General features: G+C 48.3%; 4 protein-coding genes and 1 long non-coding RNA gene across 6 annotated transcripts; 4 read left to right on the forward strand and 1 right to left on the reverse strand.

Annotated features, from left to right (window-relative positions):
* Positions 1 to 7,832: 7,832 nt before the first annotated feature.
* On the forward strand, positions 7,833 to 46,931 carry Abhd17c (abhydrolase domain containing 17C, depalmitoylase). Its single transcript, XM_048435259.3, has 3 exons — positions 7,833 to 8,634; positions 41,828 to 42,007; positions 45,523 to 46,931. Exons 1-3 carry the CDS (start codon positions 8,072 to 8,074, stop codon positions 45,740 to 45,742), a joined length of 963 nt encoding a protein of 320 aa, XP_048291216.2. The 5' UTR covers positions 7,833 to 8,071; the 3' UTR covers positions 45,743 to 46,931.
* Positions 46,932 to 70,149: 23,218 nt separating this feature from the next.
* On the forward strand, positions 70,150 to 213,720 carry Cemip (cell migration inducing hyaluronidase 1). Of its 2 annotated transcripts, none has more exons than XM_087901596.1 (29): positions 70,150 to 70,378; positions 149,515 to 149,624; positions 153,287 to 153,433; positions 153,926 to 154,064; positions 155,139 to 155,375; positions 156,537 to 156,716; positions 159,506 to 159,576; positions 160,802 to 160,897; positions 161,326 to 161,447; positions 165,304 to 165,436; positions 166,196 to 166,387; positions 175,257 to 175,432; positions 176,552 to 176,761; positions 183,291 to 183,496; positions 184,451 to 184,520; positions 186,099 to 186,227; positions 188,998 to 189,083; positions 189,869 to 190,000; positions 192,061 to 192,096; positions 192,178 to 192,333; positions 194,733 to 194,913; positions 196,036 to 196,251; positions 198,959 to 199,170; positions 200,435 to 200,620; positions 203,964 to 204,168; positions 204,351 to 204,437; positions 205,777 to 205,934; positions 209,173 to 209,273; positions 210,849 to 213,720. In XM_087901596.1, the coding sequence occupies exons 1-29, from the start codon at positions 70,326 to 70,328 to the stop codon at positions 210,974 to 210,976; spliced, it is 4,155 nt and encodes a 1,384-aa protein (XP_087757722.1). In that variant the 5' UTR covers positions 70,150 to 70,325; the 3' UTR covers positions 210,977 to 213,720. The 2 variants fall into 2 exon arrangements, with proteins under 2 accessions (XP_087757722.1, XP_087757721.1); XM_087901595.1 differs by lacking the exon at positions 70,150 to 70,378 and adding an exon at positions 148,882 to 149,351.
* LOC148117962 (uncharacterized) lies at positions 70,388 to 148,799 on the forward strand. The gene is made up of 3 exons (XR_015736428.1): positions 70,388 to 71,329; positions 73,428 to 73,629; positions 146,839 to 148,799. It is a non-coding gene; the product is annotated as an uncharacterized LOC148117962 (long non-coding RNA).
* Positions 213,721 to 232,977: 19,257 nt separating the features above from the next.
* On the reverse strand, positions 232,978 to 240,731 carry Mesd (mesoderm development LRP chaperone). The gene is made up of 3 exons (XM_048435261.3): positions 240,501 to 240,731; positions 235,833 to 236,065; positions 232,978 to 234,224 (listed from the first exon to the last, which is right to left on the reverse strand). The coding sequence occupies exons 1-3, from the start codon at positions 240,687 to 240,689 to the stop codon at positions 233,969 to 233,971; spliced, it is 678 nt and encodes a 225-aa protein (XP_048291218.2). The 5' UTR covers positions 240,690 to 240,731; the 3' UTR covers positions 232,978 to 233,968.
* Positions 240,732 to 250,194: 9,463 nt separating this feature from the next.
* Tlnrd1 (talin rod domain containing 1) lies at positions 250,195 to 251,889 on the forward strand. Its single transcript, XM_048435262.3, has one exon. It carries the CDS (start codon positions 250,195 to 250,197, stop codon positions 251,281 to 251,283), a length of 1,089 nt encoding a protein of 362 aa, XP_048291219.1. The 3' UTR covers positions 251,284 to 251,889.
* Positions 251,890 to 286,190: the final 34,301 nt, after the last annotated feature.

A 286,190-nucleotide genomic window follows, 5' to 3' on the forward strand; every position in this document is an offset into this window, starting at 1 on the left:
TACCCAAGAGGGGATCCATTGCAAAGGACAGCTGAAAGGCGATTCTCCCAGAGGCAACAGTATGGCTGACTTGGTTCCTGGAGAAGTGGCCCTACAGCCAGTGGGTCCTCTCCAAGTCTTGGTGGCCCCGCTGGAGCCCAGTTTACTGGACTACCTGGAATGCCCGCCAGGGTGAGACAGACAGAGAAACAAGACTGGCCACGCAGGAAAAGCAAAGATGGTGGACGCTGCCAGATGCAGACAGACCCATCCTTCCCATGAGTCTGAGACGGCAACCCGTTGCAGATCTCCACCAAGCCCCTTACTTTGGAGCTGCAGACGCTGCTGAACTCCTCAGGCCCAGGTATTGTGTTCCAAATTTAGAAAGCCTGATAAAAGACACCTCTTGCAGTTTGTGCCTTCTGTGCTCAGGTAAACCCCACAAGGGATCCAGGCTTGAGGAAACCGTGTGGGGAACATTGGGAGGTGACTTTACTGTAGTCTGTCCTGCTGTTGCTGTCTATAAATATTTGCTGGTGTTTACAGACACCTTCTCAGCATGGGTGGAAGCCTACCCCACCTGAAAAGAGACTGTTCCAATAGTTACTAAGGAATTTCTACATTTGGATTGCCCCTAGCTCTGGGGTTCAACAATGGCTTGGCCTTCATGGTCAAAGTGTCTCTGACAAAGGTATTAAGTATTAATTAGAAATTACACTGTGCATATAGGCCACAAAGCTCAGGCCAGATAGAAAAAGGGTGAATAGAACTCTTAAGGAGATTCAGAGCAAACTGATTCTGGAAACTGGTGGAAAATTGGGTCAATCTCCTCCCCTTTACTCTTCCCAGGGCCTGATATACTCGTCACTGGGAGAGGCTTACTTCTTTTGAAATTGTGTTAAGGAGACCACCTCTCTCTTCAACAGTATCTATTGCTGGGAAGAGACACAATGACCATGCAACTCTTATCAAAGAAAGCATTTAATTGGGCCTGGATTACAGTTCAGAGGTTTAGTCTATTATCATCATAGTGGGGAACATGGTGGTGTACAGGCAGACATGGTGCTGGAGAAGTTGGGGGTTCTACATCCAGATCCACAGGCAGCAGGAAAAGAATGAGCCACTGGGCCTGGTTTGGGCTTCTGAAGCCTCAAAACCCACCCCCAGTGACATACATCCTCCAACAAGGCCACACCTACCCCAACAAAATCATACTTTCTACTTCTCCCCAGTAGTTCCACTTGCCTGTGACTAAGCATTCGGCTATATGAACTTATGAGAGTCATTCTTATTTAAACCACCAGAACCTTCTGGTGTGGGAAATCCTTCTATATATGTGTTGCTTGTATTGGTTAATGAATAAAGCTGCTCTGGCCCATGACAGGGCAGAATACAGTAAGGTAGGAATTCCAAGCAGATAAAGAAGGGAAGAAGGCAGAGTTAGAGAGACGACATGTGACTGCGGAAGAAGACAGACACCCTGGAACCTTTCTGGTAAACCACGAGCCTCGTGGTAACATACAGAATAATAGAAATGGATTAACTTAAGATGTAAGAGTTAGCTAGAAATGCGCTTAAGCTATCAGCCAAACAGTTTTGCAACAAATATAGTTTCTGTGTGACTATTTCGCGTCCGGGTGGCCAGGAAACTAGCAAGCAGGCTCTGCCTAGAATCTTCCATCCATCCAAGATATTCTCCAGGCAGAAATGCCTTACCATTCCTTTCTCAAGTCATATCAGGCATTGTGGGAAGCTTACCAGTCCATTGACCAGACTATGAAGAGAATCCCTGGCCACCTTCCACCTCTGGATCTGCCCACCAGTTTCATCCAGGAGACTTGGCTTGGATGAAGAGGATATCTGCCTGGACCTTGGAACCCACCTGGAAGGGACCCTACACAGTCATCCTCACCACCCCAGCTGCTGTCAAAACTTGTGTCATCCCTTGAGAAAAAGGCTGAGGATGATGGCAGATGGGCCGTCACTTGGACCTTGGACCCCTTAAAGATAAGACTGGTCAGAGTTTACTAATCTGCAGTACATGTTCCCCTCAGTCTCAAACCTAGGCATGGGAATTCAAAAAAGTCAGAGAAGGAAATCTTTTGGATGGAGCTCTTTTCTCTTATGTCCCTTCTAGGGGTGGAAAAATTTGGCCTAGGGGAGGGATGAGGATCAGTAAATCAGGTTGTGAGAAAGATTGGCTAGAAAAAGGTCTTTGGGGATTACAATTTTATGCATGCCCTGCCAACGTTGAGTTGTCCTGTCAAGGACAAGGTACCTGCGTCGTGTCCTCAAATTACTTGGCTTGCTTGTGCTAATGATTTGACTAAGAGCCTCCTCTGACTCACAAGAGAGTCACACCCTCACTCTATGTCTACCAGACTATGTTATTCCTCGCATATACACTATGCTCATATGGAGGAGAGGGAAGAGCTCATATTGGCTTTGACTCAGGGTTAATGACCATCAGACAGCCCTGATTCTTGCCTTGATCCTAGTAGGGGCAGGAACAGCAGGTGCAACTGCTGTAGGCACCCCAGCTTTGATTGTTGGGAACCAAAACTTTAGAAAGCTCAGTTCCCAGACATACTTAGACCTACGCATTTTGGAGAATTCTATTTCTGGGCTGGAGATAGAATTTGGAGAGTCAAGTGGGCTTCCTCGCAGATAGTCCTATAGAACTAGAGGAGGTTAAACCTTTTTATGAAACCAGGAGGATTCTGCATGGTCTTAGAAGGAACTTGCTATTTCTATGCCAACCAGTCAATGGGAATTAGGGAAAACTCTGTTTACCTGATCCCCATGGCTGACTACCTTGCTGTCAGCGCTAGCCAGGCCGTTGATTCTTATTCTGATCAGGCCAATGGTGGAACTCTGCAACCTCAACTGCATGGCAAACTACATCAAACAGAGAATAAACTAAGTTAAGCTAATGGTCCTTAGGACCAACTGTGCTCCCTCCAGAACAGGAGAAGTCAATTATTTGACTCATGCCCATAGAACCGGTGATGAATGTGACAGGGAAAGAGAGTGCAGAGGTTCCTCCATCTTGTATTCTTGCTGAGGCTGTTTCTGGTTTAACTAGAATTTGATCTCCTTGATGGAGAACCCTGTGGAAAATTATTACTCTATTCTAGGAATCCAAAGTTAAGATGTCCCAACTAACTTCGCCTCTGCTAAACTGTTTGCTTGTGCAAAACCTCCCTTCCTCCCAGCCCCCGACAGTCGCAAAGTGAGATGTTAGGATGTGATTTTTGCCTTTAAAAGCCTTTAGCTCTAAAGGTTTGGAGCTACATTTGGGTCTCTGAATACCAGAGTGTAGTTCCAGCCAGCTGGAATAGACTTCCAATTGGATATAAACTATGTTTGCGTGGTCATCGGTGGGGGTTCTCTGTCGTGTTACAGGGCGTTACACCACCATCTTTCAGTGTGAAATTCCATCTCTTGGTTGCTACAGTTTTAGCAACAAAGCCTGCTGCCCAAGTAAAACAATAAAGGGATGCTGAGTCTGACTTTGGGCTGAAAATATGACTTAGTGATTCTGCCACTGAGCCCAGCATACAGAAGGTCCTGCGTTCAAACCTCAGTGATCCGGTTTAGGGGTCTTGATCTGATTCATTTTGTCTGCCAGTTGTAAGAACTGAAAGGTAGAAAAGCATCTCAATTGAGACAGGTAGTAGTGTAGAAATCTCAGATACAGCTAACAGGAGCTTAAAAAAATCAACAGTTGAAGAAAGGTGTTTATTGGGGTGAGGAAACATCCATGCAGCAGAAACACAAAGAAAAAGACCCTCGGCAAAGCAGAGGGGGGCTCAGAAAGCTGAGAAATCTAGTCTCCTCTAGAGGGTTGGGGTTTTTTTTTTTGTTGTTGTTTGTTTCTTTGTTTTTTAAGTCTGAAGAGATTTCCTCCCTGATTTAGGGTAGGTCTGTTTGGAGAAAGATAGGATGGTTGGCCCACAACTGTTGCGTAACATAACCTGATTCAACCTGGAACTTGTTGGGCCAGTCCCTCGCCAGAGGGATTGCGGGCAGGAGAAAGACCTTTAAATCTTTAATATGCCAGTGGAGGATGAAGAAGAAGCCAGCCACCTTGGAAGTTCACCATCTTTATTACCTAGTTGTGGTCCCTCTCTTTCATCTGTCTACCTACCAGATAATCTCACTCCTAGTTGCTCACCAGTCCTGAAAAGAAAGAATGTATTTCTGGAAGATTGTCAGGATGTTTGCTACTACTGGGCGGAGTCATGTCATGTGGCTCTGCTTATACAAAGGGAGGCTGGGTGACTTTCTTCCTTGTAAGCCTTTTTACTGAGGACAAAATCTGGGCTTTGCCTTCAAGAAAGGTGGGGTGGCCTAAGTTCCAGCGCACATGGACACTGGCCAACAGGTGTCATGTTAGCAGAAGTGTGGGTCATTTTGAGCTTCCCCCAGGCCACATTGTATTAATACTGTTCACACCAAAAGCAACAGGCTTGGTCCATAGAGTTATTCATCAAAATCATTCCTTCATTAGCAGCATAACGTTTTCAAAACTCTGTCATCTATGCTTGTCATAGGGAGAACAAGGACAGAATCCATGTGGCTCCTGGTCCCTGACTTCAGTCTCTGGCGTCAGAATGAACAAAAGTAAGAAACAGGACAGTGTGTCTGATTCCATCCTGACAGATGAGACAGGTTTTGTAGTTTAAAGATTTCTTTCTATTACTTTTAAATGTGTGCATGTGTGCACCCGACTGCACGTGGTGCTGGGAACTGGACTTGGGGCCTCTGTGAGGGCAGCGCATGCTCTAAAGGCCAAGCCATCTCTATAGTTCACAGGTTAGTTTCTACGCATGTGTGTCCATCCTTCTCTTCTGGCCATAACACATGGTTAATTTTTTCCATATTAATATGGCTTTGCATTTATAAATTAAGTCAATCTTCAGCAACTTAGCATGTAGAAGACTAATACGAAAGACAATGCCAGACATGTAAATGCCTCTACTATCAAGTAGTAGAAACCAATGCCTTTCAGCTACACGGAGTGCTGTTGAGCTCGTTAGCCCCAGTTGGTGGGTGGGGATAGAGCTGTTTCAGCGGCATTGACGCAGCCTTACACTTGGCTGTGGTATGAACTTTTCCCCTCACATGTCCCAGGTCAATTCATTGGCTGGCTCATGCTAGACACCCAACAAATACATTTGCTGATCCGAATTCAAAGGCACATAGATCTCACTCTGCTAGAACATTAAGAATCACACGGGAGTTCTTTAAGGTCAAATTAACCCTGGCCCTTGCATCTTATAGGGTATAGCACTTCTCTGTGGTAGGCGTTAAACCCCAGCTCAGTAGGCACACTGTCTCACCTGCAGATATTAGTACCTGAAGATGGTGCCTGCGGATGCTCATATCTAAAGATGGCGGTACAGAGTGGGTAGCATCCAAAGAGTAGCAAAGTGTTTGTTGAAGGTTTTTTTTTTTTTTTTTTTTAACATGCCAAATGTTTTGAGATGCTGAACCTGTCAGCCCCTGGGCAGCACATATCATCTTGGAGGGCCGCACAAACTCTAGTCTCTTCACTACATGGCATGGGCGAGCAGGCTTATACCATAGGCTCTCTATGGTGTACAACGTAAGGGGTCAAGCTTAATAGTCACATAAATATGAAAGAGCTTATTTTCCCAGGAAACCTCACTCTGCCTAGTCTCTTAAAGTGATGAAAAAATTTAGGCTTTTTTATTTAGCTATCAGTAATGTACCAAATCATATTGCACAAATTCTTTTCAGAAAGAGACAGAGACTAAATCAAATAAACAACTTGAAGTATCCCAACAGCCTAAGGACTGCTACCAGGACATCTGGAATGTGATTGCTGTCCTTTCCATTGGCAGCACAAAGATGTGGACTTAGGAATCCTTAGGTGACCTTTCAAGAGCTTTGTGCTTGTCCATTCTAATGTGGGAGGAGCGGTGCTGGAGGAAGATTCAACAAGTAGTGGATACTTTTCTTCTCAGTTCTCGGAGTCCTCTGTTCTTGTTCTGCATTAGATTAGCGTGAAATGTACTACACATCTATTCCTCACAGAAATACCGCCACCAAGTTGGGACCTGAGGCCATTGTCTAAAGTTATAAGACGGCTCAGTGAGTAAAACTGTGTGGTTTCAAGTCTGATGATCTGAGTTCGATTCTCTCAACCCATTATGTATGTATGTATGTGCTTAAGTATGTATGTATTTGAGTATGTATGTATGTATATATTTGAGACAGGGTCTCATGGTCCAGTTTGGCCTCACCTTACTATGTAGTTGAGAGTGACCTTGAACTTCTGACCCCCCTCAACATTCCTGAGTTAATAGTTTCTTTAATGCATATGCAAAGCGGTTTTTAATCTTCTCTGAGCACCCTGACCAAGGCAGACATTGTCTTATCTTTTGTAGCTCTGGCACCTGACCAGTGGGTACAACAGCATGAAAAACACCATCCACATAGCTACAGAATACAAGAAACAAGGAGGCAAAATATAACAACAAGTAACCACTCATAAAGTTTTTGGGAAAAAAGAAACTCAAGGCCAGAAGCTAAAACCTACCTAGGGGAGAACGGTCGCCCAGCAGACCCAGCAAACTCGAAGAGGCTTTGTTGGCAGGCTTTGGGAACAGTTTGATCATTCAAATACATCTCACACTTGATTTAGTAAAGACATGGCCTTTTGAAACTCAGTCAAGGTCACTACAATTTGGTACTGATAAATTAGTTGAGATTATAGTGCTCAAAATTCGAAAAAAAGTTGTGATTGTTTTTGGGTCTTCTGCGAGGGAAACAGGTCTGGAGTGGTGACTGCCCACTGGGTTCTGATTGCATTGTAGGCAGCCTGGGATGCTCTCCTCTCTGTTCCAGAAAGGGAAGCCTGATGCCAAAGGGGAAGGGCAGAGGCTCTGCCAACTGGACACCATGGTTCACATGGCTTCAAAGGTCCTGAGCGTTAAATTTGGAAAATCACCTGAAGCTGATTGCCAAGAGCACAGTGGATTAAAACCGTTGCTGTCTTTCATGATTTAAACTGGCGCCAAAACAATATGAAAGAAACTAACATCATAAAAGATAGATACAGAGTATCCACTTGGCACCACAGGGGCTGATGTGAGGTGTGTGGGGAGCAAGGACCACATTAACATCATTTGTTGTAAAAAAAACCACCAGGCTATGCTGTAATAGTGGGCACAGAAAGACTGGCGCAGCTACACACACGACAGCCACCGGCAACACGTGAACAGGCACGAGATGGACTGGCACTCGTACGGAAGAGGCTGTTCAAAAAGTCTGGAATCTCAGCACTTGGTGGCGGAGGCAAGGAGTAAGTTCTAAACCAGCCTAGGCTAAACTGTCTCAAATAACCAAAAGAGGAAAAAAAAAAGTAGTGATGAATAGACGAGAGCAAGGTATTTTTAATTCATTCACGTCTCTTTCCCAATAATTTTCTTTTCGTAAATTCCCAATAAACCCCGCCAGGGCAGAAGTTGGTTTTGGAGAACCGAATCCGCAGGTACCTGCACACCTACCTTCTTTCATTCCAAGACAATCCCAACCGTCCCCGCCCCCTTACCTCCAGAGCCCCGCCCCTGACAAGATGAGCCCCGCCCAAGACACGGGAACCCCGCCCCCATCCAGGATTCTCGCTCCAGACCCCGGGTTCCTTCCAACGAGTGGCCCCGCCCAGATGGGCTAATCCCCGCCCAGAGGCGGGAGTTCCGCCCAGATGGGGGAGTCTCGCTTCAGACTAGGTCGTCCGTTCGGAGGGGTAGCCCCGCCCAGCTGTGGGGGCGCGCCGCGCGGTAACCCGGAAGTGGCGGCAGCGTGCGGGGGCGGGGCGGCGCGCTCGAGCGGGCCATGGCCGCCGCCGCCGCCGGCTTTGTGTGCCTCGCGCAAGCCCCGGCCGTCCGCGCCTCGCCGGGGCTGCGGGGCCGCTGCTGACCCGCCCCGCTCGCCGCGTAGCGCCTGCCTGGCCCCGCCCCTGGCCTCTCCGCCTCCTCGGCCGGCCTCCCGCTCCCGGCGCGCGCTCCCTCGGCGCTCTCTGCGCTTCCCTCCCGCCCGCGGCGGGCTCCAGGCCGCCCCGATGCCCGAGCCCGGCCCCAGGATGAACGGCTTCTCGCTGGGCGAGCTGTGCTGGCTCTTCTGCTGCCCGCCTTGTCCGAGCCGCATCGCCGCCAAGCTGGCCTTCCTGCCGCCCGAACCCACCTACACGGTGCTGGCGCCCGAGCAGCGCGCGCCCGCGCCGGCTGCGACCCCCGCGCCCGCCCCGGCGGCTCAGCCCGCCCCGGCCGAGGAGGGCGCGGGCCCCGGTGCGTGCAGCCTGCACCTGAGCGAGCGCGCCGACTGGCAGTACTCTCAGCGCGAACTGGACGCCGTCGAGGTCTTCTTCTCCCGCACGGCTCGCGACAACCGGCTGGGGTGCATGTTCGTGCGCTGCGCGCCCTCCAGCCGCTACACGTTGCTCTTCTCGCACGGCAACGCCGTGGACTTGGGCCAGATGTGTAGCTTCTACATCGGCCTGGGCTCGCGCATCAACTGCAACATCTTCTCCTACGACTACTCGGGCTACGGCGTGAGCTCCGGCAAGCCCTCCGAGAAGAACCTCTATGCCGACATCGACGCCGCGTGGCAGGCGCTGCGCACCCGGTGAGCCCCGTGCCGCGGGTGGGGTGCGGGCTTGTGCTTTCGGATCGTTGCGTTCGCTCGGGATGGCCAGCACTCGGGGCTGGAGAGCTCAGACTTAACTGGCCCGCGCGGCCTGGAGTCTTTGTGGCTCCGGTTAAACGCACGTGGCCGCCGTGGGGGTGCTAACGTACGGGCGAAACCAACTTGGTTTGGATTGAGTTGTGTGATGAACTACTTTCAGACCCCGAAGGTCTGGTGGAAGTGACCTTGGGGTTTCAAGTGCCTGTGAAAGCAGGGGCGAGACGTTGACCTCTAAAAGACTTTCCGAGTAGAAAGTATCCCTGGGGCGACGTCTGAACAGCCATCAAGGCACGGGAGGGTCGGGTGTGGCGAGGACTTTGCCTCTGGTGAGGCAGAGTAGCTGGCACCAGGAGATCAGGAAGTTCGCCTTGTTGGCACCTTCCCAAAGCCCCACCAGTGGCACAGGATGTCTCAGAGGCCTAAGGGAATCTGTTGACCTTGAGTTAGCGTTCAGAGAACTGGAAAGTGTTTTTTGAGGGTCTTTTACATGCCAGGCATAAATTGTCATAGTCTGACAGGACAGGTGGGGGGGGGGGAAGAAAAACGCCTGAGTTGTACTCTAAACTTAGACAAACGTTTGGTTTGTGGGAGAGTCAAGTGCTGTATCCTGTTGGGTGCTTCTGACCTTTCCCACGTAATCCCTACAGCACAGGTGGCAGCCGTACCAGAGGTCTTGTCCGTAATGAGCTTGGATTTCTTTAGAGTCCCCAGAATTAGGGCTAGGCACTGTTGTTGTAAGAGACCTTTGAGTAGTTCTCATGAAAAGTCTTATTTGCTTGCTGGGCTCAAGTGAATGGCCAATAGTAATGATTTTAGTTGCACACATGTTCATAAATTTTCCCCTGTGCTTGTGGGGAGATGGCTTGTATAACAGAAGTACTTAGTATTCAGTCTGTGCTACTTGCTCAAATTCTTCTGGATTTTGGAGATAACCCTCAACTGGAGCATAGCTTTTGGAAAACGATGTAGGTGGATGAGGCCGCAGATGTCCTCATGGACTGGCTAAGAATCCACAAGTCATTACATGCCACCTGTTCCAAGAAAGGCTTTCAAAAGCATGCGTCACAAGCAGGGAGTGGTGGTGTGTGATATGCCCCAGCACTCAGGAGGCAGAGGCTAGCCTGAGCTACGTGGTGAGTTCTAGGTTGGCCAGGACTACAATAAGACCTAGCCGGGAAAAAGTATGTGGGCTAGTCGGATGGCTCAGCGAGTGGAGGATGCTTTGCAGGGCAAACCTACTCTCCTGTGTTTCTTCATGGAATTCAAAGGCGGAAGGAGAGAACTGGCTCTCCCAGGCTGTCCTGTCACCTCAGTAATTGTACCCACACACGCCTTTCCTATATACACACTGGTTTTTTTTTTTAAAGTTATTTTTAAAAAGCACATGTTGCAAATCTTGAACTACTAGAATCTGCTGTAGTGTAGGTATTAAAAATAAATTTTGGTACTAGATGTTTGAAATTTCTATAAAAATTCCTACAGAACATTCCTCCTATGTGGGCCTGTCTTTATGGAAATGAAAGCCTTTTATAGGGTTGCTCCATCACTCTGAGTGTGTGTATGTGTCTGTCTTACCACGTGGGTGAGGTGTAGTTACCTTCTGCAGTCTGTTGAATATAAGAAGCATTATTTGGGGATAAATTAAAATTTTGAATTGCCTAGTGATAGCTCTAAATTTTGCTTGTGGGTTATTTAATGTTATACTAGAACTCATATCTAAAATAAGTGAATTTTTTGTTAATTTTCAGTTTCTTAAACTTTTTGGAGACAGGGCCTTGTGAATCAAACTGACTTCAAACTCACAATGTAGCTGAGATTGGCCATCACTTCCTGCCTCTACTTCACAAGTGCAGGTATTACAGGTGGAACACCCACTCCTGGTTCCCAGAGTCTTAGAATCTGAAGACACCTCACAAATCCTCTTGTCCCGTGCTTTCCCAGCCTTTAGACTGCCTACAGTAGGACGCTTGTTCTACATCTTGATCATGCTTCTGCAAACACGTTCATTCGTGGCTGCATATCTGAACCAAATGTTTCACAAAGCAACCCCCCCTCAAGTGGGTGCTTTGCATAGCAGAATGTGTTCTGTTTTATTTGACATACAGTGTTGAGAGTATTTCCCAGCACCCGTGTGGGTGCTGCTTCCATCCGCCCACCCCACCTTGACAGAAGGATAATCTCACAGCCAACCAGCAAGTCTCCTGACTGATACTTTAGAGCTCTTCCACCCTGGCTTTGTAGTCATTGGATTTCTCAGATGTGTGAGTCTGGCTTATTGTGATCTAGGTGTTGCCTGATTCTGAGGCTGATCAGGCTTCCTCTAGGTCTAAAGACCCCCTTCCTTTAGCCTAGATTACCCTCTGTGACCCTTTCGTCCATTTCTGCGCCTTCCCAGCTCTGTTGAGGTCATTGCTGTGCAAGGACATCCATCTCCCTTCCACCAGTGCCAGTTCTTCTGGGTTGATTCAGAACCCCTCTTCCAAACCCACCCTCTCCGTTTCTTCTTCTGACTTCCTGGTTAATCAGAGGTCACAGATACTTAACTTCCTCTCCAGTTGTCTGTTCTGTCTGTAGATTATTTCCTGAAAAATAACTTGTTTGAGTCAGAGCTATAGGCAGCCCCAGAGTTCCAGGCACAGGACCATGCCCTTCCTGAGTACCCTTCGTGTTAAGAGTATTGATCTGCCGGTGTGGTGGTGCACACCTTTAATCCCAGCACTCGGGAGGAGGCAGAGGCAGGTGAATCTCTGCAAGTTCAATGCCAGTCTGGTCTTCAACGTGAATTCCAGGACAGGCTCCAAAGCTACGCAGAGAAATCCTGTCTCGGGTGGGGGAGCAGGACAAGTATTGATCCTAGTTGGATCCTAGTTGGATATTAGATTCTTTGTGTCCCCATCTGGTGGCTCGTGTGTTGAAGGTCTGGTCCGCAATATGGTGTTCAGAAGTAGAGTCTTGGGAGAAGTGATGGGACTATAAAGGCCCAACTTAGCCAACAGATGGACCTGTTGATAGTTCTTAGTCTAATGGACTTTTCAGAGGTGGGGAACCTAGAAGCCGGGCCTGATTGGAGGAGAAATTGTTTCACCATTGTGGCTCCTTAGTCTCTGCTCCCTGTTTTCTGACTGCAGTGGGGGTGGTGGGTGGGTGGGTGGGGACAGCTCTCTTCTCTCATTCCTTTCTTTCTTAGTATTTTTCCTTGGGCCTAAAAGCAACAGAGCCAGCAGAGCCTGGATGGGCTGAAGGCTTTGAAACCGTGAGCTAAAGTAAATCCACCCCAGTACCTGTCATAGCAACCAGAACTGACTAACACGCTTTTGCACCTGGCACTCAGTTCTTCGCTTGTGCTTGTGTGTTTAATCGAAAGTTCCTTGAGGGAAGGGCCTCTGTCTCTCCTCTGTTCCCAGAAGCTAGCATTGGGCCTTAAAATATAGACCCTGATTCAATATTTGTTCAGGGCGTTTCATTTATATAGTGAATTGAGTGCTCTCTAGATGACCACCAGTCGCAGAGTTGGATCTCATATTCCCTCCAGAGGTTAGTGTCTGAGGGCACAGCCATCCACCAAAAAGGGGAGGATGGGTGTTCAGATGTGTTGGCTAATGGTCTTAGCTACGTTCAAGCTGTTCTTAGGACGTTGTGGTGTCTGTGTTGAAGAAAAGAATGTTCTCATTCTTCATTTGTCTTCCGTCTTCGTCCATTACCTGTTTGTGCGGCTCCGTGTGTTATTATTGTGATGTTAATAGAAAGTGGGATTTCTCCCCAGTGTGCAGATCCCACCTGTGTGGATAAAGGCAGGAAATCCCTTTTCTAAAAGGTACAGAGGCAGAAAGGGTGATTTGCTATTTGGGAAAGGTTTGTTTTAAGGATTTTAGCATTTTATGAAAAAGAGTGTTTGAGAGAGGTAGGGCTTGAAGCTGCTAGAAAGTGTAAGCTAGTGAGGAAGAAGACGGTTGGTATTGCGACCGTTAACTTGAGTCTGACGGAGAGCGCCAGGATACCGATGCATCAGCTCTGCATCCTGTGGTGGACAGGTGTGCCATGAATTGCGAGCAGCTGCAGGCTTTGAAGCATTTGTAGAGAGGACACTGTCAATCCTGGGGACTTGTTGGAGCCTGTGGTGTTGCTTGAGTTGGGGGAAGAAAGTGGCTGATGTGTGCAGGGCAGGGTGAGACTAGGCGGACCTACGCTCTCTGAATGCCCTTTAAGGAGACATCTCTTGGCAAGAGCAATTGGACACTGTAGATGTTTGACTGCAAATGAGTGGGAATGGACCCATATAAGCAACCCCCAAGAATGAGGGGCAAAGTAGGCAGAGTATTTTAGCTGAGTGTTCTGATCTAGAGACCCAGACAGTGGCTCATGATTTGGTTTGTTAGTGTTATTTACTGATGTCATCCGTAGAAGTCACTTCTGAGCCTTTTATTTGACGTAGGTGGCAAGGACAGTGGAGGAGAAAGGCATTTGGTAACAGAGAAAGCAGGTGTAGAGAGGGGAAGATGAAAAAGCTTTTGCGCCTTGGTTCAAAAGACAAATTAAAAAAAAAAAAGACCCAATGTTCATTCCGTCAGCAAATCATGTATTAGCCATTGCCTGTCTGTTTCTTTCTCTGACAACTGAATTTAGAAGCAACCAAACATGTATCCACATGCTGTTTGGTAACTTTAATGTCTGCCATTCATAGGATCTGTGATTTGGGAAATCCTGTGACAGACAGTAGAACTGTGGGAACACAGGCGGTGGGGGCTTGAAAGGCACCTTCTGTTGGTTTTGGATACTATTTAAAATTGGCACTTACAGGGTGTAATTGTCCTCAAGAGAAACACAGCTCGCCTTTTCTGAGCATGGTGAAGTTGGTAGTATAACCTCTTTGTTCTCAGAAGGAACACTGTGAGTCAGTAAGGGAAAAAGCTTAGGGTTTCCACCCGACTCTGCTCAGTAGTACGAACACAGAACCTGCTTTGAGCACTGTCTGATAGGAGGAGAAAGCGTTGCGGAAAGGAAATGTACTTATCTCCTGGTATCCATGCGCCGTTGTTTCCAGGACCCCATGGATACAAAAATCCACAGCTCAAGTTCTTAGTAGAAAAATGGCAGAGAATTTGCATAGAACCCACATGCGTCCTTTAAATTATCTCTAGATTGCTTATAACATCTAATGCAAAGTAAATGCTCTGTAAATAGTTGTTGGATTGTACTGTTTACAGAATAATAACCAGGCAAAGGTCTTGTTCAGTAGCATGCAGTTTGTGTTTTTTGATATTTTGAAGGTGGATCTACAGGTGTGGAGCTTGTGGACATAGCAGGCTGTCAGTGCTGGCTCACAGTTCCAGGGCAGGAGGGACTCCCATTAGGAGAAGGTGGCTCCTCTTCAGAGCAAATGTGTTCAGGCAAAGCATCTTGAGAGCTGGGAACTGTCTGCCTGTCTGCATAGAGCTCTCCCTATGGCGCTCCCTTTCTCCCCACGGTTGCCTTTTTTACTACTTTGCCCCTGCAGGGAACACAGTCTGAGTTCTTGCCTCATCCTAAGGGAACCTGCTGACTGTGGTTCTGTCTGGTGGACCTTGTACTTCTGCTGTGATCCAGTTGCAGGAGAAACATTTTCTCTGGTAATGTGTAACTTGTTAATGAGCCTCCTCTCAGCATTGGTTTGGATACTCTCGGACTCATTCTCTAACACTCAGTCTTAAAGTCTGGAAGAAGGGTTGCCACAACGCTTTATGCCTGGCTGTCCAGAGTCTACCCAGACCTTAGCATTAAGGTTCTTTTGCTACCTTCCCTCTGCCTCCTCTCTTCACCCTCCACCTTTAATCCTCTGTTTCGCAGTCATAATCTCAAGGGAGACTCGAAAAGTCTGGCTTTAGAGATTGTGGTATTCACTTGCTCACAACTTTTCTCGTCTGCGCTGGCTTCTGCTAGCTTCGTACTAAAGCTATACGTCTGGTCCACTCCCCACCCAAACACACATAGGAGGTATAAAAAAAAATGGCTTTTTTGGGTACTGTATTCTAAGTAACAGGTTTCTTGATTTTGATGAAAAGACAGGACAGTAGGTAAAGGTCACACTTTTTGGATTTGGCAGTCAGTTCTAACTCAGCGCTACCACTGACATTATCACTTTGTCCCTTTGTGCTGTTGTAGCAGCAACAGGTAATTTAAAAGAAGAGTAATTTCTTCCTTCTCATTCTGCAACCTGGGGAGTCTAAGATCAGGGCACATGTGTGGTGTGCTGAGGGCCCTGCCTTGGCTTCCAAGAAGATTCCTTGAATGCTGGTCACCTTTAGGGGGCAGAAGGCTTCTTTTCATGGGCTAGATTTGGGTGGGTGGATAGGGCTTTATTTACATCACACTAACTTGTGCTTGCCCTTTCCTATAAGGACTGTTTCTGAACCCTCCCCCACCTTACCTTCTATTCCCTGTACTTTCTCTATCCTAGTCAGCAAAGTAGGGTCCTTTTAGGATATGCCCACTCTCAGAGAAGGTGCTCTTCCTTTCAGGGGGGTGGAGCCATCTTGGTCCATCACCTCTTGAAGGTCCATCCTCTTAACACTGGTACAGTGGGAATTAGGTTTCAGCATTGGTCTTGGGAAGAGCTGTGGCAGATGCCTGGCGCCACTGTGTGCCCTGTCATATCCAGTGCTCCACATTTACTCTTCTGACCCTAGTAGGCTCTGCTTTCTGTTCATTCTGGGTGCGTGACACAGAATCTTGGCCTTGGAGAACTGAGCACAATTAACTCCTTAAACCTAATGTCACTGTTCTTTAGTGACCTTGTGTGTGGGCAATCCAAGGAACGCCTGGGAGTGATGGTAGTGAACAGCCAAGGAAAATGAGGCTCTTCCCTTTGGGCCTTCTTGTTGTCCTGCACTTCCCTACAGACCCCAAGTGACACTGAGGGTTTCTGGAGGAGGCCTGCTGTGTAGATGCCATCCTGAGCAGTCTGAGGGCAAAGAAAGCAGGAGGAGGACAGAAGCTGCACAGTGCAGCTGGGCTTTAGATGCTTGGGTTAAAGGTTCCCAGCACGAGATGGCTTATTTCTTCATTTAGGAGATTTATAGCTGGAACTTGTTCCCAGCTTATGTCACAACCAAACAGGCAAGGTGTTTTCAGGGACGGCCTGGAGAGGCACTTCTGCCAGCCTGAGCTTTAGGTGTTTTCAGGGACGGCCTGGAGAGGCACTTCTGCCAGCCTGAGCTTTAGGTGTTTTCAGGGACGGCCTGGAGAGGCATTTCTGCCCGCCTGAGCTTTAGGTGTTTTCAGGGACAGCCTGGAGAGGCATTTCTGCCCGCCTGAGCTTTAGGTGTTTTCAGGGACGGCCTGGAGAGCAGTTCTGCCAGCCTGAGCTTTAGGTGTTTTCAGGGACAGCCTGGAGAGGCATTTCCGCCAGCCTGAGCTTTAGGTGTGTTGTTGTTAAGGAACAGACTTTAGTCTAACAGACTTGGATTTAGGTCTTGGCTGTGCCACTTACAAGTTGCTTGGTGCCATTCAGATGTGGCTTTCTCCAGCCCCCACTGAGGAGCATAACTGATAATGCTGTGTGAATGATAATACCTATTGGGGAATATTATTTTAAGGTGTGTAACTTTTGTTTATGCTGTGGAACATTTGTTTAAAGGCATGAAGATGTCGCTTTTGTTTGTGCTGCATTTGCTTAACTCTGTGAAGCTGTGATTCTTTGCCTGATGGTCTAATACAGAGCTGAACAGCCATGAGTGGCCAATAGCAAGGCAGGAGAAAGGCTAGGCAGAGCTGGCAGGCAGAGAGGATAAATAAAAGGAGAACTCTGGGAGAAAAGATCGGAGAATGACAGAGGAGGAGGACTTTAGGGGCCAGCCACCCAGCTGCACAGCCAGACATGGAGTAAAAAGGAAAGAAGAGGTATACAGGGATAGAGGAAGATAAAAGCCCCAAGACCAAAGATAGATGGGATAATTTAAGAAAAGCTGGCAAGAAACAAGCCAAGCTAAGGTCGGGCACTCATAACTAAGAATAAACCTTCACGTGTGATTTATTTGGGAGCTAAGTGGTGGGCCCCCAGAAAGCCTACTGAACCCAAAAGAGTAAACATCAAATAAGATCCTATGCCAGATCCTGTACATCACCTCCACACAGTGAGACACAAGCATGAGACGCTGTTGCTGGGGATTGTTGGTAGAAGTGTTGGGGCTGCTGCATCAGGTGATGCTGGAGTCCCACCGGGTGCTGTTCCCTCACCTTGTCTGTAAGGAGATGTCCAAGTGGAGCCTCACTCTGGTGTGTGAGCGCAGAGCCGAGAAGAGGGAGGTTATCAAGATTTGTTCCTTGGAGAGCAGTCCGCAGTGGCACTGTACTCTTACCAGGTGTTTCTATCCCCCAGAGAGCTCTTTCCAGGAGCAGAAACATTACCTGTGACCCAGTACCTCCAGTCACTTTGCAGACTGTCCTTTGTATTGCTGCAACCACAAGGGAGCCCTGTCAGATGCAGCAGGAGCCAGAGGCTTTGGGGGAAGTCAGGACAGGGGTGAAACCTTGGCTCCTCTGGCCATCAGAACCTCCTGGCTTTTTTTTTTTTTTTGCCAAGGGGACAACCATACACAGTCACTTGCCCATTTTGTGAAGTTGTCCAAGGGACCTTAATCATGTTTCCTTCTAAAATATGAATGTTCCCATAATGCCTTGTACCTCTATTCAGAGAGTGTTTTCAAGGCTGTGTAACGGAGCTCATTGATAAGTTCCATGATATTGATTCACTGTGAGCTAAAGGACTGTGGCACCGTGGTGAAACTGGAAACCTGTTTCCAGGAAGTCTGGCTTGCTCATGTCCAGGGCTCAGGCGACAGTTAGCCGAGTATCAGTTACACACTGAGTGGCTGGGAGAGCCACCGCCTCTCAGCCCAGGACTGCTCACATCTTCAAAAGAACAGGAACACAAAGAACCCCTGTGTGCTGCTTCACCTGACATTTTAAATGCGTACAGTGAAGTCTGGGCAGTTGCTTTGGGGGAAGAGTGGAAAGCAGACCTATATTCAGAATCTATCCATCAGAGAATGCATCCAGATGGGAAGTGTGATTGCTGGCTGTCACTGTCCTGTGAGGGCTGGAGCTCAGCCCCGATTGTCTTTAGTGACTGTCCTAGATGCAGCCAAAGTCTGTGCAGTGCTAACAGTATTTGCTGGCTGGCTGTAAAGGGCCATGGTACAGAACAAGATCCGTCTTCTCACTATTGTGTGTCTGTTAGGATGTGTGCCACTGCACGTGGGTGGATGCCAGAGAGCGGTTTTGTGGAGTGGGTTCTTGTTTCCACCCTGATGTGTGGTAAAACCTTGAGCAGCAAACCCTCTATGTACTGTGGGATCTCTCAGCCTGTATTTTAACTTTATATACCTGTTAGAAAAAGACTATTCGCATGCTAATTTGCTTCTGTGCACATTTTATATTATAATTAGGCTAGATGAAGTAAGTTAAGAAATGAACATGCCATCTTGTAGTTAATGGAAAAAATTAGTTTTTCCACTAGATTAGGAACATACTGAGCTAAAAATACACTTACAGAGGGGTAAGAGTTCGGGCTGTCATTAGTGCCTAGAGCAGATCATCATGGGATCCAGCAGTCTGAGGCTTCGCCCTCTTAGGTGACACCCACTGGTCTTTTCATGTTGTACCTAGGCTCAGTGCTCTGTAAACACGGCTCACCCTTGTTCTGAGTCAGCAGAGCCCTCCGCCACCATGGCTTCCAGCTGGAGAGCTCTCTGGCGCCTTTCTTCCGCCATCACATACCTGAGCAGTCAGTCTTTTCCTCATTGCCACCTCTTTCCCCTCACAGCCCTGGTCCCTGTCTGTTCTCTGGAGGTCTCGGTCCAGTCCTGGGCCAGGTGTGACTGCGCGGTTCTCTTGGCCTACTAGTGCTTCTCCCGCAGCTGCAGCGAACCGTCTGCCAGCCATGTGTTGAGTAGTTAAGCAAATGAGTTGGTGATTCCAAGGCTGGTGTGAGGGTGTGTGATCTAAATCTTAGGACATGGGGACTTGTCAGCTTGGGAAGTAGGCAGTGGAGAAGCCTGTGGGGTGACTGGTTTTTAGCTGTTATCCTTTCTCTGACATTTGCCGCAGTTCTCCTGGAGTGAAGTTTGGGAAGCATATCGCTGTAGTGTAACAGACTTTTGAAATTCTGTTTTGAAGTAAATATATACTGTTTTGTTGTTTTAACATCTCTCTAGCCCAGACTGGCTTGGAACACATGGCATTCCTCAGCCTCTTGAGTGTAAGCCACCATACTCAGCTGTCATACAGTAAATGTGTAGTTTTTCTGGTTTTAAAGCTCTTTGTGACTTTGGTCTTTAGGCGTTGGTGATTACATTTTGTCACCCACCTATGTCAGCCTGTACAGTTTCAGTATTGTATGGTATCCAGGCACTGTTCAGGAGCCTGCTTCGTGATCCCTTTTCTCAGTTTATCCTCTCTGACTGGCACCATTGCACAACTCATTCCTGGGGTCACATCTTGCCTCTTGTAGCCACCTGGGCTGAACTGCTGGAAGGATTTTGAATTCACGAATACCCACTCCTTTGTGGCTCACCTCACATCCTGTGGGGTCTGCTTACTGACAGATGTATTGAGTGCCCCCAAACAAAACACACCCTGGCCTGGGGGTGTTTCTGTTCACAAGTGCTGGTGACAAACACTGCTCATGATGATGATGATCATGTGGTATAGCGCAAAAAGTGTTGCAGAATAAACAGCTAGGCATTCTGCTGTGAAGTCTGGAGTGGGCTCTGTGGTTGCAGTAAGAGGAGTGGCTAGGGTTGGCTTCATCTCCAGAGTGACGTGTGTCCTGAAGTAGTGGGAGAGAGTTGTGTGTAGGAGAGGGCTGAGAGGTCCCGGGGTTGGAGTGAGTGTGCCTGGCAGATGCAGAGCATCAAGGAAGTCAGAGACTGGGGAGGGGAAAGTCGAGGGTGCCAAGGAGGAGTTCAGTAGATGAGGACCACTGCAGGACATGGAGGTTGTGGAAGGACTTTGGGAAGAGATGTGATGTAGTTTGACTTAGGTCTTAGCCCCTCATTGATGTGCTCTTGATAAGGTTCTGGGGTGGGGGCAGGAAGGGGGCTGCTGCACTACTAATAGAAAAATTAATGAGAATTTGGAATGTTTCAGGTGAGAGGTGATGAGGTAGTGTGCTCAAAGTTTAGGTGTATTTTAAAGGTAAAGCCAACAACATTTGCTGATGCAGGATGGGGAATGGAAATGTCAGAAATGGCAGCAGGAGCCAGGTGGGATACACTCCTGTAATCACAGTTCTTACCGGCATCCTGGCACGTGGAAGCTGAGGCAGGAGAATCCTAAGTCCAAAGCCAGCCTAGGCTACATCGTGTCTCAAATAAAGAGATGAATAAATATACACATAGGTGCTAGAATGAGGCTTGAGTGTTAGGCAAACTGCCCTTGTTTCTGTGGAGCTGGATGGCTAGGGGTAGGGTGGTAGCGCACCCAGAGAGTGTGTGTTAGGCTTCTGAGTTCGAGGTGCCCATCACCTTGGAGTGAAAATGGAGAAGCAGTAGAGCACACGTGTGCAGTTCAGGAGTCGGAGGGCTGGGTTAGAGCTAAGTTTGAGAATTGAGAAAGGCACCTATTGAAATGAAAACAAACAGGAAAAGAAAACAACCACCTGTACTGGCTAGTCTTAAGTCAGCATGACACAACCTAGAGTCATTTGAAAGGAGAGAACCTCAACTGAAAAACCTATCCAGCTGCAGGACATTTTCTTAATTAGTGATTGATGAGGGAGGGTCCAGCCCACTGTGGGTAGTGCCATCTCTGGACTGGCAAGGAAAGAAAGCAGGCTAAGCAAGCCATGAGGACAAGCCAGTAAGCAGCACCCTCCATGACCTCTGTATCAGCTGCTGTCTCCAGGTTCCTACCTTGTCTTGACTTCTTTTGATGGTGAACAGCCGAATGGAAGTGTAAACCAAATAAGCCCTTTCCTCCTCGACTTCCTGTGGTGTTTTGTTGCAGCTATAGAAATTCTACCTAAGACAACTCGTGGAAGAGTTGTTACTTTTGAGCCAGCAAGGTAGCTTAGTAGGTGAAAGTACATGCCTGACAACTTAAGTTTTGAGCCCTGGAATCTACACAGTGCAGGGAGAGAATTTCTACAAGAGGCACCCCCCCCACACACACACACAGAGCGGGTAAATGGATGAATGTAAATTTTAAAAGTTAAAACAAAGAGATGCCGTTTTTGCTGGGCTTAGCCTGCTTTTGTCACCATCCTTGCCAGGGTAACTCTGCAAGAGCTCTGTTTGGTCCATTTTTTCCTTCGAGTGTCTCTGTGGTTGTTCCTGCAGGCCTAGAAGAGACTGATGCTGAAGGGCGGATCTCTCATGGCTGGCCTCTTTTTCTTTGGGAGAGAACTTGTTGAGGTCAGATTGTGTCTGTTCTGCCTACCTAGCTTGTCTGTCTGGAGAGCTCCAAAGCCCATGGAAGGTTCTTTTCTGTGCTCACCTGTGCTGTACACTGCAGTTCTGACAGCAGTCTCCAGGACTGCTTGCTTCCTGGCTTCTGCTGGATCAGTTCTGAAAAGCCCTCCTGCTGACCTGTGTGCCCTTGATCTTATTGTTGTGTGAAGTGCCACAGACCCATAATTACGTTCCCAGGATTAAGGATGGTGAAGGATAACTATTTTAATTTCCACCGTGCTGGATGCCTGTCTATCTCTTCCTCTTTCCCCTCTGAACTGAAAGGCGGACAAGTGTTTCTTGGGGCTTTTGCAAGCTTTTCTCAATCCTATTCTTATTTTTCAGTTATTCCCCAGCTTTACATTTCCCGAAGAACTGCAAAGTTAATTAACACCCCAAACAATTGGAATCCAAATCTCTTAGGAGTTGAAGTTGTCTTTCCCATCTTAGCTTTTTTTTTTTTTTTTTGTAAAAAAGTGAAAGACTGTTGCCTGTATATTTCTGAAAGAGGACCCCCACACACTCCAAAATCTTGGCTCCTCTCATCTCTGGCTGTCATGTGCTGTCTAGAATCCTCTGGCTCCTGGTCCCATGTCACCCTTGCCAGCACAGCAGACTTCCCTGTCTCCACTCTGATTTTGCCTCTGCTGGGTTTTGTCCTTCCCTAGTCCTCTGAGTAGCTTGTCTGTCTGCGTCCTCCTGGGAATGTAACCTCGAGGAAAGACACAGTCATAACCAATTGTTCTTAGACTTAGTAGGTGTCCAGTGCATTCTTCCTGCAGAGCTGGTCTTACCTGCTCTGGCAGTGTTAGTGGATGGTCTACACAATCTGAAGCACTGGGTTTGTTTGGGGCCCTTTTCCTTTTCTGATTCAAGATCGTAGGTCTTGATCTACTTAATTCTGGCCACAAAGGCATCAGTCACCTAACTGGTGCAGTCTTAGCTTTTTTCTGTGAAGTCCTTCTTTAGGGTTGAGTATGGAAATGTACCTCAGCCCAGAAAAAGTACAAGGATTTAGGTATAAGGACCTGGGAAAATTAAGGCCTTCTTGATATCCTGTCCTCCAGTTTCTCAAACCAGACCTGATGAAAAATGAAGCTTGCTTTCTTAGGAAAATCAACACCCCCATATCTGCATTAAACCACCATCCTCAGTGTGTGTGTGTGTGTGTGTGTGTGTGTGTGTGTGTGTGTGTGTGTGTGTGTATACAGCCTGGTGTTTTATACTACGTGTGAGGATGGCTGTGGCTATCACACGTGGCTATCACACACTGTCAGCTGACAGTGACGAGGATGTGGTCTCACTAACTACTCGACTATCACTTCATCCTCTCTGGTCTGTGAGGTCTCTTACTCCTTTTCCCTGTACTGTGTTGTTTATGGAAAGCCACTTTATTTGGAAAATCTCAGTTATAAGCAAAGTAAGGAACTATGGGACTAAACCCCATGATATTAGTGTTCATCTTTGAGCAGTTATTAACGTCCTGCCATACAGCATCCATCCCCACTCACACTCCACCACGCTGTTATTAGTACTTGTGTAGGCTGTTCTTTTTCAAAGGAAGAATGTAAAAGCATTGAAATGCAGCCTTGCTGACTGGTGCCTGGCAGGATCTCATTATCTGGTCACCATACAGTAGATACAGTGCTGGATGACAGCTGGAGGATGGACTCAGTGTGTGATGAACTAAAGGGGCTTGCCAATAGATGCATACTAGACAGTTAGAAGGAAGGCTCTAGGTCATTGACTGACTCTTCTGACATCAGTCATGAAAGATCAGTGATGGATCAGCCACAGAGAATTGGTCAGAACCCTACGGGAGCAGTGGCTTCTGGGAGACCACTAAAACACAGCTGGCAGGTCCTGTCTTGGGGCCTTGGTGCCTCTATTTGTTGTAATAAGGGTTTTGTACCCATTCTGCTGAGGCAGCATTGGTGTGAAAACATTTGTTTTACTTATTAGATATTTTTAGCACACCCCATCTATGAAGCAGGGACTGTGTGGTTGATCCATTTCACAGGTACAGAAACTAAAGACTGGGGAAAACGGAATGATTTGCCTTGGGTCACACATTAAACAGCAAAGCAGAGTTTGACCCCAGGTATGCTGGGGCTGACCTGGGGGCCTATGTTCTGTGTTCTCAGAGCTGGTGGGGTGTGGGGGATGGGGGGGACAGTCAAGCCTGAGTGCAGAAAGGCAAGATCAGAATTTAGAGTTCTGTGTGCCAATTATAATTTTCACTGTCTCATTCTTTTCTTTCTTTTGCTTTGTTTTGTTTTTCCAGACAAGGTTTCTCTGTGTATCTTTGACTGTCCTGGAACTTGCTCTGTAGACTAGACTGACCTTGAACTCACAGATCTGTCTGCCCCTGCCTTCCAAGTGCTGGGATTAAAGGCATGCACCACCACAGTTTCTTGTTGTTTTGCCTCTGGTGAGCATTGGTCGTGTAGCCTAATTAAAGTCATGCACAGGCTCCCATCTCCTCTCATTAAAAGTTCGGATGACAGTGCAGTTGGTTCATGCATTCTTGGATTTCTTTTCCTGAATTGTGAAATCTGAGCAGGACAATAGAATGTGTAGAAATTTCAGTCTTTGGATAACTGATGCCCTGGCATATCTGTGTTGGGTGCAGGACTAAATACCAGGTAGGGGCTTTTGTTGCGCACACACACATTGTTTATTTTGGTTCTGAAAAGATGACTTTGAACCCCTTCATAAAGACTCCCACTACCCTTCAGGAACTCAAATCCTGTAACAGACAGTATTCTTCCCCTGACTCTGAAGTCCTTGAGTTCCTGAGTGGTTTTTGAATCTTGTGTGCTTCGGGTTCTTCTGTGAAGTGGGATTTTTTAAGGTAGTTGCTGCTCTGCTGGCAGTGGTGACGGTGCTGGTGGTGGTGTGACATGCCTTTTAATCCCAGCAATCTGGAGGCAGAGGCAGAGTCAGAGACAACAGGATCTCTGAGTTTGAGGTCAGCCTGGTCTACAGAGTGAGTACTATGACAGCCAGAGCCGTTACATAGAGAAACCATGTTTCCACACACCCCCCCCCCCCCGTCCCACTCCCCAAAAAAAAGTTGTTTCCAAAGTTTGGTAAGATTTTTTTTTTTTAAGGAAGAGAAATGAATGAGTCAGTTCACAGTATAGATAGTTCTCAGAGATTTGAAAGAGATCAACACGGTGATTCTAAAGGGGTTGCAGTCTTCAAAGTACTCCACAAACCTTTGATCCTGAGAACAGTTCTGCAGGAACAGCAGGAGAGTTCAGGAGGAAGTTGGCAGCAGTGGTTTAGCAGAGCCAGGGACTGAGGAGCGAGTATCAGCTGCCGCTTCTCTTGACAAACATTCCGGCTACCACCTGCCTCAGCGGATCTGTTGACAGTCTTCTGGGTTTAACCCCTCTCCCTCTGGGCAGCTGAGTGTTCTGCCATCTCACTGATATTCTTGTAATTGGTGATGATTAGTGATTAACTCAGTTAATTTTATTTATTTTTTATTTTGAAATGCTCTAATGCCGCTCAGGCTTCGAACCTGTAGTGCAACCACTGCTGGAACAACAACATTCAGATAGGGACCAACTTTTCCTATCAAATTGTTAGGGGGGCATTGAAATGTTTTCAGAAAATCAGTTTGATTTCTTTAGGGAGCTTAAATTAGCATTGTGATGCTTTCCTTCTTGGAGTCCTGTAGACCCAGGGTATAGAGGGCTGGTGCTTGGTGGCTCTGTGATTTACTGACCTGAGGACTTGGCTCCAGCAGGCTTGTTTGACAACCACAGGGACAAGTAAGGCGAGTTCTGTGACCCAGAGCTGGAGGTATGATTGGTAGCTCTAGCTGTTGGTGCATTGCTCTCAAAGTTTAGAAAGTGGTGGTGTCCCTTACTCCTAAAGCAAGGGGACTCTGGAGACCCATCCAAACTCTGCAAGCAGCTGGGCTGAATGGAGCCCCTCTGATCCCACTCGAGTTTAGTCTTATTAGCCGGAGAGATTCAGAGGCATGGCCACTTGTGGTGAAACAGACTGTGCCCTGTAAAAAGTTCTTGGTACTTGTCAATGGGTCTTAAGATTTTGTCCCTTGCATTATTAAGAAAATGATTATGACAGTCCCATGATTCTTAGTGGAACTGTGAGGATGGGAAATATCCCCTAGACTGCTAATGCTAATGGTATGAGAAGACATTTTGACTTTTCGATAAAGTAAGAAAGCAAGAAGTAAAAGCAGTGCCAGTTTCTGGAAAGCCAAATGCAAAAAAATACTGCCTTTCTGCTTTTTATTACAGTAATTGATTGCTATTTAGTTTTTGCAAACTTAGTAACTCCCTTATTTTATTGGGAGGAGAGAAGGGGCAGTTTGGCAGGTATGACAACTAGGACGCACTCAGCTTGACTTAGGACTTACTTCCTCTCAGAAAGTCCTAGTGCCACGCCTGTGGTTCAGTTGTTTATTTCACGGTGCAGGAGATGTAACCTGTGGCCTTGCTCCTGTCAGCCAATGTGCCAGGACTGAGCCACACTCCCGGCAGGAGATTTGGTTGATCGAATAATTAGATTGTTGATACTTTTCATGACCCCACCTATCAGTTTATGTTTGTTGTTTTAAAATGCACTCGATTTGTCGTGGACAAGAGCTAGGGAAGTGATTCCCCCATCTCCTTCTGTGTGGTTTCTACCTGTCCTTCTCTCCTGCCTCCAAGCCGAGTGTGCATCTCTGCAGTGAGTCAAGCAGAACTGCGGTGTCAGGGGAGGATTCACTGAGAGCTGGAGAGAAAGGTAAATCCCCTAGTTACTCTTGACTTTTAAAGATGATTTTGTACCTTCTTCTAAGTGTTTCTTAAGTGTCCCTTTTCCCTTTATAATTGAATGTGTACTCATTCAGAGGCTAGGGATCATTTAGTGTGCAGGAAAAAAAAATCAAAGCTCGATGTGCTGAGTCCTTTTCATCTTTGCTACAGTCATTTTGTCCACATGCGTCCTGCACATATTAGCTTTAGCAACTTCCATTTTTCCATTTTTGCCCATTTTTGTAAAGTTTCCAGTTGGCTCCTAGCATGAGCGCAGATGTTGGAGTGCTTGCCCACCATGCACAAAACAAAGCCCTGGGTTCAATTCTCGGTACTGCATAAACTAAGCATGCGACATGCACATGTAATTCCAGCACATAGGACACAGACAAGGGGATGAGGAAGTCAAGGCTGGCCTTAGCTGCAGAGTGCATCCCAGGCCATCCTGGGCAACATGGGACCCTGAAAACCATATTTGGCTCCTGGTATGTTTCTTTCCAAGTTATGGATTTTGCACCTAGCAGGAGCCCAAAGCTTTCCCTCACTTGGGTCCTGGGAGATCAGATCCTTCAGTTCTGGGACATCTGTAGCAGACTAGTCACAGGGCCTCCTGTATCCAGGGTTCTACTGATTCAGGATACAACTGGCCAGTGAAATGACCGCCAGAGCCACAGAAGTAGGATCCAGGAAGGTCAGGTTGGGTGGGGGACATGGGCTTGTTTAGGGACTTGGGTACTCTGTGTTCAGCAGTGTCATTGCGCTCAGACCTGTAATAAGGCTACCCCCAAGTTGTTTTCCCTCTGTGAACTGTTGCCAGAGCAGGTCTCTAGCTTAGTGTTTAACTTTTTAAAACCAGCTTTGAATATTTTTGAAACACCAGTGTTAAATACCTTCTTGAAGACCAGACACCGTGGCACTTTAATCCCAGCATGAGGGAGACACAGACAGGAGGAACTGTGAGTTCTAGGCCAGGGATACTCAGTGAGACCCTGTCTACAAAGAAAAAAAAAGATAGGTAAATATGTCCTTGTAATTCTGAGCAGCATGCTTCCTCCATATCCCCTTGTTGCTGAGCTCGTTAGTACTTCTGGAGGATGTCAGCATCAGTTGTAGGTTTCTGTGTGGAGTGGAAGGTACCAGCACCTACCAGGTATCCTGTTTGTGCCACCTGCTCCCCAACAGGCTTCTTAAAACAAAGCTGCCTGGTGAGCAGGGAGGAAGACAGCTAACAGGACTGACTTGAACTCAGATGCATGTTCAGAGGCCCAGGGGGGTGAAAAACCTTCCCTGCAGACAGAGCCCCCAAATCAGCTGTGACCAACTGTTAGAGAAAGCTGTTTGCCCAGACAGATAGACATTGGACTTTCTGCCGTAGGGAGGGTAGAGTTCCAAAGTCTAGGACTCTCAAGAGTTTATTTACATGAGGGATCCAGAACACTGTGCTGGGGGAGCAGATACTTAAGGGGAGGGGGGTAGCCAGATCCTTCTCTGAGAAGCTGCGGTCTGGCTGTTGCTTACAGATCTTCAGAGTTGGTGTGTGTCCTCTTAAACTTCAAAACTTCAGCAATTCCTGATAAAACAGATCTAAAATGTCTTCATGTGCTTCCTTTCCATTCTAAGCAGAAAATGAATGACATAATCATTTATTAATGACTCTGGATCATCATTAGGAAACGGTATTCTACAGTGTAGTTTTTGATTGATTGCTGACTTAAAATCTTGTCTGGAGTGGTCTGTTTGTTATAAATGGGGATAAATGATAGGGTGAAGAAAGGGTGACTGAAAACAAAAAATGGAGCCGTTCAAGAGGTTCAGAGCTGCTTCTGTGCTGACCTGAAGTTTCTTGGGTAGAGTTGTGTTTGTTGGGGTGTTGGTGTTTCTGCATGAAAGTGCCCTCTTGTCTTCTCCCCATTCCTCCTCAGCCTTCTTATGACTGCTTGAAGGTAGAGTTTTCTTCTCCTCCCAAGGGATCTTGGGATCCTTGTCTATGGTGAACCCCCTGGGTAAGAACAGAGTAACATCGCTTTAGTTTGCCAGTTTTGATTAGGATGAGAACCACCAGCAGCAGAGTACCACTAGAGGAAACACCAGTGCTATTTCCTCTCCTTTGTAATCTCCGTCTTTATGTTCCTCTGCTCTGGAACCTTGCAGAATAGCCAGTCAGCTTGTCTAAGAATCACAGGAAACAGCAAAGTAGCATGGGGGAAGGTTTCATTCAGAGATGCTGGTGTTTGTGAGTGTCCTGGGTTGAATTACATGACAATTTGACATAGCCTAGAATCATCAGAGGGACACAAAAGTCTCAGTTGTCAGGTTTGTCTGTGAGTCTGTCTTTGGGAGACTTCTTGGTAGTTAATGATGTAGGAAGGCCCAGCCCACCTTGGGCAGGTACTATTAGGCTGTATATAGAGAGTGAGCCCGCAAGTTACTTTCCTCCATGGTTTCTGCCTTTAGTTACTGCATGGCTCCCGTCAGTGATGGACTATAACCTGGAAGTATAAGCCAAACAAACCCTTTCTTCCTCGAGCTGATTTTTGTACAATGTTCTATCACGGCAGCAGAAAGAAAACCAGAATGGTGGGCTCTATACTGCAGACTGACAGCTGTATACTAGTCCCAGATAATTGAGAATGTTTTCTCTTCAGTTTTTAAGCCATTGCAGACCTTTGTAGTAGCTATGACCTGACTTGGCCTCTGATATCCTAGGGATGCTGGGCTGCTACAGACAGGTGTGACTGAGGATCCTGCTCCATGCAGTTGGCATCTGTCACTGACCCCAAGTCTCTTGAGCCCCGAGTTTTGTATTGTAGTTCAGTGTTGCTGTGGCTTTGGTTATGTGAATGTTTGGTATGGTGGTCAGTAAGTTCCATTGCCTGAGTAGCTGGTGCATTCAATGCTTTGTGTGTTGGCTTTCATTGTGGTTTCTCTTTGATTCACTATTGTTCAGCAAAAATATTTTAAACCCTACTTTTTTCTAAAATGCCGAGGAGTTCCCCTGTTCTTGGCTAACCACTTCTTTATTCTTGTGCTGGTCGTTCAAGTTGCAGTGAGAAAGGGTGCCGTGTCATGTACTATGGTCTTGAGCTCAGGCCCTATCAGCACTTTTATAGACTCGTGCGCTTGTCTAAGTGGTTCCCTTCTGACAGTCTGCTCCCGTGTCCTCACCGTCGTCTGGGGCTAGCAGTAAGTTCAGTCTGAGGTCACAGGCAGCCTTGTTCCAGTCTTGCAGGGAAGAGAGAAATGTTAAGCTGTAAATGCAAAGAGAAAACCCATTAGCTTGCTTGTAAATGCTGTAGTGGGCATGATTAGTTCTTAAGAGACTTGACCCCTTCCTTCCTTGACAGAACTCTGTCGCTGAGTATGGTCTGGTGGGCAGGGCCTTCATACAGAGCCTGGGGCCGCCAGCTGGGGGAGGGTATGGGAAGTTATCTGGCTTCTTGAGAAACTGAAGGTGAGAAATTCGAACTATGTGGCTGTTTGGCAGGTAGCACTTCAGAGCTCCCCTGCACACGTGATAAAGTGCATTCTTTGTGCCCTGCCAGCCTTCTGTGCCGGGCTGTGAATAGTCCACATTTCTGGGCCTCTCTTGGTCCTTCAGCTAGCTGTCACTGTCAGAGCATTGCATTCTTTGAAACTTAGAACATGGCCAGACTCCGAAAATAAGGAGTTGCTTTGCAGTAACGGGGAATGTTGGGTGAGAGAAAGGAAGTAGCTGTCCAAAGCTGCCCCTGAGTGTGCCTGTGGACCATGGAGTCAGTGACCATGCGTCTGGGGCAGCCTCCTGAGATGTGGACTTCATCCTGAGAATCATGAGTGTGGCGTTGTGGGAAAGGCCCAAGGATTTCCTTGTGTATTTGGGGAGGCTTGCATTCCTGACTTCATAGGGTTTTGCACTGTGTAGCAAGGCTGCCCTCTCTGGCCCTCACCACAGCCTCGCTGGTCTTCTGTGGAGACAGGGAGGCAAACACCAGACTTGAACTTCAGCTTACCTGGCTGAAGGGTGCTGCGTGTCCTGGTCTGTGTAATGGAGTTGGCAGTGCCAGATTGTTGCTAGGACCAAGGACACGGTGTGTAGAATGGGTTCTGCTGTGTGCTGGGCATTTGCTAATAATCAAGCCACTGCTGTAACAGAATCTGTCTGCCACCAGCACAAGGCTTCCTTATATATAGATACAGGTGGCCCACGATGTGCAAATTCTTGCAGAACCAGACAGTTGTTCACATCAGGCCTGAGCCACAGGTAGTAGCACCTAGGCACTGGGCTATTCCACTTGCTTTGACCTGGTAAGGTTGAGCCTGTAGGAAGGCAGTGATGAGTTACTCTAGCAGAGAAGGTGTAGGCCTGATCCATTCCCATCACTGGACAGATCAGTCACCTCAGTGCTGACTTCCACATAAGGTCCATGCCTAGGGCCTTACTTAGGAGTAGTGATGTGTGGTGGCTGGGTCCTCTACCTCTCTTGATACATTCAAGTCAGTGAAGCCAGGTAAGCAAGTTCTAGGGTCTTCCAAGGTCTGACGAGAACTGAGGCTGTTTTTAGAAGATAAAACTTTATCACCTAGGTTACTGAACAGATTATCTAAAAGCACAGATTTTCCAAGTACACCCAGCCTGGATTGATGCCCTGAGTGTCGGCCCTGGGAGACAGATTGACCATACTTAGAAGTCAGGTATTCTGGTACCAAATGCAGATGATACTCATGATCAGCTCGCTGGTCAAGCATCCTCTGAGGGCAGTCCCCAGAAGCCATGTCATAGTTCTCACAGAGGGTCAGAGCTACCTTCCTCTGGTTTCTAAGAGGTCTAGGGGAGGGGGGCTGCTCAACTCAGGTATTTGCTGTCCATTCTTGTGTTTATTATCTTGCTCATGAATTTTGCTTTGTGCTATAGTATAGCAGATGTGAAATCTTAATAAAGTCTTCATATTTTCTTAAATACTTCAGCCATATGTTTCCTCTTTTCAGTCATAGGAATTCTAATACATTGTAGAAAATATGTTTATTTCGGGATAAACATGCATATAAGTAGATATTATGGAAAGCATTTGTTCTTGCTTTGTAGATTTTATATTGATTTGATTTCTCTGGCGTCACACACATGCCCGCCCACTTTTTACACCTTTAAGATCACATCTTTATGATTGATGTGACTTTTTTAATGCATTGCTTTGATGGGAGCTCAGACACCAGTAAATTAGCAAAGGGAAGCAGTGTTTTAGAGATAATGATGGGAGGATATTTCTAGGCTGAGGATGGGTTTAAAGTGTGATGTGTTGAAGTGCCCAGAGGTGTCTCAGAGGGGATTTCACCAGGGTTTGAAGTCAGGTGGATTTAGGAGGAGGAACCTAGCAGGGGAAGTTTTGAGCCCCTGAGAACACATGCACATGGCAGTCCCAGATGAGCCTTGTTCTGAGACAGTAAATTCTGTGTTCAAAACAGGGAATGCCTAGGAGCACATGTCTATGTCTGATTCTGCCTCACTGCCCTCATCCCCTTGCCTTTGCTTAACCATTCAGCAAGGGTACTGGCTCGAATGTCCTCTGTCCTCATAATCCGTGGCATGCCCTTCTGCCTGCCTGTGTTGCCCTCTTCAGTTCCTGCTGACTGTCAGGGTGAGGAGGCCCCCTCCCCCCAGGCACCTGAGTGTGGATGATCCATGCATCCAGATGTTACAGTCTGAAGATTTTACAGAATAATTTCATTTCAGAGTAGAAAGCAGGTATGCAGCTAGAGCTGTCCACAGCCTTGTTAGCATGTAGCTTGTTGAAGGCATCACCATTTCAGAAAAGGAGACGGCAGAACAATGTAACACTCAGTATGTACTTGCTGCCTAAAAGTCTGTGAATGTAGCTGGCGTAGTGGTGCACACCTTCACTCCCAGTGCTAGGGAGGTAAAGGCAGGTGGGTCTCTGAGCTCGAGGACAGCTTGGTCTCCTTAGGAAGTTTCAGGACAGCCAGGAGCTACATAGTGAGACCCTGTCTTGAAAGAAACAACAACAACCAAAAGGTTATGAATGTCTTATCCTGAGCACTCAACCCTGTGTGCTTGTCTTGCTTGCCACGCCTCTGGTTTGCATTTACTCCCAAAGACTACATTACAAGACATTGTAACTGGTTATAGTGAAGTGTGTGGAGTGGAATGTGGTTAGCTGGGTATTTTGAATTATTGATCATGGTACTCAATGTTCTTAGTGGCCGGGAAAGCCTTCCTGTTTACGATAAATAAGGATGTAGGATTTGCTTTATTAAGTTTGTACCCTACATAGTATTTTAATTAAAATAGAACATTGAAATTACTTCAAGGCTTTGTTTGAGGCTGACTAGAAAGAGGAAATGGGGGGCTGGAGAGATGGCTCAGAGGTTAAGAGCATTGCCTGCTCTTCCAAAGGTCCTGAGTTTAATTCCCAGCAACCACATGGTGGCTCACAACCATCTGTAAGAAGATCTGGTGCCCTCTTCTGGCCTGAGGGCATACACACAGAAAGAATGTTGTATACATAATAAATAAATAAATATTTTTAAAAAAAAAAGAAAGGAAATGGGAAGTTCTGTGGGTCAGGCTTCAGAGTCACAGAGTCGCATCTGTTGTTTTTTGGGCTATCAGGACTGGCACACTTGATCCCAGAGTCCTTGACGGGGTGGAGGCAGCACATTAGAAGCCTTAGCAAGGAAGGTAAAATGACGTTCACAGCAGTGTTTAGGATCTGAGCTTTGGTATCACCACGCCTTTTATACCCTCCCTACTAAGTATCCCAGGGGAGGAATAGTCTTCCAGATTGGCAGAAGAGCACAGCGTGGTCACATTTTAAAATCTGATTCTCGTTTTCTTGGTTTTGAAACAGACTATTGCTATTTGGTCCAGACTGGTCTCCAGTGATCCTCCTACCTCAGTTTCCCTATAGTGGATAATCTTTTTTCTTTATAATTTCTTTATAATACCAATAAACTTTAATGCCCTTGGATTTTACAATTAAAAAAGAGGTTTACTGTGTGTTTATGTTTTATTTAGAATTTGGGGGAGCTGGTCTTCCAATGTAGAATCTAGGATAATAAGGAAATAAGATGTGTTGGTCAGATGTGAGGGGAATGGTCTCTTTATTTTCTTGTTTTGAAACTATGAATACACGCACGCACGCACGCACGCGCGCACACCATCTGCCAGTGTAACCTGATTTTGTCTTTTTAAAGAGTCTTAACTGAATCTTAACTGTGTAAACTAGGCTGGCCTTGAACTCCTTGAACTCAGCAATCCTCCTGAGTCTACTTCCTAAATGCTAGGATTACAGGTGTGTATCATTGTGCCCAGCCCTTACAGCTTTTTATTTATCACCAAAAAAAAAAAATTTTTTTTTTTTTTTAAGGAGAGATATAGTGGCACATACCTTTAATCCCAGCATTCTGGAGGCAGAGGCAGGTGCATCTCTGAGTTCCAGGACAGCCAGGGCTACACAGAACAACCCTGTTTCAGGAAAATAGTGATAATAAAATAACAATAACAAAAACATTGTTTTTGAGATAGAGTCGTAGTATATCCTGGTTGACCTGAAACTTGCTAGGCTGCCATTAAATTTGAGATGATCCTCTTGTGTCTGCCTCTCTGTTGCTGGGATTATAGGTGTGCACCATCATCCTTGGTTCCAGTCATAACCACTTTATGTTGATGGGGACTGCTGCATCTTTGAGTCTTCACCCACCGCCTCTGATAGGGAAGAGCCTGGTGCGCAGCGGGAGCTAGAGTCCGGTGTGGCGCTGGGAAGCATGCCCTGACCTGTCGATGGTAGAGGTGGAGCACCGGCAGCTCCTGACCTGTCAGAGCTCTGGTGACTCCAGCTCAGTTCTTACACCCTTCAGGGGTTGTCATTCACGGTAACTGGTAAATCTGGAATTCTGTGCCTCTCCCCTGCTTAAGTCCCAGTTCCGGCTCTGATTCACTTAAGCTGTTTTAGTAATCGCAGTCTCAGTTAACTCAACCTTGTTCAGAACTGGTGTTTCCTTGTCTGTAAAATACAGCCGTCTGTCTGCAGTCTCTACGGACCTTGCCAAGCTGTCCTGTGGTTTGATTTATTTCCATAATTGATGTGACTTGTTTGTGTGCGCGCGCTTTCAAAAAAGAGGGTGATGGAAGGTTCTGGAAGCAAAAGTAAGAGTGGGAAAACAAGGCACCCTTTTGAGAATTTGGTTCAGGAGAGTGGAGCTGAAAATGCCACTGAGGAAGGACCAGGTGGCTAGATTTGCTCAGAGGTGCTGTTGCAGGTGTCTGGGGCGTAGTCAGGATGAGTCCAGAGCAGGGCAGGACCGCAGGGCAAGTGAGCCAGCGTGCTGGCCTCAGCCTGTGTAGTGTGCTGTGGTAACTGGGGCCACAGTAGATCCTAGCTGGGCAAGACCTGAGATTGGAAATGGGACACCAGTGTGGAAGGCACAGGGGAGGGAGACAGGATTGTGAAGGAGAGAGCTGAGTGCGTTTGTGGAAGTGAGTCTGAGAATTCGGGCTGGCTCTGCCCTGTGTTCTCTTCTCGCTCACTTACTCCTCACTGCAGTCCAGGAGGCCAGAGAAGCAGGGTGGGGGAGTTCTGTTGTAGTTGCAGTGGCAAGCGAGGGTACAAACCCGGGAGCACTGACTCCCAGTGTTTCCTCCTGCCCTGTTCTCCGCAGTCGTGACCATGTGCGCCTCACTGCCGTCCAGAGTACGATGTTCACCCAGCTTCATCAGGAGACCATCACAGTCAGAGCACAAGCTGGGTGTTGGGTCCTTAAGAACCAGGCTGACTGGTGCCCTTACTTGGCTTTCCTCTTGGTAGTAGTTGCCAAGGAGTCTGTGTGGTGACAGAGCTGTCCTGCCTCAGTCGAGGACATGATTCAGACAGGAGTCAGATACCCCCAGAAAGCATGCTTGAGTCCTGTGTTTTAGCCTAAAAAGTCACTCCGTTACACTAGAGGGGCCCAGACCTTATTGACTGCCCCAGATGTGGCACTCTCCGAAAAGAGCAGGTCATAGGTGTCTTGTCTCCGCTGTCATGAGAGAGCTTGCTAGTGGAAACCCTTTGTTGCATGAGCTGATGTGACCTGTGGCATCCCAGCCTTGTTAAGGCAGTGTTATGCGGGAAAGCTTCCAGACATTGCAGGTCTCCCACAGCTCCTCTGAGACTGTTCAGAGTGAGAGCAAGTACTTCACGTGTTCCACTCCTAAGAAGTGACTCTGCCTTGGCAGTTGTGGGCCATGAACTTGAGCTTTTAAACTTTGTCTTCCCATGGGAGAGTTTTCATGATGTCTGTGCCTTAGCTTCATCGGGGTTTCTTAGAGCTGGGATTTGTGTTCAACTGTTTCCCATGGACAAAGGCAGCACTTAGCACTGGTCTTTTGTCGGGGGCTGTGCTCGGATTTTGCCGAAGCCAGTTCATATTGCAGAGGCCCGCAGGGCAGCTGTGTTCTCACCTGCTAGGAGGCATCTGCAGCTGGGGAGGCAGCATTTGCTGGCTTTTCCAACATGTCAGATAATTACAGAATGCCAGGAATCTGATTATCATCGGGATAATTTCATGCTCAATTATATTTAGATGAATTCAAGTAAGTGACTCTATTTTAATTGTAACAGATCCAGAGACAGTTAATTCTATATTCTTTGAGCTGTAGTTTTTCTCTGAAAGATGGTTTTTAAAATATTAAAATTAAGTCATGTCAGGCTTTATTTATTTTTGCTTTGACAGAGAGTTGGAGTAGGGAACAGTTTTGAATGTCAGAAAAAATTGAGTTGTAGGAGAACCTTTCCTATAATCTCTATTTAGAAGGAAATTGCAAGCACTCGGCTAGAAGGACTTGTTGTAAACAGGTGGATGGTGCTTTGTGAAAGGAAGATGCCTGGCCTAATGGCTGTTTGGATAAACACAAAGAAAGGCTGAGCTGATAAGCATTGCACACACCGCTGCAAGCCTTCCTGTAAGTTGTGTTTTTTAGAGACTTTTGTGTCCTATGCATTTCATTTTATCCTAGTGAATAGAATCTGGGCACTTGATCCTTCCCAGAATCTCTGCATTAGCAAAATGCTGAACTGAGCCTTCTTTACCCATGGATTCTACGTCCATGGATTCCATCAACTACAAATTGGGAATATCTGGAAGGTAGAGGATTGGATTCTAGAACGTTCCCTAAAGCAAAACTTGAATTTGCTGTTTGTTGGGTAACATGCCAAACCCATGTGAACAGAGTAGTATGTAAATATGCACGTGGCCTCCTGCTTCTCGTACCAATTTCTCCGGCACCCACTGAACGCTGTGGGTAGGGCTGTAGCTAGTCCTGCTGTGGCTATGCCTGTCCCTGTACTGAACATGTAGGCTCTTTTTCTTCTCATTATACCATAAACAGTAGAGTTAAATATTGTGAACAGTATAGAGATGATTGAAAGTGTTGAGGTGTGCATGGTTATATGCAGGTTCAACATTGTTTCGCATAGGAGGCTTGAACATCCCACAGGTTTTGGAGACATTCTCTAATACCCAGGGTGATCCGAGTTCCTGTTCACATACACATGCCCCAGGCTGCCTCTTTTAGCTAGTCATCTGAATTACAGCAGAAGATAGAGCTTTGTACTCAAGGATGGTCTTTCTAGCATATATATCAGATTTGAGAGGATTTCTCCTCACAGTTAATTCTGACAGGTTTTGTTGCTACAATTCCTTGGGTGGGCAGTGGGGCTGAACCACATCCACCCTTCCACTGAGGTCCCAGTGACAGCACAGGCTGCAGCTCTACCAGAGTTCACTCTGGGGAACCAATGAGTTTATTATTTACAGAGCAGTGGGTGCAGGGCTACAAGCAGAGGCATAGGTAGCCATGAAGCAGCCACGCTGGGAAGTTCATACACAGCGGGCCCAGTTGAACTCATGGAGACTGTAGTAGTTGGCTTGGAAAATTATGTGGTACAGTAAACATCAGATTTACTTTAGTTTCCTGAAACTCAACATACCCCAAACTGGACTTCTAGAGCAACAAAATTCTGACTAGCTCCAGCTGATCTCTTTTGCAGCCCCTCGATTCCGCCGGTTTTGTCAGCCCTTCTCTCTCTAGTGTTGTCTGACGCTCCCTTTCCCTTCCCTTGAGCCTTCCTGTCATGTGCGCATTGATATAGACAGTTATCTTCCCCAGACCACAGCTTGCAGCCAAGCTCTGTGTCCTGGAAACCCCCCAGTCTTTCCATGCCGCATCTCCAATTTTAGTAGCACCCCTCTGACCCCCAGGTTCCTGTGTGAGCTGCCTTTCTTCCCAGAGCTGTACCCAGCTCCCCATACCCATCCTCTACCCTGTGTTTGGACCAATCCCACTGGCTGTATTATTCATTTTGCCTCCATTTGTACCTGTCTGTACAAACTGAGAAGTTTGAATCCATCTACTTTTTATTCCTTCAAAGACACGTGACTCAAGAGCATGTAATTTTGTCCGCACTGCCCCCCTCCCCATTGTTGTATCTTGGAACCAGTAAGGCTATTTTTCATGGTTTATTTGGCCTGTTTGAGTTTATAACTGGTATGGAGGGAACACTGTGTTCAAAATTGTAAAGCTTCTAGAGGGGACAGTTTACAAAAAGTAAATGTCCCTTTCAACTAAATTAACTAAAAATTAGAAAGAAAAGAAACATAGTCTATGCCAATAACCTGTAAATGCTTTACTTTCTCAAGCAGTACCATGTAGCAGATTCTTTGAATGTTTCCTGTTCATCACTGGAATAAACAGTCGGGGAAGCCAGTACATGAGGCTTTGGTTAGTCAGTCGCTGAGACCTCTCCAGGCTACAAAGGTGTACCTAGAAAAGGGGAGCTCAACATGTTTTCTCTGATGGTTGCTTTTTCTCCTCTTCCTCATATTTAAAATGTAAAGCTCGAGTTGATTAAACTTTCTATGCCCAGAAAGTCCCCAGTCAGCTCACCATAACTTCGCCTGGAGGCAGAGGATCCAGCCTGGTTGGGGCTGGCCTGTGTGTGCACCTGCTTCCCTCTCCAGCTGGGCTGTTTGCTGTTTGGCTCTGCAGTTTTGCCCCACAGTAGATAAGAGTCTCTCCTTATCCCCAGACCCCGTCCTCCCGTTAATATTCCCACTACCTGGTGTATTTATCTTCATCCTACGATTGAAGACATTTCCCCTAGGAATTCTAGCTCTGAAATATTTAAAATGTTGACTTCAAAGTCAACGGAACTGTGCCAAGCACACTTTTGAAGATAAAGGAGGAAGCTTTTGACAAAGGACAAAGTCAAGGCCCATTAACTCACAGGATGCAGGGTGTCTCAGGGAGGTCGGGCTTATGCTCTGCTGAGGAGAGAAGAAAGCTTTACATTGAAACAAAAACAAATGACTTTAATGTTATAGGTGATTTTTCTCAGGGGACGGTGCTCCCTGGCTTAGGGTGGGTCTTCCTGTCCGACACCTTTTGATGCTGAGAGGGTCATGGTGTCTCTGGCTCCAGGCCACTCCTGGACCGCATGTAGTTTGGCTTACAAAATCGTGGTGGACATTTGAAGATTCTGAGAAGAACGTGGAGGTGTGCGAGGGTGTGCCTGCAGTCACACTGTTGGTCATGGGAAGCTGGACCCAGGACCATGGCTCCCTCAGACCCTGACTCTGAGACTTTGAGCTTTGTTTCTAGAAAACCTTAGGTCATACCCGTAAAATCAAAGTTTATATGCTTACTGGTATTGGTCTGACTTTCATGTTCACTACCCTGCAAATTGGAGATTGTGTGCCTATCCAATATTTCCAGGATGCCAGACTTCAGTAAGTTTTATATCATAGGAATATTAAGTATGCATGGATTTTAGTTATTTTTTTTTCAAATAGCTGGAGAGATGGAGAGATGGCTGTTTGTAGGACCTGAGTTTGGTCTTTAGAACCCATGTTAAAAAAACAGGCATGTTGGTGTACACATGTCATCTCTGAACTAAGGAGGCAGAGATAGGCAGATTCTCGGGGCTGACTAGCCAGCCTGGCCTAGCCTACTGGGCAGGCTCTGGACCAGAAACTCTTACCTGAAGCAAATAGCAAAAGTGGGGAAAAAAGCAGTACCGTCGTGTGTGCACGCGTGTGCTTGCTTGTGTGTTTGTGACTATTTCTATATCTTACACAAGTAGCCTTTGGCTGGAATCATATTTAGTTCAAAGCTGGATATGCCTCCAACTGATCCCTGGACATGGATGTCCTTAGCTTTCCTAAAGGGTACACCTAAGGCTTACATCCCACAAGCAGTGCAGGACTTATATGCAGCATAGTGGCTCATCACATACCCCTCACCTCACTTCAGTGAGCATGAATGAATAGCTCAGGCAAACGATGCTGCAGTGGACTAGAGGCTTTAGGAAAGTGTGAGAAGGAGGTAGAACTGGGAAGAAGAGTCTGTAGGGCCCAGCGGTTGGCAGTGATGAATGCTGTCGAGGGTTTGCAGGCAAAGGGTGTTTATGATCAGTGAGAGATTGAGCTTTCCTGGCAGTCAGGCTGCTTAGAGAGTAAAGGGTGGAATAGTTATCTGGGCCAGGTGGTGGTTCCTTTGGGTATGTGGGCTTGGAGGTAGGGATTTGCCGAAGGGTGTGGTTAGGAGGTAACATGGTAAAAGGTCATTTGCTCGGCCTTGTTTCCAGACAGGTATATTATGTGGTGAGAGTGAGAGATGAATTAGAATGAGGATCGTGGCGGTTCATGGAGATAGAGCTGGGAGCAAGGCAGGTCTGATGTGGGCATTTGTCAGATCAGGTGATACCCAAGTTCCGCCCTGAGCAGAGGGCAGAGTCCTGGCAGGCTAGCAGGGTATATGTCATTAACATGAGTCAGTGAGACAGGGGACTTGAGACCGGCTGGGATCCAGAAACCAGGACACCTGCTTCCCATAATCATGGGATGATTCACAGAATAGGCAGATTAGAAGTGCAGTTTAAGTTCCATGAGGAAGGATGTAGAGGCAGTGCCAGTAAGATCTCCAGAATACTCGGGAAACTGACCCCAGATTCTTGCAACGGATCTCAGAGGATCATCAGCTGGCAGATGTCCAGCCTAGTGACCAACAGAGGCACACCGTCACAGGACATAGACCATTGCCACTCTGCACGCTGTGCAAGTGACACAGCCTTCCCGGATGAAACCCTTCCCTGTCCCATCATCACCACTGTCCTCTTGTGTAGGAATTGAAATCCCTGTTTTTCAGTATTGCATCAGGTGAACAGTAAGCAATAGCTTTTCCTTTTGGTGGCTTTACACACTTTGCGCATGGTATCGCTAGTGTTACCGGCTAGTGTCAGAGTGCCAGATTGTTTTCCGGAGGTTTTTGTAGCAATTTATACTCTTTCAGTAAGGTAACACTTCTGAGGTTCAGTCTTGTCATCTGTATTACTGTTCTCCTCCGGCACAAAAGGAACAAAGCAGCCTGAGGAAGGATGGGGTTTCTAATGACTTGCAGTGTGAGTAGTGGGGGGGTAAAGGCGGGACAGTGAGAACATGAGGTGCCTGGTCACACTGGGTCTGTGGTCAGGGAGGAGCAGAGAGAGATGGGTGCTGGTACTCGGCTCCCTTTCCCCTCCAACTGTGTTCCTCCAAGACTCAACCCATGGGCTGGCACCGTCTTCAGCGAGAGCCTCTGGAGGACTTACACATGTATAGGGCTGGAGCTTCCTAGGGGACTCAGCCACAGCCAAGATGACAGGAGGATTAAACAGCACATTCCACCTTGAAGCTGTCTCATTTTCCCCAGTCTCCTGGATATAAAGTAGCTACTCACTGCTTTAATATGTCTTGTCGTGTGATAACAAAACTAAGTAATGTGTTCTGTTTGTATTAGGTGTCCGCCCTTCCTCTGCCCCACCCCTCCCCCACTCATTTGTCTGTCTTTTTGTCCTTTCTAGCTAGGTGCTCTTAGTATTATACTCTTGATAGCTCTCTCTCTCTCTCTCTCTCTCTCTGTATGTCTGTGTGTGTGTGTGTGTACACATGTACCATGTTGCACATACATGAGGCAGAGGACAGTGTAGGAATAGTTTCCCTCCTTCCATTATGTGGGTCCTAGGGATAAGACCTCAAGTCCTCGGCTTTGGCCATAAGTGTTTTTACCCACTGAGCCATCTCTGTCTCTCACCGTCCATCTCTTTATTGTAGGCTGGTAAGAGGGTGCCTTTTTCTGTCTGCCTTCTGGTTTGTTCTACCCTCATAGGAAGGAGGATGTAGCTTTCTGTAACACCTTCATCTGACACCACTTCCCAACAACATGGAGGGAGGGGAGGAAGGAAAGAACACTTCTTCTTTCAAAGCCACACCTCATGGGTGTTCATTAACATCTGCCTTTGGCTGGAACTGCAAGGGAGGCTGGGAAGTGTAGTCAGTGTTCCCCACGGGCATTACACACCTGGAACCCTACAGAAGCAGTCAGGAGACCACTGCTGAGACAAAAGCTGGGGAGCATTTAGCCCTGAGAAGAGGCTGAAAAAGATGTGATTGCTTTCAAATTAATTCTGTCTTGTGAACTGTTCTGTGGTAAGTTCCAATGTCTGTCATACTTTTAAACCTTTACAGGAAGAGTTCTTCATATTAGTTTGCCAGACCTTGTTTTTATTTTTACTTCAGAAACGTGATTATAAAAGAAAATCTTTAATAGGAAGAACAGGAAATGTCCAGACTGAGTAAAGCCTTACCTGAAGCCTACTGTGAATTTGTTTAGAACCTCAGTCAGGAGCGAAGTCGCGTTTGCTGTTTTTACAAATGTATAAGCAAAGTCTTAGTCATTTAGTCCTGAAATAGGCCTCTGTTGTTTGTTTTTATAAAATTCACGTTCATTTACGTTAAAATGTAGAGGTTAGATGACGGTTTTAAGCTAATGTATGTGGGAGTTTTTGTGGGCTTACGATATTGTTGTCACCATCCCTGCCCCCCACCCATTATCTGATGATTTGTAACCTCTGCTCTCCACAGATATGGCGTGAGTCCCGAGAACATTATCCTCTATGGGCAGAGCATTGGGACTGTCCCTACCGTGGACCTGGCCTCGCGTTATGAGTGTGCAGCTGTCATCCTCCACTCTCCGCTGATGTCTGGTCTGCGTGTCGCTTTTCCGGATACCAGAAAAACATACTGTTTTGATGCTTTCCCCAGGTAAGCTCACAGCTGGGTCAGTGAAAAGTCAGCCCATGCTCAGAGCCCACATCTGTGCACTTTCTAATATTGATTGAGCATCCCCCCAGGTCAGACCCACCGGGCACCACCAGGGATGAGGCAAACGTAGCATATTGAGACTTCAGTCTCCAGATGATGGATAAGGACCTAGAGCATGTCCTAAAGGAACTTCCAGTTCAGTGTTGATTTGTTCAGAGGGACCTGTATTGCTCAATTATTGAAGAGCTACACACAAGAGCTATAAATTAGCAATTAGCCCTGGTCTAGACATTGAAATAAAAAATAGGCACATGTATGAAATTTCTCTGTTTTCCAGTCAGAGGATGCGGATGAGGAGAAAGATCCATGCTCAGGTAGTCTCTGTGAGAAGAATAGAAAGGTGTTCCTGAGATAACGGAGAAAAACAGCCTCCTTGTCCTGATCTTACACTTGCATCCTGTCCCTGCAGGCACACTCTGTCCGAGAGAGGCATGAGACTCATCCTGGCCAGCCAAGGCCCCTCCTGCTAGCTGACCTGACCCCTGCTGGTCTCTAGTTCCCCTTAATGGAAGGGAGAACCTCTGTAAATATAAACTGTGACTAAAGTGCTTTCGTTGCAAGTTCCTTCTTGGCTATTTGTTTTGTTTTCTGTTATTTAAGTGATAATGTGAGATGTATTTTTAGAGTATTTGCCCCCTAGCTTTTTCCCACAGTCCATTGCAAAGCTAGCCAGCTTGTCTTACCCTTTCCAGGAAAAGCATCAGCAGGAGTAATGCATAGTCTCAAGACTTCGGTTGACCTATTAATTGCCAGCGTTCTGTTCTTGCTGGAGAAGAAAACACAGCATTAGGTCGCATAAGGTTGTGTTCCACTGTCTCATTTCACAGGAAGAAACCTCTGTTAGCACCTTGGCTGACCCTCAGCTCTGTAGCTTGTACCAGGTTTCACTGAAAACCCGCTTCCTGGGAATGGGACACTGTGCATTTCTGGTGGTGTGACTGCGAATGCTAAGTAGGGTTGATGTGCCTCGTAAATGTGGCCTTATTTGTGCTGAATTGGTAATGAGAGGCAGTTTGTTTAAAGACTGATATTTTGCATGTTTGTGGAAAACAATTCCAGGAGTTACCCTGGCAACAAAATGATGAGTTTAGCCTATACCTTAAAATGTAGCAATTGGAACTAATTATATGTTATTAATTAATAACAAACCAGCAACAAATACTATTTGCCACATCCACCAGGCTTGTGGTTGAACCCCCAGTTGGCTTTCCCAGCAACTTTAAGAAGTTGATCTGGTTACTGTATTCTTTACAGATCAGGCCAACAGCAGTGATATCACTGGTTTCGTAAGGTTAGAGACAAAGAGGCCCCTACTCCTACTCAGCGCCCTAAATTATTGATGGAATATATTTCAAGCCATTAATGGCTGCTCTGGCTTTCATCATTAATTGGATTTGGCAAACATTTTTTTTTTAATATAGTATCCTTTGCTACCAAATGACAGAATGTTTTCTTTCTGAAAGGGAAGACACTTTCACAGTCCCTTCCAGTGTCAGAAAGAGAGAGGATGGTTCCTGTTTATACTTCAGTGTTGGTTGTTCTCTGTCGGGGCTTTCAACTTCAGATGCCCTCTGCAGTCAGGGGTTTATGGGAATAGACAGCAGCATGGACATAGTCTTAGGCCTGCCGTAACTGATGAGTAAATAGCTTTTTTAATTGAGTATAATTGAAAGCTTATAGAGGAAGGCACTTTCACATTCAGTCCAGGGGAGGAGTAGGTTTCAGGTAAGATTCTTGCTCTGTAGAACTGCACATGGCCACAGAGGCCCTGATCTTCGCAGACCCCGTGGCTGCTGAGGTGTTTCTGTCTTTCTGTGGTGCCTTCAAGCAGTTGGCAGCTTCTTGGGTTGTTCATAAAGACTGTGACAGTCACTTGTAGACCTTTGGAATGTATAACTGATGGAAGCCCTCTGTATTATCTCCTTGGCCTGGTGCCTGTTACTGTATAATCTCTCTGAGCTTCAGTTCCCTCCCTGATCAACAGAAGGCAATTCCTCATGGGTCCTGTGTCCTAAGGATTAAATGACGGACTGTAGAGTGTTCAGCTGTGATGAACGGTAGCTGTTACTTTATCAGCGAGACTCCCACAGATAGACCTGTTTGTGTCTTTTTACAAGTCTGACCAGGATCAACTGCAGAAAGGAGTCAGCAGTAAGCAGGTTTTGGGCCGAAGGACAGATGGAAAGATATGTTTATTCATGGCTTAATCGACCATCCCTCGCCAGAGCAGTCGCCCGGGCACTCAGCCGGACAGATGCTGATGGTCCCGTCGGCTCCTCCCTGGGATGATTTTTCAGATCCTTGAGAATTCATCCTGTAAGAGTGGATTTGGTTTTTATTAACAGAAGACGGTTGGAGTAAAATCTAAACACCAAGTTAAGCTTTTGAGCTAAGTGGTGCTGTTTTTATCAAAAAGTTAGTCTCCTGTTTTTATGAAATGGGGCTTCTTCAGAAAAAAATTTTAAGATTATATGTATGAGTAATTTGCCTTCATGTATATGTACCATATGTGTGCCTAGTACCCGAAGAAGCCAGAAGAGGGCATCAGATCCCCTGGAACGAGTTGGGTGGGTGTGAGCCACCTTACAGATTCTGGAAGTTGAGTCTGTATCCACTGTAAGAGCATCAAGTGCTCTAAACCACTGACCCATCTCTCCAGCCCAGAATTGCTTCTTTGTTTGTTCAAGACAGGGTCTCACTATGTAACTCTGACTGTCCTGAACTCAATTATGTAGACCAGGCTTGAGCTCACAGCGCTCCCCCTGCCTCTGCCTCCTGAGTGCTGGGATTAAAGGCATGCACCACCATTGCCCAGCCTGGATTTGCTTCTTCGAGAAGAGTTGTGAGTGTTGGAGGGCGTCCAGTCCCACTTTGCAGAGATAGATGTTCATTCAGACATATCAAATGCTCGCCTATTTACATTTTAAAGTCTTCTCAAAATATGAATATCTAAAGAAAAATTAGGTACTAGTCTGTTTGATAAAACTACTTTTTAAAAAAGTAGTAAATGTAGTATAGTAGTCTTGACAGGATGTTGGAATAGAAAAGTGACTTTTGTGGGAAAATTAAGTGGGATCCAAATAAAGGCAGGAGATGTTAGCTATGTGTATGTACCAAAGTTGGTTTTTTGATTTTGACAAATACTGCATGGTAATGGCTGCTGTTAGCTCAATAGAAAATGAGTTAGGAATTATGGGAAACTGTAATATCTTCCTTTCCTATAAATCCTCAATGATTCCAAATTAAAATAATGTTAAAGAAAAAATATTACTAGAATAGCAGTGGGAAATGAAAACTGAGAAATTATAGTATGTTGATGTGAGTTCATCACCTGTGCCTGGGCACTACTGACCAGGCTCTGTATTGTCCAGCTGTGACGCTGACCCTCTCATCAGGGCAGCACTTCTGTGAACATGACTAAAGGTCCTTGTCTCCCCTCCCTTTGTGTCTTGCAGCATTGACAAGATATCTAAAGTCACCTCTCCTGTATTGGTTATCCACGGTACTGAGGATGAGGTCATCGATTTCTCCCATGGCTTGGCGATGTATGAGCGCTGTCCTCGTGCTGTGGAGCCCTTGTGGGTTGAGGGGGCTGGGCACAATGACATAGAGCTCTATGCACAGTACCTAGAACGTCTAAAACAGTTCATATCTCACGAGCTTCCCAACTCCTGAAGATGACGGCCGACCTTACCTCATTACTGTGAAGCGAGGATCCTTGTTTGCACACACTTTGACTGGATATAACAGTGATGCCCAATAACCACAGAGAAGGGCCCAGCCCTTGGGGTGTTCTCCTTAAAGAGCTAACAAAGTCTGTCTTTTGTACCTAATCTCCACCTTCCATTAGGCTGAGCAGCTGGGGGTCTCAGCTGCGTGACCTTGCAGGAGTGGGAACAAGAGCTGACTGTGGGGCCTGTTTCCCAGCGTCCGTAGACTAAAGTGTGATCAAGTCTGTCTCCCTCGCTGTCACCTCTGATTCCCCAACCGGTGCAGGATCACCCTCTCACCCAGGTGCCAGTGTTTGACTGCAGCACTCTCCGCTCTGGTGCCGTGGGTGAGACCCGTTTGTGAAGCTATGGTAGTGTAACTGGAAACCTGTTGTGAGACATCCTCCATTAGCTGTGTTAACACGCCAGTCCTTCCCACACCCATGAACTATCGCCAACAGCTTCATCAGCTATAACCATATAAATACAACTGGAATATTCTTAAACAACAGGAAACTGGGGTTTTTTAAGTGTAAATTTATTACTAGCCAAGAGTTTTAATATTTTGACTGTCTGGTTGGTCTAATAAAGCCTGGCTGACTCTCCTTCTGTAAAGTCCTTCTTGTCGGCTTTTTTAAAGTCCTGTACATATTTGCAATGACATTGTGCACAGATTCCTAATGGGTATTTCCTTTAGTCAGGCTTCAACAGACTGCAGATTCCTTGTTTGTATTGTAAATGATTGAATACATTTTGTTAATATGTTTTTATTCCTATGTTTTGCTATTAAAATTTTTATAACATTTCCAAGACAAAAATTCCAAGTTTCTGCTTTGAAGAATTTAGGTAATTAAAATTTCCCTAAGCTGATTTCTTAGTTTAGGAGTTATTGGGTTTTGACACTGGAGTCGTGCCAGGTGAACATCAGAAATGAGATGCTTAAAATTGCTACACTACTTGTATTGGTTGGGGGATTGGGTTTGGGGTTGTTTGGTCTTATTTTAGTTCTTTTCCTTTTTCAAATTTAAAAGCCTTAAATGTACTGTAAGCCTCAGATCGTTGTACAACTGGATTGCGTTGGTTGCCAGTTTGTGTGCTGTTGCCTGAATGTGGCACGGTGGTTGGTAATGGAATAAAGGACGCATGGATCAGAACACGTGGACTTGTGTGCTTCTTTCTTCATCTCACATTGAAGGAAATAGATCGCATCAGTCATCTCAAGAGGGGATCCTTGGGGCATCGCTGTAGGAAAGATGCCTGAGATACTTCCATAGGCCGAAACACAAAGCAGCAGTAAACAGAAGGTCCCTAAGTGGGACATGCAGTGGGCACTACCTATAAATGCACAAAACTAAGAGAAGTCTCCTCACCACATAGCTGACAGAGACAAAATGCCTGTTTCTCTGGGAAGGCATCTGGGGATGCGGTGAGGTCTCTTCAGCCTTGAGAGCACCAGAGGAAGGATGCCAGCTCCTAGAGCAGCCCTTCCTGGTCATGTTTGAGAGGATGTGGTGGCTTCCTGACACGGCACATGGCTCTAGTACCAGCTCTTGGGGAAGGTGAAGAATATGGGTGTGTGTGCTTGAGCAGACTGTGTTCTGATCTTAAATCACTGCTGGCTAATGTGGGAGCCTTGGGAAGGGCTGTTCCCCTGCGAGTGCATTAACAAGGCTTCCAGGGTATACCCAGAAGTCCAGAGCACCAGATGGGGAGAAACTCCCCAGAGGCCTGTTGAGGGGAAGTTAACCTAGAGTTCTAAACACCTGACTTCTCATCCTGTTTGTTGGGAGTGCTTGCATCTTTGTTTACTTCCTCGTTTTTTGTTTTGTTTTTTTTTTTACCTCCTAAACAATTGAGTGAGATTACTTTCAACAGTTGTTATTAATAATAGGAAACTGTACAATAGAAACTGAGAGGCCCATTCCTTCATTGCTGCTTCATAGTCATTCAAAGCAACTTTGCTTTTTCCGAGCCAAGGGTCATGATGTAGAAGAAGCATGGCTGGTGAAGTAGTGGAATCCCACAGGGATCTGAATCCTGACTGCAGGTTCCTGCCTGAGATGTGCTCACCTGTCCTATGATGGATGCCCACCAGGTTTGCTCTGGATACAGAAGCTTCTCTCTGGGATGTAACACGAGGGCCGGCTTGTTGGGGTTTCTGTCCAGCCCAGTACCCCAACAGCCGGCAAGCAACAAAGGAAATCACACACAGGACTCCATAAGGTTATAAACTGATTGGCTCATTAGGTCAGGCTTCTTGTTAACTCTTATATTAACCCATTATTCTCATCTATGTTAGCCATAATGGCTCAGTACCTTTTCCAGCAGGGGCAGCTTACATGTTGCTTCTTCAGTGATCTGCGCAGGAATGGCTGAGAGAGAGCTTCTGCTTCCACAATACTCCCAGTCTCTTTGCTCCACCCCTACTTCCTGTCTGGCTTTCCCGCCTATACTGCCTGCCTGGCCAATCAGCGTTTTATTAAAATATGATTGACAAAATACAGACAATTCTCCCGCACCATTGGGAGACTTAAATTGCCTTCCTGTCTAGGAAACAAAAGAAATCAAGGGTGTAGGCAAAAGCCCTTCATAGACTGGAGGTTGAGTGGGTTATTTCTAATATGTGAATTGGTGCTTTCTATTTATGAAAACTCAAATAGTAAGAGACAGAAATCACACTCAGGATAAGGTACTGTGATCACGTTCTTTTGTTCTGATGGTTGTTATCCCTGAAATCAAGAAGTCACTTACTTTTCTATTGCTGTGAAGACACCAGAAGGAGCAAGGGAAACTTAGAAAAGCATTCATTGGGAGCTTACAGTTTGAGAGGGTAAGTCCATGAGCATCATAGTGGGGAGCAGGGCAGCAGGCAGACATGGTATTGTGGCTGCGGCTGAGAGCTTACATCTGATCAGCAACCAGGAAGCAAAGAGAGGGAGCTAACTGAGCCTGCTGTGGGCCTCTGAAACCTCAAATCCAGTGACACATCCTCCAAGGCTCTCTCCTAATCCTTCCCAAATAGTTCTACCAACTGGGGTCCAAGTATTCAAACACTCAGACCACTGAGCCTGTGGGCACCGTCACCATCCAAATCACCGGCTGGTGAAAAAGATTTGGATGGATGGGGTTTTTTTTTGTCACATTCTTTGTAAACGTGGAGAATTGGGTGGTTATTGTCTCAGAAAAAGTATCCTCTCAAAACCATGCTCAGTACAGATTGTGAGAACCGTTTGAAGCTTGGAAGGGCCAGTGAATTGTCAAGATAACTCCTTTCGGGTACAGCTCCCCGACTCCTGGGAGTTCGATGGGGAATGCCGGGTCCACAGACTTGAGAGCCATCAGGAAAGGAACCACAGATGTGTACTGTGGCTGAAAGTGAAGCCAGGCGTCAGGTTCCAGTTGGAAGCCATGCATGCCTTCCCGCTAACGTTCCCCTTGGTCTAGGCTACTGGCAACTGTTTCTGAGAACCAAGTCTCAGAGATGGACCCTGGAACAGCTTTTCTAGTCTGTAACAGGATGCAAAGCCTCACAGCAGAGATACTCAGTCGAGACACAGCTTCCTGAAGACAATGGTCTGATGACATTGGAAGAACGGGTAAAAGTGTAAAACTGTCTCCAAAAACATGCAAGGCTCAGGCAAGTATACAGATAAAGTCTTTGATACTATTAAGAGGAACAGTGAATTCCATCATTAAAGGTACACTCATGCAGATACACCCTGATACATACATACATAGGCAAGTAGCACGCACACGAGTAGCAAATATGTGGAGTGAAACATTAGCTGTTCTATCACGGTAGCAGCATGAATGATCAAGCTGGGCTTATTCTGATTACACAAACAAAATGCACAGACATTAATAGGTAATCTCAGTAATTAAAAACCAAACCCTGCAGTAATGGTTTTGTTTGGTTTCCGTGCTGGGGATCCAGCACAGGGCCTTGAGCTTTCTAGGCAAATGCTCTATCCCTGGCCTACAGCAATAATGACGTGACGTTCACTTCTGACTTGAAATTCTAGTAAAATCAGTACAGAAGGATAATCCCCCCCACACACTTTTTTTTGATAGCTCCCACCCTGCAGCCCAGGCTAGTCTTTAATCAGTTCCTCCTCCCTCCACCCCCTGGGTCTCAGCTGGGATTACAGATGTGTCATCACGCCTGCTAAGCTGGCTTTTTAATTCATTAAAAAAAAATTAACATTGATTATAGTCAAGTTCTTTGCTCTGTAGTCAAGGATTAGTGTTGCTATCCACAGTATTGTATGATGCCAAGAATTCTAACCACGTGATAAGCCAGGGTGATAAGTTGCACAAAGATGTAAGATTCAAAGACTGAGTTAGGGTTTCTGTTACTGTGGGAAAACTCCTTGGAGAAAAGTGACTTGGGGTGGGTGGGGTTTATCAATTTTGGGTGATACTAATTTTTGAGGAGAACCAAGTCAGGAACCTGGGAGTGCTGCTCACTGGCTTGCTTTCCATGGCTTGCACAACCTGCTTTCTTACAGAGCCCAGGATCACCAGGAATGGCCCCACCCATAGTGGGCTGGGCTCTCTCGCATTATCCAGTAATCAATCTTACAGACGCTTCCCGTTCACGTCTGGATTTGTGTCAAGTTGACAAGAACCAATCAGCATAGGAGACAAATAAAAATGAACAAAAAAAAATCAGTTGCCACCAAATTTAACAATATAGTGAGAAAATATACCTGAGATTTTGTTTTAAGAAACCAAGTCACACCACATGCATAAAAAAAAGTAAAAAACAATAATATTTGAGGATTGTATAAAGGTCATGGAGGGGTTGAGAAGCCTGGATCTGCTCTGTAGGTTTGTCAGGGCTCTGTGTATAGGAAAGAAAGACTATCTGGAGGTAGAAGTTGAGTGAAGAAGGAAGGCCCAGTGAACATTGGACAGTGGGAAGTTCTGCGTGCAGCAGCCTGGCTTAGAATTCTTACACCTTGGTGAGCCTGTAACCCTAAACGAATCCCTTCCATCTCTCTGAAGTGATAATAATATCAGCCACAGTCAGGAAAGGATGGAGTGACATTCTGCAAGTAGAAATGCCCAGGGGGAAGAAATGGATGTGTGTACCCACATAAAGTAGAGGTTCAGAGCCTGGGTTAGGACATAACAAAACAAGAAACACTAAAAACTGCACACTGAATTCATTCATCTCTACCCGATCATTGCTCTGCTGCCGAAGGGCTTCCCATCTGCCTGGTTCCAGCTTGTTCACACCTGACCTTATCTGGTGCTGTCTGAATGTATTTGGGGGTGGCCCCAGCTTTCAGACCTATATAGACAGTCAACTGCCTGAATCTCTCTCTGTCTAGGTAGTTGACTTAGCACTTCCCCAAGATGGGCCTGGTCCAGGCTGGACCTGGCTGTATATAGTCCATCCTTGGCTCACATGCTATTTAAGATATACTGACTTTGAGCCTTTGGCTCACCTAATTTTTGTCTTTTCTTAAAAAAAAAAAAATATGGGCTGTAGAGATGTCTCAGTGGTTAAGAGCACTTACATCCATATTCGTACTATTGAATTAAGAAATAAATATTGCCAAGACCTTAGAAAACTATTTTGTTAGACCTCACTTTCTCCTAGTCAAAGACTCTCTTCCCCACGTTCCAGAGCGAACACCAAACTGAATACCCCTTTGTGTGTGTTCACGATTCTTCCCCCACGTTCCAGAGCGAACGCAGTCCTGAATACCCCTTTCCACTTGCTCCCGTTCCTGTGTAGTCAGAACATGGGCAACACATGGGAAATAGCGTGACAAATTCAAGAGATGATTGAAAACAAGGCAGTTTTTTAACATGACATTCTGCAATAGGGTGTCCTGTCGGCGAAGAGGATTTGCCACAAGGCGCTGGTGTTTGAAGTCTCCTGGGTTGGAAGAAACTGTCCTCTTCCCTGGGAGGCTGGGACTTGCCCCCTCTTCCCCAAGTCGCCTATCTCATTGGTTAGGACCCAAATCCTTGTTGAATGAATAATTTGGAATTTGAGCCTACACCCTTTTTCTCATTGTGGACCCGGTCACATTACAGACAACCTGTAATTCTCAGCTCTCAGAGTTCTGAGATAAAACTGGCACCAGCTGCCACCAGAGATGAGGGCGCAGTGCCTCCTATTCCTCTGTAACCCCATGAGCTCAAAGCACACATCTAAAAGCAGACTAGCACAATCTAGTTCTTACAGGCATGTGCGTGTTGGGATGTGCCTAGGCACGCACGCGTGTGTAAGAAGGGTGTATAAGACATGTCCCTCACGGGCTCAAGTTTGACTCTGTTTCCAGTTGATGACACTACCCTGGGAGCTTATGGCCCTTTAGGAGGTGGGGCCGAGATGGAGGAAGTAGATTTCTGGGAACAGTCCTTGGGGTGTATCATCCCTGGCCACTTCCTGTCTCACGTTCTGCTTCCTAGTCAGCCATGAAGTGAACAGCCCTCCTCTGCCATTTACTCCGCTGCCCCCCCCCCCGCCACGATGTCTTTCTCTAAGTACACAAATCCAGATGGCTAAGAATTGATCACACTGAAACCACTGACCCAAGTAAGTCTTTCCTCTCTGTCGTGGTTTGGAGGTGAGATGCCCCCACAGGCACTGTTTGAACCTGTGCTTCCCAACTGGTGGTGGTCTTTTGGGAACTATGGAACCTTTAGAAGATGGTGCCACCTCAAGAAGTGAGTCACTGAAGGGTGGTCTCCACTGCCAGCCCAGGCTCCCTGCTTCCTGGTGAAAGCCGTGTAGCAAGCAGCCGCTGTCAACACTCGCCAGCTGAGACCAAGCCACGCTAGTCGCCATCCTTTCCCTCCTATGATGGATTAAACCATGAGATAATCCCTTGGGCCTTAAGCGATTTTGGTCAGGTTTTTTTTCTGTTTTGTTTTGTTTTTTGTTTACAGCAATGAAAAGCTAACTAATAAAAGTGGTAAGAGTGGACATGTTTGTCCCGTTCCTGATTTTAGAAGAAATGTTTTTTTTAATTTGTCCTCATTCAGCACAATATTGGTTGTAAGATTGTCAGATAAGCCTTTACTATGTTGCAGTATGAACTTTCTCTTCCCAGGTTCTTGGGGGATTTCATTATGAAGAGACGTGAACTTTGTCAAAGACTCTGCATCTTTCAAGATGATCATGTGAATTTTTTTTTTCTTTTTTGATGAAAAGGGGCTTAAGGAAGAACGAACTTATTCTGGCTGATGGTTTGAGTGCTTAGTACATCATGGCAGAGAGGATATGGAAGCGCTGAGTGTGATCATCTGTGGCTGGAAATGCTGAGTGTGAGCATCCCTGGTTGGAAGCTCTGAGTGTGAGCATCCACAGATGGAAGCGCTGAGTGTGAACATCTGTGGTAGGAATCACTGAGTGTGAGCAGCCACGGTTGGGAGCACTGAGTGTGAGCAGCCACGGTTGGGAGCACTGAATGTGAGCAGCCACGGTTGGGAGCACTGAGTGTGAGCAGCCACGGTTGGGAGCACTGAGTGTGAGCAGCCACGGTTGGGAGCACTGAGTGTGAGCAGCCACGGTTGGGAGCACTGAGTGTGAGCAGCCACGGTTGGGAGCATTGAGTGTGAGCAGCCACAGTTGGGAGCACTGGGTGTGAACTCTTATAGTCAGGGAGATGCTCAGTTTTCTTTTTCCTTTCTTCCCTTTTTCAGCCGGTCCAGGTTCACACTGTGGGACAGTGGACCCACATTCAGCGAAGTCTTTCCTCCTCAGCTTAACCTCCCTGGAAACAGCCTTACAGACAGGCCCGGTGAATTTCCATGGTGATTCCAAATCCAGTCAAGTTGAAAATAAAGATCAACCATCGCAATAGTTGAACCAACATTGTTGGTCTTAGCCAGGTCCACCATTTTGTGCAGCTCCTCCATTTTGCTTGAACTGTGACAATTCCAGTAACTATAGTAATTGGGTTTTTAAAAGTAAATTAACTTTATTTCTATCAGTTTAGTATATCAGTGGTTCTCAATCTGTGGGTTGTGACCCCTTTGTGACTATCATTATCAGATATCCTGCATATCAGATATTTATATTATAATTCAAAATAGTAGCAAAATGACAGTTATGAAGTAGCAATGAAATAATTTTACAGTTGGGGGGTCACCACAGTGTGAGAAAGTATTAGGGAGATTGAGAACCACTGCTCTAGACTCTTGACCGCCTTGCCAAGGGGAGCACAAGTAATGGCCAGCCAGGTAAGATGCTTCTCCATCACCTAACGTTCTCTAACTCACTGCTCACTGGGTCCCCACAGCAAAGCCAACCGCTGACCAGTTCCTTCCTCATAAGTGGAAGAGGACTCTGATTCCTACAGAAAGCCCATCCCTAGCATTTCCCGCTTAACACAGACCTTCTCTGTCTTAAGTAGCTTGCTCTTGCTTGCTTACTTGCTGACTTTTCACCCAGAATGAAACCAGCTTGACCATGCTGTGTGATCCTTTGAAAGGTTTTTGATTTTTGTTTGCAAGTATATTTTAATGACATTGGTATCTATTCATCAAGGAAATTGTTTTATAGTTCTGTGTGTGTGTGTGTGCACGTGTGCATGTGTGTGTCTATGTCCTTATCTGGTTTTGTCATCAAGGTAATACTGGCTTCTTAGCACGCATTTCAGAGTGTTCCATTCACTTCTATTTTATAAATGTGTTGGAGAAGCGTTGTTGTTGACCCTTCGTTGAAGGTCTGTAGCATCCAGAGTGATTTCACTCAGTCTCAGGCTGTTATTTTATTTATTTTATTTTTGCTTTGGTTTGAACACTTTTTTTTACTGCTTCAATATCATTGCTTGTTATTAATCTGTTTAGGCTGTTTGTAGCCTCTTGATTCAATTTTGGTAAATCATTTGTGTATAGAAACTTAACCATTTGTTTTAAATTTTAAAATTTATCAAATATGCTTTCAGAATACTCCCCAATGACCCTATGAATTTCAGTTGTATCTGTTGTAATGGCCCTTGTTCGTCTCATCTCATTTTTTTTTTTAAATTTAGCTCTCTCTCTCTCTCTCTCTCAGTTTTGCCAAATGCTTACCGGTCTTGTCAGTCTTTTCAAGTAGCCAGTTATTTTTCATTTGATCCTGGCATTAATATTTTAGTCTCCATTTTGTTACTTTCAGATATGACTTATGTTTACCCACGTGGGCCAGTCAGCTTCCCATGACTGTAACAACGTCTCAGATAACCTTAAAAGAGGAACAGTTTCGTTTGGGTCGTGACTGTGGAGATTACAATCCACATTCAGTTGGTGCCACAGTGAGGAAGAATATTACAGGAGCATGTGACAAATCGAGATGCTCACCTCATGGTGACCAGTGAGCAAAGGACGAGGAATACAGTGGAGCCCACGGTCCCCTGAGGAGCCATCCCTCTAGTGGCCTAATCTTGCACGATACACCACCTCTTAAACATCTTGAATATGTTGCGGTATCACCAAACTGGGGACCAAGTCTTCAGCACATGGGCCTTGGGGATACATTATCCCTTGTTAATTTATGTGGCTGTACCACATAGGCATTTATTCCTGTCATGTCACTGAGTATATTCCAGTTCATGCCGTGGACGGTCAGTGGGCATTTAAGTTGACTTCCAGGCTTTTAAAAATGGTTTTGCACACCTCATGATGTAAGAGACTTCTTCCTGAAGGGCCTTAATCTTCCAAATGTGTTGAAATTCTCAAGCATCATTTAAATACGTTGATGCCTGAATCCCCAGATTCCGATTTAATTGCTCTGGGCATCTGGACTTGGAAGTCAAATACCGCTAGATCCTCAGATGGACATCTGAAAGTCAGAAACCTGACCTGAAAAGTCTTCCTGGTCTCCATGTGCCCTCCCATTGTGCAGACTCTGACTCATGCATCCGTGATGGTTTAAGGCTGCAGGTTTCATAGACTCTCCCAGGCGGTGTTGGTCCGCTGCCCAGTGTGGAGTAGAGCGGAGTCTTGGGGACTGCCTTCAGCTCCCTTAGAGCCAGGCCAAGTCATTCTTGAAAGTCAGGGCACAGTGTTTTCTGCTCCCCACAGCGGGTTAGACTTGTAGTCGTCCACAATTGATGTATTGTGTGCAGCTTTGTCTAAATATGTAATACAATGTCCCCGATCACTCAAGCGATAAGTTTTCAAAACCACACAGGATGTTCAAGAGCTCTCTATTGTGAAATGTCTGCCCGTGGCCCTGGCCTACTCACCTGATAGATTTCTGTACTTCCTTTTCTCATAGTCATAATCTTCAAACATTCTAGATACTACTCTATTTAATTTTTTGCAAGTCTACTCACTCAATTGCCCTTTGCCAAGCCCATGCCTCAGAGGTGTCCCCACGGACGCACCAGCCTTTGGTTAGGAAGGAGCCTGTGAGATGTAGTTAGAACTCTGCTTTGCCCCCAGGGTCTCAAAGCAGCTTAAGAAAAATTGAGGTAAAGGGTAGATTGAGGAGGCCAGGCGGTGCTCATTCTCCATGCCACATGCCACCTTAGAGGCAACTTCTGTTCCTCCCAGTCGGGCTTTTTCTTAGAAACAAGATCATTTGGCACATAAACAAAGTATAAGGACTACACAATACAGTCTTTTTAAAAATATTTTTATTCTCCGTGCATGGCTGTTTTGCCTGTATGTCTGCTTGTTCACCGTGTGCATGCATTACCTGCCAGAGGCCAGAAGGGGGCATCAGATCCCCTGGAGCTAGACTTATGGGAGGTTTCTAAGAGGGAGACTACCATGTGGGTGCTGGGAATCAAACCCGGGTCCTCTGGAAGAGCAGCCTGTGTTCTTAACCATGGAGCCCTCTCTCCAGCCATATACCATCTTCTTACCAAACCTCAGGGTGGTTGATGGACCAGACTCAGCACTTTGCCTCTCACTCAGAGAATCCACTACGACACGCTGGTTCCGGAACTTCAGCCACGAGCAATGTGCGCACTCCCTTGGAGCTTACGTTCTGATAGAAAAGTGACAGTAAACACTGAGAAACCACCAGACTCCGAGAGTGATATGCACTGTCAACAGAGCTCTGAGAAGGTGGGGGGGGGGGGCACCACATCTTTTGGCCCTAGAGAGGTGGAGCAGTGATTTGACGTGCCTGTGTGAATCTGTTACCTGGGTTAGCATTCCTGTCCCCAGCTGTGTGTCACAGGGATGCTCTTTAACCTCTGTGTGCTGCTTGTCCTTCCCTTGGTAAATAAGGATGATTTGGTCCTACCTTGCTCAATTCAGGTGAGGCTTCCACAAGGCCAGAACACGCTGCTGCATCTGAACCCCAACCAGCGACACCTGGAGAACCAGAGCGCGCATTCTCCACTGAACCGGGTTTGCTCACAACCCCAGAGAGGAAGATGTTAGCATTGTGTGGGAAAACGGCTCTACCTGCCCCACAGGTTTGGAACCTTTACTCACACACAGTGGTGGCTTCTATGCATAAGAGGGCTGCCTGTTTGTTTTTAAATTTTTGTTTCTTTAGTGAGAATTTGCTTTGCAAAAATTGTTTCACCTTTAAAGCCACGGGGAGTGGTTTTCCTTCTCTTATAAATGTTGGCCCCACAGGCTAATGGCTGTCAGGTTCCCTTTTACAGACTGAGTGTTCTCACAGCAAAAATCCAAGGTCCTGGAGTCAGCCAGGGTGCTCCTGAGAATGAGGGCTGCCCCGCCTTTACTGTTTAAATGGGAACTCTAGTCTCTACCCCACCTCTTACACACACACACACACACACACACACACACACATACATGCAAGCATGCACACGCGCTCATGCATGCACGCACACATGCATTCACACACATGCACACATATGCATGCATGCATGCACACGCGCACACACGTGTGCACACACACACACACCACCTACGGCTTATTCTGTAAACTTGCTTCCTTCATGCTCACATGACGTCAGCTATTGCTTTGCCTTCCGACTCACCCTGAAGAGTTCAAGAGCCAGATCCCAGATTGTGAGCCCGAGTTCCCAGGAGAAAAACTATGTCCATGTTAAATATCTTTAAGGCTGAGACCCTTGTAATAGTGAAGAGTTGGGATGTTGCAGATCCAGAGACAAAATTATTTTGGACTGTTTTTAGCTCCCATAATAGTCATCTGTTGCCCATCACAGTTTCTGACCAAACATCCTTATAATAATCAGGTGAATTTGGGGGGGGGGGGTCTGTATTAACGTAGGAGACCACTGTATCACATCAATATAAAGGCTAAGGGAGTCGTCAGACTGCATCTGGTACCTGTGGCAGAGATTTGCCCACTTGGCTAAAACCCACCTCTTGGACATTCCTGCTATTGCATTTGAAAAGTATCTTGATTGTGGTTATTATCTCTAACTATAAAACTTCATACTGTTTGCACATTGGAGCATGACGTGGAAGGCAACCCCATTCCATACTCCTGGGCCACGGTCACTTGTATTTGGCTCAAGAACAAACTGCTTCATATCTGCTTTGATGCGAGTGTTGCATTCTGCATCACAGAGACCTCCTCAAGCAGAGTCACGCACCTAGGCGAGTCCTTGGAAGTGCCTGGTCTGTGGATGCCCTAATTGGGATGGACCGCTGTTCCACAGGGGAAAGTGGAGGGAGAGAGGAGGGAGGGAAGAAGTTACTGCGGCGTCCTAGGGCCCATTTTTCTGCCCACAGTCTGTAGGTGGAGAAGCTATCATACTTCACCTGTGTCTATGTCACCGTGGGCAGAGAGCTCAGACTTGCCACCGGGGAGGCCCAGAAGCCCTGCAAGCCTCACCTCGAATATTCAGGTACAACTGGGCCCTTGGCAGTCTCCAGGAAAGAACTTTAGGTGGAGCCAGAGTGAAGTGAAGCCAGTGATTTTATCAACTAGGAGAAAGGACAGCCCTCTTTAAAAGAGTCCGGTGCTGGTGTTGAGAGGAACCCACGTAAGCGCTTCAGAAACTGCGCTGTCAGTGGCCTGGGGCTTTCGCAGGTTCATTGCTCAAAGGAGGTAATATATAACAAAGGATAAGGGAGAAAAGGAATATGTTGATTTGTTTATTCCATCACAAGAAGGGTTTAAGCAATTATTTTATTGTTGGGGAATATTATTTTCAGGTGTGTGACTTTTGTTTATGCTGCATTTGATTAACTGTGAAGCTGTGATTCTTTGCCTGTCTAAAACACCTGACAATCCTAAGAAGGAGCTGAACGGCCAATAGCGAGGCGGGAGCAAGGATGGGCAGGGCTGGCAGACAGAGAGCATAAATAGGAGAAACAAGGAGGAGGAGGACATCAGCGGGCAGCCACCCGCTTCCCAGCATGCCATGGAGAAAGAAGTAAAGAGAGACATACAGAAATAGAGAAAGATAAAAGTTTAGCGGCAAAAGGTAGTCAGGTAACTTAAAAGCTGGCAGGAAATAAGCCAAGCCAACACCAGGCATTCATAACTAAGAATAAGCCTCTGTGTGTGATTTATTTGGGGTGTGATTAAGTAAGACATCACACAGCAATTTGATTTACTTATTGTGCGAGGGTTGGGTATGGCGGGCAGAGGGCAGCTTGCAGGAGTTGGTCCTCTCCTTCCACTCTCTTGGTCTCAGGGATTGAGCCCAGCTCTCCAGGCTTGCCCGCAGGGCCCCTTACCCACGGAACCACCTTGCCAGCCCATAATAAGATTTTTTTCTTTTAAATAAATAAAATTGCAGGGTGATTTTTTTTTTTAGTGCCCTGGGTAGACTGACATACGAGGAAGAATGTAACAAACCTAAGAACATGTATGAACCTTTAGATACTGAAAATTTTGGCTGCACACAGGTTATACAAAGAGGTTAGAACGTGGCTCGCTAGTTGTGTTAACAGTCCTGTTTATGAGATCTTAGGGCCATGCCCGCTCCCTAAAATTGCTCTAGCCAGCCAGCTTCATGAAGCCAGATCTACGCAGGTGGGCGAGGGACCCTCACATCCTCCCCGTCCCCTCCCCTTTTCTGTGTCCCTCTAGCCTATCGGTCTGAAATGCAGATTAGACCGTCCCAAATCCCGCCATACTCTTATTGCAAGGCATTCTTAACCTACTAGCATCTTATCGTCCAGGCGAACACTGATACTGCCCAGGAGTTGAGGCACGTAGCAGGAATTCCTAGCCAGCAGCAGCCACGGCTTCACGGGAACTTGAGAATTCAGAAGGCAAATTCTTGGACGGGCTCCAGGCCTATTGACCAGGAGAATCTGGGCTGGGCGGGGTGTGTGGCTCTGGGGTGGAGTGTGTATCTGTTTCAGCAGCCAGCCCCCGTGATCTCATTTCATCCCCAGTAAATCTGAGACCCACTAAACCAGATTATTTTCTATTTAATTACAAAAGGAGCTCTCCTGAGCGTTTGGTTCTTGAAAGTCTCTGGCGATTATTCTTAGAAAGATACACTGTTCTCTGGCCATAGAATGAAGGAACCAGAAGAACTGGTTTCATCTATTGATTTGAATTATTTACTCTTTGACAATTTTGTATGTGTAAATACACACTCTGGTGACACTTGTCACTCCACCCTCTCTTAGTGCCCTCCCGGAGCCAAGCCCTCTTTGTGTCTTTTTGTTTTGTTTAGGTTTTGTGACATCTGGGTTTAACCAGCACCCCAGTCACTGGCAGGTACACTTAAGTCAGTAAGTCACCCGTGGTAACACCTCTGGAGACAGTGACTGACTCCTCTCTGGAGAGGGCGGGCCTCTGCTCACTGACTGGCTTCCGAGAACCTCTCTCCAGGAGCCCCTTGCCCCATCCACGCCTGAATATTGACAGGTTCAGTTGTGTGCAGGCCCTGGGCAGGAAGCCACAACTGCTTTGAGCCCGTGAGTGCAGTGGTCGCGTCATGCTCAGAAAATAGGGTTCAGGGCCAGCTCTCCCGTGATCTGGCTTTTACAGTTTTTATCCCCCCTCTTTAGTGGTATTCCCTGAGTCTCAGCAGGGGTGCTATGAATGTTCCCTTGAGGACTGAGTCCTGAGTCTTTGTATTAATCACCATTATCTGGTGCGGTGGTGTGGGGGGAAGATCCCTTATACTGTTTGTGGGTGTGGAAATTGGTGCAGGCACTATGAAGTTAAGTCTGGAAGTTTCTTGAAAAACCTAAAATGCGGGCTAGAGAGATGGCTCAGAGGTTAAAAGCTACTGCTCTTGCAGAGAACTCAGGTTTGGTTAGTCGGCACCAACATGGTGGCTCACGGACACCTGTGACTCCAGTTCCAGCGTCTCGGTGACAGCTCCCATCCGTAGAGAGGTTCTGGAAGCCAGCCCAGGAGCAGCAGCACGCCCTCCATGCTTTCTACAGGTCAATCGTTCCTAAGCAGCCTCTCCGCTGAGAGGTTGAGCACGAGCTTCCCCAAATCTGCAACTGGCTGCTGTAACTCTTCCCTTGCTTCGTTCCAGATGCACAGAAGTGGCCTCGCCCGTGTAAACAGTTGGGTTCAGTCCATGGGGACAGTTTAAGGCTCCCAGGGATTGACAAGTGTCATAAATACACTAAGTGGGCTGTGCAGGGATTCTCGTACACCAACACACCGTGCCCTGTGCCTGTCGGCGGCCGTGAGGGCTGAAGTCTAACTCCAAGTGTTTACAATACATCCTATTCATTTTAGGCCAGTCAGGGGAAGGAAATTTCTTAAGATCTGGGGTTGATCTGTAGACAGTTTATGTAAAGCCTGTTTTCTTGGGAGTACACTTTTTTATGGGGTGGTGGTGGTGGTTGTGTGTGTCTGTGTGTTTGTATCTCTGGGTACATGCAAATGCACCTGTGTATGGAGACCAGAAGTGGACGTCAACTTTCTCAGTCGCTTCTCTCTCTTTTTCATTTGAGATGGGGTCTTTTTCACTGAACCTGGAGTTCACTTGACTGGCTTGACAAGCTGGCTAATAAGTCCCAGGGTTCCTCCTGTCTCCTTCCTTACCTGCACTGGGGTGACAGGCGTGCACTGGCAGGCACGTTACCTATTTAGCCATCTCTCTAGTGCTGTGCACAACGCCTGTCTGCACTCTATGCGCTACCATACAGTTGGCGAGCTTTGGGCAAGGGGCTGGAGGTTGAAACATAGAGAGACAGACAGACAGACAGACAGACAGACAGACAGACAGACAGACAGACAGGGAAAGACAAAGACACGGACCTCTAGTCACTGGTAAGAAGCCCCTTATTCAATAGCACCATGGAGGCTTATATACCCAACAGTCAGGTGGGCCAACAGGTGAAAACCTTATCCTCTGATCCTCAAGGCCAAGGCAACACGTGCTTGTGAAGCAGAGCTGGTAAACAACTTTGACACAGCTTTCAGTAACTCAAATCAGAGGGAAAGTAAAGATCTCTAGCAGGGAAGAGCAGCTGGAGGCCATGGCTCCAAATGATCCCAACACTCTAGCCCCTCTAGAACACACTTTCTTTGCTTTCAAAGAAGAAACAGGGCTTCGCGACACCTAAAATCAAACATGATGCTGTATCAGATGTGAAATCATGAGGGTGTGTGCATCAGCTCAAGGCATCTCCGCATCTACTTCCTCATTCTGCAAGAATGACACGGAGTGCCTAATTGTAGTCTGCTTACATGTTATTTTTCACACGGAGGCTTTCTCTTTGGGAGGATTTATGAATCCTAGTGGAGAGATGGTATTTATTGATGCTATGCGTTGATTGACGTCGCATCTACTTGGGCCCTCCTTGTGCTGGCCTGTGACCAGAGATGGGGTAATATGGGTCACTGTTTCAAACTCGCAGCTTGGAGAGGAGGAGATGAATGTGGCACCCGTGCACACACAGGCGCACCTCTGGGATTCTATAGAGAACTTCTGCCTGGGACGCTGCTGAGGCAGCACAGAGAGACAGGAGAAAGCTAAGGGGATGTGGGGAGAGAAAGGAGTCCCACACCCTGGTGTCTAAGATCGTTTCCCAACTGAGAGTCAAGAATTCCAGCACAAATGATAAATTCTGTTTTAAAGAATACCTGCATGGAGACAGGATCCCTTTTCTATAGAGGTACTTTCAAACAAGAATGGTAACATTGTAATACACTATGCTTCACATCTACCTAGTACAGACTTACTCTCTTCCCAGCACTAAACCAGCGGTTTTCCAGGAATTTTACAAACAAGGCTATACATTTTTTTGTTAACAGTAATAACATCGTAACTTCTTCTGTAGCCCACATGACCTAAAGGATTTTTACCTTATCGGCTGTGTGATCATCCAGTGCACCCCAGAAGCATCCTATGGCATCCTTTACCTTATTTTCTGTGTGATCTTCCAGTACACCCCAGAAGCATCCTATGGCATGCCCTTTTAAACTCCTTTGCAATGCTTTGAGGTGCAACTTTAGAAACCACAAAAATCAGAGGTATGTAAATCACGAAGTTCGGCTCTCCTCGGAGAAGCCCACACCCACACTTGGCGCTACCTTGTCTTCCTCTGAGTGCTTCTCTTTCAATAATTTCCCTCTCAAATATATGTTAAAAATCTCCACCCAATAAACTCCAGCTCTGCTTCATACTTGAAATTCTCTTCTGCTGTGAAGGCAAGAATCCCAGCTTCCCCTGAGTGGAAGTCTCTGAAAATAACATACCAAGCTGCCGCCAGGAACAGTGTGGAACTGTATCCCCATCTTGTGTCTCGTGGCCACTGACACCTTGAGAACTCAGGGTAGGGAAGATCAGACTATTTCTCTAAATGACGGTGATATTTGACATGTATTGAGACTGGCTTCATGCTTGTCAGCCGCCCCTGCCTCCCCCCCCCCAAAAAATGGGACTAGGAACTGGGTTATTTTTTTGTGCTGTATCTAAATGTTCTGAAAGTCGTCAACCAGATATACCCTGGTCCCCAGCACGGGCTCATAAATGCAAATGAACTATCTGATATTATCCAAGATACATTCTGTTAGACTGTATCTACTTTCTATAAATGGCCTTTTATTGATGCTAGCAGTCAGTAATGGAAAGATGTTCAATCAGGCAGCAAACACTTCTGGAGTGCCTACTGTCTCTGGCACTGAAAACACAGTCATTGATAAAAAGACTGTATTGTTGAGCCCTTGACCACTCCTATTACAGTAGAGCGGGCAGGCAATAAAGCAAGGTAAGAGGTTGAACAAGAAAGTGACAGTGACTTTTACTATAGAGGGATAGGAAGTCCTCCCTGGGAAAATAATTCTCGAGCAGACTCCTGGTTCACGAGCGGAGAGCACTTCAGGCAAAAGGAACAGCATGGACAAGGAACCTTGGGTAGTTATAATAAGGAAATGGTGAAGGATACATTCTGAATGAACATAGCAGGCGGTGGTGATGGTGGCTCATGGCGGGCATCAAGGGGTCAAGTGACACAGAATCTGGAGTTTTATGTGAACGGGAAGTAGTTCACTGCATCTCAGGAGGTTCACACTCTGCCTTCTGTCTTGGAACGTGAGCTCTGGCTGGACTTTTATGCTTCCATGGTTCCTGACATTCCAAGAGACTGTCTGTTGTCAAGGGGCCCAGCATGTGCAGCTATCTGGCTGTGCTTTGTGCAGTCAAGTCCTAAACCGGGCCGAAGGGGACCGGGCAGTTTGCGAAGGAAGAGTGATTCACGTCGGATAGAAGCATCTAACTGGATGGGCAGGGAATTCACAGCAGAGCATGTCAGTTTTCTATCACACTGAAAAGAGTTAAAAAAACTAAACAAACACACAAGAAGGGCAAGCGTGTTAGGATGGAGAGAAGAATCGAGATTGGAGCAGACATGGGTGGCAGTTTTCAGGAGGAAAGCTGGGCAGAGGTAAGAGCATCTGCGAAGTTAATGCCAGGCAACGGATGAATCACGCAAAGCTGCTCAAAGCCAAATCTAGAATGCTGATGCCAGCAAAAAGATATTGATTATATAAAGCATATCCTTATCAGGAAATGGCATACCACCTTCAAATAATTTTGAAAGACGTTTCAGACATTGGAGAACACTTATAAGCTATTGTTAAGAGGAAAATTATTGTGATATAAAATTTGGCACTAAAAAGTCACTTAAAGTTTTAACTGGATTAGGAATTCACATGGCTCAAAAAGGAAAAAAATAGAGAAAAAGGTGAAGGGAACTGTTGGTTTCCCATTGTGTGGCTATTTAATAAAGGAATAAGCACAGAGGTGTATTCCTGTAATTCCAGCTACTTAGAAGTAGAGGATTGTAAGTTCCAGACCAGTCTGGGCTGCATAGTGAAGCCATAGCTAAAAAAAAAAAATATTTTATTATATTTATTATGTGTAATTGTGGTGTGTGTCCTTTGACCTGTATCCACTCACTGTGGATGCATGCACTCACACACACACACACACACACACACACACACACACACACACACACAGATATAAGGCTGTAGTGTAAATCTGGTGTTGATCATTTCCACATTATATCTGTAGGAAAAGTTCTTGAGGATGGAATTACTAAGTGAAATGAGATGTACACTTCACAAGCCTTGTCAAACTGTCCTCACATTGCAGGGATACAGGCTCCCATCAGCAAGGAATGCGCGGAGCCGCTCCCCACCCTCGCTTGCCTAGGACCAGCAAAAGTACTACCACATTTTTAAGATTTTTGCTAGCCAGATTAATTTGTATTTCTTTATTAATAGAAAAGGTGAAGCATCTTTTCAAGGGTTTTTAGATCTCTTTTTAAAAATATTTTTAAAAAACATTTGTGTGTGTGCACGTGCATGTGTGCACACGAATGCACATAGCACAGCCTGCATGTGTGCACACGAATGCACAAAGCACAGCCTGCATGTGTGCACATGAATGCACATAGCACAGCCTGCATGTGTGCACACGAATGCACATAGCACAGCCTGCATGTGTGCACACGAATGCACATAGCACAGCCTGCATGTGTGCACATGAATGCACAAAGCACAGCATGCATGTGGAAGTCGGGATGACTTGGGAGTTGGTTCTCTCCTACCATGTTTTCATGGTATGTACCTTTACCTGCTGACCCCTCTCTACTGCAGTCATCTTGTCTGTCTTTTTAATTTTTGTTTGTTTGTTTTTGAGACAGGGTTTCTCTATGTAACAGCCTCGGCTGTCCTGGAACTCATGCTGTAAGACCAGGCTGGTCTTGAACTCAGACCTGTCTTCCTCTACCTCCTGAGTGCTGTGACTAAAGGCATTGAGACACCAGCGCCCAACTCATGTTGTCCTAAGAGACATGTCTGCATACGCTCATTCATTCCTAACCGCTGGGACTCTGTGCTGGATGATGTAGGAGTAGCAGGTAGATGTGTGCATTCAAGAGACACAGCCCAGGACATGTGCTGGGGTGAAGAAGGATTTTGAACTATGGAGCCCATTTGTTAAATGCTTGTCTACATGTATGTATTTCTGTACCTCTCTATGCAACATGCAAGAGCAAATGTTTGGCTATATACTGAAACTGCCAGAGGTGGCTTTGATTGGAAGAGATCATTTTCTCCTTTGTCCTTCAATTTATTTATTTATTGATAAATAAATATAATTTATTTCAAGCTTTTGTTTTGTTCTTTGCTTGTTTGAGACAAGGTCTCAGGTAGCCAAGCTGGCCTCAAACTCCGTGTCTTAGTTAGGTTGCTATTACTGTGATAAAGACCATGACCAAAAGCATCTTGGGAAGGAGATTTGACTTATTTATTTGGCTTCCTGATCACAGTCCATCATAAATAGAAGTCAGGGCAGCAACTCTCGGCAGCAACCCAGAAGCAAGGATTGAAACAGAATCCACAGAGGAAGACTGCTTACTGGTTTGCTCCTCCTGGCTTGTTCAGTTTGCTCCTTATACACCCCAAGACCACTTGCCCAGGAATATGATACCACCCACACTTGGCTGGGCCCTCCCACATCAATCAATAATCAAGAAAATGCTCTACAGACTTGCCTGTAGGCCAAATGTGTCAGGCATTTTTCTCAATTCAGGCTCCCTCTTTGCAGATGACAGAGCTTGTCTCTAAAACCCACCAACGCACACCCGGTATAGCTGAAAATGAAAGTGACCTTGAACTCCAGTTTCTCTTCCCTACACCTACTGATCTGAATTACAGATGTGAGCTACTGTGCTTGGCTTTTAAAAACTTTCTACACTGTAGCTGGTCTGAGGCCAGCCTGGTGTACAGAGTGAGTTCCAGGACAGTTAGGGCTACACAGAGAAAACCGTCTTGGGGGGTTGGGGGTGGGGCACCACCAACAAAAACAAAACAAAAAATGTTCCACATTGTAAACTCACTGGCACATTGAACTCAAAGCTAGGTGGTACTTCCCTGTGTGTGTTTTCCAAATTTCTTTCACTTTTTTTTTTATTTTTTGAAAATAGGAAACACATAGAATTATTTTTCCAGTTAGGAAAAATAAATGTTGTGAGAACATACACACAAGCTTACATGTATTTAATATTTACTTCCCTCTCTATGGTGATGCCCACCTTGAAGAAGAAATGCAGAAATCCACTTACATGCTCCCGAAAGGTTGACGTGAGTCCTAGGACTTCCGGTCTCAAGTTTCTGCTCGATGTGAACTCTCCAGAAACACTGGCGTTTTTGTTTGATTTTGATTTTTTTTTTCTGTCTCTCTTTACTGGACTTCATTTGCCTCCAACAAAACAGGAATTTAGGAACTCGAAGTGCTAGAAACCTGACTTTAGAATGTGGACCCCAAAATATCGAGTTTCTGACGCCAGCTTCAGGCTCTGCGTCCAAGGGCGACCCCTGTTGGTGGGATTTAAATTTGCTCTTTTTCTCCTCCATGCGTTTTTTCAGGTCCTGGGGGTTTTCTTGTCTGCTATAATGTGAGCTCTACAGGCAACTCACTCAGCCCCATCGTGCTTCTCACTTCTAATTGTTTACTCAGTCCCTAGTCAGACCCGGGAAGCCAGGACTAGAGGCTTGGAAAATGGAGCCACAGGTGTGACCAGCCCTTCAAACTTCACCCAGACATGCTTTTAGGGGTCAGTAGGCGGAGTGAGATGACCTTTGCATTATGGGCCGGATGTGGAATATGGCTGGCTGGCCGATGAAAAACTGCTGGATTCGGGCCGTTTGTGGAATGGGGCAGGCAGCGTGTCACAACACCCAGGATGAGGTTCTAGGGGCTGCGGTACTCAGGAAGGTGGTGGGAACTCCTCACAGGGTGTGGAGACTGGGGTGTGACTCCATCCCTCAGGCAAGACAACCGCTCTTGGGGAGACCCTGGCAAGAACTAGAAAGCTAACAGTCCATTCTGTAGCTAGCCCCCATCTTTGCATTCACATGCAGATTTAGAGAGGCGTGGCTAGGAAATCCATCCTTCACACTGTCAGTATTCACCCCAAAAGAATTACCCATCATATCCTGTCTGTCACAGAGGACCGAGCAGACACGCTGAGTGGATGTGGCTGGATAGTCTGGTTGTAGACGGACAGAGCCTGCCTGTAGGTTCATCAGCATTTTCACCCCACCCCAGGCATTGGCCAATGATAAAGAAAACTGGATGTCAGAGGAATGAGCTGGGCACTTTGGATCGTGGAGAGAGCATGACACAGCACTTCCCAGAGTCCATCCCTTCAACAGGAGGCCCCGTGGAAATGAGCTCTTCCCTAGCCTTGCAGTCTCAGGATTGTGCTCCACCGGTTGGAAAGGAGGAGTCAGACACGTGGCTCCCGGGAGGCCGATCCAAACACACTTTTCTCCACTGAGCCTATTGTTCAGACACCCAACCCAGGCCCCAGTGTTTGTGAGCCTGGGGGATGGGTTCCTAAGAAAGAAACTCAGTGAGTGCTCAGATGGCAGAGCTGGAGGGCACTTTACAAGGGGCTGGGGTCCGATTCCAGCAAGAAAGGAAGGGCCAAGAAAGGAAGCCTGCCGCAGAGACCAGATCTGGTGTGCTTGGGTGTCAGACAGACTGAGATTCTTGATCATTGTTTCCAGCTTTCTAGAAAAGGTTTGGAGACATGCTTCCCTGGTTCCAAGTAGTGCCCGAAGTTCTGCCCAGAGGACCTAGACAAAGACTTCCAAAGTCTCTACCACAGGCTGGCTCCAAGACCCGGACTTAGATTCCCCCTACTCCAGAGAACATTGGCTACAGTGAAGCCACTCCTGCATAGTGGTCCTCACAGATCACTGGCAAGCAGGAGGAAAGAAATGTGTATTTGGAGACCTCATTAACCAGAGGAGGGAGAAGAGTAACAAGTTCCTGGTGGTGGGGAGGGGGGGAAGGGTGGAGGCGCAGGATGTAGAACTACAATCAAAGTCCTCATCCTAGAACTAAAATGAATTGGAAAGAAAACCTCCAACGCCTTCCACTACTTGCCAGGCTCGGAGTGGGTCAGTAGTCGATGCTCAGAGGCACCCAGTGTTGAGTTAAGGAGATGCCATACTCTGTATGGACTGACTCCTGCAGCAGGGAATAGCTCATCATCGGTCCCTTTTTGTTTTGACCCATGGCCTGTCCTACATGCGGGATGGCAAGCCCTTGCTATGAATTAGCACCCACACTCTTCAATCTCATTGAAACCCTCTCCCCAGGCTCATGGTCAAGTAACTAGCACGTGCAGAAAACTGGCATGTGAGAGTGAGGTCACTCTACCTTTCCTTCTTCTGGGATGTATGTGTGTATGCACATCGCAGGGCAGAGGTCAAGCTGCCTGGGCTGTGTCCTCACCGCACCCCCCACCCTAGGAGCTGCCCATCTCGGTTTTTTGGTTTTTAAGACAAGGTGTCTTTCACCTAGAACTTGCCTAGTAGGCTAGATTGGCTAGCCAGCAAGCCCCTGTCTCCACCTCCGCAGCACTGAGATTACAAACCAGGACCATCACCCGTGGCTTTTTACATTGATTCTGGGAATTGAACTCTAGTTTTCAAGCCTGTAAGCACTCAGTGAACCCTCTTTCAAACCAAGATCTCTGACTACAAGAGGGTGCATCTTCCCCTCCAAGGGACCTCTAGACCCAGGCGATTCTGGATTCTGTTGCTATGTCCGCTGACAAAAAGGGGGAAGGGTTTGGAATTTAACAGCAGGAATGTAGAGTGGTGGCGACTCTGTGGAAGTAGCAGGCCTTTTTTTCTCTCTCGCCTGACGGTCCCTTGGGGAGGGACACTGGGTGCAAGGCGCGCTTTCATCGCTACAGACCTCAGAGATCGGCCTCGCTCGTTCTGGGCTCCAGCGCCCTCACCTGGTGGCCGTGGCACGTCCAGGCGGCAGCTCTCGGTTTTGGGTCTGCGGCTCCCCCAGCGGCCGCCAGAGCCCGCCCGGGTCCGGCCCCGCAGGCCGCCCACCTCGGTGAGTGGGAGGACCGCTGCCCCGAGACGGGGGTGGGAAGGGGGGGGGGCCGGGATGAGTGCGGGCGCCGGGGGCTCGGGGTGGGGAGGAGCCAGCCCCGGAAGGCGGCTATAAAAAGCGGCGGCTCGGGCTGGCAGCTCCAAGCTAGCTAGTAAGCCAGTGAGCGCGCGGAGCCGAGCTAAGAGCGCCCGCTGCGCAGAGTGGCAGTGGTCTGGTGCCGGGGGCACACTGTGCCGAGTGAGGCCCGGATCTGCACTCCACTTCCCGCGAGCTCTCGTCCCGCTTGCTCGCGTTCAGGAGCTCGACGCGTGGGGTCAGATACCAGACTCCGGGATGCTGCACTCCAGGTCCCCGAGGCGTGGCACTGTCTCGGTCATCAGCCGTAGGTAAGAGAACCGCGGAGGTAAGAGGACCGGGACTGGGACGCGAGGGCGCATGGATTTAGCCTTGCAGGAGAGAGGACAGTCGGATTCCCGCGCCTCCCCTCGGTTTAGGGAAAACGTTGCCCTCCGTCGGCCTGTTTGTCCAGCCTGTCCTCTGCTGTCTGCCTCTGCCTGTCTGTTTTTCTGCCTGCCCGTGTGTCTGTCTGCCTGCTCGTCTGTCTGTCCATGTGTATGTTGGTGGGCACACGCCCCCGTCACCGTCCTCCGTGGACGTCTCTGAGATTTTTACAAGTGGCAGGTGTTGGGGACACCAGCGTCCAGGAACGCATTCGACGGGAGGCAGATCTCTGCTTTGCTTAGGTTATCCTCCTGTGAATGGCACTAGATGCTCACACAAACGACTGTCTCACTGAAAAGCGAAGGTCCCGAAGCAGGTCTCGGAAGGAGCCCAGTGCAGTGAGCGAGCTTACCCTGTGGCTAGTGGTCGAAAACCTCACAAGTCTGCACCTTGTCGCTTCCACTTTGGCAAGGTCTCCTGGGTTCCCTCTGCCGTCAGCCTCTGCCGTCCCAGCGATGCGCTGGCACGGGGCGAGCGGAGATGACCTGATGTTAGACGACCTCGGTGGTCCCTGCTGATATTTAAGCAAACACTAAGACTGGCAGCGCTGCAGGAATGTTTGTTGGCCACTGGCAACGGACGTCATCTGCCAGAAGGGTCGCGCAAGATTGGCAGAAAAATCAAGGTCTCAGCAGGTCGCAAGCCGGAGTCGTGCACGGTTCTCCAGTTCGCCGCTCTGGGAACGAGGTCCGGGTAGATTTCGGAATGGACCCGGGAGAATGCCTGTGTTCTTGACGAGAAGGGCGGTGCACCCGTGTTCCCCAAGAGTTGGATGTTCCACCCGCGCCAGGTCTGAGGTTCTCAGTCCTACTCCGAGCAGCCAACTCTGCCCACAGGTAAGAACTCTCTTTTAAAGCCAAGCTTTGATGTGAGAGCCACGGCCTGGCTGAAGCCCTGTCCAGGAGACAGTGAGCCAGGGAGTCGTCTCCATGTCAGCGGTCTGGAGAAGGACCCCAGGCGCGCCCGCGGGAGGGGAACAGGCGACTCTGCGTGCCCAGGCGCGGCGCCACCATGGACAGCTCCCAGCTATTTCCGCCACTCGGGGCCTGTAGCCGTGAGTCTGGAGCTGTCTGGCGCCTCCTTCACCGACTCAGGTGTTGAGACAATGGGGAAGGTAGAGAGGGACTAAAAGACCTGTGGACCTAGGTGTTCTTTTTGGAGGCACTAACCACTCAAGAGGGAGCCTACACTGCCGGGGGCTGGGCTTTTCTACCAGCTTGCTTCTGAGTCTGTGCAACCTCTTAATGTCACTTTAGTCTTCTGTGGCACCACGGTGATCCCTCAGAGGCGTGACAGGTGCGCAGCCTTTGTTACACGATCCAGGCGGTGAGATAAAAGGTACCTGCAATTAGGTTTAGAACTAAACTGCTTTCAGTGTAGGGCATAGGGCCATTTTTTATTAAACAATTTAATAACTATGGTAATGAATCAGTACTTTAGTTTCGCAGTCTATGACAGAATGGAGAAGAAACCACATACGACAAAATTACAAGGAAGTGTCTAAGAGGGTGTGCAAAACCAGCTGTACTCTTTTTGATCCTAACAGAGTCAGCTAAAGGACTCTGGGGGCAGCTTCTAAGGGCTCTGCTTAGCCCAGGAGATGATGGTTCAAACTGATTACTTGGGAACTGGGTGAGGGTTTGTTTCCTTCTTCTAGTAAGAAATAATACTGAATGGGCTTTTCCTGTCAGGGCCACCTATAGCAGGGGCTCTCCACCTTCCTAATGCTGCGACCCTTTGATACAGTTCCTCACGTTGTGGTGACCTCCCCCAGCCCATACCACGAGTTTCTTTGCTACTTCATAACTGTAATTTTTCTACTGCTATGAATTGCATTGTAAATATCTGTCTTTTCTGATGAGGGTTGTGACTCAGGGGATGAGAACCACTGGACCCATACCAAAACACAGAAGAGTGTGTGTTCCTTTATTTTAAAAATTACAAGAAATCAGAAGGTCATTTCTGCTTGTGATGGAAACACATGTGTAAGAAATAAAAACAAGAGAGGGGAAGGAGGCTAGAGAGAGAGAGAGAGAGAGAAAGCAAAGTCTGTGACTTGGGGAACTTCAACTAAACATATACCTGTTTCCTCGTGTGTCAGCGAGGGCAAGGCGAGTCTATCAGTTAGAGACTTAGGGAAATTACTGGTATAGAGCAAAGCATTTGAGTCTGGTGCTGAGCAGGGAGCAGGTGTAAAGTGGTCCTGGTTACAGGTGCCCTGCAAAGCGCTCTACATTTTTCTGAGCTGTCTTTACCCGCCCAGTGGCCTCTTTCTTTACCCTGCAAATGGTTGGGAGTGACTCCGCTGCCATTTTATAGCCATATTTGATTCCTCACTGATGGAACTGAAGGATTTTTATTGTTTCCCCACCTGTCCCACTTTGAGGAAATAGTTTTTTTTTTTAAAAAAAAAAGAAAGTAATTTTCAGCCATTATTCCAGCCCTTTGACCTAGACAATCATATCTTCCTACACTTTTTCTCACACGATCTGCTACAGGGCCTCACTCTTTTGCTGAGGCTTGGCACCTTTGGGGTACAGGTAGAGAGGGACTCCAAGACCTTGTTTCTAGATAAAGTTCTGGTTGGCGCAGAGGAAAAGCATTGACTTTATCAGACCTAGAGTGGTCCTACCGTGTGCTCTCTTACATGCTTGAGTTTTGCTCGGACATGACAACCTGGCCAAGACACTTTACTCACAGTATTTTGGTCCTCCCTGGATTTGGAGGTCTCCCTAAGTTTCTCATTTTGGGGTTCTGTCTGGTAGACACCACTAGCCTTTGACACGCCACAGAGATTTGGGCAATGGAGCTACAAGCACACAGTATTGTAGTTAGATCTCTCCCCCAACCCCCTGTGTGTATGCACGTGTACCTATTTCTGCCAGTTTCCCGTTCTAGTGTGCTCAGATTTTCCTTCGTCCCCTCTCTCAGTAGATCAGAAGGACTCTTTGTTTCTTCCACTTGAAAGGAAAATGGAGCTCATGCGCAGCCTACAGATGCTGGGAGTCTCTCTCTGACTTTCATCCACTGACGATGTGACTGCAAAAGAAGGATCTGGGTGCCCACCTCACCCTGAAGTTTGGGCTGTCTTCTGGTCACGGCAGAGTCCTGTCTCTAGTGTCCCTGGAGCTTCCAGGTAAGAAAATGACTGAACCATAGGACACTCCAGAGAAGCAAGGCCAATGAGGGGAGGAAGTGGCCTGGGTGGAAGAAGGAAGCTTCTCATTGGTTCTGTAGCATTCTGTCTGTGGCTGCTGTGTCTGAGTCTTTGGGATAGACGGATCAGATGGCAAAGGTGACATTTTGCGAGAAAGGCCAGTGGGATGGTCAAAGCAGTTCTAGTTACTCTCGTTGGCTGCTTTGAAGCCTGCGGCATGAGTGGCCCCTTTTAGTCCCATGAGGTGCTGGCAGACCGGTGGCATCACGTGGATTAAGTGCACTTTGCATTTTATCTATAGCTCAGAGACCCGCATTTGCATGGAGGTGGGCTGGCCTAAGGGAATAAAGTCACGTTTGTGAGCTTCATCCCCAAGACTCTCTGAAACCACAACAGTTTGGAAGGCATGTATCTTTGCACGTGGTGGTAAACACACAGATGTTTGATCTTATCAGAGATGTGGCAGCTGTCTTTTCTGGTTTTCATCACTACAAAGGCAGCTCCAGTTTCCTTGGAACGGGTTCTTGCCCGCTTGACTCTGGTTGAGTTGGCAGCAGTTGGGCATGGGTACGGGGGAAATTATCAGGGCCGTGTGTTTCTTTCTGTTGTCTTGTTAGTTACTCCACCTGATCGTCACCTCCCCCAAAGCCTTACCGTAGGAACTGTGCAGATTTGGATAGGATGGTGGCTGTCGCGGTGACTTTTATCAATCTCTTCCACACCTTGCTGTCTAACCCACTCCCTTGGGGCCATCCTGGCCTCTCTGGCAGGCCCCACGGTTTTCCCTTTATCTTCCGTCTACCCTGGTGCCAAGCTTTGTTCTAGCCTAGGTCTCTGGCACGGAGGCTGCTTGCTGAGAAATGTCATCAAATATACATTACACTGCTCCTCAGGTCCCTTGGTGCCAGGAAACACACTTACCCACCCAGAGGAGCTCCTTCTGCCCCTGTTTTTTTCCAGGGCCTGTCCCTGGACTCTACTTGGCTCCTCTAGGTTCTGCTTGGCTCCAGGAAGCTAATGCGACTTTTCTTCTCGGCCCTGCAAGGGAGGGGTCCTCGGAAACCTAGGCAGACTTTCCCTGCAAAAGCGCCCACTCTGAGCGAGTATCTCTCCACCCTAGACTCTCTCTCTAGGCTCCTTGCCTAGGAAACTCATGAAGCATTCGTAAGGCATTTGCTTTGAATCTTCTGCAAGGGCAGTGAGACCACAGGATTGCCCGTAAACTTAAAGTGCTCGAAACAACTGCTTTGGAAAGAGCTGTGCATTTTCCCTCCATCTGCTGAGGAAGTTAGCTATCAGGTATTTTCTACTACAGGAAAGCCATGAACAGAGACTGATGGCTTTGTTGTGCAGAGTGTCGATGGCAGACTGCTGTCTATCCTGTTTCTAGGGACAGGAAGTCTGCAGGCTTCTTCAGTGGCCTACTACAAGCTGTCCAGCCTTGAGCTGAGTGCTTTGTTCTCTAGGCCTGAGTCTCTGTAGCTGTAGGGTATGGTGCCGAAGATATTATAGTGAACATGAAGGCAGAACTCAGACTTCTCTTGATGTGGTTGTACTTCTCAGGAAAGATAATGGAAACTGGAGCTTCCTTGGAGACTGGATGGAAGGAGATTGCTTGCCCTTCTGCTCCCAGCCTGGGCAGGCTCTCAGATCTTGGGCTGGGTCCTTGGCTCTTGCAACCTTCTGCTGTCTTACCTTCTTACATTAGGGGAGCTTCCTGAGCTTGAACATGCACATAAGCTACGGCAAGGCTTGAGAGAGCACAACTCTGCCTTGGCAAATGAGGAGTGGACTTGGGAGGTCTGCATTTCTAACAAGCTTGGGGACGAGGTGCTTTTGGTTCTGAAATTCCCCCTGACTTTCTGTAACTCATTTTGACGAACTCATTTTGGTGGTGTTGAAGTCAATTCCTGATGTCCAAGTAGATGGAGCCAAGCTGGCCCATGACCTTCTAATGCCCTTATAAAGACCCTTCAAATTCCCAGAGATTATTATGGTCATTCCTAAGCTGTCTTATCAGCAGGCTAAATATCTTGAACCCCTTTTCCCTGTCATAATAAATTTCCCCAGAACTCTCTGGACCCAGCTACTTTTAAGCGCAAGATTATTGTGTAAATGGCGATTTATCTCTGCCTGGCAGGAGCATTTGAATGCAATTTTGGTGGCATTAAGAGATCATTTGAGGAATTTCATCTAACTCTGGCCCCAGACAGTGAGAATGCATGTTTACGCTTAAATAACTTTCCTGGACTCTAAAAGATTACATTGTTATAAAAAAAAAAGTAAAAAAATGAAGTTTTAAAGTCCAATTGTCTTCCTCAGTCCCTCGATCCTTGCAGCATTCCCGCAAGGGTGGGGTGGCCACGACAGATGCATTTCGGGTGCTGGAGATGCAGGCGTGTTCCTGCTGCCTGTCATCCACCACCTCTGGAAGCTGAAGGCAGAGAAGTCTGCGATCATCTGTGTGGTGGGCCTTGACTTAGTTTCTGGGGAGGTGGATTTGAAGACAGGGTCCAAGATCTCTAAGAGTTAACAGTCTAGAGGGAGGACAGACCTCCAATTCAGGAGGGGGACCAGGACCTCACAGAGTGGAGGTTAGGACTAACTGGGGGATCAGAGGAGCCATTGACCCAGCTAAAGCTGGAGCCGGGAAGTTTCGTGGAAGTTCGGAAGGGTTAATGGACATTTTTAACTCAGGCGATAATGGGATTCTGAGAGGGGAACTTTAAAACCCTCCACACAGAGAGAACGGCACAGAGAAAGATCCAACAGTGCTAAACGGCTCACTTCCTGCAACTCTCCAGTGTTTTGACTCGGGAATACAGGCTCCCTGATGTGCCCAGACCTTGGGCCACACCATGGAGAAGCAGCCTGCCAAACAGTGGTAGGTAGGTCTTTGGGGTCTTTTGTCTGCTGCTCTGCAAGTTTTAAAGAGGACTTTAACTATAAAATTTATCCCTTTAAAATCTGACTAAATCTCATTCACAAACCAGATTCAAGAGTCTCTATGGCTAGGAGGGGAGCAGTATTTATGCTGAGGCCCACAAGAGATTCCAAAGATCATTCTGGGTTCCCAGGCACACAGCTGAAAGGCCTTTGTCCGGACTCTTCTTGTTTTGCTCCAGGCAGCCATATTAATGGAGTTATCTTAAGTTTCAGTATAGTCTATATTGCTGCGTCTTTCAAATATTTCGATGTCTTGCTGTTTTTTTAAATGGTGTGTGTATGTGCATGTCATTAATTTCCAAAAGAAATAAGACCAGAGTTCTTTTGCACGTTTTAACCTGAAGAATACAGAGGATAAGGGTTGCTATTGGCAAAGGCTCTCCGACAGAAAACTCCAGTTGAGCGCACCATGGGAGGAAGCAATACAGCTGTGAACTATCTGCAAAAATAGGCTGTTTATTTTCAAACCTGTCAATCAGCCTTAAACCTCTTAGACTTTCATCTGCTATAAAAGCCGGTAGTGAAAAAAAAAAAAAAGAATTCGTTCATTTCCTGGATGTAAAATGTTAACACAGTCTACTGAGCACCTTGAATCTCTTTTCATTAATGCGTGATAGCCCAGTTTGAATGCAAAGTGTTTTTGAAGGAGGAGTTCCTAGAAGGGGGTGGAGAGAAGGCTGGTAGGTTGGCCTGGGAGAGTTTGGATAGCAAGATAGTTCAAGTGTGGTTCTTGTGAGCCCCCTACAAAACTCTCTCCTAAGGAGGAAACTGATACCCTGAGTGAGACACCATTTCAATAGAACCTGCCCATCACTGATGAGTGGTCCCAGTCATTTAAAGGGGGATCTGGAAAAACACTTCTGAGGCTGGTCCCAGCTCTTCCAACATAACCATGTACATTATTTAAGATGACGAAAGCAAGTCTTGCTTAGCCCAGAGAACTTAGAAATCACCCAGCCTTCAGAAGAACCTACTGGGTATATGAGAAACCCTGGCAGAGGCAAGCAGCACATGGGATCTCCCGGGATAGGCGTCTGTGGTTGCCTGGAGTTCCTCCTGTCTATTGGGCAGTTTAGGGAAGGCTGGGAAAAAGGATGATCAGTGGCTCTTCTCTCTGGGGGAGCATCTGGCCTTCACCCCACATTGCACAGCAGCCAGAACCCTGCATGCAGACTGGCTCCCAAAGCATGGAATCTTAGCCTTTCCCGCCTTCCTAGGCTTTTCCTTGGACGCTATGCTCAGAGTAGTTCCTGCCTTGCCCTGGTGTCTCGACAGAGGTGACCACAGACCCTGGTTCTCTCAGCCACATGGAACTGTTTGGGAAACTAGCTGGTGGCAAGCCTGAGTCATCCTTGACACGCGTATAGAGGCCACTGCTTGGTTATAAGTAGACTTCATGTCTTCCCTCCACGTTCCTGAGGGGCCATGGTACCTGCAGGTGGGATTTGAGGACACACCTGTGTGGTGCTTCTGTTCCGCTTCTAGCTCAAGGCATGACTTGCCTGCCTTCTTTATCAAAAGTTTGTGTGTCTGTGTATGTGTATGTATTTGTATGTGCATACATGTAGAGGCCAGAGGTCAGTATACCAATTGTTCTCTACCTAGCTGTTTGGAGAAAACACCTCTCGCTGAACCTGGTGATTCAACTGTCCGTTGGTCAGTGAACTTTAGAGATCCTCTTTGTCCCTGCCACCTCAGAGCTGGGATTATAAACGCACGTCACTGCCCCTGGAGATCAAACTCAGGTCCCCATGCTTGGAGAGCAAGCGCTTTACCGGGTGAGCCATCTCCCCGCCCTCTTGTCTGCCTCCTGAAGAAGAAACCTGTCACACTGTCTGGTGGGACACCTGTTCCTGCCCTCTGTGTGGTGGGGACACGGCTGTTCTTCCTCTAACGAACAGTAGAGATCAGCCCCCGTAGGAGTGCCCAGAGAGCAAGCTGGAGTGGGGGGAAAGCATGTTTTTAAACAAGCCGGTGGTTTGTGACTAGCGCATTTCGAAGCTGGATTGCAGGCCCTGAGTAATTTGCTTGCGCGTGTGCTCATTTTCCGAAGGATTGGGTTCAAAAAAACCTCAGACACCACTGCCTAAGTACTTTTCCTTTCCTTCCCTTGAAGAATCCTGTTGGCTTCGGAGGAATTTAATCCATACGTTTCAGATCCATTTCCATGTTACTCAGCAAAATGTTGCATTTCTCCACCGTTGCTCAACCCCGCGTGAGGTCACACATTCCTCTTCGCCCTGACTCATGCTCACTCTCCACAGCTGAGTGATTCTACAGCCACTCATTGCGCACTGGGAAGCATAGGAACCGGAGGCAAAGGGGAAAATGAGCCATTATACCGATTCTATTTTCTTTTTTCTCTTTTTAAACTGATTCTGTTTTCACCTAGTGTTTTGTTCCTGGGTTCTATCATGGGTGTTTGGGCTGTATTTTTAAATGTTGGATTGCAGTATCCTTTATATATTAAGGACTGAGCTTTCTGTCCCTCCTGACGTTTTGTTTGTCTGGGTTTTTGTTTGTTTGTTTGTTTGGGAGATGTTCTCTATATTTTATACCTAATGTGAGTATTTTATTTGCCTCACCCTCGGTCATGGTGGCTCAAGCAAGTCTCTGGGATGCTAAGGGCACTTGTGACTTTTTGGGGATGTGTGAGACTCTTTGGAACTGGGGCACGAGAGGCACTTGATTCAGGAACTGAAGTTCCCCATTTCCTCTTCCCTTGCTTACCTATGTTTCTGGCTGAGGAAGAAGAAGGGGCCTGCAGGAGACCCTTTGGTAGATTTCATGGTACCGCAATGCTGCTGTGCCTGTGACTTCTTCCCCTACTCCTTCTCTAGGATTCCATGCATCTCAGGCTGGCTGAGAGCTTACTATGTAGCTGAGGATAACCTTGACTTTTTGATTCTCCTGCTTCTACTTGCTAAGTACTGGGAATACAGGTGCATGCCATCAGGCCCAATATACATGGTACTGGGGATGGAATCCAAGGTACTGGGCATGCTGGGTAAACATTCCACTGATTGAGCTACGTCCTCAGCCCTTATCCCAGGACTCTGAAAAGGCCCTGATACCAACCGATTCCTTTGTTCTGTTCCAGGTAGTGAGAGCAAAAGCAGTTGTAGGGTTTGGGCTGCAGGACTCCCAGATACTTGGTTTTCTTCGTACCGAAATGGCTTGGTGAAAGCACAAAGGCCTGACCATATCGTTGGTATGTAAAAGGCATCCTCACTCCCAACAGCTCGATGATGCTGATGACCACGTAATTGCGGGTTGGCTGTGTGCTGGGGCTTCTCAGGTGGCTGAGTAAGAGTTTACATCTGATTCAGATTTTAAAATCATAGGGCAGGGTTGGTACAAATGGCAGCGTATCAACATCTGGAATTTTCTGAGAATGTCCGTGGAACGAAGCATTTTTTTCCCTTTAAACATACCCATCTACTGTTGCTTTAAATACGATGCTATTTCTGGCATAAAAACCAGAGGTGATGGCTCTTTCAAATCTTGCTCCACAAGCATAAACCCGAGCCCGTGCTTTGCGGAGGTTGCCTGAGGACACTGGGATCTGGGGACAGAAAGGGGAGGCATAATTTGAACAGTGCCTGTGCTCCTTTCACAGTTGACTGGCGATCATTCTGGAGAATGTGGTTCTTCTTAGCTGGAGATGACTTCTTTGTCGTCACCGATAGTGCAATCAATGACCCTTGCCTCCCTCAGAAACAGAATCCCCATCTGGCGCAGAGTAGATACCTGTGTACAATTTTTGCCAGTGACTAGCGTGGAGTAAGAACATACATAGTTCTTGTTAGGTCTCACCGGCTGTCCAAATATCTAGAAATGAGCTCAGATCTGGACTCCAGGAGGATTTTTCTGGTGGCTAGAGAAAAGCCAGCATTCCTCAGGAACTTCTTAAGCCAGGTAGTTCTCAGATGCCAAAAGGAGTCATTTCCCTGACCTCTGGCAGAAGGGGCATATTGCTCCATAGTTAGATATCTTTGGTTGGTATATCAAAGTCCCCCATGCCGGCCTCCTGGCCCTTCCGGCCCCCCAGCTACTCACCTTTCTTATAACCTGATATTTTCTCCTCCTCCTCCTCCTCTTCCTCCTCTCCCTCCTCCTCCTCCTTCTTCTCTCTCTCTCTCTCTCTCTCTCTCTCTCTCTCTCTCTCTCTCTCTTACTATCTCATTGTCTCCACTCTTCTCTCTCTCCTGTTTCCCCAGCCCTGGTCATGCCCGCTCTGCTGGCTATGTTCATTTCATTTCTTTGTCTCTCTAATATTTACAATTAAAAATCCTAACCATACCATGGAACAGTCATGTCATGTCGGCAGGTTTGTTTTTTTTCCTGCACCCCCCCCCTTCCACTCTTTTTCCTTCTTCCTTTGAAACAATGTCTTGCTAAGTTACTAGCCTGGTCTTCAACTAACTGCATAAATCTAGTAAACCTTCAAATTTCAACCCTCCTGCCTCAGCCTCCTGAGTAGCTGGGGTTCCAGGCCTGAGCCACCAGGGTTGGCGATGTTCATTCTTCTATATTTTGCCCCGGGGGTGGGGCAAAGGTAGTGACTACCGGTCACCTTCTGAGATGTCTCTGCTCCTGTGGCCCTGGGGTGATTCCCACCATTTAAATTACTATCTGGGGTTTACGGAACATTTGCAAAGTTTAGATCCACGTGAAACACTCTGTAGACACCACCTCACTTTATCTTTAACCGTGCCAGACCTTTGCCCCATTTTGCACATGGAGGGGGCCCAGTAAGGTGGCATGATTTAGTCAAGATCACCCAGTTTGAAGGGGTAGAGCTGAAACCTGGGATCTGGGCCGCATGACCTATAAAAGACCATGTTCTTAATAATGACTGCGGTGGCTTGATTCTTGCATTTTGGCAGAACGTGTTTGGGGGAATGTTATCCTTGTTGATAGGGCGAGTTGAAAGGCATTCCAACCCCAAGGCAGCCACTGTTAAAGCGTGGATCTTTTCTGACCCCTGGAGATTAAGGATAGCATCATTGTCTCTCCACAATGGAGTTGCTCACAGCTTAGCTGGAGAGATAGACAGACAGCCGTCTTCCAATCTGGGCTGTAAGAGGGTGTGAACAAAGCAATATGGGGTGTCACAGCTGAGAGCACAAACAGCTCCGCAGGGAAGGCTTCTCGAGGCTGCAGACCTCCTGAAGGATGCGATCAACGTCTAAAGCAGAGCACAGTTTGCTGGCCAGAGAGGGTTAGCAAGAGCCTTGGCCAAGGAGCTTGGAAGCGAATATTTGGAGGTCTGTGAGTCTCTTGGGACTGGAGATGAGACCCTGAGGGAGGAGCAGGTGAAGATCACCCCTAAAAACTGAGTCTGTAAGCCTAAGCCCTTAACCCCAGTGGCTCTGAAAGGAGAAGCCGGTGGCCAGGAGACAGCCATTAGCTCCCAGGGCAGGTGGCTTAAGCAAAGCTAGTTGTATTCCTGGCAGTCAGGGCATTCCAGAATCCCCATGGAGAGGCTAACTTTTCCAGCGCTGAACAGACTCACAGACTTGTGGGAAAGTGACGTTGTCGGGCTCTGGGATAAAAGTGGGAGCACGGAGGGATAAAAGTGGGAGCACGGGGGGCAGACTCTAGTGGCCCCTGGATCTCACCACAGTTCACCATTTAGGGCTCACTCGACCATTCTGAGAGTGACCAACAAAGACGATAACCCAAATCTCTGCTCACTTGCTTACTTGCTTAGTTTTGTGAATAATATTATCAAGGGACTCTGGGTGGGTGCTTTGTGTCCCAATCTAGGGGTGTGATAAGCCACCCGTGCATCTATCGGTCTGACCTGTTTACTGAAGAAGCTAGATGGGGTTGAGAGCTCTGAGTCATTGTCAGGGAGACACTGATAAAGCCATGAGCTACCGTGTTTGCTTAGGCCCTTCTTTCTAAAGGCATTTATTAATCAGCTGCGTACTCAATAGGAAGGGCACAAACCAGATCACCGCTTCTTCTAACCCTGTGGTAGCTGTGGAAGCGGGTGGGGTGCAGTCACGTGAGAATAATATATGATCAGAAAAGACACAGAGGGAGGAAAAGGGCTGGGAAGGGCGCCTTCATTCTTGAGGAAGCGGCCTTATTTGAACATTAACAGTGAGAATTTATCTGTTGATCAGGGATGGACATTCTGGGCAAAGAGAGATCAGAAAGCCTGGTGTAGTGAAGGAGCCATGAGCAGTGGGGACCCTAGGGGTTCGAGATATTTCAGGACTGCAAGAGAACATGACCTCACTAATGCGGCTGCAATGTCAAAATGTTTCTAGCTTTTAAAGCCACTGTGTAGAAAGAAAATGCAGGTGTGTAAGCGGTCATTCATTCCCTCGTAAAGTCATTCATTCATCTTTTTGCTTATCCATCCATTCATTGTACTAACATTTAGGGGTATCTTCTGGTACTATACTGAATCAATCTGATTTAAAAGTTTCTGGAGAAAGAAGCGACGACTGAGAACTGGGGAAGATATGTGAGTAAATGTTTTTAAAAGAATAGGCATGTTGCCTATGCGTGCACGTTTAACAGGCTCCTACAATATAAATACCACCACATAGCTAGATGTATGTCCTAGTTAGGTTTCTATTGCTGTGGTAAAACACCATGACCAAAAGCCACTTAGGGAGGAGTGGGTTTATTTCATCTTACAACTCTTGGTCACAGCCTCTCAATGAGGGAAGTCCTGGCAAGAACTTGAGGCAGGAATTTGAGGCAGAGACTGTGCAGAGGTCATGCATTAATGTTGCTTACTGGCTTGCTCCTCTTGGCTTTCTCAGCCTAGTTTCTAAGGCAACTCAGGGCCACCTGCCAAAGGGTGGCACTGTTCCTGTTGGCCGGGTTCTTCCTCATCAATCTTTAGTTAAGAAAATGTTCTATGGTCTTATTTATAGGAAATCTCATGGAGGTATTTTTTCAATTAAGGTTCTTTTCCCCAAATATGTTTAGGTTTGTGTCAAGTTCACAAACCAACCAGCACAATTTATCAATTGGAAATTACGGGGGTGGGGGGTGGGAATCTACCACCCGAGAGCCATGGTCGGAGTTTTGATAAATAATTTTCTGGAGTTATTAGGAGATTTTATAATACACTTATGCAACTTTAACTTGCACATACATAGTTTTAAGTTTTTGTCTCAACTTTAAAAATCATCAATTTAATTGCTCTTTTAAGGGCATCTAATCCTTGCTAAATCCTTCATTATTAAAACATTTAGAGGGAGCTATGTTGCATTCTCCTCAATTTTGATATAGTCACCTAGGAAAGATTCCTAGAGATGGAATGGGTCAAAGTGTTTGACTGATTCTTCTTTTAAGGCACCTCCAAATATTTATTCAAATTTACACCATCACTGCTTATAACAGGTCCAGGTTCACCAACAACCCATCTTATTAAAGTTAAAAATTCATTTTAGTGACTGAAAAATCATAGTGATATTTATTTATTGTTTGCAAACACATAATTATAATTATTTACTACTGGTAAGGTTGAAATAATTTTTGAGTCAAGAGCTCATTTTATACGCTTACTTATGTGGTATTCATATTTTTTCTTATAATGTTCACAATGCCTATAAATTTGTAAGTTCTCTCTTCTATTTTTCCCTTTAAAAATATGGCATGTGAAATATTTTCATGCAGCCCAACCTATCAGTTAGTTGCATCTTGATCTCTTTTACCAAGGAAAGTTCTAGAGCTCCCTGCTGATTCGTGAGTTGATTTTTAAGCTCTTTGACCTGTCTGGAATTCTTTTCAGTTCACGTTGCAAGAAGATACGCTAACTCCATTATCCCTTCAATTTACTAACCCGTTAGGCCAGCACAATTCTATCGAACAATCTTTCCTTTATCCATTGACTTGTGCTGCCAGGAAGAGTATATTTGATCCGGTTACCAGCACAGAGATAACAGGAATGCGATAAAGCCAGCTCAGTCGGAATTCAGGCAGACACTTGATCTGATCATCTGGGCCAACTCCAGTGGCTCCCTCTCAGCAAACCAAGCCTGGATACGTCTGGGAGTGAAGGCTGGGGGATTCTGCTCGCAGGGTTAGCCAAGAGAGGATTAGACTGGCGCGCTGGGATGCTGGCTGCCTAGTGCTGGAACCGTGAAGTCCTTCTGCAGAGTTGGCTGGCTCGCCCTTCCCTAGGTGTCTCATCAACGTTCATCAGAGGCCACACACGGCCCTTTCACCTTTGTCCCAGACTCCACGAGTCTCTACGCATCATTGGTGGACTCTTGGGAGATGGGAGTTTTTATTGGATTTATTTAATTCACAAATGGTAGGAGAGGCAGGTGAAATCACTCGCGGTTCTCTGAGTGTCTTTCTCTTTCCAGTGTTTGAGGTGTGGTGTGTGATACAGGAAGACAATGTCTCAAAAAGCACTGCCTCCAACCCCACCCGCCCCCAAATCCTGGAAAACAGGCTTCCATCTCTTTTTATTTTGGGACTTGTTCCTCATCTTCTCATCTTATGCCGGGACACCTTCCTCATTCTGTTCTTGAGGGACCTCTGTGAACCACATTTTTAAAAACTTTTTTTTTTTTAAATCAGAGTTAGAGAGGAAACTTGCGTGGTAGTTGACATCCCCAATGTGTCGGGACATGTTTGAGATATTCCAGTCCTCAGCACAGGGCCAAATGCATCGACTTTGCTCCTTTTGATACCTTGCCAATGATCTGTGATAAACTGAGGCTATTGAGTCAGGGGTCTAGAGACCAATGGGGAAACATCTCGTGGCTGGGTACTATCCTTCTCTCTAATGTCTGGTCCAGGTAGGCTCCCCTTCCAGTTTAGATTCTAGGGACACACTGGGGCTCTTCGTGGGCCTTTGGACATAATGCTGTTTTCTTGCTATTTTTGTCCTGCTATATGTGCTGTTTTCTTTAACCAGCCATTCAACAAACCATTGTTCTTTCCTCCTGGTCCTCTCTAGGCGCATCCTCTCCTTTATGAGGCATTCCCAACACTCCTTCTCAAAGTATACTGTTACTGTGTAACAAAGTATACCCCGGGGTCAATGGTTTAAACAACCATCCTATCATCAGCCTGTGGACTGGCCAGCTGGTTTCACTGATGGAGACAGGATTTTCGGTTCCTAATGAGCTCTTAGGTCTACATTATTTGGCAGCCAGTTTGGAGCTAGTTGGTCTAGGACAGCCTCATCTATGTGTCTGGCCTTAGCGTTAGCTGTCTACCGATTAGAAAAGGGTGGTGGTACTGTATGTCTGACATTATCAACAGATAAGTCTGAATTTATCCTCATGGTGACTGATAAAGTTCTGGGAGGTAGAAACAGCCTGCATTGTCTTCTTGAGGTACCACTCAGCTTAATGCTACATTTCTCTCTTTCTGTTGGTTTAGAGGAAAACTTTTCCCCCACAGACTCAGGCCTTTGAACACTGGGTCTCCAGTTGGTGGTTCTGTTTGGGAGATTTAGGAGGTGCAACCTTGCTAAAGGAAGCATCACAGGGAAAGGCATGGGAGAGTTTAAAGCCTGGCTGTACCTTGAGTGCACTCTCTACCTCATGCTTGAAGATGGGAGCTCTCAGCTTCCCTTTCCAGCTGCCGTGCCTGCCCACCAGGATGGACTTTATCCCCAGGGAGCCATAAACCAAAATACTCTTTCTTCCACAAGTTACTTTTTTAAATCAAGGCAACAAAAAGTAACTAATGCAGTCTCTTTCCTTCTTACCTTCCCATTAAGCTGAAACAAAGTCAGTTCCCATAAAGAAGAAATTTAGATTCTGCCTCTTGTTGGGAGAAGCTGCAGAATTATATTAGAAAACAGATGGGTCTGGAGAGAGGCAGGAAGGTAGGAGAAGGGGTGGCATCCTGAAGTTAACCCTCTGTGCCCCACTGTTGATATAATCACTCTCACGTTAGGGCATTGGAAATAATGAGATATGTCCCATTGCGTTGTTATCTGCACAAGCCCTAATTCTGCCAACATGGCCTCGAGTTCATTTCTGACGACATCTAGCTGCCAGCTCATCTCCCTGGGATAATTGGGACAAGTGGGGCAGCAAGGCAGGATGGGGGCGGGGGAGGTTGCATGCCCCACATCGCCGCAGATCCTGAAACCTGGTTTAACCCGTCGATGGCTACAGGGCAAAGCTAGAGAACAGAGAAAACCCAGTGGCCGCTTCGCCATTCTTGGTGGCCTGACTCTGGCTCCAGACAGACACACCAACCTCGCCAGAAGGCAGCTTTTTCTCACTCCGAGCCACTGCATCAGCAGCATGGCTCCCAGGGGCCTGCCCACACACCGGATGTTGACGGGGGCACAGTTCCAGCGCCGGCACCATCTCATAGTTGGTTTCTTCATTTTGAAATAATGACCGTGGGGTGTGGGCTAGCTAGAATACTGATGAAACTTTCCGGCGATTCTGGGTCAGTTTCTACTGCTTTTTTCCAACTCTTTAAGAGACTGAAATAAACCGTTCTGGTTCGGTACATGTTCTGGGCCACGTGTCTGTCCTGGGATGGAATCAAGATGGCTTCAGATTTCAAGGCGGAAGTCGTGTGTTCTAGTTCTGGCCCTGGTTGGTGCGGGAGTTGGTAGGGTTATGGGCAGCCCCATTTCCCTAGTCTTTGTGTGTACAGTGATGGCAACAAGTCTTGTTTTGGTGGAGAGATGAGAAAAACGAATTGGCGCCTTCTCTCAGAGCCCCTGTCTCCATCACTTTGGCCTGTTGTGATAAAGTACGGGGTGGCTTTCTATGCTTCTGGAGGCTGGAAGCCTGAGGCCAGGATGGCAGCGTGGGGGGGAGGAGAGGGCTCTGATGAGGACCATCTCTGGCTTGTATTTCTCATATGGTAGAAGAAAGACTGTATCTCCCTGGGTCTTTGTGTAAAGGTGCTAATCCCTTTTATGAGGGCTGCACACACATTGGCCTAGTTACCGCCCATAGGAGGTAGTAAATGCTCAGCTTGAAGGTTAGGATCTCAGCACACGTCTTGGAGGGAGCATTCGATCTAGGATGTATTGCTGGGGTTTGCGAACTACAAACAGGCCTGAGCTAGCATCAGTGAGAGATGGCATTCCTGTTAAATAGGGACCAGTCGTAGTCATGACCTCTTTGGTCACTGATAGGTAAAGGACCCAATGCCTAGAAAGTGCTGCTGCCGGATCCAGCCCTTGCTAGAGTCGAAGCAACGGCCATTACTTTTTTTTTTTTTTTTTTGATTTTTTGAGATAGGGTTTCTCTGTAGTTTTTGGTGCCTGTCCTGGAACTAACTCTTGTAGACCAGGCTGGCCTCGAACTCACAGAGATCTGCCTGCCTCTGCCTCCCGAGTGCTGGGATTAAAGGCGTGCGCCACCACCGCCTGGCCCCCATTACTTGAGTGGGTTGTTCATTCCAACATGGTAGCTATGATTTTGACTGAGCCTGGCTGGGGGAAGAGAGCAGCAGGGGGGCTCCTGGCTGCTCTCCATAGGGCAGGAGCACCCCCAAGGAAGGGGCCAATCTGTGCTCGCACCTCTGCAAAGGCACTGTGACAGGAATGTGCATGGGGTGCAGATCTTTTGCAGAATGGCTTCTCGGCACTGCTGTTCTCTGCTGATTCCTTCCAGGGCTCGAAGTAAGAGTCTGGGTCCCCAGTGTGATTGTAACGGTTCCTTTCTCCTCTGGCAGTCTGCGTTCTCAGGTAGTGGCCAGAAACAGGTCTCACCGTCTCTGCTGAGTGTGTAAGGAGATGTGGTGTACAATCTTGGGATTCTCCTGGGCTCCAAATCCACAGGTCTTCTCTCTGTCTCTGCCTCATGTTTCTGTTGTGGATAAATTATATCTCTGAGTCTCAAAGATCCTATCTGGAATTCAGTGACTATCAGAAGTTCTTTTTTTTTTTTTTACAGAATTTGTTTTTATTGCATCATGTTAGCTATGTGTTAGGGTAGGATGCATGTATGGTGGTCAGAAAGCGACTTTGTGAAGTTAATCACAATCACATGTGTTCCAGGGATTGGACTCAGGTTGTCAGGATTGCACACCTAACTCACCTTCACCCACTAAGCTGTCACCATCTCCCAAGATCTCCTTTTGGCTCTAAGAACATCCGGATCTCCTTGTCTTGCGCCTTGCTGAAGGAGTCAGTGCCTTCTCAGGACCACTGCTGTAGCTGATGGTTCTGCTCAGCTGGAGACTGTGTTAAACTGTGTCTCCCTGTGTGTCTCCCTCTGGTTCTCTGGGAAGAGTCCTGCAGTAGGGGTCGGGAGTCTAGTATTTTAAACCTCGATACCAAGGGCCTGTGTGAGCTGCGACAGGCGGCTCTTCTGAGCCTGTCCCCAAACTGTGAGAGAACAAGGTGTGCTGAGTGATCTCTAGGCTCCTTCCAGCTCTGACGGGAGGCCGAGGAGACCAGGTTTCTTCACCGATTTTTTTTTTTTTCTAATTATCCCAAGGCCAATTTCCAGGCAGGACCAGGCTTGCTTGAAACACACATCTTTCCCAATAGATTCCAGGTTGGGTTTTTTTTTTTTCTTCCACTTCAGGTGAACATTAAAAACCTGGGGAAAGATTCTGGTGTCAGAGTAGATGCTTCCTTTAATGATGAAGCCAAGGTCCTTCTCTCCACTGGATAACAAACGGGCACAGTACCTGAACTAGTACCCTAACCCAGGGACAAGCAAAAGGGACAGGTTGGCTGTTGCTTCCATCCTTGTTGGGAGAATTTCAATGCCTCTCTGACTTAGGAGGAAATAAGGCCATGTCTTCAGAGCAGCCAAGGCAGGGGAAAGGTTCTCTGGCTGTGTGCAGAGCCACCTTGGCTGCACGGGTCTTGTGTGCTCCCCCTTATGGGTTTGTCTGCACAAAGGCTTCAGTTCCTGCATCTGCACCTCTCCTCCCCTTAGCTCCCACACCATGGTAAAGCAGGAGGGGCAGATTTATCCCTACACAGCACAAAGAAGAGGCTTTGAACCCCGATAAAAATCAGAGATCCCATCAGCCCTGGAGAAGGCTGGTCTCTCTCACTCACTGCCTGGCAAGCCTGCTAGAGGCTGTTTGCATTCTGGAAGTCAGCTCCAAGGCAGAAGGAACATGCAGAAGAAGATGATTATGGGTGTTTTTGAAAACCTGCCCCTTCCTGCCCAGCCCGGGACAATATTTACAAAGAGGACTTACAAACAAGCAGACCTTCTTTTCAGGTTAAAAATCACCCACCAAGGCAGGTTCTTCCCGTGCCCAGCTATGCCCGGCACCAGTTAAAGGTTTGGAGAGGGAGTCTGCCAGCCAGCTGCTGCCTTTGCCGCGATGGTTAAGCTGTGGTTTATCAGGCTCAGGACCAGTGTTGTGCTTACCTCCGTAGCATACAGCCGCTTTATAAGGGGAAGCATTCCCAAGGATGCCCCGTGTTGACTCAAGCTGCCTTTATTATTATATCATTTAAATGTGTGTAAATAGAGACTAGGTACAAATCCTTCAGCTTATATAAGGTCTTATACAATCTTAACTCTAAAACAAATTTACAAATGATACACAAACAAATATCTAACTTGAATGAAACCCAAACGGCCACCATGGAATTTGTCTCTCTGATGGTGGGCTTAGTGGGAAACACTTTATTTTTCCATTCCATATTTCGCTCACTAGTGTCTGGATATTTGACTTTTCACATAAGGACAGTTGTTTGAGTCATCATGGGCCAGCCTTTCTGCTTTTCAGCATGGGGTTGATTCTGAGCTGCAGAGTTATTATTTTATTAAACCCACTTAACAGCGGTAAAAGGAAATCCCACAATTGTTACTGTGTGTATATGTGTGTGCATGTGTATATGTATTTGTGTGCGCATATGTGTGCAGGAGAACGTGGCATACATGGAAAAACCAGAAGCTAATGTCAGGTATCTCCCTTGGCTGTTCTCCACTTTGTTGAGACGCAGTCTCTCAATTGCTGATTTGGCTATGCTGGTTAGCTAGCAAGCCCTGGGAATTCTGCTATCTCTGGCTCCCGTGCACACCACTTGCCTGGCTTTATTTTTGCTTTTTAAACTTGGGTCCTTGGCTATCATCTCAGGCCCTCATGCCTTCACGGCAAGCACTTTATCTACTGAACCATGTCTGTAACTTGATACTTTAATAAAATTCAAGCTCTGGTTGGTAGAATAGTCTTCAGTGTGGATTTACTTACCGTTGATGAGAGATGTTGGCGCGGCCAAGAGAGAGCCTGAAGGATGCATCTGCTAGCCAGCAGAACAGCCTCTGTGGTGTTCACAGGCAGGGGCTTGGCATGCTCACAGTGCAGGTGCCGCGTGACGGCTGTTCTTACCTTACCTACTAATGGCTGTACTCTCAGCCTTCGTGAGATGCCCCTAGACATTTGACCCGGGCTGCTCCAGTGCATTCACCAATGCAGGTGTGGGTGGTGGGCTATGAGCACTACTTCCCTCATGGTAATGTGTTCACTCTGCCAGTCCACACGGTTCTTGCATTGCAACACTCAGAGACCGTGTCTTCGTGAGCTTGTGGATCCTGGGTTTGGAAAGCATTCTCTGCAGAGAAGTATTGTGAGCACTCAGAGGATAAAGCTCTCCCTGCAGTGTGGGATGACCCAGGAGAACAGTTTTCTTCCAAGAAAGAAGAACTAGGGGTACATTTGCTCATTCAGTCACCAAGTATTTCTGGAACTCTGTCTTTTGCTCATTTGTTCATATCTAGTTTTCTTTTTAAGTGATGTCTGTCCATTTCCAATAAGTATACCGTAGGAAGGATTTAAAAAGTTCCCACTGTTCAGATTAGCCTCAGGCTGGGCATTGTGGCACATATCTATCATCTTAACACTCAGGGGGTTAGAGAACAGGGATCCTGAGTTTGAAGCTAGTTTGGGCTACAGATAAAACCCCGAAAGTGTCAAGAGTGTGCAACAGGCTTTGAAAACCTCTCCCTGACGAGGTCCTTAGTTCCTTCAGAGGGTGTGTGTAGAGCCTGCATGGCCTAATTCTTTCTGGTCCTACATGCATCACCATTACCATGACAACTTTGAAACGAATTTTATTTTGGAGGGGACATTCTAACCACATCACATACCAAATCCACATCTAATCTCCGACTTCTTAAAAACGGTTCCGAGACAACCTGGGTGCTTATTTTGAAGGCCTTTCTTTGGTGCAGGATAAGGCCTGAAGGCACATCCAGTCTCTTGACCTTTGTGATGTGATATCATCCACAAAGTTTATGCCTGAGAACTGCACAGTCAAGTTTAAACCCCTCCCAATGTTTAGCTAAATTAACGATTTTGTTTTAGGCCCCGTTTTCAGCCATCCCCAGGCGCGTGACGTCTGCAGACTTAGTTTGACACACCTGAAACAGCGTTCATTGTGGTACCATCACCAAAGCCACTTGATTAGTGTTTGGGGAGAGGAAAACGTCATGTTTGGAGGCTGCATGAAAGGGCCCAAGCCCATCAGATGACTGTGAAGTTTCTAACCCCAACTGTGGCCTCTAGTTTGCAGCCTCTGCTGCTGCTTCTGTTATCATGGCTGTCGGACTGACATTTGTACAGACCTGCTTGTGGCCAGGAGACCTCACCTCTGGGATAGGTGATAACTTGCTGATACAATGTCCCTTTGTGCTTGTCAGCCAGTGTTGTCCGGAGACGACCTGTTGTGTGCCCATTCCCTTGTCCCCAGGCCCCTGCTGTTGTGTGTTCTGTTGGGCATCGGTTACTTTTCTCATCGCTGTGAGCAGATACTTGACAAAAAGCTACTTCAAGAAGGAAAGGATTATGTCTCCCTGTGGTTTGAGGGTATAGTACATCACGGGCCAGAAAGGCCTGGCCTTGGAGCATGAGGCTGCCTGCTCGCCTCTAGGCAGAGAAGGAAACAGAGAGCTGGTGCTCGGCTGGTGCTCGGCTGGTGCTCGGCTGGTGCTCGGCTGGTGCTCTCATTTTCCCCCATCCCGTGGAATGGCCCCACCTCCATTCAGGGGATTCTTTCTCCTCCAATGAAATCCTCTCTGGAAACACCCTCATGGCACGTTCACAGCTGTGCCCCATTAGTGTCCTAGGTGTCTCTTAATCCAATCGAGTTGTCCATCGAAGCCAGCCTGCTCTCCCACTTCAGTTCTATAGGCAGGATTCTAGCAGCATCCGCAGAGCCAGCAGTGGAATACAGAGCATCTGTCTACACCATGACCGCGAAACACAAGATGCGTTTACAGTGGTATCACCAAAGGGGAATAAATTGGAAAATTCCAAACAAACCCAGAGCTGCGTGCGTGTTATGCGACAGGAAAGTCAGTCACGGCGACAAAGAAGCAATACCATAGACTCATCAGAGGAAGCAGGGATGACAATATGAAAGCATCTGTTACGGCTTCGAGGAGAAAAGTCAGTTCTACAAGTGAAGAGTCGGCAGGCTGGAATGAAAGAACACATGGGAAGGCATGAACGAATAAAGTCAACAGCAGAGTGGGCCGTTTGCAGCTAATGAGAGGCAAGACCCGACTTCCCTGAAACCCGTGAAAACAGTTGTCAACAGACTCGGTTGTCCAACATGCAGAGAAGTGCAATAAGATACCAGTGGCATGCGTGAATGCTAGCGGATGAGGATGCAAGGGCAGACTAATGAGGCGCTTTCACCTGTCTCACCTGCAGCCTGGTCCGGGGGTGGGGGGGCCTCGAGGAGGGCAGATAATACCCGTGGGAAAGTTTGCAAATGGGCGCCCAGGGAGGCCGCAATGTCATCTCTTAGATTTCAATTTTATTTTTTTAAATGTAGTCAAGGGATTTAAAAATATTCTTGAATTATGTGTAAAATTTTGCGTCCATATGTGCACGTGAATGTAGGTACCTGAGGAGGCCAGAGGAAGGCATCAGGTCCCCTAGTGCTAGGGTTGCGAGCCACCCTCCGTGGGTGCTAGGAACCAAACTCAAGAGCAGCAAGTGTTCTTAACTGCTGGTTCATCTCTCCAGTCCCTGGGACTTCCGGTTTGAAAAATTTCCAGGGAACAACACAAAGTTTCCTCGACAAGATATTTTTAATCAAGTGATGATCATAATAATTAAAAACTTAGAAATTCCCAAATGCCCAGCAGTAGGGGAAAGGTTGGATCTATTATTCTGCCGACATTGAGTGTAATACTGTGTGGCCATTGAAAATCTCATAAACTGGTATTTAATTACACAGAGGAAATAGTCATGTTATATGGTCAGTATTTGTATTACTCTGAGCAACAATGTTGTGGGTGAATATTTCCCCAGTCAATTAGAAAGAAACTCAGTGACCCATTGTCTACCCAGACTGACGTTCCTTATGAAATTTGTTGGGGGGTGAGGGGAAAGTGGTGTGTTGGTTTATAGGACTGCTATCAGTCCCGGGGCTGAGAATCAGGTAGGAGATCGGAGAATTCTGTGTCCCACAAATGGATGCACTATTTCCATTTTCTCTTCTTCAGTTTTTTTTGAGGGGGAAGCGAGGTTGGACCAAACTTAGGCCTTGCATATTCTAGGAAGGCTGAGCTACACCCTAACCCCCATTCGTTTCTCTTAATAGTAATATGAATATATAACAGTGTGGCAGTGTTGAGATCAACCTTAGTAAGACAACTGAGATAAATAATACAGCTTAAATAGAGTAACTTAAAATTCTTTTCTGTTTTGATCTGGGTAAGATTAGCTTTGGGTTAGAAAACAACTCCCCATCTTCTTTCCTGAGTCATCAGTGTCTTTAAGTCTTGTGCTTCTAGTGACTCAGTGCCTTGGCTTCTGGAGAAGTTGCCTGCTCTTTGTCCAGCTAACCACCCACTAATCAAATTTCCCTCCCTCCCTCCCTCTCTCTCTCTCCCTCCTTCCTTCCTTCTGTCCATCCACCCACCATCACTTCCACTCATTCATCTGTCCATCTACCTAAAAATATGTTCAATTATGTGCACTTTCAACACATAATTGCCTTCGCCTGTTCAGCCTTTGGTCCATTCATTCACTGTCCACTGACCATCGACCTGGCCCACGAACACCTAGATTTCTCTGGCGTTATTTAGCCATCTATGTTGAGTGCCCTGTACCCTGTACCTGTGACCAGAGGCTCACGGCTGCAGGGTTTTCATTTCACTCCGACCACAGCTTTCCCCTGAACTGTGGGCAGCCAGCCTTGGCAAATCCATCAAGAGCAGCGTGTTCCTCGGCGCTCTGATTACCTGCATAGCCAGCATCTGGGGACCGCTTTCCCTCATATTCACTTGGGGCTGGTTTCAGACAGAGGCTTGGAGGTCCTTTCTGCAGGTTCCTATTAACCCTCCCCTATCCCAGTGACTGTTCTCACTGGTATTACCACATTCCCGACAAGGAGCCACTTAAGGAAATAAGGACTTATTCTGGTTCAAGTTTTGAGGGAATGAAGTCCATCATAATGGGGGAGGCAGGGTCGCAGGAGCTCACAGCTGCTGCTTGCCCACATTTCTGTGGTTCGGGAAGCAGAGAGAAGGAAATGCCTGTGCTCAACTCACTTCTTTTCATATTTGCCTTTTATTTAGCCAGGGACCGTCGCCCATGGGATGGTGCTGCCCACATTCAAGACGGCCCTTCCCTCCCCAGGTAGTCCTCTTTGGAAATGTCCTCACAGATACACTCAGAGGGACACATATTACTGTTGTAGGCATTTTCAATTCAATAAATCTGACCACGAGAATTAACTACCACAGTCACTTATTTGCATTGCAAGCTGGAGCAGGAAATTTGGAGATAATCTTGGGACGAACGCCTGTTATGTTTTCCGTCAATTGCAGGGCCCTGAATCTGAGCCTCATGGCTGGGCCTCGGGTCTCTCACCTGTAAAGCAGGGTTAGTCTCGCCCATATGTGGGCTCGCTGTGAAGACATGCAGAGCATGAAGCAAATAAACATCATTGGTAAATGGGGGTGGCTTCTGTCATTGCTCTTATTACTGTCACTCGCAGGGACATTTGATATTTGAAGCTCCGTTGGAAGAATCTCATATTTTTTCTGCAGGCAGAATTGGCTCACCCATCAGATGAAGCAGATTTATGGTTAAACATGTTTATGAAAAACATGCAGTCATGTCCTTTTTAATGCAGCAGGAAAGCAACTCATTAGGCCTAATTTATTAGGCTGGGAAAATGCTGGAACGAAAGCATCCATAAACACGGCAGAGGCCAAGCAATGACCACAACGCTGTATCTTGAAAGGTTCAGATGCTGCGAGGGAAGAGGGATGCGGGTGTGGGGGCAGGAGCTTGGGTGCCAATCATGGCTTCTCACATCTGTGCTGAGCAGGGATGTCTCTACCCTAGAGTCACACAGAAATGGGAAAGGACAGACTCCACGGCATCACATTGCCAATTCCCTTCTTTAGGGAATGGTTAGTTTTGCTTCTACTCCTGCTTCTGTCTCTTGGAAATAAAGGGAGACGATGAGCGTGCATGTGGTTGTTTTTCTCCCACTTAAACCCTCTGGTGTCTGGGCTTCGTGAGGATGGGAGAGCCCCTTTACCTGGCCTCTTTCCAACTCGGGCTTCAGAGCCGCCAGCAGTCCAGGTTTATTGGTCAAAGCTGAGCCTCTCCCTGTTACCATCCTAGGGTAAAGCCCGGACTTGCTGGCTTATTCTTGGGCGCGACTCACAGCGGAGCTGCTGGCCTCAGCTCAGCCTGGTCCCTGCAGCTCTTTCTCTCCTGCAGCTGGGGTGGTGCACCGACTAGACTCCTTTGCCTTAGAAGACCCTCTTCAAGTTCCAGGTGTCCTTAGAAATCTCCTGTTGTCCTTTGAGTCCCAGCTCCACTCTACAGTCCCTTAGGGACCTCCTTTCTCTGCTTTCTATTTGCCAGGCCTCAAAGAAGAGCAGGCAGCTGCCCCAGCCGGTGCCATTCCCTCTCAGGGTCTTCAGACAGCTCTTTAAGGATAGGTGTGCTCCGGGCATGTGCCGATGAGAGCATCTTGGCTCCACAGCACACATTAGGAAGGAAAAAAAGATGCATGGTTCCTGGGGCCTCCACACTAGAAATCTGTGTTTTGCCCAAAATTAATTGAGCTACATTTTCCTTCCAGGGCCAAGCTAAATTTCACGTTATGCTTTTTACCTACCCCTCCTTGAGGTGGTCCCTCCCCTCTGTGCAATAAAAGCTCCTATCTGTGGCTTTAGTTCTGCTTTGCTTCATCAAGGCTATGCATTCTGAGTGTTGAGTGAGGCTGTGAATGAACTTCCTTGTTGAGCTTTTTTCTTGTTTACAGCCTATGGTGGTGTTTTTGTTGTTGTTGTCTTGTTTTGTTTTCATAGGCACCTTTTAAATTGCTTTGTTTGGATTTTTGCTTCATTTTCTAAAATGATTTGAGTGATAGACTCCGTCTTCTCTAGGCCTGGAGCAGTAAGCGGTGCTCTCCTGCACCTGTTGTGAGCGTGAACACATGTTCAGCGACTCCACGAGCTTTGGGGAAGAGGAGGTGTGTCCGTTTTCTTTCTGACTGCTGTGACAAACTGCAGGGCAGAAGTAACTCACAGGATGCACGTTGATTTCGTGGTTTACAAAGGGATACAGCTCATCCTGGTGCAGGTGGGAGTTTGAGGCAGCTGGCACAGTCCAGCCACAGTGAGGAAGCAGAGAGACGTGAGCATTGTCTCTCACCTCACTTTCTCATTATTTCTTTTTCATGCAGCCCAGGACCCCAGGCCAGGGAACAGTGCTGTGCATATGAGGGACAGGTCATCCTCTCCGCTTTTAAACCTCTCTAGAAACACCCTCATAGGTACATCCAGAGCTACATACCCCCAGGTGATTATATGTCCAGTCAAGTTGACAATGAAGTTATCTCTGGAGACATTCAGGTCAGTCTCCACCAGGGAGCCGTCTCTCTGCACAGAGGTCCCTGTACCAACAGAACAGACTTTAGATATATGCTTTTGGTTTGGTGTGTCCTTCCTAGTAGATACAGTCAATGGTTGTGGCCCTTACCCTTTGAGAGCTTATAGCTCCCAAAGCAGCCGCTGACTTGTTCTGGCTTTGTTATAACGGTGAGATGGAGAGTGTTTTCCAGAGAGCCTGACTGTGAGAATTAAATAAGGTAACTTGGCCCCGGGTATCCAGCAGTTTTCAGTGAGTGTGTTCTCCCCTTCCCCTCTCCCTTCCCCTTCTTCCTTGTTTCTCCCTCCTTTGCCTTCTCCCTCTTCCTTCCTCCCCCTCCTCGGGTCCTCCCTTTACTCCCTTCCTTCTCCTTTGTCTCTTAGTTTAAAATATGAAAAGCTTGGATAAAAATCTTCCAGTTAAAGAATCCAAACCAGTCAGTGCCTTTTAAATAAAGAGAATCAAAAGATTATATATATAATAAATATATAATACATATAATAAATATATATTTAAAAAGCAGGATATTGTTTGGAAACCTAAAGAAATGTGCATATTCACAATCAGGAGGGGCAAGATTCTTCTCTGGCCCAGGAGCAGCAGAGTTAAAAGCAGGACACAGGCCATCCGAACTGCGTCTTTCTATTTTAACCTCCGCCATACAGCTTAGTGCATGGTGAGGTGCTTTTTCCAGAGCAGAAACTTTCCTTGGCCGAGGAAAGGCGAGAATAAATACTTTTCCTGGGACGACTCCATTGCCAGTGCCCTCTTTCCAACATTCTCCCCACGCTGGAATTTATGCTTAAAAATCCCAGTGAGTTGAGAGACACGGGCTTTCTCCAAGAGACCCTTTGCAGTGAAAAGCTGAAGACGGTCTCTTTGAAGGCTGAATTAGCTCTATGTGTATGCCGACCTGATCAAGAGAACAGGAGAGTGAAAGACTGACCCCTTCCATGCTTTCCCGACTCAGCAGGACCCTGAGCCCTAAAGTCAAACTCCCTATACTCAGTGGTAGAGAGGAGAACACGGCTGGGTCCCGCTGGTAGCTTTTCAGACATTTCCCAGTCTCTTTCTGCTTTCATCTCCTGCCGTCTACAGCTTTGCCAGTCTCATGATCTCACCTCCTCCTTCCTCCTGTCTGAGCTATGGCTGCTCTACACGGGGCCAGTCCTCCCATTATACTCAGATGAGCCATCTTTCCTGGCCTAAGTAAGCTGCATCTCCTCCACTTTGGAAGCCTTCTCTGATTGCTCCGGATCTCACAACTTTTCTTTTTTTTTTGAGAGCTTTCAAATCTCCCTCTGAAATAAGCACATTCTTGCTTATCCGGCACCCTAACCATCTTCTCCAGCTGGATTTGAGCTCTCTTCTTGCAAGGGGTATGTGTTGAGGGTAGGGAGGAGCCTCAGGACAGGCCGTGATGGGAAGTGATGGGAGTAGGTGGGGGCACTTCACTTCTGTGTATCTGTAAACCAGAACTCAACAGTGTGCACAAACCGGGTAACCAGTTGGTCTCTGTGACTAGAAACTGGCTGCTCGCCTTCCTCCGAGACAAAGTCAAAGAGATAGTTTCCTCTCAATATCTCATTGCTGACATATTTATATGGTGATGAAAGGGCAGAGATATCTATTATGTTTTTTATATGTGTCGTATCTACTCTGCCTGGTTCTGGAAGCTAATGAAGTTGGCTGACAGCAAAGCATTTTCAATGAGGCTATTTATGTAGAAACAGAAGTGGAAAGTCTTTGTGTTAGAAGGAGTTAAAATTATGACACTGCCTAAAATAATGATAATAATAATTATATATAGCTTGGAAGGGTCTAGGGAAGTCTATTGGGTAGGCTGTCCCGGAATGTGTAGAATCTTGTCATCTGAGAGAAAAGAACTGGGGAGGATGGTTTCAATAATTGTACACTGCCTACAGAACAGAAGAAAGTGCTTCCATAAATAAGGTGTGAGTAGAAGCAGAGAGGATGATGGGAACATTCAGGGGTAGGGTGTGGCTGGATCTGGGGATTTGGGTGACTGTTGCAAAGCAGGGTGTGATCCTTAATTTAGGAGGTTATGGTGGTAAATTATGGCTTTATTTTTAAATGGTTGTATTTGGTTATCATAGAAATGATTTTGGCGTTGAGTCAGCTTTTTTTAAAACTTTCTTTTCCTTTATTCTTCATGTCTTTCGTGTCATGCATCTTGATCCCATTCATTTCCTCATTCCCTTCGTATCCTCCTTCTGCCCTTGCAACCCCCCAATAGAAGAAAATTTAAGAGAAAAAAAGGGGAAAAAAGGAAAAAGATCTCATCATGGAGACTCTAGTGCGACACAGAGAGTCATGCAATTAACACTTTTGTCCATGTATCTTTTCTTGCAAGTGTTCATTGCAAAGTCATTGGTCTGGTTGAGGTCTCTGGTTTCTTCCACACTATTAATGCCGGGCCTTCACTGGGACCCCTCTTGGATATCCTAGTGTTACCCTATGCCATGAAGGTCCTGCAGCTTTGGCTCTGCAGGACCAGCCCATTCACATATCCTGCAGATCATGGATGGGGTAAATGTTGGGGTTAACCAACTCATAACTCTGGTTCTGGGCCTGGGTTAGCTGTAGGTTGGTCAGCCCGCCAGCTCTGTCCCCATCCTCAGCACCAGGGTGAGCTCTTCAGCGTTGCCCCTGCTTGTTCACCCTTTGCAGCAATGAGCGAGGGTCGGGGCCGGTTCTCCTGCTTTCAGATCCTCAGGGTCAGCTCCCCAACGCCTCCACCATCAGGGCCATCTCTATTGTGCTGCCCAGGTGTGGCATAGGGGCCACTCACCCAAGTACGAGTGCTGCGGCTGGTGAGGGGCCATCTCTCCCCCATGCCATAGGTTGCAAGGTGCCGGGGAGGGATCATCTCTCCCATGCCCATACCACCATATGGCAGATGAGGGGTGGAGCCAGATCTCTAGGCTCGCTATTCTCAGGGCTGGTTTGACCAGTGCCCTTGTCAATAGGATCAGCCCTGCTGTGCTGCCCAGAGGAGCTACAGGGCCCACTCTCTCAAGTGCTGCATCCGGTAAGGGAGAGGGTCAGCTCCCTCACCCACCACAGGAGGCAGGGGCAAGGGGGTCGAGTCAGCTTGTAATCTTCAGTGAGGCCTTGCTGATATGTCCCATCTCTTGAGAAAAATCACATGATCAGAGCATATGAATCTTTTTTATAATTAGATGGGCAGCTAATTATCTTACTTCTCTTGACATTATTTGTATATACTTTCTAGACATTATTTATTCATGAATGTCATTTGCACAATGTGAATATAATAATATGTTTCCCATTTCAAAAGGTCGTTGATAGAATAAAAAGAATGGCTGGTAGTAGACGTTGTGTAGGCATTGGGTTAAGCAAAACAATCCCAGAGGGACAAACAGTTCCTAGTTTTCAGTAACCCAATATTAAAAAAAAAAAAGAGTTTGTGATTGTGCTCAACATGGGTCATTAACGAGTAAATGTCCATCCCAGTTACTCAAGGACCCTCTCGACTGGAAGTGGCATCTTAGCATGTGCTCCCATGATCACCAGGGTGAAAGGGAAACATGGTGGAGTCCATGATGACCTTCTGCATATGCTACATGCCACTGCTGCTTACTTATCATTGGCCAGATTAAAACACAGGACCGCGTTCCAACGTCCAAGAGGCTGAGAAAGGCAAATGTACCATGGGCTCCGAGGAGATCAGCTTGTTTTGGGCATGTTTAATGCAGGCAGTTATTGTGTGCTCTATATTCTTAAGTACTTGTGTTTTTTTCCCCCCAAACAAATATGAACGGTGTACTTACTCTTCTGCTAAGCAGAATCCCTGCATACTAAGGTCAGAGAGCCCGTAGCTGTGTAGAAATATTTAGATCTCAGCAGGTCAACCTCACAATGCAAACATTCATGTGCTGCTCACTCACTGGCGGTTGAGAGAGAGTGAAGATGTGTCACTGCAGAACATCTCCCCAATGGCCATTGCCCGTGGTTTCAGGCAGTCTTGTAGAAAGAATTCAACGTGGGACTCACAGACGATGAGATCTGTGGTTGATTAGTAATGTCTAACATGGAAACCGGAAGTGGGGGAGTGGAAGCCAGACCTTCCTCATCCTTGATCAGTTTTGTCTCTTGAATGGAAACATATAGTGGCCGATGAAAGGATTTGTCTGTGGAGAGCCAGCTGGGGGGAATGGTTTACAAACACCTTGCCTCCTGGCATGTATTCAGGAGCCTGGTCAGGAAGGCTCCAACTCCGTCCACATTGGTGCACTCTTCTGTTGGTCCAACAAGCCTGGACATCTTCATCTCTCTTTGGTGGTGTTAGGTAACCCCGCTTCCCGAAGACCCAGAGAGAAAGCTGCTTGGCAACTTCCCACAGCCTATCCAGAAAGACTGCTAAACAGCCCATCCAGTCAGTTCCTTCCCAAAATACCCATTCCTGTTAAAAAAAAAAAAAATAAATGGAGGCTTATATAATTCTTCCTGCAGCCTCGCCCATTTCCCTGCTGGCCTGGATGCCCCGAATGTCCCTGTGTGGTGAGGCTCTCAGGAAGCCTTGTAGAGGCACATGGGAAGAGTTCAAGTCTGGAACCACAGAGCCAGGAAGTCTGTTTCACTCAGGACAAGGCTGAGTCCTGCTCGAGGGTTGGCCCCTTCAGGATGCTCCAATCTGGCTGGCTGGTTTGACTTGCGTATGTTTGCTTTAAGCAGGGGGTCAGTGGCTGCAGTTCAGAAGTTGCTTTTCATGTGCGATCTCATCACGCCCATTTATGTCTGGGTCAAAGCAGGATGGGACCTGGAGTGAGAACCCTGGTACGTCTCCTCAAATTAGTATCCACCAAGACAGGTGGCCACAGGGCCCGTGCTTCCTCACTGGAGCATTGTGCATAGAGGATGAGGATGTACATCAGTTAAGACAAGGCTAGGTTTTTTTCAGTGCATTTCATTATCATAAAGAATGGGAAAGATTGGTCTTAGGAAGAGGGAAAATGATGGAAAGACCAGCCCCGGGGCATGCAAATTTATAATAAATATCTCATTGAGTTTATGAAAGTCTTTGAGAGATAGGCCTTATTTTATGCCAGTCGAAACTGAGGCTCAGTTAATTTGGAATATTTGGCCCCTTTTTTTATCCAGGTAGTCAGGATTCAAGGGTGAGCCTGCCTACCCAACCTGGGTTTCCTCAGATATCCTGAGAAGCAAACTGAAGACATCCCACACCAGAGCAAAGCTCCGCCTTGGCTTTTTTCTCACCCATTGTTAATCCGCCATTCTTGGCCTCTGTGCAGAGCTTTCCTGGAATTGTGTGGAACTGTGCAAACACGCTACATCTTGCTTCTGTGTGTGTCTGTGCAAGCGTGCTACATCTTGCTTCTGTGTGTGTCTGTGCAAATGCACTACATCTTGCTTCTGGGTGTGCAAAAGTGCTACATCTTGCTTCTGTGTGTGTCTGTTCCCGAGCTGGTTTACCCTGTTTCATCTGGAATTCTCCTGGGCAATGGTATTCCGTGGTGCTATAGCTACTCAGACTGGCCAGAGGAAAGTAGGTTCTTTATAAGTCTGTTCCTTATAAACACCATGAGTCACATGTCTTTCCGACTGCCAAAAGTATGCAGGCAGAGCCCAGTATTTCTCTGGCCTGCATAAATTTCCAGAGGGCTGGTGGCACAGTGCATCTTTTATGTTCTGATGAGTTTGCTTTCCTGGGGTCTTCTGGTCTTAGGACCTTGCTTCTCCATCGGTCAAGTTCCCCAGTCCCGGATACCCTGAACCATAGTCAGGACCACCTGATAAAAGGTGGTGGTGGTTGGTCACTGGATAGAGAGGGCAGGCATAGCTACTTACTAGCTCCATGACTCTGAGAAGCCCTCCAAACTTTCTAAACCTCAGTTTCTCCATCTGTAGAAGAGGGGCGGGGAGAGCAATAATCAGTAAGAATGTTCTGGATTCAGACTTGGTTCCCGAGGATCTGGAGGCAAGAGGACTTTAGTCTAATTTCCCAGCCTTTTCTAGCCTCAGTTTTCTCCTCTGTAGAATGGAGAGATGACAGTCCTTAGCCAGCTGGGCTGTTGTATATGATAAAGGAACATGAACAAGGAACCATCCAGAACAACTTGTCATGTAATGAATGCTCAAAAAAATGGATATTACCATTTTATTTTGTAATTGTCTGTTTCTTAAAGTAGTGCTGAAGTTCAAACTCACTGAAAACCCAAAAGAATGAGGAGCCCGATATGTAGACTCCAAGGACAGCAGGTGTAGACCTCACGAAAGGGCATGAGGTCTTTGGGAAGGCAGTGGAAAGAAAGTAATTGTTCAAACATCAGGTTCTGTGCTGGTTGCTGAGGATTAATTAACCAGTTAATAATTTTTACTATATAACTATTTATTTTGTAGGCATGTGGTCACTGTACATTGTACATTATGTTTTATTGAAGACACTCCATGTGAGGATGCCACGCACTTTGGCTGTACTCAACTGCCGCACTCTCCCGTTTCTCTCTCTACAGCCACTCCTGCTGGTCTCCCTCATCCCCTGAGGCAGTTTCACGTCTACTCTCATGGCCTACAAACATAACAGATTTGATGGGTCTCTGTAAAAACCTAGGTCCACAAACGAGTAAAAGCATGTGGCATTTCTCTTTGGAACCTATTTCACTTAACCTTAGGATCTCCACATGCATCCATTTCCCAGCAAACAGCCCAATTACCCATTTTCATTCTCATTTTCTCTTTCTCTCTCTCTGTCTCTCTCTCTCTCTCTGTCTCTCTCTCTCTCTCTCTCTCTGACTCTCTCCTCCCCCCCTGCTTTGGATATATATCCTGGAGTGGATTAGCTGGTCATATGGTAGTTCTATTCTTAGGTTTTTGAGGATGTTCTATACCGATTTCCATAGTGACTCCCCAAGTCTACATGCCTACCAGCAATGAATAAGGGTTTTTATTTCTCTACATCCTCATCAGCATTTCTTGCCGTTTTGACCGGCATGAGATCGGCTCTAGACATAGGATTAACTTTCTTTTCTCTGATACAGTGATGTTGGTTGGACACATTTTATGTTTATTGGCCGTTTGTACTTCAGCCTTTGAGAACTAGCTGTGCGTGTTATTAATCCATTTATTGATTGTTTTAGTGTTCTGGTGCTGTAAAGAGACACCTTGACCAAGGCGGCTCTTCAAGGAAAGCGTTTAACTGGGGGCTTGCTTACGGCTTCAGAGGGTTAGACCATGGTTGCCAGGGCAGGAAATAGACAGGCATGGTGCTGGAACAGTAACTGATTCCCAGGCAGCAGGCAAAGAGGTGGGGTTGGTGTGGGCTTTTGGAGCCTCAGAGCCCACCCAGCAAGGGTGACACACCTCCTCCAACAAGGCTACACCTCCTAACCGTTCCCAAGCAATCCATTTCAAATATCTGAGCCATTCTTACTCAAACCACCATATTGGTTGTATTATTTTATTTAGTGATAGTCAGCTTTTATGAGTTATTTTATATACTAGACATTAATCAGATATATCGGTAGTGGAGATTTTTCTCCTGCTCTTTAGCTTGTCTCCTCACTCAATCAATGCCTTTGCTGCAGAGTAACCTTTTAGCCTTATGTCTCTGTGTTGTCAGGTTCTTGGTTCTATTTTCTGCGCTATTGGTAACCGTTCAGAAAACCCTCACGGATGCCTAGATCTTGAAATATTCTGCTGATAATTTCCTCTGATAATTTAGAAGTTTGGGGTCTTATGTTGATTTCTGATCCCTTTTGAATTTATTTTTGTACCAGGCTAGAGACATGGATCTAGTTTGATTCTTTGATATATGGAAATCTGTCTTCCCAGCACCATTTCTTTCTTCCAGTGTATGTTTCTGGCAAATGTATGAAAATTCAGGTGGCTTTAGTTGTGTGTCTTTATGGTTGGCAGTTCCATTCCATTCAGTTTATCTGGCCTTCCCATTGTCTGTTGTTGTGCCAGAACTGTATTGTTTTGTTACCATTATTCTGTAGTGTAACTTGAACTTAGCCATGGCCTCCTCAGCATTTTTCTCTGGGCATTACTTTGGCCATTTGGAATAGTTTGAGTCTATATGAATTTCAGAGGTTTTTTTTTTTTCTATATCTGTGAAGACTTTCATTAGAATTTTTATGTGGAGTGCTTTGAATCTGTGGATTTCCTTACGTATGTAGCCATTTTCATAATTATTAATTCTGTCAATGTGTGAACATGAGTGTCTTCATATTCTAGAAACCTCTTCGGTGTTTTAAAGCTTTCATTGGGGAGGACTTTCCCTTTCTGGCTTTATTCCGGGTACTTACAGTTATGAGTGGGATTTTTTTTCAAGGATCTCTTGCTTGGAGACTTTGTTATTTGTATACAGGAAAGCTATGGATTTGTCTATGCTGACTTTGTATTCTACTACTTTGTCAAAAACATTGAATGTCTCTAATTTGCAAATGACTTCTGAAGGTGCCTTTAGGGTCTTTCATGTCATGTCATCTCCAAATAAGGACAAACTGACTTCTTCCTTTCCTGTTTGCATCACTTTATTTCCCTTTCTTCTCTGATTGCATGGGCTAAGACTTCAAGCACCACCCTGAGTAAAATGGGGGAGTGGCCATGCTTTGTCTCGCTCCTTGTTTACTTGGAAATGCTTTGATGTTTCAGTACCGCCTGTAGATTTGTTGTCTGCCGCTTTTATTAGGTTGAGATATTGTCTTATATTGCTTGTGTTTTCAGAGCTCTTATCATGAAGGGATGTTTTACTGTGTCAAAGGTCTTCTCGGCATCTGTTAAGGTCATGTGATTTCTGTTCTTGAGTTTCTATGATGTTATAAATGTATTGATTTGTATAGGTTGAGCAATCCTTTCATCCCTATATTGAAGCTAAACTTGATCATGGCACATGATGTTTTTTTCTCAGTTCAGGTTGCAAACACTATATTGAGAATTTTTTTAATCTATGTTCATCAATAGGATTGGTCTATAATTTCTTTATTTTTGCTGAGTCTTTATCTGGTTCTAGTATCAGGGTAACCATGGATTTTTTTTTCACACAGTCTGTTTGGATTATGTTCATTCTCCTCACCCAGTTCCTCTAAGATCCTTACCACCTTCCTACCCACCCAATTTAATGATCTCTCTCTCTCTCTCTCTCTCTCTCTCTCTCTCTCTCTCTCTCTCTCTCCCTCCCTCTCCTTCTCTCCCTCCCTCCCCTTACAAACTAAATAAACAGTAAGACAAAAAGTATCAAAATAAAATAGTAAAACAAAAAGCTCACTAAACAACATGGATTCTACTTTATGTTGGTCAACAACTCCTAAGCATGGTGCCTGACTCAGTGTAGCTGATACACCTGTGACATAGCACTGAAGAAAACTGATTTTCCCAGCAACTATCAATTGCTTGGTTAAGGGTAGGACTTACGTCCATTTCTCCTCCTCCATGCTGGGACTTTGTCTGGTTTGGACATGTGCAGGTTTTGTTTGTACGTCATAGTCTCTATGTGTCCATATGTATATTTGTCCCATTGGGTCTGGATGACACTGTTTCCTTGTCGCCATCTGCCACCTCTGGCTCTTAGAGTGTGTCTGCCTCCTCTTCCACATAGATCCCTGAACCCTGAGGGGAGGGGTTTGATGAAGACATTCCCTTTAGGGCTGAGTGCTCCAAAGTCACTCACTCTGTGCACACTGTCAGTTGTGGTGACCCTGGATAGATATGTATGTATGTATGTATGTATGTATGTATGTATGTGATTCACCTTCTGGATTATGGAATAATTTAAGAAGCAAGACTTGTTAGAATTCAGATGCTAAGGATTTGGAGAATGAGTTACAATCCCTTTCTCCAGTGGAGCTGATAGGTTCTTAACTTAAGGAGACAGTCCCTGGCAGTGTAGGGTGAGGATTGTGGTGGTTCACACTCAGGAGGGCCCACGGAAAAATCCATTCTCCACTGACTTATTGTAGTCATAAAACTTAATTTCTGTTTCATTTTTATTCCTGGTCGTTTCATGTGCCAGTGCTACTGGTGATCAGAAACAAAGGCAGGGTTCAAGTTAAAGCATCATGACGAGAAATTAAGACATTCCTATATAATCGAGAGCCATGAGGTTAGAAGACTCCAGCAGTGGGAAAGTATGGGAACACTCGTGTTCAGGAAGAGGCTTGGGTTAAAGAGGTAGGCGAGGGCAGGGGCACTGACTCGGGAGCTTTGAGCCTAACCTGGTAATAGAGGGTTGGACCCAAGAAATCTTCAGGAGAAAAGTTGAAAGGTTTTATTCGGGAAGATGGGTTGCCAGGCTCCTGCTTAGGGTGTTAGGTGAGGAAGTGTGTGGCGTGCAGATGGGGACTTGGAGGAGCCCAGGGCACTTCCGCAAACCCTTCGGGTTTCTCCCTTTCTTGCACCACTTAGATGTGCCCATGAGGCAATGGTACGAAGCTAGGGTTGTCAAGAGATGGAGCATTACTCAAGGATAAATAACTCTGGCTGGCAAATCCCTAACACCGTCCCTGGCTGCACCTTTCTGCCTTCTCTTGGGATTACCAAGAGGTGTAAGTCAGAAGTTGCTGGAAGCTCTTGAACTTCCTAGAGACCATCATATCAGGGGCTTCCAACTGCTATCAAGTACTTGAAATGCAACAAAATTGGTTTTCTTTCCTTCCTGGTTATGGATGCTTGAGATGCCAGTTCAGCGATCAGGTCAGTTCATCTCCAGGCAGGGAGGAAATGGAAGTGTGTTATTCCAGTCTTCCTGGAGGGGATCTGATAGTCCCTGAAGTCACGATATATCCATTGGTTTGATGGATGTTCCCAGTCAGGGAAGCAACCTGCTCCCAACTGCAAAGGGGTCTTTGGTAGATGGGTTTTCCATTAACCTCAATGTTTTGCCCAGAGTCCAATCTCTCCAGCTCTTGGAGTTGTCTTTTGGTTGCATGCATGTGCCTCTCTACTGCTGCCCCTTAGGGCAACCACCTCAGAGACCTTGCAGGAAGCAAGGGTGATGGATGGTTGTAATGACCTCATGTTGTTTTGATGGTCCTCTCGTGTGTACAATCATAGCTCTTTCCCTTCCAAGCCAAACCCACCCTGTGCCAGGCAGTAGGTCCCTGAAACAGGGGGGCCAAGTTCCCTTTGGCCTGGGTATCCTGGACCCCCCACCCCCCTTCGGCCCCCCACCATCTGTTTCTCAAGCAGACTCTGTTTTCACGAGCCTCTGCCTTCCTTCATTTCCCACAGCAGGACAGAAGAACTCATGGACAGGAGTTTGGAGCTGACTTTAGCGGCGTCAGAACTGCCTTAAACACAGTCACTCGCTGGGTGAGGGTGAGCAGGACGGGGAGGTCGGTGTTTGGAGAAGGCAGTACAGCTGTTTGGCCAGTTCCTTGGCTTTCTCTCCCTCCTCATGTCACTCGTAGCATAAACGGAGACTATTTTCAGGCTGAGAACATCTCTGCCCCCAGCATGGTGCCATTTGGTTCATACTCTATGACTGACTTCCATCTGCCGCCACAGAGAACACCTCACTTTTCAGGCCCCCGAGCAGATGGCCGGGAGGGAGAGCCAAGTCTGGGAAAACGGGCGAACCAAGGGAGAGCGTAGGCTGGAAGTTGAGCCTTGCAGGAGCGCCTGCTGACTGTGTGGTCATGACAAAATTGTATAATCTCTCTGAGGTGAGGCGGTCTTACACACTAAAGCAACAGCAAACCCCGGTTCCGTTTTACACTGAGAGACTGAATGGGAAAGAATAGGATTCCAGGATGGAACTTGGAGAAAGGGGCTGCCAGGGTTCCTTGTTGAAATAAGAGTATTAAGAATATGTGGGGATTTCCTCCCTTGCGTGTGTTAGTCTGTGGGTTCTTGTTGATGTTTGAGCTAAGTAAGTACAAGCCATACCACGGATGAGAGCCAGTTTCAGGCCCACTGAGATTCCTCAGAGAGTTGACCAGGAGCAGAGTCTTCTCCAGTAAGGCCTTTGCTGTTGGCTCCATCAGGGAAGTTTCCTGTGGCAGCCTAAGGCCAGAACTCAGGGCAGGGAAGAGGACTGGAGACTCTTTCCATTGCTCTAGAATTCTTCTAGCCTGGTCCCACAGAGCCACAGGCCAACTCCTCACGTGGCCCCATGGAGCCACAGGCCAACTCCTCATGTGGCCCCACGGAGCCACAGGCCAACTCCTCACGTGGCCCCGTGGATCCACAGGCCAACTCCTCACGTGGCCCCACAGAGCTACAGGCCAACTCTCTCAGAGCCCTTCTCCTTTCCACAGATCCCAGAGGCCCACTCCTTTTTCCTCTGTACTCCTCACACTACCCAAGCTCTCCCCAGAGCTCTCCTGTCTTGAGACCAGATGTGAGGGGGCCTTGTCTTCCATCTCAATCTCACCACTGGTTCCTGAAAAGCCAGGTGTGGCTAGTTCTTCACAGGTTTACTGACTGTCACGATGGTGAGGGAGGCTCTAGGCATGCCTGCAGTGGTAGGAGCAGCGGGCTGCGGCCGGGCTCCCAGCTAGCTTTACCCAAAATAATTACACAGAAACTGTATTCTTTTAAACACTGCCTGGCCCATTAGTTATAGCCTTTTATTGGCTAACTCTCACATCTTGACTAACTCATATCCAATAATCTGTATGCCACCATGAGGTCATGGTTTACTGGCATGAGTCTAGCCAGCATCCGTCTCGGGAAGGGGAATCATGGTGTCTACCTCACTGCCTTCTACCCAGCATTCTGTTCAGTCTACTCCACCTATCTAAATCCTGCCCTATCAAAAAAACCAAGGCAGTTTCTTTATTAACCAATGAAAGTAACACATAGACAGATGACCCTCCTACATCACATGCCCAGTGAGATTGGACTGAGACTCATGGAAAGGAGCATCAGAGAATGAAAAGGATTCAAAACAGCAAAGGTCTCTTACTGAACATCTCCCAGGGGCATATCTGGAGGCCAGGACTGGAAGCTCTTACATACTCCCCTGGGAGATGTCCCCATGTCTTAGATGGGGGACTGTGAAGCAGTGAGGAAGCAGAATGAAGATTCAGTCTTTCAGAGGTGTGGATTTAAGGCCCAGCCCAGCCCACACAGGGGTTGGCTGATGTGCCCATGTACTTGGACTGTTGAAAGCCCTACATGGGTCCTGCCATTGGGCCATAGGCTTTTCCTCTTGGCTGGGACCGTGATTATCTGTGTCTCACCAGTTCAGGTGAGAAAGCTTGTCAGGGTTCTTTTGGGGTTCCCAGGGAAGGAGGTTGTGTTTGATTCACAGCAGCTGCCCGGAGCTTGTGGATAAGAAGGGAGAGGTGTTTACTTTGACCTTTCTGAAAACTCTGCTATGATTTCTTGCAGCCCTGGTCACAACCACAGCTCTCTATGTGGCTCCCCAGGCTGCTGTCTCCATCTGTTCCCATTCCCTTACCACGAGTGCATCATCTCTGCTTGCTCAAGTCTCACATTCGCATTCTTTAAGATTTCGGTTAAAACTGCACCAGGGAGGTCTCCCCTGTTGTGGCATCTCAGTTGGCACACTGGCTGCAGGTGACCTCAGGAGTTCTGATTGTATCGGGTCCGATCTTCCTCCAACACAAAAGGAGAGCCCCGCTGTTAACTGCTCCAAACCAGTGACCTCCCACCCCAGAGTGCACAGAGCTGACTCTTTCCCCAGGACTGTGCTTGGGCACATCAGCAAATTCCGGGCTCCTGTGGTGGGCTATAGACAGGGTACTCTGAGCCTTATCCTGATGCCAGTAGCCTGGGTCAGCTCTCCTTAACAGGTGACAAAGCCTTATGTCTAGTTTTACTGACTCATATTTCATTCATAGTTTGAAAAACTCTCACTCAATAAGAAGGACTCAGCCGGGCAGTGGTGGTGTATACCTTTAATCCCAGCACTCGGGAGGCAGAGGCACAAGGATCTCTGTGAGTTTGAGGCCAGCCTGGTCTACAAGAGCGAGTTCCAGGGCAGGCAACAAAGCAACACAGAGAAACCCTGTCTCAAACAAACAAACAAACAAACAGGGATAGCTAGAGTAGATTCTTCATTTTCAGGATCCTATGTGGTTCCCATTGTGGCAGAGGCGCAACCTTCAGCTCAGAAAGTAACCTTTTTGAACCTGTGAAGAAGCAGGTTTCACTGAAAACCCCAAACCCAACTTTGGTCAATTTGGGTTGAGACAAAGAATATTCTGGAACGTTCTCCAGCCAGCCATTTACCTGTGAGCCTTAACAATTTAACAATGACTTCCACCTCCATTTCCTTTTGCATGTTTTCTTCATCAGTTAAGGAGGAGTAATGAGCTCCCCAGACTGCTCATGTTTCTCCTCTCCTGGGTTTCCAGGACAAATCTGCACTGTAGGTTGGTATAGTCCTGGCACCTCCACTGGGAGACAAAGAGAATCATTGAATGTGGTATGCCATGGGCCAGGTGGCCACCCCAGTCACTATAGAGTGACTATGAGTTACATGTGAAAACCTCATCCGATAACTCAGCAAACCCGTATTGGCATTACCTTTCATTTGCAAGTAGGGAAACTGAGGCTCAGAGAAATTAAATGATCTGGTGAAAAACACTCACCTGCACCAGGATCAAATTCAAATTCTTAACTCCAAGGCCCCTGCCGTCAGCTCCACCCTCAGCAAAGCAGGCATTATTTTCTCTTCTTTTTCTTGGAAATGTTTGTAAGAATTTCCAGGACAAGGCTGGGCTGGGAAGGCCCCTGCCTGACCTGCTATTTAAACCACTCCAAATGCTGAGCGCCCGCCAAGCCACAGCACACATGGCCATGGTTCAAACAAGTAAGCAAGGGCCATTGCACTTTTCATTAGCATCTGGGATGAGAACAAAAGTCTCCATCAGTCACTCCGCTCTGGAGTCAAGCCACCGACTTCTGGCTGGCCAGATGCTCAGGTGTCCTTCAGGCCCGAGGAACATTAGGACACACGGGGACTCGGCAGGCTTTGAGAGCACTCCCGACCTCACCGTGATCTGCGGGCAGTCCTCCCATGGAGCTGTCCGGTTGCTCCATGATTTGGTCATTGCAGGTTCTCTGAAGGTGGTCTTGAGCTGTCCAAACACCTGAAACACTGTGGGAGGGGATGGGGTAGGCAAAGTGAAAGAAGCACAGTAGCCAGGCTTCCCTCCCTGCTTAGGGCAGACTCACTTTTCACACTTTCTCTTGCATATGCATGCACAAGTCTGCACCTGCAAATTCAGCGTCTACTCTTACAGTCTTCTTCCCAGCAGCCTCTCTGGTTACTTTCATGCGCTTAGTGTTAACTAAGCAACTTCTGGGGGAACAGACATACCTGTAATTGGTAGGAGAATAAGCATACATACAAGCACACACACACCTAGGTCTGTGTGTATATGATCCTGTCTTCAAAGACTTCATATAATGACGCAGTTTTCTTCAGATGTTAGGCATTTTGCACTTCTAACGAAATTCATTTGCTGCCACGTTTCCCGGAGGGTAGTTTTGGTATCTGCTCCCGTGGACACTGCAGGCTTTCCGATGCATGTTGGTCCCTGTGGCTCTGACTTCTGAGTCTTGCTTTAGGATATCCAGGAAGGTATTTCCATATAGTATGGTGTCCATCCTGAATGTCACCACCATCACGTTGTGTGGTTCTGCCTTGTGTCATGGTACCTAGTGTTCTCCTGGGTTATCGGTGTGCAGACTGAGCTGTGACTTTGTGCAGAAGCTGACAGAGAACCGAGATCTGAATGTGAGCTTCAGATCACAAAAAAAGTCTCCAGGTCTCAGATCACGGAGTTTCCACCTGCAGCTGCTGTACGTAGGACCTACTGAGTGCCAAAGCAGGGGTCGGAGGTCATGGGTATAAGCTCAGTTTGACCCGCAGAAGTATTGCCTTTGATGTTTGTTAGTATAATTTGAATGCCTTCCGAGGTGGCGCTCGTTCTTCGGGCCAATGTCCCGTCTCTCCTGCTCTGTTTCTCCTTTTTGTCACCCATTCCCTACTTAAGGGATATCCTCACGCTTAAGTCCCTTGTTAATTCTTAAGTGGAGGTTCTGTCACTTGTCCAGAGCAAGAATCAGAACTGAGGATGGTGTTTATCTTTCTAAGGTCTGATTCTCCCCTTCAACTCCGCTGCGCGACAGCCAACTTAATTTTCATCATTGCGTTTGCAAACTGCTACCAACATGACCCCAATGACAAATTCATTCCATGACTCAAAGTACTTAACTCGGGACTCTGTACCTAAGACTGGAGGATGGTTGGAGGCAGAGAAAGGAGGGGTGGAGAGAGGGAGGGAGGAAGAGAAGTACCTTCCTTCCTTCCTTCCTTCCTCCCTCCCTCCCTCCCTCCCTCCCTCCCTCCCTCTCTCTCTCTCTTTTTCTCTCTTTCTTTCTTTTTTTGAGATGCTATGCTTTTTCTCAGTACTATGGGACCAGTCCTGGAACTCACTCTGTAGACCAGTCTGGCCTCAAACTCACAGAAATCCACCTGCCTCTGCCTCACAAGTGCTGGGATTAAAGGCGTGCACCACCACCGCCCAGCTGAGGAGTATCTTTCTTGAATAGCCGCCAAGCAGTGACTAGCAGACGAAGGAAAACTAGCTTGTTGACAGAGATGACAGTGTAACCTGGTGGGCGATTTTTAGTCCTAAGTCAAGGACAGCGAACAATCTGGACAGCACTTTAGAAACCCTAGCCCTCAGCCTTTGGGAACTCTCATAAAAAAAGACCAGTAAGTCACAACAGGAAGCATGGTGCTTTTGTGCTGACAGGGAAGGGTATATTGACACATCTGTGGTGTGGAGACATTTTGTAGAGCTTTAGTGGACAGGAAGTTAGAACGAAAACCTCCTTCCATTCCCTCAAGATTGCCAGGCTTCAAAGTTGGCAAACTTAACCTAGGAAATTACCAGGCTGGCCAGCCTACAATCCATCTAAATAGCCCCCAGCTCTCTTCCTCCTTTGGGAAAGATGTGGACAGGAATTTACATCATCTGTCCGAACCTCAAGCAGGTAGCACGGAGTAGAAAGGGAGATCATCCAAGGGTTAAGGGAAAGGGAAGGAAAAGGATTGCTCACCAAGTAAAGCACACAGATTTGCCCTTCTTCGGAACATGGACTCCAGGAACTGGCTCCAAAGCTGCATACGAAGGTTCAGTCTGAATATCACACTGTTGAAGATAGGAAGGGCTATAAACCATTTGGGCCATTGTAGCATCAGGTTTCTTGATTTGAAAGGTGTAGCTTGACTGCTAGACCTCACATTTTAAAAAGAATTCTGTATCTCATCATTTGCAGAGTGAATCTCTCTCCCTCTCTCCCTCTCTCTTTCCCTCCATCCCTCTCTTCAGGCAGTATCTTCCTGGTAATATAAATAGACCCTCCCAGAGTATTCGTGATACTCATTCACAAAAAGCAGAGCGTCGCAGAGCTGGACCTGCTAAGAAGATGACAGTGACTTGTGGGGCAATGGGTGACTTCCTGTTTGTCCCAGCCTGTGTTTCAGGTTCTAGTGTGAAGAAAATGTCTTCGTAATAGATCACACTGAGTGATCTTAAGTAGACTTAAGTAGACTTCAGTAGACTTAAGGTCGGCTTCATGCTCCCAAGCTAGTTGAATCCAGTTGGGTCTGAAACTGAGCAGGTGTCTAGAGATTGGAATTACAGTCTGGGTTCTGGATCACTCATTTCTTTTTGATTGCGACATAATAATTATACTTCTTGACAGAGTACGTTTCTCTATGTGTATATGCTGAGATTAGCCAATGTTACAGAGAGAAAGGAGGAATAAACCCTGCCATCCCACAGCAGGGAAATGCACTTGACGGTCAAGTATTTAGAATTCTAAAGTTATCTAGAAGAGGTGTCTTGAACATTCTCTTCACAAAGAAACGGGTTTGATTGTGCCCCCCCGCCCAGCCTGGGAGACTCAGCCTCTCCCACTTCATCCCACAGAGAATGGTTGATGATGAAAGAAATTACAGAAGCAAACAGTCCCTTGGCAGCTATGCTGAGATCTGCGGTAGGGTCCATGCGCACATCCCACCACTGCCCAGGGGAGCCTGGGTGAGAAGCAGGCCCCAGGAACAGCCTTTGCTGAGTGGCTTATACAATTGTACATGTTCAGCGAATGCTGACACCCCACCTTCCGTGTGGCTTGGGAAGTCACTCAGAAGAAGTCACAATGCAGGCGACTTACATCCTGCTAGGTTTAAGGAACAAGGTCTGGGCGATAACGGTCCACTCTCCAACCTGGAAGATCTGGCGGGTGTGGTAAAGAGTTTGGTGGCCTTGGGGACCTGATGGGGACTCTGGGAAAGAACTAGACTGAGGCCTAGGTAGGAGGTAGAAGAGATTGTCTGGGAAACGGGTGAGGCCTGGGGGAAGGTACGAGGTTCTGAGAGGCACAGTGGGGAAAAGGTCAGGCAAAGCAGAGGCTGCTGGGGTCGGGGAGACAACAGCAACGGCCTGCTGGTGATGTCCAAGATAATGGTGAAGTCAGACATAGCGGTCGGTCACCACAGCATTTCTGAGTTACTGATCTCTCCAGGGAGCATAGAGGAGACAGGAGGATGCAGGGATGTGATGAGCTTTGGGAGGGGCAGCTGGACTTGGGCTAACCAGGCTACCTTCAGAATCAGGCAGCAGCTGCCAGCCCAGGAAAGATGGCCTCTGTTTAGGAGTTCCATGTGGAGACAGTGAATGATGAACATCTTCTAACAACCCCATACGTTCAGCTTCGAGAACCAGGGCTGGAGCTGTGGGCTCCCAGCTCTCCGCTTCTTTGTCCTGGCCTCTTGTAGGCCGCGAATGTCAGTGTTCTTAAGCTGACCACAAGTCACAACTTGTCGTTGCTCTTCTCAGAGGGGCCTGGATGGAACCGCTGGCCCCATGGCTCCCTCAAGGTCAGCAGTGGCACCTTCCTTTCCTCTGACCTTCCCGAGGCTGGTGTCTACATAGTAAAGCCCCAAGAAAGGTAGCTTTAGAAGCCGCGTGACTGAGCAACTGAGAGAAAGGGGACCAGGCATTTCCTGACTGTCATTCTGTTGTAAGCCTCACCTGCTCAGTTCTACAGGTCAAGAATGTGTTTTTCGCATGCCTCACATACGCCGCCACAGAGCCCTTCCTCGGCGGCCTGCTTTGATTTAAAAAATCTGGTTGGAAGCGTCTGCCCTTTCCACATTTAGCACGCTTCCACGGGTGCGAGCTGGTATTATTAGAGTCACGGTTGCAAGTTGTGCATTCTTTGATCTGTGTTGTTTCCAGGTGCTGGATGCTGCTCTAAACTGAGAGCTTTGAGTTCAAGTAAAGTGTGCGTGGGTGTGAGCGTGCGTACGTGTGTGCAAGAGATAGACCAGAGACAGAGAATTCAGAGTTGGAGGGGGGAGCTTATGCAAGGCATTTCCAGTTCTGCCTAGTGGATTGCTTTTGGTCCAAAAGTTGGTAGAGACGGCCCATGTCTCAACGTCAGGATTCAGTACCTGCCTTCACGTGGGGTCTCAAGCAATCACATGTTCTTCGATTAAATCAGAATGAGCTGGGAGAGGGCATGGTGCAGGTTCATGGAGAACTTGGTGTCTGTGAGAGTTTTAAAGTTCTGCAAAGTTCCCGCGAAACCCTAGATACTCCACGTGTCGATGGCCGCCCAGCTTGCCCTCAAGCTCTGAGTTGCCAAAGCAGCACTTTTTTTCTTGTCTCGCAAACCTAGGCTGTGGGCAGCAAAGCAGGGTTAGCTGCTCCTGTCATGGTCTACTTCAGTTGCAAAGCTGGAGCTAGAACCATCTGAGGCTGGCTCACGAGGCTGGCAGCAGAAGCTGTCTCCCCACGGAGACCTAGGATATGACGGCCTTTCCATGTGGCTGTCTGGCTTTTGCACAGTATGAGGCGGGGGCCAGTGAGGAGGAAGATTAAGAAAAGAAGAGAAAGGAGAAGAGGAAGAAGAAAAGCAAAGCAAAGCATCGCTTCACTTCACTGGGTTGCTGGAAGTGAGTCTCTAGCAAGGGTGGTGTTACACACCTTCCATCTCAGCACCTGGGAGGCTAAGGCCAGGAGTATCACCATGAATTCTAGGACAGCCTGGACTATAGAGTGAGATCATATCGAAAAACAGTCGCTCCCAAATGGAGTTGCAGACCTGGTCCAAGAGCGAAACATGGAAGCCTCTGGGTGGTGTCAGAGCCAACAGGCCTGCTCCTGACTTCCCTTGGAAAGTCATGTGACCCCATGCGATGGGGTCTGAGCAAGAGCTGCCTAATCACAGGGCCTGTGAACTCTGGTTTGTCCGAGCACAGTCTCACCCCTACCTCCTGGGTGTGTACCAGGCCACTAGATCCTGAATGTCACAGAGTTAGACTCTTCTCCATTTGCAAGGGCTTCTCATTCTGAAAACCGAGGAACAGGTCTCAGAATATGGTCAGTTTTACCCAATTGAGTTTTTTCTTTTCTTTTTTTCTGGAAATGATGGCCCTTATTACCCATCCATCTCCAGGGTGTCAGATACATGAATGGGAGGAAGGGAAGGGCAGAAGGCTGTGCTACATGACCCTAGCTTGTGGTGAGTTATGAGTTAACAAAAAAGTAGTTAGCACGTCTGACCCAAGTTAGCAATAGTAGAAACTGAGAAACCCTAGTCTAAATTAATATTAAAAAAATAGAAATAAACAATCTGGTAGAAAGCAGGCAAAGACTTGAGTAGAATTTCACGGACAAGAGAAGCCCAAGGCTTGCGGAGAGCTCCCTGGTTTACATTCTGACACACTGAGCCCACACAGTACAGGCACAAGACTAATACTGAATGTCAGTAAAGACTCGGGAGCAGCTAGGGCTCTCCTTGCCACCACTAGGAAGTGCAAAAAAGGTTTTGGTACTTGAGTCATAGCATCCGTGACAGCTTCAAGTGGGACCAACCTAATGCTCACCATCTATTGATGGGATATGTTAAATGGTGTTTGGATAAGCGAAGGCAAATAATTAATCTTCACTTTTTCTTTCTTCGGGATTGCTTTCATGGTTCTGAGAAGAGAACCGGGGTCAAGTTCTCTCCACTGAGCTATGTTTCAAAATTCGTACAGACACACGCAGGTTGCCATGACAGGTGTCACATGTGATTGTCCAGGCAGACAAAAAGAGGGACCAGAGTCAGGGGCTGGGCAGGAGATATCAGCAGATTCTGTTTGCAGAGCCAAGGCACGAAGAACAATTGTGAACCCCTAAGCAGAGAAAGGGGAGGGTCCTCCTCCCGCCAGTGCCCAGGCCTGCACAAGTGCATAGAAGCTCCACCAGCATTCACTATGGGTCGCATCTGCCATGTCCTGGGTTGCACTGGCCCTGAGTGGTGTAGAGTCAAACCCTGGGGACAGTCACTCTGTGCTCTCGAGTCCACAGAGGAGACTGACTTGGTAGAAGTGTGTGGAATCTACCCAGCCGTCTTTCACAGTCTGATGTACTGAAGTGGCTTGTGTCCTTTTTTACACTTTTATGAACTGGCGTCGTCATGGAAGACCTCTGGGCGCGCCTCTGCGTTTCCAGACTTTGTAAGAACCTGGCAGTTCTACAGGTTTCCTCTTCCTGAGGGACTGTGGGGAGGATGCTGCTGTGACACCCACCATCTCACTTCCCCACCACCTGTCCCTCTACCCCACTGGTGTCCATGGTGGGGGGACAGATTGGAGCCCACGCCTCAGCTGGAACCGCATCTTCTCTTTTTCAATAATACCAGTAACATTTAGGTGCAAATGGAAAGGTCCACACTTTTATTTCTGAGTGGCCTTTTTCAAATGCTAAGTGCTTTGTTGGGAAACATCAAAATAGGTTGTGTGTAACTTGGTCTGCTCGTAAAAAGAGCCTCGTGCTTGGTATATTTAGACAGGGGAAGTAGCTTATTATTTATTTATTTTTTTGGTAACGTTTTGGCTTTTTTTTTTTTCCTTTTAAACCAAAAAGTGCCTGGAAAATTCCTCCACCCTCTCCACTGCTGGTGGTTTTCCTGGCCTCAGAACCCTGGTACAGGCTCCTGTTTCCCTGACTGAGGAGAGAGATACAATGAGTTTTGTGGGACCTGGACTCTGCTTCCCAGAAGGCCTCCTGATGGGACTGGGGCTGGTAACGGCCAGAGTGGCAGACTTCCGAGGCTGGAGGGGCCCCTTTTGGAAGTAGATGAGGTGGTAATTTAAAGGAGATTTTTTGGACCGCTCTCTGGCTGTCCTTGTAGCTTACGCTGAGGTTTTGTCCCTTTGCACTAACATACAAGGCACATCAAATAAATTTTGCTGAAGGCCTTAAAATAAAGAGGGTTTGATGACACACGAAAGGCTTGAGGGTCTGGGGAGCTAGCTCAGTCCGTCATCCCAGAAAGACAGGAGGATCTGAGTTCAAGCCCTATCACCCACTATAAAAGCTGGATATGGTGATGCAGGCTTAGAACCCCAGTGCTGGGGGATGGACAGAGATAGGTCCAGGGAGCTCAGTACCCAGCCAGCCCTAGGTCCCAGGGAGAGAGCCTGTCTCACAAGACAAGGTGGGGGGCAGCTGAAGTTGACCTCTGACCTCCATGCATTATCAACACACACGTACATGCATGCACACTCACACACAAAAACCCAAACTAAAACCCAGCTTGAAACCCCTCTTAAAACACACGTATCTTCTCTTTCTTCTAGAACCCAATCTCCCCAGCTCCTTCCTTTTCCTTTTCCCTCAGCCCTTGCTCAAACCAAAGACGTTCCACCCACATCCTGCAAAATCTGATCTAGCTTCAGTTTCCGTGCCCAGACCTCAAAGAGTCCAACCAACAGGGTGTTCAGCAAATGATGTTCCCTAAAGACCTTGGCTGCAGATGGCATAGCGGTGTTTTATAGCAAGCCAGAACAGTAGTCAGCCATGTGAGGACCAAACCTGAAAACTCCTAAAGGCTTTCTGAGTACTTGGATGCATTGGGGCCCTGGTCTAGGAAAATGATCCCTCACCTCTCTCCAGCCTTTGTTTGCCCCTCCCATCCAGGGCAGGACCCTTCCTTGAGGATACCTTCAGCAGTTCCTGCCTTTCTAATTATCATAGGCGCATGGTCCAGGGGATGTGTCTTCCTGTGGCCAGACCCCCAAGGCTGAGGAGCAGCTGGAGCAGCTGAAGCAGCTGGAGAAGCTGGAGCAGCTGGAGCAGCTGGAGCTCCTCACAGTAGTCCTGAGCCTTCCTCACCAATCTGTGGCTGCCTGAAACCGTGCAGAAAACGGAACGCCAGGCAGGTACCCCGAGATGCACAGATCAGGCAACTCGTGGCCGTGCAGATCCTGTGATTGGCAGACAGACAAATGAGTGTGTAAATGGCCGGGACTAATATGTTGAAGGGGGTGCAAAGGATGAGGGGTACAGCTTAGAATCACATTAAGCAGAGAGAGAGAGAGAGCTCCCCAGGATTTCCTGGAAGAGCTGTTTACTGTGGCGAGACCAAAGAGAATGAATGCCATGATTTCTCCACGCCAGGCTGGTATGGAACACTTTGCAGGCCATCCACTTGTGTCTGTCCTCAAAACATTCCTGAGAGGTTGCTGGAAGGGAGGAAAAACAAACCAGAGTTGTCTCGATTGAAAGCCGCCGAATTCAGTGAACCTCTAAGCCTTGCTGTGCCAAGGAGCTGCGCTGGCTTGCTAGGACGCCTGCGCTAAATGTTCTCGTGTGTTCTCTTCTGCCTCATCTGCCTTCCATCAAGAGAAAGTGCCCGGATATTGTGGAGCATCTGAATCAAACATCCTTTGATTTGTTTAGGGGACACTGCAAGTGCATATTTCTTGTTATTCAAGATGCTCGCTTGTGGGGCGAAGTTGTCCCAGATGAACCTGAGCTTGTGGTACAGCCAGGATGGTGGCTGATGCAATCCGCCCTACAGGGAGGTTTCGCCTCTGCCCACAAACCTTCCCCCATAGGTTGTGTTATTTCTCATGGAACTTCTCTGGTCTCTGTCTAAGCAAGGCGCTTTTGTCCATTCTGTCTCCGCTAGCTACCCCAGGTCTCTGCAGATTTTCCCTGGTCCTTGCTTCTGCCTCCGCTTGTCCAAATCTTAGCTGTTGTGCAAGTTCAGGAGCAATATTCTGTCTCTGTTGCTTGGCAGCAGCTGATTGAACTACACTCCTTGGTAATGACATGGGAAGCCCCAGAGTTTGTTTTCTTCTGTGTTTGTCTGGCGTTCACATCCACCATGCTTATGGAGAGAGGCCCTGAGCACATCTTTGATGGTCAAGGCGATCCCAAGAGCCCGTTTCACAGTGCTCACATAGCACCTCAGATCCACAGGGTACTTCTGCTTGGTCTCTATGGCCACCTGAGAAAGAAAGTCACATGTAGTCAAGGACTCTCCAAGCTTCACGATAGCCTCCCACCCTCCTCTGCTCCTGCAAGAGTACCAGCGCCTTCAGCTGCTACTTCGTGGGCCAGACTTCTCAGTGTCCCCTGCCCCACCTGCAGGGTCAGCATTCAGCAATCCTGTGCAGAAAATGCTGGTGTTTGATTCACCATTACCTGCGGCATCTCTGTGGGCTTTAGGCTCGGGGCTGGGCCAGGTGACTGGCCTAGAACTGCCTTAAACCGGAAGGGGAAAGCAACCCGGTAGCTCTGTGCTGGAAACTGTCATCTGCCTACTTCCCTGGTTACCAGGGCAGCATCAGGCACCAAGGGGGGGGTGTGGTGGCTCTCCCATTCAAGTGCTTATTCCTTCTGGCTTTCTGTCAGGTGTTTCTGAAGCTTGACCTGGGTTTACCACACTCCCCTCTCCCTTTGCCTTCATCTCATGTCTTCTCTGTGGCCGTTGTGGACCCTGTACAGCTGTGAAAAGAGAACTGTAGGGGTGGGGAACTGACTCATGTTTGGGGTCCCCCACACATGAAAGGGAAAGAAAACCCCCAAGCTCCCAATTCTAGTGGCAGGTGGACATCAGGGGATTGTGGGAAGGCGAAGAGGTCAGTGTTTGCAAGGGTCTGTAAGGGTTCCTGGGAGTTAGAAGTGTGCTGGAGGGATGGGAACTCCAGGTCAGTACAAGCAGAGGTTCCTGTCTGCTGTGTCCTGCTCTGTGAGGGGAGGGCTGGGCTCTCCACAGCTGCCTAGCCCAGTCCTGCAGGCCACGGTAGCCTGTGGGTACCCTCCCACCTCTCTGGGCCCTTGCTGGCTTGTCAGTGCTACCCTTCTTCTTGGCTCAGCCGCTAGAGCCATGGCAAGGCTGCCGTTATGAAATATGTGCTTGGATTCTCTGGAAACTTCTTGAAGTCGGAAAGAAAAGTTTGCCTGCTGGTTCTGAAATGGCTTCCTTGCCATCATGCCTCTGAGGAAGTAAACAGGCCCAAGCTCCAGGGAGCGGCTTGGGACACACTGCTCAAATTGTAGGGTGCCACCAGCCTGAAGTGTGGGCACCCAGCCTGGGCCTGCAGTGCCCAAGTGTTTGCCCAGGTGGCCTGAGCAGACCAGCCTGGGGCACATGGGGGTGGGGAACACTGTGGCCTGAGGAAGAAGCCCTAGGGGGTCCAGGTCAGAAAGCCAGATGTATTTGGTGTTGTGTTGAAAAATCTCAGAAGTCTTCCTGGAGGTCCCGAGACCAACGGTCAAGGCATAGGCAGCTTAGAAGCTGCCTGGCTCCCCACTCTGGGGCCACCATGCCTTAGCTTCATTAGCGGACAAAGCCACTCTCTGTCCTCACTAGCTACAGGCCGAGGAAGGCACAGCCTCTCTCCCAGCACCTGGGGCCTTGGCCAGGGATGGCCTCCCCTCGGCACCTCCTAGAGGAGGAACTGTGCCTGATTGAAGCAGCCGCTGTGGCCCATTCCAGCTGACGGCTGCTGGAGCGGCCGATTTTCCAGCCCAGCTAGAAATCCAGCAATGTGTGTGAAATTTCTCAGTTGTCACACATTCTCCCAAATACCGTGTAGGCCGAACCAAGCACATCTGCCGGCCAGACTCTGTCCCTGGGCCGTGAGTGAGCGACCTACTGCTTTCGGCTTGTAGATGCCAGGGGTCCTACCTCAACACAGTCTCCATGCCAATTACGGGAAACAGAGGGCAGCAGAAGAATGATTGAGGGAGATCCCAAAGTCCGAAGATACAGCGGAGTGTCCTCCCACTGTCTACAAAGGGAGAAGGTCACTTCATGTGTCTTGGTTCTGGCTGTCACCTTGGCATAAGGACAGAGGGAGGCACTGGCGATATGTTCTTTCTCTCTCTCTCCCTGCCTCCTCCTCTCCTTCATTTCTAGTCTTGGTCTATATCACTGTTGGATTGACTCACAAGCACTGCCTAGAGGAGGTCCTCCTCCCTCTTTTATCCCCTCCTCTGCTCACAGTTTCCTCTCTCACAGGTCCTTGAGAGACACCATTGCCCAACCCCCTAAGAGGTGTTGACCAAGACAGGCTGGCCAATCAGTGCAGTTGGCCCTATCAGTAGGGATCAATGGCAGCATCTGATGGGGAGGGGGGAAGGCATAAGGTTTGTGATCAGACAGAGTCAGATTCGGTCAACAGCTCTTCCTAACTGGCCACATATACCTTGAGACAATTTCCAAACTTCTTGGCCTCTCATCTGTAAAACAGGGCATCAATTCCTTCCTGGTGATAATCAGGTATGGAGATAAGTGGCAAGTGCCTAGCACAGCGCCTGGACCAGATTCTGGGCTGTATTGGCTGTCTTAGCTAAGGTTACTGTTGCTGTGATGGCACACTGTGACCAAAGTAACTTGGGAAGGACAGGGTCCATTTGGCTTCTATTTCCACAGCACTGTTCATTGTCAAAGGCAGTCAGGACAGGACCTCAAGCAGGGCAGGAACCTAAAGGCAGGAACTGATGCAGAGGTGGTGGAGCAGTGTTACTGACTTGCTCTCCAAGGCTTGCTCAGTCTGATTTCCTATAGAACCCAGGACCCCCTGACCAGGGATGGCACCGACCACAGTAGGCTGGGTCCTCCCTATCAATCACCAGTTCAGAAAAATGCTCTGCTGGCTTACCTACAACCTGATCTTGTGGAGGCATTTTCTTAATTGAGATTAACTGAGATTCCCCTCTCTTGGATAACTTTAGCTTGCGTCAAGTGGACATAAAACTATCCAGTACACTGATGTTGCAAGTGGTCTTGGGATCTTTTTGTTTGTTTGTTTTGAGACTGGGTTTATCTGTAGCTTTGGAGCCTGTCCTGGAACTAGCCCTTGTAGACCAGGCTGGCCCCGAACTCACAGAGATCTGCCTGCCTCTGCCTCCCGAGTGCTGGGATTAAAAGCGTGCACCACCACCACCCAGTGTTCTGGGAATCTTAAGCTGAACCTCTTCCTGAAGACACAATATCAGATGTTCAACAACCCACATGGAGACTCATTTGGCTGCCATCTGTGCTGGGTTATCCTTTACGTAGTTGTGTGTGTGTGTGTGTGTGTGTGTGTGTGTGTGTGTGTGTGTGTTTATGGATGTATGTGAGTATGTAGGTCAAACAACAACCTTAGCTGTCATTTCTTAGGTGTCATCCGCCTTGTTTGTACAGACAATGTCTCTCTAATCGGCCTTGAACTCACCAAGTAGGTTAGACGGGCTGGCTAGTGAGTCCCAGGCACCCATCTGACTGTCTCCTCTGTGCTGAGCTCTCAACTGGATCCACACCTGGATTTTTTTTTTAATGTAGAGTGTTAGGGATTGAACTCGGATCCCCACACTCGTAAGGTGAGCGTGCTACCGTCCTGGTCTTACGAAGCCTCTTAAACAGGCCTGCTTAGTAGTTAACAGGCATCAGCTGGGCTACAAGCAGTTTCTCCTCCCTGCTGCCTTTCACTCTTTCCTCCCACGGTTGACCTTGCCCCTCCCGTCCACTGATACACCAGTCAGGAACTCTCCACAAAAGCCTTGCACTGCCAGGCGGTGAGAGGCAGATAGGCAGGTAATGGTTGGGGAGGTTGAGGACAAAGGGAAGGCATGGCTGTGGCTGGGTGTGGACAAGGTTGCCATCCTGGAGATACTGGCGTGAGACTTGAGAGAAGATCTGATCAGGGAAACAGGAAACAGGGAGATGAATTCCAGAGACCTGTGGGGGAGAGTGTGGAGGATGTTGTGATCCAGGAGGTAGCAGGGATGTGGGTGAGGGGAAAGAGCCAGGAAGGATCACAGGTCAGTGCTCAGACCACCCTCTGACATTGAAAACTGTGGAAAGAGAGAGAGTTTGGCTAGCGGGTGGGGATGCCCTGGATGGGACAAGATGGCCTTAGGGCTGTGAGACACGCAGGAGGAACTCCCCGGTAACTGGGACAAGTCTAGTCAGAACAACGCTGCCATGTGTGTCTCAGGCAACTCCGTGACCTGCCAGGGAAACTACTGTGCTTCTCCCTCTGTGTTAGGGACTATACTGATGGTCAGAACGTGGAAAATGAGGGAGCGAATTGGTCTCAGGGCCTGAAAGCAGTAAGCAGAGCTAGGCTGACTTTCTCGTCCCTCTAGCCTTGCCTATATCCAGACCATATGCACTGTGCTGCCATGCGAGGCTAGATCTGCTTATATGCTTTCTATTCACAAGTCAGGTGTCTGCCCACAAGAAGTCTCTCTCACTCCTATTCCCGATGCCTCTGCCTGTGGCAGCTGAGGACACGGAATGTGGGTGGTAGCCTCCAGCAGGTATGTGTTTTGAGAGCTGGGAAGTGTTCTCCCCCGGGGTCCCTCTCGGTGCCTAGATAGCAGTCCAGCCTGGCCTCAGGAGGAAGGCCTGTTCCACAGTCTGACAAGAGCTAGGGCTCAGCTATTTGAAGGGCTTCCTAGTATTCTCATTGCATTGGCTTGGTGCTTGGCAGAGAGAGAGAGAGAGAGAGAGAGAGAGAGAGAGAGAGAGAGAGAGAGAGAGAGGGAGAGAGAGAGAGAGAGAACCTTACGGATGGCAAAACTAAGGCAGGGCGGAACAGGAATTGCCTCGGCCTCCATCAAATATGAAACACAACCAAGTGAGGATGGAAGGCAACTTTTGGGAAGTTGGCCAGGCATGTATCTCCAGCAGGCATGCCACCAAGACCTTTGCCCTACACCCACGCTAATGGGTCCTCATCTCACCCACTCCAGCCTCGAGAGCAGCTGGTCAGTGGGCATGGACTGCTGTTCCTCTGACTCCCCCTTCCCCTTTGCAAGATAAATTGAAGTTGCCCTGAGCTTCTATGCTGGACTCCTCCGCCCACCAGCCGGTGTCCTCTGGCAGTGCATGCCCTAGGATCCTTAGTGCATCTGGGAGGAAGAAGCCCAAGCCAGAAAATAAAAAAAAAAAAAAAAAGCCATTAAAATACACAGGATGCCAGGATGGAGGGGGTGGGAACAGCTGCAGGCTCCCTTCCTATGTTTAGGCAGGTTACAACTCTGCCTGTTCCTTCCTCTCTGGGCTTTTTGGATGACCACGGCCTCCATGGTATGAGAATGCTACTGAAAGCCACCCCCAGGGTGACTCACAGGCTGTGGCAGCCTAGAGAGGAATTTCTACTCGGCTCAGCTGAAGCTTTCTAAAGCCGGTTGAACCTGACCAGCTGCTGTACAAGACTACCCTTCTTTCCTGTGTCCCTACTCTACTTTAAGGCCTGCCACCACAGAGTGACGGAGGTCGCAGCGGAATGATGAGGCGGCTCTCAGGCATCAGAGATGTTCAGAGATGCTAGGACTTCTCTCTCCCTTCCTAGAATCCAGCAAGGCAGGCACGCGGAACCCAGACGAGGGCAGCCTCTGGTTAGATGAGCACACACACAGCACCAGGCAGGTTTCAGTTCTCAGCATTAGAGAATTCTTCTCAATCAGCTGGTCTGAAGCGTGAATGTGGAGCTCGGGAAGCGACTTTAAACTGGTATAAAGGTGGCATGAGATCATGGCACAGAGACCCATCAGTACCCAAGGTGCTGACAGTCACCTCCCTCCAGGTTCTGGTTCTCTGATCATCAGTACCCTCCCACCGTGGTTTTTGTCTAGGGAGGACAAGGATCCTTCTGAAAACTTTTCCTGGACTGATTTTTAGCTTAGCGGAGTCTGGGACACCATACGCTCCAGACTTGAACATTCTATGTTGACTTTGGCCGTGACTGCGAGGCAGAGGGCCCAGGGCTGAGGTGGAAAAGGCAGCATTCCCAGGCGGGGCTATGCGAAGCCAGAGGAAATAGGAGAAAACTGAGCCTCGGAGTCTTGTGCAAAGATACACCTGATAATTTGTGACGTACGCAGACCTGCTCTCCGACATCCTCTCTCCAGAGATGGGAGAGTTCCCTGGTCCACCCTTCTACCCACCCCCCCTGCACCTCGGTCTGACCCTGTCCTGGGTGGGCACACCCTGTTACGCCCACCTGATTCAGGGGGCAGGGCTTCCTTTACCCACCCACATGGATCCAAGTTCCCAAAGTTCCCATATAAGATGCTTAATTTTCTTTAGGCCAGACCAGGTGGGAGAGGGAAGGAAAAGCCAGGGAAAGCTCACCAGAACACGGGCCTTTCCTAATCCCTTTGCAGCATCAGGCCCAGAGATGTTCTGCCGTGGAGCTGGATGCTTCTCACCAGCATGAACTCCCCAGGGTTTCAGAGTGTGACATACATCTTCATGTCCATGCCAGACACACAGCTGACCTGGGCGTTTTGTCCCTCCTTCCCTAGTCCTGCGGGTAGCCCAACACAGGCTTCTGTACCCGGTTCCTCGCCAGCAGAAATCTGCTTGTCTTACTCTCCTCTCTGTGGCATTCTCCTTGTGACAATAACTCACAATGTCACTTGTAATTATTCAAGTGATAATTGGCGATTGATGGATGATTGACGTTATCCACCCCCAGTAGATTGTAAAGCCCAAGAAAACAAAACAAACAAGCAAACAAATATGGCTGCTTTGTTAGCTACTGACTCCCTACAGCCAAATCTAGGGCTGGCATTTAGTAGGTATCCCATTAATGCTTCCCAAATGAGGGCTGGGGGAAAGAGCAGGGAGAGAGAGAGTGGGGCGTATGGGGATCAGGCTTTGGAATGAGACCAAGTGAAACTTAGTCCTGACTCAGCTACTTCCTTCCTGGCTGTTGGACATCCAGCATCCTCAGCATCTTTCTCTCATTTGGACCAAGCAAAGTCACTCACCAGGCCCTGCTGCCTAGAGGGTATGTCACCGCATGGGGACTACGTCGACAGAGCCTGGATTCTTTGATGGTGGTAGCTAGGATGCTCTCCAGTGGTCCTCACATGCTACACAACACCAGTCCGGTCCTCATGGTGTCCTCATCCCCACGTAACAGACAAGAACACAGGCTAACAGAGGCCCAGCCCCTTGTCGAAGGGAGACCAAGAAGGGGCCTAGATTTTTTCTTTCCTGACAGCTTTACTGAAACGTAATTTTGCATCTCTAATGCCTTTTTTTAAAGCGTGAGATTAAGTAGTTTTTGTAGAGGGTCTTTCAACTGGCACCATCATAATCCACTTTTAGGTCCTTTTTCTGGGCACCCCCCAACACTTAGCAGCCATTGGCTGTTTTCACTCTCCATTCGCCCTGGTTCCCGTTCTTGACAGCCACTCAGCTGACTTCCATGCCTGGAAATGTGTCAACTGTGGACATTTCTGGTGGGTGTATCAGAATCGGACAAGACTAGGTCTTTCTGGTCTCTTTGGTTGAGAATGTTTTCAGGGCTCATCCATGTTGCAGGGTATGTCTGTACTTCGTCCTTTGGTCTGGCTGGCCAACATTCTGTTGTGTGGAGAGACCATACCTATTTATCAACGCATGGGTCATTGACATTTGTGGTGCTTCCGTTCCTGGCTGTTAGGAACAATGATATTGTATATAAAACTTTACACGTAGATTTTTACCCCCAAGGGCCAAGAGTTTGATTTCTCTTGGATTTATATGAAAGAACGGACATTCAGAGTCCTGCGGGTAACTGAGTGAGCAAAAGTCTGACCAGTTTCTGAGGTCACCACACTGTTTTCCATGTCTGCTGGTCGCAGATGGAACAAGCCTGGATTTGAACCCTGCCTGAATGGTGGGTGGTTGTGGCCCGCCTCACGGAGCTGAAGGTGCAGGTCAGGTCTTGGGAGTGGATTATTCATGGGTTTATGTTTGGAGCCCCCTCTCCTGCTTCAGACCCTTCACAGGGTTGATTTTTCTCTGGGAGGTGGAGATGGACCCAGATCTCTATTTTAGGGTTTTGTTTTTTATTTTCAGTGAGGATCGGTCTGGGGAGGGTGAACCCAGCGCACCCTAGCAGCCTGTCGCCCATCAGGGCAGAGCTGTCGGCAGCTGCGGATGGCAGGAAAGGTGGCCCTCACTGAGCAGGTGGTGCGGCTGGCTGGCAGCCAGATGTGGCAGGTGGACAGCCAGCCCCACAAGTGCCAGACAGCAACTTCAAACACTCTGATAGCATTGCTGGCCTAAAGGTGTGGGCTTGCCCTTAGATAGGAAGAGACTCTGGGGAGAAGGAGGGGTGTGGGAAACTGTACCCCTAAACAGTTGACTTTGGTGCTGTAACCCCAAAAGTAAGATCAGGGTGCAGCCCCCAAGATGAGACCAAGACCTGTTGTTTCTGTGACCTCAGACTTCAGTCTTGAATGTGGGTTTTTCCCTTGATCTGTGAGACATTCAGATGGCTTCGGGGACTTCTCTTCTTGTTTCTGTGTGTGTTTGAGATGTGGTCTCACTGTACAGCTCTGACTAATCAGGAGCTTGTTATTTAGATCAGGCTGGCCTTGAACTAGGACTCCTCAAGTTACGTCTAAAACTCACACCTCCCTCCTGACTCCCTCCCTGCCCCCACCATCTCTTGCCTAAAAAACATCTGTGCACAGCTGGTTCTCACGTAAGGAGGTACTCCTAGAAGCTCATTGCTGTTTGTCCTTCTCTCAGCAAGGGCCCTGTCCTCTGTTCCCGCCACAAACCCTCACTTGACCTGATCCCTACCTTAACCTCAACCCTGCCTATGACAAGGGCAGTCACCTGCCCTGCTAGTGTGATCACAGAGCTCTTAGGCCAATAATTCTCCAGCTCCAGCTGGGTAACAGGAGCTGATGTGAAGGACAAAGAAACCAGGGACACATGGGTTTCTCTTCGTGTGAAAGTTGTGCGCAGCTAAAAGCAGCGTGCAGTGGAGACAGTTTGGAGAAAGAATGGGAGCCAGGGTGTGAGTTGTCTCTTGGTGTTATCCGTGAACTCACAAAAATGCAGCGCAGTTAAAATAAGGCAAAAGAGTCAGGGGTGGGGGTGGCATACACCTTTAATCCCAGCACTCCAGAGGCAGAGGCGGAGGCAGTCAGATCTCTGAGTCTGAGTCCAGCCTGCTGTACAAAGCAAGTTCCAGGACAACAGGGTTGTACAGAGAAACCCTGTCTCAAAAACAAAACAAAACAAAAACCAGATAGATGGATAGGTAGGTAGGTAGATAGATAGATAGATAGATAGATAGATAGATAGATAGATAGATAGATATTCAAGGAAGAAAGATAAATATTAACCAATGAAAGTAACACATAGACAGATGACCCTCCTACATGTCAAGAGCTACCAGGCAAGGGAAGCTGAGTGAGTCAGGGAAGATGCAGAAATCCTCAAGGGAGTCCGATTCTGCTTACCTCATGCTGAGAAATGATTGCTCAGGTGTGGCAGCCAGATGAAGGCCACCCTTTTCTGAGCCATAGTATCTGGGAAGGGTCAGCACCAGGGCTTTTGAGCAAGAGTTGGGTTGTGTACTGGAGAGATTCAGTTGGCAAGATTGGTGGCTGGGATGCTGGGATTGTCCAACAAGGGCCAGGCCTATGTGAACCAGTCCTGTCAGAGGGAGGAGGGCTAGGCAATGCTCGGTGTTTATGGCAGGAGCTTGGTGGGGATGGTGGTTCCTAATCAGGCTCGATGGTATGTTTGGAGAGTGTAAGGCAGCATCCACAAGCAGTAATCTCCTGGGGCCAGCCAATCAGCTGGGGCTACCCAAGGGGTGAAATCCCTGCAAGGTGTGGGGCCTAGAAAGGGGAAGTGACAGGAAGCCTTGAATCTACCACCAGCTCCCCCCCTCCCCCACACACACACAGCAGGACTAGGAGCAAGAGAGGGAAAAGAGGTGATGAGATGGGTCAGTGGCTCCTGACTATCTTCATCACTCCCCAGGTGAGATCCCCTGTTTTTGTTCTGGTGTGGATTGCAGCACACTCTTCCAGGTGACTGAGTATCTGTGGGCATCACCCTGTGGTCCACACCCTCTGCCTCCTCATCGTGAATCCTCCCGGGTCACACAGGTGACCCTGGGGTTCTGCCCTGGGATAGGGAGTGAATCAGGAGAATCACTTCCTCTGCTTTGACAACACGTTGGACATGAAAGGCAACGAGGACAACACACAGAAACCTCCACGTCCTTAATGGTGGAGGAGGCTGGGCTCCTCCGGTGGCCAGCACCAGAATCAATGTCAGCAGTCCCCAGCCAGCACAGAGGTTAGAGTTATTAGAAGATGGGTCTTATCCTGGAATCAAAAGCGGGTCATAGGAAGGATTGGGGTCAGGAAAGAAATGACCACTCGCGTTCAGTCAGTAAAAGTTCTGTTCCAGTAATCTTAGTGTAGGGAGTGAAAGAGTCCCCAGGGTAAAGCTGACTGCAGGAGGCCCATCCTACAAACACCTGTCACTGCTGCTCCGAACAGAGTGTAGATTTTGCTCAGGGCATAGCTTGTGGTGCCCGGGAAGCCCTGAGAAAGAGCCTGGCTCTGTTTCAAAGACAGAGATCTCAGAGCAAAAGGTGGTGCGGCCCGGGAAAGAGATGCAAGCAGGGAGATTAGATAGTGAGGACCAGCAACCACTCTGAAGGCAGCTCTGTTCCTCGAACCTTGTGTCCCCACATCACCTCCCTGGCTTACACACAATGGTGTCTGTGTGCAGTCAGGGGCTACGTGATGAACAGGTTGAATTTTATGGGCCCCACATTCTTCTAACAGTCGAACATCGACTGTTGTTCAATCTAATATGCAAAACATGTGTTGGCTGGAATTGAGATCTCCTCTCTTTTCACTTTGAATTTTCTCTGCGGGAGACCCCTGAACAAACCAAAGAGTCTGTACCACCCCCACCCCCACTTTTAAGTTGTTTGTTTGCTTTATATTAAGTGGCAATATATTTACATGGTACAAAGCAACGTTTCCTTTTTGTCTTATTTTGAGGCAGAATCTTATGGAGTCCAAGCTGGTCTCAAACTTGTTACACAGCCAAGGAAGGCCTTGAATTTCTGAACCTCCTGGCTCCACCTCCCACACGCTGGGATCACAGGCACATGTCACCGCTCCGGTTTATCTGGTGCTAGAGCTTGCGTGCAGGGCTTCGCGTGTGTTAGGCAAGCCGTCTGCCACCTGAGTTACACCTTCAGGCCACGGAGTTATATTGTGATGCACTCCCACCTGGTGGAGTGTTGGCAGCACAGGATTGAGCAGGTCTAGCATCCCAGTTGCAACAAGGAAAACCTGAGGAGCTGGCACAATGCCGCAGACAGGCAGGAGGAGTACTTTAGGCGTGGCTAGGTGACTGCTGATTAAACGCATATGTCAAAAAAATTGAAGGAGGGGATTTGAAATGTTCTTGGTGATTTTTAGGGTCTGATTTGCATTGAAATTCTGGCAACAACAGTTCAGAGATGGAATTGCCTGTGGCAAACAGAATTAGGAAAAGGCTAGAGTCAGGTGAGTCTGAGTTCACCCATTCTCTGGGCCTCTGCAGGCTATAGGTAAACCAGTGGGGATAGCCCTAAATCATCTCTGCCAGGATCTCTCTCTGTCTCTGTCTTTGTCTCTCACTCTCTCTCTCTGTCTCTCTCTCAATGAGGATTAACTTTTTTCCAGAAGCCTCTGGAAGATCTTAGGCAGTGCACTTATATACAGGTACTTTCCTAAGCTGACCCTTCTCTCCCTCTTATTTTTTTGGAACCGGATCTCGCTATGCAGTCTGGGATGATCCAGAACTTGCAATCCTCCTACCTCAGCCTCCTAAATACTGAGAGTCTAGGCGTGGACCACCGTACCTAAGTGTTATCTGAAGTTCTCGCCAGCGCTCCCTTAGGTAGAAGATACTAAGCCTGTTTATTGTAGCCTTACCTGTTAGAGTGGAGCCCCATCCCGAAAGCATGAAGGGAGGTGGTGGGGAGAGTAGGGAACGGGAGAGGAAAAATAAACCCACAAGATAATATCATAAAACAGCATGAATGCTCCTGTTTAAAAGGAGCCCGTGGAAATTTCCCAGGCTCACAGAGCTGCTGTGTGGCACACGCTGGGGACGAGCCCCTGTTAGCAGGCAAAGGTCCTCCTCCCCAGTCTATTGAACCTTTGCCACGTGCTCGCCTGGATGTTTCTCAGTCCTTTGAGGGTGGTTCTGCAGCTACCAGCGCCTCTCAACTTGAGGAAGCTGGAAAACAGAGAAGGCACAGAAGCCAGCCTGACCCGCCTCCAAGCTTCTAACGCATGTGGTTTTGTTTTCTGTGGGCTTCAGATTCCCGCAGTCAACTCAGCCATAAGGTAGAAAATTTAGGAAATACGTAATTCATATGTTTAAAATTGAATAGCACTGCCAGGATTCATGTGATGATATCTTAGGACATCCCATTCTTTGTTGCCAAGAACGTTTCTTAATTCAATGTATCCGCATTGTGTATGCTACACACCTGTTAGCCTCTTGGCAGCCATATCGGTCTCTTGTCATGAAATTAGAGTGCCTATGCCCAAATGACCCTTCATGTATTTCTAATGGCCCCCAAACTCCCTTTAGTGTAATGTGTATAGTGAGGAGGGCCGCTTGTTGGTTCCCGGCTGCTCAGCCCGGAAATAATCACACAGAAACTGTATTATTTAAATCACTGCTTGGCTCATTAGTGCTAGCTTCTTATTGGCTAACTCTTACATCTTAATTTAACCCATCTCCATTAATCTGTGCATCACCATGAGGTTGTGGCCTACCAGCAAAGTTTCAGCACGTCTGTCTCCAGTGGCAGTTCCGTGGCTTCTCCTTGACTCTACCTCCTTTCTCCCAACATTCAGTTCAGTTTTCCCCCACCTAGCTTAGTTCTGCCCTGCTATAGGTCCAAAGCGGTTTCTTTATTCATTCATGGTAATCACAGCATAGAGAGGGGAAACCCACATCAAATGTGTACACAGACTTTGGAGCTGTCTGTGGTCTCTGGCATCCACCAGGAGACTTGATCTGTATCTCCCACAGATATGGGGAGCTCCAGCTCCGGGGCCTGCCCAGTCTTGCTCAGTGAGTAAGTTGTACAGTGGATCTGAACCAAGGATGCCTGCTTTCACAGCATCTGGATCGTCTGTTGGGGTTTTCAGAGCAAAGCTACCCTCTTCTTTAATCCCCAGTATTGCTTTGTGGGGACTGCCTAGAACAGCACAGCCAAAGCCACGATGTGGCATGCATATGTGTTCACAACTGGCTAAGACTTACCGCGAGCTCCTCATGACATGCGCAGCAACAGAGATGCAGCTCTAAGGCGCACTGAGCGCAAGCAGCCTTACACAAAGGGTCACGCCCTGTACTATTCTTTGCTGCGAAGTTCTGGAAGAGACAAAGCTTGTGTTCTTTGATACGTTCAACTGGAGAAGCAGCTGCCTTCCGTGGATAAACGAGACTGAGCAAGGACTTGAAGGAGCTCAGCAGAGCAACAGCCTTGTTCTGTGCCTGCCTAGGCCTTCGGTTACATGGGCACAATGGATTTGTCCATACTCAGCACACATCTGTCAGCTCTGTGTGTCTCATTCACGTGGGCAAGTTTGAAGTCTAGTACACGGTGTGTGTCAAACACGTTAGAAACGCAACGATTTCTTCACTCTGCCTGGAAGTGCATCCAAAAATTAAGGTTGGTTTTTGAATAGAAATGTGGACAGTTAGTTACATGGGAGGCCAAATACAGCATGGTGTTGCTGGTAGTGGCAAGTTGTGGTCAGTAAGGGTTCACTGTGAAGTGCTTGACTGTATATTTGAGCGTTTTTCACAGTGGAATGTTGTATTGATGAAGGAAGCGGTTGTTTGGAGGCCTGGGGTCCCTCCTGGTAGCCAGGAGCAGGAGATCCCGGAGCAGGGGACAGAGAGGGAGCTTCTGCAGGCAGGCATCTATGTCTTGCGTTTCCCAGACACAACCTCGTGGTCTTAAGCAAGTGTTAAAATACTAAAGTACACATTTCCCCAGGAAGATAAGACTGAGGCCAGAGCCTTGCCGTTTCCAGTCCTGCCTTGCCAAAAGTCATTTTCTTCCCGAGAACGTGGGTGTCTGTTGCATAGCCCAGGGCCGTAGGTCAGGCCTGCGAGATGGGATGCAGGTAGCACAATAATGCCAGGCTCTGAGGGAAGCAATGGCTTCTGTTGAATGCTCCACCGGCCAGCTTCCTCTCCATGTATTTGGCGTGGTAGAAAACCGCGGCAGTTACTACAAATAAATAGCGCAGGGAAGACAAACCTCTCAGATCAAAGGAGTACTCTGGGTCGGGCTTGGGCCCAAGGCAGGCGTGCCCTTTGGCACCCACTGTGGCCCGACAGAGGGAGGCGTGGAGAGGCCTATCTGCTGTGCAAACATTCCGCGTCTCGGCCCTTCCTGGGTTTGTGAGAGTCTGAGAACAGTAGCCTGGAGGGAGGCTGGCTCTCTGAACTGCTGCCAGGCCTGTTAGGGCTGCCTCATGACCTTCCAGCCTGCCTGCCCAACCCAACAGGGGCCAGCAGGAGCCTCTGGTTCTGCCCCAACTGGAAGGGCTCCTCATGGGTGCATGCCTGCCTCAGAACTCTCAGAGGACCCCTCTCTCGTCACCACCTTGGGAGGCTGCTCTGACTAACCTCCTTTGTCACATGTGTGGTAACCCTGATGATAGAAATGATGCTATCAGGAGAAGGGCGGGGGACCACAGAGTTGGCACGACAGCAGCTCAGACGCCTCCAGTGGGACAAGAGGAGCAAGACAGGTGTCTCTGTGGTCAGCAAGTTGAAGTTCAGTGTGTGCAGCCACGCCTAGGGATTGCCACTCAGTGACCTGGGGGCCTCTCGTTCCTGGGAAGCTTGCGAGTGATGGGGAGGCCACTGATGGCAGAACCAAGTTCTGCATAGCCATAGCGTTACAGCTGGCCCGGCTCCTCCCACTCCTCAGCTTCACACACCCTCATCCAATCCACGATTGTAAAGCAACCGAGATGCTCGAGGGGTCCGGAGGGCAGGGTGGGAAGAAGGTGTCCACAAAAGCTCGGTAAGAACAGGAGTGCGCGCTGAGCCCCCAGGCTGGGGTGGGGGTGGGGGAGCGGAAAGGATATTAGGTAATGGGAAAAGCACTGAAAAGATCCCAGGGAAGCACAAGGAAAAGTCCATGATGGTCAGAATAGCAGGAGCAGATGCTGATGTGTGAGGAAGACCAGAAGATCTTAAGTAAAACTCTTATGATCCGCCCTGGAGGTCTGTGGAAGTTGTAATGAGGCGCGGGATGAGGGTAGGGTGTAAATGGTTCTTGCAGAAAAATTATTTTCTTGCTTTTCTTTTCACGTCTTTTCTTCTGTGGTGCTGAGGGTTAAAGCCAGGGCTTTTTGTGCTGGGTAAGCCTCCTCCACTGAGCTATGGCCCCTGCCCCCTACCTTTTAAATTCCAATTTTATCTGAGGGCAAGGCCTCTAAGTTCTCTGGCTGGCCTCAGACTTACAGGCCTGTGGGTCAGTCCCACCGAGCCCGGCAACAGCACTGGCTTATTGCTTTCTGAGGTGGCCCACATTTCTTGGGGGACAGGCGTGCTGCATTTTGGGAGAGGAAGTCTTCTGTGCCCTTTTTTATGAGATCAAAGAGACCTGAGAGAACTTTCATCTTGCTTTCCCTCTGGCTCCTTGCTAGTCAGGACGGTTCCCATAGCGAATGTCAGAAACACAATTCGCGCTGGCTTACACGAAGTAGGAACTTGATTACCTCATGGAATTGAAAACTCCAAGGATAATATTAGCTTCAGGAATAGTTGGAGCTGGGTGTCCCAGGGTTTTCCCTTTTCACCTCTATGCTCCCCTGATAATGGACTGTATGGTGGCCAACCCTGATAGCACTTTGCTCTCATGGCGTTTCAATAACTCCAGCCCACGGCCTCTTCCTCTACCAGGGCACACAGCCATCTCTCAACGAGCCCAGCCAATAGATCCACTCACGGATTACCTCCCGAGCCCATGCAGGTGGCCTCGCCCATGCATACACATCAGAAGATCAAGGAACAGAGGGCAGAAAGGAGAACAGACAGAACACGCCAAGGCCCCAGCATGCTCTGGGGCTTAGGAAGCCTTGTGGCCTGGTGCTGTCCTTCCTGAACTCTCTTAGTCCCGCCCCTTCCTGCCCAGCTTCTTTACTTCCTTCACACAAAACACAGGATGCTCTTCCACCAACCTCTGAGGCTTCAAATTAATCACCTTCATTCCAAATTGCGTCTGGACCTTGGTCTGAAGACATCCCCATACTGTACGCACATGCGTACACCGAGTGTGTATATGTGGCTGCTGTCCAATCTGCTCCCAGCAGCATCGTCCTTAATTTGCTTGTTGACTGGTTGGTTTGTTTATATTTTTTTGGAGACGGGTTCTGGATAGGGATCCCTGGTTGGCCCCAAACTTGTTGCGATCCTGCTTTGGGGTTCCTGGACGCCGGAATTGCAGGTGTTGAGCCTGCCCAGACTAGCTACTCCGTAGTGTGAAGGAGGCCCGCTTCCCAGTATGGTTGTCTATATGCCATCATGAGCCCTTTCTGTGTTTAAAGAGGTTTCAGCCCTGTGGGTGCTAAATACACGTGACACGTGACAGTGTCAGGGCTCAACTGAATCGTAGGATATCCGCTAGTGTGCACAGAGACCTGGAGACCTGTTTGCTGTGAAGCCCCTGGCATATTAGTAGTCAGTAGTATTGGGGGTTAAGAGAAAACTCTTTTCCTTTGTTTGGGTAGGAAAAAAAAACCTCTTCCTTTTTTCACTGTGCCTGTGAGGGAGTCTGCCTGCATCAGTATCCAAGGGTAGGAGACTGGGCCTATCCAGAAACTAGATCTCTGGGGAATGAAGGAGGAAATGCATGCTTGTCAGCTCTTTACAATGACGGCTCTCTCTCAGGCTCTGGCGCTCTCGCTCTCTCTCTCCCTCTCTCTCTCTCTCTCTCTCTCTCTCTCTCTCACACACACACACACACACACACAGAGAGAGAGAGAGAGAGAGAGAGAGAGAGAGAGGAGCAGCATGTCTCTCCAGCCTGATGACGGGGAGGGGCGCTTGGTAGAAATCTTCCTTGAGCCTCAGAAACAAGCGGGCACACACAGGGCACTCTCAAGCCAGGAGGAATACCGACTCAATGGCCAATGCTAGGATTTTCACTTAGAACTACAGCTGATGAAGTGTTTACCGCCGCCGTCTCTTTCGGAGCCAGCAAAGACACGAGGCCAGCGTCTCTCTCTCTGGCCCACAGGAACTCTCCGCATACTGTGATCCAGCCAACTACTCATGGCCTTATGTGTCCTGGCCGCAGTCAGTTTCCCCAGCGTGCCAGAAACCTAAGCCTGCAGATGAAAGCTCAGGAAGCTGCAGCTGAGGTCTAGGGCAACCGGCCTTTGAATCCAGTGGCAGCGCCTGTCTCCAAATTTCTACTGGATTCGACAGACTTGCAAGGAGGCCGAGGAACTTGGGCTGGGTAGTACGACTTCAACCCTTTCCAGATTGAGTCACATTTCTATACCCATTTGATGGGATGAGAAGACTAGAAAGATGCTCCCATGCAGCGAAGGACAAAAGGCCCTTGAGAGAGGCATGTCACAGTGGGAAAAGCTGTCCTATGCTGTACAGACAAAAGATCAGAATTGGAGGGAGGGACTGTGGGGGAGGGCCTTAGGGTAGAGGGAGCTCAGGTACCCATGCAGTTTCTATTACATGGACCTCTATGGACTGAGCACCGCATTCTAGGGGCTTTCCAATGCCTTGGTGGGATGAAAACCCAGTCCAGGCTCCACCTCCATCCCAGTGAGATGCAGCAACTTTCACTGTGAGATAGGAAGAAGCCGCTAACCGCCCCCCCCCCCCCGGGGATGAATGCACCCTGAGTGGAGCTAGTGGTAACAGAACCAGAAGCTGAAAAGGCAGAGCTCTGGGGAGCCCTGGGTAGCAGGCACGCTGTGAAGTCCCCGGGCATTTGCAGCTCGAGCTGGGGACAGGGTGCGTGCAGGCACTCAGCAGGTAGCTCAGCCATCCCCCAAAGGGAAAAGACAACACTACCTACCTGAGCAAGTGAATCTCAGGGGTGTATCAGGCATCAAATATTGGGGGAATAAGAGGAGGGCATTGAGATACTCTGTTAACTTTTATAGAATGCAGTGGTCTCTGCAGAGAATATTGGAACTGCTAGGAGAGGCCAAGAGCCTTCCCTGCAGCAACCTCAAGTTACCCCAACTGTTGTACAAGCTGACCTTGGACTTGGCAACTGTGTCAACCAAGAACTTCCTCTCTTGCTTCATGATGTGTGTGTGTGGGGGGGTCAAATCCAACTTGAATAGGGAAGACATTATTTTCCACAGGTAGAAAGGAAGGCTTAAATGACAGAAGGAGAGCCGAAGGAGAATAAAAAATATTTGTATTTAAATAGATCCAGTCTCAACCTCAAAAATACACCCACCTGTTTTATTGAGAGCCCTGAACAGAGTCCAAAGTTACAGAGGGACGAGGTGATTCAGTGAAGGGTTGGCAAATGCATTGCTCGTTCGGTGTTGGCTGGGCCGCCATTGTCTGCCAAGACTGGAGCTGCTGCTGCCTTCCGTTAAAGAACTGGGTTTTTGGAGTCCCGACACTCAGGCAACCGTGCCCCAAAGTGGAAGGCACAACAACCTCACAGATGAATGAAATCCTCAAAAAAGAAGCTATAATCAGGGGGCAGGGAGCTAGGTAGTCAGTAAAGTGCTTGCCACACAAACTGGAGGACCTGAATTCAATCCCAGTGCCCACATCGAAAGCCTGTGGAGCTGTGAGTGCTTATAATCCCAGCAGCGGAGAAGCAGACCAGGGTTCCCTGGACCTTGCTGTCCAGCCAGCTTCCCCTAATTAGTGAGACCTGGGTCTCTGGCCTCTTCACACAAGCACACATGTATACCCACATATGGGTACACACACACACACACACACACACTCCATTCAGTCACCTGTAGATGCAAAGTAAGAAGCAGAGATGGGGACTCTAGAGTCAGGGAGAACTCAGAGGTAGACACCGAATATTCTTCTCCAAATTACAAAATGTGCGGAGTGGCAGCTGGGGTGATAGAGGCAAACTGGAGGAACATTTAAATCAAGGAGGTAAATCACAGACTCCTAGGCTCACAGGGAGGTAGGCTGGGGCCTAATGCATCTGCTCTCTGGGAGCCCTGTGTGTCTTCTCATTCTCACTGATCCTGTGGTGCTGAGTCGGGTGGGCAGGGTCGTCTTCTTCCTTGATTTTTATCTCTCTCCCTTTCTTTTGGGAGTTGGGGTTTGCCTGACTGCAGGGGGCAAGCCAAGCCCCCAGGATTTGATAGTCTGAGAAAGCTAAAAATGTAATTTTTAAAATGTCAATGACGAGAGAAGTGGCCCTCTCTGGCACCGTACCCCAGCTTCTGAGGTGGAAGGCCAGCTCCTACCTACCTTTTCCTGTACTCTCTCCTGTTAACAATCTGGGTACATCAGGGGTTAGGACCCTGAGTAGCATGCTTACCACACTGCATTAAGCAGTCAGAACCGTTGTCTGGAACCCAGTGTGGGGATACCATTAGGTCATTTTATGTTTCCTCCTCATTCCATAAGCATCCTGCCTCAAGTTGCCCGTTCCTGCTGGCGGTCCTGGGGACAAGCTTGGAGGAAGCATTTCTTACTTAGAAGTACCTCTCAGCTCCTCAGTTAGTACCACCAGCCCACTACTGAGAGAGGGACCAGCCTACTATCCCCATTTAGCAATCCAGGTTGGCGGGTGAAACAAGCCAGACCTCGGTGATGGTGACACCGGAGGAGGGTCAACATCGGAGGAGGGTCACCCTGGACCTGCACTGTGCCACACACTGTAGGGGGATTATCTCACCACACCCGACAGCTCTGTAGCTCCCCATATTGAAGCTAACAGAACTGAAGCTCAGGTTGCTACAGGACTAAGTTCCCACTCAAGTGGCCCATCAGAGGCCTCTCTTTGAATTTATCTTGTAATGCACCGGGGAATGTCAGCACTTAGCCAACACCGTGCCAAACATTCACCAAGCTGACACCTAACGAATGGTTGACAAGTGTCTCTTTTTAACTAAATCAATAGCCTGCACACATCATAGTCACCTAGAGGACTTGTCACAGAAGGTTATGGGGACCCTACCAGCACAGTTTCTGATTGGATAGGTCTGTAGACTTGGAAGTAAGTGCTAGCACCCACACTGACCCACATCGTACTGTGAGTCCATTGCTCTAAAGAGACTCGTTGCTTCAGTATACATTGTCTGAATCACTAAGCCCCAAGACTGGAAACCCGAGCTGAGCATCAGTAAATTGTTCAGGTCTGGTGCTCACTGTGGCTGCCCCACCACACACAGCTGTAGGGTGCTTCACCTGCTTCCTGTTGCTAAGAAACTAAAGTCGGGGCTTGGGAAATAGCTCAGTTGGTAAAGTGCTTTTCACGTAAGCATGAAGACCTGAGTTCAGTCCCCAGAACTGGTGTAAAATGTTGGAAATAGTAGCACATAGCTGTAAGTCTAACACTGGGAAGGCAGAGGCAGAGAGATCCCTGTGACTCATTGGCCAGACAGTGTAGCCCAATTCTCGGCCAGTGAGAGACCTCGCCTCCGAAGGTAAAGCGGGTGGTGCTTGAGGAATGGCACGGGAGGTTGTGCTCTTGCCTTAACATTCTTGCATGCATTTACACACACACACACACACACACACAGAGAGAGAGAGAGAGAGAGAGAGAGAGAGAGAGACTGAATTTTTTTATTTCCCTTTTATTAAGTTGACACGGCCATATATGATGAGTAGATACTGGATTGGATAGAAAGCTCTAAACAGAAAAAGAAAAGAGAGTTGTCTCTTGCAGGGTAAAGGGTTCGCCTCAGGACCAACTAAGTCGCATTAAGCCGCTGCTCTTACTGCGAAGTATTTGCTTTGCTGAAGGGTTGTGTCCATCCTTTCAATGTTGGGCTTTCTGCTTAGTCTGTTGGGATTGGAGAGATCCCTGAAGACAGAGGTCTGGCTTACTTCTCCCTGCACCCTAATGAGCACCAAGGCCAGGAGCGCTTGCCTAAGGTCAGGTAGAGGGGAACAGGGTCCTAGAGCTGCTTTCCCCAGCCATGCCAGTAAAGGCTGGGAAGCCTCAACCATGCCTGGTGATGGGGTGGTGGGATGTGAGGAGCTGATGGTGCCGAGGACCACACAGGGGTCTTGATGCTGTGCTTAGGTGTGGGTGAGTTCATGGTGAGGATTCCAGCCATTGTTACATGTACCGCAGCACCCAGGCTTGGCTTCTGCAGGTGGCTCCAGTGGGAATTTCCCAGATCAAAGGAGATTCCTCCGGGGGAGGGAGCAAAGATGACATACGACTATCTGAGCTCCTGCAGGGCACCCAGGACTTGTGTTTACAATCCAAACTGTGGCTTGAGGGGGGGAATATCAGGGGAAAGGCATACACCCAGATTCCCTGGTGCCTCCTCCCTCCCAAGCAAAGAACAAGGTGGTTTGTGTATCGTCACTTGGATCCAAACATTCTCCATTAGGTACTGGGTCAGGCTTTTCCTTTATCTGATTCTGCTCAACGTAAGTAACCTCCTCCTACTCCGTGGGTCTCAGTTTGTCCTCCTGTAGAATGGAGAGAATGCGATTAAGCTAGATCCTTGCTACTCAGAACACAGCCCACCGCCCAGCCATGTTGGCCTCACTTGGAAGCTTACTAGCAAGGCTCAGTCAGAACCAGATATAGGCACATGTGTGCCATCCCAGCACGTGGAAGGACACATCATGACCTTGAGACTGGTTTGAGCTATATAGACCCCGTTTCTTCCCCCCGCCCCAAAAAACTGCTGAGTGATAGCACACACTTGCTCTAGCATTTAGGAGGTAGAGGCAAACAGACATTATAATCAAGGTCATCCTCTGATACACAGTGAATTTGAGGCCAGCCTGTTTATATACCAGACCTTATTTTAAAAAGAAAAGAAAAGAAAGAAAGAAAAGAAATGCAAAACCAACCTCCTCAGATCTGCCAGGTGAGCATCTGCTCATGGAGGAGTTGCCCTGGTAACAGGTACGCAGAGGGAAGTGCAGCTGGTGTCCCAGTCCCTTAGTCTTCTGTGGACTGTTTCTGGGGAAGAGCTTGGCTTGGCAGAGCCACAGGGGCTCTGGTCTTTGTGACAAGGAGGCAGGTCTCGGAAGGAACATGTCTGAGAGGCCAGCTTCATGGAGCAGCCTGCGGGATGCCCAGCGTCAGAGGTGAAGGGACAGGCACCTCTCTGAGGGGCAGGCTGGACTGCTGGACCCCAGGCTCCTTTGCACACATTTCATCAAAGTAGATTATAGCAATGAAGTGCTCTGAGAAGGGCACAGGGGAGCTCCAGACTAAGGGACTTCCCAGGGTCTCAACTTCCTGTTTCCCTGAGATTCAGATCAGGACTCCATCTGTTAACTCTCCCGTCTCCTTCTTTCTTAGGGTGCTGCTTCCAGACCAGGTGGCCAGGGAGATACATGTCACTGTCAGGAGAAACCTAGGCCTGGGTATAGAGCGGTTCCAACCAAGGAGCCGGGGGCTTGTTCCCTGACTCAAGATGTGGGGTGGCTCCCTTGGGATGTGTTGGAGAAGGGATCTGCTTTGTCATCTGTCTGAAGGGCTGTCTGCCCAATGGATGAAATCTCTTGGGTTCTGCATTTCAGTTTCGCCATGATTTTTGGTGGCTACTGTGACAGCCCGTGGGTGTCCAGAAAAGGTCTCAGCCAATATTACACAGGTGATCTGACACCTGGAGCCATAGTGAAGATATAGGGTTTTCAGGGAAAAAAAAGCTTGGTCTCATGACAGAAGCCAGAGACTCTCTGACCTTCAGAGTGTTGGTGGAGACATCTGCTCACCTCCCAAAACCTTGCTCGAGCTTGATTTCAGGGTCACAGTTCTGTCTCCAAGGGGCAGAGAGATGGTCCAGGCCAAGGATGTGAAAGAGAGAGACTTGGGGTAGTTATTGGGCCAGTTCAACAGAGTGGGAGCTAGAGTCTGACCCAGGAGTTCAAATCCTGGTGGAGCCACCTGGTGGCTCTCAACAGAGGCTCAATCTTATCTTAGGCCTGTGGGTGAGATTGTGCCTTTTAATGAGCTCTCCTGGGAGCCTGTGGACATACCAAGGTGTGAAGCACGCTGACTAGACAATGCCTTATGTTCCCACCAGCTCTTGTGTTCTGAGATCCCAGGCTTAGACTGCACGCACAGTCATTAGGAATCAGAAGCATAGCTCTGGAGGAGGGAGCTGACTCAGGACTTCACCGCCTCTCGACTATGCGATCTTAAGTAATACTACACTGTGTGCCTCAGTTTCCTCAACCATAACTAGACCTGGGACAGAGGGTGGTCGTGAGAGAGCACAGTGGTGACAATGGACAGGGAATTGGGCAGCGGTTGTGCCCAGCGGGAGCCACGTTCATGTCTCTTCTGATCGTTCGGGTGAGAAAACCCGGCTGCAGAAAAGGTGTCATTTCTTAAGGATGCGTATTTGCACGCTGGTGTATGTGTGTTTGCACGCTGGTGTGTGTGTTGGCTTGCTGCCACCGTAACAAGTACCCGTGATAAAATCAAGGGATAAAACATGGTGGGTGTATTTGGTTTCACAGTTGAGGAGGTTGTGGTCCATGATCACTTGGCTCCATGGCTTTGGGCTCCATGGTGAAGCGGCATGTCATGGCAGGACTATGCGGAGGGTGAAAACTTGCTTGGTTTATGACTAGCAGGCCCAAGAGAGAAGGGGAGACCCGTGTTTCTAATCCCCCTCCAGGCCACACCCCCAAGGGTTTAACTCCACCTTTTAAAGGTTCCATGACATGTAGTGACAAGATGAGGGCTTAGCCGTAAACACTGGAGTTCTTTGCTGTCCTGACAAAGTTCCTGCTGGAATTCACTTCCTCAAAATTCCAGAGGCTGGAATCTGTGTTCAAGGGGCGCAAGGTGGCAGATCAAGGACTTCTTGGGGACCCTCTCCATGGCTTGATCACCACCAGTTTCTGCTTGGCAGGGCAGTCCTCTCCCGTTTGTCTTCTTGAGAGTAATGTACCTGCCTCCGGTTTCTCTTCCGATGTCACCCAAGCACCAGAGACCTGGGAACTCGTGGGGGCTTGTTTGTTTGTTTTTAAGTTTTATTCATTTTTACTGGGGCAACAGCCATAGCGTATATATGGAGGTCAGAGAACTTTCAGGAGTCTGGTCCTCCCCTGCTACCTTGAGATGAAAAGTCTCTCTTGTTTCTGCTACAGGACTATGTATTCCAGGCCAGCTGGCCTGCGAGCTTCTAGGCAATTATCTCTCCACCTCCCTTATTGCTGCAGGCTCGCGTGGCAGACACTTTTACCTGCTTAGCTAACTCACTGGTCTCGTGAGCAGGTGTGTTCTAAACCCGATGTCCTGTCACCCCTCGCAGCTGAAGTCCAGAGTGTGCGAAGTATGACTGCTCCCCCTTTCAATGAGAGAACCAGGGAGGCAAGGGCACACTGAGCGGCCTGCTTAAAACCGCACAGCCTAGCTGAGGGGCTCTACAACTGGAACTCAAACCCAGATTTTGAGGACCAGTCTTCCAGGCACCTCCCGCCAGCTACTGAGTGTCCCTGCAGGGAGTCACTCCCAGTGCGTCCATGCTGACCTCAGATCAAGCCCAGTGCTTTATGGTCTTCAAGGGGTGCACGTAGTCTGCTCGTAATGGCCCTGCGGTTTGACGCTATACCGTTTCATTTCTCTGAACTCAAAGAATGAGAAGAACTCTGTGTCTGGGACCTGAGGAAGGCTCTGGCCACCCCGTTCCTGATCACCCTGCCTTCTTGCTCATCTTGTTAACTCAGTCTTGTCTAGGGTTTGGCTGAGTAACCCGGTGGTATAGTCCCCGCTGTTCCGTCCCCGCCCCTGCATCGAGATGTCCCCTGGCTCACTCTGGGTGCCTCAGCTTCAGCAGACCCTCCTCTCTGCTTATCCTTATGGAATCTATGTAGAAAGTCCAGTCTCCTGCAGCAGGAACTCCCATCCCTGGGAGCTGGGAAACCACAGGACACAAGTGTGTCCATGAATACTGCCACTCTGGACACCACAGGATCTTTTTTTTAAAAAAAATAATATTTTATTTATTTGTTTTTATTTGATGAATATTGGTGCTTTTGCCTGAATGTATATCTGTATGAGGGTGTTGGCACCCCTGGAACTGGAGTTTCAGATGGTGTTGAGTTGCCATGTTGGTGCTGGAAGAGCAGCCCGTGCTCTTAGCTGCTAAATCATCTCCCCACTCCAGCCCTGGATCTTTTAACACGCTGCTTTCTCTACAGGTGACAACCTGGGACTCCAGGACAGCCACAGAAGGATGAGCAAAGCCCCTGTACCTGGGAGTCACAGACACGCTTGCTCCTCCGTTGATGCCTGAATCTCCAGGGCTGGTATGGCATCTGGACTTGGGAACACCGCACATCTGGAAGCTTGGCCTGTTACTGTGAAGACGTACAATGGCCTGGAGTGCAGGTCTCCCAAGGAAGGATGTGATTCTTCTTACACGCCGATGGAGTTCCCACACCCTTGAGAGGACAAAGCCAGCTGAGCCCATCATGACCAATGTCCCAGCAACCCTTTAGCCTGACCAGGGCAGGGTTAGCTGGCCTGCAGCTGCTGGCTGTCCCCAGAAGTCCCAAGCATCATTCCCCATGAGCCGTTCTAATGCCTTCCACAGCCAAAACCTGCTTCAAGCCTGTCTCATCAACCAAGAAGCTGAATTCCCACCCTGCTGCCAGAAGTTTCAGATGAACATACTATCCTTCTAGGTGAACGGTTCCCGAGAATGACTTAGGTGTCCGTAGGGTCTGCTGCAGCTGGACTGTGTCCAGGTCCTGAGACCCTCCCTGTACAGAAAAGCTTGAAGGCTGTGCACCCCGGCATGGGGCGGCTCTGGGCACAGGGACCTCTCTCCACTTCCTGTGGCTCAGACACTGGCGAGGACACATCTGAGGTCTAATGTCAGGATGCTGGGCATCCCTCCCTTCTGTTGGAAGTGTCCTTACATTCATCCATGAAGCGAAACGACCTTTGCCACATGACCTCAGAGGGGCTTGGGCTCTGTGCAGAAGGCTGAGATCCTCACAAGTTCAGCCGGGGGAGTAGATCCCCCACCTGCCTCCCACCTTGTGCTGTTGCCCCAGATTCCATCACAGTGTGAGGGTACCAGTGTCCAGGTCCAGCTTCCCTGGAGGAGGTGTCACAGTGAGCATATGAGGCTCTTCGGCAGCCGATGGCAAGCTACCTTTGACCTTTCCTTTTTTCTAAGTTAGCTGAGACCTGAGAAGAGGGCTGTGTCTCTCCACCCCAGCCCCAGCCCCAGCCCCAGCCCGAGGCCTGGATGCACTGCCTCCTTCCATCCCTCTTCATCTTCTACAGCAGTCCTCCCTGGGAGCCATGGGAACTGTGGCCTCCCAGGTACCAGAGACAGGTGCCTCTGTTGTTTTGGCAGAGCCAGCCCCGGTCAGGCGGGAGCTGGAAGAGGACACTCGGGCTTTGATTCTGAGCGGCTCCTTACTCCCCAGCCCTCCTCCCAGCCCACCTGTGCCTATCCCTCCTCTGCCTGCCTCGGTTCGCTGAGTTGGCACAAAGAGCTTCCCTGGGCCTCAGGTCAGGGGCATCAGATTAGCTACCCAGCAGGCCTGAGAGGCGGAGCTCTGGGATCCACTTTCTCGGAATAAAGTCTGCTTGTTCTAGGCACAGTCACAGGTCTATTGGGAAGGACAAGGGGAGATGGCTCAGAAACTAGGGTTACCCTCTCCCGAAGCCCAGGTGTGGAAATACAAAAACAGCCAATCTTTCTATGTGTTGCTAAAACCCCCTTCCTGGTGTTTATCCAATCCCACAGCCACCTGCTGTGTGAGCAAACAGTAAAATAAAGAAATCACAGCGGATCCATTAAAAACACAAGCTTAATAAAATAGAAATTAAAGTGTCTCCCTAGCAGAAGATATAATAATAGGTCTGTTATCCAGAGTTACTTCTGCCCCAGAGTTCTTTGCCATTTACATCACCGTTCTCAGTGCTTGGTTCCTACTACATGGTGTGAGAGAGTTACTGGGGGTCCAGTCATCGTATTGGAATCGCAGCCAGCAGAAAGGCGGAAGGGAGGAGGGAAGGAAGGAATGGAGGAGGGAAGGAAGGAAGGAAAGGGAAGGAAGAAAGGAAAGAAGAAAGGAAAGAAAGAAGAAAGAAGAAGGAAGGAAGGAAAGAAGGAAGGAAGGAAAGAAGGAAGGGAAGGAAGGAAAGAAGGAAGGGAAGGAAGGAAAGAAGGAAGGAAGAAGGAAGGAAAGAAGGAAGGAAGGAAGGAAGAAGGAAGAAAAGAAGGAAGGAAGGGAAGGGAAGGAAGGCCTTTTTTTCTTTCCATTAAGGGCACTGACTGAAAGTCTGCTTTATTGGTTGAACTTACTCCCAGGGCCTCAAGGAAACTGAAGAGCATGCTGGCTATTCTAGGTGACCAGGCACCAGATAAAAACCAGGGGTTCTATTGCTGGACAAAGAGAAGACAGATGAGTAGCGTGCACTGACAATGTCAATTTCAAAGTCAGCTCATCTACTACATCCCTGATGAGGTAACCAGGTCCAGAGAAGGCCACACGCCAGCCGAGATCACACAGCCAGCCTCTGTATAGCACTGGGTTGCCAATTTGCGCTTAGTCTCTCTTGTTTCTCGGCTACATAGAAAGGCTCCATGCCAAAGGGAGGGAGCTCGAGGAGCACTTAGCTCAGAGCTGCAGGACAGGGGCAGAATGGTGACCGAGTTGGCGTGTCCAGATCTGCCTGGCCCTGAGTCATGGTAGGTGAAGAACTATTCACAAGGTCTTCACTCTGGGCCCATGGGATGTGCCTCTCCTGATGTCCTGCCGTGTCCCTGCCTCCGGCCTCTGTATGGGTGACTCTCTGTCTCCTGTTGGTGCTTCCTGCAGGGATGCAGTTCTGACCCTGTGCTTCCATTTCAGGGAGCATGCTGTCGGACTGAAGGCTGCTGGGAGGCACCATGTCTCCCTTAAGGTCGTGCTGGCCATGAACTGGCTCCTCCTAGTTGACTTCTCGGGGGCCACATCGGCAGGTGAGATTCCACAAGACCCAGACCTCCCTCAGTTACAGTCAGGCTGCTGGGAGAGGGAGATCACGGGGCGTCTCTGGGGTAGGATCCTTGTCGAACACCATGGTTGCCGGCAAGCCTCATCCTGTCCCAGGTTTTTTTTAGGAAATGACAGACTGGTCTAGAATCGTCCCAGGTTGCAAGCTCAGCGTCTGCCCGAGTTCCATTGCAAGTGCACCTGGTTGGGAGGGTCTCCACGGAGCTGAGACTCACCTGACAGAGTACCTATCTCCCCCGTGCTGGACAATTGGGAAAGGGAGACACTGTTGTAAGATATTTTGAATTTTTAAAAGAGAACAGAAATTTGGAGTTTTATAGAAAAAAAATCTCCCTTTTAAATGTGACCTGATAACATGAAATTTAAAAACTGTCCAGGAGAGTAAGGGGAGGGGCAAGGGGGCATTCAACTGGTATTCAGCTTTCTATCTCTGTCTGGGCTACTCGGCTGCAGAGCTCAGCACCCCTGCCCACTTCATGTCATCTGACCAGGATCTGGGCCCCATGAAGTCATCAGTCGCAATGCTCTGAGAAAGGGTTAAGTTATGCTTTCTTTTTGTTGTTTTGATTGTTTTACATACACCTATGAAGACCTCACAAAATATACATACATACATACATACATGTGTAGACAATACATACATACATATATTAGGACCTCATAAGATAGCCCTGGCTGGCTTTAAGTTCATAGATCCGTCTGTCTCTGCCCCTGGAGTTCTGGTCTCAAGGCTATGCACCTACTATACCCACTTGTTTGTTTTTGAGACAGTTTCTCTTTCAGTATGATTCAGGCTAGTTTCGAACCTGCCATCTTCCTGTCTTGATCTCCCAGTGCTAAGGCTAGAGACATGTGCCCCAGCACCCTACAGAGATCCGTTTTACTATCTCAATACTGTCAACTTTGTCTTTAAGTAATTTGAATTTTTTTCTTGTGTGTGAGTTTTTTTTTTCCTCCTTGTGGTGCTAAGCAAGCGATCTTTACGTGATTTTAAATTAAGATTAGAAGCACAGGACACTTCAGCCAGGCTACAGGAAACAGCCATTCAATAACTGGCACCTTCAGCAGGACACGGGAGGCACAGACACAAAGCTTAGAAACGGGACGGAGATTTAATAACACTACCGTGGCCACCATGCTCATCTTAAAATGCCATGATTATTCACCAAGTCTTAAGTTTTTCCGTAATAAAGGACCTCACACTGGACTCTATTGCTTGCCAGCCTACTGGAGGAAGGAAGCGTTCTACCTCCACTGTGGATTCTTACAAAACCTTCTCAATTCTTGGTTGAAGTAGCAAGTAGGCACCATGTCAGTGTTCAGTGCCCGAGTTCATCCATCTGCTCGTTCAGTTAATAAGGCCAAAGTGGGTGCTGTCTCCAGCCAGAAGTTGCACTTCGGTTTATCTTTTGGGTGATTCGACCTGGAGAGGAATATTCAGATACTTCCTGGGTGTCTTCTCCAACACGCCAGTTTTACACACACACCCTTGGGGAGGGAGATGTGCCCTCTCTGGAGCCCTGTAGTCCGTGTTCTCTGAGAGAAGTCGAAATCACCTTTGCCACTCATGCTTCAAGTAGCTGCAGCCTGCATTCCCTCACAGTCTGCTTCCCGAGGCCTCTGCCCTAGTCAGAGAGATCAGCGTGTTGCCATGGTGACGATTCAGGGCCGGCACAGATGATTTTCAGCTGTGCGCTGATCCACATGTCTGAATACTCAGCTTCCACAAAGGAGGGTCCGCCAAATCCAGTCCTGGAAGTCTTCTGTCTTAGCCACAGTCTCGGAGCTTCTGAAGAGTGGGGTTCATGCTCCCGATGAAGGGCAAGCCTGTGGGACCAGGCCCAACAGAGGCAGGCCGAGATGCAAAGTTTGCTGCAAACTCGTATTCCTGGACAGAGAAGGGCCGTGGGCTTGGCTTGGAAGTGAGGCAGTGAGACCTGAGGCGCTGTTCAGTTAGCGGGGAGCCCATCCTCCCCAGGAGGCACTTGGGCTGCACCGTGGGCACTCCAGGTGGCCACGTTTGTTCTCTACCCTCTGGGAATTGACTCCTTGAGACTGACTCCCGTGTCCAGGGCCAGATGAAAGGCTGCTAGGGATTCTTGACTATCCTGTTTAGAGAAAAGCCTAGGTGTGGGATGCAGCCCCCCAGCTCTCAGGGCTTTGAGCAGCAGCATGAGCAGTCTACATCAGGGCAGGGAGCTGCCCAGCCATTCCACAGGCCGGCAGAGCTCGTCTCTCCAGCCAGCAGCGAAGCCTGCATCTGTTTCTCATGTTGTTAGGACTTGATCCTCAGGACCTAGATTCGCTACCTCACTGAAACCACACAGATGTGCAGTTCCCACCGGCAGGGACGGGAATGGAATCAAAGGTGGCTGCTATGCCCCTGGGAGAGAATGTGGGGTATGGGGATCAGCACTCCCACAGAAAACTAGGGCTCGGTGGAAGCCTATGTGGTCCCCATCTAGTGCTGTTGAGTGTAGATAAGGGCACGTCTCCCTCCAGGCTCTCCTCCACTATGGCTGCTATGATTACCTTCGTGCATAACTGAAGAAGAATCGGATGCCTCAGAGCATTGCTTGCCATGGCACTGGTTCTGGTCCCGTGTTGTGGACGTGACTCTTGCACCGACTTTCCCTGCAGGATGCAGAGATTCTAACTTCCCTGCACCGTGGAGCTTGCTTCCAATCCTGATACCTGCCCTGGTTCCCCACCTGAACCCTTTCCGTTTGTGGGCTCACCTAAGCCTTACCTCCATTGCCCCACCCACTCGATGTTACTTTTAATTCTCCTGATGTATTCTTTATAATCTAATCGCCGAGAAAATGAAAATGGTCTCTTGTCACTTTGCCCGTTCCCCCTGCTTCTCTTTCCATAGGGTGGCTCACCAGGCTCCTAGGACAGAGATGTCTCTTTGCATCTTCCACGGCACAGACCTGGAACAGATCCCTAGCAAATCTTGTAAAAATCCAGACGTCTCCCCAGTTGTACTAAACACTCTGGCTCTTGAGATCACTGCATGCACGCTGGCCACTTTTGGCTTCAGACTGCCTTGGGACTTGTGGGGCAGAGGAAGCTCAGCCTGTCCTCAGAACAACAGAAGGTGGCTCTCTATCCTAGGGAGTCCATACAATCTGCAAAACATCATCTTCCTCAGCTCCTGGAGTTCAGAACAGAAAGAATAAGACTGCCTTGGGCAAGCGTAGTAGCTGCCCTGGCCTTAGGCTGCGCCAGAGCCAGTATCTCTTGTAGGATTGCTGTTTATGTCATTTGGTGTCACATGCCTACAAAGAACATGTCCAGTGGTGAGGGTTAGTGCCCTGAGAGGAGCCTACAGCATGACATCCCTACCAGGCAAAAAAGTCCCACATCTGGCAAATGGGAAGCTAAATCAGAGAAGGAAGGGGGCTGTCCAGAGTCACGTGACAAAGTCATGAAAAGCGTGGACCCAAACCCCAGGGTACCTGCCTCCCAGATGAGAGCATCTCTCTAGTATCTAAGGACTCGCTTCCAAACCTGGTAGAGAAGAAATGGGTGCTGTGGAAATGTTCTTGCCCTACCCACCCACTTATTATCCTTCACTTGGGGACACTTGTGAGTTTGACTGGTGGCATATCATTGTCTTGGGTAGGGGCAGCTGAATGTCCTGACCGGAACCCTGACCTGCAGCCTTGGAGCCCGGGTCATGACCGAGACCATCACGTACACATTGGTCAGGGCAGGAGTCTATTGCTCACCTCCTCCGCTACCGTCCACTCCATCACCATCTCGCAGGGAGGTAAGTTGTTCTGTCCGCCCCACCACCTGGAGCCCTGCACATGGCTCTACCTGGCCAGGAGCTGAGACAGGCAGAACAAATGTTCCATGCGTCAGGTTCAGGTCAGAGCGCCTGGAGATCTGAGATGGCCATCGACTCGGAGCGCTGAGAAATGGTCTTATCAAAGGTCTCATCTTGGGGACAGGAAAGAGCGTTTAAAATGACAGCTCTCTTAGGTGCTCTGAAGGCGCCTGTTATTCTCACCCTGGCTTGCCTGATAATTGAACTCGGCATGCGGAACCATGGCAATGAACCAGATGACCACTGGATATATCTTGCAAAGCAGATGATGGAGAAAAGTAACTTCCACAAGACAAGCGGGCATAGGCGTGCAGAGAAAATGGACCCCTTGGCCCGCCTAGAGGAATGAGGTGCAGGGAACCTTCTCTGGGTTCCGCTCTAACAGTACCTAGGGTTCTTGTCTGCTCAGACCTCCCTGTTCTCTCTCTTCAGGCAAGCTTGTCATCAAAGACCACCATGAGCACATCGTGCTGCGTGCCCGGCACATTCTGATCGAGGATGGTGGAGAGCTGCATGCTGGGAGTGCCCTCTGCCCTTTCGAGGGAAATTTCAGTATTGTGCTGTATGGAAGGTGGGATGGCCTCACTCGGGGTTCAAACGCTGCTCTTGAGGCTGACGGGAAAGAGGTTTTCCAATGGAGAGGGAGGGGGAGAGGTCTTGACTTCTCGAGCGGACAGGAACCACCGTTGTGTCCCACTAGACTGTAACCGTGAACAAGATAGATGTGAAGTGGTGAAGTGGGTGAGCATCGTGGTGTGGATGGAGCGTGGATGAAGCAGCTGTATCACAGAAGCTGCTGGCAGCAGCTTTCCGGTCTTTCCATGACCCTGAAAGAGGTTGCTTAGTGCTGGAAGGACAGTGTGCCATGCTTCGTAGCGAGGTGTGAACAAATACCATTCACCAAGGACAGACCAGAGAAATTATTCTACTCAAGTCTAGCTTGGGGGAACCTCTAGGTTTATTGGGGTTACTTATAGAGCATAGGTGACTCAGAGTAACTGCATCACCTAAAAGCCACAACAGCATGGGTACTGACTCATGAAAGCTACAACCATGGAGCTTCCAACCCAACAGGCAGGCAGTTCCACAGGAGAGTAATGTTCACCTCAACAATTGTTTATGGCGTGTGTCTCACCATTGCAAGGGACCCTTCTGAGCCTTCTGGCTTCCCTTAGGTTTCTGGGTCTTAGGAGCACTGCTCACTCTCCTGGAGGGGATGCTTCCATTTGGAGAAAACAGGCACAATAAGACACAGGAATTTTCCCCATGGCTTTCCCTTCTGGCTGTGACCCCTTTTTAAGCTATTGAAAGTTCTAAGACATGGTAGCCAAGCATGTTTGAGTGTAGGCAGGCACACGGTGAAAGTACCTGTGATTCTACAACCAATAAGGGCTGAGACAGAAACAGCACGGAAGAATGTGGCCTTGACCAGTGTCTGCTAAGCACTGCTACCCTGGGTGCTCACTGTTGCTCTGTTTTGGGAAGGTCAGCTTGCTAATGCTTTTCTGCAGACCTAACGTCATCACCAAAAATGCAACTGGCTTTCTGAGACCATAGTGGGAATCAGGGAACAGTGACAGTCCCCTTGGGGCTCAGCATCTTGCAGAGACTAACTAAGCGCTGGCTAACCGCTTTTCTCTTACAGGGCTGATGAAGGCATTGAGCCGGACCCTTACTATGGCCTGAAGTACATCGGAGTGGGCAGAGGAGGCACTCTTGAGTTGCACGGACAGAAAAAACTCTCCTGGACATTCCTCAACAAGACCCTTCGTCCTGGAGGCATGCAGGAGGGAGGATATTTTTTTGAAAGGAGCTGGGGTCACCGTGGAGTCATTGTTCATGTCATTGACCCCAAATCAGGCACGGTCGTCCATTCTGATCGGTAAGGTTGACTTTCATGCACTCACTTGTTCAGGCTCTCTCCCAGCTGGGGGGCTTCCCTGGGGACTGGCATGCAGTCCGTGAGAGGCAAGGACGGGGGTCCTGCTCTGGAGAGGTGCCTTCCTCTCCAGGTATTTGCACAGCAAAGCTGAATTTAACATGAATGTGTGCAAGTACGCACACACACACACACACACACACACATATACACACAACCTGTAGTAAGAGATGATCAATTTTATAACATCATTCTTTTAATAAACCAACCATGTTGTTTAAATGGATGTTAAAACTCTTGTTTAAAGGATGAGCTTCTTGATTGAAATTCTTAGTAGAGTAAAGCAAAATGTTTTTAAAAAGAGAATGCAGGGGCTAGAGAGATGGCTCAGTGGTTAAGAGCATTGCCTGCTCTTCCAAAGGTCCTGAGTTCAATTCCCAGCAACCACATGGTGGCCCACATGCTGCCCTCTTCTGCCCTGCAGACATACAGTACACAAAGACAGAATATTGTATACATAATAAATAAAAAATAAATATTAAAAAAAGAGAGAATGGATGAGGAAAAGGCAGAAAGGCAGCAAGCAGTGTTCACATGGTTAAGAGTCTGTCACCACTGCAGTATGAGTCAGAGGTGACAGTTTAATGACGCTGACATACACAGGAGCTGCTCCAGCAAGGGAGACACTGCATGAGACAGTCACGCTGCCATTCCCGAGGACTTTGGAGGAGTTGCCTCGGTCTGGATTGGAGATAGAAATCCCTGCTACTCTAAGTGTCTGGGTCTCCTCATGTCAGTTCCTTCCAAGAGACATGAGCTGCTACCCCCAGGAGGAAGGGGGACATTAAAAGCCTGAGCCCCAAGCATGTGACTTATGTGACTTATCCTACACCCCAGAGCCCAAGCTCTCCAACACTGTGGTTATTTCTGAGGCGTTTTACCCGGTGAATGGCCACATCAGACCCCTCCTTCTTGGGAATTGGTACAGCAAGCCAAACACCCACACTTGCTTGCTCTGCAAAGACGGCTTCTTTGTTACAGACTTGAGTCCTCAAGGACTTTGGAAGGCATCTCCGTTGCTAAAACGGACGTGTCCTTAGGTCTCTGTGTCCATTAGACTGCCAACAGGACTAGCCACATCTTTACTGTCTCTCCCCTTTGCAGGTTCGACACCTACAGATCCAAGAAAGAGAGCGAACGTCTGGTCCAGTATTTGAATGCGGTGCCTGATGGCAGGATCCTTTCTGTCGCAGTGAATGATGAAGGCTCGAGGAACCTGGATGACACAGCCAGGAAGGCAATGACCAAACTGGGCAGCAAGCACTTCCTACATCTTGGATTTAGGTACGGTCCATCACTTGTGGTCTCCACCGAACTGACCAGAGTGTTTGTCTCCAGCTCCACATGACTCTGAATGCCGGCACTGAGGCACATAGGCACACCGCTCCTCCACTCTGGGTGTAGTTCAAAGAGCTGTGTCCAAAGGAAGCTTGAGTTTCCTTACAGGAACGTCCCCCTATTGTAATGCATGGGTTCCTATATGGACTGCCGTCAGTCAGTCACTGACAAGCACTCAGCGCCCTAAGTGAGAAATGGGCAGTAAGAGTCCTGCTGGGCAGTTAAGGGCTGTTTACCCTTTCAGGGTTCGTGTAGTTCCTCTGGAACTGGCAGACAGCAGTTTAGGGATTATGCAAAGTATCTCCACCCAGCTAAATACCCGAGGGAAGGGAGCCTTTCTGACAAGTTCCGGTATGTGTCCTACTTGCTATGGATTATAAGATCACACCTAATATTGGCATGAGCAACACATGGACAACTGCAAGAAGTCACTTGGTACACAAAGACCACATCTTCTGATCCTGTAAGCTGATTCTAAGTTGAGATGCTCTGCCCCCAAAGCTGTTAGAGAGTATGATTCCCAATCTCCAGATAAGGACAAAGTCAGAGATGATCAGAGCCTTCTCTAGCCTGCAAAGTAATATAACTGGCTGGACAGAGATCTTCTGGGTTGGAAGGGACACCCCAGGTGCTAGGCCGTGTTCTCTGGATGCAGCTTCTGGAAGGGCAACTGGGGCAGGAAACGCAAGCAGCCAAATATGACAGTGATATCTTGGGATGGCAGGGCTCCTTTGTCAGCCAACGCCAAACACGCTTTCGTTTCACCACACCATAAACCCAAAAGTCAAGTTATTCATTTACGCTGCTTTGAAAGGAGTGGCTACTGAAGGGCCTCATCAGAAGAAGGTTGTGGTGGCTCGTAGCCCAAGGCCAGGTTCCTGATGACTGGCTTTGAGTCTGTCCTGCATTGCCACTGAGGTGTGACCACAGGCAAGTGACTCATCCTCTTTGCTTAATTCTTGCATCTGTAGAATCGGGTGTCTCCGGATCTGTCTTCAAAGGATGCTGGGAGAGGTTTCATGGGGTGATATGAATAATGTAGTTGTCACCCTGCCTGGCACAGTTTGTGATTGTTCTGTCCCTACAAACGAGAGCCTCTGGAACAATGGGAACCTCCACGTTTCCTCCCGGCCACAGCAAGCAGGAATTACATAGAACTGCCCCTCTTTGTAGGTTTGAGTAGTTAGAGCTGAGCATCTAAAAATCAGCAGTTGGACCGGGAGTGGTCCCCTTCATTTGTTGGTGTGGGAAATAGTGAGTCCCACCGACTCACTTGGCCGGGTCTCCTGAGCTTGCATGAGCAGATGGGGATGAATGGTTACCCATGACAGAGCACAAGATAGCAGGCAAGGGGGGCTGAGCGCAGGATCACAGCTGGGAGGAGGCCAAGACGGTGCCGCGAGTGAGCATGTGGCTCTCGTGAGGAGCGAGGGAAGACGGAGCAGGGATATGCATGAGAGGGGTGCAGGAGAGACAGGCTGCAGGGTTAGCATTGGGGCGGGGGTGGTCAATGGCTCTGTGCTGATGCTGAGGGCAATGGGAAACCAGTTAAAGACTTAAGTAAGAGCACAACATGGCTGAATCCTCAACCTGAGCATGGGTCAGGAATGACTCCCCAAGACAGGAGGTCCAAGTGAAATCAAAAGCTTCTCACTCCAAGATCTTTCTTTTCACTTTGTTCTGCAAAGGTAGCTGCTGCCTTCTCAGGGGATGGGGGTTTTCAGCAAGAGCCTGGTTCTCAGAAGAAAGGCAGACTGATCTCACTGTGTTAAGTTTGACATGCTGCAGGGTCTCCCTAAGGAAACAGAAGCCATAAGAATCCAAATAGTTCAGCCTGAATTATTTTATGCTAAGTCTCATGAAGTGGAGAGAATAAATGAGGAAGTCTGATGAGCCTTTCTCGAATAAGCTAACTGGAGTGAACCGAGTTGGAATTCTTCCCAGCATAACTCTTCATTCAGCTTCAGAGAGGGTACCTCTCTCATTGGGGTAAAGGCTTCAGACCTGCTTCGGGGAGGAAGCTTAGAGGGTCATTTTGCTATTTCTTAGTTCCCTTCAGTATAGACGTTCAACATGCTAGGGTGGTGTATTTAAGGTGGAGCCTTTACCCCAGCCACTGCATGTGGCATGCTGGAAAGGCAAAAACCACTAAGAAAACGTGCCTGTAAGAGATTCACACTCCCAAAGAGAAAGGGCCATGTGAACATCCCAAATCATAAACCTTTCTCTCCTTCCCTCCCCAGCACCAAGCCAACATATCCCATTCCTTACTAAGGTCCAAGGCAGGTGGCTAAGTGGCCTGTCACAGCATCCGGTGCCATTTTTCCAGAGCTCACCTCTTGGAGGCAATGGGCACAGTGGAACTGCCTCTGTGGGAACACAGCTCCCATATTTGCTGCAGGATCTAACTGGGCTTGGCGGGTGGCACCGCTGGGTTGTTGGTGTGTTTGTTTGATTGTGATTCATACCCATTCATGCCAGCATTGAGTCAAGCTGTCTCCAGGGTACAGAGACCCAGGCGAGCTGGCTGGTGAGGAAGCAGGCACCTTTGTGTTCGCAAAAAAAAAAAAAAAAAAAAAAAAAAAAAAAAAAAAAAAAAAAAGAGGTTCTTGTTCTATGGGGAAAGGAAGCCCATGGAGTGGATGGTAAATTCCTCTAGCAGCTGTCTTCACTCTGTCAGCCCAAGTGCAGGCTCCAATGTGTGAAAAACCTGACTGTCTTTTTTTTTTTTTCAGACACCCTTGGAGCTTCATCACTGTGAAGGGCAAACCCTCTTCTTCAGTTGAAGACCACATCGAATACCAGGGTAATGAATGGATGGTGGGAAGCCTGGGCCCCTCCGCTGTCTCCCTGACCGGGGGCTGTGTGGGTTGGGAGTGACCACTCTTAGAACACAGCTGCCCATCTGCCAGGGCCCAGTCGATACTCTGGGCACTTTAGTTACTACATTCTGAGGCAGGGACAAAGGTCCGTGCTGGAGGAAAATAGATTTCTCCCTAGAATTTGAACATCTCCGAAGAATTGTTAATAACTTCTCAAAAAATGATTCCCTGACAAAGAAAAGCTAAGCGCTGGGAGGAGGCCCCCAGAGGAACAGTAAGGACTAGAAGCCATAGAAAGGTTTTGTTGTTTGTTTGTTTGTTTAAGACAGGGTCTCGTGTGGCCTAAGATGGTCTCAATTTCTTTTTTTCCCTTTTTTTTATTAAAACAATCTTTTTATTTTACATACCTATTTTAGTTCCCAATCCCTCCCCTCCTCCTGCTTCCCCCACCTCCTCCCACCCTACTCCCCATCCATTCCCCAGAGAGGGTGAGGTCTCCCCTGGGGAGTCAACAAAGTCTGTCACATCACTTGAGGCAGGACCAAGGCCCTCTTCCCTGGTAGCAGAGGGTGACCTTGAACTTCTGGTCCTCCTGCCTCCACCTCCTACATCCCCATCACTAGCTTATGTGGCTCTGGGCATAAATATGGACGGACGCATGCTAGGCAAGTACTCTGTCATCTACGCTACATCCGCAGCCCTGTAGAGGGTCTGCATCATACAGCGTAGCCTCCACCATGCACAGTTGGGGTGAGAGCTGCCGGTTTTAATCCCAAGGCAGAACTCAGATCATGAGAAAGAACCAGTTCTCTCAACTCTCTATTTGACAGAAAGTTGCATTTGCGTTTTCAAAACTGAAATGCAGAAGAAAAAAAAATGAATGTAACCACTTTCCAAGTGAGAAGAATAATCTGGTTAGGGGGCTAAAATTCCTTAAGGAAATGGTTCAAGAGAACCAAGAGTAAAATACAAAAGTCCACGGTGAACTGGGCTCTCGGTGATGCGCACTGGGCGAAATCCCTACAATTGGGGGGTGGAGGCAAGAAGAGAAATCCAAGGTTTTCCTTGACTACATAATTCAAGGCTAACCTGGGCTACCTGAGATCCCATCTCAAAACAGAGCAAAACAAACATTAAAGCCAATCCAAATCAAATCAAAGATCTACCGATGTGAGGGCTCCCTAATGGAGTGTCTGGTGTCGCTGACAGGTCACAAAGGCTCGGCTGCTGCCCGGGTGTTCAAACTCTTCCAGACAGAGCATGGCGAACATTTCAATGTTTCTTCAACCAGCGAATGGGTTCAAGGTGAGGTGTTAGAGGCGGGCTGGTAAAACCTGCTAGCCCAGGCTGGGAATAGCAAGGATTTCTCTTAGGCCAGCAGGGACTCATTACTAGGCATCAACGAAGAAATTACAACCGAGTTTGTCTTTGATTAACCAAGCCACATGGGGGAATTGTCAACAAGCATTCCCCAGTGGTTAAGACTCGTGTGGCTCCACCACAGGGGCTTGTGGCATTTAGTTTTTTATGTACTAGATTGTGGTGTTGGTCATAGAAGCTTACGGGAAGCAGCCGTGGTAGTGATGGGCTTTGGAAGCGGGTTTTTGGGTGGGTTATTATTTCTCTACATCTTGCTCATTGTTTTTGTAGTAACGGGAAACTAACGCTACCTTTGCAAAAGAGAAGTGTCAATAGGAGCGGCTTCCTGTCTGACCTTGTCTCTGCTTTCCTAGACGTGGAATGGACGGAGTGGTTCAACCATGATAAGGTACCTCAGAGCAAAGGTGGGGAGAAAATTTCAGATCTCCGAGCGGCTCACCCAGGAAAAATCTGCAATCGACCCATTGACATACAGGTACCAACCTCCCAACAGTCAGGGAATCCCCACGACTCTGCTTTGAAGAAAGCGCTGTGGGCCACGGCTTTCTCTTGTCCCTCGGGTGGTATGAGTGTCTACCCCCTCCTCTGAAGCAGATTAATTATTCTGTTCCCACCACAGAGACAGAAGCAAAGGTTCCTAGCTGTTGAAAGCTAAGACTCCAGCATCCGCTTCTGAGTTCCTTATCCTTCTTCAGCCATGTCTGAGAGCAGAGGGGCCTGGTTGGCCCACGCATCTCACATCTGTGCTAATGACCTTTGGGCTCTTGAGTACACAGTGGGCAGATAGGATTTGAAGTGTAGCCCATGCCCAGCTGATGGAGGAGGGTTATCTGTCTATTGTGTTATTTTCATTGGTCAATAAAGAGACTGCCTTGGCCCCTTGATAGGACAGAAAATTAGGTAGGCGGAGTAAACAGAACAGAATGCTGGGAAGAGGGCTATGAGCCAGACGCCATGGAGCCAGCCACCAGGTCAGACAAGCTGAATCTTTTCCGGTAAGCCACTACCTCGTGGTGCTACCACAAGATTATTAGAAATGGGTTAATATCAAGATATGAGAGTTAGTCAGTAACTAACTCTCTAGAGATAATGGGTCAGGCAGTATTTAAATGAATACAACTTGTGTGTTATTATTTCTGGGGCTAAGCTAGCTGTGCGGGAGCCGGGCAGGATGAAAAGAAGGCCTGTCCGCAGCTCCTTTCTACAGATGGCGCCAACGTGGATAACTGAATCCACAGAAAGCTTGAGAAAGCTTGGGAACGAATAGAATAAAGCATGTTTTGTTGGTAGCAGCAATTTCTCAGGTCTGTTCTGTTTGCTAGAGCAAGCAAGCACTCTCATCTAAGGGAGGCTTCCTGACTCAGCTTTAGCTGCAAAACTTTGTAGCTCATTAAGAGGTCCTGCCACGAAACACTTAAACGGGTTAATATCAAGATATGAGAGTTAGTCAGTAACTAACTCTCTAGAGATAATGGGTCAGGCAGTATTTAAATGAATACAACTTGTGTGTTATTATTTCTGGGGCTAAGCTAGCTGTGCGGGAGCCGGGCAGGATGAAAAGAAGGCCTGTCCGCAGCTCCTTTCTACACCCAGCAACCCAGAGGGAGAGCATGCTCTCAGCCCTGCTCCCTCCTAAGGTGTATAGAAGTCACCATTCAGAGTCCTCCACTCAGAATCTACCTGAAGGTGGGGATGACTGCCACATTGGGCACACACTGAAACAAAAGATTCTCACATGTGCCTCTTTTCTTTGCCCGTCGACTGCCCCTTCTTCAGGGCTTCCACTAAGCCCTGGTCATGGCTGTATCATTCCCACTGCCCGGGACTGCATGTGACAGAGGGTCTGGGACACCTGTCCCATGTGGACATAATCAGGTCCTCTGGGAACAAGGGGGGAGCAGACATCTGTGGCCTCCACGAGGCTGGAGAAGGCAATGGGGGAAGCGAGAGGCAGCAATGGGATTGTCATTGTCTCACACACACACACACACACACACCCCGCAGTAGCTGGCCTAGAGGCTGTGGCCAGGAAACTGCTTTTGGAACCCAGAGAGGTCTGAGTTAGCTAAGAAGGCACCCCTCTGCACCAGTGACCGTTTGAAGTACCTGCCGTGCAAGGTTTTGAGTGGCATGTCTCCTCAGGGTGGCCTCTATATTTCTATCACCCTCGGAGTGAGGGTCCGTTTAAACCCTGCATCCTCATTCTGCATTCACCATCTGTTCACAGCCTACAGATGGCTGTAGAGGTCCATCAGATTATTTGACTTCACGGCTCAGTGCAAAATTAGGGGTCATAAATTTTCCCTCAAAACTTGGTTCCACGAGCTTACTGACTCCATACATGGGCGTCTGAATGTTCTCTACAAAGTTCATTCAAAACCTTGGGGGAAGGGTTTGAGATAAGGTCTCACCAGTCTGGCTGGCCTTGAACTCAATATGTAGACCAAGCCAGCACAGGGACCCACCTGCCACTGTTTTCTGAGTGCAGGGATTAAAAGCAAATGACATCCTACCCTGTTCAAAATTATTTTAATATTTTATTTTAAATTAAAATATTTTATTTAAAATTATTTTAATATTTTATTTAATATTTTAATAATATTAAGTATTTTATTATCTGCAAGCAAGGCTAATAATAATGTTTCTTTAGATATTCTTGCCATTTAGCAGTGATAGATCTTTTTTTTTCTCTCTCTCTCTTCTTATCCAAGACTGAGGTCATTAAAAGAGAAAGCACTGTAATTAAGCAGTTCCTTGAAATCATTTCTGGAGTTTGTCCCATGATGAATATCCAGTTCTAATGGGTAATGAATGAGCCAGGGCCCATTACTGTTGTCAGTACGACAGGACTCCCTTAAAGATGGAGCTGGCGCTGTGGGGTTCTGAGATCAGAGGAGCAGGGCTTCTTTCACAGTTGTTGACCTTGAACTTGGTGATGACTTCTTTGGGCCTTAGTGAGTCCCCTTAGGGACAAGGTGCCAACCTGGTCTCAGCTGCCACAGAGACGATGGAAATCGTGGCCACATGACTTGGAAAGAGCTGGAATTTAATTGACTTTTAAGCATGCATATCTGGGAGCCTCCTTTTAAGCCAAAGCCAAAGTTGTGGCTCCATTAGGTACAAATAATCTTTCCTAAAAAGTCTAAAAGTCTAGTTCTCTCTCTCTCTCTCTCTCTCTCTCTCTCTCTCTCTCTCTCTCTCTGTTTCTTGTTGGTGATACTTTCCTTCCTTATCCAAGTCTGTCTCCCTGTCTCCATGGTTTCTGTGCCAAAGATGGCCACAATGCTTTTCTAAATTGCACATCTTTGAATGACAGCCACAGTCTGCAGACAGACACACCCTGGCTTTGGGATGAGCCCCAGCTGGCAGGAACCACCCTCCTTTGAGCCTGTTCCTAAACTGTGTCCTGCCCTTGTCGCTTCTTGCTTGGCATCCCCGGTCAACTTCAACCTCCCTTTCAAGGATACAATGGGGGCGAACGGAGGGTGGTGGAATGAGGAACAGGATGTTAGAACAAAGGCCTTTAGGCTGGGTACAGCTAGAATGGGAGCAGCATTGAAGCTAATTTATAAACTCGAGCTTCATTTTTGCCTCTGCCACTCATTGACTTGTGATGCCCATTTTCTTTGCTCACCGTTTTCCTTATCGCCAGAACCAAACACCTCTTCCTAGTTTCTCTGTGAGAATGCAATGGATACCCGCGAGCCTTTAGCTCTTTAGCTGAGGCAGTGGATCCCAAACTTTCCTACCTGTTAGCATCACCTGGGCAGCTTTTACAGTCCTGCTGCCCAGGCTGCATCCTCAACCCACCAAATCTCAGCCTTTAAGGGGAGAACCTGGGCACAGAGCCTCGAGGCTCCTGGTGGCATGTAAAAACCCTTCTGAGCACCTGTGGGTTGAACGGGGTGAGTCTTCGATAAATAATTATCCAGCTCCTTCCATGGACTCACAATGGTAGGATGTTCATCTGGTAGTAGGGGCACATCAGGGGTTCTAAGTGAGCCCGTGTGTGCTGGAAACTCTTTACACGTGCACACAATGATAGCAGGAAGTCCTGTAGGACATAGGCAAGGTGTTCCTCCTGCCAGATCCCAAACCTAGCTGACTCTCTCCCCGAAATCAGGCCACTCTGCCTCCATTCCAAGACCTAATACTGTCTTTCTTATAACAAAACTCTAATAGACAATCGGGATAATAGTCCTGGGCTGTTGTAAATAGTTTTGCAGTGAGGACAGTTTTAAGCCTCGTAAATAGAAAATGCAGACATTAATCAATGCTTCCCCTCGTCATAAAAATGTAACCTTACTCTGTAATTTCCATCCCGTCCTCAGGCCACAACAATGGATGGAGTTGCCCTCAACACTGAAGTTGTCTACAAAAATGGCCAAGATTACAGGTTTGCTTGCTACACCCGGGGCCGAGCCTGCCGCAACTACCGAGTACGATTCCTATGTGGAAAACCTGGTAAGCAGGCAGATCCTGGCTCCTTGTTGGGTTAGAAATGCAACCGTGCTCTGGTCTCTGACCTGGCTGCTAGGTACTGTGCAATGGGATGGCTGGGTCAACGTGTGGAGTATCAAAGAGCCATCATCACCTGCACTGAGTGGTCTAGGCACAAAGGCAGGAGCAGCCAGACTCCCCTGGAGTTGAAAGCAGACAGCAACGCTCCACCCACCCTGTCATACACCTTTCTAGAAGGGGTGGGCATGGTTCAAGAAGGCAGAGTGCTGGTGGATGAGGCTGACACAGACTTTCTTCCTCTTCTGTTATTTATTTCAAAGCCAGTTCCCCAGGCGGTCCTCCTTAGAAAGGACTGGAAACGGCTGGTTTGTTCTGGAATCAGCATCTCCAGAAAGCAGTCATTAGGGATGGACTGGGGGTGGGGCTTACGGCTACTGTAAATAACAGTGGAGAAGGTCTATATTTGTTTTACATCTTGGGCAAAGTGGGTGTGGTGAGGCAGAGCATTGAAAACCAGCTTAGAAGTCAGTGGAAAATTCCTCTGCCCGGAGCTAATGAATGGGTCTTTTTTGGTTGGGTTTTTGTTGACTTCAAAAACCTGTAAGTACTGAGACTGTGATGGGAGAGAGCCTGGTGATTTGGGTTTTGGAAGGGCACACCTGGCATTTACCGATTTCCAGAGAGGAGGGGAAGAGGTGGGCAGCCACATGTTTGCTGAGGGCAAAGGGCTGCATCTCACTCCTTCCTGTTTTTGGGTTACAGTGAGGCCCAAGCTCACGGTCAGCATTGACACCAATGTAAACAGCACCATCCTGAACCTGGTGGACAATGTGCAGTCCTGGAGGCCTGGAGACACCCTGGTTGTCGCCAGCACTGACTACTCCATGTACCAGGCGGAAGAGTTCCAGGTTCTCACCTGCAAAGCCTGTGCCTCTACGCAGGTCAGAGTGGCAGGTAGGCATCCCACTTCTGCCCAGGCTGCATGAATCTGGACACGGGTAGACCTCAAGTGAAAGGAGATGTGTATCTGTGAGCTATTCTCAGAATGCTGTGTAACAAAGAAAACGATGAGAGTCTCGTTGCGAGCGTTTGCTCCGCTCTGATGCATCTATACATTGTCCAGGCAGGCAGCCTAAACTGATATCTGAAATAAATTTACTTAAGAAGAAATGGTTATTTTGGCTCATGGTTTTGGAAGCCTCAGTTCATGGTTTGTTGGCCCTGCTGTTCGGAACAAGAACTAGGGGTGGAGGGAGTTACTTGTCTCATGGTATCCAGGAAACAAAGAAAGAGGAAGATGATAGAGTTCTGCCTCCTGGGCTTGTTCTTGGGGAAAGGGGGCCCTGTTGTGTCGGGTATGTAGCTGGAATCCCAAGGTACCCATTACAGAGTCTGCAAAACATTTTTAGTGAGATGCTAATTTGGGGGTACAACTAAAAAAAGAGAAGGCAGTAGCAGGGAGCGGGTCAAGTCTCGATGAAGAGATTTGCAAGGTATGAGATCCCCAGTTTAAATGATAAGGCTTGAACCCCCGCGTTCCTCAAGAAAGGCTTTCCGGCCCTTATAATCAAGTCCACATCAATTGGATCCCCCAAAGAAAGAAACAAAGTGAACAAAATAATCTAGGTGATAAAAGTCTAAGTACAAAGGAGAAGAAACAGGTAGGCAGAAATGGCTGACAGAAGCCATTAAAGTGACCTCGGAGCTTCCTGGCAGCCAGAGCAGAGAAATTATCTGTATTCGAGAAAAGGAAGGCAACAGGCCTATGGGGTCACCTTTCTCTAAGCGCTCAGCTTGAGGAGCTTTCCTCATGGTTATCTTACACAGGCCACGGCATGGCAACATGAACTTGACCCTCTGCAAAACGTATTCTGGGTGGGGCTGCTTGCAGTTTGACTCCTAATGTTAGAAGCAGGGGAGGTGTTGGGTATGTTCTGTGAACACATTTCGCAAAAGGCGTTTTGGGCTTTGCCTTGTTTGGCAGAGGCAAAGCAGTACAGACTCTGGAATCAGGCAACTTATTATTAGCTGTGTCCTCATTTGTAGCAATGAGGTCTCACTAATATGGCCAGGGATGGCACCCGACTACAACCCTCCATGTCTCAAAGGCCTGCGCCATTACACCTAACTTGCTACAATTGCTTTTGACATCAGCTCCAATAATTCTTTTTCTTCTTCTCATGTCTATGTGGGTTTAGTGTGCATATGTGTATGCATGTTCAAATGTGTCTGGGCACATGTGGGGGGATGTGCAGGTATATGGGTGGTGGCCCAAGATTCATCTTGGGAGCCATCCTCTATCTTTCTCCTGCTTATTTACTGAGGTGGTCTCTCAGCTGAACCTAGAGCTTGCGGACACAGTCAGTCTGACCAGGTAGCGTGTTCCAGGGATCTCCAGTCTCCACCTTTGGAGCCCTGGAATTATAGGTGAGCTGCTACACCCAACCAGTATTTACATAGGTGCGGGAACTGAGCTGAGTCTCCACGCTCGTGTGGCAAGTGCTTTGACCACTGAGCCGCCTTCACAGCCCTAAGTGCAATAATTTAGTAGCTGATTGATCCTCAGTGTGGGAAGTATGGAAGGAGCTTGACTGATTACAAATGGTTGGACCTGGTGTGCTTCAGTTTGCCGTTTCTGCCATTTGGGACCCGTGGGCACATGGCATTGTGGAGGAGAAAACAACCTCTATCATGATTATTAAGGAAGATTCACATCTGGGGCAGCCTGCCGTTTTCTTCTGGAGATCTCTGTATCTCCAGGTGTGGGAGTCACATCTGTGCACCTTCCTCCCCAATGATGGGCAGGCACCTTTGTGGGGACATAAAGAAGAATCTACTTGCCCAGCAGCTCCTGAGCACATAACCTGTGCTGGGCAGTTGTATCAGCCTTTTGGGTGCCATGGTGAGCAAGATGGATACCATTCCCTGCCCCCAGGAGAGCTGCATCCCAGCAGGAAGAATGGCATCCATCAAAGAGCCTGAAAAATAAGACTCCAGTCACAATAATTACAACAGAAGGATGTGGGAGGAGCTGGGCACAGGGAGAAGGGATTCAGCTCAGCTGGAGTGGGCATAGTGCTTTCCCTGAGTAATTCAGGATTAAGCAGGGTGATGGGAGAAGATGACGGTGTGGCTAGGAGAGAGATGTATTGCTAGAAAGGAAGTCACATAGGCACGCCACCTGAGCAGGGTGGCCAGTCATGAGGAGAACTCCTCAGATTGCAGAGGGGGAGAAGGCAGGACAACCAAAGGCTTTGTTTGAATGTACAGGAACCCACTGAAGTCTATGAGTCTGCTGGGTGTCCCCTAGCGAGGCAGAACTTCCCATGCCTGCATCTATAGGGCACATAAGTGATCACCAATGAGACAGTGCGTGGTAGACAACCTCCTGGGGATGTCAGATGCCCCTTTGGCAGGTCCTTTGAATTGATGTCACTCCTTGAGGCTCCAAGCAGCATGTAGCTATCCAGAATGGGGGAAGCCTGACTGACTTCCAGTTCTTGCTGGAAGTAGGAGTAGGAGTTCTGCTAGGTCTGGGCAGACTAGACCTCATCTGAATCCCAAGATAGAGAGAGCATCTTAAGGTCCGTAGAGGAGAGCTCACTTTGAGCAGCTCCCTATTGCTGTGGATGGCAAGATAACCCTGAGTTGAAGGATCCATGAGATGCCAGGCTCACACAGCAGAGATGGGGGGGGGGGGTTCATGCCGAGGGCTACTGTTCCCAATAAGCATGCTACCAACTCAACCAACAACTCATGAATATTGCCAGGGTGGACCAAGAGTGTCAGAGGGCTACTTGGGTGGCCAAGTCCCAAAGGATGAAAGTAGGCGTGGAGACTTGCTTCATGATGCCCCCAAGTCCCTTGCTTTAGCATCGAAGGATTCTTCTTCAGCTTCCCACTGCCTAGGAGGAGTGGATCAGCCACTCTGCTCAGAAGCTTTGTGTCCCCATGGAAACAGCTCCTTCTGGCAAGCAGTGTCACAGAAGCCTCAGGTGGGGATGAGTATGCGTGCGTGCATATCTGTCTGTCCATCTGTCTCTCCTGAGCAGGCACCCACTGCTCCTCTTCCCAAAGTCCGTTCTCTGCTCTTCCTCCCCGGCTAACACAGAGGATTCGGCCTGCCTATCCCTTTCTGTACCTGCCTTCTTCTCCTACCTGCACCATTCTGTAGGCTCGCCTCCTCAGTCTAGCTGCAGATAGGGACCCAATCTCCTTGGATCCTCCTTCCTTCTAATTCCAGAAAACAGCCTTCTTTGCATTTTAAGGGTTTGCTGATGAGAAACAGATGAGGTGACAAAGTGCTGGAAACACATGAGTCATCTAAAAAGTAAGTTTTTTTTCAAAAGTTCGCCAGCTGCAGCGTGATTCCCAGCACCTCTTGATGTGACCGCGACAGTTGAAGTCTCCCCCTTGGCCTTTTGCCCCCCCCCCTTTTCCATCGTCAGCTTCCCACTCTGCCTCGTAATCTCCACACTTTGAGCCACTGCCACCGCTACTTAGAATGAGTGTCATTCCCCCGGATAGCCCCAACATTTTCCAGGTTCACCTGTTCCTTCTTTGTGAGACCCTCAGCTTCTGGGGGTTCTTGCTTTATATGTGAAGCAGAAGAGGAGACTGAGGTTGTAGAAATCAGACGTCTAAGTCTGTGATTTCCAGTGTGGCAGCCACCAGCCCTAGGTGGCTGCTTCAATTCAATTGAAGTCAAATTAAATTCGTAGAGTAGACAGGTTTTAAATATGAAAGCCACATGGGCTTAGTGGCTACTATGTTGAACAACGTGGAATCGGTTGTCACAGGATGTCCTTATGGGTGGTTGGGTAGTGCTTCTGTAGACTAAGCAAGCCAGTATCTTTCAAGCTCCCAGCTTGCATATGAGAAGGACAGCCCACTTCCCCTGACTGTGGGTTCAATTGGGTCTAACCTACAAGTACCTGTGTGTCTGTCTTCCCGGGAAGGTGTTGATGGTTTATTCTTCTCTTGTTCTTGCGGTGTCTGATTCTGTGCTTGTTTGGCGGAGGTTTGCAGAGTATGGTATTGAGGTGCGTCTGGATAAACTCAGAAAAATACGAAGTTTAGAGTCCCTCTATGACCCAGGTTCTCCCTGCTCCTTTCCTTGGCCCAAGTCTCTCTTAAATTATTTGGGACGATGCTGACATGGCCAGCCTGCGCATGTGTGTGCTGTGAGAAGGAGGGGGGTGGAGAGGGGTGGGAGATCCCCTCATCAGGAAGGGATGGAAAGAGGTGGAGAGGGTGGGTGGGAGAGCCCCTCATCAGGAAGGGACAGAAGGAATCGGGCACACCACTCCAAGCGCTTGCTGCGGTTGGGAGTGGCCTGCGAAAGGAACAAGGAGGGAGATAAGTGGCCTTCGAGGACAGCAGCAGCTTGTAAAGGTTCTGATAAGGAGCCTTGCAGCAGGGGAGTTGGCTGTGACTGCGAAATTCCCACAGTTCTCAGCAAGACCTGCACTTCCTTAGCCCATGGGAGTCTGATAAATATAAGCCTTCTATTCACCTGAAGTCCTTCAAGCCCCCCTTACCCCCACTGAACAAAGAAAACCCTGAAACCAGCTGTTCATCAGTTCCTGTCACTGGTGGAGCTCTGGAGACAGCCCTGACAGCTGCACGTGTCATTTCTGTCACCCTGGCCTCCAACCGTGTGCCCCGGGCTGTTTAAACACATTCTGTGGATTAACTAACTTAATGATCTTAGCTACCTTTTGGGATGCGAGCTATTTTTTAATCTCTGCTTCATAGATGAAGGGCCCAAGGTTCAGGGAACTTAAACCATAGGCTCCAGAATGCCTCTGTAAACTGAGTCACACAGCCTGGCTCGGAGTCATGTGGAGAATGACGGTCTTGGATAGAGGCAACCAGGTGGGTGAAAACTCTGAGGCTCAGATGGCAAAGGGCCTCAGGAGTCAAGACCAGCCAGCGTGGTGGCAACTAAAGAGGATGTGTGGGGATGAAAGCAATGAACCTACCAGGGACCAGAGTGTCTGCCCCATCCACCTTGGACTAGTAGAAGGAACAGGGCTAGTGTGACTGAGCCGGTAGTTCATTGTATCACCTATTCCAAAAATAAGTCTATCCCTCTGGGGACATCTCCTGGGAAGCCAGCTCTGTGCTGTACCTCTCAGGACCCAAGGGAATGCCCATCACTTCCCTCACTTCCCTTGACCCTGTCATTGGTAGTAGGAGTCAGTTCTTTGACCATACCCCTCACACAACCCCAAACTGTCTTGCTTGGCTGAAAAATCCTTTATCAGTTCCCCTGGGTATTGTCGGTAACTCCATCCTTTGGGGTGTCCACGAGGGAAGATTAGTTCTGGATCCGGGAGCCTGGAACTTAGAAGACCAGGATCCCAGATGCCCTTGGGGACTGATACCCAGCTTTGTAAGAGGGTCCAGTTTCCTGCATGTTGAGCAGGGCTGGCTTGGCAGAGCAAACAGAAGAGCAGAGGTCCTCTGCTGACAGAGAAAAGAGAGAAGGAAGATGTATCCAGACAGAAGCTGACATGTAAGTGGTCCCCTGGCAAGATGCACACTGGGACACTGCAAAGTCTGCAGACTACCATGCATGTCTGGCACATGTGATGGGTCAGAAGGAAGGATGGAGATCGGCCAGACAGACCTCTCCCCTCTGGGAAACCCCGGCCCAGCTAGAGTGGATCAATAAGGCGCTCTGGGTGGAGCTCGCGGCCATGTGACATAGGACTTCAGGAGCTGGAATAGAAGGACAGGAGTGGGAGGGGGCTGTTCAGTCCTTCTTGAAGAGGTGCCACACGAGTGTGTGTCATAAAAGGACACAGAGGTACGGTGACCTGCACACCCCTCGAAGTCAGAGTCAAGGGTGTGTGGGAAATAAATAGGTTCTAGGAAGAGGGACCACTCACCCTCTATGGATATCATCCTCACGTCACAGGAGAAAGGTGTTACACAGAAGTGGCTGTGCTGGAGAAGGCCCAGGCTCCCAGTGCTCCCTCAGCCCCCAGAACTACTGCCCAGTGGTAAAGAAAAACAGCCTCCCTATGGTACCCCATGACAGCCATGTCCCCCAGGCTCTTTCCTTTCCAGCCACCAAGCCGTCTCTGTTTCCTCTGTCTGGCTTTCTGAAGCTAGCGTCTCTCAGAAGCCGTGTGTGCCACTTTCAGAGACAGTCCTTGCCCCTTGCCCTATGACTAGCTTGCTTGTGAAGGCCACAGACCCAACAGGCAGGGAGATGAACCAGAGGCTTCTACATACATGTTCGGAGGACCTTAAAGCAGTAAAGACAAGTGGCCATGGCCCAAACCAAAAGCCATAGTGAGCCCAGGGAGGAAGAAGACCAGCATTCTGCAGTTAACTTGCTTCCAATTATCTCCTTTAGTGCTGTCAGACTCCACGTGGAACTGTTGGAAGGTGGTGAGGTCTAATAGAATGTTTAAGTTCGTTAGGGATATATTCTAGAAGAAGACTTCAGGATACTGGTCTTCTCCTTTCTCTGTTTTATTACTCTTTCTCTGTTTTATTACTGGCCACAAAGCATATGACCTTCCTCTGGCGTATGCAACCACGATGAGATGCTGCACCAACACGGGCCCGAACGACATAGCCAACAGGTCCTGACTTGAAACCTATGAAACTGTGAACTGAGATAAACCTTTCTTCTTTCTAAATTGATTCATCCCAGGTATTAGTTATAGCAACAGAAAACTGACTGTCACTATGCCTGGGACTCGTAAGGACTCTGTGGTAGGCTGAATCTATGTTGGCTATGTTATTCTTAGTTCCTATGAATAGTGCCTCACATGGCAAACAGGACTTAGAATTCTGACTGCAGTTCTGGAAATGGAAGAGTGTCCTGGGTTATGTGGATGGCTCCAATATAATTACAAAGGCTATCAGATAAGAGGGATTGAGGAAGATTAGGGAGGAGAAAGCCGTGGTGTGACTGAAGCAGATAGAGCCATGGAAGGTGGGAGAGGGGGTCACAAACCCAGGAGTACAGAGGCGGCCGCTGGAATCTGAAAAAGCCTGGGAACAGTTTCGATGCAGCACCTTCTCAAGCAAGCAGCCCTGCCAACACCTTGACTTGCCCCAGGAAATTAACTTGGGACATCTAACCTCCAGGACCATAAAAAAATAAAGCTGTGGTAATCTGTCACAGATGCGACAGAAAACACGCGCCGTTCTCTTGCTTGGAGCTGTTTTCTCAGCTTCCGCATGCAGCAATGTCATCTCGCTTCAAAGAAACCACTGTCTCACTGAGTCTGCAGAATTCTAAAACCATTTTTGCATCGCTTCCTTAACAATCCTGCCAGCTCCCAGGATGTGTGCCAGTGAAGGGGAGGGCAGGGGTCAGCTCTTCCTGTGGGTGAGAAAGCGGAGGAAGGCCACTTTGGTGGGTATTGCTAATTTTAACCATGGCCTTCGCACATGGGCACTCGTGGTATCTCAAGGCCATGGCAAGGGCCTCCTCGATCAAGTCAAGGTCAGAGTGAGAACCTAGTAGAATAGCGTAGGTGGTGTGGTTTGGGCTGGAAGTCCACATGGGAGAGGCACGCTCTTTGCAATTGTATCCTCAAGGAAAACAGAAATAGCCACAAGCCCCGTCAGCCATCTTAGTAATGAGCCTGTCTTAAGCTGTACTTTCTGCACAGATGGAGGAAGAGAAGATGGGAGGGGTGAGACTAAGAGAATTTGGCTGGAAAGGGGGTGAGGTAGTGGGAGGGAGAGAAAAAAACGGACAGAACACAGGGTCAAGGATTCAGACCACACAGGACAGGGTTCTGGAGGGAGTGCGGGAGGGTGTTTGGTTTGTTAGATTTTTCTCAAGGTTAGCAGGGTCTGGGAAAGCTTGAGGGTTGAGAGCATCCGTACACAGATGAGGGATGAGGTGGCTGGCCTGGAAAGGACTGCCAGCTGGAGGCAGTGCCTTCTGAATGTGCCACGGGACAGGGCTAGGACCCATGGGCCTGGAGAGTGCTCCCTCTGTGGGATGATGTCAACACAGTCTTTCTGAATGTGCCACGGGACAGGGCTAGGACCCATGGACCTGGAGAGTGCTTCCTCTGTGGGATAAAGTCAGCACAGAGCAGGATGCAAGCTCCTCCCCACTGCTCCCTGTGGGGCCACAGGGGCATGTGCACAAGCTCACAGCTCCGGGCGCAGGAACACCAGCCTGCTCTTTCTCAAGCACCAGGCTCAAGGCTGCTGAGAGTAGCGCATGGGTTTGCCCTGCTCTGAAGTGGAGGTCTGCAAGGGAAAGGGTTTGTTTTGTCCGAAGAATTGTAGCTGGAAGGCAACTACAGTGGAAGCTCTGGGGAGACTCTCTCTCTCTCTGTATCTATTTCTGTCTCTGTCTCTCTCTCCTCTGCTCTGCCATCCTGCCATCTCTAGGCCATGGCTTTCCTCTGGTTGAGGGGTGAGGCTGGCCCACCAGGCTGGAAAGCAAGAGAGGCTACTCAAGGCTACCCCTGATACTTCTACCTAGATGAAGGGAGGTGGGGAAGCCCAGCACCACTGGGAAGCCCTGGGTCAGATGAATCACGGAAGAGTCTAGCTCTGAAAATCAGAAGAAGAATAAATATTACCGGACAAGCAACCAAATCTGTGATGGTCTTAAGACCTAAGCATGGGTAGCTATGAACGACGGCTCCGCTCCTAGGCATGTGACCATACGAACGTGAGCATTGTTCTGTGTCGTGGGAACAAGGACCATGGGGCCCAACCTGAGTGAGGGCCTGGTGAAGAGCGAGTTACGGCTGTGTGAGTACAGGATAGGAAGACAGTGGGCAATGCTACACCTGCCAATCTGCTCCCTCACCCTCTTGTGCCCTAGGGAAGCCACAGTACCTACACATTGGGGAGGAGATTGACGGTGTGGACATGCGGGCTGAGGTTGGGCTCCTGACTCGGAACATCGTGGTGATGGGAGAGATGGAGGACCAATGCTACCCCTACAGCAGCCACATCTGTGACTTCTTTGATTTTGATACCTTCGGGGGTCACATCAAGGTAGGAATCTGCCTGGCTGAGGCTCTTAGCCCTACAGGAGGGATTAAAGGTGTGCGCCACCACCGCCTGGTGGGTAATTCTTTATAATAATGTCAACGAAGAGGTTGACCAAAGGAAACTGAGAGTTCACAGAGAGCTCTGCTGGCCTTTGAAGTGGGGAGAGTCTTGTGGTTCAGACCTATGTTTTTAGGGGTTCTAGAGTCTCCAGTCCCTAGTCCGTGGGTACTTTCTGGCTATTGTCATCACGTACCCAAGACCACAGTGAGACCTAGAGGAGACAGTAGTTCTCCGTCGCACAATCTACTGCCGCGGCTCCCACTCTTAAGGAGGATCCTAAGTCCCTATGACTCTGTTACTCATGAAGCCCAAACTCTGCTCAGACTCATTCTCAAGACAGCTCTCCGGGCATTGGCTGCTGAACTAGTGTTCCAGTTGGTACCCAAATCTAGGGAAATGATCTGCATATCAAGCTCCAGCTCCTCTGGTAGAAGTTGGCCGAGCCTGCTTCTGACTCACGTCATTCCAGACTGTGCTTTCTGCGGAGCTCCCGGTGTGTACACATTGCCTGGCCGAGCAGTTTCCCTGTGCACATCCAGCAGCATCCCTGTGCTGTGACCACCTGTCACTCATAGGCACGCCCCCAGAGCAGAGACTCGGGGTATCTCCAGAGTCAGCACCCCCTTCCTTCCTGGGAGAAGGCTTCACACAGTAAACAATGGTACCTTGAAGTCTTCCAGTCCCCAGCACTCCTGTGGCAGGTTTTCTGTCACCCCCACCCCCCAAGCCTTTTAGGATTATCTCTTCTTCATTGGTGGCTCTGGAGATGGCAAAGGAAGATCAAAGCAAGTCTAGCTATTGTCCTGGGCCCTTCCAATCCAGAGTCCGTTATCCTGCAGCATCTTGTAAAGCCTTGCTGGACTTCCTTAGTGTAAGAGGGCCAGGCATCCTCATCCATGTGCACAGAGCCTCCTTGATTTGTTGAGTACCCAGGAGGTACTCCGTGGACAAAGGACTGGAAAGGTGATACCTCTGTCCTCTGGGGATGCAGGTATCAGCTGGGGGGCGGGGGGAATCAGGGGCGGCCTCGGGGTTCTTTTAACTTTCACTCTTCTGTTGCAGTTTGCCCTGGGGTTTAAAGCTGCCCACTTGGAGGGCGTGGAGCTAAAGTACATGGGGCAGCAGCTGGTGGGCCAGTACCCGATTCACTTCCACCTGGCTGGCGACCTGGATGAGCGGGGAGGCTATGACCCGCCTACGTACATCAGGGACCTCTCCATCCACCACACGTTCTCCCGCTGCGTCACTGTTCACGGCTCCAATGGCCTGCTGGTAAGCGCCTGCTGGAAGGGCAGCCTATCTAGGGACTTAGGCCATGCGGGGAAGGGAGATCTTGGGGCTGTGCCTTCTCACCTGCTTCTGGTGTGAACTTGGACAGACTACGGAGTCAGTCAGGTCTCCGGTTTCCTCCTGGGAGCCCGGCAGACCAGGGTTACCTTTCAGTTTGCTTGGGTAGAGGATGTGTGTGAAACATTCCTAGCTGTATTATCCTAGCAACCCATCTGCGGAGCAGGGAGTCCAGGTATTGCCAAAGAACAGCCTGGCTTTGGGGAACTGAGCAGGCATGCGGGACTCTAGCCAGGACAGCATGGGGAGCCAGCCCCTCAGTGAGTTACAGGCTTCTAGAGCTGGCAGGGGGCCATCCCCAAGAGTTTGTGCTAATTTAGGTGGGGAAATCAAGAGACTTACAGTAGGAAAAGGAAGACAGTGAGTTAGGGCACCCCCCAATCCCCGAGATCTAGCCTGGGACAATGAGTCAATGGTACCCACAAGTAGAGTCTTAAAGCAGAACCCTGGACAGCTTTGCCCAACCAGCAGATCTGTGCAACACTGTAAGCTAAGACTTCCTCCTGCCCAGTTCCCAGGAATGTCAGCTGCCAAATTAGAAAGGAGCATCTCTCAGCTGCCTTGTTATCCAGCTACCACATGGCTGGGGTGCCAACTACAAATATCGAGTGGCCCTTCAGGGATCTCCCACCACGCAGTTGAGCTGAGCTGTGCTTGCCAGATCTGGAGGCACAGCCTCACTGCAGCCTTTCCAAGGCAGAACCAAATTGCACTGTTTGCCTTCTAGACAGTGTCCGGGTCTCTGGTTCTCTGAGCCAATCAGACAGCAGCGGGGCCATACCCCAGACAGGCCTGAAGTTTTGCAGATTGGCTTTGCACGCTCTTGGAATGTGCATTTGTACGCCGTCCTGAATGCAGCTGCTCTGGGAGCTGGCCTTTCACGCTGGCGTGTTTCTCTGCTGCCTGGGTTGCAGGGTTTACCAGTGGGGTGACTCTGTTTCAGGGAGAGGGTTCAGTTGGCAGAGCCAGAAGAGGCCATATAGAGACAACGATGCTGTTGTGGTTTAGACTGTAGAGGCCCCAGGCTGGGGGGCAGGGATGGGTCCTCTAGCATCATCCCTGGTCAGACATGGGTGGATCCCAGACAAGCAGATCCCAGCTGTATGAAGTGCCCCCAGCTGTATGGAGCCGAGAAGTGTCTCAGCACCTTGCCCCATACCAGCAGGTCCCAAAGTGTCCTAGGAGGGCAGCTAGCTCATAGCTCTTTGCTGTCCTCCACCTGTGCACCTCCATCCTTGGGTCCAGCTTCCTTCATCCTCAGCCCCTTCCTCTCATTTATTCTTTTATCTTTTTTTGTAAAAAAAAATTGCTTTATTTTATGTGTATCCATCTTTATATGGAATGCAAGCATGTTTTTATGTATACCATGTGCCTGCCTGGTACCCACAAACGTCTGATGAAGGCGTGAGATCCCTGGAACCTGGTACTAGCAAATGAACTCAAGTCCTCTGCAAGACCAACAAGTGCTCTTAACCACTTGAAAGTTACAAGTGGTAACTTAACCACTCACAAGTGCTGAGCCACCTCTTCCAGCCCCTTCTAGTTCAACATTTAAACCAGTTCCCTCTTTTGACGCAAACACAAGCCCTTCAGCTTCTGCTTTTCTGAGTTTTGGAGACAGCTTTCAGCAGTGTGGCTCTAAAATGCCGCTTCGTTTAGCAAACCACAGCTCTTCTTTCAGCTCGTGCATCTCTTCGCTCTGATCAAAAGTCAAAAGCGTAGAGTTGCAGGAAGCGATGGAAACTCCCTGGGCCTCAGTTTCCTCCAGTGCATAGTGAAAATGCTGATAGAGTCAGCTTCAAAGGGCTGTTGTGAGGGCGGAACCAGATAAAACAAGTGACGCGCTTCGAGGGGGACACGAAATGGTAGTAGCACCATGTGCCTCTGCATTTCTATGTGTTCTGTGAAAACATCCCTGCTTCCGGGAGATAGTAGCCAGCATATGCCTGCACCAAAAAGTAGGGCCTGTGTAGTTAGATGTTCTTGGCAAAAACTGCATGAATGTGCTCCCTCTCTGCCACTTTGAAAAATCCCAGTGCCTGCTCACATACAAAGGGTCTCCAGGAAAAACTCACCAAACCGATTGCTCTCTTAGCAAAGCCTGTCCTCATCTGGTCACAGGGCCCCTTCCTCATACAGCTTTCGCAGCCCACTGAGTCACTGTTCTGAGTCCCTAGAGTGAAGCTGTGGCAGTATCTCCTGTGATGGTAACATGGTTGAGGGTGTCCTTCTGGCAATGGAACGTGGCGCACCAAGGCTCCACGGTGCTGGCGGGTGCAGTGAGGAAGCCTGCCTTCACTATCCCCAGGATGCTAGCGGGTGTAGGGTGGAAGAATTTCCCCCAGTGAGAGGCTCTACATACACTCTCTGCAGGGGCCGCAGGGAAATGGGCTCAGTTTATTTCCGTGTGTACTTCATGTGTATGTCAAGCTCTAAGGCAGGACCTTGATCATTGCCCTCCTATTACTGGAAGGCAGTCGGTATAGTCCAGAGCAGAGCTGGTCCCTCTAGTCAACATGCTTTTCCTCAGGCAACACCTGACCTTAGGAGGGAGCTCTGCCTCCCCTTATCCTCTCCCCTCACCCCTTCCCACCTCCCCTACACAGTCTTGGCCACATTCCTTCCCTTTTTAGGTAGTGTTTTCTTCTGTTTCCTCTCTCAACTTCTATTTGCATATTCAAAAACTCATTAAGATCTGCAGAACAAATGACCCTTGCCTGCGTTCCAAGGCCAGCTTCTTCTCGGGAATTTTATTTTTAAATTTTTTAATAGCAGCAGAATCTTGGAAATGAAATTTCTTTTTAAAATGGCTGAATTCCATGTGAGGCTTCTCACTGATATGTGTGTGTGTAGACATAAACATATATGTATCTATATATACATACAGATACATATTTATAATATCATACCCATCCTAGATTTCAGGAGTAAGTAACACCCTCTTTGGTACCAGGAGTCCCTTGAGGGAGCCAAAATCCCTCATTTTGAGTACCAGTATCAAATGGCCTGGTATTTGCATAGAACCTGTGCACATGCTCCTGCTTTAAATCACCTCTAGGTGGCTTATGCTGCCATGCAAAGGCCTAATAAACAGTTGGCACCCCATATCTTTTGGGGAACAAAGCCAAGGGGAAAGAGTCAATGCCTGTTTCTCGCAGGTAATTTTTTAACAAAATATTTCTGGTCTGAGCTTGATTGAAGTTATTGTGGAATCCTGCATATCCAGAGAGTCAACTAATCACTGATTTCTGCTTGTGTCCATTTAATTGAAGCATCATTCTTCTTAGAACACACAGGTTGTTGATGGAAACCAGTTCAGACTGTGGTAACCATATACTATCTTGACATACACAGAACAGTCTTAGGACCTAGAGCTGCCTGCTGCTGGTCTCCACTAGTGCTAGCCACGCCCTCTCCCCCAAATGCCCTGACTCAGTGGCAACTAAATCGAGGGTCACGTTAGCTGAAACAATACCTGACAGCTGTTTCTGGGTCTTTCATATGAATTTCCTCCTTTACAGTCTCCTGCCCAGTGGAAGACCTAAAACAGCTTCCAGGAACCATGAGCTGCTCTCGGCAGGCAAGACGATGCTCAGAAAAATGAAGGGGAAATATAGTTTTGGTTTTCTCAAAGAGAATGGCTAGAGGATTACACATTATTTCTGCTCAGCATATAAGGAAGGGCAGCTCCAGAGAGAGAAAGAGAGAGAATATTTATTTAGCTGATAAGTCTGTCTGTATCTATCTATCATCTACCTAGCTGCCCATCTATCTCTATTTCCCTATCCATCTATTCATGCAACCTGCAACCATCATCTGTTTCTTACTTACCTATATATCTGCTTAGCTAGCATCTGCATCTATTTCTCTATTATCTATAATCTCTATCTATCATCTATCTATCTATCTATCATCTATCCATTTGTCATCTATTTATATCTACCTATATATATATCATCTATCCATCCATCATCTATCTATCTATCTATCTATCTATCTATTCATCCATTTATTATAACTAATAATCAACTTCATGAAGTGTTCTAAGGAGAAACAATCTGAGCATGTTTTTAGTATCCCCTGTATTACTCAAGGGATCTTCAGTGTGAGTAACAGAGCCAGTCTGTGGCTAAGAAAGGTGTGAGTTACTCTTCCTCTCCTGCCCCAGACCTTCCTTCTCCTTTGTCCCCCGTCCTCCTGGCTCTGCGAGATTCATTGCTCCCTCAAGACAGCGGATTGGTCTCTGTTTCAAACACGATGGAGATCAAGTCTGAGTTCAGCCCTTGCAAAGAGAGGGACTTGGGGCATCCAAGTCAAGTGGCATCCATTGAGCTAAGGTTGGAATTCGATAGCGTGTGTAAGACTGTAAGACACTGGACATCTGACAATTAGCTGTTTTCGGGTGAAGCCCTTCCTGTTCGTATTGCCTCTCACAGGCCTTAGAGGCCAGCTCTTCCCTGAGCACCTGCTAGAAAAATGTTCCTGCTCGTTCCCTCACTTTCATAGAAGGGATCCTGACCATGTGATCTAAAGTGCAGGGCAAAAGTCGGTACAAGTTAGAAAGATCCATGAGCAGAAGATGGGAGACTCTGAGGGTACCAAACATCCTGGGATACCCAGCTCCCTTCTCTGGGCACGGTTGCCTCCTCTGCAAAGCCAGGCCCTGAATTTGATCTTAGAGGTCTCCGCCAGCAAGAGCAGCCGAATCCCCTCCCAGGCTTGTCTTCCAGGGCTATTTATAACATGCTTTCATTTCTCACTAGAAGAGAAGGAAGCATCCCACTGGATGACCTTGGCATTGGCTGAAATGCCCATTGAAGGAGTGAATGGGTTTCAAGGTCACACCCTTGCCCGATGTCAAAGATTAAAGGAAGGAGGCTTGCTTAGGAGGCCGAGAGCTTGGTGTGGGCAGGCAGTGTGGTCTTCCCCGTGAACACACAGGCCTGAAAAACACCCATGCCTCTGCCATGGTTTTGCCCACAGAAATTTGCTATGTGAGACTACAATGAGATAGAAAGGTCTAAGAGACCAGCCTGCGTTCAGTCGTGAAGGGGCTTGCTGTGGGGATGGTTCTAACAGCTGACTGCCCTGCAGTTAGGGAGCAGGCACCTGCTATGGGAAAGCCTGGAGGTATTGGGGTTGTTCACCTTGGATCAACGCTTTTCCATCAGAGACAGTTTCGCCACCCCTTCCTACTCAGTGAACTACAGAATAATGAAAGTCTGGGAACAGCTTGGGGTGGATGGGGTTGGGGGACAGGGTGGAGTAGGGTTGCTATTGGCATCTGACCGGGATAGACCAGGGTTACTGAGCGCCCTACAGTGAGAAAGACAGTCCCTTGTAGTGGCATCAGGGCTGAGGGCATGGCCTCGGTATTTCAGTCAGTGCCAAGGGCATTTGGATAGTGTGCAGATTTTCCAGCCCCTGGCACAGGGGCGGCTCCTTAAGAGGTGTGGGTTGATCCGAGGTCACAGGGAAGCGGGGAAGATCTCACTGGGTGAAATCACTGGACGGTCAGGAATGGAAGAACACAGTGAAGACGAGAATGCTCCCACCCTCACCCACTGTACCCTGTGAGCCGAGATCATCTCCGTTCGGGTGCTTGAGCCAACGCGGGAGTCTATGTGGGAGAGACACTGTCATCAGAGTCTGGCGTGAACAGGGAACTGGGACTTGGGATAGGGCTCTCTAAGGATTCCAAGGCCTTGGAGGTGGTGGAGGTCAAGTGCAGAGCTGTGTGGTTGACAAGGTAGGCAGGCTGGTGTGAGAGCCTCCTGGTGTTGTTCCTGAGACCACGTTCTGCTCTCACCATGTCTCTTCAAGGTGCTATTTCTGGTTATCTGCTCACTCTGTAGTTCTGGGAAGGTGGCCCAGCAGCTGGCTCTCTGAGCCCTCTCTGGTTTTCAGCCTGGGGTGCGAAGGCATCCTGGTAGGCCTCCTGGACCAAGAAACTGACCTGGGTTCCAGGGATTATAGCAGTGTGTTAGTGCAGACATTGATGAACCACCCATCCCTCAGACTCGCTGTGGTGCTGCCACCTGGGGGAGATGCCCTGCCCCCCACTCAGGCCCTGGAGACCCTCCTCGGGACGTCCTGGGAAGCTTGATGGAATAGTCTCTAGAATGAGGGTTCGGGTCTCCCCCTGGAACCACCTACACACCTCTGAGCTCTTATCCCTTCCTATCCCCTGGGGCCTCATCCCCGGCACATCCCACCAGAGAGTTACCATTGGCATATCCCACCAGAGAGTTACCATTGGCACATCCCACCAGAGAGTTACCATTGCTTCCTTGTCCACCCTCAGGTTTTTACCTGGGGGGGTCAAGGTTGCCACCCCCACCCCCAGTCTACGTAGGTCCGGTGTAGTTCAGCTTTGTTTCATATCCGTTGAATGAATATTTAGGCACACGCGCACAGGTGGGTGCTGAGTGAAATTCCTGTCTTGATCCTGCAGATCAAGGATGTGGTGGGCTATAATTCCTTGGGCCACTGCTTCTTCACTGAAGATGGGCCAGAGGAACGCAACACTTTTGACCACTGCCTCGGCCTTCTTGTTAAGTCGGGGACCCTCCTCCCATCAGATCGGGACAGCAGGATGTGCAAAGTGATCACGGAGGACTCGTACCCAGGGTACATTCCTAAGCCCAGGCAGGACTGCAAGTAAGTGTGTGCATAGTAGTGTAAGGTGTGCCCCTTACACTTGGTCTGGGGGAAGGAAGGGTGGGAGGGATGAGCGTGAACGTCCAACGTCCTGCCTCAGGACCTTTAAAAGGACCTTTAAAAGCTTCCTGTTTACCTCTGCCTGTTTCTCAGAGCTTCTCCCTCCTCCCTCCTCCCTGCTTTCTCCGTGAGTCTCACTAGCGCTGTTTTGTCTGGAGAACTCTGGCTCACCTGTGGTTGTATGCCACATGGCATCCTTGTGGACAGGAAGTAGCTGCCACACCAGCTCCCAATACGTACCCATCAGCCTGACCACAAGAATCTCTTTCTAGCCAGAGAGAGACCCAAACAGTGCTACAAAGACACACACAGAAAGGCAAAGATAGAAAAATACAGACAGAAAGACAAAGAGACAGAAGCAGGCAGACAGACAGACAGACAGACAGGAAAACAGAGACACACAGACAGAAGCAGACAGACAGGAAAACAGACACAGAGAGACAGCAGACAGATGTAGAAGAAGAAAAAAACAAACAGACTGAGAGACACAGAGATGCAAAGACAGAAAGAAGCATAGGCAGACATGCAGACCCTGAGGCAGAAAGACAGAGACACAGAGGAGAGACAGACAGAGAGCGGCAGATGCAGAGAGCCGCGTGGCCTCCTGCACAGATGGCCTTCCTTAGAAAGGCTTGCTTTCTTGGACCCACGTTCCTGCTTCTGTAGAAGCACAGACTGCATCTAGCCTTTGCAGTCCTGAACAGTGCACAGCTTTGCATGGCCTTGTGGTGAGAAAATGAAGCCCCAAATGGACACATCAACGATTTCCCAAATCTCCGACAAGAGACTCTTTCCACTAATCTTGGTGTCTCGCACGGGCCCCCCACTGTGCAGCAGGAAGGGTGCTGGTGGCCTCTTATCTGACCCTGTCCAACCTCTGTCCTCTCCCTGCAGTGCTGTGTCCACTTTCTGGATGGCAAACCCCAACAACAACCTCATTAACTGCGCGGCTGCGGGGTCCGAGGTAAGCAGAAATAAGCCAGGTGGGGCTGGCAGGGGCTGCCCTGCAAATGTGTGTGTTCAGAGCCCAAGACCACGCCTCCGTGTGAGGGCGGGGGGAGTCTGGTGACTTGGTGTTAAATGACAGTCCTGTTTGTCACTTCATAACCCCGGTGACCATAGCTAACGAGGAGTGTGTTTTGACTTGTGGCTTAAAGGACGACAGTCCATAGTCGTAGGGAAGGCGTGATGGCAGGAGTTACCTGTGGCTGCCTCAGTGGGAGCTCGTTCACATCCGGGTGAACCGAGAAGCAGAGAGAGGGACTGGAGAGATGGCCCCGTGGTTAAAAGTACTTATTTTTGCAGAGAATCTGGTTCGATTCTCAGCACCCACATGGTGGCTCAGGACCATCCATAACTCCAGTTTCGGGGGAATCCGATGCTTTCTTCCGGCCTCTGTGGGCACCAGGCACACATGTGGTACACAAACATATGTACAAACAAAGCATGCATGTACATAAAACATTAAAACTTAAAAAAAAACATTTTAGGAAAAAAAAAAGAACAGGAATTGGAGCCAGGCTATAATCCTCAAGTCCCACTCCCAGTGACCCCACTTCCCCCAGTTCATCTCCCCCCTTCTAAAGGTCACACAAAGCTAGAGTCCCTAGCTGGAGACCAAGTATTCAAACACATGAGGCCCTTGGGGACACCATATCCAACTCATCCCAGAATACTAAACAACTTATGCACAGTAACTCTCTATGAGTTATTTTTCCTTCGGATGGTACCTGATGCATCAGCGGTGTAAGCTAACACCACGTGGTTCTGAGACCAAGGCTATGCCCTGGCCTAGGGAGGAAGCTGCAGCAGGGAAACCTACTGTGTCAGGAGCCCCGAAGAACTGGATGATGGCAGCTGGGCAACAAGCCCCGTGTTCTGCCCCAGTAGCCTTGCTCTGACACTGCTCTCCCCTGCTGCTGGTTTTGCTCGGGTCCTTGACCCTGATCCTGTCTGTTGCTCTTCCTGGGCCTCAACTTCCAGATCTCCAAGGAAGATCTGGAACCCTTGCTTTCAGAACTCTTATCAATTGGGAGTCTAACCTCAAAAGGGACCCGGTAATTCGGACAGTGGCAGATAGGGCGGGGCTGGTGTGAAGAGTGAGCGCTGCCTAGTCAAATCACAAATTAGAGTAACCTTGTGTTTTTCCTTTGGTCCAGGCAAGCACTGAACCATAGGGGTGGGTTTGGTGATGTGGTGTTCGGGCAAGCACTGAACCATAGGGGTGGGTTTGGTGATGTGCTGTTCAGGCAAGCACTGGACCACATGGGGGTGTTTGGTGGTTTGTAGTGTCCAGGCAAGCACTGGACCACATGGGTGTGTTTGGTAGTGTGTGGTGTCCAGGCAAGCACTGGACCACATGGGTGTGTTTGGTAGTGTGTGGTGTCCAGGCAAGTACCGGACCACACAGGTGTGTTTGGTGATGTCTAATGATGCTTTTTCTGCTCACAGTACTGCAGCCCTTCCCAGAGCCTGGGCTACTCAATCGGGAGTTCACTGACACTAAGTACTGTGACTTCTCTCCTATGCCCTGTCTCAACAGGAAACGGGATTCTGGTTCATTTTTCACCATGTGCCAACGGGCCCCTCTGTGGGAATGTACTCCCCAGGTTATTCCGAGCACATTCCCCTGGGAAAATTCCATAACAACCGAGCACATTCTAACTACCGGGTGAGTCTCTCTGTGCTGCATCGCTATGGCCAGCCTGTTCATTCCCCTGCCCCTACCTGCCTGGAAAAGCTACATTCTTACCATGGGTCCAGAGCAGCCTTTCAAGGCCTGCAAGTTACTGATCACTCACCACAAGTCTCCTTTGGGGGCCTGCCTCCGCTTTGGAGGCTGCCTCGTTGTTCACAGTATCTGTCCAACCAAAGGAGCAAGGTATGCCTTCACTCCAGGCTCTCGTCCTGGAGGATGCTGGGTTGGACATCAGGTTTGATTCTGTGATGCATTTGTGAGCATGAGTGATGTTGACTATAAAATTAGGTCTGGCCATGAACTGAGGGAAGTTTGGACATGACTCTGAGGTAGCATTGGCATCCTAGACTTTCTTCCTTCTTTTTGAGAAGTGGGTGACTCCATCTGTGCAGGGCTATCTCAGAAGGTCAAAAATAAGAAACTCCTTGACCACCTTCATTGATCGCCCCCCTTTTCTGAGTACCAGTTTGTACCCTGCTCCAAGATAGGTGCTAAAGTAAAAAGGGGAAGGATTGGATGTCTGGGACTTTAATATGTCACAAACTTTCCCATAAGGACAGTATTTAAGACTAGAGCTGTTGGACACATCAAGAAGGTCTGGGGACAAGGCTAAGATTAAAGATGACAACATTCTGTTGGACCAAGATGGTCTCTAGGACATCAGGATGGTGTCTGGTCCAGTTCTTAACAGTGCAGACAAGGAAATTAGTACTTCTAGGGAGGAATGGGTACATTCAAACAAAAAATTATTTCAGAGAGCTAGTGAGGTATCTCAGTGTTTAAGGTTCTCTCTGTGCAAGCATGAGAACAGGAGTGTGTGTGTGTGTGTGTGTGTGTGTGTGTGTGTGTGTGTAACCCCATTGATGGGAAAGCAGAGACAGGCAGATCCCAAAGCCAGATACCAAAGTCTCTCTTGTCAGCCAGTTAGCCAGTAACGAGCCCTGTATCAATATAACAACAACAACAACAACAATAACAGCAATAGAAGTCACCTGCCATCACCTCTGGTCTCTACATGCGGACACACAAACAAAGCCTGTTTCAAAAAGTTGAACCTGAGAGAAGGCACAAAAAGAAGCAATACAGGCTCAGAGTAGATCTGTGCTGAAACCTGGGGTAAGGGGACGAAAGCCAGTGCTAAGGAGAGCAATGGGCAGGAGAAAGGAGACGTCTCCTAAATCTCAGATCCTAAGTGGGGTGGGGTAGGAGTGCTATTCAAGAGGCAGTAGTAGAAGTGGGGGGTGGAATTTTGTGGATGGAGGAGCTGATGATGAGGATTTCATGGATGCCAACACCTCCCCATGCAGAGACATATACTTAGACCATATCATTGTAGAAGGAGAGAAAATACTTTGGCTTCTTGTTGGGACCCACCATTCCCTAGACCCTCAAGAATTCTTACTTGCAAGAGAGGGCCCACAGGACTGGATGGCATACGAAGCGGGGGGAGTAATGTAGTCAAGTATAACATCTCTACTAGGAAGGTGAGGAAGTCAAGGAGACAGGTGCATAGGTGGCAGGCATTAGCCCTTATGAGGGTAGGAGGGGTTCTTTTCATCAGAGATAGGCTGCAAGGAAGTAAAGGTGATTCTGCAGCCGGACCAGCTTGACTGTCTGAGCACTGGGTCTGCATCTTAGGTGCTGCTACCCAACAAGGCTTGACACCACACCCACCTCGTGGAGTCATTTCTCGGGCATCCTATTCAGCCTCCATGGCGACTCTGTGAAGTGGGTGTCATTAGCCACCTTTACAGATAATGATGTGACTGGCAAAGAAGTGAGGGATTCACCAGTGTCACGGTCTGTGAGAAGAATAGAGTCAAGAACCAAAGTGCTTGTCCTCACGGTTGTTAAGGTCAAACCATCTAGAGAACAAATAGGAGCTGGGAGAAAAAAAAAAAAAAAACTGGAATAATCCCTCCTAAGAGGCCAACGGTATCTAGGAGTAAGGAAGGATTGGAGGGTAGCCTACAAAACTGCGGCTTTGTGGCTGGAAAGTGGACACCTTTGAGACCAAATTTAAAAAAAAAAAAAAACAACAAAAAAATAAGCAGGCTCAGAGCCTGGGAAGCAGCTCAGCTGGTAGGGTTTTGCCTGAGGTACATGAGGCCCTGGGTTTGCGTATAAACGAGATGTGATGGTGCAGACCTTTAATCTCAGCTCTCTAGAGGCTGAAGCAGGGGAATCAGGCATTCAAAGTCCTCCTTGGCTGCATAGCAACTTTGATGCTAGCCTGGGTTACATGAGACCCTGCCTCCAAAAAAAAAAAGAAAAAAATCTTTAAAAAAGAGCCTTTCTCCTCAAGTCAAACGGGAGCCAGGAAAGGCCATAGGATGTCATTGACATCAGGGGAAAGAAAGATACGTTCAGCATTTCATTTGAAAATCTGTGACACACTTCTGAGTACACACTTGCAGCTCTTGTTTGGGGGGCGGTCTAGGATAGAAACTCTCCAAAGCAATGTGCGTTCTGTATGTAGAATTGGCTCTATGACCCCAGGTTAAACACTCTTAGACCCCAGTTTTTTTGTCTACACCCCCCACAGATCACCCTGTTCCAGATCTGGTCAGAGAGATGTAGAGTGAGGCGGGCTTTCTTCATCCCTCACTGTAGACCCTGTTCCCATAGATACGTTCTGAGAATCATGCTGGGGTTTACTAGCACACTCAAAAGCATTTGCCTAGGCTGGTATGCAAAGATGGCTGCGGGCAACCGTGGTAGCTAGTGTGCCCTCTTCCCACAGGCTGGCATGATCATAGACAATGGAGTCAAGACGACTGAGGCCTCAGCTAAGGACAAGCGGCCCTTCCTCTCCATCATCTCTGCCAGGTACTAACCCTTGGGACCACTTGTCCCTCGGGACCTCTCTCCTTGCTTGCTCTTCTCCCGCTCCAGCTATGTGTTTCTTCACACAATGAGTGCTGGCTAGCTGGCAGGGAGCCAGTTGTTGAGATGCAGTACTGTGCTGGAAGTCTAAACTAAGTCTGAGTTAGAGTCCAGGCTCCAGTAGCCAAGGGGAGACCAAGATCCCAAGATCCAGATTCCAGCGCAGAGCCAGGACTATGGAACAGTAGGAATGGCCAGAGCCGTAATAGACTGGGTTGGAATGCAGAGATGATCAAAAAAAGAAGCCTTCACTGCCACTTAATGGTAAGGAAAGTGATGGCCAGGCTGATAAGTCAAGCCAGAGCTTAGCTGAAGACCAGAGGCTGCTTTTAAAATGTTGTTGTCAAGCCTGGATGGGGTGGTGCACAAATTTAATTCCATCCAGGACCTAGGAGGGAGAGCAGAAAGATGTCTCTGTGAGTTCAAGGTCAGCATGGTCTGAACAGTGAGCTCTAGGTCATCCAAGGCAACGACCCTGTCTCAAAGGAAACAAAAGAAGTTGTCAAAACTTCAGGGTCATTAGCAACAGCAGGACCTCTCATCCAGCTCCTATAAGGAGCAAGGCCCTAGAGATGGAATCTCCTGCCTCTGGGAGAAGCTCAGCTAGTCCATGCCAGTGCCTGCGTGCCAGTGAATTTCTGTGGAGTCAGAAGTGTCTGAGAACCTATGAGAGGAAAGCATCTTACAGAGGCCAGAAGGAATAGCGCCTGTGTCTTCCCATGCTCCAGGTACAGCCCTCACCAGGACGCAGACCCCCTGAAGCCCCGGGAGCCGGCCATCATCCGCCACTTCACCGCCTACAAGAACCAGGATCATGGAGCCTGGCTGCGGGGAGGGGATGTGTGGCTGGACAGCTGCCGGTGAGTCAGGAAGGGACGGTGACACTACCACAGAGAGTCTTGACTGAGGAGCGAGCAAGGCACAGAGGATTCTCAACACACCGACGTTCGGCTCTCTACTCCCCCTGAAAGACAGGGACGTAGGATGGCAGCAGACGGGGGGGGGGGGGGGGAAGACCCACAGCAGAATGACAGATTCACCCACAGTGCGGAATGCTGAGTTATTCATGGGGATATTCATGGCTGGTCTTTTTCATGGTCCATGGCTGGTCAGTACAGGAAGGGAAAGGGAGTCATGGTGCTGGGCACTCAACGTGTGCCTAAACTTTGGTTTTACTTCTTTCTCACTATACTTCTCAAGAATGCAAATTTAAAAAATTACGCACAATCCCAGCTTCATTGATGGTAAATTGGGGCTCAGTTAGCGAGTGTCTCACATTGCATAGCTAATGTGTGGTACAAATAAGACTTGATGCTTGATGCTCTAAGCCCAACATAAAAGGCCCCAAACATTGATTTACCATGTAAAGTCCCCAGAAGTCTAATGCCAAACATGGTTCTCCTTCAAAGAAAAGTATGACGCATCCTGCTAATGAGGGTGCACCTTCTTGTCCTTCACCAGACATTCTAAGGAAACTAAGCGCCCAGTGCTCAGTCTGGCTGGCACTAGGGTTGAGGTCCCACAAATAGATAAAGTTAACATGGTCCAGAGTCAACAGAATGGTCTCTTCCAGGACTTTGAGAATTAATCCTGTGTGGTTTGTGGGAGTTTCGGGGGGCAGTATGTCTAGATGCAGGTTAGGATGGGAGAGGCTACCCCCGAAGGTGGGAGAATGGAACACCAAATGGATACCACACTCCAATCCACGTGGGGAAGAATCATAGAACGGAGAGTGTGGATAAACCCAGCCTTCAGCACAGAGAACAGGCATGGGTGGATGCTGTGTTTTTAGAAGGGCTGAGATGGAGATGCTCATAAAGCATGCAGAGAAAATGCCCGCAAATCTTCCAGAGACAAGATAGGATGTGGGGATGAAGAAGTTATGAGTGTCTGCAAAGTCGCTAGGATCACAGCAGAGCATGGGTGGGTGGGGGGAATCACAGCCAAGCACCAGGAGATACCAGGGAGGAGGAAAGGAGGAAGGAGCTAGAGAGCCTAGTACTCTAGGTGAGCCTTGGTTGATTGGTTTGAATGGCTAGATCTCTGAAGGGGAAGCAAAGCGTGCTGGAAAGGACCTGAGCATGAAGTGTGAACTGGGAAGCTTGTAGAAACCAGGATCACACCAGTGTGACTGACACAGAAAGGAACAGGATTGAGCCTTCTGGGCTTATAGGAGCCATGAAGCCCCTGGAGAGTGGAGAAACAGCAGGTGGTGGGTGAAAATGAGCCCCTGGGGGGATCCTGGGCAGGAAGGGAGAAAGGGAACAAAGGAAGTGAAAGCAACACAGATCCAAGGCCCAGCTCCTTCATGGAGCAGGACCAGTTGCCTCCAGAAACCGGCTCATGCTGATCCTAAAATCATGCAGTTTCTGGGGAGCAGCTGTGATCAGCATGGTGTAATTATGGGGTTTGTTCTTGGTCTTCTCAGAAACAGAGCCTCCCTGGTTTTTGAGAAACTTTTAAACTAGCGATTTGAGTTTCTTACTATGGCTGAGAGTAGTCCCCACACGGTCCACCTTCAGTCAGTGTTGGTCCTGAGGATGAGAAAGCACCCCCTGCATTTCTCCTGATCAACCTCATAGGTCCCAGTGGCTCAGCCAGAGGTGGGCTAGCAAGGGAGGCCCATGAGGCCCAGTTCTCCTGTAGTTAATGCTTCATGCCCCCAAATGCTGAGCACTGAAGACCCCTGCCAGTGTGGGGTACAACTTCTAACTCTCCACCAGAACAACACCAAATCTACAAAGAGAAACCTGACTACCCATTTTCTGGGGAGAGTGGAAAGTTACGATTTCCTCAGTGAAACTCCTCCCTCAATGGTCCACAGTGAGACTCCAGCGACAGAGAAGGGTCCTTCCGCCTACATTCTCATTGACTGTGGAGGGAGAATGTGTGCTGACCATTTGTCGGTTCTTGTCCCCAGGTTTGCTGATAATGGCATCGGCCTGACCCTGGCCAGGTAAGAGTAACTGTCATTGTGATGGGTCTTCCACGGGAGCTTGTATCTGGGCATCTCACCCCCAACGTCTCCTCTCTGCAGTGGTGGAACCTTCCCATACGATGATGGCTCCAAGCAGGAGATAAAGAACAGCTTGTTCGTTGGCGAGAGTGGCAACGTGGGCACAGAAATGATGGACAACAGGATCTGGGGCCCAGGTGGCTTGGACCACAGCGGAAGAACCCTCCCCATAGGCCAGTAGGTTTGCAATGGTGGGAACTGCCCTTTTCTATATGTGGCTTGAGTCACAGCCCTGGAAAGAAGGAAGTTAGTGGAAGGCTTCTATGTGTTGACTCTGAATTTTTTGGCTCTCTAAAAACATGAATGAGAATGAAATATGGAATGAGGAGAGAAGTCCAAAAACAGTGTAGACTAGATGCCAACAAGTACACAGCCGTCAGATACATGATATGGTTCTGGCCAGTGTTCAGGGGAACATGGTGTCCAGAAGAGGGGTTCTGACTCTCCACAACAACTCACATGAAGTCTTTCATTCACTTCTGAGTGTGGCAGAGAGGCAATAAGGCCTCTTCCTTATAATCTTCCACTTATAGGAAGATCAGCAGAGATAATCAAACCTGCAGCCATGTCTCACACAGATTGGAATCTTCCACCAAAACACAGACCATCGCTAGGTGGTCGCCTCTCAAGGCTGCCACACATACAAGAAGCAAGACTTGTTCTACTTAGGCCTTAGAATTGGCTTAGTTGTCTCTTTGTGAAAATAATGGCTTCTGCTGCTACAATCAGGATAGAAATACACAAACTGAACCTTTTAACCCGGGTGCATGCACGTGGATCTCCCCAAAGATACCCTAGAGGCATACTCAGAGGCATATGCCAGGTCTTTGGCCAAGCTGTCAAGAAGGCTTGGCTCCCATCTTAAGGGACATGGCTGACCCTTTTATTTAAAAGTGGGTCTGAGTCTGCATTTCTAGAATTTCGTTCTAGGAGGTTGCCAACCTCCAGGAGCAGAATATTCTGGTAACTTCCCGAGGCGATCATGTCTATGGAAGCATGACAGGTTCAAGCAGGTTCCTCACACTGCCTTTGAGAGGAGAGAGCTAGAAAGGGCCGGGCAGTTTTGACTGAGGTATATTCTGCCTGACTAGAAATCGATTAGGATCTGAAGCATGTGGTTTGTGTAGAATGAACAAGAATGTGCTGACCCCCGAACACCTTAACTGGGAAAATGCATGGAAGCTTTCCCTTCACGAGAATCAGGATTCGAGGTGATGACACCATCAGTTACAAGTATAAAAATATGGAAACACAAGGAGATTTGGGGGCAAGTGGAGGTTTCCTTGGGAAGCATACGCCATAGCTGGGAGCCTGAATAGAAGACGAGGAACAGCTGGGGACAGCCTCTCTCTGGAGACAGATACTTCGTATGTTTCCTTTTCCTTCTTCATTCCCTCACTTCCTTAAGTTTGCTGCAGAAGAGAAGGGAAAGGATCAAGCCAGAAGTAGAGACATGGGTATAAGTGAACATGTTATATTGAGAAAATGACAAACCTAGATTTGTGACCAGCCCTGAGAAAGGCCACCAAGCAGGCTGACCAATCCCTCATGGGCCATCTTTCCCATACCCTGCTCAAGAGTCTCAAGCGAAGGGGAAGGATCGGATCCCTCTGAGGATCCCTCTGAGCCCCTCCTCCCTGCCAGGCAAGGGTGAAGTTTCCCCATCATTAATTCTTCCCTGATCCCTCCATGTCTCCCAGCTGTCACCTCTTCCCACTCCCTTCCTGCTGTTCCCCAGTATCAAGCCTTCTCAGGGGCTCTGTGTTTGTCCGTGGCCTTGCTTTTCTAGCAAGAGCAGCCTTTGCCTCTGGCCATACTTGAAAGTTACATTGTTGGTTCTTCTTATCATGGCCCATGCTGTGTAGTTCTGTTCCTTTCAGTGTCCCAAGCCCAGCACATTGCCGGTGGATAGACTTACAGAGGAAACTCATCTGGATCTTAATCTGATTAAATTGCCATAGCAACTAAAACTAGGACGATAATGACTAACAGTGTTCCGCTCCCAAGGGACAGAATATTGGCAGTCTCTTGAAGTATTTACAGTATTTTCCTAGTGACTGGACACATTGATGGGAAGAGGAGAGAAAGTGTCTAAACAGAGGTCCCTGAGCCAGCAACTAAATAGACAGCTATCTATCTACCATCCTACCATTCATTCATTCAGCTAGCTGTCCATCATACCACTCACCCGCTCATGTGGTCACCCATGTACCGTCCATCCAGCTACCATCCAGCTACCTACAAGCTCTCCATATCTCTTCATCTACCCACTGTTCATTCATCTGTCTGCCTATCAGCAGCCTCCATCTACCCATCCATCCATTTTTCCAACATCCTTCCATCCACCATCCAGCCAACACATCCCCACCATTCACCATCTATCTTCGGCGGTCTTTCTTTTCACTGACACTGTGTCCGTACATGGCTTCCCAGTGAGTTAGTTGACTTAATGATTCTCAGTGGCGGGGGTTGCTGGACGTGGGAATCGGGAATTACATGGAAAAACTCTTACCAGTCACCTCCGAAGAAGTAACAACACAGAGTTCATCTGACGTCTGACTTCCTTAACTCCACAGGAATTTTCCGATTCGAGGGATTCAGTTCTACGATGGTCCCATCAACATCCAAAACTGTACCTTCCGCAAGTTCGCGGCCCTCGAGGGCCGGCACACTAGCGCCTTGGCCTTCCGCCTAAACAATGCCTGGCAAAGCTGCCCCCACAACAATGTCACCAACATTGCCTTTGAGGATGTCCCGGTGAGTATGGTGCCAGGACAGACTCCTGGCATAGCCAGGCTTCTAGTGATGACTCACATGTCCCCAACAGTTTGGAGTGAGCTGTCGCCACCGCCGCGAGGGTGGAATAGCTTCCTCCAAGTAGGCTGGACCGGGTCCCAGTTTGCTTTCTGCTCACACTGGAAAAGTACAAGCTCAGGTCACAGAAAAAGGTCGAGTCTGGGTGAATGCCCATTGGCCTTCGATCTGTGCCTCAGTAAGAACCTAGAGATGAACTCGGGGTTCAAGTTGTTCCTCCAGACCCTTGCCACACCGGATGTTGGGACTAGGCTACTTAAGTTAGCACAGATCATTCTCCCAACCCCAGCAGTGTCCAGGGGAAGTCTTCTGAAGACATTGTCTAACTTCATTCTGAAAGCAGAATGTAAACAGGGGCCTCGTGGCTGTAGATGGAGAAGGTGGAGGAGCTGAGGGTCAGGAGAGCGGGTCAAGGCTGCCTGTGGGGCCTGCTACTTCTCACTATTCCCGTCTCCCGTCTTTGCCTGCCCCTTCTCAGTTCTTCCTCCTTCCTGCTACTGTGTTTGCCCTTCTGTCCAGTCACTGGTAAGATAGGGAACTTACGTTACTTCATTTCTTCGCACAGACCCCTGAGGGCCTGCAGGAGGTCAGTCACAGAGATGTCCCATGGCTTGCACTGTGAGGTCATCCTCAAGTCCAGTGCACCCACTCACAAGCTCATATACAGTTCTCACACAGGGGTACCCCCTGCGCACTATTTGTGCACACTTTCTCGCACAAGCACTCATCCCTCACTCCTCCCCAGTTCATTCGCCAGAACGCTCACACTGACTGACTCCTAAGCCCCTCCTGCATCAGGCCAGCCTCCAATGCCACCTACAGCAGCCAAACCATAGTGAGTGGAGCCAAAATTGTGTGCTAATTTTCGGAGTTGAGGCACAGTGACACTCTGTTTATCGAGTTCCATGAGATGGTCATCCATGCTGTTTCCTCAGCGCCCAAGGGCAGCCTCTGTCTGGCTGCTTTGTAATGTCAGAGGAAACTGGAAACTTCGCCCTGGCCTGATGACGGCTGCAGTTTCCTTTCACCTTCGGGCCCAGCCTTATTTTCCTGGGCACTGTTCAGATTACTTCCAGAGTGTTCTTCGGAGAGCCTGGGCCCTGGTTCAACCAGCTGGACATGGACGGGGACAAGACATCTGTGTTCCACGATGTGGATGGCTCCGTGTCCGAGTACCCTGGCTCCTACCTCACCAAGGATGACAACTGGCTGGTTCGGCACCCAGACTGCATCAACGTCCCAGACTGGAGAGGGGCCATCTGCAGCGGGCGCTATGCACAGGTGGGGATGCCACCCTAAGCCACTTGCTCGTCCACTCACTCCTGTGACAAGGACTCAGATTGCCTGGCCTGTGTCCAGCTCTGTGTTGGGTCAAGAGCGAGCCAGGATTTTCCTTTCTTGCCTTTCCTGTCCCTCGCTCCTGTTCCACGGGACTTTCACGGTCTAAACACTGCGCTGGGATCATGTCAGGGTGCAGCACCTACTAACCGCTGGCCTCCAGCTCACACCCTGGGAGCCTGGGCATCCTTCTGTGTGAACTTGAGCTGAAAGCTGAACTCCTTTAACCATTGTTTTAGGAATGATTTCAGATGATGCAAATGAAATCCCTCCTTCCATGTCCTTTTTAGACATAGAAATATAAAACAAACCATAACTTTCCGGGTAGTCATGTTGAAAGATAAAAAGAAATGAGACACTAATTCAATAATATTTTTACACATACTCAAAATGCTATCCTTTCAATGTGTGGTTAATATAAAAATTTTGGAGCAATTTTTTCTGTTCATAGACTTCAAGAGTCCACATATATTTTATATTTCTAGCCTACTTTTTTTAAGTCTTTATTTTATTTTCGTGGTGAGTGCTTTGCCTTCACACAGGTCTGTGCACCATATGTATGCAGGTGCCCATAGAGATCAGAAGAAGGTGCCAGATCCCCTGGAACTGGAGTTACGGATGGTTGGGAACCACTAAGTGGGTGCTGAGAACTGAACCCCAGTCCTCTTAACTGCTGAGCCATTGCTCTAGCCTATGAGCCCATTTCTTCTGATTCTCAGCAAAGCCGCAGAGACCCAGCAAAACAACCAAGCTGTGTTTAATGAGAGAAAAAACTTTTTCAGTGTTCTTGTTTTGAAATGAATTGATTGACGTTGTGACTCGGATCTGCATTTTGAAGTTTAAAGTAATTAAAATAGCATTTGAAAACTGGTTCCTGGGCCACACTGCCCTCATGTCCAGGACTCAATGGACACACGTGACCCATGACTAACATATGAAACAGAGTTATATAATGTTTGGAGTGTAACAACCAGAAATAATTGCCATTACCCTGTGACCATCACTGCCATTTCTTGGATGAATGACTGATGAATGAATGAATGAATGAATGAATGAGGGGAAAGAGGCCAGAGGAAACTGTCAGACTAGGAAGAAAGTACCTGGACCAGATGGTCCAGAGAAGAAGGAAATATGTGATGACCATGTCTTCCTGACCATTCTACCAGGCAGGCATTCCTATCACTACAGTGGACATCAGAAAATTTGCAGGATATTTAATTATGTCTTTTGATGCATTGGACAGCCCTGTAAGATGGATGAAGTTGAAGTTTCTTTTTTCATCTTACCTAGCATATGTGTGTGTGTATATAATATATATATATATAATAATACACATAACATGCACACATACACACATGACATTAGCACATTTTTATATACACACACATACACATTAGAAGGGAAGAGAGCATGTTCCTTCCATAGCACATCCTTGCACTTTGGTGTAATGGTCTCTCTTGGTCTTAACTACAGAAATATCACTTTATGGATATGGGATGAGCCAGAGAACTGAACAGTGTTTTGTGTGTGTGTGTGTGTGTGTGTGTGTGTGTGTGTGTGATGTATGCATATATTATAATATGTGTTTGTGTGCTTTCCCCAAGTGTACACATGTCTACCCCAGCCCACCTTCTGTTTTGAGTCCCTGAAGTCACTGACTAGCTAGATGCCCAGCAAGCTCCCAGGATTCACTGTTTCTGCCTACCCCCAGTGCTGGGGTAACAGATGCATGCTGCCATACCAGCCTTTCCATAGGTTCTGGGGATGCACACGAAGGTTCTTAGGCTTTTATAGCAGACTTTTTACCTGTCGAGCCCCCCAGAAGAGTGTCTCAAATAGAACTCAGCTCTTTGCTCCTTAGAGACTTCGTGGCTGGCAGTCTGATTTTCCAGTTTTTTCTTTGATTGAGACAACATGCTCTCATCTGGTGGGTACTGATACAAACACTACCCTGCCCACAAGCCGGGAGGCAGAGAGTGAAGTTGGGCAACACACCCAGACAAACTCTCCAAGACAGTGAAGGGCCAGCTGTATCTAGAGAAGCATTTGAGTATGCCCCTCCCACTGGTCACGGTGCTCCCAGTCCCTGACATCTCAACTGCTAGGGAGGTGGAGGCAGGAGGATTACAAGTTTATTAGTGCCAAGACCAACTTGGGCAGGCAACTTAGTGAGCCCTTGACTCAAAGAGTAGAAAGAGGCCTAGGGATATGGCCAGTGGTGGAGTACTTGCCTAACACCCATAGTGTTTAATGCATAAGTGGAAAGAAGAAAAAGAAAGAAGGGAGAGGGCAGGTAATGAAGGCTGAAATGAAGAAGGAATGGAGGAATTGGGAAAGGAGGAAGAGGGAGGGAGGGAAGGCGCCCTCTTCCCTTTTCTTGCCTTTCCACACATACGTCTGCTTTTCACGGTTCACCACGTAGCTGGCAGCCAACTCCTGGCCATGCCTCAGCAGAGATCACTTTTTGGAAACCCCAGGAAATGGTTGCTGAGCGTAGTGCAGCTCAGGCTGTGTCCACGAGCAGGGAGAGACGTCCCCTTATTTGGTCTTCCTTCCATTCGGGCTCTGTAAAGAGACAGTGGCTCTGAAAGGGCCCTCTGTAATCAGATGTTAGCCAGGCCCTGTAACCGCCTTTCTGTACGCTTCCAAGATGTACATCCAGGCCTACAAGAGCAGCAACCTGCGCATGAAGATCATCAAGAACGACTTCCCTAGCCACCCCCTCTACCTGGAGGGGGCCCTCACCAGGAGCACCCACTACCAGCAGTACCAGCCTGTCATCACCCTTCAGAAGGGCTACACCATCCACTGGGACCAGACAGCCCCAGCTGAGCTTGCCATCTGGCTCATCAACTTCAACAAGTGAGTCGGAGCAGCCAGGATCACATGATCCAGGACAGGGGCACTGGCTGAGCTCAGGCAGAGACAGTGAGAACTCCTCGCGGTTAGTGAGGACCTCAGGCTGGTCCCTCTGAGCCCTGCAGGAGCTATCCAAGGAGGTTCTCATCACCCACCATGTCTTTGAGAACCCAGAGACATGGGCTCAGGATGCATTCTGGGTCCGCCTCAGGCAAAACAGCTAACCTCTTAAAGGCTTGGTGTGATTATTGCCTCCCAAGTGAACAAAAAAATACGTAGTGAGCTAGTGAATATATGATAACTGCCACCCAGCTCCTGGCATTACCAAGTGCTCAGGAAATGGGAAATAAACTACAGGATGTTGCTGCTGTTATTTATGGAGAAGGGCATAAACCTCTTGAGAAGGTATCTTAATTACTTTTCTGTGACTGTGGTAAGGCATGCTAATGGAAGCAACTTAAGGAAGGAAGGACTTATTTTGCTCAGGGGTTGATGTTCTAGTGTGTCACGGTGAGGGCACCATGTTGGTAGGAGCTCGAGGCAGCTGGTCACATTTCAGTCATAGAGCAGAGGGAGAGGCACACTTCTTATTTGGTCTAGGACCCCAGCCAATGGAATGGTATCATCCACATTTAGGGAGGATCTCCCCACCTCAATCAGCCTAGTAAGAAAATCCCTCACAGGCATGGTGAGAAGCTAACCTAGTCTAGATAATCCTTCCCAGTATGGGGGATTACAGCATTTCCCAGGCTGTTCAAAGACCTACTAAGTCCATCCATATAAACCATGGTAGAGGGGAAGTAGTCAGGGTGAGGGCGTCAGATCAACTGTATGTTCACATTCAAACATTTCCTACATCCATCATGTACTCATCACTGTGCTCCCGAGACAGACATTTATCCATTGCAGAAAGGAGGAGGAAGCTGGCCCTCCAATCATGCTCCATCAGGAAGGGGCTGAGCCTAGCCATCAGTGGCTTATGCGCTTTAATCATAGCCCAGTCAAAAGAACCCCATTGTCCCAGCTAAAACCCACACAGAGCACCCCTAGATCAGCCCTTGAATGCTCAGAGGTGACCCATCCCCGTGACCCTCCTTGGCCACTGGTGGTAGCCATCCATCCTTTTTTTTTTTTCCTTGAACACTTTGCAGCTTAGTAATTATTCTTTCAAACTTCCCCACTTAGAGTTCCTTGAGCATTCTTATTATGGTACGCTCACCCTGGCCTGGACACCCTAGCCCAAAACTAACTCTGCCTCCTTTTCTAGGGGCGACTGGATCCGAGTGGGGCTCTGCTACCCAAGGGGCACCACCTTTTCCATCCTTTCAGATGTTCACAATCGCCTGCTGAAGCAAACGTCCAAGACCGGGACCTTCGTGAGGACCCTGCAGATGGACAAGGTGGAGCAGAGCTATCCCGGCAGGAGCCACTACTACTGGGATGAGGATTCTGGGTAAGGAGGCTCTTCTGGCCTGCAGAAGTGGGGCTCATTTCACCGTGTATCCTGGGTCTTCCCAGACTCTAGGAACCACAATGTAGTTGATACTGATGGGTACAGGGTGCTTTCCTAGGTGCTTTATCCTAACGCCAACCGTGTTCTCAACCACCTAACACAGCCAAACACTGGGAGAGACATTAGCTTTCTATTAAATCTGCACATGGTTTGTAGGAAAAAAAATCAGAAAATAAAGGGAGTAAGGAAAAACAAATAAACAAATGTAGTATGCTATCCCCCAAACCCAAAGGGAACAAACAGTCTTCTAATTTGAAGGTGGGAAAAGAAGGTACTGGAGACACAAGAATGACTTGATCAGAGGCCACAGCACAAACCTTCTCCAGCTGCATCTGAGTCTATGACTATCTATTCCCTAAGCTCCCAACCCCTGCTGACCCTCACTGGGTCCCGGTCAACAGAGACACAAGAGAGGCACGGTGTCTGCACAGAGCACTGAGGAGCTCTTTGGTCCCTACCCCTGAAAATAAACCCAGGGCTGGGGAGATAGTTCAGCCCATCAAGTACTTGCTGCGCAAACATGAGGACCAGAGTTCAGCCGCCTAGAACAAAGACAGGCACAGCACCATGGTGTTTAAAATCCCAGAACTGGAGAGGCGGAGACAGGCGGATTCCTTGGGCTCACCAGCCAGGCCTAGTTTAGTCTGCAAAGTCCAGGTAAAAATGCAAGTCCCTTTAGTATGGACAGCTCCTGAGGATGACACCAAGAGATGACCTCTGGTCTCCACATTCACACATAAATACTTGTGCCTGTACACACACGTGCACACACATGCATACACACATACACAAACACACACACACACACAATCCAGGCTAACAACTGAGGTAATCCCAGTAAGCCTCACACTGATGAAGCTGGTCACAGAGAAAGGTGAAAGGTCATTTAATGGGCATTTTGCTTTTTTTATGAGGAGAAAACAGAGTAGCTTGTCTCTCTTTTTAAGAGAAAAAGCAACTTGCTGTAGTTAGGGGTAAAATGGAGATAGACCGGCTCAGAGGAAGGAGTTCCAAGGTGGGAAGTGGTCCCTGGCTTGGTTTTAGCTGTGCCCTGTCTTGCTGGGATTCCCAGTTTCCACCAAGGGAGGTGTCACCAAACAATGAGTATGGTATAGGAGAAGTATGGCCATTGGTGGCTGGGCTCCAGGAGCATGGGGCTCACTGAGGCCAGGGCCCTAGTTCCTTCACCACCCCACGGCCCTGGCATTCAGCTCACTGTAACACCCACGGGTTACAGATGAAGGCCAGACCTGTGATCGGTACAGAGGAGTGTGGAATGGATGATCTCTCAAGTTCCCCTTGCTCTGATCTGGTAACAAAGAAATCTTAACACTGCTAAGTTCAGTATAGGTGCTAAGGGGCCATGCGAATGTTTGCCCCTTGGGCCTTGGTGTGGGTTCTGATGGGGAAGGGAGCTCCGGTTGGATGTGGTCATGAGCAACACTAACAGGAGATATTACCTCTGCGGAGCATCCAGGCAGCACTGGCTCTGCCCCTGGCCTTGAGCCGGAGACTCCTCTGCTTGACACTTTCCAGTTTAGTCTGGGATCTCTTCGTGCCAGGAACACAGGTATCTTGTTTGTGTATATGTTTGATTTTGTGTTTCTTTGAGACAGGGTCTCACTAGTTAGCCCTGGCTGGCCCAGAACTTACTGTGTAGACCAGGCTGGCCTCAAACTCAAAGAGATCCACCCAGCCTTTGCCTTCGTGCTGAGATTAAAGATTCAAGACGTACTGCCACACCCAGCAGAACAAAGGTTCTTGTTTTGTAGTGGCTTGAAACAGCTCAGGTCCAAGACAAGGTTCATTCCCTCATGGTCTCATATACGTGAATACGCGTGCATATGCCAAGCCTCTTGTATCAGGGTCCTCTTTCAAGCTGCCTTCTTTTCTCGATTTCCCGGGGAGGATAGTCATACAAAATAGTCACAGCAGCCGCCCCTCACATGTCCTTACAACTCAGTTACCAACCAGTGAGCAACAAGACCCAATACCTACTTCATTGGAGCTCACAAGAGAATGCATCCTCTTGCCTCCCTGTAGCCAATAAACAACCTAATGAGTGTAGGCGGAGACTGCTCATTCGTTTCCTGGCCCAAATAATAACACAGAAACTATGTTAATTACGACACTGTTGGGATAATAGCTCAGGCATAATTCTAGCTAACTCTTACATTTTAAATTAATCCATTTCTATTCTTCGTGTATTGGCACAAGACTGTGGCTTACTGGTAAGGATCCAGCTTCTGGCATCTTTCTCCTTCAGCAGCTACACGGCATCTCCTGACTCCACCTGCTTGCTCTCTATGTCCCTGTCAGATCTCCAGCCTGGATTTACTCTACTAAGCCATTGGCTGAAACAGCTTCTTTAATAACTAATGGTAATAAAACATATTCATAGCATAGGGAGGGGAGTCCCATATCATAATGAGAATCCAGTGTGAGTGCCTACTCTGGTCAGAAGTGGGGTGGAGTAGGCTGTGTCATGGGGGCCTGAAACCAAGTGGGCTCATTAAAAGTTGGCTCCCCAAAAGGAAAGCGTAGAGATAGTCAGTCTTTATTATCATTAGATATTACAGACAAGACTTGAGAGCATTTTTCTGAGATGAAAGAAACAATAACAGATGCCAAGTCAGTTCTGCAGTGGCCTCATCATCTGCCTCCTTGGAATGTGGGTCAGCTTCCTTCCCCATAGTTATTATTAGAATAAGTCATGGCTTGAAGGAGAGTAGAGTTGGGATCCACACTAGGATGGGAGTACTCCCAGCTCTGTTAGCCCCCAGTGGGGCAGTTACTTCTCTGTGACAATCCCCATCTGGCAAGTCAGTGTGATAATGGCACACAGTGGGCAAAGTTGATGATTAAATTAGATGATGTATCAGTTTACAATGGCATGATTCAGTTAGTCCTCAGAAAAAATTTGCCCACACTCTTAGCCCTTATCTTGAATATATTCCTAAAATACATTTATTTTCTTCTTCCAACTGTATATGACTCTGTGACAGGCACAGTTCATGATTTAAAGCCCTCAAGACACAACCTCGGTGACAAAGAGATTTTTTTGATCTGTTTGTTCATTTGTTTGCCTGAGACAAGGTCTTGCTAGGTAGTCTACCTGGGCTTGAACTCAATAAATAGACCAGGCTGGGCTTAAACTTGAGATGACCCTCCCACCTCTGCTTCCCAAGTGCTGGGATGACAGGCGGGTGCCACCCTGTCTGATTTGGGTGAGAAGAAGGTTCTAAGTGTCCTGTAGGAACACCCAGGCTCCTTCTGTGCTTAGGTTGCTCTTCCTGAAGCTAAAAGCCCAGAATGAAAGAGAGAAGTTTGCCTTCTGCTCCATGAAGGGCTGTGAGCGAATCAAGATCAAAGCCCTCATCCCAAGGAATGCGGGCATCAGCGACTGCACAGCCACCGCTTACCCCAGGTTCACCGAGAGGGCCGTGGTGGATGTGCCGATGCCCAAGAAGCTCATTGGAGCTCAGCTGGTAAGTGGCCATGCAGACTGGGCCCTTTGCCTCCGGGTGGGGGGGACTCAGTCCTAGCTAAGCTCCTCTGTGGACACCTACTCGACCCCATGACTTAGTTCTGGGTCAAGACCCAGGGCACATGAGGAAGAAAGACCACCCAGACCTCACAGCCTCACTACTGTTCCATGTTTGTTTCTCAGAAGACAAAGGACCACTTCCTGGAAGTAAAGATGGAAAGTTCCAGGCAACACTACTTCCACCTTCGGAATGACTTCGCATATATTGAGGTAAGCAGAAGTTCCGCGGGACCAAGCTGCTCACTGAGGTGGAGTGGGTGAATTATCTCCTTCGGTCTTGCCGTGAACACAGAACCCGCTGACTTACGGGAGGGAAGATGGGTCTTGGCTTGTGTTTCCAGAGAGCTCTGGTTTGTTGTAGCGGGGAAGGTATAACGGCACCGCTCAGTGCACAGGGACCTGCTGTCATGGTTGTTTTTCCATTGCTGTGATAAAACACCGCGACCTAGGTAACTTAGAAATGAAAGGGTTTAGTGTGGGGCTTGTGGTTTCAGAGGGCCAGAGTCCATGACGATGGAGAAAACATGGTGGTAAGAACATCTGAGAGCTTCCATCTTGATCCACAAATAGGAGACAGAGGGAGACACCGGGAATAGTGGGAGTCTTTTGAAACCTCTAAGCCTGTCCCTAGTGACATACCTCTTCTAACAAGGTCACACTTCCTAATCCTTCGCAATCCATCCCACCAAATGGGGACCAACCAGTCACTTGGTATAGTGTATAGACGTAGTATGTGGACCTACGGGGGCCTTGCTCATTCAAACCACTGCACCTGCTCAGGTAGCAGAAGCTGTTGACCTCCTGGGAGGACCAGGGAACCAAGAGAGAGGCAGAAACTAGGGGGTCAGGAATAACTTTTAAAGACCAACTCAAAGTCACTGACTTCCTCCAGCTAGATTCGTCCTCCACATACTCCTGAAACATCCTCACCAGGTGAGGGGAGCAAACGTTCGGCGCATGAGCTGGTGGGGGCATGTCAGGTTAGCCTATAACAGGTGGTGTTGTGATAAATTGCCACAAGCTGCTCGGGTTAAAAGAGAAGAAAGTTGTTCTCTTTGAGTTTGGGAAGCCTGCGAGCTTGCTTTAACTTCCAGTGACTCTAAGAACCTTGGATAAGAGTCACTTCGCTGACATCCTGGTCCCATCGTCATGAGGTCCTTCCTCCTTTGTGCCTATCCCATATCTGTCACTGTTCTTCTTAAGGGACCCCCATCTTTGGATTTAGTGCCTGCCCCAAACATTTGGGATGTTCCTGTCCTGAGATCCATAATATTGTCACATCTGTATGCTACTAAGTGTCTTCAGAAACATTATTTCTAGATAAAATCAAATTCACAGGTTCCTAGTGGGCATGTCTTTCTTTTGGGGGGGATCACTATTCAAACCTACAGATAGCACAGGAAAAATGACGTGAAGGGGTCTCATAAACTGGGCAGCTGTGTAACCAAACTCTGTCTCTAGTGTCTACATAGAAACCACATAGAAAGGAGACCCTTGGGGCCTCAGCTGCCCCGGGATCCCTCACGTCTGTGTTGCTCTGGCCCTGCAGGTGGATGGCAGGAAGTACCATTGCTCAGAAGATGGACTCCAGGTAGTGGTGATTGACGGGAACCGAGGCCATGTGGTGAGCCACGGGAGCTTCAGAAGTGCCATCCTGCAGGGTATACCCTGGCAGCTCTTCAACTATGTGGCAGCTGTCCCTGACAAGTGAGTCTGCGTCTCAGCTTTTGGCCTGTCCAGGAACACAATAGATTCCTGGCTAGGGCCCTGTCTGTCCCGTCCAACCCCCTTGTGATACTTGCCAGTTGGGATGATCTCTGCCTACAGATTGGGCCTACTGTGCGGGGGGGGGGGGGGCGTCATGTCCGCCGCTGCTCCCGCTAGAGGCAGGGCCGCTGTGGATGTAGGTCAGGCGGAGGCATGGAAGGCTGCCTGACCCTCTGCCCCCGTCACAACACTCTCCCCCAGTGATCTCATCCCCGCCCACGCCTCCAACAGGATCCAAATGCTGGTGGCTTCTGAAGTTCTCCAGCTTGGATCTCTTTCCTAAACCAGGAACGTTCCTATCCAATGGGTGCTTAGAGGATGCCCCCTAGATGTCTCTCGTGGAACTAAATTCTCATCCCCTTGTCTCTTCCTTTCCTCCTTTAATCCTCCAGATCAACCACGCCTTCTGTTGTTTTTCTAAATCATCATTCTTCCAGACGTTTAGACCAGAATCTGAACTTCATGCTGGGTGTCTTTCTTCCACCCCATATCCTAACCCAGTCCATTGCCCTCCCACCTGCTCCCTCCCCCGGGTGTCCTCTCTGCCCCTGTTGTTCAACCAACACCATGACCGAGGTTCTGAACCAACTCTTTTCTTCCCATCTCCCATGCTGGAAGTTAGTTTGAGCTTCGTAAATGTTAGGATCCTTGGTAGCCTCTCCTCACCTCGTTTCGAGTCTAGCACAGCTGTGTCCTCCTCCCTGAGATCTTTCCCCACCCAGCCACCGTCCTCCGCTGGAACACTGCTTGAACTGGAACCGGGAGACTTGGTGGATGCCCCGCCAAGGAACCACACTTCTTGATAGCGGCTCCATAATGGACTTAATTTATGCCTTTTGAGTCCCTGAACTGTCGTGTGTGTGTGTGTGTGTGGAAAACCCTCTGCAGCCGTAAACTGGTAGGGGAAAAGGCCCTGTGCAATGCATGTGGCCCCTGTAACACCTAGGTGCTTTGTAGTCAAAGAGTGGAGGGAGACAAGTGCCCATCCGGACATATCTCACGGCCCTGGGGGAACTGGGTTCCTTGTGTGATTCTGGAGAACAGGTTTTGCTTGGTCACATTTGATATCTGTTCTTCCCTTCTGCTCCCATGGGACAAAGCTGGGGGTAAAAGCGAGTTCCAGAATCCCGTACAGTTTTTCCATGTCTGGACTGTGGTCTGTGGTTTCAGAATTCCATGCAGTTGGGAGTCGGAAACCCTGTGGGGCTTCTGCCCTGTTTCTGTTCTGAGGGTGGTGCTCACTCCCCATGTCTGGCCCAGCATGAGGCTACTGCTGAGGGGACTGTTTTCTTAGCACTGGGACCTAAATACAGCCCAAAGCAGGAGGAACAGACCGACCACTCCCCCACCTAGACTTTGGCAAATTGAATTCTCTGCCCCCTGCCCTCCTGAGCGACCCCTCTGGGAAGCCCTCACAAATAATGTGTAACTGTTTGGTCAATATCCCATTGACAAAAATCAGACTGATCTTGCCTGAGCAGCGAGGGTGGTGACACACAACCGAGCCCATTCTGGAAATGCGATGATTACACGGTGTTCTTCCCAGAATGCTCTCAAACTGGGTCACACTCTTCCTGCAGCTGAGAAGAGGCTGGGCTGTCCCAAGCCCGGTGCCATCCACAGAAACCACTCACACAGACCCCTGGCTCCACGCTTGCTGCACAAACATTAGGGTCTGCACTCAGATCCCAGCAGCAGCGTAAAAGGCCAGGCATGGCCACACCTGTGCCTGTGGGAGACAGAGACAGGAGGACCGCTCGGGTTTGCAGGCTGCCAACTCAGCAGAAGTTTCTGTGGGAGGCTCTGTCATAAGGGAATAAGGTGGAGGAGGGTAGAGCAAGGCATCTGACATCCTCCCCTGACTTCTACATGCACACGACACACACAGATCCATACACAAAGAAAGACGGGAAGAAAAAAGAGAGAGAAATATGGGCTCCACAGGGAACCTGGCACAGGGCATGGTTACTGTTCCTACAAATTCAGCCAAGATTGTGGGAACTAAGTTTGTAGGTCAGAAGGTCTGCCGTGAGTTGGCAGAAGGGTCCTTATGGACTCCCACGTGGAGCCACTGAAGCAGGTCTCCAAGGCTCCATGCGTCAGGCACTTTTGATGGCTCTCTTTCCTCTTCCCTTGTACCCCCATTCTCATCCCTTCTTTGCTCCCTTCTAGCTGCCTTGGCTTTTTCCATCACCGTATTTCTGTTGGGTTCTATCTCAAATATAGCTGAGATTATTTGAATGAAGAAGTACATATTAACTGGGCATGGTCATGTATGCCTATAATTCCAGCACTGGGGAGACAGAGGCAGGTGGATCTCAATGAGTTTTGAGGCTAGACTGTTCTACATACATTCCAGGCCAGCCAGGGTCACATAGTGATACCCCGTCTCAAATAAATAAATAAATAGATAGATATAAATAAATAAATATTTATAGATAAATAAATAAATAAATAAAATCAGAAAGAAAGAAAAGGGGAAGGGAGAGAGGGAGGGAGGAAGGAAAAGACGGAAACAAACACATAACTACGTACAAAGACGTGAAATACATTAAACTATGAGAAATTGTCTTAGTTAGGGCTTTTATTTCTGCGAAAAGACACCATGACCACAGCAACTCTTATAAAGAAAACCTCCAACAAGGCCACGCCTCCTCATAGTGCCGCTCTCTATGAGATTATGGGGGCCAATTACATTCAAACTACCGCAATAATGAATCTCAAGTGGAAATGCAATGTCTTAAACAAAACTATTTTGTGTGTGTATGAGAGAGAGAGAGAGAGAGAGAGAGAGAGAGAGAGAGAGAGAGAGAGAGAGAGAGAAATGCTTATGAAGTCACACTGTGAGCCCCAACACAGGACCTGGTATAGCTGGTATAGCACCCTAAGAGAACATGCACCTTACACATACTCTCCTGATTGTGGGCATACAAATAAGAGCAAGGCGCCCTCTCCAGGCTTGAGAAGGCCAGGGACACCAGATGTTGGGGGTACTTATCACTGAAAGGAAAGAGTACGTTGGCTAAGACAGAGGGAAGGATACTCTACCCTTTCTCAAGTCCCTGGCCAGGCCCAGGCACTGCACCTCAGGTTCTACCCGAGGCCAGCATTGCTCCCACATACCCCTCGCTGCAGTTTCCTCTCGTTCCTGCCATCTGACCAGTCCCTTCTCCCTCAGTTCCATAGTTCTTATGGCATCCAAGGGCAGATACGTCACCAGAGGCCACTGGACCAGAGTGCTGGAAAAGCTTGGGGCAGACAAAGGTCTCAAGTTGAAAGGTGAGTCGGAGTGAGGTGTAAGCTGACCTCAGAACCAGGGGCAGATGGGGTGGAGATACCGTTACCCTTACTGCAGCCATGACACCCTTTCCCACTAGGCTTGGGTACAGCCCCAGAATCCTCAGCAACGCCAGGGTTCTCCTGGCCTGGTGCCAGCTCCTCAACATTCATTGTCCCTTGGGACCAGACACTGGAAGAATACTTCCCAAGGCTTTTTGCCCCCTCCACTCCACAAGCAAAAGCGCCATCATAAACCGCCTTTGTCAGACCATTCAGCCTGGTCAAGGGCCTGCATCCTCATAAGTCCGGCTCATGTCTGCTTTTGTAGCATCTATTATATAGTTTGAAAAATTCTTGTCTTCTAAGACAGGAAAAGAAGAGAGAATTAAATCCCAGAGACCCTCCATGCTTTTTAGCGTCTATAATGAAACCCATCCCAGACTTCCTGGAGATACTGGAGAAAGCCAGCCAGCTATAAATATCCACCTGATGCTCGTGTGTCATAGATTGTTCAGAGCGAGACCCCAGGGAGATTTAAATGAGAGGGAGCAGATGTGTGAATGGGGATTTTACCATGATAGCTACCACTCAGTGCCAGCCTTGCACCGTGATGAACTATTAATAATTACCTCGTGCATTGACAAATCACTCGGGCAGCGGGCATGGATCCCTCCACAGAAGAGGAAGAATTCAACAGTTACCTAGGGAGATGCTTGCTTGGATACGGACCCTTACCTTCCTGAGCCAGGTCCTGACTAATTATGCCCTGATTATAATGAACAGCAAAACCAGCTACCCATTGTGTAGATACGTATTCCATTGCAGCAGGCAGAGAAAAATCCTGAAAGATAAAAAGCCTACCACAACAGCCAGTAGAGAGAGGGAACCTTGCTTCCCCAGGGCTATTTCCAGGTTCCTATCTGTTAAATGAAGATGCTGCTGCCCAGGGCTCAGATATGCAATGACCAAGTCAAGTGGTACTTGTCCAAGGGATGATAGATGTGCACTGCCTTCCAGCCTGAGCCACTCCTGATGTAGACATGGACCTCCAGGTTGCTGGAGTGCAGGGCAGACACCATAGACACCATGCAGCATGGGAGCCTAAGAGCTGGGCTTCTACTCAGTCCCACATCGTGTGTCATTCATGTCCTGGGAAGATCCTTCCTCCCCTCCTAGAGCCACAAAGTGACAGATCTTGAAGACAAATGCCACAGCTTCACAGGTGGAGTCCTAGGCTACAGAGACTTTCTGGTGCCCATAGGTCAGCTGGAAGGCAGGCAGGAATCCTCCTAGTACCCTTCCCTCCCCATCTACCCGGTCTCCTGCTGTGCTTGGCTCTCCTGTAGCAGACAGAGCCTCTGCCCCACTGAGGTGGCAATGAGGCCCAAGTGATACCTACAGGCCCCATACAAAAAATTCAATCTGAGCACCAGCTGGGCTGAAAGCTTACCCAAGAGGGACATAGCCCAGTGGAGCTGGGAAGGGATTGCTTCATCGGGGCAAAGGATGCTGAAGGGGGGAAGTGCTCGGGCGTGGTAGGCAGCGTTTTCACCTGCTTGCTTTCTCCCTTGACAGAAAAAATGGCGTTCGTCGGCTTCAAAGGCAGCTTCCGACCCACCTGGGTGACTCTGGAGACTGATGAACACAAGGCCAAAATCTTCCAAGTGGTGCCCATCCCGGTGGTGAGGAAAAAGAAATTATAAGGACAGCTGCCACTTGTCAACACCCCAGGCTGGACTCCTACGGCAGCCAGGGACAGGATGGCTGCGTCCCCTGGTTGTCAGCCCCACTTGTCTAAGGCACAGATATCAAAGACCTCGGTGCTGCCACCTGCCCCTAACTCAAGTCTACCTGCGGCAACCCGGGCAGCGTTGGCTGATGCTACGACTTCCTCTTGGGTGCTTCTCTCCTGTCTGTGCCTCGTCAGGAGAGGCTCGGGGACCATACAAAGAGACCTGGGTTGTGCTGGCAGCAAACAGCCACTGGGGCAGGAGCCTGACCCCAGAGAGGAGGGGGTCCAGATGATGGGACCACTCACAGATTTCCACAGCCACTTGCGGACACACTAAGCGGCAGATGGAGGGGAGGCCATCTTTCCTCCCGTAAGCGTGGATAAGGCTTCTTGGGATTAGGAGCTGGCGTGCAGACAGAGCAGGCCAGAGTGGCAGACTGTGCTGGGAAGGAGATGGAGTCCTCTGTTCGGAGAGGCTCCCTTTTCAACAGACTTCAGCTGGCACATTGCAGTAGGACTAGGTGGCTCGTGGTGGCCCTTCCTGAGACTGTAGAACTCTACAGTGTTTTGCTCTGTGCCTCGAGACCAGCGGTAGAAGTCATCATTGTAGCTGACATCTCGGCTGTGAGTGCCCTTGATACAGGGGCTGGAGAGGTGAGAGCTCCCACTTTGGGGGCTTGGGCTCAGCAGGTAACAGGCAGCCAGGTCTTTGTACACTCCGATACCAGGATGAGAATCCAGAAAGAAAGTGATGCGGTTGACAAGTGGTAGATCAGAGGAGGGGAAGTTCACACTGCCCAGGAGCATGGGGAAAGGCTTCTTCTGGGGTGCCATGGTGCTGGCAGGAGGGAAGGACAGAGATGGTAGAGAGAGATGAGGTGGCCTCTTTCGTGGCTCAGAAGTGGGAGGTTTTCCTGCCACCACCTGCAGCCTCTGTCACAGCAGGTTGCCGTCTGCCTTCCACGGCTGACCCACTTGTGATAGAGAAGCAGGGTCGGCAGAGAGAAAAGGGCTGAGCTGCAGTGGGCAGAACCTAGCTCACAGTGGTCTCCAGCCAGCCCCCTGTCTCACAGACCTGAGCCTCTACAATGGGCCTCCAGAGTCTACTCTTCTCCAAGTGCAGAATAGATGACTCCAGAATATCTGAGCATGCTCACACCACAGTGAACCTGGGGTGTCAGATCTCCAGAGAGGGCCTTGGGGACTCCTCAAGGACAACCTAGTCCAGAGCTTTGTGCCTACATCTGAGGAAAGTAAGACCTGAGATGGGGAAGAACCACACGACAAGATCCATAAACCCCAATCTCAGTATACACTGCCACATCGTGGCACCTTAGCAGCTAGCCCGGGGTGTCCAGTGCTGAAGGAGCTGCTGGAAGGGGGCATATCCTATTCAGGGGGAGAAGAGGTCAGAATAGAATGATCTTTTGTAAAGGGCTTTTTCATCTTGCTCCTCGGTGCACATTGCCCGCTCTCCTCGGGCAGTAACCCTGCCATCTTCTCTTTCTTCATACTGCCTGCCTCCCTTGGGCATGGGCTGCTCATGACTGTGGAAACCTCTTGGTGCTATTGTTTTCCACAGTGGTGCTGGAAAAGCCCAGTGGCTAGCGTCTGGATCTGCCAATGCTCTTCTGGTGGGCCAAACTGGCTTTTCATGGGGATTTGAGTGTGGTTGGTTCCGGCCCAGGGTCTCTCAGCTAGTGTGCGGCCCCCATCTGAGCAATAGCTCGGATGAGTGGAAACTATCCAGGTTTGATACTCTTCTGGGGTATCAGGTGTTCCCTGGGGTTCATGAATGGCATGGGTCCCCCTTTCCTTCCCAACCACAAATTCTTTCCAAGACTTTCTTGGTCCTCTTCACCCAGCGGTGCCAAGGAGCCTTAGTCCCAGAGCCCACTCTCCAGGCTGAGCCAAATCCCAGAGGGTCTTTCCCACTGAAGGGGTCTTCCAGCTGCTGGGAGGTGGTTGAGGGACCCAGCGTCTTAAGACAGGGTTGCTTCAGTGGCCAACATCAGAGGAAAGACCTCTTCTGGAGAGATGAGTGAGGGCGGGGAAGGGTATAAAAGTGACCTCATCTTTTTCTTGTTGATGCTTCATTGAATTTTCAGTGCCAGGGGCTCACACTGTGAGCCACTTAAGATGCGATCAGTTTCCGGTGGCTGTGAATGTTGAATGTCTTTGGCTCGGTTCGTTTCAGCAAATACCTATTGGAAAGTTCTCCAGGTTTGTACATATGCTGAACAGTGTGGGATCCTGTACAGAAAGGGTTCTTTCCTAAACCATCCACCAAGAGTTCCTGTCCAGGCATTTTCTTGGTACTACAAATGTCTTTCTTGCTTAGAAAGTTGCTTCGTCTCTTCTGTTCATCAGCATTGCCACTGATTTGGGGGCCTTTAATTGAAAGGCTCCTGAAGGGCTCATCTTCTTCCTGTTGGCTAAATAGCTGGTCCTTTCTTGGAAAGTGGATGTACAGCATGTTTTGTATGTAAATGTGTCTTGTAGGTGTCACCATGAACAAAGGTCTATTTTCTATTTATTTATTATATATGTACTTCAAGAAGTCACTGTCAGAGGAGTGAAGAATCATCTTAAGTATTCTGCCAGAGGATGTCCTTTGGAGCACTGGGAAGGGGTGTGCCCAGACCCAAGGACATCAGCTCTGGTTTGGAAAAATCCTGCTGTACCATATGAAACATACACACACAAAAAAAGTCATTGTCTTGTCTGCTTGGTTCATTTCCTGGGACAGTGCGTCTCATGTTAAACCAGTTTTCTGTGGAAAATAAGATGGAAATCACCCAAGTCTGCCCCACTTACTTCCTGGTCTTGTTCCCAAAAGCATATCAGAACCCCACCTTGCTCGCATCCCACAGGAACGCTGGAAAGAGCGGAGGGGAGGGTGTGCTGGCAGAGAAGACGCCATTTGTGTGATCAGGCAAAGACACTTGCCTTATCCTCATGTCCCTAAGCCACCAGGAAGCTCTCAGTGCTCCCCCTCCTACTGAGGAATCTGTGGGAGGCATCAGACTGGGGAGCCAGAAGACCAACTGTCCTTCCTCTCAGGTTCTGACCACAGGACAAACTCCACATCTGAGAGGGGCGTGGGCACAGAGGTGGAGAAACAAGGCCAACCTGAACCCCAGACAAGGGCTAGGGATAGGTGGAATGGGCTCTAGAGGGGAGTGAGGAGACACACTGTCTGAGCAGAGTGAGATGACCTGAACCACTTGTGGATACTGACATTTAAGAACAACGTAAAATATAGTTCCTTATCGGTACTGGTCACACTGCAGATTCTCCACAGCTGGAGGAATGTAGTGAACATCATTGTTGACTGTGTGAATGTAAAACATGTCCACCATCATGGAAAGGTCCTCTCTTGATACTGTCCAGAAAGATGCTGAGACTTATACATTGGCATTTGAAAAAGAAAATCTATGCCACTTGTGTGAACAAAAGAGTGTGGATGTGGATGTATGCAACCCACTTGAAGCTGGTTCCAGGTTAGTGGTACTAAGCTGTCCGTAAATAGTTATTATATGAGCCATCGCTGAATACACTGTGTAGTCAATACAGTGAATATATGACTCAAGCCTTCAGGAAATGTCATCATTGAGTATAACGGCAGAAGTCTGTAATCTCAGCGTTGGGGAGGATGAGGCAGGAGATTGGCGAGTAGCAGAATGTACTACAGACTGCTTACCTAGTGCCTCTACAGTTCCTCCTGGTGGGTTCCTGGGGATTGTGTCAGGAGCAACAAAATGTCCCCTGGGTCCACCCTGGTCAAGTATTGTTTTTTTTAACTTGGATTCTCCTGCGAGTTGCAAGGTCCTATTGAACCCAGTGGGTAAAAGTACTTGCCTGGTGTCCTAAGTTTCATCCCCAAAACCCATGTACTATCACACACACACATAAACACTAATAAATACAATTTATTTTTTTAAAGATCTAGTCTCAAGGAAAGACAGGAGAGGGAGGAGAAAGAAGAACAAGGAAGCAGGGGAGAAACTTTAGCATCAGGAAGCGATCACATTTGAACTCTTGCCCTATGCCAGACACCATGCCCCCAAAGCAGCCTGAAACAGTAAAATATGCCAGAGCATGCCCAGGGAGGGGTGTAGCAGGATTCTTTAAGTAGAGAGGAAATAATGTCAGTTAGAATCACCACAAAGGCCAATAGACTGGGCAGAGATATCAGGGTTCACCTCAGAGTCACGTAGGACAAGAGAGGGACCTTTACAGGCTGGCCAGGGGTAGTAACCAGGGTTGGAAGACTTGAGGACGTCTGAGCATAAAACACGCTGCCTTGCAAGAGGGCTGGTAGGAAGCGGGGCAGGGCCAGACAAGGGTGATGAGATGATGGGGGGGCATCATAACATGTCTCAGCCAAAAAATGTCCCCTCCCCCCCAGTTCAGTAGGGGATTCACTGTAAGAGTTTGGCAGTCTTTCCTGTATCAAACAGTGGCTAAGAGAGAAGCTCACGGAAGTCATATGAGACTTCCACAGCAGAATGTCAAATCTGCAGGTGCGTTGGAACTTACCGGAGCTTTGCGAATGAAGCTCATTATAACTCTAGTAAGTAGTTTTCCATTGTTTGGCTTACTGAGAAAATAAGATGAAATTCATTTTCATTTTCCAGATCTATACACTTTCTTTTTCTTTTTCAACTTATGCTATCATATACAAATAAGGGCCCGATCAGTAGCAGAGACCCCTGAATGAATTGTCAGGAGGCCTGTGACAGGTGGTTACCACTGCCGATTGGATCCAAAGCAAAAGAAGCCACGTGACTAGAACGGACCCTGAAGACCTTTGGTTGCTTCTGATATAGTCACAGAGCACTGATAGGAGGAGCTGTAGAGCACTAGGCAAACTCCTAGCCCCTGTCTAGATGCTGGATGGAGGCTGGCTGGTTGGAGATGCCTCAACACCACCAGGGTGGAGGTGAAGGCAGAGGAGGCTCCATGGAAGGAGCAAGATGCACTGGGGAGGGTTCTGTGGACATTGCCTGAGGACTTCATGATACAACCTGGAGGCAAAAATGAAGGGGGACCTTCCTACAGCTTGGGGGTGAAGGGGGGAGTCAGTAAGAAAGGGTCACTCCAAGAAAACATGGACTAGCCTTAGTTGGTCAGAAAGGTTACAGCTAAGGTCTGTTTAAATGCACTGGCAAGCCATCCAACGAACGCAGGAGAGTTTATTCCAGTTACTACTAGGACAGTCTTGGCTGGGCACGAAAGAGTCCTTAGGTGACAAATTCCTACATCTCCATCCCTACCTACGACCTCCAGGCCCCAGATAAGTCCCAAGAGCACAGAACTCTTGTCTTTTCTCCTCCTTCCTCTCCTCTCCCCTGGGCCTTGAGGATCCTTGTGTCTCTCTCTCCACGTGACACACCCATCCCTCACTCTCCCCCACTTTGCTCATGAGAATCACTCTGCAGGGCTCCACAAAGCACCCCAGCCCAGCCCCTGGCCCAAGATCCTGGGGTTTGCAGCTTCTGTGGGCGGTCACCCTTCCCTCTGCCCCCAGGTGGTGGCTTCCTGAAAACAGGGACCTCTCCCTTTCTTTTCTGAGATGGCTCTGTGCTGGGGGTGTTGACTAGATTTCCCTTCTGCGAGCACCAGTGAGGCCAGGATCCTACTAGCTGCCCGTAACCCCACCTCAGCTCCCCGCCCTGCAGGCTGGGAAAACAGGAGGTCCTCACCAGGAAAAGTAATGGGATATGGGAGGGAGGGGGCACCTCCTGAAGAAGGAGAGTTCCATGACCACAGACTGTGTTGGGGGTAAGGAAGGGAGAGAAGAGCGGAGTGGAGAAAGAGATTTCCTTGTTCCCAGAAAATTCCAGAAGCACCTCTCAGAATCAAGACTCCTCACACTCTCTGTCAAAGCTCCGTCTGCAGCTGCAGCTGAACACCAGCGTCTGGAAGACAGACTGTTGGAGCTAGGGATTTAGCTCCGGGCAAAACCCTTGGCCTCACTCTGGTCCTCTTCACTGAAGGAAATCCAAGCTCTCAGCACCCCCGACCGTGTCCACAACACATGCTAAATTTTTTTGTTTTATTTTAAAGGATGTGTCTGAGGAAACTGCTTGCTCTGTGCAGTGCATATATGTAAACATGAGAACCTGAATTCAGATCCCCAGCATCCATGTACAAGCCAGTGTTGGGGCTGGACACATGGTGCAGCTCTTGCAGGGGACCAGGGTTTGGTTCCCAGCAACCAAGTTGGGGAGATTACAATAGTTTGTAGCTCTAGCTCTGGGACATTTGATGCCCTCTTCTGGCTTATGTGGGAACCTGCACTCCCATGTTCAGGCACAGACACACAGATCGTCAAAAATGAACCAACGGTTGGAGAACTGGAGAAATGGTTCGGTGGTTTAAGAGCACACACTGCCCTTCTGGAGAACCAGAGTTTAGACTCCAGTACCCTTGCTGGGTGACTCACAACCATGGGCAACTCCAGCTCTGCAGGGGCGTGGGAGGGGGCGTCCAACACCCGTAGCCTCTTTTGGCCTCTGAAGGTCTGCACACTTGTAGCACCCTGTGCTGGCTAGTTTTGTGTTGACTTGATATGAGCTAGAGTCCCCAGAGAAAAGGGAGCCCAAACTGAGAAAATGCCTCCTCCATAAGATCAGGCTATAGGCAAGTCTGTAGAGAGTTTTCTTAATTTGTGATTGATGTGGAAGGGCTCAGCCCATTGTGGGTGGGGCCACCCCTGGGCTGGTAGTCTTGGGTTCTATCCAAAAGAAGCCTGAGCAAGCCTTGGGAGCAAGCTAGTAAGCAGCACCCCTCTATGGTCTCTGCATCAGTTCCTGCCTTCAGGTTCCTGTCCTGCTTGAGTTTCTATCCTCGATGTTTTGAATGACGAACTGTTATTATGGAAGTGTGAGTGAAATAAACACTTTCCTTTCCAAGCTGCTTTTGGTTTCATCACAACTATAACAACCCTGACTAAGACATACAGATGTTCACATAAATAGAACAAAATAAATCTCTTTCACTAATTATGTATGAGGGGATGTGTGATGTGCTCGTGAGTACTTGGAAGGCTGTCAGGGGCCAGCCTCAACAAAATTACCTTTCTTCTAGAGTGGAGGCATTGGGAATTTAGAAATACAGTAAAGAATACAAAGATGTGAACAAAAATAATAAAACACAGAAACACATAGGATAGTATCGGGAGGGAATTTCAGTGAGTACTGAAAATTTGTCCGTGTTTAATTTCCAACAACTTAATATACTCCTGACTTCAAAAGGTAGGAGTAGAACAAAAGAACTGCATTAACATGCAAATTGAAAGTCATGGGGGTACAGTCTTGCTCGTGCCCTTGACTCATGCCTAGACCAAACACTCTGTAGGCAAACCACTCCCTGGGTGGAATCCCAAGTTATTTCCATAAAGGGAACTGGAACTTAGTTAGATCCTTAGACTCTTGTTTTAGGTGGGGACCAACTACTTCCCAATTTCAGGAGCACGGGGTCTGGAAACTAGCCACACCTGTTTACAGTAGCCTTGAGAGCGCAGAACTCTGATTTACAACTAGGTGGGACCTTTGTTTGAGTTAGAAGCCCAATAATCTCGAACTAAAAACAAGTCCCAAAGTCTCTGACCTTTGGCCTCTTTGGGCCTCCACAGAAGGCGAGAAGATTTCACATTCCTCTGGAACCGGAGTTCCAGGCTGTTGTGAGCTACCTCATATGGGTGCTGTGGATGGGATCTGGGTCTCTCTGCAAGCACAGTTCATGTTTTTAACCCCTGAGTCGTCTCTCCAGTTCCAGTGAGCCCCAGAACAGTCACCTGTGTGGTCAAGTGTGACTCAAGTCACCTTGAGTGTAGGAAACAGGCTTGCCATGGGTGTGAAAAACTGGCTGCTTGGCCACTATGACACCGAGGCTGAAGCATCAGCAGCTGTCTAGTTACTACCCCATTGCCACCCCCTCTCCTGTCATCTCCCAGATCCCCAACTCACTAAATTCATAAAGAAAAGGGACTAACCAGTCTACAGAAAAACTGGTACTAGGTACCACCCAGAATGAGAGCAGAAGAAAATAGGCCTGGCATCCATGAGAGGGGTGGGCAGCACTTGGGTGAGCTCTTCCTGAAGCGATGCCATTGAGATGTTCTCCCCATCAGATGTCACAGTTGCGGAATGAGGCAGAGGTATCAGGAGAAGAGCTGGCAGCAAAACCTGATAGGACAGGGACATGGAAAAGACTTTGAAGATATCGGACCTGCTGGAGGGCGAGGCCAGGGTACCCCAGGGAGCCCCTGAGAGTCCTCAGAAAGGAGGCTGGGTTTCTGTAGTAGACTCCTAAAGAGCACAGGCAGGGGAGGGAGCAGGTAGGAAAAGCAGGGCAGGTTCTCAATCTTCCCCGTGGGGGGAAAGCCTGGTATGTTGTCCTAGACGTTGATAGGTCTGTAATTGCAGGTTGAAGAACGCAAACAAAAACTAATGATGATCATTCGTCCTACTCAAAATAAGACGTCTCCATCCCAAATCACTGCAGAAGATGAAAACAAACCAAATGCAGTCTTCTCGGAAAGGGGGCAGAAGAACCACCATGAGAAAATACAGATGACCTCATGGCCTGTAGTAAGCGGGCAAAAGGGATCCAATCCCAACAGCAGCCCCAATAGCACAAAAACAAGCTGCCCTGTGAACAAAGACCTAGAGAGTTAAAGGAGGAGGCTGTTTGTTGGTTCCCAGCTGCTCAGCCCCGAAATAATCACATGGGAACTATATTAATTAAATCACTGCTTGGTCCATTAGCTCTAACTTCTTATTGGCTAACTCTTACATCTTAATCTATCTCCATTAATCTGTGCATCACCATGAGGTCAAGGCCTACCAGCAAAGTTTCAGCACATCTGTCTCTGGCAGCAGCTCCATGGCTTCTCTCCGACTCTGCCTCCTTTCTCCCAGCATTCAGTTTAGTTTTCCCCACCTACCTCTGTCCTGCTATTGGCTCAAAGCAGTTTCTTTATTTATTAACCAATAAAAGCAACAGATAGACAAAAGGGCCTCCCACACCAGAGAGTCAGTCGAGAAAGGGAATGAAATGATTTGCTGGCTACTGGATTGTTACTGTGAACTCTGGCTGTCATTATCAGCTTTCAGAAACCTCTTTCATTTTCCTGTGAAGAAACAAAACTGCTGAAGCCTCTGTGATTGACAGGAGCTCTGTACCTCCTCCCTACTGCACAGACACACACACATCTACATGCACACACATGCGCACAGCTCATGCCACAGTTATGTGCATGCATACACATACAAAAACGTACACATGCATACTTGCAGTACATACATGTACACACATGCACATGCACCTAAGTCCATGAGTTTATATTTCTCTTACATGCTGTTTCAAAAGAACTGATCTTGGGGACACTGGACATGCAAAAAGAAAACTATCAACACATCAAACCTGCCTGCTGCCTTGGGTGAGGGATCCATAAAGAGCCTCCACTACGGGTGACCAAAGTGGCCAGAGGTGGGAGTGCCCCTTGGTGCCTAGACTGGCAAAGGACAGCTCTAGTGAACATACTTCTCTGCCTTTTGGTTGGCAGGGTGAGCAAGGAATCCTATTGGCCCTGCACGCAGGTGGAGGTTAATTTGCCTACATTATGCACAAAGCTATAGGAGTCATTCCCAGGTGACTGCAGGCCCAGGAAGGGATTTCTGTCCCAAAGCAGTTGGGGTTTTTCCAGAGGCAGGAGTTTCAGGAAGAAGGGTTCCACCAGTATGCAACTGAAAAATCTTGACTGAGACCACCGTGAGTAAGTGGGACTTTATATTAATCCAAAACCTCATGCCAAAGAACCAACACAGGACCCTGCCACAACACAGGCCACTTGGAAGCACTTTACAGCATGTACTATTGAGGACTTCCTAAGCACCTTCCTCCATTCCTCCCTCTGGGCCCAACCCACCAACCACGGAGATGGGTGGGGGAGCAGAGGAGGAAGGCAATGGGGAAGAAAAGAAGAATCCGTGCCTCTTCTGTGGGTGATCAGAAAAAGGGGCCAGGGAGGTAGAGAGCAGGAGAAATGGATGGGCTGAAGGAAGCCCCTGGTTACACCATTTCTCTGCACCATAGTGAGTGCTGCTGCAGAGACTGGACAGCTGGATTGCAAAATCCCTGCTTGGCAACTGTTCACAGGATGCTACTAGCTGGCCAGTCACCCAGAAGGCTGAGTTAACAGAGGTGCGCTTGGACACAGCTTGATGGGAAAATCTGCCTGTGCCTGTAAGAGCAGCCCATGCAGCCAAGCAACCACACAAACCAGAGGGGCCTACATGAGATCACAGTCCAACAAAGAACAAAGTCTCCAAGATGGGACTCTGCTTATGTATGTGTGTTAGTTTGGTTTGGGTTTTTGTTGTTTTTTTTTTTTCTTTTTTTCTTTTTTAAGAGACGTTCTTATATAGCCTATGCTGTCCTTAAACCTTCTATAAAGCTAAGAATGACCTTGAGTTCCTAATCATCCCATCTTGCCTTCTAATTACAGCCATGCACCACCACACCAAGTTCTGTGTGTTTTCTACATAGATCGGTTTTCCTTCATCTCCTAGGAAGAAAACGCTCTGAATTTGGCTGAAGGATGGTAACTTTCGGGATAACGCAATGGCTAGTCTTGGTTGTCAGTCTGACTACTTCTGGAACAAACTAAAACCCAAGCAGCTTGGCACACCTATACAAGAGTTTTACTTGGTCGGGTCATTTGAAACGGAAGATATAAATTAAATCTGGATGGCTTGAGGTCAGAAGACTCACCCTGAATCTGGGCCACACCTTCTTGGGCTTTCTACCATTTGCTGTCACTCATCCCTTCACTGGTGTTAGACCCTTCTTCTTCGAGCTTCCAGCTTAGACTGAAAACTGGCAGCTTTCTAGGACCTCCCTGGAACTCCAGCACCAGACTGGGACTGCTGGGATATCCAGTCTGGTGGACTGGACAACACACACACACACACACACACATACACATACATATTAGTTTATCCTATCAGTTCTGTCCCTTCGAGACCCCGACTAATACAGACGGGGACTGTCTTCAGAGCACCCTATCAACGGTAGAGCACCCTATCAAGATTGACATATAACTAAAGATACAGCTCAGTGGTTAAGAACACTTGCTGCTTTTCCTCCAGAGGACCGAGTTTGGGTCCCAGCACCCATGTTAGGCAGTCAGAACGCTATAACGCTGTCTATAATGCTATCTCTAACGCTGGCTCCAGGGTGCACACACTCGCATGCTGGCACACACTTAAACATAAAAATCATAAAATAAATCTTTTACCAGAGACTAGCTGATGCAACTGTGTCAAAGTATTAAGACTAGGTAATACTGAAAGCAGATGCCCTGAGGAAACAATTTAAATGTGTATCTCCTAAGAAGGAGATGGCGGTCTTTGCATGCCTGCTCACCTGAGTGTCGCCATGCTCATTCTCATCCCACGCTATTGTGTTCAGCTCCTTGGTGTGTTATGGAGTACCGTAGGCAAGACGCTTTCTAAAGCAAGTGGTTCGTGTAGCTCCCGATTGGTCATTCAAACACACAGTGTGGGCCATGGCAAGGGCTCTCAGTGCCAGGAGGCTGGTGCGCACTGGTCTACTTGGTCTCTCTCTCTCAACAAACAGCCAGTTATGAGCTATGGGGACTTCACCCTGATGACTTAGTCTAGTCTCTTCCCCCAAGCCCGACCTCTGCACACCCTTTCCCTCCTCTTCTTCCTGTCCCTTGAGACAGGGCCTCACTATATTGCCCAGGTTGATCTCAAACTTGTGAGCGCAAGTGTTCCCACCTCCTGCCTCAACTTCCCATGTAGCTGGGATGACTAGATACTCCTGACACTTTACATATATAATATTCCCTACATATCAGTAAGATAAAAGAAGAAACTGCCAAAAACATTCAAGCATTCAAGCCAGTTTACATAGGGAAAATTAAGTGTCGAAATTCCACCTCTGTATGTGTCTTCTGCAATAACAAGATACTGTTTGCAAGAATATCAAACTATTAAACAAGCAAGTTGTAAAAAGAACTAGAAAATGAATACTTAAAAATAAAGTAAGAACTAGATACTCCTAGATAGCGATGTCAGAAGAATCGCTTGGAGCAGGTTTTCTGCAGAGCAATTTAGCGTTGTAGAAAAACAATTTCCAAAAGCATGCAGATTTTGGCTCCAAAATTTTGTCTCCAAGATTTTTTTTCCCTAAAGAACAGGCTCTACTGAGGCAAAGGATTTATGAAAAGATCACACCCTGCCTGTGTTATGTGGGCGTGAGCATCTTGAAATACTCCAAACAGCGATCAGAGATTGACTATGTCGGCGCCCCTCCCAACTGAAAGAGTCTGGTGACTATGGAAACGTGGTGGCTACTAAAGCTATCATCAGGGCGCCCACCACACTACTCAATCTGGTTTTTGTGTAGTCCTTCAGAGTATTCCCATGACAAGTCTTTGAAAAGCAGAAATAGCCCACTTAGAATACATTTAGCATTGCAAACCAGCGTCCTAGAAAAGATTTTTTTCTTTGACCTATTAATTAGTTACCTGGGAGTTTAGCCCAAGGTGATACAGCTTAGGTATATAAGGATATACACTGCAACATTCCTCTGAGCATTCAGTAGGTTAGAACCTGCATCTTCAGCTGCACGGGACACACTGAGTTAGTTGTTGCTCTGCTGTGCTGATAAAATACTCTCAATACAGACAACTCAAGGAACACAGGGATGACTTTTTGGATTAAAATTCTAGAGGAATAGACTCCATGAGGGTGGGAAAGATGTGGCAGCAGGAACAGGAAGCAAACACATCACGTTTCATGAATCAGAGAGAGAGAGAGAGAGAGAGTACAGGGAATATAGCAAGCTTTCTTGTCAGACTATCTTTGGATCACCGATCCCCAAATAACAGTGTATTGTTATTACTTATGAACACTGGGCCTTCAGTTTAGGTTCGATTCCAGTTTGTACTTACAACTTAACCTATTTCTATTAATCTTCATCCGGCCATGTGGCTCAGTTGTGTCTCCTATTGTAGCACGTCCAACTTGCTCTGAGTCTACTCCTTGGGCCTAGATTCCTCCTTCTCTTCCTCTCTGTCCTCAGAAACCCCACCTATCCTCTCCTGCCTAGCTATTGGCCATTCAGTTCTTTAGTAAACCAATCTGAAGGTGCCTTAGCAAATCCATGTCTTCACAGTGCATGAAAAGATGATCCCGCAACAAGGAAATAAGGCAACACTCTCAAAGCCCTCCTCCAGTGAGCTTTTACCTCCCAAATATTTCATGCTGTTGGCAAACACCACCAACAACTGGGAACCAACCAAATGTTCAAATATATAAGACCATGGGAGCCATTTCTCATTCAAACCACCATACACATTTGTACTCATACGTACCAACACTTAATATTCCCTTACACACATTCATATACTCATTTCCCCCTTATACATATATATGTACACTTTTACACACACACACACACACATGCACACACAATTAGCTCTCTCATCTCTATCTAAGGTTGTAGTCCCATCCCTCTTCAGCTTGGTGCTCATACCTGCTTCATTCTCTCCTTAGAGAATGTTCTGGGAAATTTCCTCCCCACACGTCCCTGGGACAGTCTCTCATGAGTTGGCATCTCAGCTGGCTTGTACTTGGTAGGAAATTTCCCCTGGCCTCTCGGGGACAACGCCTCTCTTGCGAGCTTCCCAGTCCTGCAGCCCTGCTCACAGCTGCCATTGTGCGCTCTGGTGCACGGATTCGATTCAGGCCTCTTCCTATGCCCCACTGCCTCTGCCCCCAGAGCTTTGCAACTCCTCCCCCTAGTATGTGCCTCTCAGAACCCTAAAGAAGTAGGCTCAAAGTGGCAAACTGTCGGAGAGATGGCTCAGGGGTTAAGAGCACTGCTTTTTCGCAGACCCAAGTTCTGTTCCTAGTGCCCTCCTGGTGGCTCCCCAGTATGTAACCCCAGTTACAGGTGATCCGATGATGTCTGCTCTCTTTGGCCACCAGGGAGGAAAAACATTCATATACATAAAATAAGAACAAAAGTCTTTTTATTTTAAATGGCAAACTCCTCCCTGGTGGACTATCCCCAACTCCAGCTGAGGCCCAGAAAGGTGATAAATTCTGGCTCAGAAAGCACTGTGATGTATACTGCTAAGAGCTCAAAGACAGCAATGTCCATCCTTACCCCGCAGTGGTTCAAACACAGGAATGTGACATGGTTCTCAGGGAATTCACAATGAAGGTCTGTCCTAGAGGAGGCAGGGACCTCCTTGCACTGGGACAAGAGGCCCATTTGTGTATTTCTTGTGATACAAATTTCAAGTCCAGAGGCCATAACTCACCGCTACTCATAGAGGTTAATCTGTAGAGCTTCGGAGATGACAGTCACGGTCACCAGCTTGGGGCCTAACTGTGTCAGGCCTGGCTGGATCTCCCTCCCTCGGTAAGTACACGGGCCGGCAGGAGCAGACTCAAGCAGACACATGCCCTCCCCGCATTATATTTAGGACCGCCCCTCAGGCCCAAAGCCAGACCCCTAAGTCATTGATTCTGAAATGTTACCTGGGGGACCTCAGGAGATCTTGGAGTCTAGACCGAGCTCCCTGAGTACAAATGAAGTAAGGGAGGGGCGATTATATGAACAAAGGGGTCAAGACCATGATGGGGAAACCCACAGCATCAGCTGACCTGAGCTAGCGTGAGATTACAGGCTCCAGACTGACAGATAGGGAAACTCCATAGGACTGAACTAGGCCCCCGATACAGGTGACAATGGTGTGACTTGGACAATGTATGGGGCCACTGGCAGTGGGAGCAGGATCTAACTCTAGTGCATGAACTGACTTTAACAGACTTTGTGGAACCCATTCTCTTTGAAGAGATACCTTACTCAGCCCAGACATGACGAGGGTGAGGGGGGTCCTGCCTCAAGGAGGTGATGGGACAGACTTAGATAACTTCTTAGGGGCAGCCTTACCCTTTCTGAGAAGCAGATGGTAGGGGGTGAGGTAGAGGGATGGGGGTAGTGGGAGGAGAGGAGGGAGGGGGAACTGGGATTGGTACGTAAATAATTTTTTAAGAAGCATTCTGGGTTTGGTAGTGAGCCACTATCAGGGATCTAAGCAAGTAGGCTGTTGAGGTTTACAGTGTTTGGAAAGCCCAGGTTTGTGTGAACTGAGCAAACTCCCTGGAAATTCTGCCAATGACCCAGCTGCCAGCTCAGAGCTCCCCAGACTGGAACCCCATGGAAAGGCTCTTGACTCTCTGGCTTTATAGCACTGGGTGGGACCACTTGAAAATCTGCCTGCTGGAAATCTGTGTCAGCAGTAATCATAGTCAGCCTGCAGCCTCCGACTAGTCACAGAAGATTCCGGGACTCGGCAAGCAAGACCATTTCACCTGGGAGTGAAGGCCACTGCCACAGGCTCAGTCAAGTGGTGGGACCAGCAAGCTGTTCTGCCTGGAAAGAAGCTGTGTTATCCAGGAAGATGACCGTCCTGCTAGAATAATCTCTATGGCCAATGCAGTTTTCCATTCCAGTCATTTACTTCAGGATTTAAAACCACAGCGAAAAAAGTCTTGGTCCTCTGTCTTAGTTATGGTTTCTACTGCACCACGGCCATAAAAGCAAGTTGGAGAGGAAAGGGCTTCGTCGACTTACACTTCCACATTGGAGTCCATCATTGAAGGGGTCAGGACAGGAACTTAAATGGAAGGAACCTGGAGGCAGGAGCTGATGCAGAGGCCATGGAGGGGTGCTGCTTACTGGATCCCTATGGCGTGCTCAGCCTGTCTTCTTACTGAACCAGGACCACCAGCCCAAGGATGGCTCCACCCACCATGGGCTGGGCCCTCCCTCAATCACTAATTAAGAAAATGCCTTGCAGCCAGATCTTGTGGAAGCATTTTTCTCAGTTGAGGCTCCCTCCTCTCCGGTAACTCCAGCTTGTGTCAAGTGGACGTAAAGTGAGCCAGCACACCCTCCAAAGAAGAATGCTGCAGAGGGGATGCTATGACTGGGAAGTTTAAATTGAATTTAACCCTTTAAAACCCTCTGTGTATGCACCTATCATTAAAAACAAACAAACAAATAAACAAAAAAAACATGGAAAGTTGTCTTAGTGTTCCATTGCTCTGAAGAGACACCATAACCATGGCAACTCTTATAAAGAAAGCATTTAATTAGGGACTGGCTTATGGTTTCAGACTTTAGTCCATTATCACTGTGGCAGGAAGCATAGCAGCGAACTGGCAGACATAGTGCTGGAGAGGGAACTGGTAATTCTGCATCTGGGTCTGCAGGCAGCAGGAAGGGAGAGAGAAACACTGGGCCTGACTTGGGTTTCCGAAACCCAAAGCCCACCCCGGTAACATACTTCCTCCAACAAGGCCACACTTCCTAATCCCTCTCAAGTAGCTCCACTTTCTAATGACCAAGCATCCAAATATTTGAGCCTATAGGGCCATTGCCCTTCAAAGCAGCAGGGATGCTGTGTTGGTGATATAGGTGTTTGGGTGGGTTAGCTCACTTGACCCTCATAATGCTTCCCCAAGGTAGAGAGTGACTTGCCTAGTATGGTCCAGTTTACGAAGGCAGAGCTGGGCCAACTGCTCCAGCAGGCCTCAGGCTAAAGGCTAGCCAACAGCCACCTTGAGGGAGAAAAGAGAGCCAAGGACTGAAGGCCTATGCATAGCAGGTAGAGCACACTGTCGCACTGTCCAGAGCTGGCATGTCATATCATGCAGTGACATCTGTAAATGCCAGAAGAAGGGCCCTGCCTGCCTTCTTTACCTCCACTCCATCATCCCCAAGATGCCCAGGATCAGCGGTGCCAGGGAGTCAGGGACTGTTTGGGCCAGCAAGTGGGTGAGTCTGCGGAGAGAACCATGGAACAGGACCCCCAGGACAATTGGAAGAGCTAGGGCAGACTTTAGAGGCCAAACACATGAGTTCGAACCCTGTCTTTGTCATTCCTTTGTGGTTGAACGTTGATGTTAACTTCTCTGGGCTTCTGCTTCCCTGTGTGTAAGGTATGTGTGTGTGTGCATGTATATAAGTATATATATATATGAGAGAGAGAGAGAGAGAGAGAGAGTCTACCACATAGAGCTGCTGAGAGTGATATAAATTACTTTAAATGTGTTGGGTGGTGGTCACATGTCATGATGCTTGTAAGTCAGAAGACAAATTTCAGGAGTTGGTCCTTCCCTTCCACCTAGTAAATCCTCACACCCAGGTCATCAGCATGGTGTGTCAGGTTTCCTTACCCACCGAACAGTCTCGCCAACCTAATAAATGTATGTACCATTGAAGAATCACCCACAGGGGTAAAACAATCATTTGTATTTCAAGGAGAAATTGAGGGACAGAGGTGCAGGCAGATCTTTCACAAGACACTCTGAGCACGGCTGAGCAATGAATAACCGCGGGAAAATTCTCCCCAGAGAACTGGCGGAGACACCGATAGGCTGGCGCGGCAGCCGCACAGCCAGTCTCTGCTGCCCCCTAGTGGACTCAACGCTCAAATTGCAAACCAGCTCCTGAATGGGAAGACAGTGTTGAGAGTTGTCGACTGTAAACCACTTCCCAGGCGCTGTTTTGTTTTTCAGACTGTAAAGAAAAGAGAAGGTAAAACTTTACATTAATGGACTGAAGCCTTTTTTAAAAATCAGTTTTCACACTTCTGTTGCCTCAGTCTCTCAAGTGCATGGCTTCAGGGGTGTGCCACCACCTCTGATTGACAGGAGTCTTGGGAAGGAGGCTGAGCTCTCACTTCCCAAGTTAAATCACTACCCTTTCTGCCTCAGCCCACTCCGCTGTAACTGTATCATCTCAGCTGCAACCCAAATGCCCGTTCTAACTCCTTGCCATTATTTTATTGTGTGTGTGTGTGTGTGTGTGTGTGTGTGCATGTGTGTCCCTCGTACATGTGGACATCAGAGGACAACTTGCAGGAACTGCTCTTCCGCTCCAGAGAGCACACTTAGGCTGCCAGGCTCAGTAGCAGGCACCTCCACCCACTGATCCATTCTACTCTTCCCATTCTTGCCATTTTCAATGTTTTTCATTAACAAAGACCACCAAGATTAAAAGGCAGAAGAGTAAATTATTAGCCAGGTGAAGTGGCACACGTTTTAATCCTAGCACTCAGCAGGCTGAGACAGGTAGATCTCTCTGAGTTCAAAGCCAGCCTGGTCTATGTAGCAAGCTCCAAGACAACCAAGGCTAATGAGACCCTGTCTCAAAGTAATAAAAACAAAAACAACCTCTCTCAAAAAGAAGGAAAGAAAGAAATGGAGGAGAAAAAGGAAATTATTTCACAACAAAAATTGGCTTTTAAAAATATATGGTTTGGTTTTTCTTTTACTTTTTCAAGACTGGGTTTCTCTGTGTAATATCCCTGGCTCTCCTGGAACTTTCTTTGTAGACCTGTCTGACTTGGAACTCACAGGGATCCTCCTGCCTCTGTCTCCAGAGTGCTGGGATTAAAGGCGTGCACCACCATGCTCAGTCAAAACTTGTATTCTAACTATTGTGTGCGGTGAAGGGAGGGTGTGCACACCACATGGCAGGCACGCCAAAGTCAGAGTTACTGCTCTCCTTCTACCAGGTGTGTCTGATGATCAGAGCCGGGAGGACAGGCTCGGCGGCAAGCACCTTTGCCAGCTGAGCCATCTCACTGACTAGGAATTGGTTTTCTCTAAGCACGGGGGCAGGAATCTCACTCAATAAAGCCGACAGATTAAGTCAGGCTAACGTTATTCACCCATTATAAAATTATGCCTGGCACCTAAATGACCAATAAGGGTGTTTTGTTTGTGCTTTGCTGAGTTGACAATATGACCTGGGCACCTGGATTGATGAGTCTGCTCCCATTCTCCCAGAACGGGGTGGTGAATTGATTGGTGCAACCCTTTCAGGAAATGGTAACATATAGTAGAAGATATCTTTGCCTCGGGAACCTTCACATTAACATGAGAGGACTAATTTCAGTAGGAACTCTAAGTTCAGGACTAACAAGTCACTTCGCATCGCAGCAAGGAATGAGCAGTGACCAGCACAGGCCCTGTGTGCTCCTCTCTGCTCCTTCTTACGTGTGGATCGAACAAAACAAGGCAAAGCTGGGGAGGAAGTAGAAGTCAGAAGTGCAGAAGCTTCTCCAAAGTTGCTCTCAGGGATCTTGAACTCTCAGAACTCAATAGCAACCTCGAGAGACCCAACCCGGGGCAGAAAGTCAGAGCCAGGCTAGACAGACGCCTCTGCAGCTGCGCCTTCCACCTAGCTGTCCGTCACAAGAACTCAGCCATTCAGTCCGTCCCTGGCCGAGGAGGATCTGACTTGTCAACCTCATATAGGATGCCCCGAGATGAGGTGTTCATCTCTGGTCCCTATGGCCATCCAGGAAGTAGAACAGCAAGGTAGGTTGAGCAGGCTGGCAGGGTGTCTGGAGCCTTGGGCTGCAGCAGATACTCCTAGAAAGAGACAGACCTCCTGTCTGTGGTGGGCTACCCACCAGAGACTACTCGGACCTGCGTGTAAGCCAAGAGAACTTCTTAGCTGGCCAGCAACTATACCAGTTTTCCAGGTCCCTGTGTAGCCCCAGACCTTTCTTGGGGTGAGATTTTTTAAGCACAAAAACCATATCCTGGGATGACATACTTCAGTTAACAAGAACGGTTAGCCAGAAGCAGAACTACGGAAACCGAAAAGCCAGGTTAGTACATCTAGAGGCTTTCCCGGAGCTATAGACTTTGATAAAGGAGGTCTCTGTTTTCATTTTGGCAGGTGGGGCTGTCTACATCCTGAGTTTTACGGCCTGAATGGTACTTCCATCACGGAATCAGTTCTGCTAAGGTCTGGGGCCCTGCTCCAGAGACAGGATTGACCTGGCTCAAGTGCTTCCGCAGTCTTCTCTGGAGCCACAGCTGGCCCTGCTTTCTCCATGACGTCATCGGTAAAAGCCTAAGAGAAATTCTGGTCTACTACTGACGATGGAGGTGTTACAGCCACTAGACTGCTGAGCAGAACCCAGATGGGAGACAGAGACAAGAACAAAGGAAATCCTCTTTCTCCTATGATGACAGCAGTCTGGAGACGATGGTCAGAGACAGTGGCCCCAAAGGAAACTTAATCAAGTGAGAAATATGTCAGGAGAGGAAGTTCTTGTTTTGTTCTGTTTGAGATGGAGTCTTAAGGCCCAAACAGCCTTGAACTCCCGCCGTTGCTGAGGGTGACTTTGAATTGCTGGGTTTTCTGCCTTCGTCTCCCAAGTGTTGGGTTATAGGTGTTCACCATCACACCCATGTCTTCGCTTGCATGTTCTTATTGTGTGGTGTGGTGTGTGCATGCGCACAGAGTGCCATAGGTATGCGGGGGGTAAAGAAGAATTTTCTGGGGCTGACCCTGTCTTTCTACTGTGGAACCCAGGGATCAAACTCAGTTTTTTGTTTGTTGGTTTTGAGTTTTTTTTTTCCAGGTTTTCACCAAGTACTTTTACCTGTTGAGATATCTAATCAGCCCAAGATCTTTTAACCATTCCCGTGGTTTTATTATTTATTCTAGACGTGAGTCTTGCTGGCTAGCCCAGGCTGGCCTTGAACATGCAGTGTCCGTTGCCTTGTTCTCCCCCCACTCCCCCAGCCACTGAAGGGCTGGAAGTGCAAGCCAGAGCTATCACAATCTGCTAATACGAATCAAGGATTTATGGTACTCAACTTCATTTGGAAAAGCAAAAAACCCAGGACAGCCAAAACAATTCTGGGCAATAAAAGAACTTCTTTATTTCTACTCTATTTGACTCAAAGGAGCACCATAGCCCACCCCCCCTTCTTGTGCTTGAGAAACTTGAACACAAGATTTGAAGGAGAGAAAACACCAGGCAGTTTGGGCAGTGTTCACAATTAGGCAAGATTATGGATCTAATCTATATAGGAGGTAGAAAGACAAGATATCCTGAGTAAATTGGGAGTGTGGGGACCTTGGGAGAGGGCTGAAGGGGAGGTGAGAGGCAGGGAGGGAAACAGAGAAAAGTGTAGAGCTCAAGAAAAATCAATTTAAAAATATAAAAAACATAATTAGGCGAGATCATTAGATGTGTCTGGATTTCAATTGAGTTGCAATAAAAGCTTGGAGCACACAGTCAGAAACTAGGACAAGAAACATGGAATGAATGCAGGTTGAAGCCTCCCTACTTGTAAACCTGGGAGGCCAATGGTCTAAGCACTGAGAGGCTCTCGGTTCTATCATGGTACTAATCTATGCGAAGCCGCTCAGGCACTCCGGAACTCCAGTAATCCCAGCAGGCTTCCCTCCCCAGCCCAGACTCCTCAGAGGCTTCCTGGAGTCCCCTTTCCTGCTCCTTTGCAGGGCTGTTCCCTCTGACTATTTCAGCAGACCCTTGGTGGGGCAGCCGACCATCCCAACAAGGTAAGGATTCTGCTCACCTGGTCTCCTCCATTCCACATTCTTCCATTCGCCCCGTGGTCACTATTTTAAGGTCATTTTGTCATGTCTGTCGTGTCTGCACTGTTCTTGGGACCCGGCATCACCAAGTACATCTCAGATGATGCATGAAATTTGGGTCAAATGGGTACATACCACACAGAAAGCAGCGACAGCCCTGAGTCTGCAACATGAAGGCTTCCGGCTACGGGACAAGCGGTACAGACACGACAGTAGCAAACCAACTGCCTCGTGTGCAAACAGGAAAACCCCAGCGATGTGCTGGGTCCAGATACGAGGCTGGGTGCCCTGGCCCAGCTTCTGAACTGGCAGCACCCTCAAAAGAACAGCAGATCATCTTCCCAGGCTCACAATGCGTGAGGACCAAGAACAGCCTGGGTGCATCCAGGATACCCTGAGCTGGGGAGGGAGAGGGTGTGGCTCACTAGGAGAAACATGAATAGGGGCCAAAATGAGGACAGAATATATACATCACCAGAAGCTGGTAAACGTACTTTATTTCTGAAAAACAAACGATCAACAGTAGCTCCACTGGGACAAACTACTGGCAGCAGGGCAGGGGCAATTCTTCACACCGCAACGCTCTAACGGTGACACTTCCTAGCCATGTATGAGTGCATGTACCATTCTGAATTGCTTACAATCACAACCGAGGTTTTAAAGAATGTAGGTTCTTAGAAAAGGCTTCCTCATAGAAATGTTCTTTTAGATAGGCTTCAACCTACAAACAGCAAAACCCGGATGTGAGCAACAGCAACCACGAGAGAACCATCCGAAAGCACAAGTTCAGGCACTTTATCAAAGGAAACCACTCAGAAATACTGTACGTGAGGTCCACGTGATGGGAGATTCTGCTGGTCCCACCTCGCCAACGTCACAGCTGTCGGGCCACGAGAGCATGAGTCCTCAACTGAAGCGCCCTTCTCTCCTCACACGAGTCAGAACAAACCGCGTTCCCTCTCCAACCCCAGGAAGACTGGCAGACAGTGGGGCCCCTGGACTGATGAGGAGGGCTCATCTGAAATGATTCCTCGGGATTCGGGTGGCGCGTCTCGTGAACCCGCACATCCCGCACGAGCTGGCTGTCGGGACCCTGGGTGTGCAGAGCCAGCTGCACGGCTCACACAGCACACTTATCTTCACTGACTGACAGTCACTGCCTGCCTCAGTCAAGCCGCGGGTTCTCAGGCTGTCTGGCCAGAGCAGTGAAGAGGTGGGAGCGGCACCCTGGAGACGTCAAGGACTCGCCAGCATAAGAGGTACAGAACGGCTATCAGGTTCCCGTGTAGGCGATGCCACAGTTAGCATGACTTGCCAGTGTCCACTACCAGTCACAAAGCCTGTCTCCATATGTGAAGCCTTCATACAGTAACTGCGATACTGACCAGGTCACACACTGACCCTCTAGAAGACATGAGAATGTCGTCTGGAATGCAGGCTCCTGCCTGCCCGGGGGGAAGCTGGCCGCCCGCTAGAGATCCTCTTTCCTGCTCCCAGCTCGATTATCTTCCTTGGAAGCCCGCGGCTTGGCATCTTTCTCCTTCTTTTTACCCTTCTCTGGCTTTGTTTTATTTTTCTCCTTGCTTCCTCCTCCTTTGCCAGGGTACACCTGTCCCTCTAGTGTGACATCAGCACACCTGTCTTGGCCAACCAAAAAGTCCTTGATCTCCCAGGCATAGCTCCCATCCCGGAGCATGAAGATAGCGCGGTCTGATCCCACGATGAACCTAGACAGAGAAGCCACCGGTTAGCAATGCTAGTTAATTCCACACAAATACACAACACTGCACTGTACTGCCTTGGGCCAAGCGGCGGCTGCTGACTTTAATGTTCGCTGAACTCTAAACAAACATCCTGTTTGGATCTAGACTGAAGCAGATGCTCAATTCCTAGGGCATAAATGGTGCCCTTGTCAAGAGACTATAAAAGAAAAACTCCTTAGGGGGCGGTGGAGGGGGCACAGGTAGGCTAAAAGAGGTGGGAGGAATTCTGATTTTATCTTTAACATTCTGAAATGTCACCTCCATTTCTGTGTTATTTTTTTTTAGGCAGGGAGAGGGGAGTTGGCTTTGTTTCCTTCCCCCACCATAAAAAGTCTCAAAGATGACACCATATGAGAGCGACTTTGAACTTCAGATCCTCTTGACTTCACTTCCCAAGTGCTGAGATTACAGGCATATGCCGTTGTGCCCAGCCATTTTTATGTTCTGAAGTCTCTAATTAGCTTTGTTTAACAAAAAGTCTTGACTGAGAAGGATAAAGTCACTGGCTTAGAGCAGGTACTACATGGTCCCTCCTCAAGGCCGACAAGGGTACCTGGACAAGGGTACCTGACAAGCAGGCAGAAATCCTAACCAAGGTCAGAAGCAAGCAGTCAGCTTATCCTCACTCTGCAGGGCCCAGGAAGCAAAACAGAGCAGCAAGGGTGGGGGTGACACACAAAATCATGGTCAGAGGGCAAAATGCTTCTGTTTCTGAGCACACCACACCTGCTCCTTTCAGTAGCAAGGCTTCCAGCATGAGCAGCCATTACCAGACAAGCTGATGAGGCTGCAGAAGGAGCATGTTGGCCTGTGCACGCTCAGGAACTCCCGCTCCATCTCTCACCCCTTCCTTTCTTATAACATCTGAAGACCTAGAGTTTCAGAACTACTGAGAAAAAGCAGGCTCTAAAAAACTGGGGACACTCATAGCTGGATGGGTAGGGGACAGGGTGCTGAACATGGTCAAAAGTACACGTATGAAATGTATATAAAGGAGAACCTTTCCGATCGTATTTTAAGATCATAAGGTCTCTGACAAAGACCTTCACACTATTATCAGTCACCTGTTAGAGCTGCATGTATAAATACAGCTGCACCACGGACTGGAGAGTGCAACTCACTCAGCCTTCTACGAGGCTAAGCAATACAACTCTATTAGGATGAACAAACGAAGCAAAAGTTAGAGACAAAGATAAACAAAACTTTCAACACCAAACAATATATTAAAACCTATTGACTACCCCCCAAAAGAGTTTAAAGAAAAAAAATTTAAATAAATTTAAATATGTAAATAAACTTAAAAGAGTTCATAGACAAGAAAGGTCCAAGGTCATTGGGAAGCCTGCCAAAAAAGGACACTCTGCTTCAGCCCCAGAAAAATCCGCAGCATACATGCCGGTCAGGTGATCCAGAGCTGCAATCTCAGTGCTGGGGAGGCAGAGGCAGGGGGGTCTGAGGCCAGCTGGACTAAATAGCTAGAGCTACATAGTAAAACCCCATTTTAAACATCAAATGCAACCCCCCCCCAAAAAAAAAGCAAAAAAGAAAAGCGATCTAGCGTGGGGTCTTTACCTCTGAACATCATAGTTGGCATTAAACAGACTGCCCTGCCACAGGCTGGTAATTTCCTCCGTCTCCTTCTCAGTGGGGTTCCCGGACACAGTGACAAACATCATTAGCGTTTTCCCTTTCTTCGTCATTTTCAAGATGCTCTCAGGCTTGCCTGGGTCTAGCTTTGAGAAGTCGACGGGTGCGGAGGGTCGCTTGTGCTCTGGAAGGTCCCCTTCTTCTATGTCGTCATCTTTCTGCCAGGAGAGGACATTAACCCTGTCATAAGACTCTCCAATTGCACAGATACTCCCCGGCACGTCAGAAGCAGGGCACACACTACCAAATTACTACAAACAAAAGATCCCTAACACCACTCAGGGTTCCTGTGTTATACAGTTTTCTATGATGTGTTCACTCTGAAAAACTCTACCCAACATGGTAGATTACAAAAACAGCCACATCCAGGTATTATGGATGCTACCTAACAACGAAAATCAAATACTCTTACAACAAATTTCAAATACAGGCATAGGGGCTAAGGTACATAATCCCAATTACTCAGAAGATCAAGGAGAAAGATGGAGAATTCAAGGCCAGCTTAAGCAAGGCCTTGGGGTTAATGTCCAAAACCACCAAGACAACTTTGTTAAAAAGTAACACCTGACAGGCACAAAGGCAGACCGTACAGTCCCATTTGTGTACAGTGTCAGGAACAGGGAAAATGTGCAGTGACAAAAACCAATTTGAAACAAATCAGAACACTGATTGCCTTGGGAGAAAGACGGGAGGGGTCAGACTGAGAACGGGGACAGAACGAACAGGAAGGAACATCTGGTGTGATGGTCTGTAACCTCATCGACTCAGAAGTGTGGGTTACACTATCTAAAACTCACTGTGGGCTCAATGACAGTGCTTTTCTAGCATGCCCAGGGTCCTGGGTTCCATCCCCAGCAGAGCAAAACAAACAAACTCTTCGTGCTGCGTACTTAAAACCCGCAATCCACTGCGCACAAGTGTTCAATCCCAAGGGTGCAGGCTTGCCCTATGCAGTGCTGTGGCCTAGCACTTCTGAAAGGACCTTCTGTGGATTCTAGGGACGGGACAAGGTGCAGACTTGCTGAGGGCGACTACAGCAGATTCTTCACTCGGGAGAAGATGCAAACATGGAAGGAGACTGTGCTTTGTGGGATCAGACTAGAGTGATAGGCACAGACTGATTGGACAAGTAGATGACAGAGTAGATGGATAAAAATATTAAAGCGTAGGTTCCTTGAAGAAAAGCCTAATCATTGCCTGTGAAGCAAAAAAGAAACCTTAAATATCTCTGCGCCAGGAAGAAGTACTCAATGAATCACACACCACGTCAGAACGACACAGACGCCAACCTGAAGCAGCTCAAGAACCAAATTTGGAATAACACGAACATCAAGAATAATAATGATTTATAACACCAAATAAAGTCCATACTGACATCAGAAATGAAAGAGAAAAAAATGCGTTATTAACAGTAGAATATCAATAAATAGCTAATAAATAGAATAACTAATAAATAGAAAGAATGCACACAACAGAAAAAAGAAAAATCCCCAAAAGGGCAGTTGAGTTGGCTCAGTGGACAAAGGTCGCTTGCCTTGGCACACTTGATGACCCAGTTTCAATCCCCAGAACCCACATGGTGGAGGAAAAGAGCTGACTGCCCACACCAGCTCGTTCTCTGACCTGTGGTTCACACCAAATTAATATAGACTTAAAAGCTGGGCATGGTCTCTCAGGCCTACAATCCTAACACTGGGGTTAGAGGGAGGAAAATGGCTGGAGTCTGCTGGCCACTTGCCTAGTTTCAGATTCGGTGACAGACCCCGCCCATGGGAATAGGATGGAGCAGGACCACGGCCAGAACTACAGGTTTGCCCCACACACTTGGCTGTGTGCAGTCTCCCATTTTTAACTCGTTTCTCCAAGCCCCACAGAAGTCTGTACACAACCAAGCTGTACTCTGTTCTTTCAGGGGTCTTGATAATAGTGACCATCTGCTGAGTTACTATAATAGTCCATTTGGACACACTGTATCTCCAACCTGTACAGTGAACTGCTTAAGTTCTCCACTGAAGGAATCAGATGACCCTCAAAGAACAAGCACAATTTACACATATACTAGAAGATCTGATGCCAAAGATAAATATATATTTCTGGCTGTCAATCCCTCTGGCCTCCACAAAAATCACACATGTATTTCCTGTGCCAACTGAGACTCACCATCAGTTTGAACACAGAGTCCCCAACTCTCCACATACCTGAGGCAGGGCCCTCAGGAAACAGTCGTGCTATTAGGAAGACATCAGAGCAATTTAAAAGATTGCACTGCAGAAGAACCTTCTCCTCTAGGAGAAGCAGGGCTGCTGGGGAAGGGAGCTCACATCTGTAGTGGCTACAGTCCACCTGCACAGTGCACACCAACGTGTGGAGCAGTGTAGCTAAGTGAGCCAAAGAACAGGCTCTTGAAGCCAAGGGACAGAATTCCAAACTGGGCTAACCTGCTGTGACCCTGAGCAAATTGCTTCCGGCTGCCTCAGGGTCAGCCCTCAGGAAACAGTCCTCCTTATCACCCAAGTAGGATTAAAGAAGATACTGTGTAGCAGACTTCAAAGCGTTGCCAGTTTACCCACCACCCCTCCATAGCTCCAGGGCACATGGTGGGGGTGGGGTGGAGGCAGAGGCAGGTGGATCTCTGTGAGTTCAACTCACAGTTCCAGGACAGGCTCCAAAGCTAAATAGAGAAACTGTCTCAAAAACAAAACAAAACAACAAAAAAGTATAGCTATAAAGATGGTACAAAGGGAACTATTTAATAGCTATCACAGGAAACAAACCCAACTTTTAAAAGTCCATCTGCACTGATTACAGCTACTAAAATTATGTTTTCACAAAGAAAGACTAGAAACAGGGTTGAGATGATTAAGTATGGGATCTAGTGCTGTGATGTCTGGGACACAACTTTTATCCCCATCAGATCCAAACATTCACGACTTCTAAATACAGCACAGGCCCTAAGGTGTTCAAAGACCTCGCTGGCCTGATTCCCAGCAACCTTCACTCACTAGTACTTTGCTTCAGACACAGCCGAAATTAATTAGCTCTGACACTTGATACCGATGACGAGTTGTACTCTTCCAAGTTCACCCAGTTTTCTCAGTTATTACTTGCAACTGCTTGGAGATGAACATCAACACTTCCATCATGCATATAAGGAAACTACGGCACAGAGATCTGTACCAGACCAAATTCACAAGTTCAAGTGTACTGAATGTTAACTGGTTGGTCTCTGCTATTCTGTCCAAAGCCCAGGTCTCTCTCAGACTCTTCTCACGTACTCTCCTGTCTAATGCAACCCCCTTCCCTGTGGACTTCTGATGTGCTTGCTGCATCTTCTCTTTAGAGGAGCCTGATGTTTCAGTGTACTATATTGACCATGACAAAGCTTTTCACAAGATAAGGTTCTCACCTTGGCAAATGAAAAGGCCTTGTTTACTAGAGTCCAAAAAAGACAGTTTGAAATAGAGACAGAGGATTCCTCATTAGTGATACTCACCCATATCATATTTTTCTTTTCTCTTTTGGGGACAGGGTCTCCCTGTGAAGCCCAAACTAGTTGGAAATTTTACTATGTGGCTCAGGTTTAACTAAGGCTAGCCTCCTTCACCAATCTCTCAAGTACTGGGATTAAAAACGTGCACTACCGCGGCCCCTCTACTTCAATCTTTCTGTTGGGTACAGACAACATAGAAAAAAAAAAGTCCCCTTTCTTCTAGACAAATTCAGCAGATGGCTGCTTTCAACTTAGTCTTTACCCATCTAATAATATAGAGTTAGCTACAAGTCAAAACACCAGCATCAGAAACACACCTTGGGAGATCTCTGCAGAAAGAGACAACGTTCACCGTGGGTACCATCCATCAGCTGTGCAAATCAAATATGACGGTGCAATTGCTTTCGGAAAGGGGGAAGGCTGCAATGTGCTTCTGGTCACCTTATACACTCTCACTGGGACTACACACCCCGGTGCGTTCGAGTAACTGACCAGAAAACGACCTCTCACAAAACAAGTCCACTGTTTCCTCGGATGAAAAACCTGAGTTCCACATGAGATGCCTTAGCTCCCCCCACCAGTAAAATAAATCCACCCACGAAATTACAAATGCCCCAGCAGGAACATACACCAAAGGAATCGGAAACATCCTCTATATTTGGAAGGATCTCTATCAAAGCTAAAAAACGTTCTCGAGAGACAACCTTCACAACCCACTCACTCAGGAACAGGAGGGGGAGTAAGGGAACGCTCTTCAGAAGTGCTCTCTCCGTTTGCAGGCTCACTGCCCGCCTGTATCAATGTAGAGACCACCGGGGCCCACCAGGGAAAGCGGGGCTTGACTGGTGAGGCGCTAAATCCTGACTGGGGTAGCAGAGAAGTCATGGCTTACGGACACTGGGGAGAGAGGCCTGAGCCATGGTGGAATGAAGGCACAGGAAGGGGGGGTTATCCGCAGTAACTTGAGTCAATAAGGGCCCTGGGTACAGGACAGGGCGAGAGATCGGGGGGATAGAAGTCAGAGGGTCACAAGACCAAGGGGGTAAAGGTTAGAGAGAAGGGGTCTGAATGAAGACATGCCCGTGAGTAAGGGCAGCACGGACCTCCCACTGCTCCAGAAGTCGCGCCATGTCGGCATCATTGTAATCGCGGATGTCCTTCTTCTTCTTCCGCGGAGGTGGGGTGGCTTCGCCCGGCGTGTCGGCCGCGCGGGCCCCAGGAGGAGGAAGAAGCAGCAGGTCCGAGGCACACAAAAACAGGAGGACCGCGCGCATCCAGGTGGAGGCCGCCATGTTAGCCACCCACCGGAACCACGGCACGCACCCTGGGCCTGCGCAGACAGCGTAAAGTCCAGGAGCTCAGACACGCCCCCTGCCTTCAGACCCCGCCCCCGAAGTGTGCTGTGCAGAACGACGCCCAGTACTCTCTCCCCCTAGTCCCACCTTCGCACACTCAGGGGCCAGTGGCTCCGCCTCCCACCCGTCAGTAACCTACCGCGCCCCGACTCGTTCCATTTCCTCCAGGCGACCTCCTCCGGAAGCCCCGCCCCCTAGCCTCGGCCCCGCCCCACAGATCTGCTCATCATCTGGCTCCGCCTTCTCCCAGACTCCGCCCCATGGCTCTAGGGCCTCACCCGGCTGGGCATCAACAGTTCCTCCCCTTGTTTCACCCTACCGGCTCCGCCCCATCTCCAGGCTCCGCCCCACGGCTCCTCCCCTTGGACTGTACTTTTACGGTGGGGGGCGGTTAGGGGAGGTTGTTAGAAGTCATCCTTTTTGTCTCTCATTCACTAGCCAGATCTGAAAGTTCCCTCAGGGCCTGCAGAAACTGCCAAACAGCGTACTTGAGGCCTCAGTTTTTTGCTTGTGAAATGAAAGAGAGGGGAAGATATGCAAACTGCCTTGACCCTAGTGAGGCCCTTTTCAGGGTGTGGACTTTCAGCCTCGTTCCCTAACAATTTCCCACGAGAACTTCCAGCTAAAAAGCTAAGGACAGCCAGGGCAACTTTTCTCGAAGGCAGTAAATAGAGGATCTATTGTCATTCTGCTCCACAGACGGTTCAACCCACCCGTCTTTCAATATCACTGTCAACAACCTTTGAAAAAAAGTTTTAAATTATTTAATTCATAACCATTTTTATTGTTTAAAGTAGTTCCAGTCTCAGCCAGGCAATGTGGATCCCAACACTCGGGAGGTCTATCATTAAAAATAAATAAATAGCTGGGCGGTGGCCTTTAATCCCAGCTGTCGGGGCAGAGGCAGGAGGATCTCTGTGAGTTCAAGGCCAGCCTGCCTGGTCTACAAGAGGTAGTTCAGGACAGGCTCCAAAGCTACAGAGAAACCCTGTCCCAATAAATAAGTAAATAAATAAATTTTTAAAAAATAATAAATAAGTAAATAAAAACGCTCCAGTCTCTTGTGATTTCTATTTACTACTATGGCTCTAATCTTTAAGATGAAAATCACACTAATTTTATTTATTTTACAAGATTTTAATCACTGAGCTTTTCAGAAATAAAATATTTGCAGTCAGAGATACCTTGAAGTTTCATTAGCCTTAAGTGACATATCTGACTTCTTTAAAATTTCAAATTATATAATAAGCCTTGAAACCTTGGAATAGTTGGGCAATATCCAAACATAAGACAGTTAACCTACCCCTAAGTAGCACATACTGTATACAATTCAATATTTCACAGATGTGAAAGTATCTCAAGAATGGTTTTCAATGTCAGCGTTATCGTGCGAATTACTAAGCACACTGGAGTCCTGGAGTGTTTCATTTCTTTACTGTTTATCTAGCTTTGGTTTTTTTTTTGGTTTTTCAAGACAGGGTTATTGTATTGAGTCCCTGCCTATCCTAGAACTCTGTAGACCAGGATGGCTTCCAACACAGAGATCTGCCTGACTTTGCCTCCCAAGTATTTAAATTAAAGGCGTAGGCCACGGCATCCTTCAGGTAGTAAGTCTTCTTCGCTATTGTGACAGTGGTTTGCTGTTTGTTGGTTTTCCTTACTCATGAACATTATTATTATTTTCCCCTCTTTCTCCGCGCTTTGGATAGATATGATTGATAGGTTTCATACATTGCAAACCCTTTATAAGATGTTTAAACAAGTGGGGCAGTGGTGGCGCATGCCTTTAATCCTAGCACTCAGGGAGGCAGAGGCAGGTGGATCTCTGTGAGTTCAAAGCCAGCCTGGTCTACAAGAGCGAGTTCCAGGACAAGCTCCAAAGCTACAGAGAAACCCTGTCTCGAAAAACAAAAACAAACAAAAAAAGATGTTTAAACAAAAGTCTTATCTTCTTTCACAGAAGTAGGTGAAAACTGAGCGTGTTAGGGTGTTCTGGGCCATCCAGACTTCTTTTCTCACACTGCCTCATCACACTGGTCTGGGGCTTCCCTCCTCAAGGGCATCAAAAGTTCCTGGATGGCTCCTGATGTTCCAGTCAGCGGGTGACATTCCAAGCAAAGGAAATGGGAAGGAAGCCAAGCTGAAGGGAGAAGGCCTTTCAGTGGGATTGAGGTGTCTGAAACTTCCTATTTGGGAGTCGTGCACAGCACCGCACCGCACCGCACCGCACCGCACAGCACAGCACTTGTCTCGTGGGCTGGAGTCTGACTCTCTGAGAGGGGCTGAGGAACTGTCATTTAGCTGGATTGGCTACCAGTCCAAATACAATCAGGCTTCTTATGAAGGGAACAGCATGAAGCAGAGGCTAAGAAAGCAGCTTCCTAGCAACAAGCGCCTGATTGACCTCCACTCTAAGGTCAAACGAGGTGTGCATTTAGCCTGTTATAGCAGAGGCTGACATTTCCATATTCACGCACGGATATACATAAACACAAGGAAGTTTTCTGTTGACATTGTGCAGAAACAACTTACAAGCAAAAAAAAAAAGAAAAGAAAGAAAGAAAGAAAGAAAGAAAAGAAAAAGAAAAAAGAAAGAAAAAGGAATTTTTTTTTCTTTCCTGAAATCATAGGGGAAATGTCATGAGCCTTCTCCCAGGGGCACACGGCTCCACCCAGTGGCTTGGAGCTCTGTCCTGGCAGTCATGCTAAAAAACATGCACAGCTGTGACGGATCATGTGCTCTGCAGGGCGGGGTCACCCTGGTCATTCATTCTGCCAACTGCCAAGGTAAGGTTAAAAAAAAAAAATGCTGGTTTTCTTGGCCCACAATATCTGGTTACAGAGAATATCTTTTTTTCTTAGTGTTGTACTGCAATCGTTGAAACAAGTCAGAAAGTTCCAGGGCTACCGACTGCTGTCATCTGAGGAGGAAACCCATCTGGCTCCCACTCCGCTGATGTGAACACATCTGGAGCAACTAGATTTTTCAACACTTTGATGTTTTAAATATATTTCGGTGTTTTGGCACTTGGACGAGTTCAACTCTGAAGGACCTTATTTACCAGTGACTTGTTGTTAGGCTGGTGAGACACACAAGAAGGTGAACCTGCAGCCCTCGGCACCGTATCAGTGTTGATGATATTTTGTTTGTATTCTGACAAGTAACACTTGTCTGGAGATCAGAGGACAGAGCTAGCCACTAGTTAACCAAAGAGGCCAGGCAGAGGTGGCGCACACCTTTAATACCAGCACTGGGAGGAGGAAGCCGGAAAGAGTTCAAGGCCACCCGTCTAAAGGAGCAACAGAGCCAGGCAGAAGTGGTTCACACGTCTGATCCCCACTCGTGGGAGGCTCATGCCTTTAATCCCAGCACTAGGGAGGTGGAGACGGGAATATAAGAAGGGCCCCCATTCAGTCTAAGGACCCCTCCATTCAGTCTTAAGGATTCATAGACACAGCAGGCCCCATTCAGTCTGAGATTTCACGGAGGTAAGAAGTCTAGTAGCCGCTGCTCTGCTTCTCTGGTCTTTCAGCTTTCATTCACACCCTAAGACCTGACTCTGGATTTTTATTGTTAAGACTAATTGGGACTCACGCATCATCGGAGGCTTGGTACTAGCAGAGGAGATAAGCTATCTACCATGAATTCTACACAGATTCCAGAAGGGTCCATGATAAGTGTCTGTATACTTATTTCGTGTGTGTGTGTGTGTGTGTGTGTGTGTGTGTGTGGTAATGATGTGGAGGCCAGAAGTTAGCATCTAGTGTCCCCCTCCATCGCTTCATCACCTTATACATTGAGGCAGGGTCTGTTCTTTAAACCCGGACTTTGCCATTTCTGCTGGCCTGGCTAGCCGGTTTACTACAAAGATTCCCATTTCTGTTTCCTTCAGGGCTGACCCACATTTGTTCAACAAGTGCTTTACCCGCTAAACCATCTCTGCAGCCTCTGTATTTGTCTCGGTTTTAGACTCAGTCAACTCTGGTCAGATAGCTAGTATAGCCATGGGGGACAAAAATCTGCACCCAGGAATACGGGACATGTTCTTCCCTGAGGTCTTTCTTTTACCGTGGCCCCATATGGGTGAGCCAGTGAGACTTTGAGTATAGTAACACTAACACTAACTAACAGCAATATAGAAATAGATTGCAAAATCTGGAGCCAGCAGCCCTCAGATAGCACTGGTATCCAAACCAGATCTGAGGCCGAGCAACATAGAACCGGAGAAGAGGGGCCAGAAGTGAGGCTGTGTTCATGGTCTAAACGAGGGGCTGAGTTCTGTAGGGTGTTCTCGCTCTACCTCCAAGTGCATCTCGGGTTTAAAGAGAGCATGAGCGTGGACTCATGCTGAACTATGCGCTCCGCGGGAAATGGGGTGGTATGACACCTTCCAGCACTACCTGAAACCTTGCCTGAATAACATCTACCACATTTGAGAAACGGAATGACACGGTCATCAAAGAGGCGCAGGACTTGGTGGGAATGCCACTGGTGCCAATCATGGCCCCTTTAACAGTCAAATTGAGAGAAGGACTGACAAATCAATGCCTTCAACACTGGCTGATGCCTATGTAAGGCATCAGATGTGGAAGAGGATAGATACCAGCTCTGTTCTTCACAGGCTGACAGGGTTGTGGAGGGAGCGAGGCCTGTAGCCCCAAACAGTATGGCAATAGCCTCACCCAGGCTGGGCACACAGTCCAGTGGACACAAGGGGCAGACATGCCCAAGTGTATCCAAAGGTCCAGAGAAGCTGTGTGAGGCAGCTATAGCCAGTTAATCTAGATCCTAACCATCAGGTATCCTGGCCAGGAATGGTTAATATTAGCTGCCTGCGGTCCCTAAATTCTGGGATTCATCTTTTCTCTTACTGACCAGCAGAGGGATAGACCATGAAACGATTGGCTCGTGCAAGCAACCTTGCCCATGGAAACCCTTGGAGGAAATCCCTGCTCTCTTAGATACTGGAAACTGAATGCTCAGGCGTTCCTGCCAATGCAACACTGGGCCTGTGCAGAGCCTCCTCGCTCACTGCAGAAGAGGGAAGATGAGGGACTGAAGGCCGAAGTTCTGCCCAGGTGTGCAGTATACTGCACAGGATCACAATGTGCCAGAGGTCTAGAGGACACGCCAGGTAGGGAGGGTGGTGTATTCCATGGTGATTCTGCACCCCTGCCCGCGAGGGGCTCTTATGCATCACCTATGATGACAAAAGGGATGGGACCACAGTCCTCAGCTGTAAACTGTTCTCCCAGAGAGGTGGCATTTGTCGTTTTTAGGCTAGGTCTACACGTTTGCTTTAAGCTCCCGATATAGCGGCAGATGATGCTGAACACTTCTGACCCCCTTACCTCTACCTCCCCAGAGCTCGTGTGCACCACCGCGTCCAGCCAAGAGCGATACTGAGAATGAACGGGGATGTCTGCAAACGTGTAAGAAAGATCAACTGAGACCACTGTCTGTGAGCACAAACATCAAACCAAGGAACACAGCTCCAAGGGAAAACTATGGTCAACACTGCTCCGTACCGACCACTGGGTGGCACTGTGTACCACAGACAGCTTGGTTGCTAGCTCACAAGTTCAAGGATGTAACTAACATGAGACTTGGGTGTATGGAAGTACATACAGGTGAATATTATTTCCCCTAAAAAGGAAATTCTGGCACATCATAGCATTGATTAACCTTAATGACATTATGCTTAATGAAATAAGACAGATATAAAAGAACAGAGGACTTCAAATAATCAAACTCATAGAAGTTGGTGATGGCCAGGGACTAGGAGAGAGACTAGAAAGATGCTATTTCTTGGGTGGGTGGGGTTACAGAAGATGAGACATTTCTAAAGGTGGATGTTGCTGGACACGGTCCCTCCACAGTTACAGCAAGGTGAGAAAGGGCAGGAAATCTTAGATTTGGCTTCCATTGCTTTGGTCTGTTAGTCACCCCTACTTCCCCAGCATTGGTCAGGATGTACCAAATCGCGTCTGCCCAACTTGAGCGAAAAACTTGGTATGTGGTACTTGATCTGGGGTCCATTTTATTATGTAACTCCACTGTACAAACAGTAACTAGGGGCACTAGTAACTAGGGGCCCTTTCTGAACTCTAATCTTCATACGCAGAGGTTGCCTACTATAATCTATTATGTAAGCTCAGCGTCTTGAACAGGGGCTGGCACATGGTAGAGGCCTAGTATTGAGCTCTGAGAAAATAGCGGAAGAAGAAAAAAGAAGCAAAAAGGCAGGTGAAGGTGGCACCGGAAGATCAGTTTAGGAAGAGCGGCACTACTGAAAAATGAGGGCGGGGAGGCCCAAAATTTAGCCTACCAAATTGCTTAACTAAACCCAATTTCATGAAACAAACCAAGTGGGGGCAGTGTATGCGCAATATATGGGGGACAAGAGGCTTCTAATAACAATACAAGAGAAGGGAAATCGGACTCCAGAGGCAACAACTATGTTTGGGAAAATATTCTGATCCCACAGCTCCCTGGAACAGCGCGAGCACGAGGGGGAAAGAATCAGCTTCTGTTTGGCTTTTTAAATTTTATTAATTTTTGTTCACGCATTTAGTGTGCGTGTACGGATTTGTGTGAATGCCACTGTGTAGGCCAGAGACGATTCTCGTTCTACATGCAGGTCCAAGGAACTAATATCAAGTTGTCAGGCTTACCGGAAGGTACCTTTGCCCGCTAAGGCATTTTGCTGGTCCCTTTCTAAAAATTTAGAGCTAAGGAAACAATTTCTTAGGACCATTCATGCCTTAGCATGGAAAGAGTCTGCTCTGTTTTTCCCTTCTAGAAAAATGATGAAGGAGTAACCCTGCGGGACCACTACTTGTCTAGAGAGCCACTGGCTTCAGTCTGTAGAGAAAGTTGGTTCACCTAGAATCAAGGCGATCTCCCGTAAGGGCATTTTTTGTTTATAAGTAGGACGACAGGCCATCCGGGTTTGTAACTATTGTTACGCATTAACTTATTAATAACCTGTCTCCTAGTTCACTCTGTAAACTACTGGGGTTTGAACAAGAAATTTGAAGGTCGCCCAACTTATAAATAACATTTATAACTGGCTGTGGAGGTCCTAGGAAAAGACAGAGGAACAAACATTTCCATTGGCTGAGCACACCCAGCAGTGCTGCGCTGGGTACCAGCAGAAGGCTTCAGGACTGCTCAGAGCAGAGTGCTTTTCTGGGAGCAGGCCCAGGTGTTCCAGGCGTTTCCTGCACACAGGGCCTGGACGGAAAAAAAAAAAGGGGGTGGCCGGCGGGGGGTAGAGGACCACCTCTTTTAGCCATCTGTTGTGGTCAAGGAGCTTAGGAAGTCACTTAGTGTACGGGCCACAGGGCCTGACGGCAAAGGCCTGTTATCCCAACTACTTGAGAAAGAGAAGGAGGAGGATCAGAAGTTCAAGGCCCGCCTGGACAACTTAATCAGACCCTGTTTCCAAAATTAATATGTAGAAGTTAAATTAATAAATAAAAGTACAGTAGTTCAAGGTCCTAGGTTTAATCCCTGGGTATGAGGAGGGGAGCCAGCTGGGCCACCAGTTTCCCAGTCTGTAACCCTGAGATAACAGTGTTTACCTCCAGATTCGGGCTCATTACTTAACAATGGCTGCTATTATTCCATTATATAGATGGAGCCAGGAAAGGGCAAACTGCTGATCAAGGCACATAATAATTCTAGCCAGCTAGAACAGTCACCATACACTACCTGACTTGAAGGAAGAACTTGCCCAAGGCCACACAACTCCTGATCGGCTGGGGGAAGACCAACCCCAGGAAGGGTCTGTCTCTGGGCCCCTTGGCTGTGGAGACTCGAGCGTGACCAGCACTCCTGTTGTTTCAGTATTTCACGGAAACCCACCCATAGGAGAGGGTCGAAAACAACAAAGGGCGGGGGAGGGTTTGCATAAGTCAACGAATCTCAGAGATCCGAACTGGAATCCGGGGGAAAAAAATAGAGGGTAATAAAATAAGTGGCCTCCTCCTCAAGAAAGCAAAACAGATCACCTTTTACACTCGCTCCCTCGGCGGGGAGGAAGCACCAAACCCCGGGGCTGGCTGAGAGCTTACGTAAGGCCACTCGCGGCTGCGCCCCGGTGTCCCCAGGGTGTGCTCGGCGCCGGGGAGCGGAGCGAGGGCGGGCCTTCCACATCACACGCGCTTCCCAGCCTCTCTGGACGCGGGGACCACCGGCCCCCAGGGCCGCAGTGTCGGGGCTGGGCGCGGCGTCCTCCCACGGCCCCCAGCTTCCCGAGGGAGGAGCAGCGCACCGCGCAAGCATCCGGGATCGGCGGAGGGGGCGGGAGGAAGGGCAAGAGGAGGAAGCGGGATTTAAACGAAAGGCGGTGACGCCACACAAAAGATTCCTATAGGCTCCGGGGAGGTTACGGCCGAGGTGGCGGCGGCGAGCCGGGGGCGAGGCGGACGCGAGGAGGCGAAAGCCGCAGACGCGCGCGCGGGCAGGCGGGTGTCCCCTGGCCTGCGGTCTCCGCCCTTCCTTTCAGTTGCTCGGAGGTCGCTCGGAAGTTGCTGGTTGACAAACATGGCAGGAGTCGGAGCCCGAGTCGGCCGCCGCGGAGCCGCGCGCACCTTCTGAGCCGACTACCCCGGGGCGTCGGATGCGCGGGGGAACCGGGATGGGGTCGCCACGACAGCCGCTCGCGGGGCGCGAGCCATTCAGGCGGGGACGGCTTGTCGCTGCGGCGCCGGGCCGCGCACTCTGAATCGCCAGGCGGGAAGGCGCGGCCGCCCAGCGCCCTGCGTTGCAGCCTCCCGCCCGACTGACTACGAGCGGCCGCCCCAGAGCCAGCCACGCCCTCGGCCCTGCGGCCGCCCAGAGCCCCCAAGAGCCGGAGCGGGAGATGCGGCCGCGCGCCCCCGATCGTCTGCTCCGGTCGCCGTCGCCAGCCGGTGTCGCTTGGCGGGGTCGCCGCGCCTGAAGCCCACGTGCGCCGCCGAGCTCGATCGCCGCCGCGCAGCGGCTGACAGCAAAGCCTGCCCGGGACCGCCGCCCGCGTTTCTCCAGGAGCCGAGGATTTTGATTTCAAAGGAAGGAAGGAAGGAAGGACAACTCCCAGCCTTCCCCGTCCCGCCCTCTCCGCTCCGGCGGCCCGGCCGGCCATGCCCAGGAAGGCGGCGACAGCCCGGCAGCGGGGACTTTTCTGGTAGGCTCGTGGCGAGGGGCGCGAACTGAATCTAACCGTGCCCCGGCTCACGGTTCCAGCGAGCGTGCACAGCGCCCCGAAAGAGCTTGCCGCCGGCTTGGGCCCGCCCCGCGACGCCCGGCCCCCGGCCGCCGCCACCACCCCGATCTCTGTGCCCGCCGCGGTGGGTGGCATGATGGTGCGCGGAAGGCAGCGCGGCCCTGGCCAGCTGAGTCGCGGCGGCGGTGGTAACAGGCTCCCCAGCGGCATGCCAGTGCCCCCTGGGCGCGATGGCTAGCGGCAGTGCCGGGAAACCCACTGGCGAGGCGGCTTCTCCGGCTCCTGGGAGCGCCGTCGGCGGGGCCAGCTCACAGCCGCGGAAGAGGCTGGTGTCGATCTGTGATCACTGCAAGGGCAAGATGCAGCTGGTGGCCGACCTGCTGCTGCTGTCGAGCGAGGCGCGGCCGGTGCTCTCCGAAAGCCCCGCCTCCCCTGGCGCTGGCGCGGAGTCCTTCGAACAGTGCCGGGACACCATCATCGCGCGCACCAAGGGGCTGTCCATCCTCACCCACGACGTGCAGAGCCAGCTCAACATGGGCCGCTTCGGAGAAGCAGGGGACAGTCTCGTGGAACTGGGCGACCTGGTGGTGTCGCTGACCGAGTGTTCTGCGCATGCGGCCTACCTGGCAGCCGTGGCCACGCCGGGGGCTCAACCTGCCCAGCCTGGCCTTGTGGACCGCTACCGTGTGACACGCTGTCGCCACGAGGTGGAGCAGGGCTGCGCTGTGCTTCGAGCCACCCCGCTGGCCGACATGACCCCGCAGCTGCTGCTGGAGGTGTCGCAGGGCTTGTCTCGCAACCTCAAGTTCCTGACGGACGCGTGCGCCCTGGCCAGTGACAAGTCACGGGACCGCTTCTCGCGCGAGCAGTTCAAGCTGGGCGTCAAGTGCATGAGCACCAGTGCATCAGCGCTGCTGGCATGTGTGCGCGAGGTGAAGGCGGCGCCCAGCGAGCTGGCCCGCAGCCGCTGCGCACTCTTCAGCGGGCCCTTGGTGCAGGCTGTGAGCGCCCTGGTGGGCTTTGCCACCGAGCCTCAATTCCTGGGTCGCGCAGCCGCCGTGAGCGCCGAAGGCAAGGCGGTGCAGACCGCCATCCTGGGAGGTGCCATGAGCGTGGTGTCGGCCTGCGTGCTCTTGACCCAGTGCCTCAGGGATCTGGCGCAGCACCCCGATGGGGGCGCCAAGATGTCGGACCACAGGGAGAGGCTGAGGAACTCGGCCTGCGCCGTGTCTGAAGGCTGCACCCTGCTATCTCAGGCTTTAAGGGAAAGGTCTTCACCCAGGACTTTACCGCCAGTGAATTCCAATTCTGTGAATTAGCACCCCCGGTCCCATCCCCATTCCCCGTTTTCCACCCCAGGCTAAAGGAAGACTCTTACTCCTCCCCTCTCCATTTATACCAAAGAAATCATAGGTGACTCCCCTCCCCCATGTTAAATGCTCAAGAGGAATTTTCCAGAATGCAGGGCCATATACACAAGTTAACACGTACACAGAGGGCCCAGGTATCTACCGGCCCCCTGTAGGGACTCAGATACAGAAGATGGATATAGATAGTCTTGCTGCCTGCAGGATTACTCCTACACCCTCCAGCCCCTCAACTCAATTACTAATTGGGCAGGAAAGAGGTTATGGGTTCATTTCTTTCTTCTTTTTAATTAAAAGAAAGGTTACCTCAGTTTTCACTCCTTAGACATGGATGTAGCTACCTTTTTGTATGTCGTTTCTTTTTGTTGAATTGGAGTATACATGGTGTGATAAGAGTATGACTTTGCCATGTGGTTTGCAAATGGGGGGAAGGCTACTGTGAGCGTGTGTTTTATTTTTTAATTTACACTATAGAGTGATTTTTTTCCCCCAATGTCAAGTTTTTACCCTGCATGTACTGGAGTATTTATTTCATCTATTAAATTGTTATGTTTCTCAGATGGCCTTTTTGCGGTTCCTGTGTTTCCACTGACTGTGTATACTGCTTGTCATGTATGGGCAGAGGCAAGTGGATCCCCAGTGCCCAACCTTTGCCACTTGTCCCTCAAGAATGACTCTCCTGAGCATCCTAGCACATGTGTATGTGAAGGACAAGTGTATGTGATCTATTTTTACAGGCAGGCGATGTGTGATTGGATTATGCAGGGCTTGGGGGTGGGCTGTTGCGGGGGTGGGGGGAAGTTGTCTTCCTCCTTCTAGTTTTTCTGGAAAATAATTTAGCTGTCTTTGTCTCCGCTCCTCTCACTGTCATCGGGAGCCAAGGTTCAGACTGGCTGGCATCTGATTGGTGCTCTGCCTCTCCTTCTCAGATTAAAGCTCTTCCTAATGCTGTGTGTGTTGCAGCCTTGCCAGCTCCCAGATCTCTGCATGGGACTCCACTGCCCTGTGTGACTCCTGAGTGCATTTAGCGTCTTAGGTGAGGAGGCCAGGCCTTACTCAGAAATCCCTGTGACTTTCTGTCCTTCTAGCTGTGTGGCAGAGGAGCATGTCCTGGAGAGTGGAAGAACTTTCTAGAGCATAATTGCTGGCAGAGGACTTGTACTTGTTTTGGTGACCTTGGTTCAAATGGTGGGTTGTGTACTGAAAGGGTACTGTGTTGATTGAAGTTATATCATGGTAGTTTGTCTTCTCCGTAGACGTATAAAGGAAATGGTGATGGGGGCTATGAGGGAGGGTATAGCTTGCTGAAGACGCTGTTGAATAGTTTCTTATTAAAAGAATGACAAATTTACTTACAGCTTTGAAGCCTGGAAGAGCCACATGGGCAAAAAGACTCCTACAGGCTCTAAGTATCATCTACATTTTTCTTGGGATTTATTGTGCTTAAATCGGTGTCCACTATAAAAGATCAGCGTGAAGACAGTCCTACTGACTTGCTTGAATGATTGTATTCGCTGCAAGCATTTGAAATTTAACTTGTAAAATTATCCTCTTAGAAAAATGTTGAAGTGATAGGGTGTATACATTTTATATACAGTGGTCAAGGGGAAAGCCGGCCATAGTGGCTCACACCTGCAGTTCCACCACTTAGGAAGTTGAAGCAGGAGCATTGCTGTGAGTTTGGGGCCAGCATGGGTTGCCTCAAACAAGAAATATTCATTAGGAATTAAAAAAAAAAATCCTGTCTGGTCATGGAAGGGTTAAACTGCTAAAGTAATATAAAGTGACCTGGAGGTTATTCATTCCCCTGCTCTTTGTAAGGTTTAGTCTAGATCAACTTCAGAGAGGATGGGGAGGAAAGCCTAAGTGCATATGGAAGTCATTTCTATTTATTGGATTTACACAAATAATGATAAAATCTAAGTTTTGTATGGTTCCTTCAGTCTGAGGATCACAGAGTGAACCCAGAGGAAATAAGGGCCAGAAACCTGTAAATCTGGTAATTAAGAAAAAAGAATTGCCAATTTATTCTTGGACTCCTTAAAGAAGTAATTTTAAAAATCATGCATGCCAAAAGGAAACAACAACAACAACAACAAACTTGCCCTATCTCCTTGCGTGCCATTAACTAGCTAATCTTCAAATTAGATTTGAAACTTTCTCACAGATGGCGGGTGCTCTCAATGCTGATGTGTGTTTAAAGGTTTGGACGTGGAATGTTAAAAATCTCTGTCCTGAAGAAAAGTAACATTTAACTTCTTTTTTCTCTTCTGTTTATGAAGTTCTGGGTTTGCCCACCTGCAGGTGTCTTGAAATTGAATTGTCTTTTCAGCAGGTTTAGCAGGTTTTGAGAGGAGCACATAGCACCATTGTTATCTCTCTCTCTCTCTCTCTCTCTCTCTCTCTCTCTCTGTGTGTGTGTGTGTGTGTGTGTGTGTGTGCGCGCGCGCGTGCGCACAGTGCTTGATTGGGCAAGGGAACTTGGGCACAAGTCTTTGAGACTGTAACTTTCTTCCAATGTGCTAGTTGCCAAACTTCTTTTAAATAGTCCCTGATTTTTTTTTTTTTAAGTCCATCAACCTATTTCATAATGGAGTGTAATGAGGTCAGCAGAGCTACTGGGTCCCAGGAAGAAAATCAGAGTGGCCTCCTTTCGCTTTTCTTTCTTCTTTTTTTATTATGTAAATCAAACCTCACTACTGTCCATCCCTGGGTCCTTCTCACTTCCCAGGTCAAGAATTGTAAAAGTCAGGCGGTCCCTGACCTTCCTTTCTGATCTGAGATGGCGAGAACCTTAGGAATGCTAAGGAGAAAAAGGAAAAACAGCTAAGTTCCCCAAACAAAAGCCATTATATCTGACAGTCAACCAAGGAAATGGGACAGAACAGGCTTTCAAGCATTACCAGGAAAAAAAAAAATCACAAGCCTTTCTTTGGCCGTTTAAAGTTTGGCCTTACTTAATCACTCTGAGTTCTTGGTAAGAATGCAAAATACTCTGTGTGTGTGTGTGTGTGTGTGTGTGTGTGTGTGTGTGTGTGTGTGTGTGTGGTTTGGCTGCCTGTCTGTTTCCCAGCCCCTATGATCTTTATAATTTTGGAAACATCAGTTAATGGCCGAGTGGTGGTCCTTTTTACACTTTCCTTTTTAAACTGGTGTGGGGAGCTGAGCTCTTTGGCAGTTGAGACAGCTAATTTTAACAGGGACACCTGTTTCTCTGAATGAACGTGCCGGGTGAACAGGCAGACTAGCAGGGGTTTGACAGAGGAGAATTACCAAAAAAAAAAAAAAAAAAAAAAACAACAACAACAACAACAACAACAAAACAGACAGAGAGGGCTTGGGGAAAAAAATCCACAGATTTAGCACGTTTGCCTGAGGCTGCTGCCTGGCTTGACCTTTGGCTCCAGTAGCTAAAAGAGTTCTTACGGAGGAGGCCTGGGCCTTAAGGGTGGACACCAACACTGGTGCCCCAGGCAGATCCTCTCCGGGTTTACTCCTTTATTTACTTTGCATATGTGTGACTAATTGGTCCAGTTTGCTTAAGTAAAGCTTCTGTGAGTAATCCCCTTCCCCCACAATGATGCTCAAAAGGCTCAAAAAATGGTAGTTGTCTGATTATACAAGGAAAAACTGTTGGCATGAACATCTGTGACTGGGTCCATTTAATAAGGCTGCGAACCCAGTAAGGTCAGAGGCCATAATGCATATATGTAATTTCGGTTTTGGTTCTGAAATGAAACTAATAAAATGCCCGTAACGAGTTTCTATAAGCAGGTGGTGGAAGAGTTCCTGGAAGGGAAATTACAGTGGTCATTTATAGAGCACAAAGATGCTGGGAGCCAACTAGGGTTCGGCTGTACGTGGTCACCTAGGGGCTGTGTGGTCCAGAGACCTGCAGCAACCACACTGTCCACTATGTCAGGTTTGTTCGGTGGAAGCTGCTCTGTTGCATCAGACTCTTCAGGTAGACCGATGCATGCCCAGGTTGGAGACTCCATGCCCTATGGAGTATGTGGGTGTCTTTTTACTCCTGTCCCGTCTTTAATTCCAGAATATTCCACTTGCGTATCAGGAGGCAGCATCATTTCTATGAGCTAACTTCTCCTTTACTCTGGTTTCCTCTTCTCTTGGATATTGTGAGAGTCAGCCTATGTATGTGGACTTTGTATGTGTGAGCTGTGTCCTCAGGCCCTAAGAACTTTTCTTTAAATAGATCTTTGAGGATGTGTGTGTTTTGCGTGTGTGATGTGTGTGTGTGGATGCAGATGTACGTGTGCCACATCTTCCATGTGGATCAGAAGACAGCTTTGAGAATTAGATCATCAAGGTTGTGTAGCAAGTGATTTTTTTAAGATAATTTTTAAAGATATTTTTATGTATATGAATGTTTGCCTGCACATATGTATGTGCACCGTGTGTGTGCCTAGTACCTGAGGAGGTCAAAAGAGGGTGTCAGAGGCCCTGGAACTGGAGTTACAGATGGTTGTGCATCACCATGTGGATACTGGGAACCAAACCTGGGTTCCCTCTGAGATCAGCAAGTGTCCTTACCTGCTGAGCCTTCCCCCTGTAGCCCTGGCTAATAAGTTTATAAAACATTTTGTATTCAACAAGCAAGTTGTGTGCAGAGCTTTTCCAAAATGTTCTTTAGGAAATGGGTACCGTATTACACGAAACGGTCAGGAGATGGAGCAGCTAAGAGCTAGAGATGCTCGCTACTCACGGGATAGTGGCAGGAGTGGGGGCAGGAACTGGATGCTGCCCCTCACATCATCCGTTACTCAGAGGGTATGCAGCCTCAGCCCTGCCTGTTCTTTGGCAACTTATCCAAGTGGCCCTGGTCACACAAACCCGGGGCAGTTCTGTAGTACGATGAGGTAGCCATGACTTATCTGAACCTCCTTAGTTTACGGACCACTTTCACTCATTGTGTGACCTTGGGTCCTTAGAAGGCTCTCAGGAGGAGGCAGGTATTACTCATTGTGTCTTCCAAACATTGGTGCCTCTGTTTCCCCGTTGTAAAACCCAAAACAAACATTTATAGTGAACTCTATGAAGCGGAAGGGCCTCGTGATGGGCTCCATCAGAGTAGCCCCTTCGCCTTCGGGGAGTCACGTGACTGCGTGTGAGGCTCACAGCGGTTTCCCTTGACGCCCTTGCCTTAACTGCCAGTGCTTTACCACCACCGTGTTGAGGCTTTAGTCCCCGTCCTCGAAGAAGTGTTCTGTGTAGCTCCAGACCTCCAATCCAGATTAACACCGCACATCTTCAAATGTTTAAACCCCCGCCCGGACGTTTTGGGTTTCCGGGACGACTTAGATGTTAAGTCTGAATTTTCAGCATGATTTAAAAATGAATCCAGTTGCTGGTTTTAAACTGTGACTTAAGTTGGTATTATAAGACTTAATTTTTATGTCTGTGTGTTTGGTGTGTGTGCGTGCACGTGGTGTATGTATACATGCTACGGAGGGTATGCGAAAGTCAGAAGACAGCCTTTGGGAATCACTTCTCCTCTCCTTCCCCCTTTACATGGGACCTGGGCTTTGAACTCAGGTCAATCTGCTGCACCACACCTCACTGACCCTATTTTAAATGTGTAGCATACGTGTATCCTGGTTCGGCTAAAGAAAGGACAGGAAACTTTTGTCAGTCCTATTTTAGAGGAGAGGAGATACATTTGGGGTACATCCAACTTAAGCATGTTACCTCTCCAAAAGACTGATGTTGAAGTGTGTTATCCAAGCCCAAACCACTTCAGAATTTGTTCAAAATAGCCCATGTTGTTAGCAGTAAATTCATTAATTTTGCTGGGGTGGGGTGACCCCAGGACCTTGCGTATGCTAGTCAAATATTCTGTCTCTGAGCTACACCCCGGCCTTCCTAAATTTCGAGTGGTATTTAAGCAAATACTGGTCGAGCAAAAATGCCCTTCATCAGTTAGTTACCTTAGCTCTGCTCTCAGCCAACTTCCAGGAGGTCTGGTTTGGTGGCAAACCTCGAAAAGCTGGAGAGCCCCTGGAGGAAACTCTGGACAGCTTTACTGATAAATATCTTTTTCTTTTTGGGTGATCATGAGATTCCTGACATAAAATCAACTGGCAAAGAGCCAGCTGTGGGGGCAAATACCTGTTATCTTAGTGCTTGGGAGGTGGAGGCAGGAAGGCCTCCAGATACTTCAAACTATCCTGGGCTCCATGAGACAAAAAGAAATGCCCAAAACGAAAAATGCATAAGTAAATAGTAAGATTGATTGACAAATCATGCCACCATCTGCCTTTGGGTAGAACTTTGGTGTACAGATTTTTTTTTTTTCTAGAAGGCTCCCTGGCAGCTACATTCCTTCTCATTCCTTGTCAAACACATGTAGGACTAATTTTCAAAATAGGTAGTTACAGCTGTGTGTGGTAGTGCGTGCCTGTTAACCTAACACTTGGGAGACTAGGCAGGGGGATTGGACGTTCACGGCCAGCCTGAGTACAGTCTGGCCTAGATGAAACTGTGTCCATCGCCCCCCTCCAAAAAAAAATAATAATAGACAAAAAAAAAAAATCCCACAAGGACTGGAGAGATGGCTCAAGCAGTTCAAAGTACTGACTGCCTTTCCTTTCCGCAGGGCCTGGGTTCAGTTCCCAGCACCCACAGGATGTCTTACAACCATCTGCAACCACAGTCCAGAGGATGTGATGCCTTCTTCTGGCTTCCAAGAGCACCAGGCATGCACAGACAGATGTGCAGGCAAAACACCTTAGACGTAAAGTAAAATAAGAGTAACAACAACAAAAATCCCACAAAGCATAGTTAAAATGCTCTGTAGAGCCAACTGGAATTATTCTTCTCGGTCATAATTTCTACCTCACAAATTCAATTTTTTTAATGTGTGTGTGTGTGTGTGTGTGTACACATAGTGACAAGCTCCATGCAGAACACATAACTGGAACCTACTGGCAGTTGTGAAGATACCAATACTGGAGATTTTGGAGTCCCAAGTAAAGACTCACAAAGTTGACTATGCAGTGAGGACTCTGAAATAACCTGGTGCTGGGGCCACAAAGACGGGAGGATGGTCATGTAGTAGAACTGATGGAAACGTGGAGCAGATAGATCACCGGAGACCAATTTAGGCACCTTAACCCATCCTAAGGATCTTCTGCGCTAGCCCTTTGCTGTCTCCTGCCCTTGTAATCCCTAGGTTGGGTCAATTTGGCCATGTTAACCTGCTAAAGAGGGGAACGGCGCTAGCCAGAACTGATTTCCATACTCTCTGTGCCATGTGACCACTTGGAAGTGGAAATTCCCTGATTTGTTTTCTGTCCAACTGAAGGGTGGTTTTCTAGAGAGGCCATTGGTACCTTAAAGACCAAGGTTCATTCCAAGGCCTGGGTATCGTTTTCTTTTATGCTAATTTCCAGGTTGTGTTGACGTGTGGTGTAAGGCTCTTTCTGGACGGGGTCTGCTCGCAGGGAGCAGAAGACTCTCCTGTCTACTCGACGCCTAGCCTGGTCTTAGGATCAGGAGCTTGTGTGATGCTAGCAGGACACATTTATGTAACTACAGGTAGCTCCCGAGTCTGGCTGCCATTTTAGATCACCAAGAGCTGGACTGGGGCAATAGAGGCTGGGAAGGTGATGGAGTGTGCGCCCTTCTAGGAGATTGGCATGTCTCTCTCGTCTTCGTCATCGCTGGGTACCATCTGGATGCTCAGAAGCTGCTTAATGAAAGGGAAGTAGTAGCTGGCTCTGTTCCATCTCTACCTCGTTCAGCTCTCTCAGCCGCTTTGGTGGGGACAGAGCTGTTTCAGAGGAGGATGCTCAATTGAAACTGCTTGCCCAGGTCACAGGCTGCTAAGTAGGAACAGAAAACCATGAACTATGGGCTGTCTCTGACAGAGCCAGCCATCCGGGGTTACTTGGCTATGTGAATGTGTTTATTTCTAACATGGAGTCCGTCTGGTCATTTAGATAAAAATGGTTCTGACCTAGTTATTTCTTTACTTTACAGAGGGTAATTCCATGAGGGTCCCCCCCCCCCCCCTGAGTCTCATACATTTGACTGGAGCTCCTTCTGGGCCACTGCAGAGCACTGGTTAGAACTCCTGGTGATCGACTCCGGAGAAACAGTTACAGAGAAAACTGGGGCATCCGCCGTAACATCCTGTGGGTTTTAGAGGGTGCCGGGAGCAGGAGTGACTTCTGGCTCCTTCAGGCACCTTTGTGTCTCTAAGATGCAAATGCCTACATTGCTCACCCATGCTGCAGCGCTTCCCACGGTCTTCCCACTTGAGGACTAAAGCTGTGCGCCCAGTTAAGACATTTCTAGAAGGCTGAGTCTCGTAGCTGCCTTTGCAAACTGTACCTGCGACATGGAGCCCCATGCATTCTCATTGTCTCTAAGTGGCTGCACAAGCTAAGCTGTCTCTGCTTGGACCATTTGTCCCACGTCTCTTTTCCCTCTGCCATTCTTCAGTTCTGGTGGCAACCTCTCCCGTAGGGCCTCTGTAGTAACCTGGACTTATTACACACTAGTATTTACCAACTTATCGTAAATACCTATGTTCCCAATATGATCATCAGGCAGTAGCATCATCTTTTTTTGTTGTTGTTTTGTTTTGTTTTTCAAACCCAGGGTCTTTTTTTTTTTTTCACAGGGTTGATACTCTGTTTAGCCCTGGCTGTTCTGGAACTTGCTCTGTAGACCAGGCTGGCTTTGACCACACAGAAATCCTCCTTCCTCTGCCCCTTGAGGACTGGGATTAAAGGTGTGACCATCAGATGGTAACACTGTTGGAAGGAGGTCGCTTGTTTGTCCCGGCTGCCCTGCTAACTCAGTTGGTAGAGCATGAGACTTCATCTCAGGGTCGTGGGTTCGAACCCCATGTTGGGGACCAGATGAAGAAGGACGCTTAAAAGAAATCTCCCACTATCTCAGAATTGAAAATAGATGGTTATTTATTTAGGGGTAGACTCATAAATCAGTAGCCTTTGCTGGAACGGAGAACAGCAACTGAATCCCACAGCCAGGAAAGAGGCCGGATGCACGCTTTACATCCATATAAATAGTATAAGAGGCCACTCCGCAGTGGGTGGGTAACTTAAAGACTACTGGCTAGAGGATTTCCCACAGCACATCTTTCCTTATAGTCACCCAACAGACATATTCAGTAACACGTCTACATTAACAAATGTCAGATTTGGGTGTCTTATCAATCTTTCAAAGGCAGAGTCCCGGGAAGAAAATGTTTTATTAATCTCTTCTTCCAGTTCCCTGTTGTCAGGTACCAACATTTTCAACCTTTATATTTTGCACTCTGTGTGGTCAACCCCGAGCCTCCTACTCCAAGCTTCTGTTGGTTTCCTCCCAGATCTGAGGTTTCCTAGGTGAAGCCACATCAGGCCCACTCTCAACCGCACCTCCCTTCGCCATCAGCCATGCCTTTTGTACAGTAAATCTTGACCCTGCACGGTAACTTCCAGCTGTCAAAGTTCTTGCACCTTCATTATCAGCAGCACGCCACTGGCTGGGTCCCACAGAGAACAAAGCCAAGTCATTATTCACTGCCAAGGCCTCCTCTCCCCTCCTTCCAGCCAATGCCCGGTTCTAGCAGGATGGGTCACAAGGCATCCCATGCTCTTTCTCATCCCTGTTTGCGCCTTGCTTTGTTGGCGTCTCTGCGAAGTTTCTGTCCCAGCCCTTTAAGTAGTTGAGTGCAGATGGCTTCCTGGGTCCAATGATAAGGAGCATCAATGAGCTGCAAGACAAGGCTGCTTTAGGATGCGGGATTTGTGGGTCTTCCAGAGGCTGAGGATGTAGTTCAGTGGGTAGAAAGTCCTTGCTTAGCCTGGTGATATACACCTATGATCCCAGCACTGGGGAAGTAGGAGGTTTAGGAGTTCAAGGTCATTCTTGGGTACCTACTAAATTGGAAGCCAGCCTGGGCTACACTAGACCCTGCCTCAAAAAATAAGATCTTTTCAAAAAATTATTATTATTTTATTGTTTTATGTGTGTATTTTGCCTGTGTGTATTTCTGTGTACCACATGTGTATCCATGGAGGCCAGAGGAGGGAGTTGGATCCCACAGAAATGGTTGTGAGCCACTGTGTAGGTGCTAAGAACCAAACCTGAGTCCAAGGGGAGAACAGTCAATGCTCTTATCTGCTGAGCCATCTATTTAGCCCCCTAAAAACAAAATCTTGTCAGCTCTCCAGGAATTTGAGATGATTTTTATACACAGTCTAATCTCTCTCTCTCTCTCTCTCTCTCTCTCTCTCTCTCTCTCTCTCTCTCCCTCTCTCTTGTCTGGTACATGGACAGCACCTCTGGTGCCTTGGCTAGACTTGGATTCTGGGCTGTGAACTAGAGGCCTAGGTGCCCACCTCTTGATTTTTCTTCTTAAGAGTCTAGAAACCATTTGCCACCCTGGGAAGCTGGTCTTTCCCACACATCCACTGAGAACCAGACTCCCCGGGGAGCCCTTGAAGCTGGCGTGAGAATTGAGTGCTGGCTTCTAGTCCCGTGATTGTTATAATAAAAAATTACTCGTGACTTTCCATAATCGGGTTCAGGTTGTGATAATGTACTTAAATTCGTTTCTGGAGTGAACAGAGTACTCTTTCTCTCTCTCTCTCTCTCTCTCACACACACACACACACACGCACACACAGAGGCTTCCAGACCTAGACATCTCTAAATGGAGGAAGTGACAGTCACAGTGGATACAAAAATCTGAGTCACCAGGTAACTAAGGAAAAGCACAAAAGCTTCAGTGCAGCCGCGTCTGGTGAAAAACAGCTATGATCCCCAGGAGGCTGCGGCAGGAGAATAGCCAGTGTAAGGATAGCCTGGATTATATAGCGAGACTGCCTCAAAAAGACCAAACAAACCTCGCAAGATTCCACCTCACCAGTAGATTTGAGTTAGGGCCTTAGCTTGGCCTGGAACACATTATGGAGACCTGGTTGGCCTTGAACTCACAGAGATCCACTCGTCACTGCCTCTGGTAGGATCACAGGAATGTTCCATCATATCTGGTAAGTGGCCGGCTTTTAGTTTTAATATTTATTTATTTTACTTTATGAAAATTTTTCTTACAGATATGCGTTTGCACCATGTGCGTGGCTGATGTCTGTGGCGGTCAGAAGGCAGGCAGCCTTGGATTCCCTGGACCTGGCGTTATAAGAGGGCTGTGAATTATTGTATGGGTGCTAGAAACCGAACCTGCGTCTTCTACAAGATGATACGTGCTCTCTAGCCCCAAAATGACCTGCTTTTAAGAACCAGAAAAATCGGGGTTCTGAGGATCCTGTTCTCTCATCACTGGGAGGTGGGGGCTACGTGCACAAGATATAAGGACAATGTGAAGCAAAGCCTGAAGCCTGTGCATCTGTCTTTTTAGGGACCCTCTTCCTAAACCGACTCCAACCTTTCTTTTAATTTATTCACTTATTCATGTATATATTTAGTGTATTGTGCATGCATACGTGTGCTCGCACGCACAGGTATCATGGCACACACGTAGAGGTCAGAAGATACCTTTGAAAGTCTCTCTTCCCACCATGTGGTTCCTGGACTCAGAGGCAACAAGCACCTTCAACCCACTGAGTCACACCCCGCTGTCCCCACACCCCTGATATGTCCTGTCTCTGTCTTAGGAAGACCACTTAGATCCAGACACTCACCAGCTCTTCAGAGAAGCCAGGAGGCAATTTGCTACAGGAACATCGATTTCGTTACGATTTGGCCGGAGTAGGGAAAGAAAGACTTGTGAGTTCTCTGGCTTTCTCCAGAGTGATAGAATTTTTATAGGCTCCCTGAAGGGAGAGCCAGGAAAGCAAGTTCGTTCCGACTGTCAGAACTTCTGAAGTCTCTTCCTGGGAGGTGAGCTCTTCCTCCAGCTGGCACCAGGACACTGGCCGGTCCTTCCCCCAGCAGGGGCTCCTGTGGAAATGTAACTCTTTGGGATTCTCTTAACAGCCTCACGGGCAAAGGAAAGGGTATCCCACCTGTGCTTAGGCTGTCTCCTCGCCTGTCAGGGCAGCTGGGCAGGGCTGATCTGTCCTCTGGGCTTGAAGGAGCTGCTGCCATCTGAAGTCAGGTCAGCCCTGGTTGCCACATGAGACCACCTTCATAAAACTGGGCTCACGGACATCCCCTCAAGGAAAGAGGGCGTCTCATCAGTCCCTCTGCTCCCAAGATAGTGAAAACAGTTAACAGTTGTTGGGGGGAAAGGAGGACTCCTTGATGGTGTAGCTGTCTTTATATAATCCCGATTGAACTCATGGGCTCTTCAAGCTGGACTTGGAATTGTTTCTTTGTCGCATCCCAGACCTCCCTATGTGGAATGGATAGAGATGGACTCCCCAGGGAAGGCCATGCATCAGTGATCTTGTCTCTGGAGATGGTGCATAGAGCCAAGGGCCAGCCCATCTCGCTCACCACTGCCCTGCCTCTCATTTCCCTGAGGAAAATGCAGACTTAGCTCTGTGCCTCCACTCCTGCAACAGGGCTCTGTCTGGATATTCAGAGCCCCCCATCCCGCAAGCCTAAACAGACATTTAGGCTCACAGTTTCTGGAAACTTCCTCGGAGCTGAGCACCAATGGTGCAAATGCAAGGCCCTTTTCTTGTGCTTCCTGGAATTGGGGCTACTGGGATATTACCGGCTTTCCAGCGCAGACTACTAACACCTCAAGCCCTGCAAGGCTTTGGAATAAGTCTGTTGGGTCTTTGTTTGCTTTGAGACAGTGTCTCTCTAGGTAGCCCTGGGTGTTCTGGAACCTGCTACGTAGACCAGTTTGGCCTGGACCTCAGAGATCACCTGAGGTCATCTCTGCCCCCTAAGTGCTGCTGTTAAAGGCATGCAGCACCATGTTTTGGGTTTTTGGGTTTTTTGTTTGTTTTGCTTTTGGGTTTTGTTTTGTTTTGGAGGGGCAGCATATTCTGGGACAGAAACCTCTGTCCAGTGTCCTTTGAATCACCCCACGTGGCTCTGTCTTTATTCTTGTCATCTCTATGAACATCAATTTCGTGTCTTTCCCAGCCCCTGCCCGCATCCCGCTCCAACCCAAGAGGAAGGATGTCACACTAGACTCCCAGACAATCCATACAACACATAGCTGAATTTGACAGACGGTATTGAGATTGGTGGTGGTGGTGGCTCTCAGGGAAAGAAAGAAACCTTGTTCTTTTTCAGATGGGAGAGGGGGTCATGCTGGTGTTGTGTGACGTTTCCTGGGGAGACAGGAACAGATAGATGTCTGTTCACCCCAGATAGAGAATTTGATGACAGACCAATGGAACAATTCCTCCTAAACCCAGTTTGGTAAACCCGGTAGTTGATCAATGAGTTTATGAGCGCATTTACCGGCGTGTGACGAAGGGTTTGTGGAAAGTGGGTAACCCCAGAATGGTGACATCACTGAAAAGCTCCACCTCCGCATCCATGATGACCTTGTGGAAACTGTGTCGTGGAAATCCAACTTCAATTACTCTTTCATTTTTTGGGGGGGAGAGGGGTGGGTTTCAATACAGGGATTCTCTGTGTATTGCTGGTTGTCCTGGAACTTACTCTGTAGACCAGGCTGGCCTTGAACTCAGAGGTCTGCCTAGCTCTCCTTTCCAAGGGCTGGGATTAAACATGTGCACACCACCACTGCCGGACAACTTTCTATCTCTTAAACACAGAGCCCTTCACAAGATCATGTACAGCTGGGAGGGACAGGAAGGATAAGAGACTAGAATCCCAAGTGAGGGCCTATGATTGTCCCCGCTTCTCCAACAAGGAAATAGTACACTCGTTACTTTTGCTCCAGACCTAGTATCTCACTGTGCTCTGCTTATTTTGTTACCATGACTACTGGGCCAGGCATTCCACAGGTCACAACAACCTGGGCTCCATGGTGGCAAGGGTTGTAGCCGGCTTGTGTGGGGAAGGAAATAGCTTTGCTCTGACAGCTGGGGAGGGTGAAACAGGGTTCCCTGGGCGTGTAACTGCTGCAGTGAGTGGATATTGATAGCCACCAGGCCTGGCCTGTTATTTTTCTTAATACTGAAGATGCGGGACATAGGTGACGTCTGTGGAAATGAGCTAGCAGATGAAGCCTACATAATAGGACCACGCAGAAAGAAGCAGAGGGACTTGTGGGATGCAGCTATGTGCTTCTGAAGGGGATAGAAATGTTTAGAAACTTTGCCTTCTGGTTCAATTGGGAAGCCTTTCGATGTTACACAATGTTCTGGGAAATGGGGAGTTAGCCCAATTTGCCACCTAAAACAGTGGTTCCAAGATATTGGCTGAGGAGCAGAGACTATCCCGACGAAGATCTCATGTCTGGACAAATGGAAAAGAACACTGTGAAATGTTAGCAGCTACTTATAATGGACTTAAGAAGCCCATGGGCTTCTTTTTCTTCTAAGAATGTATTCTTCACCCATTTTTGGCAAAAAGTTATCTCATGGAAATAATGGCAGTAGTTGTCATTTGAAAAAAAAAAACTGTTCTTGGACTGGAGAGATGGCTCAGTGGTTAAGAGCACTGGCTGCTCTTCCAAAGGTCCTGAGTTCAATTCCCAGCACCCACATGATGGCTCACAACCATCTGTAATGAGATCTGGTGCCTTCTTCTGGAATGCGGGCATACATGGAGGCAGAATGTTGTATACATAATAAATAAATAAATACATCTTAAAAAAAGAAAAAGAAAAAACTGTTCTTGCATTAGAAACAGCAGCAACCTTGTTTTGGTGCATCCAGCATCTAAGGGAATCTATTACTCTACACAGAAATCCTAAAGTTTGAGAGCCCCGACCTCTCCATGCCCCCTCAAATCTTTGCTATCCATCCTGCCTCACTGTCACTGTTTTAAAGGTTTACTTACTTATTATTCATACACATACGTGCCTACAGATGTTTTATGTGCACCATGTGCATCCAGGCTTCTGAAGCAGCCAGAAGAGGACCCAGGATCCCCGGAGCTGGAGTAGCGGGTGGTTGTGAGCTGCTCAGTGTGGGAGCTGAGAACTGAACCCGGTCTTCTGCAAGAGCAATAACCATAGTTAACTGTGGAGCCGTCTCTCCAGCCCTACCCTCACTGTTTTAAAAGATCCGTTCAAAGGTGAATCCAAGCGAAGAAGCATTTCCAAAGATCTGAAACAGCATCACACCTAGCAATTTGTTTTACACACCGTTCTGTGGCATCCTTTCCCTGAACAGTTTCTCATTTTGACAGAATGAATTTAATAAAAATATAGTACCAAGTCTGAGAAGATGGCTCAGGGGGTTAAGTGCTTCTTGTCCAAGTGTGTGGGTACTGAGTTTTGGTCTTGAGCACGCACGTAAAAACTGAGAACAACAGTAGCAGTCTGGTCTAGTGCTGCAGGAAAGGGAGGGGACAGAGGGGGCCCAGGGGTCTACTGGCCAGTCCATCTAGCCGATATGGTGAGCTCCAGGTCCAGTAAGAGACCCCGTCTCCAAATATAAGGAGGCGAGTAACTGAGAAAGACCCTGAACATGAACCTCTGGCCTCCACTTGTGTATGAGAACACAAGCAAGTGTACCTATGACCACAAACACAACTCCAGTATGATTTCTTGGATGTACTACACAATGCACTTCGTCATTGCCTCAGAGGATCTTGTGGTTGTTTTCTGAATCATTAGCACATAGCGCTCACGTGGACATCTCTATGAATGACTCATAGTTTTGCCCCAGCAACCTCCGAGTGCTGAGATTACACATGTTCCTGGCTGGGAACAACTTCTTTTAAAAAGTTACCTGTCTTGGGCAGAAGCGGTCTTTGCCCTGAGTGACAGATATTTACTAAGTGCCACGTATTGGTGGACAAACAATTAGACACATCCTTGCCTTAAGTAGCTTGGAGCCTGGGTGGGAGTAAGACTGCCTCAATCCCAAAGAGAAAGAGAAAGAGAAAGTGTTTTTCCTCTGAGTACTGTCACTGTGCTGTGGTTAATGAGTCCCCAGATCAAGAACTTGATGCTCTTTGCTGCGCCATACAACCACAAATCAGCTGTTGTCCCCGGGTCTCAGGGTCCTCGTCCTTAAATGAGGTCACTGGACTAGGTTACTTTGAGTGACGCTACTTGTAACCCTGAAATAGTTGAAAATTTCTGGGGAAGCATGAATGTGCCGTTTCCTCTTTTAGGTATCTAATTATGTCTCACAATCTGGGACAACATTTTCAGGGCCTTCCGGAGGCATTGGGGACCCAGGGTCCATTTCTGTCCTGGGACTCCAGGATGGCGCCTTTGTACAAAGTTGACGATGAGTGGCTCCTGAGTCTGCAGCAAGGCAGACTGAGAAAGAGCTCTTATAAGGAGAGCTGTCGGTTTAGCTATTTTAACGTGTGTTTTAAAGACAGACTCTCATGTAGCCCAGGCTAGTCTGGAACTCACTTTCATAGCCAAGGCTAGGCTTGAACTCTTAATCCTCCTGCTTCCGCCTCCCCAGTGCTAGGACCACAGGTGTTTGCGACCATGTGCCTGGCTCTGAGAAAGAAATGTTTTAATGAGAAACAATTGATTTGGGACTGCAAGTGAGCAGTAACGCTGACAACGTAACTGTCATTGGCTGTGTACGAGGCAACGCCAACCCATTTATGCGTCATTAAAACCATGTAAGATGATTTTTTTTCAATCGCTATTTTACAGATGGAGAATTTGGAGCTCAAAGAGGAGAGACGTGAGTTCTTTTATGGGTAAATGCCCAGGGAGAAAACAAGGCCCTGGCCAAAAGTTCAAAGAAAAACAAGATAAAGCAATTCTGGCCTTTTGAGCCTAGACTGAGGTCAAGGCCCAATAGTGGTGTCTGAGGGATGGATTTCTTTAGGATAAGAGTTTTCCAATTAGACCCTTCCGGTCTCCACCAGGTCCGAGTTTTTCTTCTTGACCAGCAGGAACCGGTTTTCCCATAGAGGGCCTTGACGGCTGCTGTGTCCCTTTGATGCCACCATAGTTTGTCCCCTAGGGAAACCTCACAATTAGTCTTTCACAGCCTTGAGTCATAAAATAGCAAACCAAAGCTGGCAGCCCCGAACCTTAGGCAGATTTTACAGCTGGAGCCTGCTGCTGGTCAGGAACCTCAGACAGGCCCTAGATCTTCATCTTTCAAACAGACTGGAGTACAGGAGGCCCTTGTATGGGAGGCAAAGCAGGGCAGTGGAAATGCCAGGTAGGGATATCCTTGGAACTCAGCATTCCTTGCCCCAGCCACTCCTGACAAAACTGATACCCACGTGACCCTGAGATCCAGGTACTGTGCCAAGCATGTATCCTCATGATAGCCTGGACGTCATCTGCCAAGGATTACAGGTGAAATGCTGAGCCCAGAGGGTTCAAGTATCCTCAAGGTCACAGCGGATCACTGATGGATATGGGATTTGAATCTGGGGCATGTAGTTCTCACCTCCATGCTTTAGTTATGAGTTTTTAATGGTCAAATCTTAGCCTCTGGCAGTCCCAACCATAGCCTTGGGCACCGATCCCCAATATGCCAATTAAAGAAACAAGTCCTAGTGAGGGGCAGAGAAAAGAGGCTTATTCTATGGGGGCACATTAGGAAGAGGGACAAACAAGGAGATCCAGTGACCCTCAAAGTCCATTTGGGTCCGAACTCGAGGTTTAGGTTTAAATCAGTGCTTCTCAACCTTCCTAGTGCTGCGACCCTTAGTACAGCTCCTCATGTGGTGGTGACCCCCAACCATAAAATTATTTCACTGCTACTTCATCACTGTAATTGTGCTACTTTTATGAATCATAACGTAAGTTTCAGATATGAGATCCCAAAAGAGTCACAACCCACAGGTTGAGAACCACCGGTTTAAATAGTGGGCAGGAGGTTTGCACAGCTGCCTCTTCTCCAGTCTTTCCCTCAAAGTGATCTGATCAATTGTCAAAACGTGGGATTTCCCCCCCCCCCCCGCCGCCTCCCCGAGACGTGTTCCTATTCTGGCTGGCGCCATGGCTTCTACCTTTCCTTTCCTCCAGCAAGGGATTCCCAGAGAAAATTTAATTATTTTGGGCTCATTGTTTCAATAGTCTGATCGTTCAAGGGATACAAAGACCCAAGTGTCTGTCTTTGTAACATCTCTCCTGCTATGCTTGTCACAGGGAAGACGTTAACACCCTAAGCCTTTAGCTACAAGTTCTGTGTAGCCTCAATCTACCTGAGTGTTTTCTATTTCTAAGTAAGCTATACCCCTCCAACTCCCAACCCTAGCCCCAACCAGCATGTGGCCAGTGTGCCACAGGTCTGGGAAAGAGGCATAGATGGGACTGTTTCTAAGAGAGGGTTCTGAGCGCTAGAACCCTCCTGCTTCTCCCTTTCCCCCTTCTTGTGGGCCTCTTTCTAGTTTCCTGACCCATACCCACACTCCTTCCTACATGTATAAGAACAGAAGCGATGATCCTCATATGAGAAAGAGCACGCAGTATTTGTCTTTCTGAGCGCATGTTACTTCACTTAGCAGTTACTGCTTCCATCCTTTTCTACAAGGCTGCTTTTTTTTTCCCTCTTGCCTGCATTTTTAAGTGCCCTTTCGCTGACCTTTTCTGGCTGGTCCAGTGACTACTGTAACAAGGCTGAGGGGGCTGGACCCTGTAGGGTTAGAAAGGCAGTTGCCACTCCCTTGTTTGTATGCAAATCCCTGCTTGCTTCTGGTAAACGTGCTTCCTTTAGTGCGTGGGCTGCAGCCCTTTCTTCAGTTCCCTGGGCCACCACCCTGCCAGCATTGCCTCATTCCCTCTCCGGTCCTCCAGCAGCCTGACCCAGAGTAGGGTGGGGAAGCACCCAGCCCAGGCCAGCAACTGTCTGGGCAGTGACTCCAGCCAGCCCTGATTTTTCTGAAAAATATGGATTTTTTTCAGAGAAGTTTTATCTCCCCACCCCACCCCAGAAGAAAAAAAGGAAGGGGGGAATACAGTTCTGGAATTTCAGCTGACCTTAGTGTTCCATGATCCGGGTTGCTGTCTCTAGTGGATCTTAATTACTCAGCTCCTCCACCAAGTGGCTGGAGGAAATACCCCTGCTGTGTCATTCTAGGCAGTCCCCAGGCAACGTTCTATGTCTTCTGGTGTTCAACAACTCCTATGTGGGCCTGAGATGTCTCTGCAGGTGAAGGTTTGCTGCCAGTCCTGAGGACCCAAGTTTTATCCCTGGGATTCGTAGGGGAAGAAAAGAAATGACTCCTACAAATTGCCTTCTGACCTCTACTCTTGAGCTTGGTGCTGTAGGTGCACACACACACACACACATACACCAAACAAATGTTATTTTTTTTTTTTTTAAAAAAAGGTCATCTGTCGTCTCCAGGTGACCTAAGTCTGAGAGAAACTTCTGTGTTAGATGGTGACAGGCCGGCACATGTTGGGAACCTAGGCATAGGTAGGAGGACAGCATTCACAATACTTTGCCTTCGCTCTTTAGCTCTTTTGAAGGAACCCAAACATGTAAAGTTGGCCATGGGTGATGTAGGCAGGTGAGCCAGGGTGCCCATAAGTCAGGGGAGGAAAACCTAGAAAGGCCAAGACTCAGGCTCACTAACAAATCTGATGGAATGGAAAGTTGATCCTTCTAGGAAGAATGAGCAAGGCTGCGGAGGCCTGAGGTTTCACCGCTCCTTGGGAATGCAGGCAATAAGGATGAGAGGGATCATGGTGCTAAAGAAATGCTTTAGCTGGGGAATCTGTCACCGAAGGTCCCAAGGGGGTTAGAGCAGACAAAGCCAGTCAGGGGTTTGAAAACATGTGGGCCACACGGAGGAGCTGGTCTTTTCTGGGACTCAGTGGTAGGAGGTGGGTGGTGGAAAAAGGGATCATGGTGGAAGCAGACATCAACACACTGGAAGGAGTGGCTAGGAGGGGCAGGACCAGAACCCAGAGATGGGGAGGAGTTTCACTTGTAACAGGTCTCAGGGGAGGCCATCACTAAGGAAGTGAAGCAGATAGAAGTGGGTCCATTAGTCACAGTAGAGAAAAGACCCAAGGTGGTAGAGGCCACGGGTGAGCCCTGGGTGCTGCTTTGAAATCAGCAGACTGATGAGTTTTTCTTTAAGTCAAATTTTATTTTAATTAATTAGAGACAGTCTCCTTGGCTCAGATTGCCCAGAACTCAGGATGTAGCTGAAAATGACTTTGAGGTTCTGGTCTTGCCTCAACCTCCCGAGTGCCGGGATTACAGCCATGCACCATCATGTCCAGTTCATGTGGCATTGGGGGTGGAATCAAAGGTTTGAATCCTACGCCAGGCCTATATAAGCACGATACCAGTTCATTTACATTCTCAGTGCTGTTAAGTCAAAAGTCACTCAAGTGTGACATGCCTGTTGTACACACACACATAGAATATATTAAACATTATACATTGTGTGTGTGTGTGTTTACATGTATATGAGAGAAGTTCATGAGTATTCACCGGATGCTTTATCAGTGTACGCTCAAACCATTAGAACACAGATTAGAGACCGGAACACAGAACCCCAGGCACCCTTCCTCCTCCAGTGTCCCCTGCCTTCCAAGATCCCACTCTCCTGACTTCTGACGCCTTTGATCACTTAGAACTTTTGAAATTATATTTATTTAGAGTACACATGGAATCAGAGGAGGACTTGCAGAGTTGGTTCGCCCTCTTCACTGTGTGGTTCCTCAGGTTTTCAGGTTTGGTGGCAGCTGCCTGTCTACTTTTGAATATGTTTGTCCATCAAGTACCTTGTAGAATTCATCCACATTGAGTACCTGAGGGCAGCCATTCCCAAGGTACGTGGGTTTTTTTGATCATCGCAGGTAGGATACTCATAGACCTGAGAAATGTCTCCAGGCAAGTCTAGCTTGGCTAACCAATGAACTTGTTGGCATCACCGACAGGGACATGGGTGGCTCAAAGGTATTGAGTCCATCACCCACCCCATCACGTGTGAGGACCTGGGGAGCTGCATCCCAGGACCGCTCCCCCCTCCAGTTCAACCTTCTGCTTTCTATACACTTTAGCACCCTCCCTAGACACAGGTAAACCAAACAACACGCGCAGCCAGGACAGGATTGTGTACAGTTGGCAGTGACAGGAGGGAGCTGGAACTGGACTCTCAGGTGAGAGCCTAAGGAGATATTGCTCTAGGAAGGAAAGTGAGTAGGCTCGGTTTTGTGAGGGAGATCCTGAATGATCTCAGTGACTCTGGTTCAGGGCAGTGAGGATGACATCATATCTGGAGGCGAAGTCTGCTCCAGTTCCCAGTTCCCAGCACTCTATAATATCCCACAGAATAAATGCGGCCCCATTCATTTTCTCTGACCAGTAGATAATCCAGGGTTCTCGGCTCAGCATCATAGGGAACAGAGTTTCTCTGAGCACCCTTGGGCATGCATGTCCCTGGTGCATGCCTCTTGAGTATGCACCGGACAGCAGACTTTGGGGTCACCGAACCGCACACACTGGGTTTATGCGACCCTGCCAAGGTAGGCATGGGTTTGGTAGCTAAATTTTAAGTGGGGTTTGGTGGATGGACTGAGGGCTGTAGATCCCGACAGGTTAGGGATGAACTCCAAGTTAGCACTAGTAGAAAGCTGTGGGACGTCTTCCAGGCTTGGGGGAGGGGGGGGGACACAGCTCAAGGTCACTTGCACCCTCGAGCAGTTTATTGGAGCTGTCAGAAAGAGAACCACACCCAGCCCCAGCCAAGAACAGCCAGCAGCCATTTTAGGTTTCCTTGACTCACTGAGGAATCTCCCAGGCCAAGTTTCTTTATTACCCTCCCTTGTCCCCCTTTCTCAAACGTGTGCAAAAAGAACTTTTTTAATTTGCTTTTACTGAAAATTTGGACTTCTCCCTGAGTGTAGGACAATGTATTCTGCTACGTGAATCCAGGTCTCAACGTTCCATTTATCGTGGCAATTCATGTAATTAGTTATCATTTTGACTTCTGGGAAAACCTGCAGTGGGGGGCGGGCAGGAAGTTCAGACAGTTCCTGCTTCGGTGAGGTGGTGGCTAATGACAAGCCGGGCCAGTGCAGAGCAACTCTGGAAAGAACAGGGTGCAGGGAGGACGTCTTCCTCTCTCAGGGAAGCTTTTGCCAGCAGACCAAAAAAGGAGTTTTCAGTCTTTATTTGCATCTTAGAAAACAAAGCTGTTCTCTGTACCCTAAATACTTATGTGGCCCAGATGTGGCTGTGAGGCCAACCCTCTACCCCTCAAGAGCTATATAAAATCAACTCAACCGTGTACCAGTTCCAAGGTCTGCAAAATTCAAACTTCCTCCTGAGCCCCTTTTTAATGCTGAGAGTCTTCACGTGATCAAGGTCACGTCACACAATCATCTGAAGTTTTGTCACCTGCTGTGGGTAGAGAGCCGGCAGCTTTCACACCCCTAGGGAGTTCAATTGAAATAGATTCTGGGTCTGGTGAGATGGCTCAGCGGTTAAGTGGTTAAGTACGGGTACCGCTCTTGCAGAGGACCCGAGTTTTCGTTCCCAGCACCCGCCTCGGGTGGCTCACACCTGTACACCACCTGTAATTTCAACTCCAGGGTATCGAATGCTCTCGTCTGGGCTCCAACTAGCAGCGGTGTATATACAGCCATCCAGAGAAACAAGCATGCCATTAAAGTAAAAAAGCAATGGGGACTCCTAGCCAGGAGTGGTGGTACACGCATATAATCCCAGGAGAGGCAGGCAGGGAGGTCAGTTCAAAGTCACCCTCAGCTATGTTGTCAGTGGAAGACCAGCCCAGGCTACGTGAAACCCTGCCTCAAAAGAGAAAAAGAAAAGGGGCTGAACCCATCACAATATAATACACACATCTTTACATTACTTTTGTGTGTTTAGAGTAATCCAAAGAAGCAGGCACAGTCCAGTAATAGAGCCCTTGTCTAGCATCTGCAAGGCCCTAGGTTTTTAGCCACAGTGTGATTAATGAATAGAGCAAATCAATAAAAGCCACAGCAGTGTAGCATAGTAGTTGGTAAAGCGTGGATTCCCCCACGGTAATGGTATCCAAGGAGAAAGGTGAAGTCCTGGAAAATGGCTTCATCTCTTGGCTCCAGTCACAGAAGCCTGATTTGAGCTAGCTGTGGAATAAAAAAGCAGAGGTGTAGCTGGGACTTAGGAAAAGTAAAATCTCAGAAACTCAGATCTGATGCTGCTTACTTGTCTCTTTAACTAGATCTGAAATCACCTAGGAGACACAGTATAAGGATGACGAAGATATTTCTGGAGAGTAGTAGCTGAGGAAGGAAGACTGAATGGGGCTGAATGTCCTGAATGTGGGCAGTAACATCCAATGGGCTGGGATCTCTTTTTTTTGTCCCCCCCCCATACCCCGAGATAGGGTTTCTCTGCAGTTTTGGAGCCTGTCCTGGAACTAGCTCTTGTAGACCAACCTGGCCTTGAACTCACAGAGATCCGCCTGCCTCTGCCTCCTGAGTGCTGGGATTAAAGGTGTACACACACACACACACACACACACACACACACACACACACACACACAGGACTGGGATCTTATACTGAATAAAAAAAAGAGAAAAGGAGGAAGTGAGAGGAGCACCATTTCCTGTTCTCCGCTTCCTGGTCTTTCCCAAAGTGAGAAGTCCCTGCCATCAGCCTCACCTTCCACGCCATAATGACCTGTCTGCACAAACTATGAGCCAAAGTGAATTCTTTGTTTCTGTCAGATATTTGGACACAGCAACGAGAAAAGTGGACGGATCTGACGTCCAGGGCCTTATTATCTATCCCCAATTCTCCTCTAATTTGCCCTACACCCCAAAAGTTTGCAGTGCTCTTAAAATGAAGAAGGGCTGCGATCCAGACACAAGAACAGAGGGAAAGGAAGCCGAGGAGCTGGCAATGAGAGGTTTTGGGGTTTGGAAGTGACAAAACCAAAGGCTAACGTCTCCTCATTGCCAGTGGGGTAGAGTGATCCTGATCCCTCTAGTGGTGAATACCTTTCATAAAGAACGTGGACAGGACAGGAAATGCACCTAGATCTTGGGAAGCCATTTCCTCCCTCCCTCCCTCCCTTCTCCTCTTGCTCCATGAGATAAGACCTTGCTATGCCATGGGCTGTTCTCCACCCCCACCCCCAGCTTATGAACTTCTGTGTCAGCCTCCGTGCTGGGATTATAGGTGTGCATCACCACACCTGGCTGTGTAGTCTTTCTTTGGGCTAATATCAAATGTTAAGTTAAGAAACCAATGAGAATAGCCCACTCATTATTAGTCTCATGTCATTTTCTGCTTTTGCCTGCCTGCCTTCCTTAATTTCTCTCTCTCTTTCTTTGTTTCTTTTTTGTTTCGAGATAGGGTTTCTCTGTGTAGCTCTGGCTGTCCTGGAACTCACAGAGATCTGCCTGCCTCTGCATCCTGAGCGCTGGGGTCACTGGCGCCAGGCTCGGTTATTGTTTCTTACTGAGTGCAAGAGTCCACAGAAGTGCCTTTTCACACCTAGCAAGGTGGTTGCAAGTCCCTTAGTTTTGCTGTTGATTATACGTATCACCTCACCACCTACTCAGGCTCCATGTGCTCCAAAAATTCTGCCTTCAAGATGTGGGGTTACTAAGCTATTTCTGTACCCAGTCCTTTGTGGGTCCAAAGATCCAGGTCCTTGCTCCCACAGATGTGCTCTGCTGCTCTACCCAGGGTTTGGGGCACAATGTTGCCCACGAACTCCCTGGATGTCGTTACAATGCAGTCTGACTGTGGTTGTCAGCCAGCCTGAGTCAGCATTTCTGAGAGCTCCAAGGGTTGCAGAGACCCCCACTTGGACCAGGTTGTGGAATAGAATATCTGTTTAACTGTGTAAAGATGTGTTACATTTGTTTGTGTGGCAGAGTAATTGTTCAACTGTGTAAAGATGTGTTACATTTGTTTGTGTGGCAGAGTAATTGTTTAACTGTGTAGAGATGTGTTGCTGTCTTGCCTTGCCTACCTAAGGCAAGTCTAATGAAAAACTGGCCAGCCGAAAGCTAGGCAGTAGAGGGAGGGGTAGGTGGGGGGCCGGCAGGCAGAGACAATAAGTAGGAGGAGGAATTGAGATGAGAGGCAGAATGAGAGAGAGATACCCAGGGCCAATCAGTCAGGCAGTCGCCAGACAGGCAGACACGGAAGAAACAGGAAAGTAGAACATACAAAAGAAAAGAAAGGTAAAAGGCCCTGAGGCAAAAATGTAGATGAAGAGAAACAGGTGAAATTAAGTTATAGGAGCTAGTTAGAAATGAGCATAAACTAAGGCCAAGCATACATAATTAATAAGCAGTTTCTGCCATATTTGAGGGCTGGTGGTTCGAGAAAGCCTACTACAGGAGCCGGAGGCAAGGGTCCTTCCTGGTAGCCGCCTCTGTGTCTTCTGTCCCTCAGCATGAGCTGTCATTTCTTTGCCAGCTGCCTTCTCTTTCTAGGTCCACCTGGTTCCCCTTGTCAGCATGGGCTGTCTTCCTCAAATCTCATTTTCCTTAGATTCTTCAAATGTTAAGAGCAAAGTTAGAATTGGCAATAGTGTCTCATCAATGATAAGGAAGAGAAAGGCTGGGATAACTGGACAGGGAACACATACTGGTGTGTTGGTATATCGTCACTTGAGAAAGGAAGATCAGGAACTTAGGGTCATCTTCAGCTACACAGAGAATTAGAAGCCAGTGTGGGCTACATGACTTCCTGTCAAAGAAAACAAGAGGGAGGAGGAGGAAGAGGAAGAGAGGTAGGGTGGGGGGAAGAAAGAAAAAATGAAAAAGGCGAGGTCTAGAAATAGACGTGAGGGATGGCTCGGTAAAATGTTTGTCTCACAAGTATGAGGATCTCAGATCTCTAGGATCCCCACAAAAGGATGGACACAGTGGGTGCAGATTTGTAATCCCATCTGTGGAGAGATCGGAGTGGAGACAAACAGATCCCTGGAAACTCTCTGGCCAGCTAGCTACTTTGAAGTTCTAGGCCACTGAGACACCAGACCCCGCACAAAAATCTAAGGCCCTCAAGGAGCAACCTCTGTGGCTGTCCTATGACCTCTACATATCCTTGTACATACCTACACACATGTGCATACGCACATCTACACACGCACTTCCCACACCCACAAAGGGGGGGGGACTTGTTAATAGAGCTCGCTCTATACACTGACAGACTGAGAGGGTCACTGGGATTGTGAGCTCACAGAATAACCGTGTGCTTACTTGCTGTCCTCCAAACCTGTGGGCATAGCAAATTCTGACCAATTGTTTGTAAATGGGAACAAGGCCTAGGAAAAATGCTGAACTCATCAGAAGGTCCCCCCACCCCCACTCCATGCACTGACTGAGAAGGTCATTCGTTCTTATGGTACAGGATAGGACAAACGCCCTCTGTGTTGCTGAGTCATTGATCAAAAATTAAACAATTGTCTTGTTGCTCGAAGCGTTTGTTACTGTTGCAAAAATTGCCTCATACTGACCTATATTCCTTAGGGTGGGAGACAGGAGGTGGCTCATAAATGCCATGCTAAACTCCAGGCCAGCCTGTAGCCGACACCCACAGACCCCCTACTGAGAATGTTGTCTGTGATGCCAGGTGCCAGGATTCCTCCCCTGGGGAAAGGAGTTTACAGAAGGTGTTGGTGGCCACACATCCTGCCCCCACCTGCTTCCCTGCTGCAGACTGTGCTGTCAAACTATCCCCTTTCCTCAGAGAGCTCTACCAGAGAGACCCTGATTCTGTCTGAGATTCTCACACCATACTGTCTGCCTCTGGCATGTCCCGGAACTCTTCCATGCTGCCTGTCTACTCATGGTCTTAATAACACCTAATAATCTCTTTATAAGAGTTCATCTCGGTGTTCCCCTTGAAGCCTGGACCTGAGAGACCTTTCCTAAAGAAAGTTAGTGGGGCTTCAGAGAAGCTTCATCTGGGCACAGGAGTTGATTCTGTAGAAAAGATGAAAGAATAGAACCACAAAGGAGCAGATGCCGAGGGAAAATGCTGAACTCATCCAAGGGCGCTTATAGATTTGCTTAGATCAAAAAGAGGAAGACAGCCACGTCACTTAGAGGACCATGTGAAATTAGCAGGAGATGAAGAGGGAGCAAAGGTGAGAGAGCCCTCAGAACAAAAGGACTGACTGAACAACTGACCCTCAGAGAGGGTGTTAGGCAGTTTGGTTCTGTCTTGCCAGCATTTAATATGGCGCCAGCGGGATTCTGCTGCTCGGGAGCATTCCTTGAATGAATGAAGACAGAAATGTGAAGGGGTAGGGAGAGGGTCTGACTTCTTCATTTGGATTCACGGCTCTAGGCAGGGAGGAATTAAACTCCAAGGTCCTGAGGAAAAGCAGCTGCGAGAGCAGGAGCAATGTTAGTAGAGCCATCATGGGCAATGGGGAAGGAGAGGTGTAGTGCCAGAGACAGTCAGTGGAGCTGAGCTGTCTTGTTAAAGGGAGGAAAGGGGGGAACCGGGACCTCGATGGTGAATTAATTTTAATTCCGGACACATTTCTGGAAGAGTCTGGTTTCTGTTTTTTTTCTACTAAAGAGTCTAGCAAATCGATGACTTATGAACAAATAGCAATAAAGCAGATATTGGGAGTCTAGTAGACTTAAAAAAATCAAATTTATTTTTGCTGAGGATTTATTGAATGCCAGTCAGAGTACTGTGTGCTTTAGGAAGCGTTCGTTGCCGCCCACGGATCAGAGTAACCCCAGCAGCTGGTTATGGTTGTGACTATGAAATTTTTCTATTGATATTCGCTGATATCAAGGTTCAAATGGCACAAGGTGGCGGGGGGGACTGGTTCTAGGTTGTGTCCCGGAACAAGGAATTGAACAGAAGAAACCCACAGTTGCAACAGAAACTGAAACTGAGATAGTTTATTAAGGAGTTGTATGCTTCTGGGGCAGGCCGGAGCAGACCAGAGTAGGAAAAATGGTACGGGTGCAAAAGATTGGAACTTTTGTATTACACTGCAGAGGCTTTGGGGCTCATACACAGTACCACACAGGCTTTTGTAGGCACACTGTATCTGTCACATGTAGTTCTACATAAACCTTTGAGTCACGTGTCTCATTGACATTTTCAATTTTCACTGTGTATTTTATACAATAAGGAGACTTAGGTAATTCCCAGACACTCTAGAGTGCCTCCATGCTTGAGTGTCAGCAGCATGAGCCAGCTTTAGTTGGCCTGGGCCCTCTAGGTTTTCTTTGCGGGTTGGGGGTGGTTTGAGTAGGAAGGGCCCCCCATAGAGTCATATATTTGAAGGCTTGGTAATCAGGGAGTGGCATTAACTTTAGAGGGAATTGGAGTTTGGCTTTTTGGAGCAGGTGTGAGCTTGCTGGAGGGAAGTGTGTTCTTGGGGGGTGGGTTTCAAAAGTCCACGATGGTCCTATGTCTCTCTCCCTGCTGCCTGCCAATCCAGATTAGAAGTAGGATCTTCCCACTTCAAATTAAGCCCAAATCCCTCCCAGGTGTGCCCTCCATGTTTGAGTTTTAATTCCAGGTGTAGTCACGTTGACAACCAAAAATAAGTATCACATTTGGCAATTCATTTTTTTCATATTCTACATTTTCAAATTTGTGTAAGGTTTAATCTCTTCTCCTTTTTCCTGCCTGGCCTGGATCTACAACCGCCCTAACTCCAAACACAACAATCCTCACCTTCACGTTTGTCCGCATTCTGTTACTGCAATGAAACGCTGGAGATTGGGTTATTTGATTTAAAAAAAATATATTTTGCTTTCTATCTCTGGAGGTCTGGGTATGATGCTGGCATCAGCTGGGCTAGGGTGGGGACCCCATAGAAAATGTATCAAACTGATAAAGAACGTGTCATCTTGATGAGTTAGGAAACCTGAGAGCAGGGAATGGCCAGTCATGGTTGCCCATGAGGTTCTGCCTGTCAGAGATCCTATGAGCCCCTAACCCCGCAGTACAGTGGGAATCAAGTCTCCAACCCAAGAATCTTTGAAGAACACATCAAAACCGTAGCTAAACCACAGTAATCATGATGTTATGCGGTAGAGAGCTTCTGGGCAGGGGAAAAAGACTAGACAGAGGATAGAAGGAGCAAGTCTGTCCATCCACAGCCATGGGGACCACCATAGCTGTCACCCTCCTTCTGCTAGGTAAGAATGGCCTCAAAACCAAAGCGTGTCAAGCACGTCTCTTGACCAGGACCCACAACGGAATTTCCAGAGCGTGGGCACAGAAGGGTGGAAAGACTGTCCTCGTGGACGAAAGAACCCTCACATGAAGTAAAAACCAGACAAAATTTGTGAGCTCGAAACTGACAATTTCCCTGTTGATTATAACGTCTGTGTTCGTTTGCTTTCCTTCCTGGAAGGTAAAGTCTACACAGCAGAGAGCTGAGTGTAGGAATAAAAACCCCTTTGGTGTTCAAAGGAGAGAGACAAGAGGTGAAATTTGAGTGTCTTGACCAGCCCTCATATTTCCGTGTTTCCAGACGTCATAAGTAGATGAGTGCCGGGCAGGTGGGGTAGAGAGGGGCTCAAGTAGAGGACAGACACAGGTGACAGGATCCCGGGATGTGAGGTGGCGTCCTGCAGTGTCCTAGGTGTGGCCTGGAAAACAGTCTAGATCTTTAAGCGCCTCCCTCCAGCTCCCCAAAGGCCATACTGTGTGGAACACCTGATCATGTTTACATGGTGTGACGATGTTTCAAAGCTCTTGCTGTAGTTGAAAACTTTAATCTTCAAGTAGAAGCAAAATAAACTTATGGAGTGTTAGTCTTCTGCTGTCACTTTAAGAACTAGCCACGCCCACCCCAGTCACTTTGGACCTCCCCGGCAGCCATCTTCTCTCTCTCTCTCTCTCTCTCTCTCTCTCTCTCTCTCTCTCTCTCTCTCTCTCTCTCGTGTGTGTGCGTGTATGTGTGTGTGTGTGTCTTTGTTTTCTCTATGTTTGTCTATGTTTCCCTTTCTTTAAGTAATAAATGTCTAGCTTTATGTATAGCTTATGTCCATTTACTCTGCCGTCCACCGCATCCAGCCGCCTGACTCTGCCGCTCGTCCGGGGACCCTGACTCCCCGGGCCGCATGGTGCAGCCACTAGCAGCTGCTCTGCGAGCTCCCCGGGACATCCCACCATGGTATTATTTTTAAAAAGAACAATAGGGAGTCATTTAAGAATGAAATTATCCCTGGGTGTGTGGTGTTCCTGGCCAGGCTGGTCTACTAAGCAAATTCAAAGCTAGCCAGTGATATATGGTGAGACCTTGTCTTATAAAACAAAAACAACAACTACAAAAAAAACATAAACCGGGCAGTGGTGGCACATGCCTTTAATCCCAGCACTCAGGAGACAGAGGCAGGTGGATCTCTGAGTTTGAGGTTAAGCCTGGTCTATAAGAGCTAGTTCCAGGACAGGCACCAAAGCTACAGGGAAACCGTCTCGAAAAAACAAAAACACAAACAAAAACAAAATGAAGAAAAACCCAAAGCAAAAAGAACCAACTTATTTTCATTTAATTTATGTGTTGAAGTTGTTCACTTAGAACAAAACTTAAAATTTATTTTTATTTTGTGTCTAAGTGTCTTGCCTGCATATATATCTGCACACTGCATGTGTGCAGTGCCTGTAGAGACCAGCAAAAGACATTGGATCCCCCAGAACTGGAGTTAATGAATGGATGCGAGTCACCATATGGTTCTGGAAATTGAACTTGGGTCTTCTGGAAGAGCATTCAATGCTCTTAACAGTGGAGCCATCTTTTCTGGCCTCTAGAACAACACTTTTAAACTGGCCCCGTTTGCAGATGGTTAAGTGTTGACCAAAACCTAAAACCAACCATTTAATATATTACTGTGAATTCTCAAAACTAAAACCAGAGGGCCTGGGGATCTCGGCCAGATCCGAGTTCAACCCTTAGCACATATGGACATCAAAATGTTGGGTGCAGTGGCATGTGCCTAAAACCCTAGCACTAGGGAGGTAGAAGCAGGAGGAGCTCTGGGGTTTGTTGGCCAGCCGGTCTGGTTAAATTGGTGAACTATGGGATCAGTGAAAAGCCTATCCTGAATACAAGTTGATGGTGTTCGTAGGTTTGCACGGTTTCTTTCTTTAGATTCAGAAGTTAGGGCTCAATACTGCGGAGAGTCTGTTAAGGACGTGGCCTCCGGCCTGTGACCGTGGAGGTAATGTTGAGGGCTGTGTCTGGAGGCTGAGCAGACGGCATTCAGTTTTGAGACAGGGGTGGGGGGGTGGGGTGCTTATTAATCACTCCTCAGGACTTTGAACTTTACAACTCTGTAATTACTGCTAAGACTTTCTATTTGGACTTTCTGTTTCGCTGGCGTGTGCTCCCTCTCTGCTTGTTTTTATGACTTTGGTTTTGTCTGGCGGTTTGTTTTAAGAGCCCCGAAGGCCAAGTTTGTTTATTACTGGGCCTGCTAGGTGTGTGGGTTTTAAAATGGTACTGAAAAGGGGAATGGACCCCAACGACCTAACCTCAGTCAGGCTGAACCCTGCTGAACCCCGCTTACACCCCCAAGTGCTTCATTAGGAGATAAGGGGTTTCTTGGGCTTGGGAAGGCTGCTTCCACAGGGGAAATGGAATCAATTAGCACAGGCTGAGCCGGAGGTGAAAGAGAAAGGAAGGAAAGAACCCTGGGGAGGAGGGAAGGGAAGGAAGACTGAACTAGGAGTGGTCACACAAGGATGTTGTGGGGGGTGCGTGTGTTGTGTATTTCTCCCTAACTAGTTTCCTCTGCTTCCCGCCCTTTTTCTTCGAAAGCCTCAGCAACCTGGGGTGGGACTGGATGGACAGAGCTATCTGTCCAGGAGGGGAAGGGTGGATGGTTCCTGGCCTGCCAGCTGCTGCGCTCCATGGCCTGTCTCCCTAGATGAAGCTCACCGGGGCCCCTGGGAACTGTGGCCTTCCTCCTGTTTGTACATAAGTGGAAGAGGACCCTCCAGGCTGGGGGCACGGTTGTTTCCCTTCGCTAGCCAGGCTTGACGATTAGGCAGCAAGAAGAGACCGAGAGATCTGCTGCTCCTTGGAAAGATGAAGTCAGCCGCAGCAAGTCCCAGCTTCTGCCCAACAAGGGCAGAGAATCCTGGCGAGCCAAACCAGGGCTTTTGCAAATGCCAGCGTGCATTATCATATAGTAAATATTCGCCTGTTAAGATCTCTGAGATGATTTATCATAAAACTATCTTTAACTTCATCGAAGTTTGACAGAGGAACTTAAAAAAGAAACAGCTTCCTATTAACATCTCATTTCATGGAATATTCAATGTTTTGTAAAACCCAGGTTGACTGGAGTTCTGAAATAAGGTTTTTTTTGTTTTTGTTTTGTTTTTTTTTTCTTTGTTTTGTTTGACACAAACTCTCAGTATGTAGCTTTAACTGACTTGGAATTCACAATGTAGACCAGGGAGGGTAGTTTCAAACAACAGGGACTTACCAGTATCCCGAGTGCTGTGATCAGTGATCTGTGCCACCATGACTGGCCTGGATTTATTTCTTATCTAAAGTCACAGGCTAGATAAGTCTCCTCCCACCTTGGGCTTTGGGACAACCTATTCATTGAGAGGTTTGAGAGTGAGGGAGGCTGAAAACCCAGGCAGGTGGAGGTGCCCGAGGGGTGGAGGTGATAAGTGGGCATTTTTTCCCAGGGCTGAAGTGGAAAGGTAGTCACCAGGCAAGACTTTAGCCAGTGAGAGTGGGGCAAGGAGCATTCTGAGGGTGAGACTCTTCGGGGACCCGACCTCAAAGGGGGCCAAGAGAGGACTCGCGGCATGGCTTTCTCTAGATTAGGGTAATTTTGAATGATATCTTAAAGGACATTCATGCGTCATTGTGACAAGGTACTTGTAGCCCAGGCAAGGTTTGAACTTCCTTGTAGTCAAAGAAGGCTTTGAACTTCTGATCCTTTGAGCTCTACTTCCCAAGTGCTTTGATTATAGGTCCTTTGTGACCATACCAGGTTTATAAAGTGATGAGACTTGAACCTAGGATTTCGTACAAGTGGGACATTCTACCACTCGGTACATCCTAAGACCTGGACAATTTGTTCTTGAACCAGAGAATCAAAGACTAGCAACCCAAGGCCCAGTAGGGAAAAGGGAAACCAGCCTAATAACATTAATACCTGTCTCTCTGCCTACATTTTATAGCATGTGTCTTTAAGAAATTTTTGCATTTCCAAAATCGTGTGTGCGTGTGTATGGTTCATTAACATTTTAGATTAGGTTTTAGCACTTTCGTCGCGAATCTTTTCCTTAATTTGGGTGCTGTAGGCTTGCTCCCTGCCTCATTTCCCTGTGAATCCAACAGTCTTAGTGTGCTCTGCTCTCAGTTTTCTCGGCCACCCATCCTGTGCTCTCCTGGCAGACTAACCTTGGCAGACCCAAGCCCTCCTTACCGCCCTGCTTTCAAGGGCTTCCCCCAGGCTCGAAAGACACACAACGGTTATCCTAGAGATTGGAAGGAAAAGGCAAGAGAAGTCGAGAGTTCCAGGGACCATAACAAGACTGGGCCTCAAAAAAACCAAGAGTCGAGGATGCAGCTCAGTGGCGGAGAACTCAGTCTGCATGCATAAGATCCTGGTTTTATTCCCAGCATGAGAAAACAGATAGGTAAATCAGCAGTTCCTAGCTGGGGACTACACTCAGCGCTGTTATCAAGAGCAGAGGGATGGTGTGCATTACCCTCACCCACAGTCCCTGACTGGCCACCCCCTTCATCACAAGATGGCCCCCACATGTCTGCATTCCAGACAGGAAGCAAATGGCTACATGTGCATTTGTTCCTCCTTTCATGTCATAGAAAGCTTTTCCAGAACACCTCTCCCCAGGCTTGTGTTTATTCCAACAACCGTATCACATAAACTGTGTTCTGTGTTTCGCAGCCATTTCTAGCTAGACGGGACACTAAAGCACTGAACGTGTCTCTCTCCAGTCGCTATCATAGAGAAAGACCCAAGAGAGGAGAATTTGGAACTTCGTGTGGTGAGGGCCAACTCACAGTATAAACAGTGTCCCCAGGGGACTGAGAGCCACCTCTCTAAGATGGTCACAGTCTATTCATTTCTGTCTGGATCCCTAGTTCCCAGGATGGAATTTGGTTCTTGGTAAACACGATACAAAATTTTACAAACACAGGAAAAACTTTTGTCTGTGCATGAACACCCTTCAAGTGTTAAGAAAAAAAGTTTGTGATCAATATTTTATAAAATGATATGGTTGCTCCCATTCAGCAGCCTGGTGTGTGCACAGACATAAGCGCAAGGAAACAGCTGCGCTCAAAGGCTGTGTAACCACAGCAGTTAGGGCTCTTCTCTCTTGGTTCCTGTGTTTCTCTCTGGGGGCAGGGGAGAGGCAATTGTTCACAGGAGGAGCCAATTATTCTGCATAGTAAATCAGGGCTAGACACACGGAAGAAGGACAAACTTCAGAGTGAGGCTGTAACTCAGGAACTAGGGTATGCTGGCAAAACCATTGCTGGTAGTTTTTCAACTTCTTTGGAAAAAAAATTGGATGGTGACTATCCCTGATTTGAGTTTTTAGGAAGTTTTATTTGGTTTTGCTCTTACCCTGTGTTAATAAAAACAAAATCATCAGTAAGAAAGATCTCTTAGCACACCTTGAAGAGAGAATGAGTCAGCCCCCACCTGACTAATGTAGGTACTACTCACCGCAAAATGCATCAGAGAAGGGAGTCTGAGGTGGAGGAGAGAAAAGGAAAGAGATGCTGACATCTGGTTCTGTGTCTTAGCATCGCATGGTCTTCAGTAAACTGTCACCTTCTGAATTCTGGAGACCCGTTTCTTAGGGCCAGTGTGACATTAGGCGAGGACACTGGTGGAAAGCATTCAGAACATAGCCTGGGCTCGGTACTCACTATCCTGTCACATTCTAGGAAGCCTCCATCTGTAAT

The sequence above is a fragment of the Myodes glareolus genome, chromosome 24 (genome assembly GCF_982192425.1).
Source record: "Myodes glareolus chromosome 24, mMyoGla1.1, whole genome shotgun sequence".
Classification (NCBI taxonomy): domain Eukaryota; kingdom Metazoa; phylum Chordata; class Mammalia; order Rodentia; family Cricetidae; genus Myodes; species Myodes glareolus.

Coding starts and splice junctions, on each gene's coding strand:
- Abhd17c (XM_048435259.3), top strand. CDS start 8,072: ATGCCCGAGCCCGGCCCCAGGATGAACGGCTTCTCGCTGGGCGAGCTG. Junction 8,635..41,827: donor TGGCAGGCGCTGCGCACCCG/GTGAGCCCCGTG, acceptor TGCTCTCCACAG/ATATGGCGTGAGTCCCGAGA. Junction 42,008..45,522: donor TGTTTTGATGCTTTCCCCAG/GTAAGCTCACAG, acceptor TGTGTCTTGCAG/CATTGACAAGATATCTAAAG.
- Cemip (XM_087901596.1), top strand. CDS start 70,326: ATGCTGCACTCCAGGTCCCCGAGGCGTGGCACTGTCTCGGTCATCAGC. Junction 149,625..153,286: donor CTCGGGGGCCACATCGGCAG/GTGAGATTCCAC, acceptor TGTCTTGGGTAG/GGGCAGCTGAATGTCCTGAC. Junction 166,388..175,256: donor TACGCAGGTCAGAGTGGCAG/GTAGGCATCCCA, acceptor CTTGTGCCCTAG/GGAAGCCACAGTACCTACAC.
- Mesd (XM_048435261.3), bottom strand. CDS start 240,689: ATGGCGGCCTCCACCTGGATGCGCGCGGTCCTCCTGTTTTTGTGTGCC. Junction 236,066..240,500: donor GACTTCTGGAGCAGTGGGAG/GTCCGTGCTGCC, acceptor CTCTCCTGGCAG/AAAGATGACGACATAGAAGA. Junction 234,225..235,832: donor GCCAACTATGATGTTCAGAG/GTAAAGACCCCA, acceptor TTCTCTGTCTAG/GTTCATCGTGGGATCAGACC.
- Tlnrd1 (XM_048435262.3), top strand. CDS start 250,195: ATGGCTAGCGGCAGTGCCGGGAAACCCACTGGCGAGGCGGCTTCTCCG.